This window comes from Rhinolophus ferrumequinum, chromosome X, assembly GCF_004115265.2.
Source record: "Rhinolophus ferrumequinum isolate MPI-CBG mRhiFer1 chromosome X, mRhiFer1_v1.p, whole genome shotgun sequence".
NCBI classification, from domain to species: Eukaryota; Metazoa; Chordata; class Mammalia; order Chiroptera; family Rhinolophidae; genus Rhinolophus; species Rhinolophus ferrumequinum.
The window spans coordinates 86,481,495-86,755,844 of NC_046284.1; the positions used below are offsets into that span (position 1 = coordinate 86,481,495).

Sequence of the window (274,350 nt, forward strand, 5' to 3'; positions counted from 1 at the left end):
CCCTTGTAACAACTACTGAATTCAAAAAAGAACTTTACCACTCACCCTAGAAACACCATCCAATTTCAACTCACCAACCATTACCTTAGCTTTATAGCAATTACTTTGTATTTCTTGATTATTATATCACCCAAGTGTATATCCCAGACATGATAGTTTAGTCTTGCCCATTTAAAAAATTGTTAGATTTTTAAGTTTCTTTATTCTCAAGTTTCTCACTCAAGTCTGGATTTTCCACAGCCTAGATTTGGGTGATTGCATACATGATGCAGTGTATAGAAACCCTACACTACTTCCTCTTGTGTTTCTCCTTTATTCTCACACTACTACCACACTCATAACACCTCTGACACAAGACGTCTGTGGGATTTCCCCACACCAAGCAATTCTCTGTAACACCAGCTGGGTGTCCTACAATTCAATTCAATTCTGATACTATCTACCTAGAGATAGCGCCAGATTCCACAGGTTAAGGGCTCAGTCCCACAAGACGGCCCTCCCCTACTTCAGACACCAATCGCAAATCCAGGTTGTCACCTGTGCTTCTGGTTGATGGGTTATAAATCAGAGGTTCCCCTGACCCCCGTTCTTGAGTTCAATTACTTTACTAGAGCATCTCACAGGAAACCAGTTTATTTACTGTTTATCAGTTTATTATAACAGAATATGATAAAAGACACAGGTGAACAGCTAGATGGAAGAGATGTGTAGGGCAAAGTATGTGGGACGGCGCCTTCCCTGCCCTGTCCGAGCACGCCTCTCTTCCAGTACCTCCACATGTTCGCCAACCTGGAAGCTCTCTGAACCCCAAGCTATTGGGATTTCATCTAGGCTTCATCACGTAGGCATGGTCGATAATTAACTCCATTTCCAATCCTTCTCCCTTCTTAGGAGAATAGGGGGTGAAGCTGACAATTCCAAGCTTCTAATCATGGCTTGGTCTTTCTGGTGACCAGCTCCCATCCAGGAGCCCACCCAGCGTCACCTTATTAGAACAAAAGACACTGCTGTCACCCAGGAAATTCCAAAGGATTTAGGAACTCTGTGTCAGGAACTGGGGTCAAGGACCCAATAATTAGAACAAAAGATGCTCCTAGTGCCTTTATAGGAAATTACAAGAATTTTAAGAGTTCTGTGCCAGGAACCAGAGGCAGAAATAGATAATATAGATACAGATATGGATATTATCTTTTTCTATTATTTCACAAGCAGTTCAACATATTTCTCTGTACTCCATTTCCTGCAAATTGGCAGCTGGATCCAGAGCCCAGATCTGGTTCAGGTTTGATCTCTAACAAAACGACAGGTAATGGCATGTCTTCTCATTGGGGGTTACATAACGTGCTGTGTCATTTTGTGTGTGTGATGTTAGCAGCTGAGATGCTCAAGGCCTACATCCATTCGTTGGCGGTTGCAAAATGGTGATATTCAAATCCTAACAATTCTTTTTCATTTATTAATTGCAATACTTTTTTAGAGAACCTTTCACTCATTTATCATTTGGTTACTTACTGATGCTACAGTTCATATAGGAAAGGCAGAATAAATTTCTGCCTTTATTTGCCAGTTTTCAGGAAAATGACTTGGTTTCCTATCATCCTCCAAAAGTTACTAGCTCATTGTGAACTCCTTAATTTAAACATATTAGATGGATTCAATCAAATTGCAATTATTTTCTTGAAGCTCAAATTGTCTGATCTGAAGCTGGCTTTCAGGTCATTTAGCCACGAAGCTAGCAGGGCTTGACAGCTTCCTTACAATCTGTTATGATGATAAGTTTTCAGGGTTATCTTTACATTTCCCGTTCCATACCTGGAATCAGTCATTTCTCCAAAAAATGCTGGTTTTTTTTTATTTTTTTTATGTTTCACAAGAAATGGTATTTCAAGGCCACAATCTGGGAGCCAGAGTTGGTCATTTTGTCTAGGCCTCTTCAGCAGATAGGGTTAGAAAGTGCACGTGCACACACATACACATGCACACACACATTCTTTAAAAAAAATAAATATCTGATGACATCATACTATTTCAAATTCAGGAATATAGGTTGTTTCTTTTTTGCTTAACCTAGTCTATATTGTATCTGCATTTTCTTCCACCTCAAAAACACAGATTCTCAAAGATAACAGAGGATGATAAAATTAGACTATCTCATAATTATTCATTTACTTTATCCGACTGTGTTAGGGTTCTCAAGACCATCTCATATTTGGTGACTCAGTAAAAGGAGCAATTGAACATATATCTGTATTCATAGCTAAGGTGTATTACAACAAATGGATGTGTGATGGAATCAGCCAGGAAAAAAAAACACAGGCAGAGTCTGAAGGATGCCAGGCACAGGCTTCCTTATGTTGTCTCCCTCCCAAGATGAGTCAGGCAGAGCTCACTGTTTCCTAGCAACGAAAATGCAGCAACAAGTGATGTTTCCGACAACAGAAGCCATTAGAGACTCAGTGCCCAAGATTTTTATTGGCGGCTGGTTACTAGGCACTTTCTGCCTAATGTATGCCAAAATTCCAGACGATTAGAAGGAAAACAGATGATCAGCATAAACCACACTGTTTGCACAAACTCTGGGCACAGTGAACCACCTTTACCACCTGCTCTTCCTGCTGCCTTCCCATGTGCTAGAAGTGAGTGACTCTCTCTGCTTGGGTGGCTCCATCCTGGGCAGAGGGTGGGGACAGTTACCAGGCCCTCCAAATGGTTCTGGTACTCAGCCCAGGGAGTCGAATCCGGCAACCTTGTGGTTAAGAGCCTGCGCTCTAACCAACTGAGCCATCCGGGAGCTCAGCGGCAGCTCAGCTCAAGGTGCTGTGTTCAATCTTAGTTTTAGGGGGCGGAGCCCACCATCCCTTGTGGGAGTCGAGGAGTCGAACAGGCAACCTTGTGGTTGAGAGCCCACTGGCTCACGTGGGAATCGAACCGGCAGCCTTCGGCGTTAGTAGCACGGAGCTCCAACCGCCTGAGCCACCAGGCCGGCCCCTGAACTTTCAATTTTTTTCAGAATGGGTTTATATAACTTCCCACTTCTTTGGTCCTGATCATTTTCCCTGTGAGCAATCTAGAAAAAAAGCAATCCTTTGCTGCGGATAGTTGCATTTAATAATCAAACACCTTACAAAGGTGTGTGTAGCACCATAGAGGCGAGGGGATTAGAATCAGGCTCTCAGTTCATTGGTACAAACTGCAAGTAAAGTCGAACACAGCAAGTCAACAGCAGTGAGACACCTCCTACAGGGAGTGGTGAGTCCAATCTGTGGGCAGTGGGTGAAGGGGTCACATTCCCTGTGATGTCTTCCCCCAGCTTGCAGCATTCAACAATAACCACAGGTTAGCCACACAATCAGTTTCTGTATCAGGATTATGGAGCCGATCAGCAACTCAATTATAGAGAACAAGCCCTTTCTCGTCGGCATTTGTATGAAATTCAAATATCATATTCGCTCAGCATCCATGATATTTTCACAGTTCATGGCCCCGTGGAGGCTAAGTAGGCAACTGTTTCATAATTTGAGTTCTGTTCCTTGAGAAGCATTTTCAGTAGAGAACAGCTCACAGTGAGGCTGAAACAGCTGCAGAAGACAGTTTCAGGTTTCAGCTCAGTGTCAGGCCTGGGCAATTAAGATCTGTGAATCAGAATTTTTTAAAAGCAAGAGGCTTTTCCTCAATAGATGATTGGATAAAGATGTGGTACATATATACAATGGAATATTGCTTGGCCATAAAAAAGAATGAAATCTCCCCACTTGCAGCAATATGGATGGACCTAGAGGGTATTACGTTAAGTGAAATAAGTCAAACAGAGAAAGACAAATGTCATATGATTTCACTCTATGTGGAATCTAAAGAACAAAATAAACGAACAAACAAAAGAGAAACACTCATAGATACAGAGAGCAAACTGATGGTTGCCAGATGAGTGAGGGTTGGGGAGCTGGGTGAGAAAGGTGAAGGGATTAAGACGTACAAATTGGTAGTTACAAAAGAGTCATGGGAATGTAAAGTACAGAATAGGGAATATTGCAATAACTATGTGTAGTGCTGGGTGGGTGCTAGACTAATCAGGGATCACTTCATAAATTATGAGGTCAGACACTTAAGTTCCCGAATTCATCCTTGAAAAAGTGCTCCATACCTCATTGCTGAATTATCACTATGGTCACCCACAAAGTGCTCCCCTTGGGAAGCTATGTACCGATGCCCACACCTAGTCCACCCTTCAAAGCAATTTTGGAACTCTTTTTCTGGAATGGCCGTCAGAGCTGTCGTCATATTACCCTTGGTGTCCTGAATGTCATCCAAATGCCTTCCTTTCAATGTTTCCTTTATCTTTGGATAAAGAAAGAAGTCATTGGGGGTCAGATCAGGTGAGCAGGGAGGGTGTTCCAATACAGTTGTTTGTTTACTGGCTTAAAACTCCTTCACAGACAGTGCCAGGTGAGCTGGTGCATTGTTGTGATGCAAGAGCCGTGAATTGTTGGTGAAAAGCTCAGGTTGTGTAACTTTTTCACGCAGCCTTTTCAGCACTTCCAAATAGTAAACTTGGTGAACTGTTTGTCCAGTTGGTACAAATTCATAATAAATAATCCCTCTTATATCAAAAAAGGTTAGCAACAATCACTGTAACAAGTTTGCAAACTTAATTGTCAGACTTCATGTATAAATGTCTAACCACTGTGCTACTCACCTGAAACTAATATAAAACAATATTGAATATCGACTGTAATTGAAAAATAAAAATATTTTCTTAAAAAGCCAGTGGTTTTTCTTCAGTAGCAGCAAAGCCAAGACTAGGAAGGGCCCGACATCTGTGTTCCCAGCCCAAGTGACACGTAAAGCTTTCCTAAAAGCTCTTTTTATCTTATCAGTTTTAGGGTCCAAACAGACTCACTCAAAAATATGTATATGTGGATGGAAAACCTGCAGCCTCTACAGGCCAGGCATTTCACTTCAATAAGAGCGCATTAGCAAACTAAAAGCTGGGTTTCAGAGCCACCAGTTGGTTAGACCACAGTGCTCTTAACAACAAGGTTGCTGGTTCGATCCCTACATGGGCCACTGTGAGCTGCGCCCTCCACAACTAGATTGAAAGAACTACTTGACTTGGAGCTGATGGGTCCTAGAAAAACACACTTAAATAAATAAAAGTGTTTTTTTTTAAAGCTGGGTTTCATATCTCCAAAAGTTCCATTTCTATCTGGAGATTGCCTCTCTTTCATGTTGTCCCCCTTCTTCCAGATGCTCCAAGAGGCAAAACTCATATGTTATGGAGTCTTGTTCTGTTTCCAATACTCAAAGAGTTTAAATTGCAATCTGTCCAAGGCAAAAAGCAAGGGAGATATGATCCACCAACACTTTTGTTTTCCTTTGCAGCTTTCTCTATCAGGATGATCTGTCTAGCACTGATGAAATGAAAAATATAACATTTTACATCAATTTTTATCATACTCCCAGATGCAGCAGGCATAAAATGCAAAGCCTTTCTTATAAGATTTCCCTCTTTTTCCCTCAAACCCCTAGCCCTAAAAGCAGCATTTACAGGGTTAACGTTACAGATGCCAGGAGATCCAAGCAGCAAAGTAAGGAGGGGCTGCAGTGGAGCTGAGGCAACTATGTATTTCCCCGAAAATAAGCCCTTAGCCGGACAATCAGCTCTAATGCGTCTTTTGGAGCAAAAATTAATATAAGACCCGGTCTTATTTTATTTGCTCCAAAAGACGCATTAGAGCTGATTGTCCGGCTAGGGCTTATTTTCGGGGAAACGGGGTACTAAGCTGAACAGAAGGCTACACTGGTTTTTTTGTGGTTTTCTTCTTTTTTTTAAATCTGATTTATTACTTTATAGCTGTGTGTGCACACATGATTTTCCTTTTTTTTTTTTTAATTGGGGAATATTGGGAAATAGTGTGTTCCTCCAGGGCCCATCTGCTCCAAGTCGTTGTCCTTCAATCTACTTGTGGAGGGCACAGCTCAGCTCCAAGTCCAGTCTCCGTTTTCAATCTTAGTTGCACAGGGTGCAGCTCACCATCCTATGCAGGAATTGAACCAGCAACCTTGTTGTTAAGAGCTCGTGCTCTAACCAACTGAGCCATCCGGCCGCCCCTCCGGCAGGTCAGCGGCAGCTCATTGTCTTCAATCTAGTTGTGGACGGTGCAGCTCACTGGCCCGTGTGGGAATCGAACCAGCAACCCTGTTGTTCAGAGCTCGCGCTCTAACCAACTGAGCCATCTAGCCACCCACATGGTTTTCTTTTTGTAATCCCCTTTCTCCCCACTCTGGTTTGTCTAAAGCTTTGCTTCAGCCCTGGAAACCGATTTAGCTATTTTCCTTTGACTTGGAGGAGAGAACAACACAAACTGCTAATAGTTTTAGTCCACTCAAAGCCCACCTTCAGGAATTTTAGGACCCTTTCCCCTCCTACCTGGAGGAAAAAGCAACTACAAATTAATTTTTATTGTCTTTAGCTCATACAAAGCTCATTTGGCGGTGGAATATTTGGGCCTTTTCTCCTCCCACTGGGAGAAGAGAACAAAAACCAAAGCCATCAGCTGAGCTGCTCTTTTTCCTCCCTTTAGCCAGCACAGCCAAGAGCAGCCAGGGGATCCAGCGAGCCAACTTGCCTATGGTTGGATTTATCATTTTCAAATTCCATAGGTAACTGTTACCTCTCACAAGAGATGGCAGCTCAGTTGCTGTTTAACACTGTAGGTAACTCCATCGCCACCCAATACCAGGATTTTGTCACCCTCCATCCCTTTTCTTTCTTTTTCCTCAGTAATGCTGTAGCCATATTTTAGTGAGTCAGGGTTGTTCTTTGCATCCCACCACTGCCACCACATCCAGTGACTCACCGGACTCAGCGTATAGTTATATTTATAACTAAGGTTAGAACAGCAAATAGATATGTGATAGAATCAGCAAGGGAAAAAGGCACAGGAGGATGCCCTGCGCAGGCTTCCTTATGCTGTCTCTCCCTCCCACAAGGGGTCACACAGAGCTTGCTGCTCCCCCAGTAATGAAAGCAATAACACATGTGTAATGTTTCTGCCCAGAGAAACCTATTAGAGACTCAGTGTCCAAGGTTTTTATTGGGATTTAGTCACTAGGCACCCTCTGCTGAGCACATAGCAATAGTCCAGAGCCCCAGAAGGAAGCAGATGTTCAGCATAAACCACACTGATTGCATAATGAGCCACCCTTGTCAGGTAGGGAATGGTGGGAACCCTCGTGAAATCCAAGTTCCCAGACTCTAGTTGAGGGCAAACCTTGTGAGCACGTTTGCCCTTTCGAAGGATAGCAGTCTCAGACCTGCTATGTTAACCCCTTTCTGGGCACCCACGTTATTCAGTCTCAGAACAGCAATACTAATACCACCACCAGTGATATAATTACTAAGAATAGTTTAAAAACGTGAATATATTCTCCCCATCTTTCCCAATTTTCTTTTCATGATTGTACTATATCTGTATTACCCGATCCCTTACATACTAAACCCTTCCTTTGAACTGTTATTTAGTCTTATTTTCAGTTCACTGTTTACCACCAGTTCTTAGGATGAAGACTCTCTAGTCATTTTAGTTTCTGAACCTTGTTTTTTAAATAGATTCCTTAGGGGGCAGCCAGATGGCTCAGTAGGTTAGAGCGCAAGCTCTTAAGAACAAAGTTGCTGGTTCAATTCCCACATGGGATGGTGGGCTGCGCCGCCTGCAACTAGATTGGAAACGGCAACTGGGCTTGGAGCGGACCTGCGCCCTCCACAACTAGATTGAAGGACAATGACTTGACTTGGAGCTGATGAGCCCTGGAAAAAATAGTTACCCAATTAAAAAATTTTTTTTAAATAAAAATAAAATAGATTCCTTAGGAAGGACTTATGAAAACAATATTCTTTGAGTTCTTACATGATGATAATATTTTGCCCATGTCCTTTATAATTGAAAGACAGTTTTTCTTAGTATCAATTTCTGGGCTCACATTTTCTTTCCCTGTGTATCTAAATGTTACTTTACTTTATTCTGGCATAAAGAGTTGCTGTCAAAGTCTGACGATGATCTAATTTTCTTACCCTTAGATCACTTGCTCTTTTTTTTAGATTCTCAAAACATTTTTTTCTTTATTTTTTAAAGTCCAGTAATTTATGAAACTATGACTTGATGGTGGTCATTCTGGGTAGATATTCTCAGGTACACAGGGTGCTCTTTCAAATATCTTTTCTATCCCTCCCACCTCTCAGAGATACTAACTGCTCGTACATATATATTCGGCAGCTTGAATTTATCCCACAGCTTATACTATGTTCATTTTAGCAGTCTTTTTTCCTTCTACATTTCAGTTTGGATCGTTTCTATTGCTATATCTTCACATTCACTAATCTTTTCTTCTGCAACGTCTAATCTGCTGTTAGACATTTATGCATTTTTCATTTCAGATATTATAGTTTGCATCTCTCAATGTTCTATTTGGGCTTTTAAAAAAGTCTTCTATGTTTCTACTTAATATCCTTAATCTAGGCTTTTGACCATTTGGGATAGAGTTATAATGACTGTTTTAATGTTCTTCACTATTGATTCATAATCTGTGTCATTTCTGGGCCAAGTTGAATTGATTTATTTTTCTCCAAATTATGCGTCATATTTTCCTGGTTTGTTGAATGCCTGGTTATTTTTTACTGGATGACAGATGTTGTGAATATTACCTTGCTTGGGCTGGGTATTTTTGTATTCCTATAAATATTGTTAAGCTTTATTCTGGGACATATTTAATTTATCTGGGGGACAGTTTGATTCTTTCAGGTCTTTATTAAGCAGGGCCATAGCAGCATTTAGTCTAAGGCTAATTTTACCCACACTACTGGTCTTCTAAGTATTCTACTAAATTCCCTATGAATTATGAGGTTTTCCACTATATCTAGTGAGATCAGGAACTATTCCTGGCCCTCTGTGAACTTCCAGAATTAGTATCTCTAATCCTATCTGGTGGCTCTTTGCTTTGCCCAGCCTTGAATAGTTTCCTCACATGCATGAGCTGAGGAGTACTCAGCTTTAGATTCAAGCGGGGCCCTCTGCAGATCTCTGGAGCTCTTTCCATCTCTATGCAGCTCTCTGTTCTCCAGTGCCCTGCCCTGTGAACTGTAGCTGCCTTGGTCTTCTTGGACTCCCAGGTCCATCTCCTTAACCCAGGAAGAGCGCTGGGCTCTGCCTGGATTCCCTCTCTCAGCACTGTGACTAGAAACTCTATCCAAGCTGAGGCATTTGCAAGGCTCACTTCATTTTTTCCCCTTTTCTCAAGGATCACTGTTCATTATTGCCTGATGTCCAATGTTTTAAAGACCATTGTTCTACATTTTTTTAAAAAGATTCTTATTGGGGAAGGAGAACAGGACTTTATTGGGGAACAGTGTGTACTTCCAGGACTTTTTTCAAGTCAAGTTGTTGTCTTTTCAATCTTAGTTATGGAGGGCACAGCTCAGATCCAGGTCCAGCTGCCATTGTTAGTTGCAGGGGGCAGAGCCCACCATCCGTTGCGGGAACCGGCAACCTTGTGGCTGAGAGCCCACTGGCCCATGTGGGAATTGAACTGGCAGCCTTTGGGGTTAGGAGCACGGAGCTCCAACCGCCTGAGCCACCGGGCCATCCCCTGTTCCACATATTTTACCATTATTTTAGTTGTTTCAGGTGGGAGTGTGGATCTGGTCCCTGTTACTCCATCTTGGTCAGAAGCAGAAGGAAGTCTGGTGTGCTCTCTCAGTATGTGGTTTCAATTATTATTATTTTTATTATTATTATTCCAGGAAGTTTTCTTGAACTATAATTTTTAGCATTTGTTTGTTTCCTTGGTCTGCTTTTCTTTTTCAGGGACTCCTATCTTATATGAATTAGATTTTCATTTTCTAACTTTGATATTTGTCATTTGCTCTCAAATATTTTTCTTTATGTCTTTAAAAACATTTTTTCCTCCTCTTTGCCTTCTATTTCTCTTAAGCCATCATGTGTTGTGCTTATTTACTTTGTGTTCCTTGTAGTTTTATCTTCTATTCTGAAATGGTTTTTTTTTTGTTTCCAAATATTTCCAAAGATCTATCAAGTCATTTCTGAAATTGTCTAGTTCTTATTTATGTTATTCTTTTATTGTCTTGCATCATTTTCTTAATGTCTTTTAGTTTGTTTGAAATAGCTGGCTATAGCTTTGAGCTGTTCTGTGAACATGTGTTTCTGGCATGCTTTCATCATCTCTAAGGATGGTATTCTACTCCTTATGCTTTTATTCTTATAGCAACTTTGTATGGGATTTGCCATCTGTACATTTTTGTTATTCTTTTTTATATGAAATTAGTTTTACTTAACTTTTGGAAGTAGATCGTATTTGGGGTAGCTTCTCAAATGTCAGAGCTCCCTCTTCTGTTGTTTTTGCATAGTGCTAAACATTGTGGCAACTTGTTTCTGAGATTTCTTGGCTCTATTTTCCCACTTTTATCTGGACATTCTCTTTCCTTACTGAAGTAGGCTGAATAATGGCTGCCTAAGAGAAATCCATGTCCTAATCCCTGAAACCTGTGAACGTTACCATGTGACAAAAAAAGGACTTTTCAGGTGTGATTAAGGATTTTTGAGATAAGAAAATTATTCTGAATTATCCAGGTGGGCCCTTACTACACAATAATGAGTATCTTTATAAGGGGGAGGCAAGGGGAGATCACACAAATAGAAGGGAAGGAAATGTGACTACAGAGGAAGAGATCAGAGTGATGTGGCCATAAGCCAAGGAATGCTAGCAGCCACCAGAAGCTAGAAAAGGCAAGGAATGAATTCTCCCTTAAAGCTTCCAGAGGAAGCATGGCCCTGCCAACACTTTGATCTTGGTTGTAGTGATTCTGATTTTGAACTTCTGGCCTCTAGAACTGTGAGAAAATACATTTCTGTTGTGTTAAGCCACCAAGTTTATGGTAATTTATTATCGCAGCAATAGAAAACTACTATAGAGTTTGTACCGGAAGTGGGGTGCTACTGTAACAAATACCTAAAAATATGGTAGTAGCTTTGGACTAAGGTAATTGGATAATGGGTAGAGGCTGGAAGAATGTTGAGTAGCATTACAGAAAAAGCCTAGATTGCCTAAAATAGATTGTTCATAGAAATATAGATTTTGAAGGTGCTTCTGATGAGGGCTCAGAAGAAGTGAGGAACATGGTAGAAAAGCCTATATTGTCATATAGAATACATATATCATCATAAACAGAATGTTGGTACAAATATGATCATTAAAGGTGTGGTTTATTAGAGCTCAGAAGGAAATGTGGAACATGTTATTGGAAACTGGAGGAAAGGTGATCTTTGTCCTGTAGTGACAGAAAATGTAGCTTAATTGTGTCCTACAGTTATGTGGAAAGCAGAATTTATAATCAATAAACTTGGACATTTAGCTGAGGAAAGTTCCAAGCAAACTTGTTGAAGATGGAACCCGGCTTCTACTTGCTGCTTACAGGAAAATGTGAGAGGAAAGAGATAAACTGAGGGCAGAATTGTTAAGCAAAAGGAACTGGGACTTGATGATTTGGGAAATTCTCAGATTATCCAGATTGCAAAAAATGCTAAAATTAGGAGATTAACTGTTAAGAAAGTGTGCTCTGGAGAGAGGGCCAAGGGGTATGGCCAGACGACCTTTTGCTAGTACTGAAGAGATTAGGCATGTCATTTTCATGGATCCTCTCAACCTTCATAGCAGAAGCCAGGAATAGAGATGGGATTAATGAGAAAAGATCTGTGGAGGATCCTCTCCTCTAATGGTGTGAATTCCTGTGATACATACAGGAATTTGAAAGGTTTTTGATAATGTTATACCAGCAGAAAACACTGCCATCTTGGACTGAAAAGGGCAAAGACAGGATAAAATGAAGGAAGGCTGTCAGACTCCTAAAATTCTACAGGCAGAAAACAGGGTTATAGAACTACTCAGCTTCAAACACGTGTTATCCTTCAAGAAAAAACAATAACGACTCCAAGACTGGAGTTTCGGGCCCATAGGGTAGATCCTCAGGCTACAGAGGATTATTCCCAGGCCTTGAAGACTAATAGAATTTGTCCCACTAGCTTTCCAAATGGCTCAGTAACAATAACTTTTTTTTTTTTAAATAAACTTTATTGAGGAATATTGGGGAACAGTGTTTTTCTCCAGGGCCCATCAGCTCCAAATCGTTGTCCTTCAGTCTAGTTGTGGAGGGCTCAGCCCACTGGCCCACGTGGGAATCGAACCGGCAACCCTGTTGTTCAGAGCTCGCACTCTAATCAACTGAGCTAACCGGCTGCCCCACACTGACTTCTTTTTCTTTCCATTTTCTCTCTGTTAGAATAGGAATGTCTATAACTCTTATCCTATGCCTGTCCCACCATTGTATTTTGGGAACAGATGACTTCTATTCTGGTTTTACAAGTCCATAGGTGGAGAGGAATTTTGCCCCTGGATGGCATATTTAATGTCTCACCCATACCTAATTTACATGTTGAAATTTGGGACCTCTGAGCTAATGATATTTAGATGATTTTGGATGTGATTGGATGCTGTAATGTGTTGACACTTTTGAGGGTGTTGTGATAGGATGAATGTATTTTGTATGTGGGATGGATGTCAATGTTTGGGGACCAGAGGGTGGACTGCAGTAGGTTGTACAATGGCTCCCCAAAAGACATCCATGTGTTACCTCCTGGAATCGTGAATGCTACCTTAATTTAGCAAAAAATGATTTTGTAAATGTGATTAAGTTAAGGATTTTGGGATAGGGAGATTATTTTGGATTTTCCAGATGGGCCCTAAATGCAATCACAAATGTACTTATAAGGGAGAGGCTCAGAGATGACACAGACAGAAGAGAAGACAATGTGACCACAGAGGCAGAGACTGAAGTGATGTAGCTACCACAAGTCTAGGAATGCCGGCATCCTCTACATGGAACACGGGCCTGCTGACACTGATTTTGGCACAGTGATGATTTCAGACTTCTGGCCTCCAGAACTGTGAGAGAATAAATGTCTGTTGTTATAAGTCACCAGTTGTGAGGTATTTTGTTACAGAGGCCAGCAAACAAATATACTTAGTCTTTATTGTCCTGACCTGCTCAATTTTTATTTCACCCCCAGCAGTTTCTCCTCAGTATATACAGATCTCTGTCCTAGAAGAGAGCCCTGGTGAATCAGTGTATATATAGTGAAGGATTAACTCAGCAGGTCTGGATTGTCCAGACCTTGCACATTTCAAAGAAAGGTTTGGCCCTTGCCCATCTCCTGGGAGACAACCTCTAAGCCCTTGGAATATCCTGCCTGTTAAGATATCTTTGTTTATCTGAGTTCATGAGCCATGCCAGGTAGTTTATTCTAAAACTGGGATTTAGGGTGGGGGCCTTGAGCCATGCAGTATCAGCTTGAACTTTGGAGGGACTGAATAACTAAAGTCAGCCACGCTGATGTAACTGACCTCAAATAAGAATTCTGGATACCAAGCCCAGGTGAGCTTCCCTGGTTGTTACCCTACATCTTATTGAGAAAATTAAGCACTAGCCAGATGACTCCACTGGGAGAAGAGAACTGAACACTTGCTTCTGGTCTCTCCTGGACTCTGCCCTATTTGCTCTTTTCCATTGCTGATTTAAATCTCTGTCCTTTTGTTACAATAAATTGTAACTGAGTATAACAGCTTTGCTAAGTTCTGTGCGTTCCTCTAGTGAATCACTGAACCTGAGGGTGGTCTAGAGGACCCCAAACACAGTCATTCTTAAGAGTTTATATGAATTAGGCTGCTCCAGCCCCCTCAGACCTTACTGCAGACCCCTTATACTCGTTATAGATGGAGGGAAATGCCTCTCAGTTTCAGCTGCTGAATTCAAGTTGGCTTGTCATCCCTGTTGAATGTTTTGTCCTTCTCCTGTTCTCAGGTCTGTCAAATATCCCTTACTTCTCTCTGATTTTTCCTACACAGGTAAGTGTACCATGCAGTTATTGTGGCTGTTGGTGACTTGTCTTTACCCACACGTATTTTGTGAATCATGGATATTTCAGCTATCTATTGCTGTATAAATAAACCACACCAAAACTTAGTGGCTTACAATAGTAATCATTTCTTTCTCATGGTTCTATGGGTCAGGAACTTAGGCAGGGCTCAGTGGGGTTGGCTCAGTTCTTCTCTATATGATGTCTGAGGCAGCTGGGATGGGATTGGAGCATCCAAGACGATTTCATCACAAGATTGGGACCTCGGTGCTAGTCGTCAGCTGGGGCCTTAGTTCTCATACACATGGCCTCTTTTTGAAATGGTGCCTCATCTTTCAGGGCTTCTGTCTTCAGAAGGATAACCATGAACTTTATTACAGGGTGTCTAAAACAGAAGTTCAAGTCCTTTTAAAGCCTGGGCACAGCAGTCCCAGAATGCCATTTCTACTGCATTTTATGGTGAAACAGAACATAAAACCAGCCCAGACACAAAGAATGAAAAAATATATATTCTACATCTTGACGAGAGGAGTGGAAAGCACACATGGGAATGGAAACATTGTTGGCAGCCATACCTATAGAAAATCTATCATACTGGTGGATAGCATGTCTCCTAGTTTCATTATCAAGTTTGTCCATAGGTTTGATTTTGTTATCCAGTTTTTCTGTCTGTTTGTATGTTGGCATGAAGAGATACTTAAAAACTGCTCTGTTGCCACCATGTTCCCAGCATCCCTTCTAGTTTTTAAAAAATTATCTCAGAGGGCCAGCCCGGTGGCTCAGGCGGTTAGAGCTCCGTGCTCCTAACTCCGAAGGCTGCCGGTTCGATTCCCACATGGGCCAGTGGGCTCTCCACCACAAGGTTGTGGGTTCAATTCCTCGAGTCCCGCAAGGGACGCTGGGCTGTGCCCCCTGCAACTAAGATTGAACACGGCACCTTGAGCTGAGCTGCCACTGAGCTCCCGGATGACTCAGTTGGTTGGAGCGCGTCCTCTCAACCACAAGGTTGCTGGTTCGACTCCCGCAAGGGATGGTGAGCTGCGCCCCCTGCAACTAGCAATGGCAACTGGACCTGGAGCTGCGCTGCGCCCTCCACAACTAAGACCGAAAGGACAACAACTTGACTTGGAAAAAAGGCCTGGAAGTACACACTGTTCCCCAATAAAGTCCTGTTCCCCTTCCCCAATTAAAAAAAAATTATCTCAGAAAAGAACACAAATTTGGGGTGAGGGTAGAATGAAGAAGTAAAAACATTCTAAATCGTTCATTCTTCTGAGAAATTAGGAGTAAATGCAAAGAACCCATTTGTGTGTGTGCGTGTGTGTTTAATCTACCAATAGAGAAAATTTGAATATGTTAATCATGCTTATAAGTAATGGAAGAATAATCACCAACAGAATTGATAAGCAGAGTTGAAATTCCAAATTACTAAAAGATGGAGGAGAATGAACAGAAACTTGACAGACATCAAATGTAAGAAAATTGAAAAGGAATAAACAAAACAAAGTAGAAAAGGGAAATAGTTTGATGGAAGACACAAAATCAGGCATATCATTAACAAATGAAATCTCTTATTGGGTTTTCCTATAAGAGACTGTGGCATTGGGCTAAAAACAAAAGTTTACTAAAAGCACATTTAAAATAAAGAGGCAAAACTAAACAGTATGTAAGAATACGTCAGGTAAACAATAGATAACAAAGAGACATTATGTAATTAATAATAAAGTATACAGTAGATAGATACATATATGTGTATATATACATATATATAGTGCCGAAAAATGTATACACATTTTAAAAAAAGAAAAAACTATTAAAATTGTAATAATATATACCAATAACAAGATGAATACAAGTCATGTGTATACATTTTTTGGCACCCCCAGCATATATATATAAATATATTTATTATATATATATTATATATTTTTTATATTTTATATATATATTATATATATATATATATTTCCTTTACACAAACACAAATAACACCACCAAAAATTCATAGAAATGTAACAAAACCTTAAAATCATAATTTATAGTGGGAGAATATACCTCTTTCAGAATATGATGTTGGGGCGGCCGGTTGGCTCAGTTGGTTAGAGCGCAGTGCTCATAATACCAACGTCACCAGTTTGATTCCCATATGGGCCAGTGAGCTGTGCCCTCCACAACTAGAGTGAAAAACAATGGCTTGACTTGGGGCTGAGCTGCTAGTGGGCGTCCGGTTGGCTCAGTTGGTTACAGCGCAGTGCTCATAACACCCAGGTCGCTGGTTCAATTCCCACGTGGGTTAGTGAGCTGCACCCTCCACTACTAGATTGAAAACAATGACTTGACTTGAATCTGAGCTGCGCCATCCATTACTAGATTGAAAAAAAAAACAACGACTTGACTTGGAGCTGATGGGTCCTGGAAAAACACACTGTTCTCCAATATTCCCCAATAAAAATTAAAAAAAAAAAGAATATGATGGATCAAGTTAACAAAAACAAAAGTAAAAAAAGATATAAAAATTATAATCAATAGCTATATTTTAATAGGCATAAAAAGAACTTTTTGTCTTATAAGCAGATTATATAATCTCTACTTCAACGTCTTTGCAACATTAAAAAACATTCAGTTGTCTAACTTTGCCTCAGAGAAATGATTGATACATTTTTAAAAGTAGGGCTTTGATAGATCACATTCTCTGATAAGAGCCAATAAAAACAGAAATTAAAAATTACCAAATTATCTTAACCAGTTGGAAATCAAGAAACACTTTCCTAAGTAAATCAGGACTAAATGGTCTATGTTATATAAACTCTACCAGTTCATAGAGAAAGATGGAAATTTCTCAGTTTATTTTGTAAAAGGAAAATGACCTTAATACCAAAACTAAAATATGTTATGCAAAAAAGAAGATAACTAGGGACAATCGTCTATGAATGTGGATGAAATTTTCTGAATAACATATGAGCATATCAAATTCCACTGTGTCTCAAGAAAAAAATACACCACACCATTAAGATAATGCTAGGAGGACAGATGGGTGGCTCAGTTGGTTTGAGCACGAGCTCTGGGCAACGGGGCTGCCAGTTTGATTCCCATGTTGGGCCAGCGAGCTGCGCCCTCTGCAACTAGAATGAAGTCAATGAGCTGCCGCTCAGCTCCCGAGTGGCCAGATGGCTCAGTTGGTTGCAGCGCCGGCTTTCAACCACAAGGCTGCCAGTTGGACTCCTCAACTACCGCAAGGGATGGTGGGCTGTGCCCCCATCTACTAACAACGGCAACTGGAGCTGAGCTGCGGCGCCCTTCATAACTAAGATTGAAAGGACAACAACTTGACTTGGAAAATCTCCGGAAGTACACACTGTTCTCCAATAAAGTCCTGTTCCCCTTCCCCAGTAAAATCTTTAAAAAAAAAAGGGGGGGTAAAAAAAAAAAAGATAATGCTAGGAATATTAGTGTGGTTTAATATTTGTAAATCAATCAACATAATTCATTATACCAATACTTTAGAAAAGCCACATAATGCTATTAATTAATATAAAAAAGTATATGATATGATTCAGTAGTCATTATATTAATCATAAAAACTCAAAATAGCAATAGAAGGAAACTACCTAAAATTGACAAAACCATTTTCCAAAAATTGCCAGGAACCTTTATACTAAACTATACTAAAAATGTTTAAATCATTTCCATTCAAATTGGCAACAAGATAGGGAAGCTCTCTGTCACATCAATTACTCAACATTATTTTGGAGGCTCTAGCTCACCATCACCCAACTTTGCACAATGATGGGAATGTTTTATATTTAGTGCTGTCCAATACAGTAGCCACTAACCATATGTGGCTATTGAGCTCTTGAAGTGTGGCTAGGTGACTAAGAAACTGAATTAAAAATTCTTTTAGATTAAATAAATTTAAAATTAAATAGCCACATAAGCTTAATGGCTAATCTAGGACAGCTAATACAGTGAAAATAGAAGAAGAAATAATCACATCAAATATTGGATAAAAGAAAGAATACTATTTATATCTGATACGATTGTACAATTAGAAAACTTGACAGACTATACTAAGAAGTCACCAGAATTGGTAGGTAGTTTTGATAAAGAGCTGGATACAAGATATAATTATAAAATAGAGACTTTCTTCCTATACTAGCAATAAGCAGATAGGATTAGCAAAAAATAAGTATTAATATTGACAACAAAAATATTATAGATATCTAAGAATAAATTTTACAAGAAAAGATAATGGACTTACAAGAAGACTATAAAATATCATGTCAGTATATAATACAAGCTATGATTAAATAGAGGCACAGGCTTATTAGAACAAAGGTTTATTATAATAAAAAGCCTTAACTCTCCCAAAACTATTGTAATATAATACAATTCAAATCAGAATCACAATAGTTTTGTTTTGTTGGGGTTTTGAGGGGCCAGAGAATAGCATTCACTTTGAAACTTGATAAAATGATTTTAAACTTCAGAGTTCCTAGAAAAATAAATTTGCAAGAACAAAAATCCTTTGAAATGAGATTACAGAGACAAAATAGAGTTCAGATGAAGGAAAATACACTTGTGACCTTATATAACAGAAGTGATATTTAATTCAGTGGATACAGGGCAGTATGTTCCATTAATGGTCCCAGTTGATAATGAATTTTACCTGAGCCCTGTGACCCTGGTAATAGATGAAGGTTAAGAAATCCCCTTACTCTTTTGTGTTCCGGAAAATGGTTTACTGCAAAGAACCCTCCCTTCCATATATGCTTAGATAGGACTCATGGATGCCCCCTTGTTTACGTATAAGGTCAGACACAGACCCTCCAAATTCTTATTCTTTGCCTCGTAAACACTGATTAATTGGAATAAAGTGCTTGTTAGCCAAACTTTAGTCAGGCTTCTCTCTTTCCTACGGGCTCCGAAACTCTGATTGCCTCCAAGTCCCAGCAAGCACACACACACAAAAATTTGGAAGGTGTTCCCCCTTCTCAGCTTTTCCTGAGAATCAGCTGGCCAGTCAGACGCCACTGGTCATTCGCCTGCTTGTGCAGCTCCTCTTACACAGATTCTGCTTATCTCAGTTTGCCTCCTCCTTACCCAATCTATAAAATATAGGCCTTGTTTCTGTTTGGTTATGAGGTGCTCTCAGATTTCTGAGATGGGAGCTTTCTCCCTATTGCAATCGTCTTTCTAATTAGTCTCTTCCTATCTACTTCAGGATTTGTTTTTATTTGACACAGCAAAAACAAAACTTGACCTCGACCTCATGCCATACACCAGAGTAAATTCCAACCAGATTAAAGGTTTAAGTAAAAAAATTTAAAACAATAAAAACGAAACAAATGTTAAGACCATCTTTTTAGGACTACCTGGAATGAGGAAGGAGGACCATGCAAGACAGGAGATAACAACAGCCAGAAAAGAAAGCTTAGACTTTTCTGAGAGAATACATTTTTCTAATTGCAGATCAAAGGATACCTATAAAATGCAAAGGACAAAAAAAAATTGCGGGTAAATACTACTGCAATGCAACTAACAAAGGGTTAATATCACTAATATACCAAGAGCTTCTACAAATTGATAAGAAAAAGACAAATCACTCCAAGGAAAATTGGAAATTAGAAAATTTGACAGACTATACTAAGAAGCTTCCAGAACTGGTAGGTAGGAGGATTTGAAGACTGGCAGAAGAGAAAATCGAAATGGTCAGCACACAGAAAAATATCCTCAGTTGCACAAGTAGTCAGGAAAATGCAAATTCAATACTACTAGTGATGTAGGTGATGTTGGATCTGCCGGCTATTTCTGGGTGTGGGCCGTGTCTCATGAAGCCGAAGAATGGAAACACAGACCAGGGAGAGGCAAAAAGTTTTGAAAAGAGGATAGTTTATTCGAGGCAGGAGAAGAGTTTGCAGCTCTCGAGCGGGAGGGGGTCCCGAATGGGGGTGCCCGTGACTGAGGCAAAAGCTCTTACTTTTATACCTTCCCTTGCCTGCTTGGGGAAGGGGAGCTGTTTGAAGAAAGGAACTTGTTTGAAGAAGGGAACTGGCGCCTTTTAATGAAATTCGACTACCAGGTTTGTTCTGCTTGCCCACCCTGAAGGAATTAGCAAAGTAACCCACTCTTATCTATCAGATTTGCTCCATTTGTCAGGCCAAAATGAATTTTATGATTAACCTCAAGGCCTTGTTACATTATGTCCTGGAGCAAAGGAGTCATTTCAAAACCTGAAGTTTTAGGATATGACTGTCTTTTGTTTATTCCACCCTGTCTACCTAGGGACATGCTAACTCTCCTGTATCAACTAGCCCTCAAATTGGCAAAAATCAAAGAGAGCATCAACATCCAGTGCTAGAGATTTGCCTTAATGAACTCATGTTGCTGGTGGGAGTAGGAAATGTTACAGTGTTTTGGGGGAAGTGATTTGGCTGTATCTATTCAACAACAAAATACCCTTACCTGCATTCCATAATAAAACTTGTAAATATAGGAAGGAAAAATTGACTGGTGTCATGAAAACCTGACTTATCAACAATACAGTGGGAGAATTTCTCTCTCTCAGTAACTCCTAGGACAAGGAAAGAAAATCATCAGGAAGGATACACACATTTTAAACGGCCCAACTGACAAGCTTGAACCAATAAAGACATACACTAAACCCAACAACATGGAAAATATACCATCTTTAAATCAAGACATGAAACAGTTTTGAAAACTGGGCCTTTACTTGAGCCTTAAGGCAAGTTTCAACAAATTTCAAAGACTCATCATAATTCAAACAACATTCTCAGACCACAGCGCAATTAGGTTAGAAAGCACTAACATCGTATTAACTTTGTGTTTGGGGAAATGAAAAATGGTGTGAGGAACTGTAAAATTTTCTGCACTCCCTCTTAATTCTTTCTTTGAGTCATTAATTCTGAGAACAGGATGCGACTGAGGCGGGCCAAATCGCAAACCACTCCTTTCCCGGAGCGTTGCAACACCTGCGGATCAAAGCCCACCAAACATGCAGCTGGCTCTCAGCCGCTTTTGTTTCCTGCCCTGTAAAACTCCTTACTCATAAAACCCTCCATGCTCCAGGGGACAGTGCACTAGGATGCAGCCTGAATAAAGTACCGCTTCCCTTGCCCTTTGGGTTTCCGAGAATTTTTGCAAGTTAGACAATGTTCTTCTAATTCATGGGTCAAAAGAAAGTTACAAATAAGCACTTGAAATCGAACACTAATGAAAATAAACCAAAACTTGGATCTTTAGAACTTCAGCCTTAATGCTTCTATAAGGAAACAGGAAGGTTAATGACTCGATTTTTTTAAATTGGATGACACGTTCTACTATCGATGTCACAGACCCCCAGTTACTCCCTCCACAGATACTTGGTGTCTGGCGCTCCATCACCTCAGCTCCCCGCGCCCAGAGTGGTTAAACTCTCGCTGCGGGCGACTTCCGCTTCCTGGCCTAAATCTGACACGTACTATTCCCCGGTGGCTACGACCCAGGGTCGGTGACAGCAGAGAAGCCGGGCGATGCCCTCAGCGGACTGATGGACAGAGGCGCCGTCAGGTGGGCACGAAGCGGCGCCCTGGGCTCCGCGGCCGCCAGCCGCCCGCGCAAAATGGGGACCGTCGCGGGAGCACAGGGACCGGGCGGGGGCCGGGGCGGGGGCGGGGGCGGGCCTATTTCTGGACCAGCTGCTGCGAAGAGTCTTTCCAGCCGGGATGGGGTGGGGGTTAGGGACGTGGGAAGCAGCCGTGGCTCTCCAGGGATACGGCTGAGGGCCGGGTCCCCGCGTGCTGAGAAGGGACAGCGCTCGGCCTGCGCATCCGTGGCTGCTGGGGACAGTGCGGCGGGAGAAGTCCGGCTGGCATAACTCGCGGGCTGGCCCCATCCGCTACTGGGAAGTCCCACAGGGGGAGATCGGGCAGGGTACCTCCAGCTCGGTGGCAGTAATGACCCCCTTTCCAAGATGGCGACTCCCGGAGAGACACTCCCATGGGGACAGCCATGTTAGTTGCTTGACAAAGTCACTAAGGAAAATTTGAAAGCCCGCCTCTCCTCCGACACACACGCACACGCACTCGCACAAGCACACGCACTAACATGTCGTGAGTGCACCGGGTGTAATTGCAGGCTGACGACCACTTCCGAAGCGACACTGAGCATGTGCAGGATGAGGTCCTGAAACCCACGAGTACCTCACAGGCACTTTCAGCACTTAGGGCTCCCTGCCTGAGTTTAACTGGGGCGGCAATTTAGGGCCAGTAAAACATTGACATAATTATGGGGGTGGGGTAACATGGATTTCGTCCTCAATGATGGTACTCTTTAGGGTCAGCAATGAGGCTTCTCTGGGGTCACTTAGGTGCATAGAGTGAGTGACAGGGGCTTGTGGGTGAGTGATGGGTCAATAGGAGAAGTAATGGGTAATCCATGGGATGAGTGATGGGGAGTTCAGTGAGGTAATTGGTGCAGAGTTTGTGGTGTGAATGATGGGGGAACTATGGAGTGAATATTGGAGGGTCTGTGGGATCAGTGATACGGGGTCTGTAGGGTGAGCTATGGGATATCTGTGGTCAGCGATGAGGATCCTTATAGGTTACTGATTGGGATCCTTAGAGGTCATTGATGGGTTCTGTGGGTTAGGTGATTGGATCTGTGGGATAAGTGATGGGATCTGTATGCGAAGTGATGGGATAAGTGATCCGTGTGGTGAGTGATAAGGGGTTAGTGGAGTAGGGAATGGTGTGAGTGATAAGGTCTCTGAGGTATGATGGGTGGTCTGTGGGATTAGTGATGGTCTGTGGGGCGGGGCGAATAATGGAAGATTCTGTGGGGTGAGTGATAGGGTGTAAGTGATGGAGGTCTGTGAGATGAATGATGGGGATTCAGTGGGGTAAGTGATGGGAGTCTTTGGGGAGAGTAATGGGTGGTCTGTGGAGTGAATGGTGGAGAATCTGTGCGGTGAGTATTGACGAGTCCATGAATTAGTGATGAGGACTGTGGGGTGAGTGATGCAGGATCTGGGAGGTGTGTGATGGGGTTTATTGGGTGGATGGTCAAGGTTTCTGTGGTGTGAGTGATTGGGTTCCATGGGGTGAGTGATGCGTTTATTTGGGATTAGAGTTGGAGGGGCCTACTTAGTCATATACTCCTATGCTGCTTCATGGGGTCAGTGATAGGTGCTCTTTAGGTCTGAGATGGGGTTGTTTCCAAAACCTACTTTTGACTTTGTTGGTCTTCCTGTATCTTTGTTTTCTGTGTCATTAATTTCTGCCCTTGATTTCATTATTTCTTTTCTGTAGTTTTTTTCCTTTCATTCTTATTTTTTAATTCCTAATTGAATGCTTATATCGTTAATATTCAATCACTGTCTTTGATAATATAAGCACTAAGTACATGAATTTTTCTCTGAGAACGTTTTAGCTCCATGTCCCAAGTTTTGATATGTAACATTTTCACTGTGATTCACTTCTGTTTTCTAATTTCTTTTGTGGTTTTCTCTGACCCCTAGGTTATTTAGAGAAAAGATTTTGATTTCTCCAAAAGTTGAAATTTTTGTTATTGATTTCTAAATTATAGTCAGAGACTGTCATCTGAGTGATTATTAGGTGCAGGAATGGATGTTTTTAAGTTCGATGCATACCACCAAATTATTTTCTAAAACTTATAAAATTGGAACTCCCACCAGCAACATATAGAACAGGATTCCAAAATCCGCTCCCACACTGAATGTTAGTACATTTTAAATTTTCCCATTCTGAGAATCAAATACAAGAGTATCTAGTCTACTTTGAGGTGCATTTTCCTGACAACTAGACCCCATCTTTTCCTATTTATTGGCCATTGATTGTATTTTAAAAATTTTTCATATCCTTTACTCTTGTTTCGTTTGGGTAGTTTGTCTTTCTTACTAATTTGTGAATATTAACCTTGTGTTATTTCTTGGAATTACATTCCCTTTGTCTCTTTATATCTTGATTTTTAAAAGATGTTTTCAGATATAATTAGAAAGAATAATCACCTGATTAGACATAACTGCCTTTATCCTTTACAAGTTCTGAGTGTCTTGCCTCGCCTAGTGAGTTCTCCCCCACTTCATGCTTAAACAAATATATGCCTTAAATTTAACATTTTATGGTTTTAATTTTTAAAGTTAAATTTTAATCCAACGGGAAGTTATTCTGGTGTGTGGTGTTAGATAGAATCAAAGTTTGTATTTTCCATTTGGATGGAAAATTTGCCAGCAGCAATCATTAAATAAATACCCTTTCTAACTCAATTAAATGCCACTTTTGTTACCTAAATTCCCAAGTGATATTGTTCTATTTCTGAACTCTATTTTTCTTCGATATATGTATCTACTCCCTTTCAAAAAATTGTATTGACTTTAGAAATACTTTTAATATTGAACAGTCTAGTCCCCTCACTGTTCTTTTTTTCTTTAATAATCTTTAGCATTTTTTCTAACATATGACTGTTAAAACCACTTTATTTCATTTCAAAAATAACCATTTAAACTATAATATAGTTTTTTTCTAGATCCAGCACCTTTTTAAAAAAAATGTTCATTCTTAGATATTTTACATTTGTTTTTGTCATCATGGTGAATAGCATATTTTTTTTATTTCCATAGGAAAAAAAAAAACCCGTCAATTTTACTCTCTCTTCCTTTCAAATATTTGTTCTGTTACCTCATCTTCTATTGCATAAGCTAGAGCTTTCAGAACAATGTTGGATGGTATATATATATATATTCCCCTCCTGTATTACCTCCCCCCCACCATCACTCCTGTTCAAGCACTTGTTTCTCAGTCTAGTTGTGTAGGACAGAGCAACCTGGCCCATGCTGGTATTACGAGCCTTGCTCTCCCCCACCGGGGAGGCACTGGGTCTGTCAACCTGGGGCTGCTCACAGCAGCCCAGCTCCAGGGAGAGCTGTTGTTCACAATCTTAGCTGTAGGGGGCGCAGCTCACTGGTCCATGGGGGAATCGAACCAGCAACCTCAGCATTAGGAGCACGGTGCTCCAACCACCTGAGCCACTGGGCCAGCCCACCAGCTGGGATTTTGATATGGATCATATTGATCCTGTACATCATGTGGGGGAAATGTTGCCATCTTAATGATATTAAATCTTCTGATCTGGACTTGTTTTTAAACGTATTGTGCTGAGTGAAGTAAGTCAGACAGCGAAAGACGAATGTCATATGATTTCACTTATAAGAATAAAATAAATTAGAATAAAAAAGAATAAATATAAGAATAAAATAAAATAAAATTTCACTAAAGAATAAAATAAACAAATGAAACAGAAACAAACTCATAGATACAGAGAACATGTTGATAGTTGGCAGATGGGAGGGGGGTTGGAGGTAGGAGTAAAGGGGAAAAGGGACTTTTAGGGTATAGCATAAGGAATATAGTCAGTAATAGTGTAAGAACTACGTATGGTGTTAGATGGGTACTAGATCTTTCAGGGTGAGCTAGTGTGGGAGGGGGGTTGGAGGCCGGGTGAAAAAGGTGGAGGGATTAAGAAATACAAATTAGTAGTTACAGAATAGTCATGGGGATGTAAAGTATAGGGAATATAATCAATGATATGGTAATAACTATGTATAGTGCCAGGTGGGTACTAGATTATTCAGGGGGTCACTTCTTACATTATGTAAATGTCTAACCACTATGCTGTACACCTGAAACTAATATAAAATAATATTGAATGTCACCTCTAATTGAAAAATTTAAAAAGGGAGGAAAAGATAAAGAAGAATAATAGGCTCAAAGTTCCAGATATAAAACAAATAAGTCTTGGGGATATAACATACAGCACAGGAAATATAGTCAATAATATTGTGATAGCGTGGTACAGTGTCAGATGGTTGCTGGACTTACCATGGTGATCGCTTCTTCAGCATAGGGAATATAATCAATAATGTGGTAATAACTCTGTATAGTGCCAGATGGTTACTGTTGAATAACTATGATGTACACCTGAAAATGATATAACATTTTATGTTAGCTATATTTTAATAAAAATCTTTGCAAAACTAAGTCTGAGTCCAGGCAAAAATGAAATTTTCTATAAATATTACAATGACTATCAAAATACCACAGAAACCGTTAGTTTTTTATGTTCCTGTTTTAATTTGCATTTTTATTAAGAATGGCTCCTGAATTGTGTCAGATGTTTTTTGATAGCCTGAATGGTGTTATTCTCTTTACTTGATTTTTGTAATGAGTTATATTGATACGTTTGTGGACCCATCTTTGCCTTCCTGGAATGATTCTATTTCATCAAGGGGGATTTTTCTTATAGGACATAGTTGGGTTTCAGTTAGTAATATTTTATTTAAAATTTTTGCCACTGTAAGAAAACTACTTATAGTTTCCTTAGTTTTGTACTATACTTAACATGTGTTGGTATTAAGGTTATACCAGTTTTTTAAAGGAATACAAGAGATTTTTTTTTATATGCTAAAATGGCATACAAATTGTCTTCTTTAAAGTTTAGCTATAAACACATTTAGAACTGGTGTCTTTAAAATGGTAAATTTTAATTATTTTCTTTTCTCTGATTATTGGTCTCTACAGATTTTTACTTTGGGAGAGATTAATTTTGGTAGTTTATGTTTGCGAGGGATTTTATATTTTCACAGAGTGGCATTAATAATGCTTTAACTAATAATGCTTAGTTAAATTATTTTTATCACTTCTATATCTGTGGTAATAGCTCCTTTTTCATTGCTAAAATTGTGTGAATATATGTGTGAGTGTACACACACACACATACACACACACACACACACACACACACAAGGTGGGACAATTAAGTTCTCAAACTTTTCCACCATGTAAGCAAGCGCATGGTGGAAAGTTCACAAACTTAATTGTCCGATCTCATATGCATGTGTGCGTGCGTGCGTGTGTGTGTGTGTGTGTATGTATTCCTTCTCTTTTACCTTTATTAGGTTTCCTATGAATATATTCTTTTTCTAATTTCTTAGATTTAACACTTAGTTCATTTATCTTTGGCTTTTCTTTTTAAATAATAAAAAAAATTTTAGAGCAAAGCATCCTTTAAATATATAGCTTTAGCTTTGTCTCAAAATTTGGCATGAGGTCTATATTTTATTATTGAATTCATCTTCAATACTGGCATGTTTAGAGAATATTTCTTTTTTCCCCAGCTTTACTGAGATATAATTGACATATTGTATAAGTTTAAGGTATACAATGTGTTGATTTGATCCATTTATATATTGCAAAGTGATTACCACCATAGTGTTAGTTAATACTTCCATCATGTCACATAATTACCTTTTTTATGTGTGTGTGATGGGAACATTTAAGATCTACTCAGTAACTTTGAAGTGTATAATTTAATATTAATAGCTGTAATCACCATGCTGTACAGTAGATCTCCAGAACTTACTCATCTTATAACTGGACGTTTGTACCCTTTGATCTCCCCATTTTCCCCCATGCCCCAGCCCCTGGTAAATTGCAAACTAGTTTTTGGTTGTCTTTTTATTCTTTTTTTTTTTATGTCTGATCTTATTTATTTGTTACTCTTAGAAAATTTCATTTTTGCCTGGACTCAGACTTAGAGATAGAAGCTCTCAGAGAGGACTACCCATGTCTCTTGGCAATCTGTTCCTGGCATTTTTCTTTGGCCTCCTTCATTCTCTTGGCCAAAAGTTTAGCATGTTCTGTAGCCTCCTCCTTATTTTTCTCAGTATGCTGTTTCTTTAGAGCAATACACCAACGTTTGTGTTGCAGGATGTGTGGAGTAACAAGACGCTAAATCTTGGGTGCTTTGGTCCTAGGTTTCTTACCTTCTTTTTTTAGGGGCTTTCTCACAACATATTGGCGGACATCATCTTCTTTAGAGAGATTGAAAAGTTTGCGGATTCTGCTAGCTCTTTTGGGCCCCAAGCAACGAGGCTTGGAGCTGATGGGTCCTGGGAAAAACACACTGTTCCCCAATAAAAAGTCCTGGAAAAACACACTGTTCCCCAATAAAAAGTCCTGGAAATACACACTGTTCCCCAATAAAGTCCTGTTCCCCTTCCCCAATAACATCTTAAAAATCATAATGCAACATAAAAATTTGATATTGGTGCTATGTGTGTGTATAATTCTTTGTCATTTTGCATGTGTGTAGATTTGTGCAATGACCGCCACAATCAAGATACAGAAATGTTACCCCTTTCATAGTCTACCCCCACCATTATCCTTAATCTCTGGCAAACAGTAATCTGGTTTTCATCTCCAAAATTTTGTCATTTTGAGAATGTTATTTAAATGGAACCATACAGTATATGACCTTTTGAGATTGTTTGTTTGTTTTTTTCATTTGGCATAATGTCCTTGGAAACCACCCAAATTGTTGCGAGTAACAATAGGTCATTTCTTTTTATTACTTAGTAGTATTCCATATTATAGATGTACTACAGTTTGTTTAACTATTCACCTATTGGGGGACATTTTGGTTGTCTCCAGTTTGGGGTTATTACAAATAAAGTTGCTGTGAACAATCTAGTACAGGTTTTTGTATACATAAAAGATTTTGTTTCTCTGGAGTGAATGCCCAGAAGTACAATTGCTGAATCATGTGGTATTTGTTGGGTTTGTTTTTTTTTTTTTTTTTTTTTTTTAAAGAAACTGCCAAACTATTTTCCAGAGTGGCTGTACCACTCTACATTCCCACTGGAAATGTATGAAACATCCAGTTCCTCTGCATCTTACCCAGAATTTGGTATTAACACTCCTTTGTGTTTTTTTAAATTTCAGCTATTCTATTAAGTGTGTAGGATTATCTCATCATTATCTTAATTTGCTTTTCCCTAATGGCTAGACATTGAACATCTTTTTTGATTTTTTAAATTGAAATATATATAATGAGATAATTATAGGTCACATGCAATTGCAAAAACAAATCCAAAGTGACCCTTATACACTTTGGCCAGTTTCCTCCAATGGTAACATTTTTAAAAATTAAAGTATAATATGCCAACCAGAATTTTGACCTTGCTACAATTCCTCCATCTCGTTCAGATTTCCTCAGTTTTACTCATATGTGTATCTGTGTGTGTGTTAAGTTTTACACAATTTTATCACCTGTGTAGATTTGTGTATCTACCACTATAATCAAAATATTGAACAGTTCCAACATCACAAGGATCCCTGGTGTTGTCCTTTTGTAACCACACCCATTTCTTTCCTGCCCTGCTAACCCTTGGAAACCACTAATTTGTCCTCCATTTCTAAATTTTGTAATTTCAGAAATGTTATTTAAATGGAATCATACAGTATATAATCTTTTGGGATTGACTTTTTTCATTCAACATTATGTTCTTGAAAACTGTCTAAGTTGTTGCAAGTATCGATAATTCATTCGTTGTTATTGCTGAGTAATATTCCATGGGTGGGTGTACCACAGTTTATTTAAACAGTCACTTGGTGAAGGACATCCAAACTAATTCCAGTTTGGGGCTATTACCAGTAAAGATGCTATGAACATTTGAGTACAGGTTTTTGCGTGAACATAAGCTTTCATATCTCTGGGATAAATGCTCAAGAGTGTAATTGCTGGGTTGTACGGTAATTGCATGCTTAGTTTTATAAGAAACTATCAAACTGTTTCTGAGAGTTGCTATAAGAAACTATCAAACTGTTTCTGAGAGTTGCTATACCATTTCCCACCAGCAATGTAGGAGAGATCCAGTTTTTCTGCATCCTCATCAGCATTTGGTGTCACTTTTTTATTTTAGCCATTCTGATAGATGTTTAGTAATATCTCACTGTGGTGTTCCTTTGCATTTTCCTGATGGCTAATAATATTGAACACCTTTTCATATGTTATTTGCCATCTGTATATCCTCTTTAATGAAATACCTGTACATGTGTATGTTTTGCCTATTTTCTAACTGACTTGTTTGGGTTTTTTTACTGTTGAGTTTTGAGAGTTCTTTACATATTCTAGATACCAGTCTTTTGTCAGATATGTTGTTTGCAAATATTTTTCCCAGTCAGTAGCTTGTCTTTTCATCCTCTTCATTCTTTTCATCCTCTGGTCTTTTTCAAGACCAAAAGTTTTTTGAAAATTTGGCAAGGTCTGATTTATCAATATTTCCTTTTATGGATTATGCTTTTGGTGTCCAGTCTAAAAACTTTGTGATTCTCTGATCTTCTGACACCAACTGAATGTTTAACAGTTCAGTTCAATTCTGACATTATCTCCCTGGAGATAGCATCGGATCCCACAAATTAAAGGGCTCTGTCTCACAAGACTGGCCCCACTTCAGCTGCCAGTCAAGTTCCGGGTCACCCATACTTCAGATTTACTAGCTATAAATTGGGGGTTACCGTGACCTCCTCTTCATGTTTAATAATTTGCTAGAATAGCTCACAGAGCTCAGGAAAACACTTATGTTTACCACTTTATTACAAAGGATTCAACTCAGGAACAGCCAAATGGAAGAGATACATAGAGCAAGACATGAAGGGAGGGGTACAGAGCTTCCATGCCTCCCTCCCAGCACATCTGTATGTTCATCCTGGAAGCTTTCAGAACCTCATCATTTAGGGATTTTTATGGAGGGGTTTGTTTATAGGGAGGTTCCGTTATGTAAGCAGGATTGATTAAATCATTGGCCATTGGTGATTAAACTCAATCTCCAGCCCTTCTTCCCTCCCTGGGAGGAAGGTGGGGATGCGGGGGCGGGAGGCAGGGGGAGGTGAAAATTGCAACCCCCTAATCCAGCCCTCTAATTACATGATTGCTTCTTTGTCAACCAGTCTCCAACCTGAAGTTATCAGGAGCCCACCAAGAGTCATTTTCTCAGGGTATACTCAGGCATGGATGAAAAGGGCTTACTAGGAAAAACAAAACTAACAAAGGACAGTTCTATCACTCAGGAAATTCCAGGGATTATAGGAGATCTGTGCCAGGAACTAGGGACAAAGACCAAATATATATTTCTTATTATTCCACACTCTGTCTAGCCCTAGATCCTGAAGATTTTCTCTTATGTTTTTTTCTTAAAAATTTTATAGTTTTACATTTTACATTTAAGCCGATGACTCATTTTGAGTTAATCTTTTTTTGAAAAGGAGTGAGGTTTAGGTTGAGGTTATTTTTTAAAATTTATTTTTAATTAAAGTATGTTGACATACAATATTATGTTTCAGGTGTACAACATAGTGATTTGTCATTTATCTACTTTACAACATAATTATCACAATAAACCTAGTAACCATCTGTTGCCACACAAGGTTATTACAATATTACTGACTATTTTCCTTATGTTGTAGATTAGATCCCCATGGCTAATTTATTTTATAACTGGAAGTTTGTATCTCATATTCCACTTCAACTTTTTCATCCATACCCCCTAGGTTGAGGGGTTTTGGGTTTTTGTTGTTGTTGCTTTGCCCATAGATTACAATTATTTCAGCACCATTGAATTGCTTTGCACCTTTGTCAAAAACTAGTTGGCTGTATTTATATGGGGCTATTTCTGGATCCTCTATTCTGTTCCAATGATCCATGTGTCTACCCCTCTGCCAAAACCACAGTCTTGATTACTGTACCTGTGCAATGAGCTGTATTATTGATTAGAGTGATTCTTCCACTTTATTCTTTTTTGTCAAGTCTGGTTTAGCTATTCTAGAGGCTGTGCCCTTCTCTATAAATTTTAAAATATGCTTGTCTATGGATGTTGAACATATTCTTATGTGCTTATTTGCCCTCCACATATCCTCTTTGATGAAATGTCTCTTTGCCTTTTGCCCATTTTCTAATTGGATTGTTTGTTTCTTCAGTGTTGAGCTTTGAGATTTCTTTATATGTTATAGATTAGAATCTTGTCAGATTTGCAAGGGGTTTGTGAATATTTTCTCCCAGTCTGTAGCTTGTCATTTCATTCTCTTAACAGTGTCTTTCAGAGAGCTACAGTTTTCAGTTTTGATGAAGGCAAATTTATGTATTTTTCTTTTACAGATCATGTTTTTGGTGTCGTGTCTAAGAACTCTTCACTAAGTCCTGAAGATTCTCTCCTATGTTGTCTTGTAACCGTTTTATAATTTTACATTTTACATTTAAATTTGTGATCCAGTTTGGGTTATTTTTTATAAAATGTGATATTTAGATCAACATTCATTTTGGGTTTTGCTTATGCATATCCAATTAATTCAGCACCATTTGTTGAAAAAACATCCTTCATTCATTGAATTGTTTCTGTGTCTTTGTAAAAAAAAAAAAATTAGTTGGCTATATTTGTGTGAGGTTTTTCTGGGTCCTCTATTCTGTTCCATTGATCTATGTGTCTGTTCCTTCATCAATACTACATTGTCTTGGTTCCTGTAGCTAAATAAGAAGTCTTGAAATCAGGTGGATTGTTTCCTCATATTTTATTCTTGGTCAGAATTGTAGCTATTCTAGTTCCTTTGTCTTTCCACATACGTTTTAGAATATATATATATATATATTTAAGATTTTATTGGGGAAGGGGAACAGGACTTTATTGGGGAAGAGGGAAGAGTGTGTACTTCCAGGACTTTCTTCCAAGTCAAGTTGTTGTCCTTTCAGTCTTAGTTGTGGAGGGCGCAGCTCATCTCCAGGTCCAGTTGCCGTTGCTAGTTGCAGGGGGCACAGCCCACCATCCCTTGATGTAGTCGAACCGGCAACCTTGTGGTTGTGAGGATGCGCTCCAACCAACTGAGCCATCTGGGAGCTCAGCGGCAGCTCAGCTCAAGATGTCATGTTCAATCTTATTTGCAGGGGGCGCTGCCCACCATCCCTTGCGGAACTCGAGGAATCGAACTGGCAACCTTGTGGTTGAGAGCCCACTGGCCCATGTGGGAATCCAACTGGCAGCCTTCGGAGTTAGGAGCATGGAGCTCCAACCGCCTGAGCCACCGGGCCGGCCCTAGAATAATTTTGCTTATATCTACAAAAAATTCTTGCTTAGATTTTGATAGGGATTGCATTAAGTCTATATATCAACTTGTGTAAAATTGATATTTTTGCTATGTTGAGGCTACCAAGCTATAAGCACAATATCTCTTTCCATTTATTTAGATCTTTGTTGATTTTTTCATCAGCATTTTGTAGTTCTCAGCATACAAGCCCTGTACATGTTTTGTTGCATTTGTACTTAAATATTTCATTTTCTGAGTGATGTGAAGTATTGTATTTTCAATTTGTTTTCTCATGTTCACTGCTAGCATATAAAAATACAACTGATTTTTGTGTGTTGTTCTTGTATCCTGTAACCTTGCTGAAGTCACTTATTACTTCTAGAAGTTTTTTATGGCTTCCTTGAGCTTTTCTTTGTAGACTATCATATTATATGCAAATAGGGACAGTTTCATTTTTCCTCAATTTGTATGCCTTTAATTTTGTTTTCTTGCTTCATTGTACTGGCTAGAATTTCCACTACTGTGTTGAATAAGAGAACTGTTAGTCAACATCCTTGCCTTATTCCAGATCTTAAGGGAAAACATGGGTCTCTCACTATTAAGTATGATGTTAGTTGTAGGATTTTTGTAGATTTTTAAAACTAAAATTGACAAAGTTTCCCTTTATTCCAAGTTTCCTTGAGTTTTTATCATGAATGGGTGTTGGATTTTGTCAAAAACTTTTTCTGCATCAATCGATATGATCATGTGGTTTTCCTTCTTTAGCCTGTTGATATGGTGGGTTACGTTGATTGATTTTCAAATATTGAACCAGTTTTGCATTCCTGGAATAAACCCCCTTGGTCATGGTATATAATTCTTTTTATATATTGCTGAATTATGTTTGCTAATAGTTTTTAAATAATTTTTGCATCTATGTTCATGAGGGATCTTGGTCTCTAGTTTTTTTTTTGTTTTTTTTTGGTACTATCTTTGTCTAGTTTTGTTATCAGGCTTCATGGAATGAATTAGGAAAAATACCCTCTTCTATTTCCTGGAAGAGATAGTCTAGGTTTGGTGTTAATTCTTCTTGAAAGATTTGTGGAAATCTCCCAGTGAAGCCATCTGAGGATAGAGACTTCTATTTCAGAGTTGTTTTTAAATTGTGAGTTCAATTTCCTTAATAGTTATGAGGCTATTCAAATGAACTATTCCATATTGGAAGAGTTGTGGTAGTTTGTACATTTTGCGGAATTGGTCCATTTCACCTAAGCTGTCAAATTCATGTGTGTAGAGTTGTTCAAAGAACTCCCTTATTATCCTTTTGATATCTGTAGGGTCTGTAATGATATACTCTGTTTCATTTCTGATATTGGTGTGTCTTCTCTGATTTTTTTCTTTGTCAGTCTTACTAGAGGTTTTTTTTTTATTCTATTGTCCTTTTTGGAGAACTAGCTTTTTTTTTTTTAAAGGGCTTTTAAAGATGATTTAATGGAATTTTACAATGTGCAAAATTAAGACATTTTATGTACAATAATAGTCTGTGTTCTACTTATGAATTATTTCATGTAAATGCTCTTAAACTCAATATAAGAGGACTTTAATTTACACTCTAAGTAATATTAGTCATAAGAAAATTCTAATTATCTAAAATGAAGGAATATTTTCTTTTTCATTAGTTATGCATACACATAATTTAAAGAGCTAAATTTTTCTACAAAGATCATAGAAACTTTATTATGAAAAACAGTACTTTAAGAGAATATATTTGTTATTTACTTTTATATCTCTGAAAATACATGGTGGTGATGCTACTTTTTTCCCCCCCAGTATTAGCCATCATCTACTGGGGCTGAGGATGTTGTTCTCTTTCCTGTCCCCATCCCATCATACATACACTTGTTTCCAATCTCTTATCCTTCCACTGTAGTTAAAGCACAATTTTAGTTAGATCATTGTTCAGTGTTCACATTAGTATAAATTAGTAAATGCTATTCAAAGCTGTGCCATTGAAAAAACTGTGATTACTTTGCCTTACTACTATTCTTTACATTTTCCCTGGAGTTAACAATTGCCTCGTTTTTTTCTTCATTTTAATTTTAATATATTTATCATAAATTCAAATTCAAACCTTGAACTTTGTGCCAATTGTCTGAATCTCCACTTAAGGGTTCATTCTGTTTTTCCTCTACCTGCCAATTCTTTGTCTTTTTGCTATATTCTCTGGGAGATTTTCTCAACTATATCTTCTATTAATTATTTCTTTTACCTGCTTTTATATTTTTAATTTCCAAGAGCTCTTGCTTGTCCCGTGTTTGCACTATCTTCTCACCCCCTGAGGATATTAATAATCATCAAGTTTTCTTCTTGTTGCATAGCCTGTTTCCTCCAAAGTGTTGTTCCTTCTTCTTCTCCTTCTTCTTTTTTTTCCTTTAAGAACCAACTCTTTGTTTCACTGGTTTTCTCTGTGGTTTTTCTATTTTCAATTTCATTAATTTCTGCTCCTACTTTTATTATTTCCTTCCTTCTGATGGCTTTAGGTTTATTTCACTTTTCTTTTCTAGTTTCTTGAGATGAGAGTTTAGATTATTGATTTGAGGCTTTTTCTCTTTTCAAATTTTCCTCACAGCACTGCTTTAGCTTGTCCGTCAGAGTACCGTGCACTGGTGATCAATCCCAGGGAACGATTCCGAATACTTTTGCCCACTGCATCTTGGTGTCAGGCTCCCCACTAGACCTCTGCTGATACCACCCTGACTGGGAGGGGGATAGGTACCCTGTCATTGCTTCCCCTGTGATGTCCACTGACACTGTTGGCAGAGGCGCCCTTGTTACTGCTGAGCCTTGGTGAGCGCTCCATAGGTCTCCTCTGATGTCACCTCCACGGGGAGGGAGACGGGCACTTTGTTATTTATGGGTGAGGATGGATGCCCAGAATCACCACATGGTCTCCACTGAGGGGTTAGGGGAGGAAGAGGCAGCTGTTACAGCCCAGGAGAGAGGAAAGGTCCAGCACCCTACTGCACTTTCTCTGGCACCACCCACGTAGGGCCAGGAGGCGGGGCACCTCCTTACAGTCTGACAAGGGTGGAAATATATGCGCTCGACTTTGCTGTTAGTCAAGGTGGGTAGGGCTGCAGTGTTTTCTGTGGTGTTTGACTTGAGCAGAGTGTTCATTGCCTAAAAGTTTTCTATCTTGCCAGACTGCCCCTTTCCCAGTCCTTTGGCTAGAGAGAATGGGATTTTCTTGGAACAGTTTTTGTCTTCACCTGTTGGCATTTCTGGGTTGCCAGCTTCTCCAGCACCAAGTGTAGGATATATAAGGCTAAAGGAAAACCCAGGGACATCATTTTTTGGTTTCAGGGTCGCTAACCAGTCAGCCTTCTTCATCTTTCCGAGTCTTCCTATGTTTCATATATAATGTCCAGGGTTTTTCAGTTGTATTTAGCAAGAATAGGTAAAATTATATCTACTCCATCTCCAGAAGAGAAAGTCCCTATAATTATGATTTTTGAGACTTCATATGGTTCCATGCATTTGTGCTGATTTTATTTGTATATGTTGAATGATCCTAAAGATTTATGCAAGTTAGTACTTCTTTATTTATTGTATATTTTATTATTAAAAGGTCCGCCCTTTTTGTTAATCTGTTAAGCACTTTGGACCTTAAATTCCACCTCAATCATTATATTTCCAGATCTGCTTTCATTTTCTTACATTTGCCTGGTGTATTATATATTTTAAAAAATCTTCATTGAATTACAACATGACAGAAAAATGCACACATTATGCATGTTCAGCTTGATGATTTTTGAACAGACCTGAGCAAACCTGCACAACCCCCACCAAGATCAAGAACATTACTAGCACTCAAGGAGCTCCCACCCTGTGTTCCTTTCTAATCACTAATCTCCTCTCAGGGGTTACCACTATCCTGATTTCTAGCAGCATACATTAGTTTTACCTGTTTTTGAAATCTGTATAAATGTAATCATACAGTATTGATGTATTGCTCTTTTGGTCTGGCTTCTTTGGCCAGCACAATGTTCATGAGATGAGAATCGTGCATGATGTGTGTAGCAATGTGTTCATTTTCGTTGCTATGTAGTATTTCCTTGCGTGAATGAATGTAGCACAGCTTGTTGATCCATTCTAATGTTAATGGGCATTTGCATATTTTTCAGTTTCGAATAAAGCAACTGTGAACGTCCTAGTACCTGTCCTTTGGTAAACATATGTTCACATTTCTCATTTCTCTTGGGTATAAACCTAGGAATGGAATAGCTGGATCATAGAGTATTGCATATTTTCAGGTTTAATAGATACTACCAATCAGTCTTTCAATGTGTTTGTACTATCTTATGCTCCTAAAAAACAATTTATGAGTTTGAGTTGCTCCATGTCCTCACCAGCTCTTGGTTCTCTTCCATCTTTTTCATTTTGGCCATTTCTAGTAGTATGGTGGAGCATCTTATTGTAGTCTAATCCATATTTCCTTGCTAACTAATAAAGTTGAGCATCTTTTCTTATGCTTGTTTGCCACTTGGATGTCTTCTTTGTGAAGTGCCTGTTCCTTTTGTTCTTTTTCGGTTTCTCTTATTGATTTCTAGAAATTCTTGATCTATTGGAGGTATGAATTGTTTGTCAGATACAGTATTGCGGTTATCTTCTCCCACTGTGGTATTTGCCTTTACACTCTTAATTTTGTCTTCTGATGAACAGAAGGCCTTACGTTTGATGTAGTCCAATTTAATAATCTTTTACTCTACCATATATTAAAACTTAATATGAAGTACGTTAATTAAGACAAGTCAGGGGGATAACTTCTTAAATTATATAAATGTCTAACCACTATGTTATACACCTGAAATTAATATAAAATAATATTGAATGTCAACTGTAATTGAAAATTTTAAAAAGGGGGGAAAGGTAAAGGGATATAAGAAGTTCTAATTTCCAGATATTAAACAAATAAGTCATGAGGATGTAATTAATGTACAGCATGGGAAATGTAGTCAATAATATTGTGAAAGCTTTGTATGGTGTCAGATGGTTGCTGGACTTACGTTATCACTTCTTTAGGTATATAAATGTTGAATAACTGTGGTGTACACCTGAAGCTATATAATATTGTATGTTAGCTATATTTTAATAAAATCTTTTTTAAAAAAGACAGTGTTGTACTGGTCCAAGAATAGACAAACAGACCAATGGAAATATAGAGTTTGGGAATAAACCCCACATATATGGTCACAAGGCAACACTGTAGAGCAGTGGAGAAAGGGAAATCTGTTCAATAAGTGGAGCTAGGTCATCTTGATATCCATATGGAAGAAATTAATCTTGACCCGAAGGCATACCACACACCAAAATCCTTCCTAGGAAGACCATGGATCTAAATGTGAAAAATAAAACAATAAAACTTTTGGAAGAAGACATTAAACATCTTTATGACACTGATGTAGGCAAAGATTTCCTAAGACATAATGAGTGCTCACCATAATGGAAAGAAAGATAAATAACATGGCATATTTCTGTCCAACGCTTTATTTCACATCTTGCTTTTTTGTTTTAGATGTATGGAGACTACAGTTTCTTTTTTTAACCCAATTCCATAGTCTGTATCTTTTATAGCAGAATTCAGGTTATTCAATTTAGTTGAATTATAATATATTTGATTTTATGCCTCCTATTATTTTATGTTTACTATTTATTTTACTTGGTTGATATTTCCTAACTTTTTCTTTTCCAATTTTTGCTGGTTCAGTCACATTTCTCTTAATTCCCCTCCAGTTTTTATTATTTTAGAATTCTAATATTTGAAATTTTGATTATTTTTATCAATTTCTCCTAGTACTTACCTTCACCTTCCCTACAAATATGATTGTCTTTATTTTCTTTATTACTAGATCCAAATAATGTCCAATGTCATTTGGATCAAGTAATAGAGATGCATAATTTCCTTCTCCTCCTCATTTCACTCAGTAGATTTTTCCAGGGTATGTAAAATTTTTACCACTTAGTGATAGTAATAATCTTATTTATTCCAAATGCCCAATTACATTATTCTTCTCTATTCAGATATAACTGTATATCAATTGCAAGGACCATTTCTCAAAACTGCTTTCCTCTGATTTTGAGGTTTCTGTAACTATTCAATTTATAATTGTTTAGACTATTCCCTTGAGTATTTTCCTGAGATAGGAATATTAGCATATTATGCCATAAATGCTTTTATGTCTAAAATTGTCTTTTGCTCTGACAGAAGAATGGTATAGGTCAAGGGTGGATTTAAAATTCTTGGCTCTAGATCAATTTCTCTCAATATTTCATAGATGTTTTCTTCTAATATGGCTCCTATTGTTGCAAATAAGCAGTCTACTGCCATTGTGATACCTTCCCATTGTAAAGAACATTATTTTTCCACCTGGACGTATTTTAGGTTTTCTTTTTATCCTTTAAATTCAACGGCAAATCAGATTTAGGGTTGATTGGGTTCCTCTGGGAGTCAAGGATTGGGGTTATTTCTGTGAGGAAAGATCAATGAGTTAGGGTCCAATAAGATTAGATAATCCAGGACCTATAAATGTCATTCATATTAGAGCAGTGACAGTCTTGGGGAATCCTTGAAGGAAAATAATTGGAGACATCTGTGGATAAGTGATTGGGACCTCTAGAAATTCTTGAAGTTTAATAAGAGTTGTAGATGTAAGTATCAGAAGTCATTGATTGGTCCACGAGTGTTATTGATTGGAACACTGAGGTGGTGAATGATCAATTGCAAGCCTGGGGTTGCCAGTCTTTGGGAATGAGTTTTGGGGACCTATAGGAGTCCTTGATTGGGACCTGTGAACAGCAGTAATTGCAGAACTGTGTAAGTGGGTATGTGATGGACCAGAAGGTCTGTTATTGAGGGTTTTATGGGAGTCACTGATTTTATATATAGGCTGTGAGTTATGGGGTCCTATAGTGGTCAGGTTTGGCCCCCAAGGTATGTTAAGCAGATCCATGGCTGATTTTCTCTTGAGGGTGTGTTGCCTATATTGTTGATTATTTGAGGAGCCTGTGGAAACTAGTTGATGGCACCACTGTTTTTGTCAGACAGTGGCAGTTAATGATTTAGGAGTCTGTACATACATGCTAGTGTTCAGGGCTCAGATGGGAATTTGGGGGAGGGGGTCAGGCGATGAGTTTACTTTTCCATCTTTGGCAGAAGAGGTTGGGCTCTATAACTTGCCCAGAATGTATACTGATATATATAGAAGGTGGTTTATGCACATGTGACATGGTCACCCCTTAGCTGGTGCACTTTGAAGGCAGCAGGAAACAGGAATAATGTTTATTGTGTCTCTGCCGTATATAGAATACTATATGGCATAGTAGGTAAGCAAATGCCCTTTGGAGCCAGACATACCTGGGTTTGAATCTCTGTCCTTCCCCTTAATCTGAGTGACCTTTGGGCAAATATGTTAGTATTTCTAAGTGTCTCTATCTGATGGTAAATGGGAATAAGAACAATAATAGTAATACCAAGTTCACAGGATGAATGTGAAAATTAAATGAGGTACTTAGTAAAATATGCCTTGTACCTTTTAATAATAGCAATATTTAATATTAATGGAATGTGTTCTAGGTGCCAAGTAGGAGTGCGTGCTTTAGAAGCATCACTTCATTTAACTGTAACAACCCTATGAGATGGGCATTTTCATACTCAGTTTTAAGATAAAGAAACTCAGGCTAAAGTGACTTCCCCAGATTCTAGCTAGAACTGAGAAGAGCTGGAATTCAAATCCTCATTCATTTTACACCAAACCTTAGGGGTTTTTCCCACATTCTATGCTAATACTTGGTGTTGGTTTCCCTGAACTTTTCTCTTCCACAGTATCCATCACAGTGAGCCACCCCTTGGTCCCCGGGAAGCATTTCTGGGGTGAGTGTGGAGTGACTGACCATGTGGACATTGTCTTTCCAGGGTTTCTTGGAACCTCAGCAGAGTCCCTGGACCAGGCCCCATAGTGAAGGCTGCAGGATCTTCCCTCCGGCCCCAGCGGCTCTGGCCGAGTCCCCTGGTGCCTGCTGGCTTCAAGCTCCCAGGAAGAGCAGAGTTGTCAGCAAGAGAGCCCGACAGCTCAGGCCCAGTGGGAACATGCCAACCAACCAGAGCTCTCCCCAGTGGTCCCCGGCCCTGGCTGCAGAGGAACATGGCAGGTTGTGTGAGGTGAGAAGGGAGAGGACTCCAGGGGCAGAAATTCACTCAGTGGGGAGATCGTCCCTACTTGTCACCAGGGCCTCAGCGATGAGGCAGGTGGATCACAGGGGCAGCAGGCTCCAGACTCACTGCCCCTGAGACAGATCACTATCTTCCTGTTATGTGAACACCACATGGCTGATGTCCCACATCCAGAGCCTGTGTGTTTCAGTGGAAAATATGATACAGCTGATAGAGGAAAGGTGGGATGGGAGGATCAGCCCCACACCTGGGGTGGGGGGGGTCAGCTCCCTGCAGGTGGACTGCGGTCGGTCTGGATGGGGTCTACCATCGGCCCTAGCCGGAGAGACGCTAAGCCCTGACCCCCGGCACAGGCCCTTCACGACCACTGGCTCTGTATTTTAAGATTTTTATATAAAAATATAACTAGCATACAATATTATCTTAGTGTCAGGTGTACACCACAGTTGTTCAACATTTATATACCTAAAGAAGTGACCACCATGATAAGTCCAGCAACCATCTGACACTGTACCATGCTATCACAATATTATTGACTGTATTCCCTATGCTGTAATTACATCCCCATGACTTATTTGTTTCATACCTGGAAATTTGGACCTCTTATTCCCATTCACCTTCCCCCCTTTTTAAATTTTTCAATTACAGTTGACATTGAGTATTGTTTTATATTAGTTTCAGGTGTACAGCATAGTGGTTAGACATTTATATAATTTATGCAGTGATCCCCCTGACTAGTCTTGTACCCACCTGGCACTATACATAGTTAACACCATATTATTGACTATATTCCCTATGCTTTACTTTATATTCCCATGACTATTTTGTAAGTTACAATTTGTATTTCTTAATCCCTTCACCTTTTTAACCCTGCCCCCAAGCCCCCCTTTCGTCTTTCACCCTAATAAATCTAGTACCCATCTGACACCATATATAGTTATTACAATATTATTAACTATACGCTATATCCTACATCTCCATGACTACTTTCTAATAACCAGTTTGTCCTTCTTAATCTCTTCTCATTTTTCACTCATCTCCCCAACCCCTCTTCCATCGGGCAACCATCAAAATGTTCTCTGTATCTATGAATTTGTTTCTGTATTGTTTGCTGTTTATTTTGTTCTTTACATTCCACATATAAGGGGAATCACATTGCATCTGTCTTTCTCTGTCTGACGTACTCCACTCAGCACAGTACCCCCCAGGTCCATCCATGCCGCTGCAGATGGCAAGCACCCATTCCCTTCCCTGGCCGAACAGTAATCTGTTGTATAATCATATGTGTACCATCTCCTCTTTATTTCCATTCTTCCACCGAGGGACACCCAGGCTGCTTCCACATCCCGGCCATTGGAAACAATGCTGCAATGAACATATGGATGCACTCCTCCCCTCGAAGTAGTGTTTTTGGTTTCTTTGGAGAAATACCCAGAAGTGGGATATTGCTACCCCAGCTTTTATTTTTCATTTCCATTTTCATGAAATAACTTTTTCCATACTTTACTTTCAATCTGTGTGTGTCTTTCGATCTGAAGTGAGTCTCTTGTAGGAAGCATATGAAAGGGTTTTGTTTTCTATCCTTTCAGCCATAGTGTATTTTTAGTTAGAACATTTAATCCATTTACATTGAAAGTCATTGTTGATTGATATGTAGTGGTTGCCATTTTATTCTTACCCCAGGGCCAAAGGCACACAAAAACACACAACGACATTAATGAATGTCTCTCAGCAAGACACCACCATGTCGACAGGAACACAGCTGTGAGACACTGATATACCAAGGTTATGAAACCTTACTGAGCTGTTTGTACAGCGCTGCCCATGTAAGCGCACGGTGGCCAGTTCGCGAACTTAATTGTCAGACCTCATATGCTGGGACTGAGATGACCCTGAAGGAAGACATTGCTGTGTGATTCACTAGAAGCCATGGAGAGCTGGAGTGGGGATCCTCACCCAGCATGAGGAGCTCCTTGTAGGGGTCCTGATGGTGCTTAGAGACGCTTGTCATTCTCCATGGTAGAAACAGCCCAGACAATCAAATCTTTTCATATGTGGCAGGTGAGGCTGGAATCTGGGTGACTCCGTGTTAGCAACTTTGTACCCAGATCTCTAGCTCCAAAGTCCTTCTCTGTCACCCCACATACTTGTTTGCCTTCCCAGCCAGGGTGGGGTCCAAAAATTCTGTTTTGGTGGAGAAAGGAATCAAAAAGGGGCTTCTGCGGGCAGTGTATCTTGTCTGTATTCATCTTGCATCTGTTAACGCTCATAATGCCTTGTGTAGTCTTTGTATACTTTCCCTGCGAATGTGGTCTTAGTGACTCCCAGGGAGGGAGAGACAGGCGAGGGTGGTCTTTTGCTACCAGCTTGGGCTGTCAGCAAACAGGTAAGCAGCAGTACTTGTTAAAATGTTTAACAATGTCAGGTGTTACATATTTTCGTTCTTCCATACTGGCTGGTAAATAGCCACTCCGCCCCTGCTCCCTGAGGCTCTTCCTTGTGTCTCCCACACACCTGCTGGTCTGTCCTGGGGTAACTAGAAGAGGGCAAGGGTCAGGAGGATGGGCAGGCGGAATGAGAGCTTGCCTCAAGCCTGACCCCCAGGCTTCTCCTTGGATGAGCGCCCTTAGGTTATGAAGTGGGAGGACAGGTCAGGTGTATTTTTAGGGGCACAGGTGGAGGTCCTGCTCTCAGCAGCCCTCGGGGCTGTGCTCAGGGGAGCTGGTGAGTGGAGAAGTGCCGGACATAGCCCAGTGCTTTCAGATCTGCCTGTTCCGGGAGCTGCTAGTAGTGGAGCAGATACTGTTAGTTCCCTGCCTGTTCTACATTCTTGAACACTCACTGTCCAGAGGTGAGCAACCAAGGATCCACAACGCCAAAGGGTCTTTCAATGATTAAAGGGTCCTCATTTACTCATGATCAAGCCATTAGATCTTTTCTTTGATACTTAGTGCATTTTTTTTTCTTTTTTAGGAAATCTTCACCTACCTCAGGCCTAAATGAATATTCACCTGTATTTTCTACTAAGAGTTTTAAAGTTTTGATTCTTTTTTTTTCAATTACAGTTGCGATACAATATTATATTAGATTCAGGTGTACAGCATAGTGATTATACATTTATATAACCTATAAAGTGATCACCCTGATAAATCTAGTACCCGTCCGACACCATACATAGTTATTACAATATTATTAACTATATTCCTTATACTATACTTTACATCCCTGTGACTATTTTGTAACTACCAATTTGTACTTCTTAATCCCCTCCCCTTCTTCACCCACCCAACTCCCTTTTCAGCTGGCAACCAAATGTTCTTTGTATCTATGAGTTTGTTTCTGCATTGTTTGTTCATTTAATTTGTACTTTAGATTCCACATATAAGTGAAATCATATGACATTTGTCTTTCTCTGACATACTCCACTCAGCGCAATACCCTCCACATTCATCCATGTTGTTGTAGATGGCAACATTTCATTATTTTTATGTCTGAGTAATGTTCCATTGTATATACCAGCAGGTATATACAGGGGGAGGTGCCAAAAAATGTATACAAGTGGACACTTTGGTCAACGTTGCTCAAGCAGTAGTTCGCCATAATCAGAAGTGTCTGTATGTTGATGGTAACCACTTTGAGCAGCTCTTGTAATTGCAGAAGTCAAACGTGACTTGTATTCATCTTTTGTTATCAAAATCTATTGAGTATTATTACAATTTTTTTAAATTTATTGGGGTGACAATTGTTAGTAAACTTACATAGATTTCAGGTGTACAATTCTGTATTACATCATCTATAAATTACATTGTATGTTCACCACCCAGAGTCAGTTCTCCTTCCATCACCATATATTTGATCCCCCTTACCCTCATCTCCCACCCCCACCCCCTTACACTCTGGTAACCACTAAACTATTGTCTGTATCTATGAGTTTTTGTTTCTCATTTGTCTGGTTCTTTTGTTGTTTTTGGTTTATATACCACATATCAGTGAAATCATATGGTTCTCTGCTTTTTCTGTCTGACTTATTTCGCTTAGCATTATACTCTCAAGATCCATCCATGTTGTCACAAATGGTCCTATATCATCTTTTCTTACCGCTGAATAGTATTCCATTGTGTATATATACCACAACTTCTTTATCCATTCATCTATTGAAGGACATTTTGGTAGTTTCCATGTCTTGGCCACCGTAAACAAAGCTGCAATGAACATTGGAGCACACGTGTCTTTATGTGTAGATGTTTTCAGATTTTTTGGGTAGATACCCAGGAGAGGGATTGCTGGGTCATATGGTAATTCTATTCGTAATTTTTTGAGGAACCTCCACACTGCCTTCCATAGCGGCTGCACCAGTCTGCATTCCCACCAACAGTGTATGAGGGTTCCTTTTTCTCCACAGCCTCTCCAACACTTGTTACTATTTGTCTTGTTGATGATAGCCATTCTGACTGGGGTGAGGTGATATCTCATTGTGGTTTTTATTTGCATTTCTCTGATGATTAGTGATGTTGAGTATTTTTTCATATGTCTATTTGCCATTTGTATGTCCTCTTTGGAGAAATGTCTCTTCAGGTCCTCTGCCCATTTTTTAATTGGGTTGATTTTTTGTTTTTGAGTTGCATGAGTTCCTTGTATATTTTGGATATTAGCCCCTTATCGGAGGCACTGTTTGCAAAAATCTTCTCCCATTCAGTTGGTTGCCTGTTTATTTTGTCGATGGTTTCTTTTGCTGTGCAGAAGCTTTTAAGTTTGATATAGTCCCATTCATTTATTTTAGCTTTTACTTCCCTTGCCTTTGGAGTCAAATTAATGAAATGCTCTTTGAACCCAAGTCCATAAGTTTAGTACCTATGTTTTCTTCTATGCAGTTTATTGTATCAGGTCTTATGCTTAAGTCTTTGATGCATTTTGAATTAATTTTGGTACATGGTGACAGCAGTCCAGTTTCATTCTTTTGCACGTGGCTTTCCAATTCTGCCAGCACCATTTATTGAAGAGGCTGCCTTTTCTCCATTGTATGTCTTTTGCTTCTTTGTCAAAAGTTATCTGTCCATATTTATGTGGCTTTATTTCTGAGTTCTCAGTTCTATTCCATTGGTCTACGTGTCCGTTTTTCTGCCAATACCATGCTGTTTTGATTATTAATAATGTCCTTTATAGCATTCCCCCCCCATCCAGGATCCAATTCAGGTTCATGTATTGTGTTTAGTTGTCATGTCCCTTTAGTCTTTAATCTGGAATAGTTCCTTAGCCTTTCCTTGATTTTCATGACACTGACAGTTTTGAAGAATATCCCTCAATTTGAGTTTATTTCTTGCTTCCTCATAATTAGATTCAGGTTATTCATTTTTGTCAGGAATATCACAGAAATGATGCTGTGTTGTTCTCAGTAGCTCTTAACAAATTGAATATCAATTTGTCCTTTATCGATCATATTAACTTTGATCACCTGGCTAAGATGCTGTCTGTCAGATACTGTGAAGTTACTATCTTTCCATTTGTCTGTCAGATACTGTGAAGTTACTATCTTTCCATTTGTAATTAATAACTCTTTTGTGGGGAGATTCTTTGAGACTATAGAAATACCCTATTTCTCATTCTTTATTTTTTAATTAAAGTTTATTGGGGTGACAATTGTTAGTAAAGTTACATAGATTTTAGGTGTACAATTCTGTATTACATCGTCTATAAATCCCATTGTGTGTTCACCACCCAGAGTCAGTTCTCCTTTCATCACCACGTATTTGACTATTTCTCATTCTTTTGTCCACTGAGTTTAGCATCCAGCGATGATTCTTCCCTGTAACAATTAATTACTTGCTGTTTCCCTAACAGTATTTTTCTAATTCCACCATTTCTTCTACATTGATTAGTTGGTATTTTATTGTATGGGAAAACATTCCTCACTTTGACGATGAAAGCAAAATGATGTGCCAAGTACAATAAGCACATTTGATTTGCCATCACTGATAAGAACTAGGGCTTTTTGTTCCTATTAGTGGAGAAATGACTGACTCCAGGGTTAGAACAGAGAAACTACAAAATGGTCAGGAAGAACTCATTGTGCTGGAAAGTAATGAGGTGCTCAAAAAGATGGGGACAGTTTGCCCAAAGTGTACAATTCAATGCGGGTGTTTTTTTTGTTTTTTGGTTTTTTTTTTTTGTATATTTATAGCTATGTGTAACCGTCGCCACAATCAATTGCAGAACATTTTCATCACCTTGAAAGAAACCCCATATCCTTAGTCATCACTCCCCTACCCTGCTTTCCCCCCTTCCTGCCTCCCCCATCCCTACATAACTTCTAATCTACTTTCTGTCTGTATAGACTTCACTATTCTGGACATTTCATATAAATGGAATCATATAATGTATGGTCTGTGTGTCTGGCTTCTTTCACTCAGCATGTTTTCAAGGTTCATTCATGTTGTAGCATGTATTAGTACTTCATTTCTCTTTATGGTGGAATAATATTCCATTGTACAAATATACCACATTTGATTTATCCATTTGTCAGCTGATATACATTTGGGCTGTTTCCACCTTTTGAATATTATGAGTAATGCTGCTATAAACATTTGTATACACGTTTTTATGTAGACATATATTTTCATTAATCTTCAGTATATATATACCTAGGAGTAGAATTGATGGGTCAAATGATAACTCATGTTTAATCGTTTGAAGAACTTCTAGACTGTTTTCCAAAGCAGCTGCACCATTTTACATTCCCACCAGCAGTGTGTGCAGGTTCCAATTTCTCCAGATCTTCTACACTTGTTATTATCTGACTTTTTTTATTCTAGCCATCTTAGTGGATGTGAGGTGGTATCTCGTAGTTTTGATTTGTATTTCCCTGATAATTAATGATGTCAAGCATCTTTTCATGTGTTTATTAGCCATTACCTCTTCATTTCTGAAGGATAATTTCATCAGATATAGCATTCAAGGTTGACAGTTCTTTTCTTTCAGCACTTGAAAAACGTTGTGCCACTTCCTGGTCACCTCCATGATTTCTGATGAGCAATCCTCTGTCACTTTAGTTGTTTTTTCCCTGTAGGTAAGGTGTCATTTCTCTCTTGCTGATTTCAAGATTTTTCCTGTCCTTAGTTTCCTGAGGTTTGACTATAGTGTGTCTTGTAGATTTCTTTTATTTATCCCTGTGGGGTTTGCTCAGCTTCTTGAATACCTTTTGCTAAATTTGAGAAATTTTCAGTCATAATTTCTTCAAATTCTTTTTCAGCCCCATATTCTTTCTCATCTCCTGGGACTTTGATGACACAAATGCCAGATCATTTGTTATAGTTTCACAGGTCCCTGAGACTCTGCTCATTTTCCCCCCAATTTTGTTTCTGTTGTTCAGCTTGGATTACTTCTATTGGATTAGTTCTATTATCAAGTTCTCTGAATCTTTCCTCTGTCCTCTCTATTCTGCTATTGAGCTTATCCAGAGTTTTAAAATTCTCACTACTGTATTTTTAAATTCTAAAATTTTCATTCAGTTCTTTTTATATCTTCTATTTCTTTGCTGAGACATTCTATTTTTGCATTTCTTTTAAGTATATTGAAGCATTTTTATGATGGCTACTTTTAAAATCTTGTCAGATAATTCTAAAATCTGTGTCATCTCAGTGTTGGTGTCTGTTGATTGTCTTTTCTCATTCAAGTTAAGGTTTTCCTGCTTTTCCTATGATACCCGATTTTCAATTATGTCCTGGACATTTTGGGAAGTAGGGGACTCAGGATATTACTTGAATCTTGTGTTTAGCTGGCCTCCTCTGTCTCTGTTTTGCTAGAAAAGGAGAATCTCCTCCTTATTGCCAGGTAGAGGTGGAAGTTCAGGTTCTCCACTTGGCCTTCTTTGATCCCCCAGAGGGGGATGAGCACCTTGTTGCTGCTGACTGATGGTAGAAGGTCAGGCTCTCCCCCATACTGCTTCTTTCACTACCCTGGTCAGGAGACGGAAGGATATCTTGTCACTGGATGAGGGTGGAAGTTCGAGATCCCCATGTAGTCCAAACTGACACTATGGGGAGGGCCCTCATTACCCTCAGGCAGGGATGAAAATCTAGACTCCCCACTCAGCCTTTGCTGATAGAAATGAGGCTGGGAAACCACAGTTTTTCCTGTGATCTTGGCTGGAGTAGGGCAGTTATCTCAATTTTTATGTCTTGCTACATTGACGCTTTCCTGGTACTTTGGCAAGAGAGGGCAGGCTTTCTTGGGGGAAGTTTTTGTCTGTGCCAATGGCATTCTGGTTTTCCAGCCTCCCCAGTACCTAGTCCAGGATATATGGGGCAAAAGAAAACTCAGGGAAATCACTGCTGTATCATTCCTCAGGTTCTGAGGTCCCTAACTACTTTGCCTTCTTCTCTCCAACTGAGAGAGTCTTCTTATCTTTGTTTTACATATAACGTCCAGAGTTTGTAGCTGTTCTTAGCAAGTTGGAGCAAGGGAGAATCATGCGTATTCCATTTCAGTCCCATTGGTAATTTTTTTTTAAATTTATTTTTCAATTACCACTGGTAATTTTTAACTTAATTTTTTGAACAGGGTAGTACATTCAGTTGGTTCTCTCTCCGAACTCTCCAAGTCTCCCTAGCACAGAAAACCAGTCCTAATTAGTTTGTGGGTATGTGGGTAGGTGGGGTATATGCTTAGAGATTATGCAAATAGAAACAACTAAAAAATATCCTTAATATTTTTCCACAAAAAAATAGTAGATACTATTACTGTTATACTGGTCACTGATTTTTTTATTTATTAATTTTTTATTATTTTTTTTTTAAGGAGGGCGCAGCTCACAGTGGCCCATGCAGGGATTGAACTGTCAAACTTGGTGCTACCAGCACCACGCTGTAACTAACTGAGCTAACCGGCCACCCCCTGATCAGTGATTTTTTAATTACTATTAATTTTTACTTTTTATCATGAACTATTACACACATTTTGAATAATGCTGCTGTAAATATTTTTGAACATGACTCCTGTAGCACATGTGCATATATGTCAATTGGGTGTATTTCCATGAGTGGAATCATTGTATCCTAGTGTATGCATGTCTTCAGCATTACCAGATAAAGCCAAAATGCTTTCCAATGTGGCTGTACCAATTTACACTGCCATCAGCCATGTGAGAGTTCTCATTGCACCATATTCTCTTCATCACTTCATATTATCAGCCTTTTTCCTTGAAGACATTCTACGGGTTGTGTAGTCGTATCTAATTGTGGTTTGAATTTGCACTCCCTGGTTACTAAGAAGTTTAAGCCCTTTTCATTTGTCTTTTGAAAACTTTGGATCTCTGCTTTTGTAAAATGCCTGTTCAAATCCTTTGCCCAATTTTCTACTAGGTGGTCTCTTTTCTTCCTATTGGTATATAAGAGTTATCAGCTCTCTAAATACGAGCCTTTGTCCATAATAGGTGTTGTAGTGTCTTCTATTCTGTGGCTTTCCTTTTTTGTCTTATAATGCTGTCTTTTAAATTAACAGAAGTTTTGAACTTTATTGTAGACAGACTTACCAATCTTTTTCTTTATGTTAATGTTTTTTGCTTCCCGTTTGAGAATTATTTTCCTAATTCAAGATCATGAAGGTATTGTCTGTATTATTTTTAAAGTCTTTATTGTTTTGCCTCCCCCCCCATTCATTTTTTCCAAATGCCTTTTAGCATCCTTTGTGTCTTCCTATGGTGGTTGTTCTATATTTTATTCAATTCTATCACCATTTCCAAGCACAAAATCAATCAGTAAATTTATTGTATCTTGTTCCTACATTAAATAGAGGATTTAAACAGAGCCAATCTTAATCTTCATTTTTGGAAAAAGAATGACTGTACTCAAAGTAGTCTATACATGCAGTGCAATCCCTATCAAAATACCAGTGTCATTTTTCACAGAAGTAGAACAAATAATCTTAAAATTTACATGGAACCACAAAAGACCCCGAGTGGCCACAGCAATATTGCGAAAAAAAGAACAAAATTGGTGGTATCATGCTACCCGATATCAATGTATACTACAAGGCTATAGTAATCAAAACAGCATGGTACTGGCATTAAAACAGACACATAGATCAATGGAACAGAATAGAGAACCCAGAAATAAACACACACCTATATGGTCATTTAATCTATGACAAAGGAGGCAAGAATATATAATGGAGTAAAGACACTGTATTCAATAAATGGTGCTGGGAAAACTGGACAGATACATGCAAACAAATGAAACTGGCAAACCTTCTTACTCCATATACATGAATAAACTCAAAATGGATTAAAGACTTAAATGGAAGACCTGAAGCCATAAAACTCTTAGAAAAAATATAGGCAGTAAACTCTCCGACATTGCCCTTAGTAATAGTTTTTTTACTGATATATCTCCTTGGGCAATGGAAACAAAATAAAAAATGAACAAATGGAAGTATATCAAGCTAAAAAGTTTTTGCACAACAAAGGAAACCATCAACAAAATGAAAAGACAGCCAGTACTAAATGAGAAGCTGTATTGCCAATGATACATCTCATAAGGGGTTAATATCCAAAATTTATAAAGAACTCATACAACTCAACACCAAAACAATAAATAAATAAAAACCAACCAATCCAATTAAAAAATGGGCAGAAAAACTAAATAGACATTTCTCTAAAGAAGACATACAGATGGCCAATAGACATATGAAAAGATGCTCAATGTCACTAATCATCAGAGAAATGCAAATAAAAACCACAATGAGATAACACCTCACACCTGTCTGGATGGCCATCATCAAAACAAACACGTGTTGGTGAGGATGTGGAGAAAAGGGAACCCTCGTGCACTAGGGGTGGGATTGCAGATTGGTGCAGCCACTATGGAAAATGGTTTTTGGAGATTCCTCACAAAATTAAAAACAGAGCTACCTTATGACCCAGCAATTCCACTTCTGGGTATTTACTCAAAGAAATTCGAAACACTAAATCCAAAAAATATATGCTGTCCCCACCTATCTGGGCAGATCCCTGCAGGAGTAAACAGATTGCTGAAACACACAGGCTCTGAATCTGGTGCAGGAAGAGTTTTGGAACTTCAAAAGCTCTCCGCATCCCCACAGGGACGTGGTGCTCTATGACCCAGGTGAACTGTTAACAGAGGAGAAGCCCACTTTCCGGGGAATCCCCACATTGTGTGAGAAGCTAGAATAGTGCAGAGAAAACATAATACTACAGTGTGAGAGAGAAAAAAAGACTGCAGTTGGAGAGAAAATAAAACATTCTACCAACAAGTACTGGAAAACAAAAGAAAGACCTCTTCCTATCAACCTGTTACACAACCCACTCCTGTAGATGTCTAGGAAGAGAAATAATAAATCATTAATTGCCATGAATAACCAAAGCAACAAGACAACTCAGAAAGAAAGTGAAAACTCTCCAGAAAATGAACTTAAAGATATGGAAATGTGTGATTTAAATGACAGAGAATTCAAGATTGCAGTTCTGAAAAATCTCAGTGAGATGCACGAAAACACAGAAGGGCAGTTTAATGAACTCAGAAACACAATCAAAGAACGACATGAACATTTTATGAAAGAGATTGAAATTTTGAAAAAGAACCAAATAGAATTTTTGGAGATTAAGAACTCAATAGAAGAAATGAAGAATGAAATAGCCAGCTTAGGTAGTAGAGTTGACCAGATGGAGGAAAGAATCAGTGACATCGAAGATAGAAACCTGGAAATTACACGGATGGATGGAGAAAGAGACTTTAGACTTAAAAGAAATGAAAGAACTCTACAAAACTTTCTGACTCCATCAGAAAGCAATATAAGAATAATGGGCATACCAGAAGGAGAAGAGAGATGGGAACAGAGAGTATATTCAAACAAATAATCGATAAGAACTTCCCAAACTTGTGGAAAGAACTGGATCCTTGAATCCAAGAAGCAAATAGAACACCTAATTACCTCAACTGCAACAGGACTTCTCCAAGGCACATTGTATTGAAGGTGTGAAAAATCAACGACAAAGAAAGAATCCTCAAGGCAGCCAGGGAAAAGACAGAAACCTTACAAAGGAAAGCCCATTAGATTATCATCAGATTTTTCAGCAGAAACTCTACAAGCCAGGAGGGAGTGGAACCAAATATTCAAACTATTGAAAGAGAGAAACTGTGAGCCAAAATAATATATCCAGCAAAGATATCCTTTAGATATGAAGGAGGAATAAAGACTTTTCCAGACATACAGAAGCTGAGGGAATTTTCTAATACACGACCTGCACTACAAGAAATACTAAACGAGGCTATTCGACCAACATCAACAGGGACAATTTGTGGCAACTGAAACATAAAAAGGGGGAGAGTAAAGGCCTGAACCGGAATATGGAAATGGAGAAAGTAAGCATGCTGAAGAAAATGGAATACTCTAAATATCAAACTTTCTTTTACATAAACTTAATGGTAACCACTCAAAAAAAAATCTAGAACTGAAATATATACTGTAATAAAAGAAGAAACAGAGACAAATCATAGAATACCACCACACAGAAATAATAGACAACAACAAAAAGGCAAAGAAACAATGGAGACACAGTCTTACAAGAAAACTAAAGATAGAATGATAGGAAATCCTCACATATCAATAATCACCCTAAATATAAATGGACTGAACTCACCAATAAAAAGGCACAGAGTAGGAGATTGGATCAAAAAACTAAACCCAACCATATGCTGTCTCCAAGAGACACATCTCAGCTACAAGGACAAGCATAGACTCAAAGTGAAAGGGTGGAAATTGACACTCCAAGCAAATGGTATCCAGAGAAAATCAGGTATAGCTATACTCATATCAGATGAAACAAACTTCAGGGCGAAAAAGGTAACAAGAGACAAAGATGGACACTTGATAAAGGTAAAGGGGACTATACAACAAGAAGACATAACAGTCATCAATATTTATGCCCCCAATCAGGGAGCACCGAAATATACCAAGCAACTACTAACAGAACTAAAGGGAGAAATTGTCCAAAACACAATTATACTAGGGGACTTAAATACATCATTGACAACTATGGATAGATCATCCAAACAGAAAGTAAATCATGAAATAGCAGCCCTAAATGACACATTAGATGAAATGGACATAATTGACATTTACAGAGCACTTCATCCTAAAACATCAGACTATACATTGTTTTCTAGTGTACATGGAACATTCTCAAGGATAGACCATAAATTGGGACATAAAACCAGCCTCAGCAAATTTAAGAAGATTGAAATCATACAAAGCATACTCTCTGATCACAAGGCTCTGAAATTGGAGATAAACTGCAAAAAGAAAGCTGGAAAAAACACAAATACATGGAGATTAAACAACATACTTTTAAAGAATGACTGGGTCAAAGAAGAAATTAGAGGAGAGATCAAAAGATACATAGAAACAAATGACAATGAAAATACATCCTACCAAAATTTTGGGATGCAGCAAAAGCAGTTTTAAGAGGGAAATTTATATCATTACAGGCCTATCTCAAGAAACAAGAAAAATCCCAAATAACCTCAGGTTACACCTTAAAGAACTAGAAAAAGAAGAACAAATGAAACCGAGGGTCAGCAGAAGAAAGGAAATAATAAAAATCAGAGCAGAACTAAATGAAATAGAGAACAAAAAGACAATAGAGAAATTTAATGTGACAAAGAGCTGGTTCTTTGAAAAGATTAACAAAATTGACAAACCATTGGCTAGACTGACTAAGATAAAAAGTGAAAAGACACTAATAAAATCAGAAATGAAAAAGGGGAAGTTATCACAGATGTCACAGAAATACAAAGGATCATCCAAGAATACTATGAAGGACTATATGCCACCAAATTCAATAACCTAGAAGAAATGGACAAGTTCTTAGAAACATATAGCCTTCCTAGGCTGAACCATGAATAACTGGAAAATCTAAATAGACCGATCACCAGTAACGAAATTGAATCAGTTATCCAAAACCTTCCCAAAAGCAAAAGTCCAGGACCAGATGGCTTCACTAGTGAATTCTACCAAACCTTCAAAGAGGATCTAATACCAGTCCTGCTCATACTCTTCCAAAAAATTGAAGAAGAGACAGTACTCCCTAACTCATTTTATGAGGCCAACATTACCCTGATATCAAAACCTGGTAAGGATGACACCAAAATTAGAACTACAGACCAATATCTCTGATGAATACAGATGCAAATATCCTAAACAAAATTCTAGCAAATCTAATGCAACAATGCATTAAAAAGATTATTCATCACAACCAAGTTGGGTCCATCCCAGGGGCACAAGGATGGTTCAACCTCTGCAAATCCATCAATGTGATACATCACATAAACAAAATAAAGGACAAAAATCATATGATTATATCAATTGATGCAGAAAAAGCATTTGACAAGATACAACATCCATTTATGATTAAAACACTTAATAAAATAGGTATAGAAGGAAAATACCTTAAAATAATACAGTCCATATATGACAAACACTCAGCTAATCTCATAATTAACGATGAAAAACTGAAGCCCTTTGTTCTACATTCAGGAACACGACAGGACTGTCCCCTGTCACCTCTGCTTTTCAAAATAATGTTGGAAGTCCTCGTCAGAGCAATCCGGCAAGACAAAGAAATAAAAGGCATCCACATTGGGAATGAAGAAGTTAAATTGTCACTCTTTGCAGATGACATGATGCTATATATAGAAAACCCGACAGACTCCACCAAAAAGCTATTAGAAACAATCAATGAATACAGTAAAGTTGCTGGCTACAAAATCAACGTACAAAAGTCCATTGCATTCCTATATACTAACAATGAAATCTCAGAAAAAGAAATTTTAAAAAATCCCTTTTGCAATTGCAGCAAAAAGAATAAAATACTTAGGAATAAACTTAACCAAGGATGTAAAACACCTATATGCTGAAAAACATCAGACATTTTTAAAAGAAATTGAAGAAGACACAAAGAAATGGAACGGCATTCCGTGCTCATGGATTGGAAGAATCAACATAGTTAAAATGGCCATATTACCCAAAGCAATACACAGATTTAATGCGATCCCCATCAAAATCCCAATGGCATTTTTTAGAGAAATAGAACAAAAAATCATCAGATTTGTTTGGAATCACAAAAGACCCCGAATAGCCAAAGCAATCTTAAGAAAAAAGAACAATGCTGAAGGTATCACACTCCCTGACTTTAGCTTGTAGTACAAGGCAACAATAATCAAAAAAGCATGGTATTGGCAGAAAAACAGACACATAGACCAATGGAATAGAATTGAGAACACAGAAATAAAACCACATAAATATGGACAGATAACTTTTGACAAAGAAGCAAAAGACATACAATGGAGAAAAGACAGCCTCTTCAATAAATGGTGCTGGCAGAATTGGAAAGCCACGTGCAAAAGAATGAAACTGGACTGCTATCTGTCACCATGTACCAAAATTAATTCAAAATGCATCAAAGACTTAAGCATAAGACCTGACACAATAAACTGCATAGAAGAAAACATAGGTACTAAACTTATGGACCTTGGGTTCAAAGAGCATTTTATGAATTCGACTCCAAAGGCAAGGGAAGTAAAAGCTAAAATAAATGAATGGGACTATATGAAACTTAAAAGCTTCTGCACAGCAAAAGAAACCATCGACAAAATAAACAGGCAACCAACTGAATGGGAGAAGATTTTTGCAAACAGTGCCTCCGATAAGGGGCTAATATCCAAAGTATACAAGGAACTCATGCAACTCAACAACAAAAAACCAAACAACCCAATTGAAAAATGGGCAGACGACCTGAAGAGACATTTCTCCAAAGAGGACATACAAATGGCAAATAGACATATGAAAAAATACTCAACATCACTAATCATCAGAGAAATGCAAGTAAAAACCACAATGAGATTATCACCTCACCCCAGTTACAATGACTATCACGAAGACAAATAGTAACAAGTGTTGGAGAGGCTGTGGAGAAAAAGGAACCCTCATACACTGTTGGTGGGAATGCAGACTGGTGCAGCCGCTATGGAAGGCAGTGTGGAGGTTCCTCAAAAAATTACAAATGGAATTACTATATGACCCAGCAATCCTTCTCCTGGGTATCTACCCAAAATATTTGAAAACATTTATCCATAAAGACATATGTGCTCCAATGTTCATTGAAGCTTTATTTACGGTGGCCAAGACATGGAAACAACCAAAATGTCCTTCGATAGATGAATGGATAAAGAAGTTGTGGTATATATACACAATGGAATAGTATTCGGCGGTAAGAAAAGATGATATAGGACCATTTGTGACAATATGGATGGATCTTGAGATTATAATGCTAAGCGAAATAAGTCAGACAAAAAGCAGAGAACCATATGATTTCACTGATATGTGGTATATAAACCAAAAACAACAAAAAAACAACAAAAACAAATGAGAAACAGAAACTCATAGAGACAGATAATAGTTTAGTGGTTACCAGAGGTTAAGGGGGGAGGGGTGTGGGAGATGAGGGTAAGGGGGATCAAATATATGGTGATGGAAGGAGAACTGACTCTGGGTGGTGAACACACAATGTGATACATAGATGATGTATTACAGAATTGTACACCTGAAATCTATGTAACATTAGTAAGAATTGTCACCCCAATAAACTTAAAAAAAAAAAAAGAAGTTGTGGCATATATACACAATGGAATACTATTCGGCGGTAAGAAAAGATGAAATAGGACCATTTGTGACAACATGGATGGGTCTTGAAGTTATAATGCTAAGTGAAATAAGTCAGACCAAGAAAGACAAATACCATATGATGTCATCTGTGAATCTAAAGAACAAAATAAATGAACAAACAGAACAGAAAAAGACCCATAGATACAGAGAACAAACTGATGCGAGATGGGAGTGGGGTTGGGGAACTGGGGGTGAAAAAGGCGAAGGGATTAAGAAACAAAATTGGTAGTTACAAAGTAGTCATGGGGATGTAAAGTACAGCATAGAGAATATTGTTAATAATATTGTAACAACTATGTATAATGCCAGGTGGTAGTAGGCTAATTGGGAGACCACTGCATAAATTGTACAAATGTCTAACCACTATGTTGTACACCTGAAACTAATATAAAATAATATTGAATGTCAACTATAACTGAAATAAAAAGAAATAATTTTTACAAGAATGAATGAATAAATGAATGAATATATTACACAATGAATGTCAACATTCTTCAATAATTTTTTTTCTCTCACAAAATAAAATGCAAAATGTAGGTACTGAGGGAAATCCCTGCAGGACACATAATGGTAAAAGTCATTACAAACAACTTCCTGTCTATCTTCTCCCCATCGCCCAGTGCTGACCATGTCACGTTGAACAGGATTGTGTTGTTACAGGTCTCGGTGTCATTCGAGGATGTGACTGTAAACTTCAGCAGGGAGGAGTGGCAGCACTTGAAACCTGCTCAGAGACGCCTGTACCGGGATGTGACACTGGAGAACTACAGCCACCTGCTCTCCGTCGGTAAGCACAGCTGCCCTACGCATCTGCCAGGGGCCTCAGTGAGGCTATTTCCATTCTCAGCCGCTGAGTGCTCCGGGACATCTCAAGTGTGTGATGGTGTCGTCCTTGATTTGTCTGCATTCTTCAGTCCCTTTTCAGCATTATTATTATTACTGTATTCCCAGTGAAATATGATTACTTTTTTGAAGAGCAAATGGAAGTGCCATTGAAAGGTCCCTGAAACCCACTGAGCTAGACCCAATCCTGTATCATGTCCTGTTAACAGGGTACCAAGTTCCCAAACCAGAGGTCATCTTCAAGTTGGAGCAAGGAGAGGGACCATGGATGTTGGAGGGGGAAACCCCACATCAGAGCTGTTCAGGTGAGTAAGTGTACGTGTAACCCAGGCAGGTGGGGGGCGTGGAAGTAAATCTCACTTTTGTAGGAGAGAGCAATACTTTTCAAAGGCTATGCAGGTAATGTGTCTTGGAAGTTCTAAACTTTTAGACTTGCTTGGAGATGGTTTCCATAAACCCCTCTGATACCTAAATGCCATCTCCAACTATGACCCTTGCCACATCTATTGTCTTCTTCTCTTGGCTTTTTGACAAGTGAGCTGTCTCTAATCTTGTACCCTGGGTCACATACATACCACCCTGTCTTATCTAGGAGTTTTTTGTTCTTCCTACTCCATCTTCACCCCCCGCCCCCAACTTAGATTCTTTCCTTGTACATTCAGGTATTTTAAATTTTCTTCCCTTTTATTTCAATTCCCCATATCCATTACACATCCCTCCTCCCATGGGCAACTGGTCTAATGTATTTGATCTTTGAATTTGTGTGGTATTCTCTTAAAGCCTGAAGTACTGGTATATGAGTATGTATTTTTAGTATATATAAATGATATTGTACTTTGTGTTTTAATTCTGTTCCCTTTTTAACTCATCCCTGAGGTCTGTCCATATTGTAGTGTGTTCACCTGGCTTTGTTTCTTCAAATTGCTGCATGGTATTCAACATTGTGCCAGCACCACATCTTCCTTAGCCATTCATCCAGTGGTGGAGACTAGGGTTGTCATTAATTCCCAGCTAATACAAACAACTCTACAATAAATTTCTACATAAATCTTCCCTGATGGAGTATGAGAATGTCTCAGGAATGCATACAGAGGAGAGCGATTGCCCGATCATTGCATAGTCTCATCCTGAATTTGAGTGAGCATTACCATATTATTCTCAATGGGCTGTACTAATCTATATATATTCCCAGCAAAGTGCACAAGGGTTCTTGATTTCCTAGAGTTTCTGCCAACAATTAGTAGTACCAAAGTTTCTCATTTTTTGGCCAACAATGGAAATAAGGTGGTATCTCATTTTTTATTTTGCATTTCTCCAATACCTAGTTTGAGCATTTCATTTTTTTTTCCTCTTCTTCCACCTCCCCCCACACTCTGGTTCAAGCCGTTGTTTCTCAGTCTAGTTGTGTAGGACACAGCTCCCTGGCCCATGCTGGTATTATGAGCCTTGCGCCCCCGCCACCCCAGGTTGAGGTAGTCAGTCGCTGGTAGTCAGTCAGCTGCTCACAGCAGCCCACGGCAGCCCGTGACAGCCCAGCTCCAGGGAGAGCCGTTGTTCACAATCTTAGCTGTAGAGGGTGCAGCTCACTGGCCCATGTGGGAATCGAACTGGCGACCTTGCGCTAGGAGCACAGCGCTCCAACCACTTGAGCCACTGGGCTGGCCCAAGCATTTCATTATTGACCTGTTGTTGTCTCTGAGTGTCCCTCTTACCGTGTTTCCCCGAAAATAAGACCTAGCTGGACAATCAGCTCTAATGCGCCTTTCGGAGCAATAATTAATATAAGACCCAGTCTTATATAAATAATATGATATATGATATGATATGATATGATATGATATGATATGATATGATATGATATGATATGATATGATACCGGGTCTTGTATTAATTTTTGCTCCAAAAGACACATTAGAGCTGATTGTTTGGCTAGGTCTTATTTTCGAGGAAACACGGTATGAGTGACCTTGTTCATGTTCCCTTTCTTTCAATTGAATTTCCTGTCTGTTTCTTACTGATTTGCATCCAATTTATTATTGGCTCGTTTTCCACCCTTCTCTTCCTCATTATCCCAATAAGTGAGGCATCCCTAGGCACCCTATCTACTGTTCATCAGTCTTTTCTTCATATACATGCAAGGATTCATCATTTTAGCATAACTAAAATTCTCATGATTCTGATTTTGACATCTCCGGTCTCTGTTTTTCATTGGTACTTTAGTACTAGATTTAGCTACACAGAAAGGTTCCATGGGAGTTTCTCTTGATCCTCAGTATACCAGAAATGGAATCATCACCTCACATATCAGAAAACCTTCTCACCTTCTAAATTTTGTCACATTTTGTTTCATAAACCTTTTGGTCATTTTAATTAATCTCTCTATAATTCCTATTGTTATTCCATTTTTGCAAATATCATTTTCAGTTCATCTTCTCAGTTCCCAATAATATCACCTAAAACCAGTTCCATATTTTCTTATGCCTGGGTTATGATTATTCTATTCCTGATTAGATTTGCTGATTCCATTCTTTTTACTAGCTCATTTTAAATGCTAATGACAGATTTCATTGCCTAAAACATTCTATTTATCTTGCCATGAGCTTTATAAAACAAACCTACAATTAGCCCCCATTACCTAGTATGCAGTAATCAAACTATTCTTTCAGAGAGATAAACAACATGGCCACGTGTTTCTAATTCAAACTTGTATCTTTATATTTTCCATAACCTCTGCTTAACTCCATTTTTCACATTTTTTATGATTCTGTGAGGTTTATTTATATTAATAATTCTATGAGTTTTGAAAAATGCATACAGTCCTGTAAACCATTTGTGAGGTAACCAGATTCTGTGAGGTTTATTTATATTAATAATTCTATGAGTTTTGACAAATGCAGACAGTCATGTAACCACCACAAACAAGATATAGAACAAAAAATTACCTCAGACCTCTTGGTTATCACTGCTTCCCATAACTTCCAGCCCTGGAAACTACTGATCTCTCTTATGTGTCTATAGTTTTGCCTTTTCCGGAATGTCATATAAATGAAATGACATTCTGGAAAAGGCAAAATTGTGGTTTTTTGAAGCTTTTTGAGCCTGGCTTCTTTTGCATAATGGATTCAAAACTCATTCATACTGTTGTATGTTTCCAAAGTTTATTTTTTATTTCTGAGTAGTATTCCTTAGTATGAATATACCACAGTTTGTTTATCCATTCATAAGTTGAAGAATATTTAGATGGTTTCCAGTATTAGTGACTATGAAGAAAGGTGATATAAACATCTGCTTACAGATTTTGTGTGATGATAAGATTTAATTTCTCTAGAGTAAACATTGCTGGGTTGTATGATAAGTATATATTATAAATAGATCTATATTTTTAAATATATATATATAAATATATATATATATATTTTTTTTTTTTAATTGGGGAATATTGGGGAATACTGTGTTTTTCCAGGATGTCAAGTTGTTGTTTTTCAATCTAGTTGTGGGGGGCACAGCTCACTGGCCCATGTGGGACTCAAACCGGTGACCTTGGTGTTATGAGCACCACGCTCCAACCACTGAGCCAACCGGCCGCCCACTGGCAGCTCAGCTCCAAGCTGAAGCCATTGTTTCCCACTGTCTCATGTGGGAATCGAACCGGCAACCTTGTTGTTAAGAGCTCATGCTCTAACCAACTGAGCCATCCGGCCACCCCGATAAGTATATATTTAATTTTATTAGAAACTACCAAACTGTTTTCCAATGTGGCTGTACCATTTTATAGTCTAACTAGCTATGTATGAGAGTTCCAGTTAATCTACATCCTCACCAGCACTTGGAATTGTCCATTAAAAAAAACTTCAGCCATTTTTTTTTTATTTATTTAAGCAGGAAGTTGTATCAGTTTATTTCTCTTTAAACTAAATTAATAAAATATTTTACTTAAGCTTTTAATACTTAAAACCTAGAACTATCAGAGGTATTTATGTGTTGCTAGAATCTAAGCTACATTAAAGCTCTATTTAGCTCTGGAAGTTTTGACCATTTATTATCTAGAACCACCCAATCTGCTCTGAAGTCTGCTGAGAATGGGAGAGAATTGCATTCCTAGGGTTCAATGTTTGGCCCAAATACCTCTAAAACTTTGGGGTGAGGCAACACATCCTTCCAAAGTAGCACAGGCCTCTCTTTACTTTCCTAAAGAGACATTAAATGCCCATGAGGCAAGACGTGGGACAGTTTTACTGTGATGATTCTGTTTCACTGGTGACAATGCTGAAGCTGTTCATTGTTTTTCAGTGGGCATTTTGAATCTCCTTCAAATACCATTATTGCTCTCCCAGAAGGCACCTTGTCTTAGTTCCAGCTGCTATAACAAAATACCATACACTGGGGATTTAGAGAATAGACGTCTATTTCTCACAGTTCTGGAGGCTGGAAAGTCCTAGATCAAGGTGCAAGAAGATTCCATTCTTGGTGAGCTGTCTTTCTGGCTTGCAGAATGCTGCTATCTTGCTGTGTGCTCGCATGACCTCTTCTTGCACACTGGAGGACAGAGAGTTTAGCCATTCTTATAGTTGAGTAGTGGTATCTTACTGTGGTTTTTTATTTTTATTTTTTATTTTTTTGTGGGAGGGGCAGATACTGGGGAAGAGTGTGTTTTTCGAGGACCCATCAGCTCCAAATCAAGTCGTTTTTTGTTTTGTTTTGTTTTGCTTTTTTCAATCTAGTTGTGGAGGGCGCAGCTCAGCTCCAAGTCAAGCTGTTGTCCTCCTCTAGTTGTGGAGGGCGCAGCTCACTGGCTCACGTGGGAATCGAACCGGGGACGTTGGTGTTATGAGCACTGCGCTCTAACCAACTGAGTCAACTGGCCACCCCTCTTACTATGGTTTTAATTAGCATTTCCTTAACATCTAATATCTGACATTCATATATCTTCTTTGGTGGAGTGTTTGTACAAATCTCTTTTTATACCAATCTTTTGCTCAGTTTTATATAGAGAATTTTGTTTTCTTTTTTTATGGATTGTGCTCTTGGTGTTCTAGCTAAGAAATTTTTACCTAATCTAAATAGCTTTTATATTTAGTTCTGTGATCCATTTTGTGTTAATTTTTGTGTGTGATTTAAAGTGTGGATTGAAGTTCATTTTTTGCATGTGACCATATAGTCATTCCAGCATCATTTATTTTAAAAACTGTCCTTTCTTAACAGAATTCCCTTTGTACCTTTATTGAAAATCAGTTATCATTTTGTGTGTGGGTCTCTTTCTGAACTCTTCATTCTGTTCCATTGATCTATTCGTCTATCTTTATACCATTCCTATACTGTGTTGATTAGTGTAGCTATATAATAAATTTGAAATGTAGCATTAGTCCTCCAACTTTGTTTTCTTTTCTTTCAAATTGTTTTGGATATTCTAAGTCCTTTGTATACTCATATGAATTTTAGAATCAGTTTTTTAATTTCTACAAAAGTGAATTTTGATTGGGGTTACATTGACTGAGATCAGTTTGGAGATAATCGAAGTCTTCTTAATATTATTGGGTCTTTCAATTCATGAACAATTATATTCCTCTCAGCAATGTTTTCTACCATTCAGTGTACAGGTCTTGTGCATCTTTTATCAGATTTATCCCTAGGTATGCCATATTTTATGCTATTTTTCCCAGCTTTACTAAGATATAAATGACATATAACATTATATAAGTTTAAAGTGTGCAATGTGTTGATTTGATACATTTATAAATTACAACATGATTACCACTGTAGTGTTAGCTCACACCTCCATCCTGACACATAGTGACCATCTTTTCTGCGATGAGAACATTTAAGATCTACTCTCTTAGCAACATTCAAGTATATGATACAGTATCATTAGCTATAATCACCATACCATACCTCAGCTCCCCAGAACTTTTTAATCTTATAACTGGAAGTTCGTACCCTTTGATCAGGAGAGAGAAACCATATACGTATTTGAACAGGGAAAGTATAACATAAAGAACCACTAGCTATCGTGGGATCAGAGTAACAAGGGATTGGCTAGTACAAGTAAAGAGAACTCTAAAGAAAACAGGAATAGCAGGAATAAGGAACAGCCAGTACCTCTAGGACTGTACTGGAGCATCCAAGAAAATGCCTCCCCTGCTTCTGAGGGATGAGATCCAGACTTTGTTGGGAGGGCACAGCTATGGTTCACGGCATGGCAGAAGAGTTGCTGTGCTGCCACACTGGCTGACCTTGCTGGAAATCTGCCCTCTCGGGTTCCAGAAAGAGCTAATCATGGGGAACTGTCTTGCTGGAGGTATTCCACTACCAATCATCTGAGAGGGTTGCCAGGGTTAACCGCTGGGTGCTGCTGGCTGCCATACACTGCTGGAGCCTGGAGCTGGAGAAGCTACTCGTGCTGCAGGAGCTGGGTGCTGGAGAAGTCACTCATTGCAGGAGCTGAGCTCTAGAGAAGCCACCCTCACTGCAAGAGCTGGCTGCTGGGGAAGCTGCGTGTACATCAGGAGCCAGATGTTGGCAAAGCTACCCACACTGCAGGAGCCTGGTGCTAGACAAGCTGCCCTTGTTGGAAGAGCATGCTGAGTAAGCCCACTCGAACCAGGAAGCATTCATAGAAAACTGAATACTTCAGTTTTATGAAGCAAAGTGTGGAAAACATTTAGTGAATTAAATGTATTGAATTTGGAGAGATAGACAGAGGAGAATATTTTGCTTTCTCTCAGAAGGGTTTCTCAAGTGTCTCTTCAGAGGAATTCAAAGGACCATAGATTATATTTGGGAAGGGACGACAACTGCGTGAAATGGTAACAATTTTAGCCTTCGAGTATTAATTCTTTCTGTTATAACACAAAACTTCCAAATTGAGTGTCAAAATGAGTGGTACCATATCTGCTTTATAAAGTCATAGCAGATACAACCTCCCTAGAGGTATACTGAAATTAGAGCTAATATTGAGGACAATCTGTTTTGAATATACACAGAGGAGCAAAACAGCAAACTTAATACAAATGTGTATCCTCTCATGTAAGAATTCTGAGGTGAATGGTTCCATTCAACAAGTCAACTCTTACCCCGACACATCGTTCAGGGACCATGTCCCAAAGCATTGGTCTGCCATCTCCTAGGGCATTGTTGTCAGCTGTGTGGTTAATATTGGGTCATTGTTGAGTTCAGTGGGAAGGGAAGGAGGAATGGAGAATATTTGCCCACGTTTTAATGCCTTGCCTGGAAGTGGCACATATCACTTCTGCTCATACTCCACTGCTGAGAACAAAGTGAAGCTGGTCAATGTTTTGCCCAGCTACACTCTGTTACTATAAAAGGAGAGGTCAAAAGGTTTGGGTGGATGGCTTGAAGTTTCTGCTGTAGATGGTTTTCCCTCTCCTATTTTACACTTGTTAAAAGCATATATTCCTGGGCCCAAGGAAGACTTGCAGCTGGCTATAGAGTTGGAGCACAGATACCTACTTACTGTTTGTCTTTGTCAAGCTGGCTGATATTGCAACAGTTTTTCCTATTAATATAGAGGAACTGGTGTGTGAGACACATATATTAAATATTTATGCTCATAACGGTTCAGAGGGAAAAGCAAGAGGAAGCAGAGAGATTAGTAAGGTTTTAGAGCGGATATGTAATAAGGACATGCAATCTGAAATATTTCTTGCATGCCAGGCTTCCCTTTAACAGATTGCAATTCCTTCTTCTGGTTACTCTACTCACTATCCAGACCTCCTAGTAGTGGATATAGGTTCAAATCCCATCTCTCTCACTGATTTAGTTATTTGATCTTCACCAAGTTACGTAACTTCTCTGCTTCTGTTTCCTCATCTGTGAAACATGATTGATAATGATAGTTACCTTTTAGAGTTTAGTGAGGATTAAATGAGCTATTATGTGTAAAGCACTTGGAACAGTACCTGGTGCATCACAAATGGTATATGATTGTTTTGCATATAGTAAGTATTTTAGAAGAATTTTGTATTACTGCATTATTACTATTTTCATTATTGTCATATGAAGTCTTCTATTTCTCTGTGTTCATCCTGTCTCAACTACATGTACCCTCTATCCTCTGCTAATTGTTCTTTGAGACATTTTCATTTTTTCTTTTTCTTTTTAGATGAGGACATTGAGCAAACCCAACAACAGAGAATTTCTGAAGAAGTTTCATTCCACTGTGAGAAATTTGGTCAATCCATAGAAGAGTCATTGTGTTCCATTTTAGAAGAATTATGGCAAGATAATGACCAGCTAGAGAGATATCAAGAAAACCAAAATAACCCTTTAAGTCATGTGAAAGTATTCATTAAGGAGAGGGGCTATGGGTGTAAAAATATTGAAAGAATAATTCATGTGAGTACCAAGCTTGGTCCTTCAATAAAAAGACTCCATAGCTGTGAAACATTTGGAAAGAGTTTGAAGCACACTTTGAACTTACATAATCATAATAAAAGCAATGCAACAACAAACCTTGATAAGATTTTTGAAAATGGCAACAACTTTGCCCATAACTCTTCCTCTACTAAGAATAAGAATGCTAATACAGGAGCAAGTACTTGGGAACATAATCAATGTGAAAAACATGTTGGCCACAAACAAGTTCTCATCCACCATCAGAAAATTCATACTGGGGAAAAACTTTACGTATGTACTGAATATGTAAAGAGCTTCACCCAGAAGTCACATCTCTTTGAACATCAGAGAATTCGTGCTGGAGAAAAATCCCATGAATGCAACAAGCGTGAGAAAGTCTTCACTCAGAACCCACAAATTGATGTAGCTCAGAGTGTTTATACAAGAGAGAAACCCTATATATGTACTCAATGTGGAAAGGCCTTTACTCTCAAGTCAAACCTCATTACACATCAGAAGATTCATACTGGGCAGAAACCCTATAAATGCAGTGAATGTGGAAAAGCTTTTTTCCACAGGTCATATCTCTTTAGACATATGAGAATTCATACAGGAGAAAAACCTTATGAATGCAGTGAATGTGGAAGAGGCTTCTCCCAGAATTCAGACCTCAATATACATCAGAAAACTCATACTGGAGAGAAACTCTATGCATGTAATGAATGTGGGAAAGCCTTCACAAGAAAATCAGCACTCAGGATGCATCAGAGAATTCACACAGGAGAGAAACCCTATGTATGCACTGAATGTGGGAAAGCCTTCATCCAGAAATCACATTTCAATACACATCAGCGAATTCATACTGGAGAGAAACCTTATGAATGCAGTGACTGTGGGAAATCATTCACTAAGAAGTCACAACTCCATGTGCATCGAAGAATTCACACAGGAGAAAAACCCTATATATGTACAGAATGTGGAAAGGTCTTTACTCATAGAACAAATCTCACCACACATCAAAAAACTCACACTGGAGAGAAACCCTATATGTGTGCTGAATGTGGGAAGGCTTTCAGTGATCAGTCAAATCTCATTAAACACCAGAAAACTCATACTGGAGAGAAGCCCTATAAATGCAATGGTTGTGGAAAAGCCTTCATCTGGAAGTCACGCCTCAAAATACATCAGAAATCTCATATTGGAGAGAGACACTATGAATGCAATGAATGTGGGAAAGCCTTCATCCAAAAATCAACATTAAGTGTGCATCAGAGAATCCATACAGGAGAGAAACCCTATGTCTGTCCTGAATGTGGGAAGGCCTTCATCCAGAAATCACACTTCATTGCACATCATAGAATTCATACTGGAGAGAAACCTTATGAATGCAGTGACTGTGGGAAATGCTTCACTAAGAAGTCACAACTGCGTGTGCATCAGAAAATTCACACAGGAGAGAAACCCAATATATGCGCTGAATGTGGAAAGGCTTTTACTGACAGGTCAAATCTCATAACACACCAGAAAATCCATACTAGAGAGAAACCGTACAAATGCAGTGACTGTGGAAAAACATTCACCTGGAAGTCACGCCTCACTATCCATCAGAAATCGCATACTGGAGAGAGGCACTATGAATGTAGTAAATGTGGAAAAGCTTTCATCCAGAAAGCAACACTAAGTATGCATCAGATAATTCATACAGGAAAGAAACCCTATGCTTGTACAGAATGTCAGAAGGCCTTCACTGACAGATCAAATCTCATTAAACATCAGAAAACTCATAGTGTAGAAAAACTTTATAAAGGCAGTGACTGAAAAAGCCTTCATCAGAAAATTACAATTCGGCATGCATCAGATGTCTCATAGTGGGGAAGAGGAGCGCCTGATACTGCAGTCATTGTGCAGAGGAAGGAGATACGACAAACTTCGGTGAACAGAAGACAAAGCCAAGTATCCTTCAAATACCAGTAACTGCATCACCACAGTTGGTATGCAATTATATGCACAGGGAGACTTTGATAAAGCATTTGAGCAATAGTCCTATTTGGGTTCATGATTCCGATAGTGACTCTCAAGCTCCTGCAAATGGTAGAAATAGAGACCCCAGGAGATAACGTGTGGTCTCTTATGTTTCACTTTTTGGATAAAGGACTTTATAAATTTAGCACTAATTAGTTTTTCATACCCTGGGATGTAAAAGTACTCAATACTGACCCAAAATTTTTTCAAAGTTCTAGGGTGGGGAGAAGAGTTTTCATTGTCCAGATACTTGCAGGGCACTGAAGTCAAGGCAAAAACCTATTTGGGGATGCAGATCTGCGAGTCAAAGCCAGAAGTTTTTGCAATCATTGACATTTAAGACACAGAAAAGGCTGCCATGAAGAGTTGTTCTTTCTCTTCCATTTGAGAAGTCACCATGGTATATATATATTTTTTAATGAAATAGAATTTTTAAAGTCTGACTTTATTCACTGACAAATTAGGCAAAAGTCTAGCCTACGTTACAAGAATATAGTTATTAAATGTTGCACACATTTAAAGGTGGCGATTGTTCCCTCATTAATTCCATGCTGTGGCAGCAGGGGATGATTCACACTCAAAACAAACTATGTATACCTTCTAACCTGTACCCCAAAAGCTGTCATTTATGTAAGTTGCAGACCACAGACTTCTTGTCCCCTTAGTAACTGACCCTGAGCCACAGGACATTAGACTCCCAGTCTCATCCATTGAAGCTTCTACTTTCTTTGGGATTCTTGTTTGAAAAAGAATGATTGAGAAATTGGATTTCAATATGTAAAATTTTAATTGTGTTTTCCTTTCAATTTTGTTAAGATATATTCATTTTCTATGTGCATAGTAAGAGTAGTTTTGTGTAGATTGCTATGGGATAAAGTCATTTTGCATTACTGTTGGTTAGTTTAAGATATGACTATAGTTTATTACAGTTGAATAACTGGAAGACTTCTCTAGAAAGAGCACTGCTTTTTTTGAGCACTGATATATAGACACTTCCTCATTTTCCCTTGTGTTTTTATGGTACTTATAAGAAAAGGGGTTTTCTTTCTAGCATGCAATTTTATTTTATTTTAGACCTTTTTATTAAAGTATAATGCATATAGGAAATGCATATATCAAAGCATAGAGTTCAATTCTCAGAAACTGAACATACTCAGATCAAGAAACAGAACATGACCACACCCCAGAGGCACTCCCTTTGCTCCCTCCTAGTCCTTACCACTGCTCCCCCAAGAGTAAACACTGTCCTGACTTCTAACAGCATAGATTAGTTTTGTCTGTCTGATATTTCATATAAATTGAGTCAATTATATTTCATATTTCAGTGTTCATCTTCTTTCATTCACATTACGAATGTGAGATTCATCTATATTGTTAATATAGTTATAGATAATTCATTCTCATTGTCATATTATCTTCCATTGTGTGAATATGCTACAATATATTTATCTATTCTACTGTTGACGGACATTTGGGTTGTTTGCAGCTTGGGGCTATTAGGAATATTGCTGCTATAAATATTTTGGTACCTATCTATTGGTGAACATATTTATGAATTTCTGTTAGATATATATGTAGAAGTTGAACTGTGAAGTCATAGAGTATCCAAATAGTCAGTTTTAGCTTATAAAACTAGTTTTTGAAAGTGGCTATACCAACATACACTCCCACCAGCACAGTATACAAATTCTAGTCGCTCCACAACCTTGTCAACACTTGGTATTTTCCATCTTTCTTAGTTTAGCCATTATGATGGATGTATAGTGATATCTGTGTGGTTTTAGTTTTTATTTCCTTGTCCTCCACTCCCACCATAGTATCTCAAGATAGCTGACTGATATCAGAGATCTGAGACCCAGCCCTGGGCCTCACATAAACATATAAATATAAGCAGTTAGTAAGTTTAAATCTTACACACACACACGCACGCACACACGTGCAAAAGCCCAAAGCCAGATATTATAATTAGTTAATTGCATTAAACATTTATAGGAAAAATAATGTCAATACTGCACAAAATCTTTCAGAAAATAGAGGAGAAAGAAACACTCTCTAACTCCATGAGGCCAGTATTACCCTGATACTTAAGCCATACAAACACATCACAAGAAAACTACAGACCATTATTTCTCATGAATGTAGATGTAAAAATCTTCAACAAAATATCAACAAATTGAATTCAGCAACATATAAAAGGATTATACATCATGATCAAGTGGGGTTTATTCCAGTGATGCAAGCCTGCTTCAAAATTCAAAATCATTCAATATAATCTATCATATTAACAAGCTAAAGAAAAATCACATGATCTACAGATTTAATACTTTATCTAATTTCCAGGAGGCTTTCTGCCTCAGAAATTGATAAGCTAATCCTAAAATTTATATAGAAATAAAAAAGCCCAAGAATAGCAAAAATGAATTTGCCAAAGAACAAAGTGGGAGGACATTCACCTCCCAATTTCAAAATTATTATAAAACTACAGTAATCATGACAGTATGGTACTGGCATGGGGATAGAGACATAGATCAATGGAGCAGAATAGAGTCCAAGAATAAACCCTCATACTTATGGTAAACATATTTTTTTTACAAATGTGTGAAGGAAATTCAATGGGGAATGTTTTTCAACATTTGGTGCACGGATAATTGGGTATCCACACACAAAAAAAAACGAATTTAAATCTTACTTCACACCATACTAAAAATTGACTCAAAAATGGATCAGAGATGAAAATATAAAAGTTAAAATTATAAAAGTTTTAGCAGAAAACATAGGAGAAAATCTCTCTGACCTTGTGTTAGGCAAGGAATTCTTAGGACACCAAGAGCATGATCCATAAAGAAAAAAAATGATAAATTGGACTTCATCAAAACCAAACAGGTCTGTGCTTCAAAGGACATCATTAAAAAAAAAAAGAAAAGACATTCTAAATCATGTATCTGATAAAGACCTTGTATCCAGAATATATAAAGAACTCCTACAACTCAATAAAAATAAGACAAATAACCCAGTTTAAAAATGGGGAAAAGATTTGAAGAGACATCTCACCAAAAAAGATATACAAATAAGCACTGGAAGAGATGCCCAAAATCATTAGTCATCAGAGAAATTCTAATTAAAACTACAATGAAATACTACAGTACATGTACTAAAATGGCTATAATAAAAAAGACAATTACAAGTGTTGACAAGGATATGGGGAATCAGAAACTGTCATACATTTCTGGTGTGAATACATTAAAATGGTGTAGCCACTTTATAAAAGTTTGGCAGTTTCTTTAAAAGTTGATTATAAATTTACTGTAGAACCCAGCCACGCCACTCCTATTACCTACCCTAAAGATATATAACGTGTTCACACAAACACTTGTCCTTGAATATTCATAACAGCATTAATCATATGAGGCAAAAAGTAGAGAAGATCCAAATGTCCAAATATCCATCAACTGGTGAATAAATAAACAAAATGTGGTATATTCTGCAATAAAAAGGAACAAATACTAACATAGGCATACCTCCTTTTATTGTATTCCACAGGTGTTGCTTTTTTTACAAACTGAAGGCAATACCCTCCACCAGCAAAAAGATTACAACTCGCTTTATTGCGATACTCTCTTTATTGCAATGGTCTGGAACCAAACCTGCAATATCTCCACAAGGTATGCCTGTAAATACTGCAACATGGATAAACCTCAAAAGTATTATGCTAAGTGAGAGAAGTGAGACACAAAAGATCTAATATTGTATTTGTATATTATATGAAATGTCTGTTAAGGCAAACCTATAGAGAGCTGTACATTAGGGTTTGTCTGGGGGGATGAGAATGGGGATGGTCATTAACTGTAAATTAGTACAAGGGATCTTATTGGGGTGATGTAAATGTTCTAGAATTTGTGGTGACAATTGCACAACTAGGTAAATTTAATAAAGGTCATTGAGGTGATCCTTAATTCCATTCCTGTTTAAACATCTGGATTCCCTGCCATAACACCTGTTGCCACCTATAGCTAGAATAAGGTGTTGTCTTGGAGCCTGTTGTACATTTAAGAATAAAGTTTCATTTACAAAATTAAGGTTGTTGAATGGTACAATTTATTTTTTTATTTTTCAATTACAGTTGACATTCAGTATCATTTCATATTAATTTCAGGTGTACAGCATAGTGGTTAGACATTTATATAATTTATAAAGTGATCCCGATTAATGTACTGCCCATCTGACACCCTACATAGTTATTACAATATTATTGACTATATTCCCCCATACTATGCTTTACATCCCCATGACTATTTTGTAACTATCAATTTAAATGTGGAATGTAAATTATACCTCAACAAAGTTTCCCCCCCGCCCCCAGAGTTGTTTTAGCTATCTAGGTCCTTTATTTATTTATTTATTTATTTATTTTTGAATGTTTATGGGTTTGAGCCAAACTGACGTCATATGCCAGGGAGCAACATCTCAAGTGCTCCCCAGGTCCTTTACATTCCATATGAATTGTAGAATAAGTTTGTCCCTTTCGACAACGACGACGACAAAAAGCAGCTGTGATTTTTATTGAGATTGGTTTGAATCTATAGATCAACTTGGAGAAAATTGAAATCTTAACCATACTGAGCTCCCTGGCCCATAAATAAGGTATATCTCTCCATTTCTTTAAGTACGCTTCAATTTCTCTCAGCAATATTTTGTAGTGTTCAGGGTTCAGCTCTTTCACATCTGCTGACAAATTTTTCCCTAAGTATTCATAGTTTTTATGCTATTTTACTTGGTGTTGTCTTACTTCCACTTTATTGTGTGGTACTGGTTTTCCATTTCACTTTCTTGTTAATTACTAGTATATAGCAAATCAACTGATGTTTGTATGTTTATCTTGTACAGAAAAAGAGGAAACAGTCCCCACACAAAACTGCCCTCACTTCTGACACCAACTGCAGGGTCTCCAAGACCACCCTCAGGTTCAATAATTCAATAGATGGCTTCATAGAACTCACTGAAAATTATTATACTCGTAGTTACATTTTATTACAGATAAAGGATAGAGATTAAAATCAGCCAAGGAGAAAAACACATATGGCAGAGTCCAGGAAGGTAACAAATGCAGAGCTGCCAGTTGTCGTCTCCCCCACAGAATCAAGATAGCATTACTCTCCTGGCATTGATTGCAATAGCTTGGAGTACTGCCAACCAGGGAAACGCACCCAAGCCTTTTGTCCAGAACCTTCAATGGGGCTCCATCATGTAGGCACAGTTGACTGCTCACATGGCTGGTCTCAGTTTCCAACCCTCAGGAGGCCAAGTTTCAAGACCCAAAGCCGCCTTCAACAACATGATGAAGGATGTTGTTGATGTGGCTCTGAGCCTCCATACTAAGCCAGATAGTTTCTATCTGAATGGCACAGGCCCCCAGGTAAACAAAGACACGCCTATCAGGCATGGCTTTCCCAGGGCCTAGAGATTATCTTCCAGAAGCTGAGGGCAAAGGCCAGACATCCCTTTGGGTAAGGTTAAATACTTCACTACGCAGGCTATCCCTAGCCTTTGGCCCAGGCTCTTTCACAGCAAAATATATTTGGGCATCTAGTTTTAGTATAGCATTTATATGACATACAATAATAGTAAAAAATGAATTCATCCTATAAAACCATTACATGCATTTTTATATTTTTATACTAATTTGATTATTCTTTCCCTTTGATCTACTTCTATTTGTACCTTATGATAAACTTGTGCAGCATAGAAATTAGCTGATGGTTAGCTAACTCCACTTCTTCCTCAAGCCAGCCATTTTCCATCACCAGTATTATATCCTGAAAAGTCTTTAACTCAATTTTCTGATATATTTGACCATCACTATAAATATAATCTTAGCAACAATGCCAGTGTTCCACCATATCGTAGTGTGTAGATGTAAACTACACACTACACTGTATCTACAGTCAACAATAATATACTGTACATTTAAATTTTTGTTAAGAGGGTAGATCTCCTAAGTGTTCTTTCCAAAATAAAATAAAATAAAACAAAACAAATAATAAAATAAAATACTCAAAAGACACTGGCACATTACTAGAGTCCCACTCAGTCATCAACAATTGGTCCAGTTCATCTCCCAAAGCAACTCAGGTTTGCAGGCTTCCATTCAAATTTGTCAGTAGGAGGAGTCTTAGCAACATATGGCTTCATTCTTTCAGGCATCTGGTATAACTAAGAGACAATATCATATCTTGCTCTGAGCCTCCCAGGGCACCAATATAATGGATTTTCCTTGTTGCATAACATATTTCTTCATTCTTTTACTCTCAGCTCATTGCTTCTCTCCATTTATTAATGAATTTGACACAAACGTTTCCACCTTTGGAAGGGACAACTGGTTTGGCCACTGTGTGAGAAAGGAAGTCACGCTTCCTGCATGGTCTCTATTGATGCCACATATGGGAGAGCTTGTTCCTTGGGGACAAAAGTCCTGACTACATAATAATTTTTTTCTGACACCACCTTGGCAGGGGTTTGGCATGACTTTTAGAGCCTGTTGAGGGTAAAAATACAAGCTCCCCACTTGGCATGTATTAGTGTGGGTGGGCGTTGGGCTACATTTTTTGTCTATACTGTTTGGATGCAATAAAGCAACTATTTTCTAAAGGTTTACTGGTTCAACTATTTTCTAAAAGTTTCCTGGTTCTTTGACTAGAGAAAGCAGGGTCTTCTTCCTTGTCTGGGCTCTTTGGCATTCCCAGGTTGCCAGGTTCTCTAGCACAGTCTCAGATACGTGAGGCAGAAAGAAAACCCATGGAACTCACCAGTGTGCTCTTTTTGGGGTCCTGAGGTCCCTAGCCAGTCTGCCTTCTACACTCCACCTTTCAGAGTCATCTTGTTTGTTTGTTTAAGGAGGGCACAACTCACAGTGGCCCATGCGGTAACCTTGGTGCTGTCAGCACTGCGCTCTAAGCAACTGAGCTTGTTTTATAAATATCATTTCCAGGTTGTTGTTGTTGTGCTGTTGTTGTTGTACTTAATGACAGGAGTAGGGAAAAGTGCATCTACTCCATTTTCCCGGAAGTGGAAGTCCTGTATTTGGGCCTTTTTTTATGTTTTCCATGTCTCGACTAGCTCCCTGAGCATGTGGAATACATTTATAATAAGTTTTTAAATATCTTTGTCTGCTAATTCTAATATTTGTATCGGTTCTGGGTTGGTTGATCGCTTGATTATTCTCGTTATGTGTTCTGTTTTCCTACCTATTTGCATGCCTGGTAATATTTGATTGAATACCAGACATTGTAAATTTAACTTTGTTGGGTACTGGATATTTATGCATTTCTATAGATTACCTTGAATTTTGTTCTGGGACACAACTGAGTTACTTGGAAACAGTTTGATTCTTACAGGTCTTGCTTCCAAAATCCTTCTAGGTGTATCTAATTATTCCCCACTACTGAGGCAATAGCTTCCTGAATTCTCTACCCAATGCCCTATTTTTCCAGTCTGGCTGGTGAGAACAGGCATGATTCCCAACCCCGTGTGAGTATCAGACATCATTTCCTCTTATCCTTTCAGATGGTTCTCTCCCTGGCTTCAGTTAGTTTCCTCACACACCTGCTGATCGGTACTCTATTAAATACTCAAGGAGGACCCTAGGCAAATTACCAAGGTGTTCTCTCTGTGCAGTTTTCTCCACTCTGGTGGTGTGTCCTATGAATTCTAGCTGTCTTGTTCTCCCTAGACTCACAGTATCCTCTCAAGTCAGGGAATTCTCCAGTCTTTTCCTCAGTTCCCCCTCTTTGTATAGTGCCCTGGAAACTCTCTCAAGGAAGTATGCTGGACCAATCACAGGGTTAACCTCATTTGTTTCCCTTTTCTCAGGGATTACTGTTCTTCACTGCCTCATATCCAATGTCTTAAAGCCCATTTTAAAATGTATTTTGTCTGTTTTTTGTTTTGTCTATTTCACGCATAAGGGTAAATCCAGTCCCTGTGACTCCATTTTGGCTGGAAAAAGTCACAGGTACAAATTTATAAATGTGGAGATTTGTCAGTGGAGTTTGTCAGTAAGAGACATATTCGAGTAGCTGTGATTTTTATGACTGGAAAATATTATAACCTGGGTTTGAGACAAGAACGCCAATGAACTTGTATCTATGAACAGGGAACTTGTATTTATAAAATGCTCATCAGTGTGGGCTATATTGAGAAGTATTTAAGAAAGGGGAGATATGTCAATGTAAGCTGTCAATGAGAGATATTCTCCAGTAGATAAAAATTGTATGAATATGTGTCGTGCGGGGTGGCATGCAGGGTCTCTGGTCCCGCTCCCCACACAAGAACGCAGGACATGGTGAGGCCAAAAAGGAACCCCCACGGAGCCATAGGTAGGGGAGTCATACCACTATAGTCTCGCTGGCAGCTGGGTTCACACGACGTGCGACCTGCTGTCCGCTTTGCTGCCAACCGACCGACTCTTCTCCACTCTCCTCCTCTCTCCTCCTCTTTCCTCCAATCTCCTCCTCTCTCCTCCACTCCCCCCTCCGTAGCTGCGGCAGTTATATTAGTGGCCAATGGCTCAATGGTTACAGCTGACGGCCAACCAGCCACAGCTGACGGCCATCTACTACCTGAGCCAGCACCTTTCCACATGAGGCCGAGAGCCTGGAAACTGCTCTCTGAGGCTCTGTCCCCACAATATGTTCGACTATTTTCAATGTAAAATTTTCCAATAGGCAGGTATTTGCAAATCAGATTTGTAAATTGGGTTGTCAATGAGAAGCATGCCCTTGGTGAGTATTTAAGACTATAGAGATTTGTCACCTGTGATCATCAGTGGAGTTCTCCCTGGGGGAAGGTGGTGAGGAATATTGATCCTGGTAAATGTGGAGCTGTGAAACAGAGATATATTGATAGGTGTACATGAGTGGGGAGGTATACAGTAGGTAACGCCAGTGGGGTATATACCAACTAGGGTATTTATGATGGGTGTATTTGTAAAATGAGCTGGGCAACAGAACATATACCAATAAGCAGATATTTAAAATGTAAGGCAATTTGTCACCAAAAGGCATAAATGAGTTGTACCATCAGGTGGATATTTAAGAATATAAAGGTTTATAATGGTGGTCACTTTAGAATAGGGACTACAATCATTAACATGGTAATAACTCTGTATAGTGTCAGGTGGGTACTGTTGAATAACTATGAAGTACACTTGAAACTAATATACTATTGTATGTTAGCTATGTTTTAATAAAAATGTTTTCTAAGAAAAGCATATAGAGATATTTCAGTGGCCAAGCAACAATGAAATATATATTATAGGGGTTACTTATAAAAAGAGAGATTTTTCAACAGGGGTTATAAATAAGAAACATGCCAATGGGTATTTATGAATAAGATTTTTCGATGGCAGACATCAACAGGTGATATGTCAATGGTTTTTGTTTCTCAGTGAGAAGATTTGTCAAAGGGACTCACGAATGGAGATATTTTAATGGGCACTTTTGATTGGGGTGATTTTTTTCCCAACAGGTTAATGAATGAAAGATTTGCCAATGGGTAGGTATTTATGAAAGAGGAGATTTGCCAGTGGGGATCATTAATGGAGATATACTAGTGGGATATTTTTTAATAAGAAGATCATACAAAATTGATTACAGTAGGCAGAATTCTAAGAATGACCTCCAGTATCCCTCTCATCTTTATATAAACTTCTCCCCTTAAATGTGGGTGGAATCTGTGAATATGATGAAATATAACTGCATGATTATAACAAAAGGGATGTTGCAAATGTAATTAAGGTTGCTAATCTGTTAACCTTAAAATAGGGACATTATCCAAGTGAGCCTAATCTAATTGAGGTCATGAGCCCTTCAAAAATGTCAAGTTTTCTCCTCCTGGTGGCAGAGGAGGACGTCAAAGAAACTGGAAGCATGAGAAGCTTTGGCTCAACCTAATTGGCTTCGAAGACTGGCCCACATGGTTAGGCACGCAGTTGACCTCTAGAAGCAGAGAAACCACTGGCTGTCAGCCAGCAAAGAAATGGAAAGCCCAGTGCTACAACTGCAAGGAACTGAATTGCCAATAACCTGAATAAGCTTGGAAATGGATTCTTCCTGAGAGCCTCCAGGTAAGAGTCCAGTGTGGCAACACTCTGACTTTGGTTTTGTGAGATTATTAAGCAGAGAACCCAGCCAAGCTCACCTGGACTTCTGATGTACAGAACTGTGACAATAAGTGGGTGTTGCTTTAGATTGCTAAGTTGTAGTGATTTGTTACACAGCAATCGAAAACTGATACAGTACTTGCCAGCTGGGAATTTGTGAAAGAGGGGATATGCCACACAGAAGAGAGGGGACTTTTCAAGAAAATAATTTACAAAGAGCTTGGGGATTTTTCATCTGTAATCCTGGCAACAGTAGAGATTTATAAACATGGGATTTGTCCACAGTGAGGACTACATAATGGGGAACTGTTATGGGTTGAATTGTGTCCTCCAAGAAGATACGTTGAAGTCCTAACCCTCATCACCTCAAAATGTGACCTTACTTGGAAATAGGAAGAAGAACATTATCACTTTGGGGATGGTTGTCCTCATAAGTCTTTGAAAACGTTGGTATTTATCAGTGGAATTTTCACACTAGAAATTAGTGTATAAGCATCATCATCATCAGAAGAAAAACATTGCAATGAGCATATTAAATATTTGTATTGTCTTTGGGAGACATTGTCAAAATCATGAGTTAAAGTGCCAAGGTGCAAGAAATTATTACTATTATTATACATTATTTCCAATATTGTAAATTATCATTCCTAATAAAACATTATTTGCAATATTGTAAGCAATCATTAGTAAGAGTTATCACTACTAAGTTATAAATTAAATTATATTTACCCTTACTACTAGTAGTAATAATGCAGACAGCTGTGTGCCAATCACTGTTTTAAGCACTTTACATATATAGCTTAATTTAATATTCACTCTGTCCCTATGAGTTAATAAGCATTATTTTTATCTCCATTTTACAGATGGAGAAACTGAGGCATAAAGAGATAATATGAATTCCCCAAAGACACACAGCTAGGACAAGGAAAAGGCAAGATTTTTTTTTCTCGAAATGCAAGTTGGCACTAATCAAAATTTTTTTCTTCATGACCTAGTGAAATTTTTTAAAATATTTTTTCTTTTTTTAAACTTTATTGAGATGCAATTCACATACAGTAAAATTTATCCATTTAATGTGACGATGAAATTAATTTTAGTATATTCACAGAGTTGTGCAACTTCAGAGTATTTTCATCATCCCCAAAAAGAAACCCCACACCCATAAGCAGTCATTCTCCATTTCTCCCACCTCCTCCTACCCCAGCCCTAGACAACCACTAATCTACTTTCTGTCTCCATAGTTTTATCTATTCTGGACATTTCATATAAATGGAGTCATACAATATGTGGTCTTTTGTCACTGGTTTCTCTCAAGTAACATATTTTCAAAATTAATCCATGTTGTAGTGTGTGTCAGAATTTCCTTCCTTCTTAAGCCTGAATAATATTCCATCGTATGGATTTACCACATTTTCATTATCCATTCAGCAGTTGATGAACATTTGGGTTGTTTCCACTTTTGGGCTACTATGAATAAAGTTGCTGTGAACATTTGTGCGTAAGTTTTTGTGTGGACATATTATTTTCATTTCCTTGGGTGGATACCCAGGAGTGAAATTTCTGGATCATGTGGTAACTATGTTTAACATTGTGAGAAACTTCTAAACTGCTTTCCAAAACAGGTACACCACTTTAAATTCCACCAGTAATGTTAGATGAGTCCAGTTATTACACATCCTCATCAACACTTCTTACTATCTTTTTTATTCTAGCCATACTAGTAGGTGTGAAGTGGTATTTCATGGTTTTGATTTGCAGTTCCCTGATGCCTAATGATACTGAGCAACTTTGCACATGCTTGGGCCATTTGTACATCTCATTTGGAGAAATGTTTATTCAGATCCTTTGCACATTTTTAAGGTGAGTTAATCCTTTTTTATTATTGAGTTATAAGAGTTCTTTATATATTCTGGATACAAATCCCTTAGCAGACATATGATTTGCAAATATTTTCCAGTCTGTGGAGTGACTTTTTACTTTCTTCATAATATCATTTGCAGCATAAAAGCTTTTAACTTTGATGAAGTCCAATTTACCTCCTTTTTTGTATTATAGTGTGTGCTTTTGATGTTGCCTATCTAGAAATTAAATCACTGTTAGTAATATTACACATGAAGTTATTATGAATTTTGTGTTTTGACCTAAAAAAATATCCAAGGGGCAAATACAGCTATGGATCATCCTCCAACCCTAGCACAGACATCAGAAGGATTTGGGGTAGGGACTGTGAGGCCCATTTTTTAGGGAGAAGTACTGAGGCTCGGGTGAAGGAAGGGCCGGCCCCCAGGTTTCCCTCACAGGACTGTCACCTCCACCTGCTTCCTCAGCCATCGGAGTCTCTCCCAAGCAGAGAGTCACACACAGACACATCAAATGCTGGATCGGGGGAAAGTTACTTTAGTCACTTTAATGAATTTTTCTAGAAGGATAATGGGAGGAAATGTAGTGACTCTAGATATCCTGCCAGGAGCCACACCAGGACTCTGAAGTAGGCAGCCTCTCTGTAGGGTCTACTCCTCTATGACAGACACAACTAAAGGGAACTACCTGGAAGGAAGGTGCTCCCGCTGCAGCCTGAGACTCCCACTTGCTATTTAATGCTCCCTGCCACATCCAGTGTATATAACAGTCCTTGGTGTTGAGAAACAATTGGAGAAACCAGAAAATAGGCAGAAGGAAGAAAATGTGAACATATGCACGATTGAGGTAACAACTGGGAGGGTGAGGTAATCTATTTCAGGTATTGGGGAACAGCTAGAAGCAGCAGGAACAGTTTGTGCTTCCAGACAATAGGCCAGGACTGAGGAAACATCCCAGGACACTAGAAAGTAGCCATACGGGGCGGCCAGTTAGCTCAGTTGGTAGCTCAGTTGGTTAGAGCGTGGTGCTAATAACACCAGGGTTGCCTGTTTGATCCCCTCATGGGCCACTGTGAGCTGCACCTTCCTTAAAAAAAAAAAAATGAAAGAAAGAAAGTAGCCATACATACCAAGGAACATTCGCTGAAGTGATGTGAACAATCAGAGAGATTATCAAAAAGCCAGAAGGCCAGAGAATAGTCCTCGTACTTTATGGACAGCCAGAGAGCATCTAGAACAGCCAAATGGAAGAGAAAACCATCACTAAATGTCATGCAATAGCCAGAAATACCTACGTAGGACACAGCCAGAGAGATAAGGGAACAATCTCAAGCTGAGGGAACACCCAGGGAAACAAAGAAACAACTGGAGGGACAAGGGGACAGTTTCTGGGCTTGAGGAATAATGGGATTATCAAACATCTGGAGAGACCACAAAACAGTCCTTGCATTTGGAAGCTGGTCAGAGGGACTACAAAACAGCCAGAGCAACAGAGGATAGACCCTGAGGATCAGGCCACAGCCCAAAAGACAAAGAACCAGTCTCTGAAGTGCAGGGAAAAGAAAATAAGAAAGCAGTCTGAAGGCCTGGGAACCACCAGAGTCCAAAGAACAATTGCAGGGATTGAAACAACAGCCAACAAACAAACGTACAGAGATCAGGGAACAATGACTGTTCCTAATATAGGGTCATCAGAAACTGTGGGGAGTAATCACAAAGATCAAAGACAGTATACTGATGACTAACAGGAATTCAACAGACACAATTGTCGGAGCTAATATAGTGCCAGCAGAAATGGCTCTAAGGCAATCAGGCAAGAGAAAAAAATAAAAGGCATCCAAATTGGGAATGAAGAAGTAAAATTGTCACTCTTTGCAGACGACATGATGCTATATATAGAAAACCCTAAAGACTCCACCAAAAAGCTATTAGAAACAATCAACGAATACAGTAAAGTTGCCGGCTACAAAATCAACGTACAAAAATCCACTGCATTCCTATATACTAACAATGAAATCTCAGAAAAAGAAATACAAAAAAACATTCCTTTTGCAATTGCAGCAAAAAGAATAACATACCTAGGAATAAACTTAACCAAGGATGTGAAGGACCTATATGCTGAAAACTATAAGACATTATTGACAGAAATTGAAGAAGACACAAAGAAATGGAAAGACATTCCGTGCTCATGGATTGGAAGAATCAACAGTTAAAACGGCTGTATTACCCAAAGCAATATACAGATTTACTGCAATCCCCATCAAAATCCCAATAGCATTTTTTAAAGAAATAGAACAAAAAATCATCAGATTTGTTTGGAACCACAAAAGACCCCGAATAGCCAAAGCAACCTTAAGAAAAAAGAACAGGCTGCGTCTGGCTCCCGCTCTCACAGCCATTGCAGTACATTGAGCTCCATGGAGACAGCGCCGGGGCAAGTGCGAGTCGGCCGGGCACTGAGCGACTCTGCGCGGTGAGGAAAAATAATTAAACATGGGCAAAGGAGATCCTAAGAAGCCAAGAGGCAAAATGTTGTCATATGCATTCTTTGTGCAAACCTGCCGGGAGGAGCACAAGAAGAAGCACCCAGATGCTTCAGTCCACGTCTCAGAGTTTTCTAAGAAGTGCTCAGAGAGGTGGAAGACCACGTCTGCAAAAGAAAAAGGAAAAATTGAAGACATGGCAAAGGCGGACAAGGCCCTTATGAAAGAGAAATGAAAACTTACATCCCTCCTAAAGGGGAGACAAAAAAGAAGTTCAAGGATCCCAATGCACCCAAGAGGCCTCCTTCGGCCTTTTTCTTGTTTTGTTCTGAGTATCACCCAAAAATCAAAGGACAGCACCCCGGCCTATCCACTGGGGATGTTGCAAAGGAGCTGGGAGAGACGAGGAATGTCACTGCTGCAGATGACACGCAGCCTTATGAGAAGAAGTCTGCTGAGCTGAAGGAAAAATACGAAAAGGATATTGCTGTACACCGAGCTAAAGGAAAGCCTGATGCGGCCAAAAAGGGAGTTGTCAAGGCTGAAAAGAGCAAGAAAAAGAAGGAAGAGGAGGAGGACGAGGAAGATGAAGAAGATGATGATGAATAAGTTGGTTCTAGCGCAGTTGTTTTTGTCTATAAAGCATTTAACCCCCTGTACACAACTCACTCCTTTTAAAGAAAAAAAATTGAAATGTAAGGCTGTGTATGATTTGTTTTTAAACTGTACAGTGTCTTTTTTTGTATAGTTAATACACTACCGAATGTGTCTTTAGATAGCCCTGTCCTGGTGCTATTTTCAAGAGCCACTAACCTTGCCTGGTACAGTATGGGGGTTGTAAATTGGCACGGAAATTTAAAGCTGGTCCTTGTTGGTGCACAGCACAAATTAGTTATATATGGGGATGGTAGTTTTTTCATCTTCAGTTGTCTCTGATGCAGCTTATAAAAAATAATTGTTGTTCTGTTAACTCAATACCATTCTGTAATTGCAAAAAAATTGCAGCTGTTTTGTTGACATTTTGAATGCTTCTAAGTAAATACAATTTTTTTTTGTTAAAAAAAAAAGAAAAGAAAAAAGAACAATGCTGGAGGTATCACACTCCTTGACTTTAGCTTGTACTACAGGGCTACAATAATCAAAACAGCATGGTATTGGCAGAAAAACAGACACATAGACCAATGGAATAGAATTGAGAACTCAGAAATAAAACCACATAAATATGGACAGATAATTTTTGACAAAGAAGCCAAAAACATACAATGTAGAAAAGACAGCCTCTTCAATAAATGGTGCTGGCAGAATTGGAAAGCCACGTGCAAAAGAATGAAACTGGACTGCTATCTGTCACCGTGTACCAAAATTAATTCAAAATGCATCAAAGACTTAAGCATAAGACCTGAAACAATAAACTGCATAGAAGAAAACATAGGTACTAAACTTATGGACTTGGGTTCAAAGAGCATTTCATTAATTTGACTCCAAAGGCAATGGAAGTAAAAGCTAAAATAAATGAATGGGACTATATGAAACTTAAAAGCTTCTGCACAGCAAAAGAAACCATCGACAAAATAAACAGGCAACCAACTGAATGGGAGAAGGTTTTTGTAAACAGTGCCTCCGATAAGGGGCTAATATCCAAAGTATACAAGGAACTCATGCAACTCAACAACAAAAAAACAAACAACCCAATTGAAAAATGGGCAGACAACCTGAAGAGACATTTCTCCAAAGAGGACATACAAATGGCAAATAGACAAATGAAAAAATTCTCAACATCACTAATCATTAGAGAAATGCAAATAAAAACCACAATGAGATATCACCTCACCCCAGTTAGAATGGCTATCATCAACAAGACAAATAGTAACAAGTGTTGGAGAGGCTGTGGAGAAAAAGGAACCCTCATACACTGTTGGTGGGAATGCAGACTGGTTTAGCCGTTATGGAAGGCAGTGTGGAGATTCCTAAAAAAATTACGAATAGAATTACCATATGACCCAGCAATCCCTCTCCTGGGTATCTACCCAAAAAATCTGAAAACATCTACACATAAAGACATGTGTGCTCCAATGTTCATTGCAGCTTAGTTTACGGTGGCCAAGACATGGAAACAACCAAAATGTCCTTCGATAGATGAATGGATAAAGAAGTTGTGGTATATATACACAATGGAATACTATTCGGCGGTAAGAAAAGATGATATAGGAACATTTGTGACAACATGGATGGATCTTGAGAGTATAATGCTAAGCGAAATAAGTCAGACAGAAAAAGCAGAGAACCATATGATTCCACTGATATGTGGTATATATACCAAAAACAACAAGAGAACAAGACAAACAAATGAGAAACAAAAACTCATAGACACAAACAATAGTTTAGTGGTTACCAGAGGGTAAGGGGGGTGGGGGTGGGAGATGAGGGTAAGGGGGATCAAATATATGGTGATGGAAGGAGAACTGACTCTGGGTGGTGAACACACAATGGGATTTATAGTTGATGTAATGCAGAATTGTACACCTGAAATCTATGTAACTTTACTAACAATTGTCACCCCAATAAATTAAAAAAAACAAGAAAAAGCAGAGAACCATATGATTTCACTGATGTGTGGTATATAAACCAAAAACAACAAAAGAATAAGACAAATGAGAAACAAAAACTCATAGACACAGACAATAGTTTAGTGGTTACCAGAGGGTAAGGGGGTGGGGGTGGGAGATGAGGGTAAGGGGGATCAAATATATGGTGATGGAAGGAGAACTGACTCTCGGTGGTGAACACACAATGGGATTTATAGATGATGTAATACAGAATTGTACATCTGAAATCTATGTAATTTCACTAACAATTGTCACCCCAACAAACTTTAATTAAAAAAAAAGAAATGGCTCTAAGGACTCATTGGGGTGAAAGACACTGTACTGGTGATTAATACAGGATCATCTGAAACCATAAAGGGCTCTAATGTAGGGTAGGCTCTAATGAGCCCCAGGCATTATTCTGGGGCTCATGAGGTCAATATATTGTACTAGTTAGTGGATAATGAAGGACCAACATCTACAAGGATGGGGATAGTGAATAGGCTGATGCTGGGATGGACAAAACCACGTTAGTGGTGGCTAATGGCTAATCAGCAGAGTGATAATGTAGGGTCAGCAGACACTGAACTGGTTTTTCATGAAGATCAAAGACACTACTTGTGACCAAGATTACAAACACCATGATGACACTAATTCACATAGGGTCAGCAACAACTATCATGACTGAGACACATGAGGTAAAGACGACACTAATGGCTGGTAGTCAGCAGTCAGTGTTGAGGTTAATAGAGGCTTACCATACACAGTGATGGGCTCTAAGGTATGGTAGGTATGCACTGATCTGGGCCATCACAGCTTTCAGACACTATATTAGTGGCTAATGGGGAATCAACAGGCACAGTGATGAGGCACAGAGAGCAGGGTCAGCAACACTGTGATTGACTTATGAGAGTCAAGGACACTGTACTCATGACTAACAGGTGGTCAGCAAGGGGAGCTTCAAGTGGAATCAGCAGATACTATGCTGGAAGCTCCCAGAGGTGTCTCTGCTCTTGCGGATAATTGGGGATTAGCAGAGTGATGGCAGCTAAGGTAGGTTCAGCAAATACATGCTGGAGTCACACAGATGTCAAAGAAATTATACTGTTGGCTAATGGAGGATCAACAGATAACACGATGGGGGCTAATGTTGTGTCAGCAGGCTCTACTCAGGCCTCAATGGGTCAAAGACACAGAACTAGTGGCTAAAGGGGGTGAGATTCCACAGATACAATAATTTGACAATGGTAAGGACCAAAAACATAGTGATGGGCCCTCAAGGAGTTCATACCCTGTGCTGGTGACTAATGAATCAGAAGACATTAATGTGTGGTCAGCAGAAACACTGAGAGGCCATAATGTAAGGTCAGAAGACACAGTTATGGGGACTATTTTAAGGAAAGCAGACACTGCTGGATCCTCAGGTAAAAAAAAAACAAAACTTGAAGCTCGGTAAATGGCGAATCAGAAGGTAGCATGACAAGGTCATGTGAGTTCTGCAGACATTATCATGGGGCTCAGGAGGTTCAAAGTTATCATACTGGTGGCAAATTGTGGAACAGCAAATATGGGTGCAATTGTGCTGTGCTATGGGTTTATGGGGGCCAAAGACACTGTACTAGTGACTAATAAAAAATCAGCTGACACAGCGATGGGGATCTAATGGAAGATAAGCAGACACTGGGATTAAAACTTGTTGGGTTAAATATATTGTACGGTGGTAGCCAATGGGGGATCAACAGACAAAATGGTGAGGACCAACCAACATGGGGTCCGACAGACACTACGCTAGGTCTAAAGGAAGGTGATAAGACACATCGCTGTGAGCTAATGGGAGGTCAGTGGTCACCATGCTGAGTGTGAAGGAGGGCAAAGAGGCACGCTACTGAGTTAATGGAGGATCATCAGTCACTAACCTGGAGGCTAAACGAGTGGAAAGACACTATGCTGTCAGCAAAAATTGCAACGGGTATCAGACTTATGGGATGATCATTTCCTAAGTTATACAAATGGCTAATCACTATTGTATAGCTGAAACTAATGTAATATTGTATGCCAACCATAATTGAAAAATAAAAAGTTTAAAAACTAATGAACCAGACACTTCAAAATGGTTCAAACTGTGAATCTTATGTGAATTTTATCTCAATTTTGTCTCAGTACAAAAATGTAAAACCAAAACAATGTAATGGCAGCTAAAAGGGGTAGTGAGACGTGATGCTATGAGCATTATAATGGAGGGGGCTCAGCAGATTCTGCTGGAACAAAAGGTTGCGGTAAGACAAGCTGTTGCAGATCAGCAGTGTGCTCTAGGCTAAAGGAGGTGATATGAATTGCCGTAAGCTCATGGGGTGTTAGTAGACACTGTGCTGACATGTCAGGGGGGTCAAAACTACAGGCAGGACTGTGCTTAGGCTATTGGGAGTCAAATACACACAGTAATGTTGACCGGGGGTGATCACCATGTAAGCAATGGTAGCTACCAGAAGGCCAGCACAACCCACCATTTCTAAAGGTTTGGGAGGACTAAGTCTCCCATTGCCAATGTCTTTCATCTGATCTAGTGGTCAAGATTCCTGACTTTCTTCCAGGCAGCTCCTGGTGTGGGAACAGGGATCTTTTCACTTTTGGTTTTAAAGTTTAAGATATAATTTACACACAATGAGATACACAGATCTTAAGTTTACTCATTTGATGACTATTGTACACACCCATTAACACACACTCCAATCAAGATACAGAATAGGGGCCGGACCGGTGGCTCAGGCTGTTGGAGCTCCGTTCTCCTAACTCCAAAGGCTGCAGGTTCGATTCCCACATGGGCCAGTGGGCTCTCAACCACAAGGTTTCCGGTTTTGACTGCCGCAAGGGATGGTGGGCTGTGCCCCCTGCAACTAGCACCGGCAACTGGACCTGGAGCTGAGCTGCGCCCTCCACAACCAAGACTGAAAGGACAACAACTTGACTTGGAAAAAAGTCCTGGAAGTACACACTGTTCCCCAATAAAGTCCTGTTCCCCTTCCCCAATCAAATCTAAACAAAACAGATACAGAATAGTCCCATCACCCCTCCTACCCCTTATGTGTTAATTCGCACCCCAGAGGCAATCACTGATCTGCTTTCTATCACTATGGATTACTTTTATTTATGCTTGACATTGACACTTTCCATAATAATTTTAAAACATCACATTTAATGTTTTAAATAGATGAGGATTGGAAGAATTGATGAGATGGCATCTTGATAAACAATTAATACTTAGTAAATGGGGTGAGGGCATGCTATATACAAAATGCAGAGAGTGTAGTATGTATATTCAAGTGTATGCTGTATTAGGGGCATCTGATGATTAATTCAAATACCCTGAGTCATTATAATCATTATGGAATATTCAGGGGAAAAAGCAAAACATGTATTTAATTTAGCATCAATTTACTATGGCATAGTGCTACCAAATACTAAAGGTAAAGGATTCACTTTTGCTTATCAAAAAATGTGCAACAGCCGTTATGGAAGGCAGTGTGGAGTTTCCTCCAAAAATTACGAACAGAATTACCATATGACCCAGCAATCCCTCTCCTAGGTATCTACCCAAAAAATCTGAAAACATCTACACATAAAGACTCGTATGCTCCAATGTTCATTGCAGCTTTATTTACGGTGGCCAAGACATGGAAACAACTAAAATGTCCTTCGATAGATGAATGGATTAAGAAGTTGTGGTATATATACACAATGGAATATTATTTGGCGGTCAGAAAAGATGATATAGGAACATTTGTGACAACATGGATGGATCTTGAGAGTATAATGCTAAGCGAAATAAGTCAGACAGAAAAAGCAGAGAACCATATGATTTCACTGCTGTGTGGTATATAAACCAAAAACAACAAAAGAACAAGACAAATGAGAAACAAAAACTCATAGACACAGACAATAGTTTAGTGGTTACCAGAGGGTAAGGGGGGTGGGGGTGGGAGATGAGGGTAAGGGGGATCAAATATATGGTGATGGAAGGAGAACTGACTCTGGGTGGTGAACACACAATGGGATTTATAGGTGATGTAATGCAGAATTGTACACCTGAAATCTATGTAATTTTACTAACAATTGTCACACCAATAAATTAAAAAAAAAATGTGCAACAGAAAAACATTCTCAGACAAAGTTGAGGTTTGCCACTAATAGACCTCCACTAAAGAAAACTCTACAAGGGCGAACAGGTGGCTCAGTTGGTTAGAGCACAAGCTCTGGGCAACGGGGCTGCCGGTTTGATTCCCACATGGGCCAGCGAGCTGCGCCCTCCGCAATTAGAATGAAGTCAATGAGCTGCCGCTCAGCTCCCGGGTGGCCAGATGGCTCAGTTGGTTGGAGCGCGGGCTCTCAACCACAAGGTTGCTGGTTCGACTCCTCAACTCCCGCAAGGGATGGTGGGCTGTGCCCCCTGCAACTAGCAACGGCAACTGGACTTGAAGCTGAGCTGCGCCCTCCACAACTAAGATTGAAAGAACAACAACTTGACTTGGAAAAAGTCCTGGAAGGACACACTGTTCCCCAATAAAGTCCTGTTCCCCTTCCCCAATAAAAAATCTAAAAAAAATCTTAAAAAAAGAAAAGAAAACCCTACAGGCTATTTTTCAGGCAAAGAAGAAAATGGTCCTGGAAGGAATACAGAAAGGAATAAAAACCAACCAACGTAGTGAATATGTGGGTAAAATGAAATGCATGAGGAGGTGGAGGGGTGTGTGTGTGTGTGTGTGTGTGTGTACATACACAGATATTACATATACATATGTATGTAAATCCCATTAATACATCACTATATTTTGAAATATAGATGTATATACATGTATATGAGCAAAGCTTCTTAAAAAGATTAACTTCCAAAGACAATTTCTTGGAGAAAACCATAAAATACTATTGAAGGTCAAAAAAGATACATTAAAAAATAAAAAGACAAACCACATTCATGGATGGAAAGGCTTAAAGTCATTTTACAGCTTTCAGATTAGCAACAATTTCAAAGACTGATAGTTAAGTCCTAGTGCATATGTGGGAAAATGTAAACTTTTTCTCAAACTGTTCATGAGAGTGTAAATTAGTACACCTTGGAGGAGAAAAAAATCAATTACTTAATAGAATTGAAAAACTTCTGTATTAATCAGAACCCAGCAAGGAGACAGAAACCATATCAGTTATTTTGACAGAGAGAACTTATTATAAAGAATTCTTTTGTGTGTGTGTGTGTGTGTGTGTGTGTGTGTGTGTGTGAAACAATGCATTTTATTCAAGAATTCTTAACTAGTTATAGTTATCAATCACATAAATGAAAAGACAAAAAGAGAACATTAAAATTATCATGGAGGTAGCAACTGCAAAAAGCAGCCAGGCAAGGGTAACAAGGGAAGAAATAGAAATTACTAAAAATTAGAAGGTTGGAGGAGGGGTCTCATATGGCTGGGACTCTAAGGAGGTGGCACCAGCCAACTGCTGGTAATGTCTCTAGGGGATTGGGGTACCATTAGGCTGGAAAACTGCAAACTGGATTAAACTGCTGCTACCACGAGGAACTGCTGCTGCCCCAGTGAAGAAGTAACGCTGGACAGATGAACACGGAGGCCCAACGGGGAGACGCTGGCAAGACAGAAATGTGTTTATTGTAGAGTCATGGCCCCAGCCAGCATCACAAAGCACAGTATAGAAAGGGTGGGTGTGGAACCGGGGTGCAATAGCTTAATAACTGGCACACTGCTTACACCTCATGACCCACCAGTTCCACTTCTAGATTCAGACACTAAACACAGAAACAATACAAATGTCTTTCACTAGGGAATGGAGACATAAATGAATAAACCAGACCTATATTTGTCGACATGGACAGACCTTGGAAAGGTAACATTTCATGAGAAAAGCAAGCTGTAGAAGTTTAAACATAGTGTTATACCTTAAAGTTTTTAAAAGCAATATAGTATTATACATTGCAGAATCCATACTATATTCAAAAAAACTCGAGGTAGATTAAAATTCTAAATGTTGAAAGGAAAACCTTAACTTTAGAGGAAAGTAAAGGAGAATACTTTCACCTTGAAACTGACCATATTAAAACATAAAACCTGAGCAGGAGAAAAGAGTTAATAAAATTAAAGAACCAGGGGTCGGCCCGGTGGCTCAGGTGGTTAGAGCTCCATGCTCCTAACTCCAAAGGCTGCCGGTTTGATTCCCACATGGGCCAGTGGGCTCTCAACCACAAGGTTGCCAGTTCAATTCCTCGAGTCCCGCAAGGGATGGTGGGCTCCGCCCCCTGCAACTAAGATTGAACACGGCACCTTGAGCTGAGCTGCCGCTGAGCTCCCGGATAGCTCAGTTGGTTGGAGTGTGTCCTCTAAACCACAAGGTTGCCGGTTCGACTCCCGCAAGGGATGGTGGGCTGTGCCCCCTGCAACTAGCAACGGCAACTGGACCTGGAGCTGAGCTGCGCCCTCCACAACTAAGACTGAAAGGACAACAACTTGACTTGGAAAAAAGCCCTGGAAGTGCACACTGTTCCCCAATAAAGTCCTGTTCCCCTTTCCCAATAAAATCTTTAAAAAAAAAAAAAAATTAAAGAACCAGCCACAGTCTGGAAGAAGGTATTTGTAACACAGATTCCTGAAAGAGGATTCTTTATAGTCTCATATATTAAAAAAACAACACTTAAACCAAAAGGTAAAAGATAAATAGCCCATTAGAAAACAATGAGCAAAAGGATATGAATAGTCAATGCACAGAAGAAAAAACCCAAGTGGGCAATCAACAGAGAGGAAGATGTTTAACCTCCCCACTAATTAGGGAAATACAAATGAAGGGAAAACAACAATGAGCTATCCCCTAAGGGATCAGGACATATTTTCACACCAATGTAGTTAGGAGCCAAATTGTTACAGGTGCACTCTCTGTGCCCTGGTGATCAGATGGTCCAAAGGGCTTGAGCAAATGGTGAGAAGAGTCTTCACCAAGAAGCTTTCTCCATAGTACAAGGCAAGGGCCAGCCTACGTGAGTTCTCTGATGTTCTGTGAGGTGTGCTTTCCGGCAGAAGGCTTTCCCACATTCTTGACATTCAAAAGGTCTCTCTCCTGTGTGAATTCGCTGATGTTCAATGAGGCGTACTTTCAAATAAAAGGCATTTCCGCATTCGCTGCATTCATAAGGTTTCTCTCCTGTGTGAGTTTTCTGGTGTTGACAAAGGGATTTCTTCATACTAAAGATTTTTCCACATTCACTGCATTCATAGGGTTTCTCTCCTGAATGCATTCTCTGATGTTCAATGAGGCGTGCTTTGACATAGAAGGCATTACCACATTTATTACATTCATAAGGTTTCTCTCCTGTGTGAATTCGCTGATGTATCCCAAGAGATGAGTGCACCCTGAAAGACTTCCCACATTCATTACACTGATAGGGTTTTTCACCGGTGTGAGTTCTCTGGTGATTATTGAGAGTCGTCTTCATTCTGAAGAATTTCCCGCACTCCTCACATTTATAGGGTTTCTCACCTGTGTGAGTTCTCTGGTGTTGATTTAGGGATTTCTTTGCACGGAAGTTTTTCCCACAGTCACCACATTCATAGGGTTTCTCCCCAGTGTGAGTTCTCTGGTGTTGAGTAAGGGATATCTTAACGCGAAATTTTCTCCCACATTCACCACATTCATAGGGTTTCTCCCCTGTGTGAGTTCTCTGATGAATTGTGAGGGTTGCCTTCTCAGAAAACGTTTTCCTACATTCAGTACATTCATAGGGTCTCTCTCCAGTGTGTGTTCTCTGATGGAGGATGAGTTGTGACTTCCTGCCAAAAGATTTCCCACATTCATTACATTCAAAAGGCTTCTCCCCTGTGTGAGTTTTATGATGAGCAATGAGGTATGATCTTGCACTAAAGGTTTTTGCACATTCACCACATTTATAGGGTCTCTCCCCTGTGTGTATTCGCAGATGTTCAATAAGGTTTGATTTCCTGCAGTAAATTTTCCCACATTCGGGACATTCAAAGTTTCTGTCTCCAGTGTGTGCTCTTTTATGTTCAACAAAGCCCATCTTCTTGTAGAGGACTTTCCCGTACCCATTATATTCAAGAGTTTGATCTGCAGTTTGAATCTTCTGATGCTGAAGGTCATTATCATGCCTGAGGGCACTACCCCCAACAGAATTGTTGCCACACAGCAGTGAGAGAGATCCTTTAAAAACAAATCAGATCATATCATTCTTTCACTGAAAAACCAACAATGGCTTTCCTTATCATGATATAAAATTAAAGTGCTTAACATAGCCTATAGAACTCTACACAATTTGGAGCCCAGCTAACTTTCTGATATCACCTCTTCACATTCACACCACCCACCCTTAAGCCACACTGGCTTCTTTGCTATTACTAGGATATAGCCCTCAGAATAGGCTTGCCACTTACTGATCTCTCTGCCCAGAATATTCAAAATCTACATGGCTTCATCTCTCTCACGTCACTGATGAGGGTGTCGCAATGTTAATCTCACCAAACAAACTTCCCTGACCACATTCCCTAAAAGCACACATCTCATCACTCTCTAGCCTTCTTATCTTACATTGATTTTTCTTTTCACCACGAAACATTATGTCTCTTTCCATCATTTAGACTTGCAAGCTCCAGGAGAACAGAGATATTAGTTTAGTCACTGCTGGCTCTCCGCACCTAGAACATGACCAACATATAGTTGACACTCATCTAAGATTTGGTGGATCATTAAATGAATGCCTGGCAATAGAAGGCATCCGAGGCAATGGAGAGAAGGCAGGCAATTGAGAATACTAAAGAGAGAGAGACTAGCTAAGAATAAATGTCTAAGATGAGGCAGGTGGGGATAGATAAGAGTGGTAAACAATCACAAAAATCAAGATAAAATAGGAGCCAGCACGTAGGTGTGTGTATGATGATATTGCAATGCGTGATTTAGACATCTGAAGCACACAGACCTTCTGTCCTCCAGTTTTCAAAGAGCAAGGACCTCTAAATAAAGATGCCTGAAAAACACTGCCCAAAGATAACCCTAGATATGAATTCCTGGGCTCTTTCTCCCACTTTCCATGTCCAGTTCTTGCTCACTCACCTGTGTAACCATGGCCTGGGGATTCCTCCTCTAATACCCACAGCTCTTCTCCTCGCTCCAACTTGAAGATCATCTCCGGTTTGGCCACGCAGAGGCCTGTTAATGGGAAATGGCACAGGACGTGGGCCAAGTTGTCTGAGCTTTAGGGCCTCTGATGGAGGAGAAAGGTGCATCCTCATGAGCTGCACAAGGAAGGGGGCCCATTTAAACCTTTCATCGGGGGAAGTGACAACAAACATACCCTTCCTGGTGCCCCAAACAGATCAATCGTCTGTGACCTTGAATCTAAAACGAAAGTATCATTCAACCCGATAAAGGGTACACACGTTACAGCCATCAAGAAAGGAAACACATGCAAGCAGGAGTTACAGAGACAACAATCCTCACCCACAGATGCCAAGTTGCTGTAGTTCTCCAGCATCACATCCTTGTGCATGGTCCTCTGAGCAGGGTCCAGTCTGTGCCACTCCTGTCGGGTGAAATCCACAGCCACGTCCTCGAATGACACAGATTCCTGTAACAACAATGTGCAATGATCAGAATGGGACGCATGGGAAAGACGGGTGGGGACTAAGTCTTTCAACAGAGAACTATGGAGAAGTAATAAGAAAAACTGCATCAGACACCTGGCTTTGTCCTGTTGGATATTATACTTTGCAGTGGGGAAACCCAGAACAGCCCTGCTTCTGTGTTACTTTATCAATTCATGAAGAGAAGACGACGTCCTTCTGAGTTAAAACACTGTGTGCCTGGACCTGTCCCAGTTGCTGGGGAAACAAAAAGGAAAAAGATGGAGTGCCTGCTGTCAAGGAGCTCATATCCCAGTAAGGATACCTGTATATGAACACAGCCTTGTGATGAGGTGCTGCACGAGCTTTGCTGGACGTGGGGACATCGGTACAGGGTGCAATGGGCTTTCACAAGGGAGGGAACCAGATTCCATTTTGTGTTATCAGGTTGAACTTCACTTGAGGAGATAGTGCTTTGAATTCATAAAAAAGAATATCATTTCCCTCATGAATATGGGGCAATAGCACAAGAAAAGGCAGGAAGACACGAAACACACACGGTGAGTTAGAGAACCACATACAGTACAGTGTGATGGGAAAATGGTGCTTCAGGCTACGATAAGATAAAGGGCTGTAAAGACGGTCAGGGGTTAGACAGTGAAGGGATTTCCAACTTTTGTTTCTATAGCTCATCAGTCTCTAAAATACTTGACTCCTTATACCGTCAGGATATTTTATGACCTCCCCACAATATATTTATATTTATAAATTATATGGAAGTAGTGTCAAATGGGTGAAAGGGAGAGAATATTATTCCCAGGATAAGAGCATGAACAGCTGGATTGAGGCTTGTGCCATATATTGATTAGCAAAACAGAAAAGAAAATGGGTTGGCAGAAGGGGAAATTGAAATAAATCTTGGACCTGAGCTGGAGTGTTTATGGCACATACCAATAGAGACGTCCAGCTGGCAGGTGATTCTGAAGCTCAGGAGAGAAGGCTAGGATAAGCCAAGAACTGGAAAGCAATAGCATTTCAGCACCAGATGAAGCCACAAGAATAAACTAGGTCGCTAACAGATAATGGACCTTAGAGAAGCACCAAGTACAGAGGCAGCGGGAACACCAATATGACATAAAGTTTGGGGGGTGGGGGGAGCTCTGTGGGGCAGAGAAAATGGGAGAGAACCTTTTGTTCTGATACAGTCCTGCCCCAAAGTAAGCCCCAGTGCCTAAGCTGCAACCATGCAGCAGCAGGCACCTCAAACTCTAAGGGAGAAAAATCCTTTTCTTTGGCCAGAGGAATAGAGTGTGGGAAGGATCCCCATTGCCTTCTTTCTAACCTCCCACCGCTTAGCCCCAAAGGCAAACCGGCTTACAGAAAGTGAGTGCCAGAGTGGAGAGACTAAAACCCCAACTGTCCAGCCAGAGGACCAAGAAGGGGGATCCCTGGGAGTAGCAGTGTGGGAAAGGTTAACCTAATAATATAGCTTCAAACTATGTGAAGCAAAAATGAAAGGAGAAATGGGCAAATCTACAATTCTGGCCGCCAACTTTCAATACCTCTTAGTAATAAAAGTAACTAGTAAACAGAAAATCAACAAGGATATAGAAAAACTGAACACCACCAATCAACCAATTGACTTTGCAAACTTTCCACTCAAAAATAGAGATTAACAGTTTCTTCACATATACATGGAATATTCACCAAGCTAGACCATATCCTGAATCATAAAACAAACCTCAACACAATTAAAGGGCCCACTAGGTATCAAGGAAAATTGACCTGGAACCTTCAACTCTGAGATATACCCTAAAAACACTATTAGAATTTAAAGACAAAGAAAAAATTCCTCTGGGCCTCCAGGCAAAAGAATGAAATAACTTACAAGGCAAGAGAATTAGAATGGCATCAATTTCTCAAAAACAACATACAAAGCAAAGCAATAGTGGAACAGCATTTTCAAGAAACTTACGGAAAGCAAGTACAAACAAATGAAATTATACCCAGCCAAGATATCCTTCAAACATCAAGGACTTTAGAAAGTTTGGAATGTGCCAGAACATGTGTGCCCTTCCTAAAGAATTTATTAGGGTTGCGCTGTCCAATATGGTAGTTATTAGCTACATGTGGCCATTTAAATTTACATTTTGATGAATTAAAATGGGATAAAATTTAAAATTCAGTTCCTTGGTCAGACTAGGCCCATTTGCAGTGCTCAACAGCCACATGCAGCTAGTTACAGTACCAGACATTATAACTACAGAACATTCCCATCATTGCAGGAAGTTCTATCGGACAGCGTGATGCTCAACAACGACCTTCACCCAACCAGAAATGATGAATGGGAAAACTCTGGCAAAAGGACTGACAACGAGCATTTTACATATTCAACTGTAAAGGCTGGGGTCATGGGTTGAAGGATAATGTTTAAACGTTAAGTGTTCCGATAAAGTAGAAAAACTGCAACTGAAAAACAGGAGAAAAAAAAGAAAAGGGGAAAGCTGAATGAGATCATTGACTGCTGTATAGGTAATAAGTGAGACACAAATTAGATAGTAAAAGACGAATAAGGAAAAAGTCAATTGGTACAATCATTGGTTGTAATGGTAAACAATATCGAGTTTCCTCCACAAATTAAAAATAGAACTACCATATGATCCAGCATTGCTACTTCTGGGTATAGATCCGAAGGAAATGAAATCATTATACTGAATAGATAGCTGCACTCCCATGTTCAATGGAGCATTATTCACAACAGCCAGGACATGGAAACAACCTAAGTGTCTGTTGTCAGATAAATGGATAAAGAAGATGGGGTATATATACACAATGGAATATTATTCTGCCATAAGAAAGAAAGTCTGTCATTTGCAACAACATAGATGGACCTTGAGTGCACTATGCTAAGTGAAATAAGCCAGACAGAGGAAAGACAAATGTATCATCTCACTTATATGTGGAATCTAAAAAAAGTCAAACGCATAGAAGCAGTATAGGTGGTTTTCAGGTGTGGGGAAATGGGGAGATGTTGGTCAAAACGGAGAAAGTTAGTTATGTAGGATGAATAAGTCTAGAGATCTAATGTACAGTAAGATGACTATACTTAATATTGTGTTGAACAATAGAAACATGCTGAGTTTAGATTTTAGGTACACTCATCACACAAAAAAGCGTAACTATGTGAGGAGATATGTTAACTAGCTTGACTATAGTAATCATTTCACTATGTATATACATATCAAATCATGTTGTATACATTAAATATATACAGTTGGGGGTGGGGTTAAGGAAAGGTTTATTGATTAAGAAGGTGCCAGCTGAGAAGATAGGTGCCCTAGTGTTTCCTCAACTCCATCGTACCAAAGTTCAGGCTTCTTTTATGTCGGGGAAGGGCTAATAGGAGGGACTGCTTTTGTAAAACTCAAGCTACACGCAGAATTCCTCTAATGATTAGCATGTCTACATGCAAGACTAAGCAGAAGCTATTAGCCTGAAGGCCGTGAGAACAAAGCAGGCTTCAACAAGATGGAGTCAAAGAGGCCGAGCATTTCACCCTGTTACAATTGCCCCCTTTTTGTTCATTCCTCAATCTTGAGGGAAATAGGGCAACCAGTGAATATATACAATTTTGGAGGCTGACCCGGATGCTCAGGCGGTTGGAGCTCCGTGCTCCTAACTCCGAAGGCTGCCGGTTCAATTCCCACATAGGCCAGTGGGCTCTCAACCACAAGGTTGCCAGTTCAACTCCTCGAGTCCCGCAAGGGATGGTGGGCTCCGCCCCCTGCAACCAAGATTGAACACGGCACCTTGAGCTGAGCTGCCTCCCGGATGGCTCAGTTGGTAAGCGTGCGGGCTCTCAACCACAAGGTTGCCAGTTCAACTCCCGTAAAGGATGGTGGGCTGTGCCCCTGCAACTAGCAAGGGCAACTGGACCTGGAGCTGAGCTGCGCCCTCCACAACTAAGACTGAAAGGACAACAACTTGAAGCTGAACGGCACCCTCCACAACTAAGACTGAAAGGACAACAACTTGACTTGGATAAAAGTCCTGGAAGTACACACTGTTCCCCAATAAAATCCTATTCCCCTTCCCCAATAAAATTAAAATATATATATATACATATATATATACACTTTTTGTAAATAAATAAGTAAATAAAAAGAAAGGAAAAAAAGGTTAACTATGGGTACTATACAAAGTATTAACACAATGGGGCGGCCAGTTAGCTCAGTTGGATAGACCACGGTGCTCTTAACAACAAGGTTGCTGGTTCGATCCCCACATGGGCCACTGTAAGCTGTGTGCCCTCCACAACTAGGTTGAAACAACTACTTGACGTGGAGGTGATGGGTCCTGGAAAAACACACTTAAAATAAAATAAACGTTTTTTTAAAAAAAGTATTAACACAAAGGTAGCTCCCAGCATAAAAATATAAACCTTCCTAATTACCAAAAATTTAGAAGAAACACTCAATAGAGAAATACAATAAACTTAACAAATACACATAGTAATTACAACATAATTTAAAATGAGAATTGAGACAAAACATATTTGCATTATTTATATTACCAAACAGTAATACAAATAAATGTGTATGGGCTTACCTTACCTATTAAAAAGAGAAAAGTTTTCACACTGCCTCATAAAGCAGAACCCAACATAATGCTATATACAAGAGACATGCTTAAAACACAGTCATTCAAAAAGGCTAAAATTAAAGAAATGGACAAAGGTTTACCAAATGAAAATATAAAGGCAGGGATTAAAATCCTGATACCAGACAAAGTAAAATCTAAAAGCAATTATATGAGACAAAGTAGAACACTTTACAAAGCCCTGTCCACAATGACATAACAATAAAGAAATTTGTAAATACCTATGCACAAAGTAACACAGCAAAAGCCTCTATGAAACTACGGGAATGCAAGAAGAAATAGAAGCATTCTCTAACGGGAGGTTTTTAACATACCACTCACAGAATTGGACAGATTTAGTGAACACAAATATAAATAAAAGGGCCGGTCCAGTGGTTCAGGCAGTTGGAGCTCCGTGCTCCAAAGTCCCGAAGGCTGCCAGTTCGATTCCCAAATAGGCTAGTGCCAGATGGCTCAGTTGCTTGGAGCACAGGCTCTCAACCACAAGATTGCCGGTTGGACTCCCGCAAGGGATGATGGGCTGCGCCCCCCGCAAATAACAACAGCAACTGGACCTGGAGCTGAGCTGCGCCCTCCACAACTACGATTGAAAGGACAGCAACTTGACTTGGAAAAGTCCCAGAAGTACACACTGTTCCCCAATAAAGTCCTGTTCCCCTTCACCAATAAAAAAATTTTAAATATACATATATATTTAAATATGTATATATATATATAAATAAATGAGGGGTGGCCAGAAGGCTCAGTTGGTTAGACCGCAAGCTCTCAAGAACAAGGTTGCCGGTTCAGTTCCAGCATGGGATGGTGGGCTGTGCCTCCTGCAACTAAGATTGAAAACGGCAACCGTACTTGGATCTGAGCTCCGCCCTCCACAACTAGATCAAAGGGCAACAACTTAGAGTTGATGGGCCCTGGAAAAACACACTGTTCCCCAATATTCCCCAATAAAAAGAAAAAAATTAATACATATGTGTGTGTGTGTGTGTGTATAAATAATGATATAAAAGACCTAAACAACATAATCAATAATGTGGAACTTTCGGATATATATAGACAACACTGCACCCAGGTCATACAGAATATACTTTTTCTCAAGTGCACATGGAACAGTCACAAAAATTGAGCATATACTAGGGCACAAAGAAAACAATCTCAGTAGATTCCTTAAAATAAAAATATTACAGGCCGGCCCGGTGGCGCAGGCGGTTGGAGTTCCGTGCTCCTAATGCCGAAGGCTGCCGGTTCGATTCCCATGTGGGCCAGTGGGCTCTCAATCACAAGGTTGCTGGTTCGACTCCTCGACTCCCGCAAGGGGTGGTGGGCTACACCCCCTACAACTCACAATGGCAATTGGACCTGGAGCTGAGCTGCGCCCTCCACAACTACGATTGAAAGGACAACAACTTGACTTGGAAAAAAAAATCCTGGAAGTACACACTGTCCCCCAATAAAGTCCTGTTCCCCTTCCTCCCCCCAAAAAGAACTTTAAAAAAATAAAAAATAAAATAAAAATAAAAATATTACAAACAACACTGATCACAATCAATAAAGAAATTTAAAAATTAGAAATTGACAAGCTGATTATTAAATGCATATGGAAATTAAAAGGACCTAGAATAGCCAAAGCACTTTTGAAAAAGGGAAAAAGACTTACATTACCTAATTTCGAGACTCATAAAACTTATAGTTCTCGAGACAGTGTGGTATTTTTGTAAAGATATATATGAGACAAAATAGTTTAGAAAGACCTACACATATATGGCCAATTGAAGTCTGACAAAGGTGTCAAAGATATTCAGTGGGCAAAGGACACTCTTCAATAAATGGATCTGGAACAATTGGATAGTCATAGCCGAAAAAACTTCAGAGTTCTGGAAGAATACTTACTGAACTGTTAAACCTAAGATGATCTCCAGAAGGTGAAATTATGAGGAATTTTCAAATTAAACATTTTATGTTTCTGATCATTTAGTTAAGGTAGTGTCTATCAGTTTTCTCCATTATAAAATTTCCAATTTTACCTATGTAATTAATGAGCAATCTGTGGGGACATACCTTGAGACTACATAAATATTTTGTTCCTCATTAAACTTTCAACCAATAGCTTTGGCATCCACCAATGATTCTTGCTTGGCTCAATTATTATTACAATGGTTGCAAAATGGTTATTTTTCTAACTCTATCATTCTTTACACATTAGTAATTGTCATTAGACCTTAAGGAATAGTTTTCCCTTCTTTCTTGTTCATTTATTTATTATGGACTCATGATTTTTCTTAGTCTCTAACCAGGCTCAACACCCATCTGGGGACCCAAGGCCATATGCACATGCATGAGTAAAATGGCCGGGGATAGAGAAGAAAATTTTCTGGGACTCTTTGACACCAAAGAATAATGCACTGTGATTCCAAAATCTGTTGGTGAAGTCCTAACAGGGGCCACAGTTAGATTGGTAGGATATAGGGATGCAACAGCTGATGGAATTAAAGTGAGAGTTGGATGAAAATGGGAATGTTTGAATGGACTTTATGTGAAATGGTTACATCTCCTTCATCTAAATGTATCCCTGAGATGGATATTATGTCTAACTGGAGAACACTTCTCCTATTTAGTATTGTAAAACAGAAGGAATATAAATTCACCCTTTCACAAGTATTAATTGTGCATGATAAATGAGGATCTTTAGAATTGCTCAAGCCCATACATGTTATTTTGAAGCAGTATAGAATATATGGTGGACAAAAAGAGATTACCACTTTAATTAATGACGTGTTAGATGCTGGAGTTCAGGTCGAACAATTTCTCTTAGAATAGCCCCGTGTGGCCCATGAAAAAGGTGGATGGCTCAGGGAGACTAACAAGGCTTAACTAAATTAGTTTTGCCTGTAGCATCAGTAGTTCCTGATATGGTTTAACAGTGAAAAAAATACAGGAAGCTAAAGGAGACTGGTTCTCAGCAACTGATCTAGCAAATGCTTTGTTCTCTATCTCAATATTGGAAAACAGTCAACTGCAGTTTGCTTTCACGTGGGAAGAATCCCAATTTACATTTCCTGTACTGCCAGGGTGTGATGTGAATTCACCAGCTGTCATAATTCAACTGTCATAATTTGATTAGAAGGGATTTGGACTTGATGCAGGTCCAACGTATAGTAATACACCACATTGACGGTATCATGATATCAGAAACTGAAGCTCAAGCTAGGCTGACTTAAATGCAATAGGGACACACAAGATCAATAGAGGCTAGGAGATAAATTCAACAAAAATCCAGGGGCCCACTCAAATGCTGAATTCGTAAGAATAGCCTGTGCAGGAGCCACCCATGACACTCCAAACACAACAAAAAATGAACTGCTGTTGTTACCTACCCCTGGTACTAAGCAAGAAACAGCACCCGGTCAGGTTACTTGGATTATGCAGGATGCATATTCCACATCTACCAATACTGCTACTGCTAGCTCCTCTTCATAAAACTACACGAAAGAAGGCCATATTTGAATAAGGCCCTGACAAAAAGTAAGCTATGTCTGAACTGCAAAAAACAATAGCTCTCCAGATGCCTTGAGCCCTTATGACCCGCACTTAGACATCATTTTCAAAGTGTGTGCAACTTGTACTAACGAAGATGTGAGCCTGGTAGGCTCATGACCAAAATGACCATGGTAACAGTGGAGGTTATGTACGGACTCAACAACATGGACTTCCTGTAACCAAGGGTGACCTGGCTACAGCCACAGCAGAGGGCCCATTGTGCCAGCAGCAAAGACCAACCCTGATATGCCACCATTCCCCAGAGTGATCAGCCAGCTATCGGGTGGCAGGTTGATTCCACTCGACAGCTTCCATCATGGAAGGGGCAGCAAATTGTTCTTACAGGAAGAGACAGTTACTCTGAGGATGGATTTGCCTTCCTTACATACAGTGCTTCCACCAAACCTATTATCTGTGGCCTTACAGAATGCCTTATCCACCATCACGGTATTCTACACTGCATTGCTTCTGATCAAGGAACTCACTTCACAGCAAATGAAGTGCAGCAATGGATCCATGTTCATGAAATTCACTTGTCTTACCATGTTCCCCCACATCCTGAAGCAGCTGGCTTGACAGAATGGTGGAAAGGCCTTCTGAAGACTGTTAGGCCTGAAGCACGTGCTGCAGCAGGTCAGAGGCCACGGTGGCTTCCGCGACTATATACAAATTTTCTTCAGGGCAAATCCTGTTGGTACATGAGTGGGAGGAAGACCAATATGGAAACAAATACTATGAAGACAACAAACAGTTTTTTGGCTGTCACTGATGGGCTATACACATACCGTGTTTCCCCAAAAATAAGACAGGGTCTTAATATATTAATTTTTGCTCCGAAAGACGCATTAGGGCTTATGTTCAGGGGATGTCCTCCTGAAAAAGCATGCTAGGGCTTATTTTCTGGTTAGGTCTTATTTTCGGGGAAACACGGTCGTAGTTTACCCTCTTCTCCGCAGGGGATATGTTCCAACACCCCCAGTGGATGCCTGGAACCATGAATAATACCAAATCCTATATGTACTGGTTTTTCCTATAATACATACCTATGATAAAGTTTGATTTATAAATTAGCCACAATAAGAGTTAATAACAATAATAAAATAGAACAATTATAACAATATACTGTATGTAATCAAAGCTATGTGAATGTGGTCTCCCTCAACATATTGTACTGTACTCTCACCTTTTCATTCAGAGGAAGCACTTTATGACTTCTCTTTGGCATATCTGAATTGCCAGCACTTTGGGGCCATTATTAAGTAAAATAAGGGTGAACTGAACCCAAGAAGTGTGATAACGATACTGGGATAGTCAATCTGATGGCTACTGGGTGACTAATGCGTGGAAGCATATACAGCGTGGAGACGTCTCAGGCGGGACGGAGCAAAACGGCAAGAGATTTCATCACGCTGCTCAAAACGGGGCACAATGTATAACTCATGAATTGTTTACTGCTGGAATTTTCTCTTTAATATTTTCAGACTGCTGTTGACGATACGTAAGTGAAACTGCAGAGAGGGACATCGCGGATAAGGGGACACAACTGTAAAACCGAAATGAGTGGCGCCGACACATTCTGGGATGTGGATGGAGGCACGTTGCCCCCTGAACGGCACTGTTGGCTTCACTTTCTGTCCGATGAATCCTCCAACGACCAAACCACCTACTGCTCATAAATTCAATATGAGTGCCACTCCAGAACAATATGTACCTTATTCCACCAACAGGAAGAAGATTCAGGAGTCGGTCCCACCTCAAACTTCTTGTAAGCAAAGACAATGGAAAACAACTGAAACGTAAAATACGGGGTTTTTCATGTAATTGCACTTTTACTGCTTACTACCAACTTGATTAAAATTGTTTGATTAAGCAAAAAAAAAAAAAGACTTGGTTACAGTGGCAGCTAGATGTTACCGTGTTTCCCCAAAAATAAGACCTAGCTGGACAATCAGTTCTAATGCCTCTTTTTTTTTTTTTTTAAAGGGGAAGGGGAACAGGACTTTATTGGGGAACAGTGTGTACTTCCAGGACTTTTTTCCAAGTCAAGCCGTTGTCCTTTCAATCTTACTTGTGGAGGGCGCAGCTCAGCTCCAGGTCCAGTTGCCGTTTTCTAGTTGCAGGGGGCTCAGCTCACCATCCCTTGCAGGAGTCGAACCGGCAACCCTGTGGTTGCTCCAACCAACTCAGCCATCCGGGAGGCAGCTCAGCTCAAGGTGCCGTGTTCAACCTTAGTTGCAGGGGGCACTGCCCACCTCGAGGAGTTGACTGGCAACCTTGTGGTTGAAAGCCCACTGGCCCATGTGGGAATCGAACCGGCAGCCTTCGGAGTTAGGAGCACGGAGCTCTAACTGCCTGAGCCACCGGGCCGGCCTCCTAATGCCTCTTTTGAAGCAAAAATTACTATAAGACCCGGTCTTATTTTACTATAATATAAGACCGGGCCATAACATAACATAACATAACATAACATAACATAACATAACATAACATAAAACTGGGTCTTATATTAATTTTTGCAGAGCTGATTGTCCAGCCAGGTCTTATTTTCGGGGAAACATGGTAGTATCTTGCAGGACTGGAGCAATGTCCTCCAGGATGCTATACAGCCTCTGAATCAGCATCTAATACATGGTGCTGCTTCTCCCATAGACAGGGGTCACGGGTCCAGAATTCAAGGGATGGAAATGGGAATGGCACCACTTACTATTACCCCTAATGATCAACTAGCAAAGTTTTTGCTTCCCATCCCTGTGACCTCATGCTCTGCTGGTGTAGAGGTCTTAGTTCCAAAGAGAGGAAGGCTTCCACCAGGAGACGTAATAGCAATTCCATTGAACTGGAAGCTAAGGCTGCCACCCAGCCACTTTGGGCTCCTCATGCTTTTAAAAAAAATTTTTTGTAAGAGTTTATTTGAACCAAACTGCCTGGAAGCAATATCTCTAATGCTCTGTGGCCCCTCATACCTTTAAATCAATAGGCAAAAAGGGGAGTTACTATACTGGCTGGGGTGGTTATCCTGACTACTAACGGGAGATTGGGCTGCTGCCACACAATGGAGGTAAGGGAGTATATTCCTGGAATATTTACACGGTCCGTTAAGGCATACTCCCATGCCCTGTGATTAAAGTAAATGGGAAACTACAACAACTCAACTCAGGCAGGACTATTAATAGCCCAGACCCTACAAGAATGAAGGTTTGGGTCATCCCACTATGTAAAGGACCACAACCAGCTGAGGTGCTTGCAAAGGGAATATGGAAAGGGTAGTAGAAGAAAGTACTTATAAATATCAGCTATGACCACATAACCAGCTGCAGACATGAGAACTGTAATTTTGCATATTTCTTCCTGATTTTATTATGAATGTGTACATAACAAATATTTTTGTTTTGTTCCCTCTCTCATCCTCTTATCATCTAACATAAAATCTATTAATAATAGTTAACTTTAAGTCACAGTATTTAAGTGCATCAAGGAGAAGAGTGAACATCACTCAATGACTTTACATCCTCTTCTGTGGAAACAGCCCGTTTTCGGTTGTACACATTGTAGTTGTGTCATGTTAGACAGAGGGGTAACCTTGTTATTGTCTCTACTAGGAGATTAAGTATGACTTAAGAAGATGCGTGTGGGTGCCAAGTTGACAAGGTGTAGACCGTGATGTGTCAAGTGAGCTACTTACAGTCCCTCGTTAATCAAACACTAATCTAATTTGTTGCTGTGAAGGTGCTTTGTAGATGTGATTAACGTATACCATTAGTTGACTTTAGTAAAGGAGATTATCCTTGATCATCTCGGTGGGTCTCATGTAAGCAGTTAAAAGGCCTTAAGAGCAATGGGATTCCACCTCTGGATGGCAATGTCAAATCCTGCCTGAAAGTTTCCGGCTGCCCTTCCTGATAGCCTACCCTATAGATTCTGGATTTACTTGCCAGCTCGCACAATCACGTACTCTAATTATTTGCAATAGGTCTCTTAATGTGTGTGTATATACATATATTCCCTACTGGCTCTACTTCTCTGGTAGAACCCTGACTGATATAGAGTACCCAGGGGGGCTTTAATCCAATGATAAGTGTCCTTATAAGACCTAGATAAGGAAGACAGACACAGAGAAGAGGATCATGTGAAGACAGAGGCAGAGATTGTAGTAATGTAGCCACAAGCCAAGGAACACCTTGAACCACTAGAAGCTAGAAGAGGCGAGAAGGGATTCTCCCCTAGAGCCTTCAGAGGGACCATGGCTCTGCCAACACCTCAATCTCCAACTTCTGTCCTCTAGAACTATGAGAAAACAAACTTTTGTTGCTTAAAGCCACCACGTTTTTGGTCATTAGTTATGGCAGACCTGGAAACTAACACAAATTTTACTGGGAAGTGAGGTGATACTATAATAAATACCTAAAAATGTGGAAGTGGCTTTGGCTTGGGATAATGTGTAGAATCTGGGAGAATTTTGAGGTGTGTGACAGAAAAGGCCTAAATTGCCTTGAAGAGACTATTGGAAGAAATATGGACATGAGAGGCACTGTTGCAGAGGGCTCAAAAGGAAGTGAGGAAGAGAATAGAGGAAGCTTCTGTCATCTTCGAGGGTACGTGTATCATCATGAGCAGAATGTTAATAGAAATATGAACATTACAGGTGCTTCTGGTGAGATTCCAGATGAAAATAAGGAACATGTTATTGGAAACTGGAGGAAAAACTATCCTTGCTATATAGTAGCAAAAAACTTGATAGGATTGTGTTCTACAGTTGTGAGGAAAGTAGAACTTGTAAGGAATGAACTTGGCTACTTAGCTGAAAGATTCTCAAGCAAAGTATTGAAGGTGTGGCCTGGTTTTGTCTTGCTGCTTATAGTAAACGGTGAGACAAAAGAAACATATTGAGTAAGGAGCTATTAAGCAAAAAGGAACCAATACTTGATGATTTCAGAGATTCTCAGCCTACCCACATTGTAAAGAATGCTAAAATTAGAAAATTCACTGTTCGGAACTAGTGCTATGGAGAGAAAGCCAAGAGTTTGGCTAGACAATCTTTCCTGAAGGGATTAGGTGTGTGACTCATGGATCCACTGAACCATTTCAGCAGAATCTAGGAACAGAGATGAGATTATCCAGTAAATAATCCAGTAAAAAATATAGGGCTCCTCTTGTCTAATGGGGGCCTACACAGGAGAACCACAAGGCTTTTGAGAATGTTATATGTGTAGAAACACTGCAAATTGAACTGAGAAGGATGGATACAAGACAAAATAAGAAAAGGCTATCAGGCTTCTAAAATTTTACAAGTAGAAAATTGTCTGGTAGAACTACCTAGCTACAAACATATGCTTCCTTGCAAGAAAAAGGAAGAATGACTTCAAGGGCACAGTCTTGGGTGCAAAGTCAGAGGGGGGAGGTGCAGACCCAGAGGCAGAAGCCAATGGAGCAGTAGGCAGTGCAGGGGTGCAAAGTGTTGCCACAGGTCACAAAGACAGAGCTATCACAGGCCAAAACGGCAGAGCCACAGAGAATTATTTTCAGGCCTTGCGTAAGGATGTAACTGTGAACAAAACTAACTCCATCTTTGTGTCTCTGATTTCTTTTCTATTCAAGTGTTTTGCACTGTGAACTCGGACCAACCTCACTGTTCTCAGCCAGCATACCAAAGCCTCATAGTTAATGATTACCAGTGTTCTTTAAATCTACACAATGCAGCTGTACAGGTTTTTGTCAGTAACGGCCAGAAAGGCATAACAACGGAGATAAATATCAAACTGGTGCTAGCGTCAATTCTAAAAAGTCATCTATCACAAGAACACCAGGAGGTAAGGTTCCTGGCACACACTACATTCTTTGTCCCTTTGTCTTGTCCATTTGTCTTGTTAATACCTAAGCTAGACTATAAAACATGTATTATAACAGCAGTCTGATAGCAGAGAATATTTGTGCAGACAGCTGAGTCGTCTGTTTGTTCCAACCCTATTCCTGTAAGTAACTTACCTTGTAATAAACTCCTTTTTTTTAAAATTAAGCACCTTATTCTTTTTTTTTTTAAAAGATTTTATTGGGGAAGGGGAACAGGACTTTATTGGGGAACAGTGTGTACTTCCAGGACTTTTTTTCCAAGTCAAGTTGTTGTCCTTTCAGTCTTAGTTGTGGAGGGCGCAGCTCAGCTCCAGGTCCAGTTGCCGTTGCTAGTTGCAGGGGGCGCAGCCCACCATCACTTGCGGGAGTCAAACGGGCAACCTTGTGGTTGAGAGGACGCACTCCAACCAACTGAGCCATCCAGGAGGCAGCTCAGCTCAAGGTGCTGTGTTCAATCTTAGTTGCAGGGGGCGGAGCCCACCATCCCTTGTGGGAGTCGGGGAATCGAACTGGCAACCTTGTGGTCAAGAGCCCACTGGCCCATGTGGGAATCGAACCAGCAGCCCTCAGATTTAGGAGCACGGAGCTCCAACCACCTGAGCCACTGGGCCGGCCCCATAAACTCTTGTTATGATCTATGGAGTTGCCTGCATTATTTTTCAGTCTCCAGAAACCCTCTCATTAACAGCAGCCACTACACCAGTGCTCCATCCTGACACCTTCAAACCTAATGGAATTGCCATGCTGAATTTTAAACTTGCTTGGAACCAGTGACCCCTTTATTCTTTCCAATTTCTCCCTTTTGGAATGGGAATGTCTATCTTATGCCTCCTCCACCATTGTATTTTAGAACCAGATAACTTGTTTTCTACTTTCACAGATTCACAGATGGAAAGAGAGTTTGCCCCAGGATGGATCATTCCCAGAGTCTCACTCCATTCATACCTGACTTAGATTATTTAAATAATAAGATTTAGGGCTTTTTGAGCTGATAATACTTAGATGAGATTCGGGACTTAGAATTGATACTATAATGGGTTAAGATTTGGGAGGATGTTGGAATGTGGTGAATTTATTTTGCACATGGGACAAACATGAATTTGGGGACCAGAGGATGGGCTGTAATGCGTTGAATGGTGGTCCCTAAAAAATATGTCCAGGGCAGCCAGATGGCTCAGTTGGTTAGAATGTGAGTTCTGAACAACAGGGTTGCCAGTTCGATTCCCACATGGGCCAGTGAGCTGCGCCCTCCGCAACCAGATTGAAGACAACAAGCTGCCGCTGAGCTTCCAGAGGGGCGGCCGGATGGCTCAGCTGGTTAGAGCGCGAGCTCTCAACAAGGTTGCTGGTTCAATTCCCTCATGGGATGATAGGCTGCGACCCCTGCAACTAAAGATTGAAAATGGAGACTGGACTTGGAGCTGAGCTGCGCCCTCCACAACTAGACTGAAGGACAATGACTTGGAGCTGATGGGCCCTGGAGAAACGCACTGTTCCCCAATATTCCCCGATAAAAATTTTTTTAAAAAAACTTTTTTCTTAAAAAAAAATATATATATATGCCCACATGCTAACACCCAGACTCTGTGAATGTTACCTTATTTGGGAAAAGGATCTTTGCATATGTAGTTAAGGGTCTTGAATTGAGATCATCCTGAATTACCTGGGTGAACCCTAAATCCAATGACAATTGTCCTTATAACAGACAGAAGAGGAGAGGGGAGTGAGTTGGGGTTCCCAGGCACCATTCAGGTCGCCATCACATTGGTCAAGAGGAGCAGCATGGTCTTCATGGTGTTCATGGCAGGTAGTGATGAGCAGTCTACACAGATGGCTGCAAGTTGGGAAGATAACAAAGTGACAGAAGCATCCTCAAGCAGTTCTGTTGCTGTTAAAATCAATACCAAAAGATGCACTCACTAAAAGTTGAAACATCAGTTGCAAATGGGAACCAGTCAGAAAGTTGAGTCTGTTTCATCCCTCATTTGAACCCAATAACATTTCTAAAAACTCTCAGTCCAGAGTTTGTGATACACCACTCACCTCTCCTAATACAAAGTCTTACGCTTAAACAGAAAGAGAAAGTTCAGGACATGTCACTCTCTCAGAAGCCTAGTCGATGTTCAAATCAGAGAGATCTACCCAGAACCTCACTGACACAGTGGGGGGAAAAAAATTTGAAGAAAAGTGAAAGGACAAAGAAAGGTTAAGAAGGAAATTGAGGAGGAAAATTGAAAAAGAAATGTTGGATATTAAAAGAAAGCAAGAAATGTTGACAAACAGAATGTAAGAAGAGCAAAGAAACAGAAAAGGCAGAAGACAGGGCAGCTCAAGGCCATATAAAACAGCAGACTGCATTGGACCATGCAGAGGGTGCGGCTTGTTTTACAAAGACAGAGGAAAAAGTAGAAGGTACCAAAGCTGTTGCTCTGCTGAAAACAGGCAAAAATAGAATTTAAGAGGGAACCTAATGCAAGAGAAACCTTCCTGATGGGTCTTCCTTCACAAATCAGTTCCCTATATATGCTTAAGAAAAAGCACGGCGGTTTGCTACACGGCAAGGAAGACCAACCACGCGTACATCCATGGTGCACTCTTCCAGTGGAAACATATGGACACTGTTGGGGACAGAACTTTATCCAGGCCTTGTCATTTGGATATTGGTTAGCAGTTTCTTAATTAGTAATGCTCTTCCTGCACAGACTTCTTTGATAACATCAACAGAACTCACAAATTGTGCACCAGCTAAGCAACTCAGAAAAAAAGAGAACCAGCCAGAAGAGTACTGGAAACGCATGGGGAAGACTTCAAAAGGGAAAAGAAGGTAGATTAAGGACTCAAGATGATTGTGAAGATAAAAACACTCAGACTGTAAATTCTATTCCACAGATGTAGTGAGACTAATACAATATATGCAATAATCATTATTTCTTTTATGATTTAATTCAACTAAAATTCTACGGGGGAAGTAGGACTGCTTTATGTTTTCTAACTAATTTGTATTTTAAAGTGTCTCTTTAATCCTGCTTAGGGGGTGCAGATTAAAACTGTAACTCAGAAAGGTCAAAAGATAAAGTAAATAGCTGCAAAGTACTTGCATGTGGCAACCAACTGCTAGAAGCTTCAAGAGTCTAAAGGTCTGACACAACTTCCCTCCATTAGCTTTTTTATGCAGTATTTCATGTACTCATTATCCCTATGCTCTCAGGTGGCATGTTTTGTTAAAACTCTTAAACCCACACAAAGTAACTAGCATATCACAGTAATTTGACTCTGCACAGTAATTTGGGTCAGATGCATTAATTAATTAACCAATCAGATGATAATTTATATTTAGTCTTTCTCTTATCACTTGACTGCAAGCAAAATCTTATAGTAGTTAATCTCACTTAAATACTGAGTGAAAAATATTTTCATAAAGAAAAATGGCCACCGACGTGTACAGTAGCACTTACGATAGGCTGTAATTGAAGATATTGTTTCCAACATCCATATTAAGATCTATCAAAAGATTTGTTTTTCAAAGTTTATTTTTCAGTTTTCTTTTAAACTTTTATTTATTTAAGTGTGTTTTTCCAGGACGCATCAGCTCCAAGTCAAGTAGTTGTTTCAATCTAGTTGCAGGGGGCACAGCTCACAGTGGCCCATGTGGGGATGGAACAGGCAACCTTGTTGTTAAGAGCACCACGCTCTAACCAACTGAGCTAACCGGCCATCCCCTATCAAAAGATTTCTTGACCCTCAAGTAACAGGAAATCTTTGCTACAGAGGAATTATTGATTTCTCTGTGCGTGCATTGTAACTCACATGTCTGATTGCACTTCTTATTCTGTTATGTCTTCTCAGACATCAGAGATAAATCTAGACTTCAATGTTTCTAGCTACTAGGAGTGTCGACCAGCATGCTTCTAAAACTTGTGTTGATATTTTATTTTTTGTACTTCCTTTATCCTAATATTTATCTACTTATACTTAAAAACTTCCTAAAAACCACGGGAAAACAAAGGCAACATGCAAATGAATGAAAAACAAAAACTGACTGGGGATGTGGGCATTTCTAACTCATCTTTGGAGGCTCTGGGAAGCAAGAGTTCGGGAGGGGTAGAGTACTGATAATAAGGAAAAAGGTGCCACGCATAGCTCAGAATCATCAGCCTCCAAACACTATTACCTAGGAAGAACACTATTAAAGGAAGAATTTTCACTGTCATCCACTGAATTCCTTATACTTTAGTGATCCCTCTCCTGTGACACAAAAATTTAATTTCTAGAAAAATATCTTTAACAGATAATCATGGATGTGCAAGGGGTGGCCAATGGCTCAGTTGGTTAGAGCGCAAGCTCTGAACAAAAGGGTTGCCGGTTCGATTCCCACATGGGCCAGTGAGCTGCGCCCTCCACAACTAGATTGAAGAATAACTACTTGGAGCTGATGGGCCCTGGAGAAACACACTGTCCCCCAATATTCCCCAATAAAATTTATAAAATAAAGGAAAACAATAATAATAACCACCTTACTTTAGCCAAGCATCATGGAAAAAACAGTGGGTCCCAACTCCACCCCATCAGCAAAAGCCAAGTGAGGAGCATACACTTTCACTCTGGTCTGGCTGTAACATGATGCTAAACCTTACACGACACTGGGGTGATAACTCAAAAGACTGAGGAGCTAAGGCTTATCCCTTCTGGGCAGTAATGAGGCTCCTCACTTAGCGCTGGCAGTGGAGAAACCATGGGGAGCCTGGACTTCCACCCCAAATCAGCAGTAATGAGGCATCTGTCCTCCATCATGCTGGAGTCGTGTCAGAGGAGGCATGCTGGAGTCAGGACTTTCACCACCGCCAAGGAGTAGCAAGGCTAAGCCCCCAACCCCGCATGGTGTCAGTGGAGGTAATAGGGAGCAGTAATTAGGCACTACTACTATTCCCACCCAGGGAAGAATCAAGGGAGACATAGTGGAAAGCTGGAATTCCACCTGTGCCCAGAAGTAATGAGCTCTCCACAATGGATGTCAAGGGAAGCCAAATGGGAAACCTGGACTTCTTTCCCCACCTACCGTGTTTCCCCAAAAAATAAGACCTAGCCGGATAATCAACTCTAATGTGTCTTTTGGAGCAAAAATTAATTAAGACCCCCCCAGTCTTATATTCATTTTTGCTCCAAAAGATGCATTAGAGTTGATTGTCCAGCTAGGTCTTATTTTGGGGGGAACACAGTATTAGTAATGAAGTGGTTCCCCACTTCCCACATCCCAGCTGCAATGAAGTCAGAGGAAACCAACTAAAATCGCTTTAAATAAGAACCAGATTTTCATAACTTAATACTAAAAATGTCTAGGTTTCAACTGAGAATCACTCATATCAAGAACCAGAAAAATCTCAAACTCAATGAATAAAAAAGGTACCAAGACTGAGATAATAGAAATAATTATCCAACAAAGATTTGAATCAGCCATCACCAAAATGCTTCAACAAGCATGTCTCAGCAAAAAGACACAGACAATACAAAGACAACCCAATGGAAATTTTAGATATGAAAAACACAATAACCAAAATAAAAAACTCAATGGATGGCCTCAACAACAGAACACAGGATACAGAGGAAAGAATCAGTAAAATGGAACACAGAAGAATAGAAGTTACCCAATCAAAATAACATAGACAAAATTGTCTGGAAAAAAGGTGCCTCAGGGACCTGTGGGACTCTAACAAAAGAACCAATATTCCTGTCATCAGAAAACAGGAAGCAGAGAAGAAGATGGAATAATGGAATGTTATTCAGCCATAAAAAAAGAAGGCAATCCTGCCATTTGCGACAATATGGATGGATCTTGAGGGCATTATGCTAAGTGAAAAAAGTCAAAGACAACCACCATATGATCTCACTTATATGTGGAATCTAAAACAAAAACACCAAACACATAGATATAGAGAACAGCAGATTGGTGGTGAGAGGGCAAAATGAGTGAGCAGGATCAAAAGGTACAAACTCTCAGTCATAAAATAACTAAGTCATGGGGATGTAATGTAAAGCATGGTCATTATAGTTAATAATACTGTATTGTATATTTGAAAGTTGCCAAGAGAGTAAATCTTAAAAGTTCTCATCACAAGAAAAAAAAGTTCTTCAAATATATGGTGATGGAAGGAGAACTGACTCTGGGTGGTGAACACACAATGGGATTTATAGATGATGTGATACAGAATTGTACACCTGAAATCTATGTAACTTTATGAACAATTGTCACCCCAATAAACTTGAATTAAAAAAAAAGAAAAGAAAAAAAGCTCTGTAACTATGTATGGTAACAGATGTTAACAAGACAGTAATGGGGTGATCATTACACAATATATACAAATATTGAATCATTATGTTCTACACCAGAAACTAATATAACGTTGTAAGTCAATTATACCTCAGTTTTTAAAAAGAATGGTACTGGTGAAAGAATAGACAAATATATCAATGGAACAAAAAGAGCCAAGAAATTGACCACTCAAATATAGTCAACTGATCTTTGACAAAGCAGCAAAAGCAACTCAATGGAGAAAGGATAGCCTTTTTAACACAGGGTGATGAACAATTGGACAACTGTATGCAAAAAAAAATCTAAATACAGTCCTTATACCTTTTACAAAAGTTACCTCTAAATAGATCTTAGGCCTACATGTAAAATGCAGAAGTACAAAACTTCTGCAATATAACAGGAAAAAATCTAAGTGACCTTGTGTTTGGTGATGTTTTAAAATACAACACTGAGAGTACGATTCCTGAAAGAAAAATTGACAAGTTGGCCTTTATTAAAATTAAAAAATTCTGTTCTGTGAAAGACACTATTAAGAGAATAGACAAGCCACAGAATGGGAGAAAATGTTTGCAAAACACATACCTAATAAAAGATTTGTATTTAAAATATACAAAGAACTCTTAAAATTCAACAATAAGAAAACAATCCAATTGAAAAATGGGCAAAAGATCTGAATAGATACTTCACTAAAGAAGATATACAGATGGCAAATAAGCATGGAAAACTATGTTCAACATCGTTTTTCATTACGGAATTGCAAATTAAAACAACAGTGGGGTACCACTACACGCCTATTAAAATGGTTAAAATCCAAAGCAAATACTGACAAGAATGTAGAGCAATAGCAATGGAGTACTGGAAGACAGTTTGGCAGTTTCTTACAAAGCTAAATAGTTTTGCCATGTGACCTAGCAATTGCCCTCTTAGTTACTCAAAAAATTGAAAACTTACGTCCACACAAAAACCTGTACATAAATGTTTATAGCAGTTTTATTCATAATCGCGAAAAACTGGAAACAACCAAGATGTCCTCCAATAGGTGAATGATAAGCAAGCTGAGGTACATCTATTCAATGGAATATTATTCGGTGATAAAAATAAATGGGCCATCGAGCCGTGAAAACAGATGGTGGAACCTTAAATGCAAACTGCTAAGTGCAAGAAGCCAATCTGAAAAGACTACAGACTGTATGATTCCAACTATACGACATTTCAGAAAAGGTAAAACTATAGAGACAGTGAAAAAAAGCAGTGGTTGCCAGAGGCTCAGGCAAAGGGAAAGGAAGGATGAATAGCTGAAGCACAGATGAAACTGTTCTGTATGAAACTGTATTAGTGGATATACACCATTATGCATTTGTCAAAACCCAAAAAATGTACAACACAATGAACCTTACTGTACAGACTCTAAGAATAATGTATTAATATTGGTTAATTGTGACAAATGTACCTCACTAATGCAAGATATAAATAATAGGGGAAACTGTCAAAAGAGAAGAGGGCAAGAATGGTATATAGAACTACACATACCATCTTCTCAATTATTCTTTAAATCTAAAACTATACTAAAAAACTAACTCAATTAATTGTTTTAAATGTACTTAGCATTACAATCCTGTAATTGCACTCATGTGCATTCATCCCACACAAAAACCTTACACAATCACAGCATCTTTCTTCATAACCAAAAACTCGAAACAACCAAGATGTCCTTCAACTAGTGACTAGTTAAGCAAGGTGTGGTACATCCATGCCATGGAATACTATTCAGCAATAAAAAGGAATGAACTATTCATATATGCAACAATCTGAATGACTCTCTGGAGAATTATGCTCAGTTCAATAAAACCAGTTCCAAAAGGTTACATACTGTACGATTCCATTTATATAACATTCTTGAAACGAAAAATTATAGAACTGGAGCACAGATTGGTGGTTGCCAGGAGTTAAAGAGGGAGTCGGGGAGGAGGGAAGTGGTTGTGGCTATTAAAGGGCAACATGAGGGATCCTTGTGGTGATGGAAGTTTTTCTGTATGTAAATAACCCGGTTGTGATAGCGTGTCAGGGGTCTGCACAGTATTACCATTGGGGGAAACTGGGTAAACAGTGCATAATATTTGAATCCACAATTATCTCAAAATTAAAATTTATCTACCAAAAAAATAAAAGAAAAAGTAGGAAAAAATAGGCTCCTCCTCCTTACCTTAAATGATCTGTCAGGTTGTCCTGGAACCAAGGCAGGGAAACTCTGGGGTGATTTCCCATTAGTTGGCATGTTCACCCTGGGTCTCAACCCACCTTCCAAAGCTGGAGGGGTGTCTGTATGTGGGCTGCAGTCAGAATGAATGGAAGATCCTGCCACCTCCAGTAAGGAGAAAGCTCAACAGTTCCGCAGAGACACCAAGAAATCCTAAAAGGACAGCATCCATATCATCAGTGTCATTCCACATTCACCCTACAAAGTTCAGCAATTCCCACTCTAAGTGTCGGGTGGATTATAGAAACAATCATGATGTTTGGAATGAAATTAATGAGCTCAGAGTCCCTTATTCTTGGGTGGCTCCACAGGAGGCTTCCCACCTTACCCACCCAGCCCATCCCTCAATTCCAGGTTCCAGGCAGATCTGGATTTGGGAGAAAGGAGAAACTGGAGCAGTGAATAGAGTGGGGAGGGGAAGGATCTGTCCATGGGAACCTGGTGGGTAACTATGGAGAAACGTGGAAACCTGGTCATCTGAAATGAAAGGGATCTCTTCTACCATCTTGAATTATTTTGCCATTTTAGATTGAAAAATCCCCCTTAAATCCTATGGAAAGCTTTTAGTCTCTTCTTTCCAGATGAAAATGGCTCAACATTAACATTATTTATTAAAGGAACAAATTGGGGGTGGGCAGCTATTAACTTACACCAAAAAAGCATTTGACAGAATTCAGCAGTCATTACCAATAAAAACTCAAACTAAAATTAGAGAAGCAAATCACTTAAATATCACAAAAATCTTTTACAAAATATAGTCATGGAATATTATACTAAAAAGTAAAATGATGAGGCTATTGCCATTAAAATTAGCAAGAAGACAGGGATGTCTGATACAACTCAAAATTGTTTTTCCAGCTCATACAATAGATGGAACAATCAGAATAAATATTGAAAAAAAATGTAGCTTATTTTTGCCAAGATACGATTTTATACGTAGAAAACCTACCAGACTATAGAATTCATAGGGTAATTTCATAAAGGACTGGATACAAGATAAAATAATAAGAGCAGATAGTTTTTCCTCTATAACAGCAATGATCAAATGAAAATGGGGGAGAAAACATTAGTAATGATAGCAAGAAATATATAAAATAAACTTTTTAAGGAGCTGGCACTATACGATTAAAAATATTTTTTTTAATTGACAAATATAAAATAGGCACACAGACATACCATATTCCTGGATACGGTCTAATAAAAATGTCAATCTTCCCAAAAGCATTAATATTAATGTAAAGAATAAATTTTAAAAGAAAAATTAAACACAAAGCTCAATAATAAGATGGTGTATGTAAAATTTTGTGGAATGCAGCTAAAGAGATTCTTAAAGGAAAATTCACACTCTTAAATTTTTTTTAACAAAGAAAGCCTGAACATTAATGAATTAACATCGAATTTAATAAGTTAGATTTTTGTTTAAAAGTTAGATAAAGAGAAAATAGCACAGGGAAGAGCAGAAATTAAAGAAATAGAAAACAAAGGTATATCAGAGAGGATCAACAAGCCCAAAAGTTGGTTCTTCGGAAAGACTAATAAAATTAGCAAACCTCTGGGAAGACTGATGAAGGACACACACTATTAAGACTTGACAACAAGACGCAGCAAGGAATCTAAAAACTGACTATCCCAGAAGCCCCCATCCCTGACCCGCATAGACTCCCATTCATTAGATTCTTTAATGCCTCCACCAATTGATCCCACAAACTGACAGTGTATCATTCCCAAAAGCCAACAAAGCCGTCACTTCAAAATCACCTCAGCAACTATCACGCCATAAACCCTCGTCCACTCGCTTTTGCGCAACGCGACAACAAGACTTAAAAGGCCTCTGAGGCCCACTACCACTTCCTGTCATCACCCCTGCCATTGCCCCTTCTGGGGCTGTTGGTTTCGCACACGATCCTAAGGGATGTGAGGATGTGGTCTACTCACTCTGAACCAGGTGCAGTTATGGATCGGCCCAGACTTTGGCCAGAAGTGACGTTGTTGGGCAAGTAACATGGCTGCGCCCAGGCGGCCAGTGAGGGCCGCCATCTTACCGTCCAATCCGTACAGTGGGCTGTTCCACAGAAGGAGGGGGAGGAGGGCGTTGTTCGAGGGTAGAAACCTTCTGAGGGCAAGATTCCGGGAGCAGCTGGTCTTTGGAACTGTGTTGTAAAGGTCTGTGCAAAGTTTAAAGAAGCAGAGGTGGCAGCCCCCATTCATGGGGATAGGGGAGATATGTCCAGATCTTCAAGGGAGATACCACTGGGGGAGGGGGAAAAGTCAGGTTACAGCTTCCTCCTGGGAGATATCACTAGGAAGAAAGGAGAAGTTGGGATGGTACAGTCCCCCTCCCCGCAGATACCACTGGGCAAGAGAGGGAAGGAGTCAGGGTGGTACAATCCTCTCCTTGAAGATACCATCGGGAAGAGGGGTGGGAAAGTCAGGTTAATGCGGGTCCCTCCTGGGAGATACCACTAGAGAAGAAGGGGGAGGAGTCAGGGTGGTACAGTCTTCTTTTGATGTGCTGGAATTGGTATCAAGGAGACTTGAATCCCCCTAAATCTCCATTACCTCCATTACCCCCACTAAAATAGTAGCTAGGAATAATAATTATAATACTAGCCTTCTATGTGGACAACTAATGTTTTTCAGAAAATTGTCAATAGAAAAATATATAGAAAACGTTATGAGCGTACTTGCGATGAAAATGCGTCTCCAAGACATGCCCCTGACTTTTGCTATCAACCAGGTGGCAGCTGCTTAGCCTCTCTTATATAGAAATTCAGGAGCTGCTACTGACTCGAGAGAGAAGAGAGAGTTATGGGTGTTCTTCACCTCTGAACTACACTTTCTTCAAAACCTAGTCCACATATACCCTCCTGCAGGAAGCCTTCTCTGACAAGAGGTAGAGAAGGTTCTTCTGCTGAAAACTCAACAACGTAGGTAGGTCCTGGGTAAGCTTGGGTATGGATTGCTGGGTACCCCAAAGACATTCAGATGTCTCTGAGCCTCAGCTCAACATTCAGGATAGTTAGATACTCCCAGAGTCTCATTTTCTCTGTCTTCCCTGCAGTATTTGTGAATTGAGTGGGAGACAGAATGGCAAATGTGAGAATGTTGCTGTAATGCTCACACTTCTACAGAAATTTCCAAACCTTCTTATTGTTGTGACTTCTGGTCAATCTCAAATGCTGGACTCTGCTGACTTCCACCATCAATGGCTCCTGGCCTGATCTCAGACTTGGGCCTTTCTTAACTCTACCTACACCTACTATGTTGCACCCTTCTGATCTGGATTCATGTCCTCTATTAATGATTCCATTATCAATGTCCCTGTATTTTGACCCTGAATCGAAACTGCTGCTAACCCTTCTTCTACCCTTTATAGATTGAGAGGCTAGGCATATGTTAATTTTCCACTCTCAGTGTCTCTCTGGTTTAGATCTCAACTATTAGACCATGGTTAACTTTTCAACCATCAATGTCCTTTTGATTATACCTCCAAAAACAGACCTCTGTTATAGATGCCTGGTTTTAAGTTCAAACCAGAGGGGAAATGATGTTTCTAAAGTAACAGAGGCCCAAGTTCAAGAACTGGACCTGAGGATCATTGAAGGTAGAAGTTCACTCATGGTAGAAGATTGCTTATAGGCTTGGGCTTATGGCCTATAAAACAAGATGGTGATTTCTGGCAAAATTATTAACTGACATTTTTAGATCAAACCAGGGAGACAGATGGTGGAAAAGTTAATATTTTCCTAGGATATAGACATGGAATAGTTAATCGAGGCCCAGGGATCAAGGTCAGAAGTGATGGTTTGTCACTTCAGAGATTAGATCATAAAAGACTTTGGTTACCATTCTGTGTGTTCATTCTTTCTCCCTCCCTCCTTCATATCACTCACTCTGGGAGAAGCCAGCTGCTGTGTCACAATGGTACTCAAGCAGCCTTTGGAGATGCCCATGTGCCAAGCACTCCTGCTAATAGCCAGTGAACAACTGAGGCCTCTAGCCTGTAGCCACATAAATGAGCCATCTTGGAAGTAAAACTTCCAGCCTCGGCTGACTGAAACCCCAGTTGACAACTGCAACATTAGGAGAGACCCTGAGACAGAACCCCTCAGCCAAGCCACTCCCCAGTTCTTGGTCCCACAGACACTGAGATAATAAATGTTTGTTGTTTTAAGCTTTTATGTTTAAGGGAAATTTGTTATGCAGCAATAGATAACTAATACAGGAGTTTAAAGTTTTGGTATTTTGTTCATCATGGGTTTTTGCATTAATTTTGACTTTTGAAAATTTTTACTGCACTAAAACATTATTTATATTGTTTACTGAGTTTTTTGGTGCCTCTTTAAATCTTGCACTTTGAGGTGAGCACCTCACTTGCCTCACCCTAGTCTCTGCCCTGCTGAGAAACCTTGTTTTCTAAAGTCAGAGACTATCAGAAACTTTGCTATTTGAAATTATATCAGTAATAATAAAGCATCCCACTCTTGCCGGGAATATCTAAGCCACACAAAGAAGCAGCCCCGATTTCCAACCCAGGTTCAGAGCTTCAAAAAAGGGGCATCTGGAACAAACATGTCACATCTATTTTTGCTTTAGTGTTTCCGAATTAAAAGGTTCCTGGGTCCACTTCGAAGTCTGGAGGTGACATTGACTCTTTCACATACCAACCTGTTTGTTTTGTGCTAATCACAGCATTGCTTCATTTAAAATTTAACTAAGCTTTGGGCTTCCCCAAAACCCTGTAGTAATCCCTTTGTTTTTTCTTTATTTGGTGAGACTAGGGTGACCAACTATCCCTGTTTGCTTAGGACTGAGAGGTTTACTGGGATTAGGGTCATTCACCGCTAAAATCAGGAAAGTCCCAGGCAATCTGGAACAAGTTGGCCACCCTAGATGAGATCCCTCACAGTTCCTAGGGTGTGTGGTCTCCATTGCTGCAGCAAGTTAACAAACCCACTTCTGTAAGAGTATGGGATTTATTAAGGTCCTTAATGTTGAAGGGTTCACGGAGGTTGAGTTTGAGATTAGTCCTTGTACACATACATTGATGGTGGTGAAATAAACAGGCCTGAGTTCAAGCTCCAGATCAGAGGGGCATTGACGGAAGAATAGCTAATTGAAGGCTGAATGCTAAACCAAACCAGATAAACATTGGCGGTGGAAGAGTTATCAGCGCTCTAGATTAGAGGTCAGACTAGAGCAATACTGATAGAGTTAGAAATCGGTCCAGAGTTGGTGGAAATTTTAACAGGGGTGTGGATTTTAGATTTTGACAGGAGCCCTTGGTAGTGGATTAGATAACAAATGACTAATTTCAAGAGCCAACCAGATGAGCAGTGGTGATGGAAGAGTTAATAGAATACTGCAATTTGAGCTCTCTAGTCTAGACCTAGTCTGAGGGATTGTAGATAGATGGTGCAGCTGGCTAATGGCTGTGTATGAGAAGTGGGATCTGGTTTCTGGTGGCCAATGGGATGAAGCAGCAGCCTGTTACTAGGGAGAAGGCTCTGTTGCTATGTGCACAGTGGGAGAGGCAGGGTCTAGCCTGAGTTGCTATAGCCAATGACTGCAGGAAAAGTTGGCTTTAGCCTCTTCAGCCTATGGTAAAGTGTTACCAGGCAGTAACCCCCACTGTCATGTGAAATGAAGCAGCCAAAGTGTCTCCAGAGAGGATGTAAGCACAAGGCACAGTTAGCAAGTGGCTGAGTGTAAGAACTGGGCTCTGGCCTCCCCAGTCTTATGAGGCAGAGACATGTCTGTAAATCAGCAGAGGTCCCCATTGTCCAGTGCGGGGCGGGGGCCAGGCATATGCTGAAGGTATCCAGATAGATAACGGGCCCTGTGAGGGAAGTGTAAGCGGGTGGGGTGAGGCCTGAGGTTGCTTTGGGTAGGTGATGCAGCTGGCCAATGGCTGTGTGTGGGAGACAGGTTTTAGTTTCCATGGCCACCAAATGCAAACATCCCTGTTGCTATGCAACAATACCTTGGCTGTTCCAAATTAAATCAGTAAGAATGAAACCTCTCTTGCCTGGAGAATCTAAGTCACTTTGAGCAGAGCAGCATCCTCAATTTCCAACTCGGGTGGATGAGGAGGAGGAAACGTAGCATGAGGGGCTCCACACAGATGACACATTAAAAAGGAAAAGAAACAAATGAAATTTAATAGTGTATTCTATTTAAACTGCATATCCAATACATTATCATTTCAACATGTAATCAATTTTTAAAATTATTAATGAGATTTGGCATTCTTTTTGTTGTAATAAGCTGTAAAATCAGGTGTGTATTATACACTTACATCTCAATTTGAATGCTAAATTTTCATTGAAAATACTTGATCTGCATTCAGATTTCTTAAAATTTACAGTTGAAAACAGATTAATATCACGAATTGTTCCAAACATACTTCAAAAGTTTTCCAATAACTGAATTGAATGTTTTAAATGTTGAATTAGTTAAATAAAATTTAAACTTCAATTCTCAGTCTCATAGCCTCATTTCCAGTGCTCCCCAGCCACGTGTGGCTAGTGTCTCTGTCTTATCAGATAGTACAGCACTGCACAACATGCCATTGATCCATGGAGTTGAAAGAGGCATGGATTTGAGTTGTCAGCCAGAGGGGCATGGATGGTAGAAGAGTTCATAGAAGCCAAGTTTGAAGAAACGTAAAACACGGACACTGGTGGTTTGGTGAATTGTTGACAGAAGCCCACATGCAAGGCCAGACCAGAGTAGCACTGACTGGAAGAGTTAATAGAGGCTTGGGTTTGAGGCAGACCTGACAGGCATCGATAGTGTAGGGTTGGAAAAGTTTTCCTTCTACCCTTCTAGGCTCTCTGGCTGGTCTAATAAATCAGTTGACATCAGGCCGATAAAAAGGAGAAAAACAAACAAAAGTTTAATGTCATGTATTAAACAACAATTTTTAAATTTTTAAAAGAAAGAGTTTATTAGGACATTGCTAGCAGAAAATAAAAATAAAAATCTGGTCTTGGATCTTGAACTCTAAACCACAGCATGACTAGGTAAAAAAGACATGTCTATTGTCCCAAATTTTTGCATGCATTCTTTACACATCAAGTAGTGGAAAGAAAGACGTAAGCCATTCTGAAAGGCTTTACATTAGCTATAGACAAAGGGAACAGGAGAAGGTGAAGCGGGGCTGATTCTGGGATGGCAGCAGAGGCCTCAGCAGAATCCTTAAAGCTCATGTGTAAACAAAAAGCGGAGGCTCCTGGGGTTCACTATTCTCTTTTTAGATAATCTCGGAAATAGCCACGGAGTGTGATCAGTCTTTAGTTTTGCATTGCAGTTAACTGATTAACCCCTTCTTGTCTCTTCCTTCCACCCTCTGGCCTGCTATAATTTAATTTGGGACATCTCAGAATTTTCTTGTCAATTCAAATACTCTTTTGGCCTCCCTGTTTTTCTCTTATCCTCCTGGACTTCTATGATATGAATGCTGGGTCTTTTGTTATTGTCTCTCTGGTCTACGAAGCTCTGTTCAATATTTTCAGTCAATTTTCTCTCTGTTCAAATTAGGTGAATTCTACTGATCTGTCTTTAAATTTAGTCATTCTATCTGCTGTCATCGCCACTCTACTGTTTAGCCCATACAGTAATGTTTTTATTTCTTTTATTGTATTTTTCAGTTCTATTAATTTCCTTTTTTTAACTCCTATTTTGTTGCTGAGATTTTTCTCATTTTTCATTTGTTCCAAGATAATCTGTAGAATTTGTAATTAACTGTTGGAACATTGTTGTGATGGCTGCTTTACAATTCTCATCAGACAATTTGAACATCTGACTCATCTCACTGTTGGTGTCAGTTGATTATTTTTTCTCATTCAGGTCGTGATTTTCTTGGTTCTTGGAATGATGGATAATTTTCTATTGTATCCTAGGCATTTGTCTATGATCTTAGGAGACTCTGTGTTGTATTAAAAATCTTTCATTTCAGCAGTCAGTCATCCTGTGTAGGTTTAGCATAAATGTTTCGGCCTAGTTTTTGTGTTACGGTTCCAATAGCAGTTTAATTTTCAGAGGCTTTGTGGTATTATTTTCATCTGCTTGGTCTATGTGGTGCCTCTGGGGCTCCACTTGAATTTGCTCGCCTGAGGGCTTGGTAAGGATTAAGGCAGGCCTCCGGTGTTTCTTGGTGGTAGTGGGATGTGGTGGGCTCCCGTTTAGTGCCTTTTAGCTACCCAGGTGTCTCTCTGCAGGGAGGGGGAACCTTAGACCTGCAAAGTCAAAGCAGCATCCTATGGTAGGATGCTTGTTGTGGCTGGGTCCCTCTTGCTGGTTCTGCCTGCCTGCCCCAGTGCCTTTGAGTAGAGAAGGGGTTTTCCAACTCTGGCTGCCTGGTTGGGTCCTTCCTGCCAGTTTCACCCACCAGCCTCATGCCACCTGTGGGAAACGGGAATCTCAGGTATTTGAGGTCTTCAAGGTAAAAGAAGTTTTCAGACTTGGCGTCTTGGCTCCATCCCTCCTGCACGTTCCCCCTGCCTGCCCCAGGGTGCTGGTACGGAAAGGGAATCTTGGGCCCAGTGGAGAAAGAGAACACTTCTCGTGGTCCCTCATGTTTTTGTTTGTCTGTTTGTGTTTAATTGGGGAAGGGGAACAGGACTTTATTGGGGAACAGTGTGTACTTCCGGGACTTTTTCAAGTCAAGTTGTTGTCCTTTCAATCTTAGTTGTGGAGGGCGCAGCTCAGCTCAAGGTCCAGTTGCTGTTGTTAGTTGCAGGGGCCACAGCTCACCATCCCTTGCGGGAGTCGAACCCACAACCTTGTGATTGAGAGCCCGCGCTCCAACCAACTGAGCCATTTGGCCACCCGGGAGCTGAGTGGCAGCTCACTGACTTCATTCTAGTTGTGGAGGGCGCAGCTCGCTGGCCCATGTGGAAATCGAACCGGCAGCCCCGTTGCCCAGAGCTCGCACTCTAACCAACTGAGCCACCCGTCCACCCCTCATGGTCACTTATGTTATGTGAGGCTCCCAATACATTCTTTTGTTGGAGTGAGGCTTGTCTCACATTGTCAGAGGGACTTTCATTTGGCCCAGGGAAGGAAGGAACCTACTTCATCTGTCTTTTGTTGCTAGTTGGGCATCGAGAAATGCTGAGCCTAAGTTGCCTCCTTCTGTTGGGTAAGGGGACATAAAGAAGCCCTGCAGTTGTGCTGTTCCTGCAGTCCTGGGATCCTAAACGAGTTAATCTTTTTACCACCTTTCATGGTTTTCCTTTGTCTTGTTTTATTTCCAGGGTTGGTACTTGTGCAGAAAATAATAGAGAGAAATGGGCCTATGCTATCTTGTCTGGACTGGAAACCTCTTTTAAAACTCTTGTAGGGGAGCAGAATTGTCCACCCCAAAATATGGCTCTTTTGGCATGCGGATTATTTTAGCAGGTTATTTTTTAAGAAACATCAGACTTGGGGAAAACTCTGAAAATCAAGTAGAAGTTACCCTTTGTGAAAGACATTTACATTTGTTAGGGAAATCTCCATTTGTAAGGCTGTCTCCCCAGCTGTACTTGGAAGGGGTTGGGGTGACTCAATCTTTAGAAACTCTTATCAATGGAGAAGGCCTGGACTTAAATCTGCATAACAACTTTACCCTTGTTTACTGTGACTTTCCTGGTCACCTCCCATAACTGACTCCCCACCTCCACCATCTACTTTTGTTTTCAGCTGAAGAGCACATTTAAGGTGATGATGGCTTCAACCCTTTCAGAGAATTTACTGTTTTCCTGATCTCTTCCATATATGCAGGAAGTATGCACATAACAAGGAGAAAATTCTTAAATGTTCTAAATTAAATTACAGCCGGCCAGAGGGTAAAAGAGACAAAAAGGGGTTTATCAGTTAACATCTGCAGTGCAAAACTAACAAAAGACTGCTTACACACCTTAGTTAAATTAACTTCCAGGTGGCTATTTCCGAGATTATCTAAAAAGAGAATAGCCTGGCGCCATCGGACCCCAGGAGCCTCCGCTTCTTGTTTACACATGAGCTTTAAGGATTCTGCTGAGGCCTCTGCTGCCATCCCAGAACCAGCCCCGCTTCACCTTCTCCTGTTCCCTTTGTCTATAGCTAATGTAAAGCCTTTCAGAATGGCTTACGTCTTTCTTTCCACTACTTGATGTGTAAAGAATGCTTGCAAAAATCTGGGACGACGGACAAGTCTCTTTTCTACCTAGCCATGTGGCTCGTTGTTTAGACACCATGCCCCAAGATTAGTCTGTTTTTGTAATGAGTCTAGTAAACTCTTTCTTTGAAAAAGACTTTCAGCCGTGAAAGTTAAAATTTCTGTTTAACAGAATAAATAATTAATGAAATGTCCCAAATTTGGCAAAAGACTCAAACCTATAGATCTAAGAAGCTGAGGGAATCTCAACAGGACAAACCCAAAGAAATTCATGTCAAGATGTATCGTAATTAAGCTTTTAAACACTAAAGACAATGAAAATAACTTGAAAGCAGCCAGAGGGAAACAAAGCATTACCTCTAGCAGCATGCCAGTTTAAATGACAGCAGACTGGATGGGGGAATTGGGGAGGTGTTATTAAAAGGTACAAACTTGCGACTAGTAGATAAGTAAGTTCTGCAGATCTAATGCACAGCATGGCGACTATAGCTAATGATACTGCATGTAATTGAATGCTGCTGTGGGGGAGGAAGAAACTTTCCTCTACCCTCAAGTTTCTTCTGGCTGGTCTTGCCATATACGTGGTTCAAAGAAAGATTAAAACTAAAAAAATAAAGCTAATCATTTATTATGGGCAAGGCACCTAGTTCAAGTTCTTCTAGGTAGTTAACGAGCAGAAGTTTCTCTTGAGCCTGAAGCTACAATTGCCTTTAGCTCAAAGTAATTTGCGTACCACTGAGGCACATCTTGGGATGGCTTGTTCTGAACCCCCACATTTCCTAGAGAGTAGATTTTAAATTTTCTCACTGCAGAAAAGGAATGGTAGTTATGTGACAAGATGGAGGTGGTAGCTAACACTATGTTGGTAATTATCTTGCAATAAATAAATGTATGAAGTCAACACATTGTACACCCTAAACTTACACAACGTTATATGCAATTAGATTCCAATTTTAAAACTGCAAAAAATTTTTTTAAAAAACAGACTTTAAAAAAATGATAGCAGATTTCTCATGGAGGCCAGAAGGAAGTGGCATAACAGTTTTCAAAGTGCTGAGAGAAAAGACTTTTCAACTGCAGATTCTCTATCTGGTAAACTATCCTTCAGGTAAGAAGGGAAAAGAAAGAGCTTCTGGGTTGGTGGACATATGGAGATTTGGGGAGAATAACATACACCTGGAGAGGGCATGAAAGTGCCACACCCCTTCCTGCATAGCTTGTCCTGTGCGTCTCCGCCATCTGGCTGTTGCTCAGTTATATCCTTTTATAATAAACTGGTGAGCTAGTACCGTGTTTCCCCGAAAATAAGACCTAACCGGAAAATAAGCCCTAGCCTGATTTTTCAGGATGACGTCCCCTGAACATAAAAGCCCTAATGTGTCTTCTGGAACAAAAATTCATATAAGACCCGGTCTTAGTTTTGGGGAAACACTGTAAGTAAAATGTTTCTCTGAGTTCTGTGAACCTCTAGCAAAGTAATCTAACCCAAGGAGGCGGTCGTGCAAACCTCTGGTTTATAGTCAGTCAGAAATACAGGTTTGCAACTGGTATCTGAAGTGGTGGGGGAGGGACAGTCTTGTAGGACTGAACCCTTAATCTGTGGAACGGCCATTTGAATGGCATTTACCACCTTGCTATTGCACATTATAATTGAAGCTACCTCTATGAATGAAGGACACAAAGTGATCTGAAAACTACTGAAATACCCACAATGTCTAGAATGATGTCGGAGAAGTGCCCTAATGGCGTTGGCAGTGTCCAGAAGAGTGCCCTAACAATGTGGAAATGGTTTATACAGGATCATGCTGCTAGGGGAACGCAATGAGGAGATACTCAACACGCAGAGAGCCTTTTTTCCCTAGGACGGACTCTGAACTGAGGAGCAGCTGGTTTCTATTGTCACTTGGACAGTGCCTTCTAAATAGTTCTCAACTGATGGGCAAAGTGCTGCTTGGTTTGTGGTGGCTGATCCACAGTGAATGGATAACATCGTCTTTGAAAGGCCACCACTCTGACGAAAGAAGGTAAAACCAAGTCAGCTCAGTGGTCTGAAGTGCAGGCTGTTTTCCCATCAGTTATGGAAGACCTGAACAGTGGTAAAAGTCCCTATGTTTGGGTTTTCACTGACTCCTGGACAGTAGCCAGTGGCCCGGCCCTATGGTCAGGCAGGAGAACAATGGAAACCTGGCCTATTAAAGGGACAACCTCGTGGAAATTTGAGGGGTGCATTAAAATAGGACCTGTTGAAGCCCATCGGAAGAATTCCTGCCACGTTTGGAAGGTGATTAGAATCAATAAGCAGATATTGCCCTGTACTCGCTTAAGGTGGCCACCTAGGTCCATGAGATGTGTGGACATGGGAGTCTGCAGCAATGCAGAGATGGGCTGAATGTAGACACTGTCCTCTTGCACCCTCTGAGGCACAAAATGCCAATAACAGCTGTCTGCCAACAAGAAAGACGGAGACTGCAGATGGCTGTGTGGCAGACTCCCTGGGGGGAAGACCCAGAACATAGCTGGCAAGTTAGACTGATGCTGGGAGCCGTGGGGAGGGGCTACAAATGGATCCTGCCAGGAATAGATGCGGACCCTAGACTGGGCTTTGCTTAGCCAGTGGTAGATGCAAATGCTCTGAGAGCTATAAAAGACCTGAACAGAAGGTACTGCACCAATTTGGACGGCTACCATCATTTCTTCACACTAAGGAATACACTTTGCAGCCCATAATGTCCAACAATGGGCAGCGATAGCCTCCTCAGAATGATAGTTTGATAGAGAATTGGAATGGGGAAATAGAACAGTGGTTGTCTAAAACAGGGAGATAAAGCATGAAGGGCTGGCTTACACGCCTTCTTAACTGTGTGCTCACACTCAACATGAACATGAGTGGGGCTGAAACAGCATTTCTACTAGATAGGAGACATGCTGGTATTCTTTCTTCCCCTCATCAATCAAATGTTCCCCCTACTTGATGAAGTGGTAGCAGGTCAAGGGCTGCAACTACAAGGACTGGAAACAGGGGTGATTCCTAAGCAAGAAACTGTAACTCTGTTTTTCACCTTTATGTCAGCATTCCTAAGGGCCTGATGGGGCAAGATGTGCCCTCGCACCTTCTGACAAAATTGGGATTAACAGTGAATGCAGTTTTATTGCCTGATGGTAAAGATAGCTCACTGGTTCTGCGCTTGTGTGACTTTCCTCTACGTGAACAGCAGTGCACCGAGAAGGAGGCACTTGCTAGACTAGTACTGCTTGCTGCCTGCAATCTAGAACAGCATAGTGGCCAAACCTAATGTCCCTTCCAGAGGTGGAAAAGTTTGGGTATAAATGGAGAAGAGGAAAAATAGTAACTGAGGCTAAGGGAATGAATAAAGGGGTTATGTTATGTAATGAGGGAAATCCAATATTATATTAACCCCTTGAAAGAGGCTAAGAGCAAGAGATGATACTATCTCTTAACTCCATTATACGAGATGCCTGAAGAGGTGAAGCCATATGTTTGCTGACACCACTCCTGCTTTGGGAACCTCACGAGATAGAATAGAAGCCTGCAAACCTGAGTGGTCTCACCCTGGGAGACATTTTCATTATGATATCATGATGGACTGGGTAGTTATTAATTACTGAATGAGATTCTAGTTACGTGCCAGTATCTTTTACTTTTATGATTGTTTTTCCATAAAAGATCCGTGTTCAAAGGCGAGGGGGTGGCCTGTAGTACAGTAATTTATAATAAATATATATTTGGTCTTCATCTCTGTTTCTGGCACAAAGCTCCTAAAAACCTTAAAGTTTCCTAAGTGATGAGAGCAAGAAAGTTGTATTTTGTTATGTTAATGAGGTGACTTTTGGAACTCACCTGAGGATGGGGCAATTCTCCCTTTGACTATTACCTTTGCCCCAAGCCACCCCAAACTTTTATGATCACATTTTACTATATAAACCAGGTGCTCCCTGAAATCTCTGCGACCTTTTTGAGGCATTTGAAGCAGAATATAAAGAGTGGGTTCATCTTCTTTCTTAATCTTCCCGGTGGTTGGGATGTTCCACTTATATCATATGTTGTTGTTTTTTCTATTACTGATGTGTTCCATTGTTTTAAAATGTGAACTTGTGTGTAAATGTGCAGATTCAATGTCCTTGTGATTAGAGGGTTGGAACTGTCAGCCTCACCCCCTTGATTACTGGGGAGGCCCAGGAGACTGAGTTCAATCATTAATGGCCAATAATTTAATCAGTCACGCCTATGTAACGAAACCTCCATGAAACCCCAAAAGGACAGAGTTTGGAGAGCTTCTGGGTTGGTGAACCCGAGGAGATCTGGGAAGGGTGACATGCCTGGAGAAGCCATGGAAGCTCCACTCTTTTTCCCCCCAAACCTTGCCCTATGCATCTCTTCCATGTGGCTGTTCCTGAGTTACATCTTTTTATTTTTATTTTATTTTATTTTATTTTATTTTATTTTATTTTATTTTATTTTATTTTATTTGGTGAATACTGGGGAACAGTGTGTTTCTCCAGGGCCCATCAGCTCTAAGTCGTTGTCCTTCCATCTAGTTGTGGAGGGCACAGCTCAGCTCCAAGTCCAGTCGCTGTTTTCAATCTTTAGTTGCAGGGGGCGCAGCCCACCATCCCATGTGGGAATTGAACCTGCAACCTTGTTGTTGTGGGCTCGCGCTCTAACCAACTGAGCCATACGGCCACCCCCGAGTTATATCCTTTTAGAGTACACTGGTGATCTAATAAGTAAAATATAAATTAATTAATTTTTTTAAATAAGGGAAAATAAATATATACTCAGACAAAGGAAAATTCAACGAACTTGTTGGTAGCAGACCTACACTTAACAAGTGGCTAAGGTAGTTCTTCAAAAAACAGAAACTGAGAAACGAAAGAATCATGGAGCATCAGGAAGGAAAAAGACTCAAGGAGAGGAGCAGGAATATGTGTGTATACACAGACTATCCTTTTCCTGAGTTTTCAGTATCACATTTGATGATTCAAACAAAAATCGGGAAGATAAGGGGGCTAAATAGAAGTGAGTTTTCCACATTTCACTAAAAGTGGTAAAATGTTAGTACTAGTATTTTTTAAAATAGAAGGATTTTGTTGTTGTTGTTGTTTTTTAATTCAGGTATAGTGAGGCCAACAGATCCGGAGACAACTGCCATTGGAAAGAGTTTGTTAGACTCATAGGTTCCCAGTGGAGGGGTCACACCAGGAAGCACCAGGGTCAATAAAGAGACAGAGGAAGCAAGGGGAAAGCATGGGTGTTATGGACTGAATGTTTGCGTCCCCCACCACCAGAATTCACATGTTGAAGCTTTAACTCACCGGTGTGGATGTACTTGAATATGGGGCCTCAGAGGAAGTAATTAAAGTTAATGAGGTCATAAGAGTGGAGTCCTGATCTGATGGGATTGGAGTCCTTATAAGAACAGATATCATAGGCAACAATATTGTATTATAATCATCAAACTTGCTAAGAGACTAGATCTTAATTATTTACACCACAAAAAAAAAAAGAAATGACAATGATGTGACATGATAGAGGTGCTAGCTATTGCTCCAATGGCAGTCATAACAATATTGTAATGTATTATATCAACACGTTGTTCACCTCAAATTTACACAATGTTATATGTTCAAATATATTTCAATAAAAAATAAAATTAAAAAACACTTCCTTGGACTTTTAAATTATAAATTCAATTTAATTGTTGTATAACTACTCAGATCATCAAACTTCATCTTATTTGAGTTTTGGGTATTTGTGGTTTTCGAGGAATTGGTCCATTTCTTCCCAGTTGTCAAATTTATGAGCATAAGATGTTTTGTAGGGTTCCCCCCCCCTTTTTTTTTAAGGAGGGCACAGCTCTCACTGACCCATGTGGGGGATCGAACCTGCAACCTTGGTGCTAGCAGCACCACACTAACCAACTGAGCTAAACCGTCACCCTAGATCATTTATATTTAAGGTAATTATTGATATGTTAACACTTCAGTCTTCCAATTTATTGTTTTCTGTTTTCTGTTTGTATAGTTCTTGGTCCTCTGTTTCTTTTTGATTCTTGGTCTGTTAAGTGGTGCATGACTGTGCTTACATTTCCTGGTTTACTGCAAAGGATACAACTCAGGAACAGCCAGATGGAAGAGATGCATTGAGCAAGGTAAAGTGGGGGGAAGGAGCTTCCACATGCCCTCAAGGTCCACCACACTCCCAGCACTTCAATGTGTTCATCATCCTAGAAACTCTTCAAATCTCCCTGTTCAAGGGTTTCTAATTTGGAGTTTACTCTCCACCCTCCCTCCCCTCCCTGAAGGTTAGTAGGTGGTGGTGCTGAAAAGTTCAACCCTTTAATCACTTGGTCTTTCAGGTGACCAGCCCTGTAACGGTGACCTTTATCTTCTATTTTGAGATTTAAACCTCTGATAAAATTCGATTTGACAGTGGCTGGGGTTGGCAATTTTTGAAAGCTCTTTTTCCTTTCTTTGCTTCACTCCTCTACCCCCAAACCTTGATGACTGTGTTTACTGTGTATTTATTATGCATTCCAGTTCCAATGATTTCTGTTTACGTGGGGCTCTGCCTAGCCTGGTGACTTGAGAGAGGTTTTTGCATTTGTATGGAATCTACTTCTTACTCAAAGGCAGACCAGCCCCTGGGAAGCGTGTTTTTTTTCTGGAGCTGCCTGGCCAACTTCTTTTTTCTTTGTTCTGGCTCTCATTGCATGCCTATGAAACCTTTTAGTGGTATTAAGAGCAGGAAGGCAATCTTTGTGTTAAGGAGTCCACTGTCTTCCCTTAATGCTTTTCTTCCCACCAACCACGCCTCTGGGCGAGCAGCTGGAACTTTTGCATGCATGCTAACAGCCCCATCCTGATGCTATCTATGGGGCTCCCCCTCAGTCATTCATTAACATAGACTCAGGTGTGATGAAAGGGGCTCCTTATGAATAATGAAAGACATTCCTGTTACTCACAAAATTCCAAGGGTTTTAGGAACTCTGTGCCAGGAACTGGAGACAAAAACAAAATACATATAGGTATTTCTTATGATACCATACAACCTAAAGAAGAAAAATCATACAATCATATTAATTCCTGGGGGAAAAGTATTTGACAAAAGTCCAACACACATTCTTGATTAAAAAAACAAACAAAACCAAACTTCTCAGCATGTTAGAAATAGAGGACTATTACCTCAACTTGATAAACGGCATCTACAAAAAATCTACAGCTAACATTATATTATTGGTGAAAGACTGAATTATTTCCCCCTAAAATAAGGGACAGGGCAAGAATATCTACTTTCACCATTGGTATTCAACATAGTACTAGAAGTTTTAATAACCACAATAACACAAGAAAAAGAATACTAGCATACAGGTTGTAAAGGGGTAAAAAAAACTGTTCCTATTTGCAAGTGACATGATTGCCTATGTAAAATTTCCGAAGAAATCTACCCCCCAAACCTCCTTGAATTAACCAGGGAGTTCCGCGAGGTTGCTGGATACAAGATCAACATGCAAAAACAATCCATTTCTATATAGTCACAGTGAACACACAGAAACTGAAATTTTAAATAGAATATGATTTACAATCAATCCTAAGAAAATGAAATACTTGGGTATATGCACTTAACAAAATATGTAAAGGAGACTCACATGATTTACAGATTACAAAATTCTGATAACATAAATAACTTCAATAAATGGAGAGGCCTAGTGTATTCATGGATTGGAAGGTGCCACAGATGCCAATTTTTTCTTAATCGATGTATAGGTTTAATGCAATTTCTATGAAAATCTTAATGTTTTTTGTAGATACACATAATAATTTTCTGAGATTTATATGGAAAGCCAAAAAAATTAGAATAGCTAAAACTCTTTTGAGAAAAAAAAATAAGAAAATGGGAGGAATCACTCTACTCAATATTAATGCTTATTATATAGCAACATTTATCAAGACAGCGTGGTATTGGTAGAAGCACAGACACATAGATCAATGGAACAGAATAGAGAGCCCAGAAAAACCCACAAACAAGTATGGCCAATTTATTTTTGACAAAGTTGCAAAAGTGATTCAATGGAGGATAGCCTTTTCAACAAATGGTGTTGGAGCAAGTGGGCATCCGTAGGCTAAATAAATAAATAAATAAATAAGCAAGCCTCAAATATTATACAAAAATTAATGCAAAAATGTGAAATGTAAAACTGTAAAGCTTGTAGAAAAAAGTATAGGAGAAAATTTTTAGAATCCAGGGATAGGCAAAGAGTTCTTCAATTGGACACCAAAAGCATGATCCATAAAAGGAAAAATTGATCAAAATTTAAAACTTTATTCTGTGAAATCCCTTGTGAAGATGAAAGATGAAAAGGCAAGTTACAAACTGGGAGGAAATATTGGCAAACTACATATCTGACAAAGAACTAGTTTTCTAGAATATACAAAGAACTCTTAAACTCAAGAGTATACCAGAGCTTTGTCGTACCATACTTTGGGCCCTCCGCTGGAAAAATACAATCAAATCTGAAATAATGCCTTTTTAATTGTATCCTTCAGTATTATAGATGTAGGACAGTACTGTATCATACTCTGTGAATGTAAAATATCTTGTACCTGCTTTAGGATACGTAGTTGTGACCATGCTTTATCAGAGCTGTTTTTAATGATGTTATTCTAGAATGTTTTCTTTCCAGATGATGATTGAGAAGTTACTTTTAAAAAAATGTTGCTAGGTACCACAACAGAACTTTGCTGTTTTCTGAGCTTTTGTTTTTTACCTTTTTCTGTTTTTTAATGGAGTATGCTGGATGTCTCTATAATTTTGTCCAGATGACTGCAGAGCCTGGAAAAGCTGTTGCTGCTATTGATGCATAATATACTGCTATTGGTCTTTATATATACACATTCAAATTATATATATATATATATATATATACATGTATATGTGTATGTATACACACACACACACACACACATATATATATATAAAATTTGAATTTTTGGAAACTTTAGCTGTGCTGCCAACTTTGGAAAAAATATCCCAGTTGTACCATGTTGGGTTGGCATTGTACAGAAATTAACAGCTATATTGGTCTAGAAATGTTAAACATAATTTTTTTTCATTTGTACAGGGGTAATGCATTGTATTAAATATGTAAGGTCTTATCTACACGGTTTTGATTACAGAACAAATAAAATATTCTCTAAATTAAAAAAAAAGGTATAAAAACAATCTAGTTATAAAAGACATTTCACCAAGGAGGACATACCGATGGCAAATAAGTACATGAAAAGATGTTTGACAACATTAAACATCAGTGAAATACATATTCAGACCACTATGAGATATTAGTATACACGCCAGAATGGCTGAAATAAAATAGAACACCAATGCTGGCAAGGATATGGAGACACTTGGTCATTCATAAAATGGTACAGCTACTCTGGAAAATAATTTGGCAGTTTCTCATAAACTAAACATATACTCCAGCGATTGCATTCTGGGACATTTATCCCAGAGAATATACCGGGGGTGCCAAAAAAACATATCCACATGACTTGTATATATTGAGTATTACAATTTTAATACAGTTTTTTTCTTTCTTAAAATGTGTATACATTTTTTTGGCACCCTCTGTATATGTAATATGAATTTTTAAAAATAAAATGTGGGCTTTTTTAAAAGATAGTTTTTTCATAAGCCTTAAAAAGTAATTTCTGCAGATTACAAAATGTTAGTTAGATAGAAATGACAGTGTGAGGTGAACCTCTTGAAATCTCCCCTGGAATTTACAACAAATTGAACAACAATAACTCCACAAAGGACTTCCTGGGCAGCAGACAGGCAAGACTAAGAGGCGCACTTCTAAAATCATCTAAAGGTGGGCAAATTAGGTTAGTGGGGGAGAAGCAAAGAGGACGGAGATGCAGGCTGGGTATGTGCAGGACGCAGACCTAGCTCGGAGCTCCCGAGCTCCCAGCATTCCGGAGCAACCACAGCCAGGGAGAGGGAAGAATTCGGACTGCTAGCCCTTATGGCCCACAGTCCCACCTGAGGGACCAGCGTATAATATGGCTGAACCCAACGCTCACGGCAGAGACCTCGGAAAAAAGACTAAGGGAAGAAGGGCGAAAACGGTGGTTTAAGCCCTCACTGCCAAGCAGAGGACGGAAGGCATAGGCACTGAGACTAGCCGACCCCTCCCACCATTTCAGAACTCAAACCCCCCCACCTCCCAGTGCTAGAAGAGGACCTATAGCAATGTCAGGTCAAAAGAACAGAATATTTGCAGTTCTGAGAACTGTGACCTGCAGCCACGGACTCCCCTACCAACTAGTTCCAGCAAAATGGAGGGAGCCCTGGGGGCTGTGGTGCTGGTCGCCGCCATTGCTCTGGGCCACCTCTCACAACCCAACCCCGCCCCCAACCCCACCTATCTTGGCGGATCCCTGCAGGGGTAAACGGAGCCGCTGAAACACACAGGCCCTGAATCTGGTACAGGAAGAGCTTCAGAACTTCAGAAGCTCTCCACATCCCCCAATAGAGGCTGTGCCCTGAGACCCAGGCAACCTACTCACAGAGGAGAAGCCCGCCTTCCAAGGAATCTCCCCATTGTGTGAGAAGCCAGGACAGTGCAGAGAAAATATAACACTACAGCATGAGAGAGAATTAAAGGCTGCAGCTGGAAAGAAAAGAAAGCACTCCACCAACACGTACTGGAAAGCAAAGGAAATACCTCTTCCTATCAACCTGTTGCAGGACCCACTCCTGTAGATGCCCAGGAAGAGAAATAATAAATCATTAATTGCCATGAATAACCAAAGTAACAAGGCAGCTCAGAAAGAAAATGAAAAGTCTCCAGAAAATGAACTAAAACACATGGAAATATGTGATTTAAATGACAGCGAATTCAAGATTGCAGTTCTGAAAAAACTCAATGAGATGCAAGAAAACACAGTCAGGCAGTTTAATGAACTCAGAAACTCAATCAGAAAACAAAATGAACATTTTACCAAAGAGATTGAAATTTTAAAAAAGAACCGAATAGAATTTCTGGAGATTAAGAACTCAATAAAAGAAATGAAGAATGAAATAGTCAGCTTAGGTAATAGAGTTAACCAGATGGAGGATAGAATTAGTGACATCAAAGATAGAAATCTGGAAATGACACAGATGGAAGAAGAGAGAGACTTGAGAGTTAAAAGAAATGAGAAAACTCTATAAGAACTTTCTGACTCCATTAGAAAGAGCAATATAAGAATAATGGGCATACCAGAAGAAGAAGAACGGGAGAAGGAAACAGAGAGTATAGTCAAACAAATACTCGACAAAAACTTCCCAAACTAGTGGAAAGAACTGGATCCTCGAATCCAAGAAGCAAATAGAACACCTAATTACCTCAATCCGAACAAGCCTTCTCCAAGGCACATTGTATTGAAGCTGTCTAAAATCAACGACAAAGAAAGAATCCTCAAGACAGCCAGGGAAAAGAAGATGGTAACCTACAAAGGAAAGCCCATTAGATTATCATCAGATTTTTCAGCAGAAACTCTACAAGCCAGGAGGGAGTGGAACCAAATATTCAAACTATTGAAAGAGAGAAATTATAAGCCAAGAATAATTTATCCAGCAAAGATACCCTTTAGATATGAAGGAGGAGTAAAGACCTTTCCAGACATACAGAAACAGAGGGAATTTTCTAACACACGACCTGCACTACAAGAAATACTGAAGGAGGCTATTCGAACAGCATAAATAGGGACAATTTGTGGCAACAAAGACATAAAAGAGGGGAGAGAAGATCTGAACTGGCATAAGGGAATGGAGAAAGTAAGCAGGCTGAAGAAAATGGAACACTTTAAATATGAAACTTTCTTTTACATAAACTTAATGGTAACCACTCAAAAAAAAATCCAGAACTGAAACATATAACATAATAAAAGAAGAAACAGAGGGGAAAATCATAGAATGCCAAGACACTGAATTAATAGACAGCAACAAAAAAGGCAAAGAAACAATGGAGACACCATCCTACCAGAAAACCAGAGATAGAATGACAGGAAATCCTTATATATCAATAATCATCCTAAATATAAATGGAATGAACTCACCAATAAAAAGGCATAGAGTAGGAGATTGGATCAAAAAACTAAACCCAACCTTATGCTGTCTCCAAGAGACACATCTCAGCTACAAGAACAAATATAGACTCAAAGTGAAAGGATGGAAATTGACACTCCAAGCAAATGGTATCCAGAGAAAAGCAGGCATACCCATACTGATATACGATGAAACCGATTTCAGGATGAAAAAGGTAACAAGAGACAAAGGTGGACATTTCATAATGATAAAGGGGACTATACAACAAGAAGACATAACAGTCATCAATGTTTATTACCCCAATCAGGGAGCACCGAAATATACCAAGCAACTACTAACAGAACTAAAGGTAGAAATTGACCAAAACACAATTATACTCGGGGACCTAAATACAACATTGACAGCTATGGATAGATCATCCAAACAGAAAATAAGTAAAGAAATATCAGCCCTATTTGACACATTAGATGAAATGGACATAATTGACATTTATAGAACGCTTCATCCTAGAACATCAGACTATACATTCTTTTCCAGTGTACATGGAATATTCTGAAGAATAGACCATATATTGGGACATAAAACTAGCCTCAGCAAATTTAAGAAGATTGAAATTATGCCAAACATATTCTCTGATCACAAGGCTTTAAAATTGCAAAAAGAACTGCAACAAGAAAGCAGGAAAAACCACAAATATGTGGAGATTGAAGAACATACTTTCAAAGAATGACTGGATCAAAGAAGAAATAAGAGGACTGGGGCTGGCCGGTGGCTCAGGCGGTTGGAGTTCCGTGCTCCTAACTCCGAAGGCTGCCGGTTCGATTCCCACATTGGCCAGTGGGCTCTCAACCACAAGGTTGCCAGTTCAACTCCCGCAAGGGATGGTGGGCTCCGCCCCCTGCAACTAAAATTGAACACAGCACCTTGAGCTGAGCTGCCGCTGAGCTCCCGGATTGGCTCAGTTTGTTGGAGCGCAGCCTCTCAACCACAAGGTTGCCAGTTCGACTCCCACAAGGGATTGTGGGCTGTGCCCCCTGCAACTAGCAACGGCAACTGGACCTGGAGCTGAGCTGCGCCCTCCACAACTAAGACTGAAAGGACAACTTGAAGCCGAACGGCACCCTCCACAACTAAGATTGAAAGGACAACAACTTGACTTGGAAAAAAGTCCTGGAAGTACACACTCTTCCCCAAAAAAGTCCTGTTTCCCTTCCCCAATAAAATTGGGGAAAAAAAATAGGAGAGATCAAAAGATACATAGAAAAATGCAAATGAAAATACATCCTACCATAATTTTTGGGATGCAGCAAAAGCAGTTTTAAGAGGGAAATTTATATCACTACAGGCCTATCTCAAGAAATAAGAAAAATCCCAGATAAATAACCTCATATTACACCTTAAAAAACTAGAAAAAGAAGAACAAATGAAACCCAAGATCAACAGAAGAAAGGAAATAATAAAAATCACAGCAGAACTAAATGAAATAGAGAACAAAAAGACAATAGAAAAATTTAATGTGACAAAGAGCTTGTTCTTTGAGAAAGATTAATAAAATTGGCAAACCTTGGCTAGACTCACTAAGATAAAAAGAGAAAAAACACAAGTAAACAAAATCAGAAATGAAAGAAGGGAAGTTATCACGGATGCCACAGAAATACAAAGGGTCATCCAAGAATACTGTGAAGAAGTATATGCCACCAAATTCAATAAGTTAGAAGAAATGGACAAGTTCTTAGAAACATATAGCCTTCCTAGGCTGAACCATGAAGAACTGGAAAATCTAAACAGGCCGATCACCAGTAAGGAAATTGAATCAGTCATCCAAAACCTTCCCAAAAGCAAAAGTCCGGGACCAGATGGCTTCACTAGTGAATTCTACCAAACCTTCAAAGAGGATCTAATACCAATCCTGCTCAAACTCTTCCAAAAAATTGAAGAAGAGACAGTACTCCCTAACTCATTTTATGAGGCCAACATTACCCTGATACCAAAACCTGGTAAGGACAACACAAAAAAAGAAAATTACAGACCAATATCTCTGATGAATACAAATGCAAAAATCCTAAACAAAATTCTAGGAAATCGAATGCAACAATGCATTAAAGAGATTATTCATTACGACCAAGTGGGGTCCATCCCAGGGGCACAAGGATGTTGCAACATCCACGAATCCATCAATGTGATACATTACATAAACAAAATAAAGGACAAAAATCATATGATTATATCAATTGATTCAGAAAAAGCATTTGACAAGATACAACATCCATTTATGATTAAACACTTAATAAAATAGGTATAGAAGGAAAATACCTTAACCTCATAAAGGTCATATATGACAAGCCCTCAGCTAATCTCATAATTAATGGTGAAAAACTGAAGCCCTTTGCTCTACGTTCAGGAACACGACAGGGCTGTCCCGTATCACCTCTGCTTTTCAACATAGTTGAAAAGTTGGAAGTCCTTGCCAGAGCAATCAGGCAAGAGAAAGAAATAAAAGGCATCCAAATTGGGAATGAAGAAGTTAAATTATCACTCTTTGCAGATGACATGATGCTATATATAGAAAACCCTAAAAACTCCACCAAAAAGCTATTAGAAACAACCAACGAATACAGTAAAGTTGCTGGCTACAAAATCAACGTACAGAAGTCCATTGCATTCCTATATACTAACAATGAAACCTCAGAAAAAGAAATTACAAAAAAACAATTCCTTTTGCAATTACAACAAAAAGAATAAAATACCTAGGCATAAACTTAACCAAGGATGTGAAAGACCTATATACTGAAAAACATAAGACATTTTTAAAAGAAATTGAAGAAGACACAAAGAAATGGAAAGACATTCCATTTTCCTGGATTGGAAGAATCAACGTAGTTAAAATGGCCACATTACCCAAAGCAATATACAGATTTAATGCAATTCCCATCAATATCCCAATGGCATTTTTTGAAGAAATAGAACAAAAAATCACCAGATTTGTATGGAATCACAAAAGACCCCGGATGGCCAAATGCTTTTGCTCTCATCAAATGCTTTTTCTGCATCAATTGATATAATCATATGATTTTTGTCCTTTATTTTGTTTATGTGATGTATCACATTGATCGACTTGCATATGTTGAACCAAACTTGTGCCCCTGGAGTGAACATTACCCTGATACCAAAACCTGGTATGGACAACAAAAAAAAAACATTACAGACCAGTATCTTTGACGAATACAGATGCAAAAATCCTAAACAAAATTCTAGCAAATCGAATACAACAATGCATTAAAAAGATTATTCCTCACAACCAAGTGGGGTTCAAAGTAATCCTAAGAAAAAAGAACAATGCTAGAGGTATCACACTCCCTGACTTTAGCTTGTAGTACAGGGCTATGGTAATCAAAACAGCATGGTATTGGCCAAAAAACAGACACACATACCAGTGGAATAGAATTGAGAACCCAGAAATAAACCCACATAAATATGGACAGATAATTTGTGACAAGGTAGCCAAAACATACAATGGAGAAAAGAAAGCCTCTTCAATAAATGGTGCTGGCAGAATTGGAAAGCCACGTGCAAAAGAATGAAACTATACTGCTGTCTGTCACCATGTACCAAAATTAACTCAAAATGGATCAAAGACCTAAACATAAGATCTGAAACGATAAACTTCATATAAGAAAATATAGGTACTAAACTTATGGACCTTGGGTTCAAAGAGGATTTTATGAATTTGACTGCAAAAGCAAGGGAAGTAAAGGCTAAAATAAATGAATGGGACTATATCAAACTTAAAAGCTTCTGTACAGCAAAAGAAACCATCAAAAAAATAACAGGCAACCAACTGAATGGGAAAACATTTTTGCAAACGACACCTCCAATTAGGGGTTAATATCCAAAATATATAAGGAACTCATACAACTCAACAACAACAACAGCAACAAAAAACAACCAAAGGATCAAATTAAAAAATGGGCAGACAACCTGAAGAGTCATTTCTCCAAAGAGGACATACAGATGGCCAATAGACATTTGAAAAAATGCTCAACATTGCTAATCATCAGAAAAATGCAAATAAAAATCACAATGAGATATCACCTCACCCCAGTCAGAATGGCTATCATCAACAAGACAAATAGTAACAAGTGTTGGAGAGGCTGTGGAGAAAAAGGAACCTTCATACACTGTTGGTGGGAATGCAGACTGGTGCAGCCCTTATGGAAGGCAGTGTGGAGGTTCCTCAAAAAATTACGAATAGAATTACCATATGACCCAGCAATCCCTCTTCTGGGTATCTACCCCCCAAAAATTGAAAACATTTATCCATAAAGATATATGTGCTCCAGTGTTCATTGTAGCTTTATTTACGGTGGCCAAGACATGGAAACAACCAAAGTGTCCTTCAGTAGATGAATGGATAAAGAAGATGTGGTATATATTCACAATGGAATACTATTCAGTGGTAAGAAAAGATGAAATAGGACCATTTGTGACAACATAGATGGATCTTGAGATTATAACGCTAAGCGAAATAAGTGAGACAGAAAAAACAGAGAACCATATGATTTCACTGATAGGTGGTATATAAACCAAAAACAACAAAAGTACAAGAGATACAAATGAGAAGCAAAAACTCATAGACACAGACAATAGTTTAATGGTTACCAGAGGGTAAGGGGGATCAAATATATGGTGATGGAAGGAGAACTGACTCTGGGTGGTGAACACACAATGGGATTATAGATGATGTCATATAGAATTGTATACATGAAATCTATGTAACTTTACTAACAATTGTCACCCTAATAAACTTTAATTTTTTAAAAAAAGATTAGTTAAAACTATTTAATAGGAACAATCTTGAAGAAGCAGGCGTAAATTTGATTTGGAGGATCATAGCAAAATGCAACTGGGCAGGACTTCTCCGGGAAGTTCAGACTGGATAATCTGTACCTCCTCTAGAGATTTTGAATCAAAAAGAGAACTGATGGAACATTCTGCCCTCTTTCAAGGCACGAGCCACTTCTGAAAACTGGCAGCTTGCCACGCAGGCTATGAGATATTTATTTATATTTAAAAATAGCTTTTCTTCTTCAGTGTAGTGGAAATGCCCAGAGACCAGTCACTGAAATCCCTCCCTCACACAGGTGCAGAATAGCTTTATTGACCTCTGGATTTATCCATCATTCCAAATGTCATTCAGGTGGTTATTGAAATCCACAAGCATTTCATAGGACCGACTATCCAGGACTGACGCCGAGATCCTCTTGGCCATTGGCCAGTCTTCACAGTAATCACTATGGGTCTCTGCACTGCCATTTGTTTTCATGGTGTTCCTACATGTGGATCCTAGGTACCACACAGTCTATTGTAAAGTTAGTGTTGTCTACCCAGATGATAGTTATAATTATATATGTGTGTGTAACATAAATATTTGTTATAAATAAAATACATATGAATATGCATATATCAAAATATACAGAACAAGATAGACATATCTTTTATATATATATCTTATATAGAATACATAAATATATAGAATAAGATTATACCCCAATAAATTAAAGAAAAAACAAACAAACAAAAAACAATTATCACCCCAATAAATTAAAAAAAAGAATAAGATTATATAGATATATATCGATATATATAGATATATAGATATAGATAGATATAGATATATAGATATGTATAGATATAGATATATGAAGATAGATATATGGGCATCTTTCTAAATCTTAAGATGAAGACAGTGATCATAAAATGACTTACTTGCATAATGGTGAAGTGTCGTGGCTGATTTGCTTTATGTACAAATATGAACTGATAGAGATACGTACACTTCTATATATCTCCAAACATAGTGGACACAATGCTTTAAGGAGTGTTCATGGAGATGGAGTAAAAGTAAAGAGGTAAAGGGAAAAAAATACACATAAAAAAGTAAATTTTAAAAAGCGATCAAATATATGTTGATGGAAGAACTGACTCTGGGTGGTGAACACACAATGTGATATATAGATGATGTATTACAGAATTGTACACCTGAAATCTATGTAACTTTACTAACAATTGTCACCCCAATAAACTTTAATTTAAAAAAAAGCGAGAAGAGGCATGTTTATCATTACTACAGTTCGCAAAATGACCTTTTAAAAGTTTTTAGTATCGAAATTTAAACACATGGACAGAGGGTAATAAGAAGTATAATGATCTGGCATGTAACCATCACAAGTTTCAACAATTTTCGTGAAAACTATTTAAACCCCACATAAATCACATAGATATAACATCTTTATACCTATATGATTAACTTAATCTATGCAGTTTTATGGTTTTTGCTTTTGGATTTACAGCATCTATTACTTTGGAAAAATTACTTGAATTGAGAGATAGTTTCCATAGGATAGCATGCATCCATTTTGGTGATTAGTAGGTGTATTTTGACAGAAGTTTACCCGTGTAATCACCACCATGATCAAGAGACAGAGGATTTCATCACCTTGGAGAGCTCCTTCCTGCCTCATTGTGTCCCCACTTTCTTCTTCTTCTTCTTCTTCTTATTACTAGCTTCAGGTGCACAAAACAACATAGTGATTAGACATTTACACCCCTGACAAAGTGATAACCCCAGCAAGTCTACTGCCCCTCTGACACCGTACATAGCTATTATAATACCAGTGACTATATTCCCTATGCTGTACTTTAAATTCTGTGACCATATAGTTTTTAAAATTATAGTTGACATTCAGTATTATTTTATATTGGTTTCAGGTGTACAGTGCAGTGGTTAGGCATTTATATAATTTATGGAGTGATCCCCCTGATACATCTAGTACCCATTTGACAATCTACGTAGTTTTTACAATATTATTGACTATATTCCCCATACTGTATTTCACATCCCCGTGACTATTTTGTAAATACCAATTTGTACTTTCTAATCCCTTCACCTTTCTCACCTACTCCCCAACCCCCTGCCATCTAGCAACCATCAGTTTGTTCTCTGTATCTGTGAGCCAGTTTCTGTTTTGTGTGTTTGTTTATTCTGCTCTTCAGTTTCCACTAGTTGTATGTTTTTATATCTATATTTAACTACATAAGCAAGAAGAGAGATTTCTCCAAATTTACACTCTGAGCTGCAGTTCCAAAACCCCTAAAAACTGACCCCGTCTTGCCTCCCCATCCTAGGGCACAAAGACCAGCCATCAGAGAGGGGCCAGCTCCTCTGCCATGGGCACAGGACGTACCCTTTCAACCTGCTGTCTGGTGGCCATGGGCAAGCTGTGACTTCACAGCTGCTAATGAGGATGCCTGTCCACGTCAAATAGGCAAGAAAAAGAGGACAGATAAAAAGCAGAAGGGATCTAAGTTACAGCAACTCACCAAGACACTGGCTTTTATCAAGAATGGCGACTTCCATTAGTGATGGTGGCTAGAGTTCAGGAAGCCAAGTTATGAAGCTCTGTGGGTGCAGGAATGGAGAGTCTGTGGGTGAGTGATGACAGATGAGTAGGTGAGTGATGGGCTATCTGTGGAATGAATGATTGGATGTTTAGGTCACTGATAAAGTTTCATTATTTCTTTGGCTTCTTTTGCCATATTATTTTATAAAGTATTCCTAGTTGAAATCTGGCTGTCTTTTCCTTTATAGAGAATAGTGTGGCAAGAGCCCTGTCCCCAAATTTATATAGCTATCATTGTAAATTTCCTTTTAAGGTTTGACATTTAGTTTTTTTCATGTTTTCCATCATTTTTTAAAACTTTTTTTAAAAATTTTGTTTTTAAGGGTGTTTTCCCAGGACCCATCAGCTCCAAGTCAAGTAGTTGTTTCAATCTAGTTGTGGAGGGCGCAGCTCACAGTGGCCCATGCGGGGATTGAACCAGCAACCCTGATGTTAAGAGCACTGCGCTCTAACCAACTGAGCTCTAACCAACGAGCTTGTTGTTAAGAGCACCACCGCGCTCTAACCACCCCTCATGTTTTCCATCTTTAACAGCTGGAATTTATTCTGCATTTTGGTGTGTGCTGGCTAGAACTTCCAATGATATGCTGAATTAGAATGATGAAAGCAGACATCCTTACTGTGTTCTCAATTTTAGGAGGAAATCATTTAGTCTTTCACCATTAAATATATCAGCTGTAGGGTTTTTATTTTGATTGAGATGAGAAAGTTCCCTTCTATTCCTAGTTTGCTGAGAGCTTTTGTCATAAAGGCTATTAGATTTTGCCAAATGGCTTTTTGACATTAATTGCTACTTTTCTTCTTTAGCCTTTTGATATGGTGGATTATGTTGATAGATTTTTGAATACTGAGCCACCCTTGTATATCTGGAATGAATCTCACTGGCTCGTGGCATATAATTCCTTTTCTACATTGCTTGATTCAATTTGCTAATAGCCTGTTAAGGATTTCTGTGTCTTAGTTCATGAGAGATACTGATCTTTTCTTTTCTTTTCTTGTAATGTCTCTGTCTGGTTTTGCTATCAGGGTAATACTGGCTTCATAAAAAGCATTGGGAAGTATTCTTTCCCCTTCCATGAGTTCACTGTGATACCTCCGATTGTATACCAGCACCACAGGGTTTATTTTCGTTTCCTCCCTGTACATATTTGTAACTGCCTTCTCTGATAGTCAGGGACCTGGGTCCCAATATCTTTAATATAGTTGCTATGGAAGGTAACCAATCTCCTGGCACACTGCTCTCCCCACCTGACCTTGCTTAAGCACCACCTCCCAGCTCTGATCCCTCAAACTGGCAACAAGCACTTTCTGAGGTGGATACTTCCCCATCCCCCACCTCCTCTCCTCAGCCTCTGACATCCTGTGCCTCCACGCATCCTCCACCCCCATCCCACCAGTCCACCCCACGCCCACCCTGCACAGACACACCTAGCCTGCTAAGCCCCATCTAATGTCCCTTGGACTGAATTATTCAAGGGAAGAGGAAAAGGAAGAAGAAACTCATTTTGTTTTTCTCTCCGAGATATATTGTATTTTTATTTTTTAGGTATTCTACAGTTTTGGTTAGAATGATCTCTTTGAGCTTAAGGTTCTTGAGAGTTGTTTTATTTCTCAGAGCACTTTAGTTATTCGTTCCTTATTTTATTACATTATAATTAGATAATATTTTCTGTACATTTTTTATGCTTAAAAAATATTTAGGTGTTCCTTGGCCAATTCTTGTGAATGTTTTATAGTAACTGGTAATAAGATGTATTTTCAGTTTTTAGCTTACAGAGTAATATATACTGAGGGTGCCAAAAAATGTATACAAGTGGACACTTTGGTCAACGTTGCCCAAGCAGTAGTTTGCCATAATCAGAAGTGTCTGGACGCTGATGGTAACCACTTTGAGCACCTCTTGTAGTTGCAGAAGTCAAACGTGACTTGTATTCATCTTTTGTTATCAGTATATATTGAGCATTACAAATTTTTTTTTTATTGAGGCACAATGTGTAATTCCAGGACTTTTTTCCAAGTCAAGTTCTTGTCCTTTCAATCTTAGTTGAGGGTGTCGTTCAGCTTCAAGTTGTTGTCCTTTCAGTCTTAGTTGTGGAGGGCGCAGCTCAGCTCCAGGTCCAGTTGCCGTTGCTAGTTGCAGGGAGCGCAGCCCACCATCCTTTGCGGGACTCAAGGAATTGAACTGGCAACCTTGTGGTTGAGAGGACGTGCTCCAACCAACTGAGCCATCCGGGAGCTCAGTGGCAGCTCAGCTCAAGGTGCTGTGTTCAATCTTAGTTGCAGGGGGCGGAGCCCACCATCCCTTGCGGGACTCAAGGAATTGAACTGGCAACCTTGTGGTTGAGAGCCCACTGGCCCATGTGGGAATCGAACCGGTAGCCTTCGGAGTTAGGAGCATGGAGCTCTAACTGCCTGAGCCATCGGGCCGGCCGAGCATTACAATTTTAATACAGTTTTTCTTTCTTAAAATATGTATACATTTTTTTGGGGGGGCACCCTCTGTGCATTCATGGGATGTAAAGTACAGCATAGGGAATAGAGTCAATGGTATTGTAACAGCTGTATGCCCCCATCAGAGAGGTAGTCGATTTCGGGGTTATCACTTTGTGAGGGGTGTAAATGTCTAACTAGTACATTTCTTTGTACACCTGAAACTAATAATGAAGAAAGAGAGAAAGAGAGAAAGAGAGAAAGAGAGAAAGAGGGAAAGAGAAAAAGAAAGAACCACCTGAAACACAGCTGTTGTTGGTGCTACCTCCAAGCCTCCACAGCCCTGAAAGATGGGTGTCAGTTATTCTTTTTTCAGAGCTGGGAAAACAAAGGTATGGGGAGTAACTCACCCGAAGCTCCTCAGCTGGGGAAGAGCAAGGGAGAGAGAGCACTGACACTTGACCCCTGGTTGGCCTCCCAGTGAAGCCACCATGAAGCCTTCCTCCCACAGTGCAGTCGCCACATTTAAAGAGTCTGCAAGGAATGCGTGGTTTTGAATAAATATTCTAGTTCATCTGGAATTGCTATGTTAAGAGGACAAGGGTTATTCATGTTCCAAAAGTAAAAGATGATTAAGGTTAAGATCACATCAAAACAGTTTGATGTCTTTTTTGCTTCACAGGGTATCTCAGTTTTTCAGGGCCTGATGAAAATCAGTTAGCATTACAATAATATAATCAGTAATACCAGCCAAGAGATGGCTCAGCGTTTTAAAATATTTTTATTGTAGGAGCCTATTTTAGTCTCTAAATTCTTTGCTTTGTGCTTTTAAACTTAAGCCAAATAGAAAGATAGCAGCAGAATAGCTTCAATGTAGTCATTACCAAGATAGAGGCACTGGAATTAAATAATCCTGTATAAAAAAAAGATTCTTTTTTTTATAATTAAAGTTTATTGGGGTGACAATTGTTAGTAAAGTTACATAGATTTCAGGTGTACAATTCTGTAATACATCATCTATAAATCCCATTGTGTGTTCACCACCCAGAGTCAGTTCTCCTTCCATCACCATATATTTGATCCCCTTTAGCTTCATCTACCACCCCCCCCGAAAAAAAAAGGTTCTTAAAGATTAGTTATCCTAACACTTTTCAGAAATAGCAAAGTCTAAAAAATTGGCATATTCTTCCCTGAAACACAAAGAAATGAAACCTCTTTCGTCTTCCCTTTTTTTCCTTTTACCTGTCTTTTTTTTTTCTCATTCTTCCTACTTACTCCCATAGCTTTTACCTTCCCTCTGCTTTCTAATGTGTCATCATAAGAAAATTTCACTTTATAAAAATGTTACCAGCAACGCAGTTTTTTTAAAACCAAATTTAATTTAAACCTGAGAAGAGTCTGAATTTACTCTGCCATAGAAAAATATAGAAGTAAGCAGGTAACCATGTGTTAAAAGAAATTTAAATGTTTGGATAGTAATATTGATTTAAGTATATGTCTCTGGGAGCGGACGGGTGGTACAGTTGGTTAGAGCGCGAGCTCTGGGCAACAGGGCTGCCGGTTTGATTCCCACATGGGCCTGTGAGCTGCGCCCTCAGCAACTAGAATGAAGTCAATGAGTTGTTGCTGAGCTCCCAGGTGGCCAGATGGCTCAGTTGGTTGGAGTGCGCATGCTCTCAACCACAATGTTGCAGGTTCGAGTCCTGCAAGGGATGGTGGGCTGCGCCCCCTGCAACTAACAAGGGCGACTGGACCTGGAGCTGAGCTGCGCCCTCCACAACTAAGACTGAAAGGACAACAATTTGACTTGAATGGAGCTGATGAGTCCTGGGAAAAACACACTACTGTTCCCCAATAAAAAGTCCTGGAAATACACACTATTCCCCAATAAAGTCCTGTTCCCCTTCCCCAATAAAATCTTTATATATATATATGTACATATATATATATATACATATATATGTCTCCAGCAACAGAAAGCTGTTTTACTTACACCACTTGAGGTGTCACAAAAAGTGACTATGAATATGCAGCAACTATATAAAGGATAAATGTCAGAATGCAAAGGACCTTTAAATTTAAATGTATAAGATTGTTCTATCCAAAAGCATACTTAACCTTACATTTATCCTTTTATAATACTGGAGCTCAATGTGGAGCCCTTATTTTGCTTATACATATTCCGATTTTATCTATTTGCTTCTACATTGTTATTAGGGGAATTCCAAAGTTGTAATAATGGCATATGACTAATGGAAAAACATTTGTTTTTGTGATCTAATTTTTTAAGCAAAATATTTTCTATATGAACCACATTAACCAAGATTTAATAAGAAACTTACAGCAAATGGTACCACTTAAAATTCTGTATTCACTAGTCATTCACGTTTGGACTGTCATTTTCTCTAAAATGCTAATAAGTTTCTAAGATACAAGGCCTGCATGTTCATATGTAAACTGAAGGCAAATGGCTCCCACAGGTGCCCTGGCCACATTGCTTTTCTCCACATAGGTCGCACAGTCAAGGCTTGACCCCAATCACCTGAGTCCTGGCAGAACACCCTGCAATCCTCCTCTGGAACATGGGAGTCTTGTAAGAAGCTGTCACAAGGCCTCCATATCTCCCAGAAGCCTTGCTGTCTTGTTGGAGTCTCCCACAAAGCCATTTCTCACTTGTCTCCCTTGGTTCAAATGAGGCATGGGCCTTTCTGCTTTGATGCCTCCCTTAGGGTACAGCTGCAGGCTTCTGTGTAACTTTATAAAACTGCTTGTCTGTAGTTTAGAGGAGGGTTCTCAATGACAGTGACCCACCACACATGTTTTCTGTCGTCCACCCCTATGATTCAGTGTCATCCTGTAGGGACTAGGCACATGGGGAGTGACACACTACGGACCTTGCTTTTACTGTCTGTGTAAATAATAAATCCTTATGGTTCATTGTTTCCTTACCAGCTGAATCTATAGAAACATGACAAGCCAACTGAACTGCACTACTGCTTAGGGACTGCTTAACCACTTGACAAATTGGCACCCCACGTGGGGCCAGTATAGTCACAATGCCTTTTTGGAGAAAACATACGGACCGTGCAGGCCAAGTTAGGGGATATGAGGAGAATCCCTGTGACCTGGCAGTGCACGCTCTTATTCTTTTCAGGGCACTGCCATCTGTAAAGAACACTCATGGGGAACAGTCCCCCCACACAATTTGTCACCAGTGGACAAGTCAAGATTTAGCGCAAGTACCTCTACCTTCTGACGTCCAGAGCTTTCACTATAGAGACGATGCCCTGTTGGTTGGCAAGTCCAAAGCCTTAGTCTCAGCAGCGCTGACTATGGTGGCATGAGGAAGGAAAATAATTTTTCCTTCTATTCTTTTTAAGTTCTGGCTGGACCCGTAATCAAAGGAACATGAGACAGATTACAGTGGAAATGACCCAATTTAATATGTATGTACACACAGCAGTGCCACGAGAATATGGGATCTGAGGATAGATCAGGCAGTTAAGGCTTAGTGCCATCTTTCACTAAGGGGTGAGGGGTGGTGGTCTGGGACTTCAAAGGCCAGGAAGACAATTCACCTGGAGATGGAAAAGCAAATGTTTGGTAAATAAATGTTTGCTGGGCCACCTTTAACAATGGGACACAGAGGGACTTTGATCAAATGGGGCTTGCTAGGTTCCTCCCTGTCCATTACCTTTGGTTCATATTAAACTATAGTTATCTACAGTGACAGCTCCCTTCCTTGAGCAGGTCCTCTATCTAAATTCCTTTTAGGCAGTTAGGGGCAAGGGGAAAAGATTTTTCTGAGTCTTTCGTTTCTTAAAAATAACCAGAATCAATATCCCAAAAGGCATATTTTGGGGTGGCAAAAGGGTACCCCTTAATGTCTGACCATCCCCGGCAAAATCCAAAGTCCTGATTGCTAAGTGGTTTTTTTGGACCTAATGGGTGGATTTACAACACCCAGTCCCTCTGGAAGCCAAGGAACAAAACCCACTGTCTCCTACAAAGTACAGAACTCTATGTTTCTCATACAGAAACCATCACTGCATACCAGACTATCACTTCTGGCAAAGTCTTGTGATTAAAGAGTCCCCATTACACTGGGCATTGGCTGCACCTGCTCCTAATAGAGTGACATCAGACCTGTGACACCCTTTCAGGTTATCAGCTGTGCCTCCCCACAGTTGATATATGTTGAAATTGTGTCATGTTTTGCTTGATGGACACACATCCAAATGATTGTAACGGATGTTGTTACAAGCACTGGGATAACAGTTTTAAGCATACATAATACTTCTTCTGATTGTGTGGGATGTTTCCAGTGGAGAAATTCTATAATTAAAACAGTAGCAGTGGGATAAGACAACCAGGAGTCCACCTGGCTTTCCCAACCCACTATTTGGTGTCACTAAAATCACACAAGAAGGGGAGGGGCGGCTGATCATTGTATTAAACACCTAATGGAGGTGGCAGTACTTTTTGAAAACATCCAAAAGATTGCCCTCCCACTTAGGCTGGTCAGGCCTAGTGAGCCTTTTGAAATACAAGTGTCAGTGACTGACAATTATGCAGACTGGAGCCTGTGGCAATAAGAAGTTGCCCCTAGGCCACAGTCTCCCTGTGGTTTTACACATGCCACTTGCCTTGATACATTAAGATTCTTGAGGATAACTGGACCTAATTCAAGGACAGATAAGCTAAGTTAAAGTCTGATGGGGTACCATGGGCCACTTCCAGCAGTGCAACCACCAAGAAAAACCTATTTAAAATTTGCGCGAAGCATGCAGACCCAGGGAAAGAAGCTCCTCCCCTGAGGGCAGCACGAGCACAGATGGAGCAGGAGGCACTGGAAAAGTGAAAAAAAAGTGCACCCATTTCCCAATCCACGTCTCCCATCCCACACCCACAGGCACGGGATGGGACCAGGGAAGCAACACACATCTCTGGCACCGGCAAAGACTGAGATGGTGCTTCATTTGGCACCAGGCAAACAAAGCAGACAAGAATGACATTGCAAGGTCTCTGAAAACTAAATTGTCATTGGAACCACAGCCCGAAAAGATCAGGACCTGCATACTAAATCTAAACAGGATGACTGACTGCTAAGATAGATTTAAATAAAATCCTGAGCTTCCTAACATAATAGACAAACTGTCCAGGATACAATAAAAATCTGGTGTCATACCAAAACCCCCAAAATTACAATGTGAATGAAAAAACAATCAACAAAAGCCAATACCAAGATTAATCAGATGTTGGAATTACCTGACAAGGATTTTAAAGTAGTTATCATAAAAATGATTCAGTAAGAAATTACAAATCAACTTGAAACAAATGAAGTAGAAATTCTCACCAAATATAAGATCTAAAAAAGAACCAAATGGAAATGATAGGACTGAAAAATACAAGTGAAATTTTAAACTCATTCAAAAGGATCAATGGCAGAATGAATTTGACAGAGAAATGATTTTTTTCTTTTCTTTTTGTAAATAAATGGAGAGCTGCATCATGTGATTAGAACAGTCAACATCGTAAAAAAAAAAAGACAATTCTCCTGCAATTACTATGAAAATACTAGCAAAAGTTTTTCATAGATATAGACAAGCTTTTTCTAAAATGAACATAGAAAAGCAAAGACTAAAATAGCTAAAACCATTTTGGAAAACAAAGAAACAAGCAGGAGGAACTACTCAACCTGATATTACGTCTTATTACATAGCTACAGGAATCAAGTGAGTGGGGCATTTGCAGAGTGATAGACGCACAGATCAATGGAACAGAACACAGAACACAGACATATATGCTCAACTGAGTTTTGTCAAAGGAGCAAAAACAATTCAATGGAAGAAGGTCAGCCTACTGTATCGATAATCAATAATATCGATTGCCGTGCACTGGACTACTTGAGAGGGGCTCAATATGCAAGACACACCACCACAAGCCGAATGTAGAAATTGAGAGGTTTATTACAAACCGAAAGTGACAGTAGAAAAGAGAGGACAGAGAACGAGAGGATAGTGCATCATACCACCAGGGCCCAGTCAATTGGAATCGCAGAAGCAGCACCGGCCCTTCATCAGCACCGGCGAAATATCTTGCAGCAGCAGAGGCGGCCCGGGGAACAACCGTGCCTGCCCCTGTTCTTCTGGGGTTTTAAGGACTTCACTAACAACAGTGGCAAGGAGCCAACAAGCATACGTGTCAGCAACACAAGGACCTGGTCCCGGATCTGGCTAGGAGCCGGGGCCGGTCCTTGGTATGAGATTAGATGTGTTGGAGCTCGGCCCAGCTGCGCTAAGGCGAAGGCCAGGCTCCACATCCTGTTTTCTTTGTCCTTGGGAGGGTAGCCAACCCTCCCAAGGCCAAGCACGTATCCAAGTCACTGTGTGACAGTTTACATCCCCAAATGTTCCCAGGCAGACCTTCATATATTCTATTCTTTACACCTACTCAAGAAATGGTGCTGGAACAAGAGGACATCAATGGGAAAAAAGAGTGAACCTGGACTAAATGTTACACCTTGTACGAAATTAACTCAAAGTGGATCACAGACTTAAATGTAAAAACTTTAAAACTTTTAAAACAGGAGAAAATCTTCAAGACATCAGGTTAAACAAAGAGTTCTTTTCATGACACCAAATGCACAATCCATGATAGGGAAATGTGACTAACTAATTGGACTTCGTCAAAACTAAAAATGTTTGTTCTAGGAGAGACTCTTAAGAAAATGAAAAGACAAGCTACAGACTGGGAGAAAACATTTGCAAAACGTGTATCCGACCAAGGACTTATATCTAAAACATATAAAGAATTGTGCTCTAATCGGTAACCACAAGATTACCACGGGGATACGAAAGTCAATTTGGGGAATGTAATCAATAACGTAAAGATTTTGTAGAGTATCCGATAGACACGTGTCTCATTAGGGAGACCACCTCAGGGATGATGTAGATGCCTGATCACTGCACTGTACACCTGAAGCTGAAGCTGAGCAATAATGAATGTCAACTACAATTTTTTATATATATATACACATATATATATACGTATATATATGTGTGTATATATATATATATATATATACACACACATATATATATATATATTTACAAGAAGTGGAGTACAGCATTAGGAATAGAGGCAGTAGAAATGTAACGGCTGTATGCGATGCCAGAGGAGTCGCATACAGCCATTACATTTCCACTGTCAAAAACTGGAATCAGCCCAGACATGTTTCAGTGAATGAATGGTTAAACAGATGGTGGTACATCCATATGATGAAGTATACTTGATGATAAAAAGGAACAAGCTATTGATAAATACTAACTTAGTTGGGTCTCAAAGAAATCATGGTGTGTGGAAAAAGCCAGTCTCAAAATGTTTTATATTGTATGATTCTATTTATGTAACATTCTTTTTTTGCATTATTACAAAATAAATTTATTTGAAGACAAACTGTTTTATGAAAGGTCAGAAGCAATTTGAGATCCCATTATGTAACATTCTTGAAATAACAAATTACAGAGATGGAGAACCGATTCATGGTTGCCAAGGGGACAGGGATGGGGGAGGGGGGCTATGAAGGCATAGCGGGGCTCTTTGTGCTCATGGAACAGTTCAGTGTCTTGACTGCAGTGGTTGTTACATGAATCTACACATGTGGTAGAACTGCTTAGCACTACACACACGTGCGTGTAAAGGCAATGAACAAAGTTGGTAGATTGTACCAATGTCAATTTCCTCATTTTGATGTTTTACTATAGTTATGCAAGAGCTGAGTAAAGGATATATGGGATCCCTTTGTATTACTTTTTGGCACCTTCATGTGAGTTTATTATTATTTCAAAATTAAAAGTTAAAAAAAAACACACAAAAAAACACTGCATGGAGAGGGGAACTGTGCTCAAGGGGCAGAGTTGCCGGCTGTGGAGCTTGTCCTGGACTCATGGTCAACAGTCTGGCAGCAAGGCTGATCAAGTATCAGCCTCTATGGGAACAAGCATGATGGCGGCAGATCGCACAAGACCCACACCCCCCAGTTTGTGGCTCATATGGACGGATGCTTATGGGATAGGACCTTTTCAGGATGCCCATCAACAATCAACAAGCTGGTTACCCTGTACTGCCTGGGGAAGGACCATGGACACCTGGACACAGTACCGCACAGGGTACGGTAACCCAGCTGCGATTCAGGGCTAGGCCCCGGAACAAGGTCTAGTGATTTCAGCACACAGAGCCAAGGAAACCTGGTAAATGTACTGAGACTGCCAGTTACATACTTAGGTGACAAAGAAAGCTTCAGGGCACATACCCAGGGCATTGGACCTGGCCAGTCCTGACAACAGACCTTCTAGGCTCTTTCCCTCCCTTCCTCTTGAGGTCAGCGGGCACTGACCACAGTAGGTGCCTTCAGGGCATGGCACTGCTACCCTGTCTGCACAGCTGGTGGGGATATGGTGTCCAAGGATTCCTAAGTGGAGTGGGCTACATTTTGAATTCCCTGAGCACATCTAATCATCACCAAGTGGTGCTGCCTTTTACCAAAAATTACTAGGCAGGGAACCATTCGCTGGCCATTTCTTGCACTATATCACCTGCAAGAGCAAATGCCATTACAAAATAAAATGGGCTTGTGAAAGAAAAAAACTAAAAAAAAAAAAAAAGGTAAGTGGTCCATCAGGGCTCAGCTCCTAGTGGGGCACACATTTAAAACAGGCGGTATAGGCTGTAGATGTGGAAATTCTCCACATTTGAGGACAATGTTCTTTTTGAAGTTGGGGGGAAGGGGAAGAGGCCCAGACTGGCCATAAGAGACCCTGACCACACAGGGAGGCCTTTTCACTCTGCCTTTCCTCCTTCCATGCCTACCTGCAGGCAGCTGAGAGACTGGACATGGTAAGTGGCTGAGAAGAGATGGGAGTTAGGAGACGCTGATCTGGTGTTTCTCTTCCCGCCTGGTTAGGCAGCTGGTCTGGGCGGTTATGGAGACTGATGACAATGATCGTAGGTATAAGGTGACAATTTCTAAATTGGTCGTGGAGTGGGGCACACTTCTGGGGGTGGGAGATGGTTTAGGAAGGCACAAGATATACAAAGAAGAAACCGCTGTATTAGTCTAGACACACAGTGTGGTATAGATGTGGGGGAGATTAGAAGACATGGGTGCTTCGGAGACTGGACATAAAATCACATGGCCACCGAAGAAGACTGACACCTGGGCAGGTGGGGAAGAAACACCATAGACCCAGGGGTTTAGCATAGTGGGGTGGGTGGGGGGCCATTAGGCTCTCTTGCCTCTTGCCTGCAGGACACCTAACCTGTCATGTCACCTCAGAATGCTGTGGTAACCTTGTTCTAGACCTCAAGTCAACAAAATGCTGCTGCTGAAGTTGCTACAAACCTATTAGCAAAATCCAGTCCCCCCCTGATTAGGTGGCGGCAGGGGCCGGGCTAGCTAGGGTAGCCTGATTACTCTCTTCAGAACCACTTCATCTTGCTTTGTGGGAACGGCTTAACTCCACTCAAAGAGTTTGTCTCTCATGACGGACGCAAATTGGTTTATTCCTGGAGTAATAAATGATTCCTGTCCTGCTGCAGTTCATGCCCTAAGGGGGCCCACTTCTAACACGGACACAGGGCTGTACTTGCCTGCCACACACAAACCAGTCTAAACTCTCTAGTGTGCCTGATGATGGGCAATTCCATTGCCCTCGTCCCTCGCCAGCCATCCGAGGCAGGCTGCGTGCAGTTGCCAATACCTCTTGCTGCACCTGGATTAATGACATATTTAGCTGGCTTGGCGTCAGACCAAGAGCCCAGCTGTGGTCTGTCCTCCAGGTGGGTCTGATCATTCTACCGGGAGTCATAACCATGGTCATTCCCATGTGGTGTCACTCAAGACAAATACAGACATACCTCGTCTTATGCTACTTCACTTTATTGTGCTTCACAGATGTTGCATTTTTTGTTTGTTTTACAAATTGAAGGCAAGACCCTCCATCATCCAAAAATTACAACTTGCTTTTTTGTGATACTCACTTTATTGTGGTGGTCGAGAACCAAATCAGCTCTGTCTCTGAAGTTTGCCTAAGAAAGGACTTCATCTAAGTCCCTATCAGTACAATTCTGAGTACTGACAGGGTACAGTACTGACAGGGTACAGTACCAACAGGGTACAGTACCGACAGGGTAGAGTACCGACAGGGTACAAGTACTGACAGGGTACAGTACCGACAGGGTATAGTACCGACAGGGTACAAGTACTGACAGGGTACAGTACCGACAGGGTACAAGTACTGACAGGGTACAGTACTGACAGGGTACAAGTACTGACAGGGTACAGTACCGACAGGGTACAGTACCGACAGGGTAGAGTACCGACAGGGTACAAGTACTGACAGGGTACAGTACCGACAGGGTACAGTACCGACAGGGTACAGTACTGATAGGGTACAGTACTGACAGGGTACAGTACCGACAGGGTAGAGTACTGACAGGGTACCGATGGGGTAGCTGTGCTTCTGAAAAGTATTCTTAGCTAGTAGATACATGACAGGCATCTACTAGTTATAGCAGAACAGCTCTGCTTGGCACCTTGGTGACCTTGAACATCTCCATGCAGACCATACGGACTTGACTGAAGTCTGACACGAGTCTTGGCAGAAGGTCCTGTGATTTCCCTGGGACATGGTAAGACAAGCAGGTTGATGAGGAGCCACCATGAGGCAGTTTCTCATCCATCTCCCCAGCTCGGGTGTGGCTGGGACTTCCCACTTGACCACACTCAGGGCACAGCTGCAGGCTCCCGTGTAAGTCTACACGGCTGCTTGGCTGTAGTTGAGAGTTGGCTCTTCAGTGACAGAGTGACCTACCACCTGTGCTGCCTGTCATCAGGCCCCTCTTGTTCAGTGTCATCCTGTGGGACTAGGGACGTGAGAGCTGATAGCACGCTGGTCTTACTTGTGCTGTCTCTGTAAGTAATATGCAGTGTGAATGCATTTGGGCTCACGGTCTCTTTTCTGGCTGAATCCATGGACATGTGACAAGCTAGCCTAGCAGCTGCCACCACACTGCTGCTTAAAAACTGCTAGAGTGAGTGACATATATGTGCAGAAATGCGAGGGAGGGTATGATTCTCACACTTTTGGCATTTGATGAAGCATCTTCCCAATGTCACCTCATCTTACAGTTGCCCACGTCCGCTCACACTGCCCTGATGCATGGCCACCTGTGAGGAGTGTGGAACTCTGCAGGGCATTAGCCATTGTGAGCTCACAGGAGTCAGGACATGGAGAGTTACCGAGGAGATTCTAAAAGGGAAGACAGGAAACCATAACTGTAATTTTCTAGAAAAAATAACAGTGAAAAGGAATGAGTTCATCTGTGCAATCTTAAAACACAGATCACAGACCTTTTACAGTAGAAAAAGCGTATTTGGAGATTAGTTACATCAACAACAGCCAACATCAAATGGGTACCTATCAGTGTACCTGTCTTACAGGTCAGCAAATGGCAACAGTAAACTGGAAGGTGGCCTGTCCAAAATCTCTGGCATGGAGTTGGGACTGACAGTGTCCCTTTCTTCCACCTCAAGTTGGGCTGCTTACACAAGCTATAGGAGCTGGAGCAAACACCAAAAACTACGACACAGAACATGTTCTTACTCTTCAGTTTGCAATTCTTTTCCCCTTTCAAAAGTTAAAGCATATTGTTACATTAAACAAAATCTTAAAGCAGGAAAATAGATGAAAATGTTCACCCTTATGGAAAATGCATACCTTACAAATGAGACTAAATGGAGGGCTCTGGCAATATCACCAACACGAATCGGTAGCACCGGTAGTGTTTGTAGTGCAAGGATTGGTGTGCAAGCCACAGTCTTTTCACAGGGCACACACATAAAGGACACCCTTTGCCTGCACACTGGTGCTCCTGCATTTGGAGTGACTTCTGTACCTGGCTGCCCTTGCACTCCCATTGTCTGTTCTGAGGCTGTCACCCCACCCCCACCTGTTGCATATTCAGATGTATGTTTGGATTCAAAAGCTTATTTTGTTTGCAGTTTTTGATTATACGTATTAATCAAACTTATAATTGCACTATACGTAGTTACATAGCAAATTATAGGTAGTTATGTAACAGTCGCAATATTGAAGTAAGAAGCAAAATACTAGAAAGATCTGGCTTTTTTACCTGGCATTCCTATTTCCTTTCTGAGTTCTACTGTGGCTATTTGAAAAATCCCAGCGGTGGCTGGTTAGCTCAGTTGGTTAGAGCGTGGTGCTAATAACACCAAGGTTGCTGCTTTGATTCCTGCGTGGGCCACTGTGAGCTGCGCCCTCCCTAAAAAACTAAAATTAAAATAAAAAATCCCTACAATCTCATTGTGAAATGTTTTGATTACATTAAAGTAGTAGTTACATGCTAACTTCTAACATGTTCACTTATTTCTTTGTAAATCAAATTAACTTATTTAACTATTTATTTATTTGTTTATTTATTTATTTATTTATAAAATTTTTATTGGGGAAGAGTGTATTTCTCCAGGGCCCATCAGCTCCAAGTCAAGTCGTTGTCCTTCAATCAAGTTGTGGAGGGCACAGCTCAGCTTCAAGTCCAGTCGCCCTTTTCAATCATAGTTGCAGGGGGCGAAGCCCACCATCCCACGCGGGAATTGAGCTGGCAACCTTGTTGAGCGATCGTGCTCTAACCAACTGTGCCATCCGGCCGCCCCAATAATTTATGTTCTTAAAGGAGAAGGTTTATGTGATCACAAAACGTTTTGTCTGTTATTGCTTTTCCCCCTATATATACTGGGGTCAGTACAACAAAAACAAAATAACGTTACTGAATTTTAGCTAAATCCTACTAAGCTAAAGTAGAATTTGGTGGAGGCTCTGGGCCTGAGACCTGCTCTTCTATTGTCAAAAGTTGCAACTTGAAAAAGTAGAGGGGAAAAAAAAGAAAGAAAGAGAGAGAGAGAGACGAACAAAGTTCCAACCGGAGACCTACCTGTGATACTCACAGAGGCTGAAAGAGCCTGGGGGAAGGTGCCCTCTCCCTGCCCTTGATTCACTCTTATTTACTGCTGTGTCCATCGTTGCCACCAGTGGTAAGTGAACCCTGCACTTAAGACTGAGCACCATTTTATTTAAAGTTTGAAATATGCGTTAATTTAAACATATTAAGAACATTCATTTGGTATATGGATATGGCAAAAGTAGTGACAGTTGTAAATGAATTACTGAAGTTTGCATACGTTTTATGTGTGTGTGTCATATGTATGCCATATGCGTCATATGTAACATATATAATATGAAACCCAAATTATACACACACACACACACACACACACATATATATACCCCCTGCATATTAAAACTATGGAAATTATGAAGAAAGTATCAGTCTCTGGATTTATTTTTTTCTTCCAAAGATTCCACTTACAGCTAAAATCTTTAGGGCACAGTGAATTGAGGAGAAGTCAACAGGAGAATTAGGCTATAAATTAACACATCACACACCAACTTCAGAGAATTGGCTTCCATGGCCCTTTGCTCCCTGCTGTGTTTTAAGCACCACCTAGATAGTAAGCTGGAACTCAAACCAGTTCTCTTGACTCCAGTGCTCAAGTGGATTACACTATGCTAAGTGCATAGTAACTGGAAAAACCATCAATGAAAAGAAAAATAGATGGTGATAGCAACAGAAATTGATTTAGTCCATAGTGTTCACACAATATAAACATAAAAGGAAAGACTTATTCTGAATACGTTTCCACCGTTACATAACTATACACTGTTATGGGTGGGTAAAATTGCCATTATGGGAACTTTCAATTAAAAATATCACCCTGTAGTGTCAAAAAATGGGGCGGTGGTGATGGTGGTGGTGGATATTTACTCCATAGAGTTTAACGTAGATCAATCCTATAAGTCAAACCATGTTACTATGTTCTATGAAATCCAAATGTTCCAAAAGCTAACCTTAAAATTTATAAAAAGGTTACAACTGTACTTTAACACCCATTACATAGAAACATTCACTGACTGTTTGCTCAAAACCCAGCAAAAGAGGGCTGTAACCCAATAGGTTACACCACTTCTCAGAGCAGCCAAGTCACCCAATCTCTCTATCTGGCAAAGTAGTCATTAAAAAACAAAAAGTATGTTCACAAATTCCTCCAACTCATATTTCATCTTTTTACTTGAAGAAAACAAAAATGTTGCAATTCACATGTTTAGACAACTTTATCATTAGTGCTCAGAGGAAAAACCTATTTTGGTTTAGCAGAATTCTATAGAAAGCTCTTGTATTTGGTAAAGTGGAGAATATTGGGACCTGGCAGCCCACTAAACTGATTAATAATAAAATGCTACTCTTCATACCACACTTGGATTATTTTTTCAAAGAATTTGAATGGAAAAATATAACACTAAATCTGAATATAATTTAAGGTTTATCTCACAACTAAGAAAGTATGGTACAATCTCGTTGAGCTGCAGGTGTCCATGCTCTATCACTTTGTGGCCATTTCACAACCTTTGTTGGATGCATGAAGGCTTTTTGGGTGACAAAAAGAAAGTTTTGGTCTTTTTAAATCACTATGGCCTTTAAAAGAGTAGCAAGTTCCAAAAAGGTAGCTGGGAATAACAACATAGCAGAACAACAGCTGAAAATCATTTTCAAGGACTAAGGAATGTATGGTACATGTTACACGTTATCTTTTAAAGTAACCAACAGTGGTGAAATATCTTTGAGGGGGAAAGAGAAATTTTTACAAATGAAGAAGAAAATGTTACCTCTCTGAGCCTGAGTACAGTCATAAGAACAGGGAAAAATATGTCAGAACAAACAAAAAAAATTGGGTTGTATGTCTTGAGAATCAAAACCTCCTATTGATTCTCACTAAGAGAATTACTGTGAATAAGAAGCTGAGTTTAACAGAAGTGTGAAAAATAGAAAGTGAATAAGAAAAAGCAGGAAAACACATTTGAATAGCCACAGGTATGGCTTTACCATGGGCATGGTGTCAAGATTTCAGGAGTAACAGAAAAAGCAGGCAGATGGATGGCAGAGATACTTGCTGGCAACCTCAGCCATAAGGAAGAATCTTGACTATGTTATCCTTGCTTTTGAACACTTCAGTAACCATAGTTCTCTGTGAGGAAAAGCTCTGCTAGCCTTTGATACTGATGAAGACTGGTTGCCCTGCTCAGGGAAGTATGGGAGATTTAAAATGGAAACAGCTAGGGTTTCTTGATGAGAAGAAATCTGTGCTGGGGCATTCAAACCCAAAGCATCATTTAAAACAAAATATTTTTGGAGAGTAGCTAATTAGCATTTTCTTCATGATTGTTCAGATGATATAAGAAAAGAGACTCAGGCCGGCCCGGTAGCTCAGGCTGTTGGAGCTCCGTGCTCCTAACTCCGAGGGCTGCCAGTTCAATTCCCACATGGGCCAGTGGGCTCAACCACAAGGTTGCCAGTTCGACTCCTACAACGGATGGTGGGCTGCGACCCCTGTAACTAACAATGGCAACTGGACCTGAAGCTGAACGGCACCCTCCACAACTAAGATTGAAAGGACAACAACTTGACTTGGAAAAAGTCATGGAAGTACACACTGTTCCCCAATAACATCCTGTTCCCCTTCCCCAATAAAATCTTAAAAAAGAAAGAAAGAAAGCCTCTAAGAAACACCACCTTCTGTGACAACAGTTCAGGCCACTTAACTGTTAACGTAAGCCCTGGTCCATAGCAATACAAAAACAAAATAAAATCATGCTTCCTGGGACTAACATGGATCACGGACTCCTGTCTTATTCTGGACCCTTCTTTTTTCTAAATTTATTTTTCAATCACAGTTGACACACAATATTATTATATTAGTTTCAGGTGTACAATATAGTGATTAGACATTTATGTACCTTTACAAAATGATCACCTTCATGAGTCTCGTACCCATCTGACACCATATGTAATTATTACAATATTATTGACTATGTTCCCTGTGCTGTACTTTATATTCTTGTGACTATTTTTATAACTGGCAGTTTGTACTTCTTAATCCCTTCCCCTTTTTCACCTCGTCCCCCCAACCCCCTTCCATCTGGTGAGCACCAATTTGTTCTCTGTGTCTATGAGTTTCTGTTTCGTTTGTTCTTTTTTTTTTAAGATTCTACATATAAGTGAAATCATGGTACTTGTCTTGTGGATCCTTCTTTTAATATGCATTTTCATAGCTCACAAAAGAGATGACAGTGAAACTGGCAAATTCATCAGGAAATATTGGTACATTTCTAATTCCATAATGAAAACTGTCAGAAGGCCACAGAGAGAAGTGATTTATCAACTGCATCTGCCTTGAAGATGTCATGGTCTGAATATATAACTGGCTGTCTTAGTAATGACCCTGAGAAGCCGCAAGTTCGCCGTGTTACAGTTAGTTTGTTCAGCCATTTCGTCTAATAAAGCCAATGAAGATGGTCTGTAGTAGTTCTTAAATTCTCATGATGAGACTTTAGCAAGTGAGGACCTCAAAGAGCTGTCCTCACATGCATAAGACAACCAAGCATCTCTGCTGAAGTGATTCCCCCAGACTCACTTAAATGCAAAGTGCTCTAAAGTCTACATAGCACTTGAAAAGAAGCCCCAGCCTGACAGCAATGGTTGAAGGACAAAGTCAATGCAGAAAGGCATTTTGTACACCAGTGGGAAAGGTGTTTGGGAATGTGTGTGTGTGTGTGTGTGGCCGGTGGGGGAGTAGATACTAGCTAGCATCATCTTTTTCTGAAGTAATCACTTGTTTGTTCCAGCAAAGATTAAAATGAGTCATCTCTCTCTGTGTGTCTCCTCCACCACCTCCTCCACAGCTTTTAAGATTCTAGAGTAGAAACAATAGTCAATAATCACTACCATCAAAAGTAACTGATGGTCACAAATGCATGATGGTGAACATAAAATCATTTATATTTTAAACTATGAATTACCAAAATGAGTAAAATATGCATACATATAGTTAATGGAGGTTACCATAGAGACGGTCAGCCATATTGTTCCCAGTTTTACTGTTTATTATTATTCGGGAATGCATCCACCATAATTATATTCTTCCTAGAATACTGATAGAGAGAGAGACAGAGACAGAGAGAGAGGGAGAGAGAGAGAGAGAGAGAGAGAGAGAGAGAGAGAGAGAGAGAGAGAGAGAGGCAACACATACCGACACAATTTAGTTTATGCTGTTATTTCATCTGTGCTCTTGGAACCATGGAAACTCAGAGCAGCAAAAGCTGTGTTTAGAGCATCATCCAACATACTGTGTTTGCAGATGTAGAGAACAAGGTCAAAGCCTGAGATGGGACTTAGGAGCAGGCTTCTGACTAGACCCCCCGTGTGCTCCATGTCCTTAAAGTAAGATGGCATAGGAGAGCTCCCTGGAAAATCCTAGCTGCTGGTGAAGGAGGCATTCTTGACATTGGAGAATAACGTCTATCATACCCAAAGCACTATTTTGAGGACATTACCAAGCTGTGGAATGTGAATTATTCCTTTATCTCAAATGTTATCATCTAATTACGCTTTAAAAATGTAACTATCACTTTTTGATGCTACATTTTCGGTGAAATTAATGAATGACTGCTGCAGTTTTAAAAATGGTACCTCCAAAAAAGACACGTAACTCCTGATTTCTTGGGAATACTATCATACAAAGGGGCTGGCTCATAAAATTCCAACTTAAAAAAAAAACCAAAGCAGGTTTTCCACAAATTCTACTTTAGGAAACTGTTGGAGAAAACATGGGAAGGGGATAAGGAGGGGTGTTAGAAGGATACCATGGGAAAAATAATAAACATCCCAGCATCCCAATAAGAAATTAAAGATGTCCATTCTTCCTCCAAAAAGATCTTGGTATGTGAGGTGATGGATGTTAACTAAAATTATTGTGCTAATTATTTCACAATATATACATATATCAGATCATCATGCTGTACACCTAAAACCAATACAACGTTATATGTCAATTATATCACAATAAAACTGGGGAAAAAAGGAATAAAAAAAATAAAGCTCTCAGGAGAACACACACCAGCTGTGGGTTCACCACTCACTTGCCCTCCAGACTCAGACGTCTTTGCTAAGAGATTTGGGGCTTCAGGGCGGCCGGTTAGCTCAGTTGGTTAGAGCGCGGTGCTCTTAACTACAAAGTTGCTGGTTCGATCCCCACATGGGCCACTGCGAGCTGCGCCCTCCACGGCTAGATTGAAACAACTACTTGACTTGGAGCTGATGGGCCCTGGAAAAACACATTTAAAATAAATAAAAGTTTTTTTAAAAAGAGAGGGCTTTGGGGCTTCAAATGTAGTCAACAACAAGTAATACATGCACTTAATACATTTCCTTATCATCTATTTAATTCTATAAACCCAATAAAATTAGCTTACTTAATGTGCCTAACTCTGCTGGGTGGTTCCCTGGCCTATCTCCAATAAATACTTTCTGTTGGAGTTTTCTTTTTTAATTTAAATTTTTTCAATTATAGTTGACATTCAGTATTATATTATTTTCAGGTGTACAGCATAGTGGTCAAACACCTATAGAACTTGCAAAGTGATTCCCCCCAAAAGTCAGTTACCCTCTGCTGAGTTTTAACATCAGTAAAGATGTAAGCGTTGGACTATGGTTATTATAAACTATTTTCATTCTCCAAAAACACAAAATTATCTCTTTTAACTTGTTTTCTTGTAAATGAAATTACTTCACCTTCATTTAAAAATTACACAACAGCAAATCTGAAGCTTCTATTGTCTCTGTTCCTATAAAAGTGAAGAGTCAGCCCTATGCCATTCCATTGTGGAGTCCTCAGAGCATGCCAAAGATAGGGACGGAGCCATGCAAATAGTCAAAGCAGGTGATATTCTGTCTCTATTGGGCAACAAAACAGCCACCTCCTTTTTTTGATTCTGGGTTAAAACAAAAACCTACCACAAATAGATGAAATTTGGGGGGGAAAATTTCTAGAGAAAGCCAGCTATGTTAAACTGCTTGCTTTTAAACCTCATGCCAGAACCACTAAGAAAGTAGCAATCCTGATGAAGCTGTCACCCCTCCGTTGCCCACCCTGTGACGGAGAGTCCTTCACAAACCAGGACAGCATTAACCCCACCGTGGCTGGGCGCACAAAGGTAAAGCTAAGGAATGAGATAATCTAAAATGATTAACTGATCTCTAGAGTTGGTCCTACCAACATGGCTCACTCCTTCAAATTATAGGGATAGATTTCCTTTCTTTTCTTTTTTTTGGTAAAGAAAAGCTTACACATGATCAAATTCATTAGGAGAACTGAAAAGTACTTTTTTAAAAAAAAAACAAAATGGATTTTTCAGCACGTTAGAAGAAGTAGAGCAGTAGAAAGAGAAGTCCCACTTATTTGCTACATGACCTTGGGCAAGGGCAAAACGCTTAACTTCCTGAGCAGCAGCTGTCATCTGCAACATGGCAGTGATACCACCACAGTCCACAGTGTTATCACAGAGGGCAAATGCAAATGTATCTGGAAGCCTTTTGTAATTTCTGAAGTCCCATCCGCATTATTGTTTTTATGATATTAAAGCACTACACAGTTTTTAACAATTGTTGAAGAGCTTTTGTTTCTAGGATAGATTCGAAAACAGATTTTATTTTAAAACACATATTTCACCTTCACGGACACTCATAGAGAGAGGGCTCCTCAGGCAGTGTAACTGCTAGAGCAAACCAAAACCAAGCTTTTGTCAGGTTGTAGAATAGAAAGAAGCCAGATTCCAGAGCTGCTCAGAGATTAGGACATGGATCTTTCTTGGCAATGACAAACAAAGATGCTCCTATGGAACCCTGCTTTCAGACATTGTTAATTCTTAACAACACCAACAAGCTTTATTCACAATTTTCTTCTATAGTATTTTTTCCGCTTCATGGAGCAGCTAACACGGGCAGTGACCAGCTCAGTGGGGGTGGCTGGCAAAGGCATGTGGGCCGCGACCAAACGCGCACTGCATTCTATGGAAACTGTAACTATACACCTCATCCGTGTGCTCCTCATTTTTCTTCCTTTCTGTTCCCCCTTCTCCTTGCTTCCTTCTGCCTTCCATATCTCTTTGTAACTTCCAGATTGCTCTCTTCTAGCTCCTTATTACACTGAAAGAATGTACAATGTTGTAAAGGTACTATAAGAAAAAGTTTTAAAAATATACAGACACCCATATTCATATCCATTTTTGACCAGTTGTTAGGGAAAGTTTTTTTCAAGATGAGGACGATAATGGCATAAAAAACTATAATTATATCACAAATGTATTACTGGTTTTGGATTAAAAGAATTTAAGGAATCCAATAGTATTAAAGATAATAAATAAATCTATGCATATGTGGTTTTTACAAAGCATATTTCTGTCTTTTAGTACCTAAGATTACAAATGTAGCAATGCAAAAAGTTGGAATAATTAGTGAGCTAAGCCTCCATCTCAAGAAATTAGAAAAAGAACAGCTAAGTAAATTCTACAAAGTTAAGGGAAAGCACTTCTCTTTCCAGCCAAGACAAGACTTAACCTTTCCTGCCTGAAACAATAGAACCAGACAAAATACACTAAACAACAGTTTTCAAAATAATGCACATCAAAAAATGAGGGACAGTGATCCCCAACAGACTGGAAACAAATGAAGTGAGCCCTATGAATTCCCCAGCTGACTGCCTGAAGGGATTATGCAGGCCACAGCTCAGTGAGGGGAACCCCAGGCATAACCTGGAAGACCCCTTGACTTGGAGCATCAGAGCTGAAAGCCCATGGAGACCAGGATGGCTAGTGTCCACAGGACAGAGTACCAGTGAGAACAGAGCTGCACAGGACCCTGGAGCTCTGCAGAGGGTCCTGCTTAAACAGTCAGCACAGTATCAATTGGTGTTATGTGTGCGAGGAAACTGCCCAAGACTGGGGAGAAAGCTGTCCAAAAGGGTTGTAGGGAACAATGCCTGGCGCTCACACAGGGTGAGAAACAGTGGTTAATCCAACCAGCAAGGCTGGAAACACTCATAATTCACAGGTCATTGGCTAGGGAACTCAGTGGTAGGGAATAATTAGCCCTAGAATAAATACTTCTTTGGAACTGCGTAACAAATCATAAAAGCGAGACCTGAAAGGATCAAACTGTTTCTAAGAAAATTAGATGCATTCCAGAATAAAACTCCAGGAGATTTATAAGACAAAAATATTCAGCAATCAGTAAGGTAAAATTCACAATGTCTGGGATCCAACCAAAGATTGCCAGAAATATCTTTGCAGGGAAACACAACCCATAATAAGAAGAACAACCAATCAATCAAAACTGACTTAGAACTGACACTGATGTTAGAATTAGCAGAGGGACATTAACAGTCATTTGTATGACTGTATGCCATATGTTCAAAAAGGTAAGTAGAGACATTGAGAATATAAAAAAGACCCAAACCGAACAGCTACAATGTATTGGTTGAAAAATATACAAGATGGGATGAACAGCACATTGTAGAAGTATATATTAGTTAACTTAAAGGCACAGCAATAGAAACTATTGAAAATGAAACACAGAGTAAGGAGGTAAAAGCGTCAGTGAGCTGTGGAACAACTCCAAGCAGCCTACCATGTTTCCCTGAAAATAAGACCTACCCCAAAAATAAGCCCCAGTTAAGATCGTCAGCCAGACGGACGCATTTAGTACATTATGACGAGGTTCCAGAAGAAGATATGACTGTATTTGAAGAAATGTAGATTGTTGGACATGAAAAAATAAGACGTCCCCTGAAAATACACCATAATGCGTCTTTTGGAGCAAAAATTAATATAAGACCTGGTTTTATTTTCAGGGAAATACGGTATAAGACCCGATCTTATTATCAGGGAAACACAGTAATACACGAGTAATTGGAGTACATGAAGGAGGAGAGAGAAGGGAGCTTTGGAAAAAATGTTTTTGAAGAAATACTGGCCAAACTTTCCCCAAATTTGATGAACACCAGAAATCCACAGATCCAAGAAGCTCAAAGAAACCCAAGCATAAGAAATATGAAGAAAACTACACGAAGGTGTATCATAATCTAATTGTTCAAAATGGTGCTTAAGAGAAAATCTTCAAAGCAGCCAAGGGGAAAAAAAAAAGACATGTTACGCACACAGGCACAAAGATAAGATGGCAGATTTCTCACTGGAAACAATGCAAACAAGACAGTGGAGTTAATGTCTTTAAAATACTGAACAAAACGAAACTGTTGACTCAGAATTCTGTACCCATAAAAATGTCTTTCAAAAAATAAAGTGAAATATGTTAAGCAAAATAAGTCAGACAGGAAAAGCAGAGAACCATATGATTTCACTGATATGTGGTATATAAACCAAAAACAACAAAAGAACAAGACAAACAAATGAGAAACAAAAACTCATAGACACAGACAATAGTTTAGTGGTTACCAGAGGGCAAGGGGGGTGGGGGGTGGGAGATGAGGGTAAGGGGGATCAAATATATGGTGATGAAAGGAGAACTGACTCTGGGTGGTGAACACACAATGGGATTTATAGATGATGTATTACAGAATTGTACACCTGAAATCTATGTAACTTTACTAATAATTGTCACCCCAATAAACTTTAATTAAAAAAAAAGGTGAAATAAAGACTTTTTCAGACACACAGAAGCTGAGAGAATTCATCACACCTCAACTACAAGAAATGTTAAAGGATGTCCTTCAGGCAGAAGGCAAATGATACCAGGTGGAAATCTGGACTTACACAAAAGAATGAAGAGCACTGGAAATGGCAACTACATGGGTAAACATACACAATTCCTTTTCTTATCTAAATATCATTAAAGTAATTGACTGTAAAAAAATAATTTTTGGGGGGTTATAACATGTAAAAGTAAAATGCACAATTACAATAGCATAAAGGCTGAGCAGGGAGAAACGGAAGCACACTGTTGTAAAGTTCTTATATGCAAAGTGGTATACATCACTTGAAAGTAGACTTTGATAGGTTAAAGACGTATACTGTAAACTTTAAAGCAATCAGTAAATAAAACGAAGAGTTATAGCTAATAAGCCAACAAAGGAGATAAAGTGGAATCGTTAAAAAAATTTAATCCAAAATATAGCAGAAAAAGAGGAAAAGAGGGCATAAGAAAACAAATAGTTAGATGACTCATACTTAAATATATCAATACTCATACTACCTAAATGATCTAACACCTCAAACAGATATCGTCAGATTAGATTATATAAAAAAACCCAACTACATGCTACCTAAGTGTGTTAAGAAACACACTTAAAACAATACACAAGAGGAGTGACATCAGCACAATGCCGGGTAGGAAGCTCCAAGCTCTCATTCCCCAACAGAAATGAAAAAAGAATAATCAGAACCAACTGTCAGAGCTCTGAAAAATCGTAGGGAAAGGTTTACAGCGACTGAACAAACATCCAATCAAGAAAAAGCCATGTTCAAAATCACAGAAACATTTTGTGACACTCATACCCGCCCCCGCCCCACCCTCTGGCACCCTGGCGGTTGTTTCAGTCGCGGTCAAGGTCTCAGCCAGGTTCCCGCTCCCCTGCCTTGAACTGCAGGGGACAGAGCAGACCTTACTTGAAACTGATTGTGTGCACCTTGCTCCATGTTCCTTTCTTCTTGCCTTCTTCTGGATTACTATTTTCTTCCCTCATTTGTTTGAAGTTTATACTTTTTCTATTCTTTAGTTTGACACTCATATTTTATCAAAATACATTAGTCTACTTGAAAATCTCTTAAAAGGTGCATTGTATTCCTCAATACGCTTTCAAACATATCCAATTCACCAATTCCCTCCTCAGTGACATTAATTAACCTCACCGGCTTAAATTTTCTCAGGTCTAGCACTCCTTTTTCAACTCATTTTTAAGTTTTACATTTCTTGTTCACTTGTAATCATCTTTATTTCCGTGACCAGAGAAAACATTGCTCTTTTACCCTGATGTCTGAGAATTCCAATCTGAGGCGTTTGTGTAACTGTATCTGTTGTCTCGTATTTCTGATTGCTATGCAAGCTCTTTTCAAGACGGCTTTGGTTAAAACTGGCAAGTAACTTGAAATGACTGCACTTTGGGAGGGCTTTGTCCAGGACTGAGCGTTCATAAGTAGTAAGGTCTTCCTGTCCTGACAGCTCATTCTGAACAAGCTCTTTATGCCTGCTTCATCTGCAAAATGGGGTCGTAGTACTTAAATCAGTGTACCTGAAGTATTAAATGACAGTTTTTCAATTCCTGGATCCAGTTAGACCTGAAATCAGTATTTGTTCATTTTGCTTAAGTCAGTTTGAGTTGGTTTCCTCACAGCTACCTCGATTTTTGCCTGTGTCACGGCGCGACTGGGAGGTTTGTGGGTGGTAATGCTGGGCCAAGTGACCCCCCGAGTGGGTCTTGTCAGGTCTGGTGCAAAGGCAGTGGGCTGGGGGCAATGTTGAGACCCAGTGGGAATGGTCCCTTCAAAATGGCCACTGAACAGGATTCCCTTCCTCAGTGTGAAGAATTAGAGGCTTATGTCCATACTACACATCTGTCTGCTCCACTCCACCTCACACTCCTTTCTCAGAGGTGAGTTGGCACCTACAGGAGGGGTCAGGTGGGGGGCGTTCAGTGCTTAAATGGCCTCCGATGCGGTAGCCATTCTATGGTGGGTGCTACAGCTCACTCTTCTCTGGGATGAGGCTGGAGGGATCCTGCTGGTGAGACAGCTGGGGTCACGATGGGAGGTGGCTAAGTCCAAGGGCAACACGGACACAGCAATTTTATCCTGCCAGGTTGGCCGGTTTGGGCCATGTACCACTTCTGCAGTTCTCCTCAGAGGACACTACAGGGGGCCTGTGAGCTGGTCCAGATAGTATCTTTATGCCCAGAAACCATGCATTTACCCACATGGATGCCTCTGTTCCAGGTGAACCCCACCCCCGCCCCCGGAACACCAGCTGCAGTGCAGCTCACGTCCACAAAAAGGTTTCCATCCTGGGCGGGGAGGTCAAACCACCGCCCCCGCCCGCCGTCCCCAAGAGACCGACACCGGTGTATGTGACGATGATGTGTGCTGACCTCCTGACAGAACTTGAGTAACTGCTTGACTTCTGTACCTCAGTTTCCCCATCTGAATCGAGATGACAACTCTTGTGTGAGACTGTTGTGAAGATTCAATGTGTAAAATGCTCTGGAAAATACTTGGTCCTGGGAATTGTGTGTGGCGCGCAGAGAGTGCGTCAAAAGCACTCAGAATAGCACCTGGCACACAGCTGACGCTCAACAAGCACTCAGAGCAGCATCTGTCACACCTCTGGCATTCAATAAGCACATAACCACACAGGCGTACGACTGGTGCTTAGTAAGTACGTGAAATAAAAACCCCACACTGCCGAGAAACACACTGGCACTTTATGTATACACAGAGAAAGATACAGGGTCTCAATAAGAAAATACACTCTTGTGTTCGGGTGTACCCCACCACCACCCATGCAGAACACCCCAGGTTGATAACAGAGGGAAGGCAACACCATAAATAGAGAATAGAAGGGAAGGTTAATGCTCTAAGGGGCAAACACAGGCAGGGTCACACTGCCGGGAGGAGACACCTCTTGTTCCCCAAGAAACAGCAACATGGCGGCACAGGAGAACAGTAGCCACAACTAAGCCTGCAACACCTGGCACTGGGGCACCTAACACCTTTAAGAGAATAGTTAAAGGGACGGTTAAGAGGATAAGGGTCGGAGGGGGGGCGGCTGGAGAGGGGAAAGAAGAGAACAGAGATAACTTCTGTTAACGTGGCAGGGCCAGGGCCTGCTCAGTTCACATCCATGAACTCGGTGTTGGGGGGCTGACCGCAGGCAGGAGGTGCTGGAGGGTCAGATAAGTCCGGCTGGGGATGCAGGCGACGCGCCACATCCTGGCGTTGGTAGAAGAGGACGTAGGCTGCCTTGGACTGTGGGGAAGGACAGGAGTTAGGGTGGATCGGGGCGGGGAGCGTCAGGAGAAGGGGAGAGGGTAGGACGCAAGTCAGACCTCAATCTGATTCTCAGTCACTGGCGAGACGCTGTTGTCATCAAAGTAGTGCCACTGGCCACTGTCCTTGTTGCAGGCAAATGTTGTGTCTGGAAGAGAGGGGGAGCTGTCCTTAACTACCTTCTGGCCCCTAAGAGGTGTCCAGGTTCAGTCTCTCACCCCTCCCACCCTGAGGCCCTCACCACAGGCTCACACAGCCACTCAGTCCCTGGCTACGTACCCCCCACCCCAGGGCATGCCCCTGCCACAGCCTGCCACCTACAGTGTCCATCACGCAGGCCCCCATAATGGTTGGACACCGCGATGAGATCGTATTTGTACAGCTCTGGGGCCGACTCGTTGTGCGGCTTGACAAACTCCGAGAAGTCCAGGTCCCTGTGGGTGGGGGGAGGTTAATACCAGCCTGTGCCCCTCCCCACTCCCTGCCTTACCCCCCCCAGCCAGCCTCCCATCCACAGACCGGAGAGGAAACTCCACAAGGGTGTCCAGCTTTTCGCGGGAGAACCTGGTGTAGGAAAAGCGCTTCAGGTGGATAATGAGCGTCTCCGGCAGCTTCCACAGGTCCAGCTTCTTGGTGGCCAGCTGGTGCTGCTTGCAGGAGGGGCAGAACCTGCAGACAGAGCCCGAGTCACTCCGGACACTTGCTGGGCATGCTCTGTACCAGGTGGCCTTTGTGGGTCCTGACCCGTCCAGATGCTGCTCTTATTTCCAGCCCGCTGGGCCCTCTAAGTTTGCTTTTTACATGTTAAAATCCCGCCTTTCATTCAAGTGCTCACCGATTGCCTTCTAGATACGCTTTTGTACTAGTGCTTCCGGCCATGAGATACTTGGCCCTCTCATTTTCTCTGCCTACTTCCGTCACCACCCACCTACCCACCAGGTAGTTACTAGCTGTACTGCTGACTCCTTTGGCGCTACTTTGTATTTCTGCTTCCTTTCTGCTCCACAGAGATGTTGCTCTGAGTTTTTTTTCTATTGCTCTTATTTCTGAGACCAGCTTTATCTTTTTGGTTATCTTTATGTTACGTTTACTCCGCAAGGATCTACTGAGTGCCTACTGCATACCCCCACACTGTTAAAATCAGTGAGAAGAGACACACAGTGAACTTACTCACGTCTTCACTCTCAAGGGGCTTACTCTAACAGAGCAGATAAATAATGATGCAAAAGGGGACCTAGCATGTGACATCCAGCGGTATTACTGAGCTAGAAAGAAAGTACTGCTCGGCCAGGAAGAAAAAGAGCCCTGGGAAGTGACAGCTGGGGGGGGGAGGGGGAAGCGACTTTTAACCCTGTTAGGAGCACATCTCTCTCTGATAAGGTGACAGTGGATCAGAGACCTGAGCAAAACAAAGGAGTCCTGCCAGAGAACTGGAAAAGAGCATTCCTGGGAGAAGGAACAGCCCAGGCCAAGGCTCTGACATGGTTAGGAGGTTGGTGGCCAGAGTGACAGGAGGGTTTGAGTGACGGGGAAGGGAGGTGTATTTAGATGTAATGGGGACCTGGGCAGGTGGTCCCACGTAACTGGAGCCACACAGGCCCCGGTCTGGTCCCTCACCAGGGATTTTCCTTCTCCAGGGTCTCCATAGTGGTGAAGAGCTCAATGCACTCTCGCAGCCGCACAGGAGCCTTCTTCAGCACATACCCGACGCAGTCATGCTTCACGTAGCCCTAGGGCCGGGAGGTGTGGATAAAAGGAGGCAGCGGTGAGTGGTTATCAGCATGGAGGACTTGGGGTGTGTGTGTGTAAAGAGTTGAAGGGGCGCCACTGCGAGTGCCCCCCCCCGGACCCTGTTTACCTCAGCCTCCACCTCGTTATAGTACCGCTTCTTCATCTCTGGCTCCCAGTCGATGGCAATGTATGGCTGGGCTGGGGGCGAAGGACGTGGTTATGTGCCCTGCCGCCAGGGAACCCCTCCCCCCGCCTCCCTCCCCCGCCGCCCAGCTGAAGGAGACACCTTGAGTATCCTCGTTAAAGTTCGAGCGGTCGCTGGTCCCGTTGGAGTTCACCGTCTGCAGGGTGAACAGGTGCTTGCGCCGTGCTCTCTGGGGCCAGTGAGATGGTCCAGGGGAGTTGTTCACGGGGGCGCGGCTCCCGCCTGCGACTCCAGAGCTGGGCCCAGCCTGCTCTGGCCCCGGGTTCTGGGAGCTGCCCCCAGCCACGTGTCCAGGCTTGGGGATGCTGTCCTTAGCTGCCACGTCTGCTAGGATAGGGTAGGACGTCACAGGTGCGCCTGTGTCAGCCCCAGGGGGTGAGTGGCAATGACCATCCAGGTGGACCCTGTGGGGGGGAGACCTACACAGATCCCCCCCCCACCCTCAGAAGCACTTGTACAGACCCTCATCCCTGTCCATCCTCTTCCTCACCTTTCTCATCGCCATCATCCTCATCATCCGAGCTGGGTCTGGTCACATAGCGTCTGTGGAGACACAAGAGACTCTTGGGGGGGCGGGTGCACAAGGCAGGGAGGGCAGAGCCCGGGATTCTACTCTGCTCACAATGGAAGCCACCCTAATGGTTGTTAGTGAGGAGCCCAGAAGGTCTCAGGAGACGACCCAGAAATGCATGAAGACGCAGCCTGACAGTTGGAGGGCCCGGGGTGCCACAGTTAAGGCGCGTGGACCTGAGGGGGGATAAGTCACTGGCTCACAGACACACATGTGCTGTCAGTTTCGGGCAGGGGAGGCCCCTGAGGAGTGGATTTGTAAGTGTGACGTGAGGGAGCCTAAGCCGGACAGCACAGAGCTGTTGGCCTCAGGGAGGACTCCGGATTTTAAGCCCACCATCAATCCGCTGGGAAGACTACAAGAGAGCAAGCCTCTCCGGGGAGGAGAGTTAAGCACAAGGAGAAGCTGTCTGTATTTCATTTGTTTGCTTCACCTCTGTATCCCCAGCACCTACGTCGGAGAAGCAGTGGCGAAGCCAGAGGTTGAGAGAAAGAAAAAGCCTACATGTTCCTCTCTGGCCATATTGTTCGAGCTGTCTGGTGGCCATGTGACGGAGGTGGCAGCCAAGCAGCCACACTCCCAGGTGTGAGCTCAGACTTACGAGAGGCGGTACAGCAGGATGTGGTACAGGGAGTCCCAGGAGAGCCGGTCCCGGGGCACTGACACCAGCAGGGGGTGTCCGAACAGCATCAGGCCATAGTAGGAGTTGTTGTAGTCCCGGGCTGGGGTGCGCTCACGCAAGTAGATAGGGAGCACCACGTCCTCTCTGGAGTTCTCGCAGATTGCAGACCTGCCTGACACTTCATATCTGGGGGGGTGGACATCAGGTCACGCCTGATCAGGACACCTCAAAGCTCTGAGACTCCACCCCAGTTGCTCCATCCACTCACCCCTCGCAGCCTGAAAATATTTTTTAAAAGGATCTGAGAGTCACCCCGTGTTCTGTGCTTTTGCAAGCTGTTAGATGATTTACACGGCACGTTCTTTATGTGAGGTGTTATAAAGTACTTTGCAGCTATAAAGCACTTATGGGGTGAACAAAACCCTTTAGGAACAAAGGGATTTAAAACCATTTTGCTTTTGGAAAACACTGCTTGGTTGACAAAGAACTTTTCTACTCGTGAAGCACTTTCTATTTTAGTTACTCAAAGACTTCCAAAGCCCCTGCCCTGCTAAGGTACACGGCTGAAGCCCTGTACAGGGCAGATACCCTGTCAACTGGGAGAGGGGAGAGGGAGAGTGGTTAAGCAAAGAGGTTCCTGAGGAACCCCGACCTCCCCAGTCCCTTCACTCACATGAAGATATCGTCTCGGTCCAAGATGCCGCTCAGAGACTCCTCCAGCTGGTAGATCTTATAGAAGCGGTGACTGAAAACATCGGCCACCATCATCTGGGAACAGGATGCCGAGAAGGGACGGGCTGGTCAGTCTCCAAGGTCTCCTCAGGCCCTTCCGCCCCCCTGCCCCTGAATCCCACCCTCCTTCCATCCAGAGCCTTACCCTTTCTGGTGAGACACCAGTGTGTTTGGCCAGGGCCACACAAAGATCCGAGATTTTGCCTTTCTTGGGAACCACGAGCCGGTGCTGAGGGAGACAAGTGTCCACAAAAGAGAATGAGGGCATGCAGCTGAGTTAGTGCAGGAACCCTGAGGCATGGAGGGATAATCAAACTAGCTCTATGTGTCCCTCGTGTCCCCAATGTCACTATGCCCCGTACCTGCTCTGGTTTGCGGCGGGGGTCCATGGAGACAAAGAAGACCTCCATGACCCTCTTGTGGCTGACAGGCAGCGGGACACTGAGGTAGCAGAAGGGGTCGAAGGTCACAGACACATTGCCACAATCAGGGCACACCAGCGTGGACTTAAAGAGGCCGTGGAAAGTGTCCACAATCACAGAATCGTTCCGCCGCTTGTGGTTCTGCCAAGCCTCCTGAGCCACCTCCTGTTGACAGTGTCATGGTAGGTGGTGGGGCCTGCCCAGGGCAGGGAGGACCATGTTTTGGGGTGGATGTGCATGGGGTTCGCGTTAAGGTGAGGGCCACTGGTCCAGTCCGGAGGTGGAGTTACAGCGAGCGCGGTCTGGGTACTGTGCTCACTGGCAGGCTTGGGGTTTATTTTGGGCAGCAGGCTGCGTGGGGCAGGGTGACTGAGGTGGGTGTGGAGGCAGATGTCGTGTTGGAGTCAAGGCTGGGACCGAGGCTGGAGGTGAGGGCGGGGGCAGGGTGGGGTACGGGATAGCCCAGGGGGGCCAGAGAATCCCCGAGGCAGAGGCCCTAGAGGCTTTAATGGGGCTTTCAGGAGCACCTACGTGATCTGGCCTCCCGGCGGCATCGCACAACTCCACATATTCCTTCTTTTTGACACGATTGAGGTCCTCATGCAGCCCATCCAGGAGGAATGACAGCAGCTCCTGTGAGTCATGCTGCTGGTAGCCCAGAAACTGGGATGCAAAGTGGCCGACCTTGGTCTGAGAAGATGGGCAGGGCCATTAGCACAAGAGGGAGTGAGGAGAGTCAAGAGCAGTGGGGGAGCGGGCTAGGGGCAGCCCAGGGCTGAGTCACACCTTGAACATTTGGGGCACGATGGAGCGGTGGTGGCCAGACCAAGCCTGCTTCACCAGGTCCGCATAGGCCTCTGCGATCTCCCCCTTCATGCCCAGCGGGTTGCAGAAGTTGAGCTCCTCCAGGTAGCGGTTTTTGAGGAAGTACTCGGTGAGCTGTGGCACATTGCTGAGGCACTGCAGGGCCAGGGCAATGAGGTGGAGAAGAGGAGAGAAAGGTGACCAAGGTGGGGATAGAAAAGGAAGTGAGGAGGAAGGGGGAAGAAAGAGAGAAGGGGCAGAGGGATGGGGGAAAGAAAGGTGCAGGAATGGGAGAGAGAATACAGCAGTATTTCAGGAGAAGAAAGAACAACATGGTGACAAGAGGGAGAAGAAAAGGGAAAGCGGGGGCCAGTAGAGAAGGTAGTGAAGTTTCAGGAAGGAACACGGGCATGTGAAGTCAGCCTTGTGGGGACCTAGCTTCCAACCTGACCCCTTGCCCTGCAGGCCCTCTGGCTCTGCCCCAACCCCCACTGCTCGATGGCCACCCCCGCGGCTGTGCCAGTCACAGCCCTAACGGCCCTACCTGCAGGGCTGAGTTCATGAAGCAAGTGTTGCCCAGGTTGGTGAGACCACAGATGCCTGGCTGGCCCTGGAAGTCCTCATCCTCCTTCGATGCTTTGTTCCTGGGGTGGATGAGAAACTATCAGCCGAGCACGTATTCCATGCGGGGGAATTGTGTTCACGGGCGCCATCGTGCTGCCTGCTGTGGGGCCCGGCTCTGGACCAGACACCTCAGGGGCTTACCCAGCTTGCGGCTGTGTGCTGGGCCAAGTGCCATCCTTGCTTCGGGTCTCCATGACCACCAACTGGTGGGAGGAAGAGACAGGAAAGTGGGACAGGCATTCGTGGAGGGCCTAGCTCACTTCCCCCAGCCTGAGCACTGCTGGAGAGCAGAAAAGCCCTCCCCACCCTTACCTGCCCAGACTTGAGAGCAGCGTCAAGCACTGTGACACGTGTGTTGCACAACCTCTCAAAAGATCCCTGTGAGTTCTTGACCCAGAGTCGTGTCTCTTTCTCAGGGCGGACCAGAAACTTCTCTCGAGCGGTACGCAAAACGAGGTCTGCGGAGGGTGAAAGAACACATTCAAGGTCGTCCTGGGGCCCTGAATAATCGACCCCTCTCAGCACCAGGCCCCCCGCCCCCCCCCAGACCTTGCACACTTGGTCAACACCTCGTGTCCCTGATGAACCCACAACAGCTGAGCCACACCCAGGACTGGAACCCGTCCAGCAAAGCCGCTGCAACCCGGCTCACGTACCCCTGGGGCTCCAGAGAACACCTCGGGGCCTCCACCTAACTTGACCAAGGCCTTCTCAGTCTACCGCAGCCGAACCCCATGCATTCTTAGGTCATCGAGCTGTGACCCGTGGCTGGGAAACGCCAACTCGTTTGTGACGCTTAGACTCACCAATAGAATCTATTTGGCTGAATTGAGCACTGTGGGGTGTGCCCATATCACTGTGCTGGACAAGCAGCAGTTCTACTGGGTACACTTCAACCTTCTGGGTGCCACGCAGCTCTACAACCTAGAAGGGAAGAAGGGCGCACACACAGGTGTCCCCACACAGCATACACTGACGCAGCACAACGGCCTGAGATCAGAGGAGCATATACACAGGCAAACACACACGGGGGACACACCGAGATACCTGAGTAATGACCTATGAGGGGAGAGGAGTGCAGACACAGATATGTCTACACAGCGTCTATGGCGACACACGAACACACAGGTCTGGACCCACCTGGGGCCGATAAGGCCTTCCTCCTACGCCACGCTCCACACAATCTACCCCCCAGCACCCTTCCCACCCACCATACCTTGCGTTCAATGGGCGGCTGGCCCTGCTCTAGACCATACAAGCCGACCAGGAAATGCCAAGCAGCCGAGGGCAGCAGCACATAGTCCTCACCTTCCACCAATCCCTTCTTGAGGCACCAGTTTATCTGGTCTGCGGGGGACGGGGGAGGTGGGATAGAAGAATCAGGGAAGGCAAGTGATGCGCCAGCTGGCCATCCCACCAATGACCCAGCACAAAGAAGGGGCTTACGATCCTTTGTAGGAACAGAAGGGACAAGAGCTCCGGGGCTAGGCTGAAGTGGGGAGGCAGAGGCCCGGTACCTTCAAAGAGCTTAGCATTGTTGATGCAGCCAGGGAAGGTGCTCGAGTCCTGCGCTCCTCCCTGCACGTACACTTCCCACTGTCTGTACCAGTGCTGCTCCACAAGGAACCTGGACCAGACAGGTCACGGGTGTCACATGGTTACCTGGGGCTTAGTTTTACCCCTTCCCAAGGTTATGAGACTGAAAGTATCAACACATTATAAGTCAAGTTTCATGTACACCTAAAACTGACAATGTTATGTGCCAATTATCAATTAGAAAAAGCAACTCTTTCCAGAATTCAACACGAAAAAGTTTCAGCATCATCTAAAAATAAGTCAGGTGCAAAACTTAATTCACTGAAACTCAGATTTGGATAGATTACCTAACTTCTTAGAATACTAAAAAAGATTTGATTAAGAGCAGAAAATGTGCTCAATAAAGGGGAAAAAACCCACACCCACAGCGCCACGGAGCGTGAGGTTTTATTATAGAATACCTCACTCACTTGCATTAGTCTGTGGTATAACAGTTCAATTAAGACTCAAAATATCGGTTATTTGCAGCTAATGTTATAAAGCTTTAGCCACTCGTTAAGTGTGCAGGGCTTGTATGAAGGACTACAAATGGAGGCAAAAATCTTCAGCTAAGAAATGGATTATTAAATTCTGAAATCTGCTCAGAAACAGGAAAGAATTTAAAATACTAAAATCGTAAGGTTTACCTTCAAAGACTGCGTACTGCCATGTTTCATCATTTTTATATTTAGCATTTATTTTGGCTTTATATAAATTTCTGAGCTCATGTTGACTAGCTCACTCTTAAAAAATTGTGGCAAAAAAACACAACACAAAATGTACCATCTGAACCATTTTTAAGTGTACAGCTTGCCTGGCTCTCTTTTAAAGGAGAAACTTTTACATGTACTACTAGGATAAACATTTAGGACTGCTGAAATCTGTCTTTGTAAAATGTCATGAGAAATTCTCAAGTCTGGAAAAATAACTGACATATATTAAGTGCTAAATGAATGTTAGCTGTTACTGTTCGATCCCAGGGATTCAACATAAAAGCTCACATACACACAGATGTACAATCCCTGTCCCACGCACAAACTGCTCTGCTATGCATTTTTTGGCACATAGAAGGCTGTACTAAATACAGAGGGTGCAAAAAAAAATGTATACACATTTTAAGGGAAAAACTCTATTAAAATTGTAATACTCAATATTTACCGGTAACAAAAGATGCATACAAGTCATGTGTATACATTTTCTGTCACCCCGCCCCCCCCCGTACAACTCCAAAATTGATGAAAAATATGGAATATAGTATTGGTTACTTTTCCAGCAATTTAACCCAATAAAAGGGATTCTTTTAAAACGGATTTTCTTTTGTTTATAGTTTATAAAAGGATTATTAGCAAGATGGTGGGGGGGGTGGAGGAATAGAAAAACCTTGCAATTGTCACAAGCAGCCTGAATAGGCAGATTTCTGTGGGTTTTTTTGGGGGGGCTGCACTGATCCCCACAGATCCTGCACTTCACTCATGGCATGGACATACACTCTCCCCACTCTGGTGGTTCATGCCACACACCTTCCATCACTCATCCAGAAGACCCCAACACTGACCCTTCACCCCCCTTCATGGTTCTTACTGCTTCCATCGACAGTCTAGGAGGTTAATTTATTCAGGTAAGCTAATGTATCCTCAATGGGGCATTCAATGCGAAAGAAGCATTGTTCAATTTTTTTTAAAGCAGATTTTTAAGGAATTAACATTAAAATCACTCCTTATAGCTGGTAAGCAAAACAAACAGACCTGGCTACAACCTGAATTTCTGAAGGCTCCATAGAAGACTGAAGGTTCATAAACAAATTACAACCATAATTCGGAAGACACTTGAAAAGCACCTGCATTGTTATATTCACTCCTATATTCACTTCTATATACTGGCTACAATAAATTCATTTACGAGGGAATGCTATCCTAAATGAATTTATTATTGTTGCCAGTACATAGAAGTACAACTGATCTTGCTGAAGTCACTTATGTTTACTTACGCTTCCTCAAACTTGTTAAAATGCTATAAAGTGTATGTTTATGGAAATAAGTTACTGAACAATATTTTCTGTCCCGTAGTAGTTTTCGCTTGTGTCTGGAGAAAAGAAAATTGGTTATTTTGGTTAAGATAATTTACGTAATTGGTTAATTATATTAGATACAATTACAGAGAGATAAAAACAGATATAAATTAAGAGATGGTTTCCTGCTTGTTTATTAAAAGGTGGTTAGCTTGTTCAGACGGCAAATAGGACATTGTTTCAAATTTATTATTTATATATCTGCATAAACCTAAATACATATATAAAGGCATATAAATAAATCCTTTCCTGTAAATTGTTACACGAATAACAAATCAAAAGAAGGAAAATTAGAATTTGGGCTTTTTTCTGTAAAATGACCACATTAATTTATGCCCAAATTAGAAGTTCTTTTTTCGTCACCAAATTATTGTTAACTCTTGGTGTTTTCTGAGATCCTCTTCACTCATTTAAAAAATACCTTAACCCATGTAAAAGAGATTCCTTGCTTTAAAAATAAAAGTTAAGCTCTTAATAATCTTTGCCGTTTATCACTGTGGTTTTACAAAGTTGACTACATTTCTTGTCTTTACTTCAACTTATATCTTGTCTTTTCTAACAACTATGCTTTTCTTGTTGTCGTTTTATTTAAAACAGACAAAACAAAAGAGAACCCCAACAACTATTCTTGATTTATCTTTCCAAAATTCAGGCTCCAAATTCAGAATAACACTATTAAAATGGTCTTTTATCCCTAAACTATCTCTGGGATAGTTTTGGTAGCTACTTCCCCCTCTAAAAGGAATGATAATAGGCATATAATTAGGTTTACCTAAAATGATCCAAATTTTAATTAGGTTTTTTTTAATAAAAGCCCTTTCATCTTTCAAACTTAGTATTTAAAACATGACAAAATGAAATAGTTCATCTTCCTAGGTTGATTATGGTTACATATATAATTAGATATGCTAATATCTTTCAATAACTGCATACTTTTCAAACTAAAACGCATACTACCCATGTTCAAGCAACAAGACTGGTACAGTAACTCTCTACCAAAAGATTCCCCCCTCCAGGATTCTAGATTCAGAAACGCTTTTCCCTTTTTGGTTCGTAAAAAGTCTGAACAAGCACTAGGAATACTGACTCAGTTACAAAAGATTTGTCAGAGACCTATTGTTTTAGTCTTTCATTAGATCCAGTCGCTAAGGCATATCCTATGTTGTTAAGAGCTTACAGCAGTGATCCCCAAAGAAACATGTGAAAATTTCAGTTCAGTTCTAGGGTCTTCATTAAATTAATGGTTCCCCGTGCTGTGCGGCTTTCTACATCGACAGAAAACCTGCAATATTTCTAGGCTAGTCCTTAACCTTCAATGAAACCTAACTGTTGCTTTCCCTTTACACATCATTATCCATTCTGCAACACTGAACCCAACCATCCTCCTTCTCACCTGAACAAAGAAGCCCATACTTGCTTACCTCTGGTTAGGAAACTACCCCACACCCTGCACAGACCTAGAGACTCCCTCCACTTTCCCTAATTACGTTTGTAGATGGTTCATCCTCAAAAAGAAACACTACAATTTTTCGAAGAAGCTATACTAGCCTAGATTGGAATTTACTCTTAAAATATTAGCTTCTCCTAGAAATTAAATCAATTGCCCTTACCCAGATCTACCAGCTGACAAAAGACAGAAGGTGCAAATATTAATATTGATACGAGGTATATGATTTTGGGGTTAGTTCATGACTTCAAAATGCTTTAAACACAAATTTCCTGACCACTGTAGCAAACCCCTAGAAAATAGGCGGCAAATTAAAGAACCTTGAGATGCTTTGCTCTTACCTAAATAGATAAGCATATAAAAAAATGGAGTTAAGGAAAAACGCTTCTTGATATTATCCACAGTAGCAGAGATAAACTGGCTTCAATACTGAACCAACATTGGTGGGTTAACTTTTTTACTGATATAACACACAAAAAATTAAATTAACAGAAAACGAACCATTTTAAAAACGAACAATTCAGTGGCATTTAGTACATTCACAATGTTGTGCCACCACAACCTCTATTTAGTTCCAAAACATTTTCAATCCCCCCGAAAAGGAAACCCTGAACACCTCTAAACGGGCCATAAAGACGTTCCAGTTATTGTTGTTTATTCTCAGGATGGACTGAGGCTTTTCCTTGGAGAGCCATAGCTTAACGGTGTAAAAAAGTGTTTGGTTCCGTATTGCGGATTTAGGGAATCTCAACCGTGTCTCTCCAGTAACAGGAATATATATATTTTACCAGTTCCGTGATTAAAGATCTCTGTAAGATGGGCAGACCTCCCTGTAAAGGCCATGAGGTGGGAGCCCGCTCGTGGCCTTAGAGGAACAGCAAGAGTCCAATATGGCCGGTTGGAGAAGGTGAGGGGGAGGGTAATCAGATCTGAGGAGAAATCAGAGCTGGGGACCAGCCTCACAATCATAAAGCCTTGCAAGCCACTAACAATTTTACCATTTACACTGCAAGAGGTGGGAAGCTGCTAAAATGTTTTGAGGTACAGATGGACATAGATTATGTTTTTGAAAGAATTACTGTGCATGGAAAGAGAAAAATAGTACCTTTACCGTGGAGAAACCGAGCAGATATCACCTTCACTACGTGATCAAGGCTAACGTCACAAACGACGTCATGTGGATACCATGTACCACCTGATACAATGTACACGGTATACATCCAATATGGTTTCATATATATTCTCCAGGAAAATTAAAGCTTAGACCACAAACACTATTTTTGGATGCATACAGTGGTGGAAAAACATTTACCAAAATTAAAAATTCAGGATAACAGTTTCCTGAATTTTCATCTGGGAGGGGCACAGAAGGCTTTCTTAAGGTAACCGTCTGAATCTTAACCCGAGTGGTGAATTCACAAATTTTTGTTTTATTGTTCTTTGTTTTTTTTTTTTTACTTTGAAACAGACTCCGAATAACTGCAAAAGTAATACAAAGACTTCACGGATGCCCGCCATCCAGAAGACCAAATTTAACATTTTACCCATTTGCTCGACCATTGTTTCTTTAAATACAGTTTTATATACCCTATTTTTTCAACCATTTGAGAGTAAGCTGATGATTCTTTACCCCTAAATATTCCGGCATGTTCTTCCTTCAAACAAAGATATTCTCTTTCACAACCACAACACAATTACCAAAAGCCAGAAATTAGCGGTCCTAATATCGAATCTACAGACCTAGTCAAATTTCACCAGTTTTCCCATTAACATCTTTTACAGTAAAGAAGAGAAAATTAATTTTATGAGGAAAAAAAGCCTCATTTTTCAATTATTTATTTTTTCTGCTCCGGGATCCAATCCAGGATCGCACGTTTCATTTAGTTACCATTAACTTGTTAAATCCCATTAATTCCTTCAATCTGGAACAGTTCATCTTTTGTCTTTCACGACCTTGAAATTTTTGAATAGCCGTTTATTCAAAACGGCCGTTTACTTTTATAGAATGTCCATCGATTTGGGCTACGTTAAACGTTTTATACAATTTGCTTAAGGCTTACGTATTTCATAATTTAAAAAAGGAGATACAATTCGGCAAAAAAGAAACTGAACTCAGAAACAGTAGATTTCACGCACTGGTTAGCCATGAAATCAGTAAAAAACAACCCTATTTATCGAGATACTCATTAACATTTTAAAAATAGCGCTTTTTTTTCCCTGAAGACAAAAAAATAACAGTACTAAAACAGAAACCAAATATAACATCGAAGGTCCCTCCCGCGCCAATCACCTGCACTTTCTTCCGACCTGGGAAGGCCTCGTCCGAAAGCAAAAACCTCGCCGCGTCACAAACTTCGCTCACTCGCCGGCGCCATTTTCTGCTTCACTAGCAACACCTCCCCTCTGCCGCAGTCTTTCCTTAGCCTCAGGACACGCCCCTCGGCGCACGTCACGTACTTCGTTACCAGGCGCGAGCCCCGCTCTCCCGCCCACAGCTCGGATTTCGCTCTTCTCCCTGACGTCACCGCCTTGCCTCGTTCTCAGGCTCCGTGGAGCAACCGCCCCCGCCCCCAGATTTACGTGACTCCACGCAAACCACGCCCCCAACCGCCGCCGGACCGCCTCCTTCCCAGGTTCCAAGTTCCTCTACGGAGGACCAGGCCCACCCCCAAGGCCGTTTCTTATCAGGCCCCGCCCCCTACCTCTCCATAACAAACCCCATCTGGTTCTCAGGCTTTAGGCTCCACCCCCGGGCCACGCCTCTTTCCCAGACCAAGCGATCACTCACAGGCACTTCCCCGCCCCTCTGCCCCGCTCGTTCTCCGTCCCACAGGCCACAGGCCACACCCCCGCCCCCACCGAACTGCGGACCTGGGCGCCAAGTTCTCCACCATCACCAACACCCCCACTATCCCTTTAGCCAAGGCTCCGCTTGCAGCCCAGTCTTACCAGCTTTCGCCGGCCCGTAGTGGACGCTCTCGCCCACTCTCGACGTTCTCAATCTGGCGCCGCTGGCTCTCTAGGCCCGGCACCGCTTCGCGCTGTGGCTCTGGGTCCTCGGCCGTAGCCGAAGGATTCGCTGCGACCGCCGCCATCGCCGTTCGTCCTCCTCTTACAGCCCTCGCAGGGGCATAGAGGAGTCCCCCTCAATTGGCACTTCCGGATTCTGGCCCGGAAACGGAAGCGGAGCCCCCCAACTAGCCGGGGGCTCCTACAATCTTGGAAATGGGCACCACGGTGGGACACGTCCAAGCGCTAGGCCGGCATTGGACCGTGGGTGGTGATGTTTCAGACTAATAGGCGGGGTAAAACCTCCAGTTGGGAGCTAAGAGAGACAAAGGTGCCTTGTGGGATCCTAACGCCATGTTGAGTCCCTGCAAATGGTTGTGTGGAGGGTGGAGGCAGAGGTCCCCGAGGTAGACGAGGACATACTGGGGAGTGCTCGAGGACACACAAAGGTACCAGGTCTTTTCGGTTCTCTGCTGGGGACCGCGGGTCCCTACCCTGGGAGCGGCGTTTTTGTTAGCCGGACCAGGATGCCCTTCTTTCAATGCACTACACTTCTCGTCTATCAAAATCCAATGCGAAAGAGGTCACCACCTCCACAGCGCCACCCAGGCCTGCGGACTGCTTCCCTGTCTGAACTAGGTTTGTTCTCTCCATAACCGTGTTGAATGGAAGTCAGCCCCAGGCCCTGTGTATTTATCGGAGTTACAGCAATGATAACTAGTAACAGCCTTAAGTGCTTTATTGCAGTAAATGGTAGCCTTAGGCAGCAGATATCAGTCGCCCATGGGCAACAGTGGAGCAAGCTGAGGACCAGAAATGTTACTTCACTTTGCTCCAGCCAGTAAGTGGCTGAGCTGTGGTTTGAATAAAGGAATTCCAGTTCGAGCTGTGACCTTAAACACCAGGCTGGAGATACTTAAACTGTGTTCCTAGGCTTCAATCCGTTCAGGAGGCCCTTTAGGGGGTTCACAAAGTCAAAAATAGTTTCATAATACTTTTTTTATTGTCATTCTCTCTTGCACGTGTGGTGGAAGTTTTCAGAGGCTTTGTGACAAAAGCAAAAGCTTTCTGGCTGTCCTCAACTTTAAAGAATATAAAAGGCTTGAGACCAAAAGTTTCAGAACCGTTACACTAGGCCAGGGTTTCTCAATCTCCGCACTGTTGGCATTTCTGTTTTGGGAAGTAGTGCAGGATGTTGCACTGCATCCCTGGCCTCTTCCCACTATACATACCGTTAGCGCCTCCCAGTTGGGACAACCAAAAGTGTCTCCAGACATTGCCAAAAGTCCCCTGGGGGCAGGGCAGGATTATCTCCGATTCAGAATCATTGCACTAGGTTATGCCATTCTTTTCTCTGCTAGGGCTCCCCACCCTCCCTATTGGTGATAACAGTAGTATCTCCCTCTGGTTCCCTGCATCTACATACTTGTATTTTGGTTATCCCCATCTGACCATCCCACAAACTCCCCAGGACAGGCTCACGATCCTGGGTCTGTTTCAGTGACTTCTTTCACTTCACCACCCCGTCCCACAGGCAAGAACACACCTCGCCTCTCCACACCTCTAGGCCCATGCATGCACACAGGTCCCTGGGCCTGGAGTGTCCAGAATACCTTCTCTGTGCACAATTTCAACCCGCCCCACATACACGATCTCATAATTTACCTCTGTGGGGCAGGGGTTGTCTTTATTACTGATTCCAGACCCCAGCCCAGACCTGGCACGGATGAGGGTAACAACTCAGCTGCATAATCTCTGAGGAAGAAAAGGGAGCAGCCCTTTCACCTGGGGGTCCCCATAGCGGCATTCAGGTTGGGTTTGGCACATAGCACATTGCTCATTGCTTTTCAAGCCCAGCTGCTCTCCCATTGCCCCTCTGCAGACTCCTCCTCCCCATTTACCTGGGTGGCCAGTCCTTCCTACAGTCCAAAAGGTTTCCCTCCCCAGGGCTGGACTCATTCTCTGCACCTTCCAGAAGCCCACCTCTGCCCACACCGGTGACCCTACCACTTCCCAGAGCAGTTGTGTGAATTCTAGCCTTTCTAAGGCTGGCCTGGCAATCTTGTCCCCCTTTGCAAGGTCTTCATTTTTCCAGCCTCCCTTGCTCCAGGAAGGGGGACAACTTCCTTATCTTGTTCTAGCCAAGAGATGGCACAGGAAGTTGCAGCCCTATTTGTTACAAGGAAACAGACAGGGAGGGAGGGTGCCCTGTTTTGCCTGCTTGCTTTCCCACCTCTGGGGCCATGACAGCCATCACGGAACCGTGAGGCTGCAAGCTGAGATATAACCAAAGTGCATACAGGAACACAGTGTAATGATTAGAGGCCCTTGGGCCCCTGCCGCTGGATTTCCGTAACCAGCATAGTTAGACTTGCTATTACCTGCACTGTTTACCTGGCCTTGCCCACCCCATCTCTTCTGCTTGGAAGTCGATTCTTGGCTTTGCCCAAAACGGTGGGACAGGGGCTAGAACTCTCAGGACAAAGAGAATGAAAGCCTCGGCTACCCTCACACTTTAGGCAAAGTCCCAGGTTGTGCCATTCGACCTGTGGCCTCTCACAAATGACTGCATCCTTCCCAGGGTTATCTCACCCACGTCTCACCGTGGTTTTCATTACTTCCTAGACACTAATGATCCAAACTTCAAGTTCCATTGATGGACTCACTCCTGATTTTAATCCATGTATTATAGGATTCCCCTACCCCCTCAGTGGTCCAAAATCCATCCTCTTCTCATATTCCTTCTCCAACTGGCCTGCCTTATGGTGTCCCAGTGAGACACGTGGTGGTCATACTGGGCCTTGCTGCCTCATCTCCCCACCTCCTGGTTTTGTGGGCCTTTCATGTATTTTCCAAACAGCCTCCCTACACCTTCCCGTCTCTACCCTCTAGCTGGCTTCCTCATATTCTTGGGTAAATCCAACTCCTCTGTCTGCTTGATTCTTAGCCCATCCTCTATCCAGCCTGCCTTACCTGCTTCAGTGTTCCACCGGTGTGTGTGCAAACCCTGATGCTTTTTTCATAGCTGTGACGTGTCCCTGGCCCACTCCCCGTGTTCTCCTACACTACGGGGACCAGGTATGAATTCACCGTGGTCCCAGCACTCACCCTGGGTCAAGCCCACCCTCACCCCTGTAGGGATTTTCAATCACGTTTTTCACTTTAGACTTTTTAATATTTCATACAGCGATTATGGTGCATTCAGGAACCCAACCCCCCAAACCCCACTAGGAGGGCACCCACCCCTGCCCTCCCACCCCATTTGAGGGACCCAGGGTTTAGAGTGGAGGAAGGGGAGGTAACCACCCATCTGGGACTGACCCCAGAGACTGTCCCTGCCCTGCCTCACCCTCCCCAGGGGTTAGGGGCTAACGCCTGGGCACAACCCCCCCTTTTGCCCCCCTGTCCCTGCCTGTGCACATATACACTATGGCTCCTCACTGAGTTGGTCAGTTCCCGGCAGGGCCCCTACTCAACAGCACCGAGTGGGATGGGAGCAGGAGGGCTGGGCTAGGGAGACCCTGAGAAGGAAAGAGACCCCAGCTGTGGGACTGCAAGAGGGAAAGAGTGGGGGCCCCCACCTTGTCCATCTCCCAGAGTCTCCAGTAGGGCCCAGGTACCCCTGTGGCTGGGGATGGCCGGCGGGGGTCGGAAGGCGAGTAGTTGAGGCATGCTTTCCCTTAGCCGACCCCAGGGTCTGGTGATGGTCAGGGTTTTGAATAGGGGCTGTGTCCCTGCCTTGGAAAGGCTGGGAGTGGGGCTTCATTGCACAAAATACTGTGGAAGGGCCACACGCAGGGGGTGGGGCCCAGCCAGTCTGTATACAGAGATATTGCATTTAAAAAATGAAAACCTCATTTAAAATAATTAAAAAACAATGAATGAAACAAACAAACAAACAAACAAACGGCCCACAAAACATGAGGCAGGTGGGGCAGGCAGGAAAGCAGGCAGGGACAGTCTCAGACCCAAGGCATCGCCACACCTTGTCTGAGTCGAGAACCCCTGCCTGGGCTAGCTCTGGCCCCCTGGCTAGCCAAGGGGTAGTGAGTGGTCCTGGGGGAGGGCATGATGAGGAGGGGTACAGGCCTGGCCTCAATGTGGGAGGCTGGCACGGCCATGCTGTCCGCCGGCAACTACTGAGACAGAGAGAAAGAGACAAACAGACCAGGCGAAGGAGCATTGAGAGCTTTGTTAGCACCCAGCAGACAGGCCAATGGGTGGGTTGACAGGCCAATGATCGGGTGTTTGGACAGGCAGCAGGGGACATGTGGGCAGGTGAGCATGAGTCAGGCAGGTGGCAAGCAGGGAGGATGCAGTTGGGGGCTGCCCTGTGAGGGGTATGGCATCCCTCCAGCTGCTGCCTGCTGGGGCCTGGGTCTGTGGCTTAGAACTCGGCTTAGAACTCGGTGTCCACCACACGGAAAGCTGGCCTGCCTGTGGGCAAAAGCAGAGCGGATGGCTGTTGGTGGACAAGCAGGTAGGTGGATGGGGCAGGGAAGAGGGTAAGAGCCACACCTACCTGAGTCAGGCATCGACGAAGAGCGAAGGCTGGCCTCCTTTTGTAGCTGGATCTCCTTTAGTGCAAATATGGAAGTAGCTGTGGGTGGAGGAGAGACAGAAGTAGGGAATGAGCTACAAGGCCATCCAGGACCACCTCCCATATGGCTCTACTGGGGGGAAAAAACTGCCTTTTCTTTGAGAGACTTGACTTTCACCTGTCAAATAATCCTACAAACCAGGTACAACTAAGAAAAATGGAATATGGACTAATACATGACACCAAGAAACCATTATTAATTTTATCAAGTGTAATAATGGTATTGCAATTACCACCTGTTAAGTCTAGGTGATGGATGGTATTTGGGATTTGATTTATATTAGTCCAGTGGAGAGGTAAGTGGGCCAATTTTTTTTTTAGGTGCCATAATGATGTTGTTATGTTTAAAAAAATATTTTATGTATACATGCTGAAATTTATAAATGAATGATGTGTCTGGGATTTGACTCAAAATAATCAGAGGGAATATATTAGGTTGGTGCAAAAGTAATTGTGGTTTAAAAGGTTAAAAATAATTGCAAAAACCACAATTACTTTTGCATCAACCTAATAGATAAGACCAGATTGGCCATGAGTTGATAACCTGTTGTAGTTCTTGGGGACTCCTATTATTATTTGGTCTAATATATAAATGTACTTAATTTTTAAATATCCATGTTAACGTTTTAAAGTTAGATGCAAAAAGAAAACACCCCCTCTGATTGATTCCATTTCTGCAAAGTACAAGGGAAAAATTCACACCACTAGAAGTCAAACTAGTGTTAACCCTTGGGGCGGCGGTGGGGGGGAATAGCTAAAGAATCGAGAGGGCACTTCAGGGGAACCTCTTACATCCAGTTTCTTGACCTGTAAACACATGTCATGTCTGTGTTTAGTCTGTGAACACTCATTGTGCAGTATACTTATGATCTGTGCATTTCTCAGTATATAATTTACAAGGAAATGTTTACTTTTAAAAAAGATAAAGTAATATTCTATCTATTTGTATGTACACTTGACAATTTCCATGAGAGGTAAAAGGAACTGAAAACTTAAGTAACTTTTTTGTAATAAACACATCACATATGGGAACAAGGGTGCACCCCCTCAGAGGTGGCTGAGCCAGAGCTCTAGCCAACCTGCCCAGCTGTTCGCAGCAGTCCTGCTCCCCACTGCCCACCAGCTAGTGCATTCCCCAGCACCACTCACTGTCAGGAAGTTTGTGGATCCGCTCCCCCAGACTGAGGAAGAATGGGTGTTTCATGGCGTCCTCCGCGGAGATCCGATTTCGACCTTCAAACTGAGTGGAGGAGGGCAGGTAGGACTGGCACTTTTACAGAGCAGGCCTCTCTCTTCCTCCCTACCCCTGGAGCTCCCCATTTCCCCACACCTGAAATTCCCCCTGCCCCCAAGGCTGGCCCAGGAAGGTGGTCTCACCTGCAGCAGCTTGGTAAGTAGGTCGGCCCCATCGCTGTCAAGTCTACCGCAAAGACAAGAGGACCTGCTTTAAGTTGAGCTTTGGCACTCTGGCCTCTGACACCCATCCAGCCACCCACCAGCCTCACCGGGGGGCGTGGCTCAAAAGGGCCTCAGGGCGGTACTTAGGGTAGTTGTATGTCTTGAACTCTTCGTTGGACAGGATGCCCGGCCATGTCTCCTCAGTTGGGGTTCCTGTCGGGAAGAGGCACTACCCTAAGCATCTCACAGGGCCTCCCTGCATGTGCCCACAGCTCCTGGGGCTCGTGCCTCCTCACCTAAGATGCGGAAGATGAAATGCAGCTGTTCCTCCACCGTGGAGCCGGGGAAGAGGGGCCGGCCCGTGGCCATCTCATAGAAGATGCAGCCCACACCCCTGGGCAGGGAGGGCACAGTGAATGAATAGGGAGGCAGCTGGCTGATTGGCCACTGTGACCAAGCTACTTTCTTCACCACAGCCCCTGCCACACTTCCACCTGTACTCACCACATGTCAATCTGGGTGGAGTAGTCCGTGGACCCGAGCAGGATGTCGGGGGGCCGGTACCACAGTGTCACCACCTCATTGGAGTAGGTTTTTGTTGGAATTGACTTGGCCCGGGCCAGGCCTGGTAGGTGGAGAGAAGGGACAGCTGGAATTAAAGTCCTGGGCAGTTAAAATTGAGGGTGTCCTAAGTAAAGCCTGGCAAGGCTGAAGGGACCTGAGACTAGGTGGTCTATCTATGGGGAAGGGAGAAGTTAGGAGACTAAGGCTGGGGATCATTGGGAAGAAGGAAGAGGTCAGGGGTACCGAAGTCGGCCAGCTTGAGCTCTCCTCTCTCGTTGATGAGCAAGTTCTGGGGCTTGAGGTCTCGGTGTAGCACCTTCTGCCGGTGGCAGTAGGCCAGGCCACGGAGCAGCTGGAACAGGAACAGCTGGGGACCCAGGAACAACAGGCAGAGGTCAACGAGTATCCAGCAGCCTGACTCCCAGCAGGCACTGCTTCCCCTCCCAAACACAGGCACTGAGCCCACGGCCTTGTCTCACAAAAGAAGACGGGGTCCCAATGCCCTCCAAGGGTTCCCAGCAGAAAAGCCAAATGGGAAAAGTCATTTCTGGGAGATTTGTGGGTGGAGTGGGTGAGTAGGGCCCCTCTGTGCCCCTGCTTCCTGCCCCACACCTACTTTCACGTTGTGCATATTGATAATGTTCCCACAGTCATCCAGGTACTGTTTCAGGTCTTTGTCCTGAGGAAAGAAAAGCAGGTAGTGGAAAGAGGGTCACATTCTTTGGCTCCCGGCCATCTCCCCACCTCCCCCTGGGACCCACTGCCACCCAACCTTACCAGGTACTCAAAGACAAGGGTGAGGGACTTCTCCGTGTGGATAATGTCATGCAGCGTGACGATGTTGGCATGTTTGAGGTCCTTGAGCAGGGATACTGCAGGAAGCATGGGGGTGGGAGGAGGAAGAGTCAGGGACCCACCCTCAGGACAGAGACTAGGACTAGACAGTGACAGGCCCAGGGTTTCCTCCTTTCCCTGTGCAGTTTGGGGTGGTGGCTCTAACCCACCCAATGCCAGGCAGGTGTGTTCTCACGTTCCAGATGTGGAAATTAAAAGCACGAAAGACCCTGGGATTGCAGCCCCAGGTTTATGTGACACTACATTTTCACAACCAGTTTTTGGTTTCTGGCATGGGGCCTTGCTCCAATCCTCAGTACAAAGGCCTGCAGCTTCACGTGAAACTGAGTTTGCATACTCAGTTTCTATGTAATTAGAATTCAATGCATGTGATGTTCTGACTCGAACTGTTGCACCAAGTAAACTGTCGAGCACTTTCAGGGAAGCTCTCAGCACCACAGCAAGCATCTTGCTTTCCAATTCATCTGCCTCTTTCGCCCAAACAGGAACAGATTCCTGGTTACGTTGATTATTACCTAGATGTACGGGTAATGGGTACTTTCTCAGGAAGCCCCGAGTGTCAGGAGGAAGTCCCAGAACCCCCAGGGTCTGATCTCACTATGGGTGTGTGGGTGTGTGTGTGCGCGTGCACCAGGAGGAGAGCCCGGGAAGCCTGGAGCGCATCTTCCCGGATGTCTGTACCTTCCCGGATGGCGGTGCAGGGTGCGCCCTCTTCGTGTTCCAGTCTGATCTCCTTGAGTGCCACAAGGTTGTCTGTGAGCTTGCTTTTGCCTTTGTAGACGGTGGCATAGGTACCCTGGGGAGTGAGGAGGAGAGACAGAAAAGCAGCTCGAGGCTGCAGCGAGTTCCCACTGAAGCCATCTCCATCATGGGCCTCCTGGCTGTCCCTCACCTCGCCCAGCTTGTCCAGCTTGATGTAGGTCTCCAGTTTCCCAAAGCCAATCTCGGACTGTGGGATAAAAGAGGCAGGTTGAAGCAGGCTCAGGGGAGGGGACTTAGGAGGAGAGGAGGGTGAAGAGGAGGAGGAAGGGGAACAGAGGAGAGGAAAGAAGATGCTCACCAGGCTGACACGGCGGAGGCGACGACTGAGGGGCTTGTCGAAGATGGGGCTATTGAGGGTCAGCTTCTCAAGGTAGCCCTCGGGCAGCCGGATATCAGCTGGTAGTGACAGGCGCTTGTTGATGTCCTAGCAGGTTAAGACAGAGGAGAAAGAGGACCATGAGCTCCACCTCCCCAGGTCCAACCCTATTTGTCAGTCCCATCAGCACCCGGACAGGGGGTTCAGCACCTCAGTGGAGATCTTGCGCGGGGGATGGTTGCGCATGCGCACCCTCACTGGCGACTGCACCTCATCCGAGGACGTGGCTGAAGCTTGGTCACTTTCCCCGTCAGACCCCATCTTCAAGTCCTCGTGTACAATCTCTGGTGGTGCGGACAGGGGGAGGGCAGGCCAGGTGGAGTCAGGAGCCCCAAGACACCCCTTCCCCCATGGAATATATTCCCTCATCATAGAGGTGTGCATACGGCGCTCAGGGAGAGGGTGGCAAGGCCCAGGGAGGTTCAGACAGGTCAGGATAGGTTGAATGGGGTAGGGGGGGACAGTCACCTAGCGAAGCACCTGGTACCAGGGGTGAGCTGAGACACCGGCTGGCCTGAGGCCAGGGGGCAGGCAGAGGAAGAGGTAGCCAAAGGCCCTTGGAAGGCAGGCCCAGGGCAGGCAGGCACCAGGAGGCCTGAGGAGGCCACTACAGAGTGCAGGAGAAGGGCAAAGGGAGGCTTGGGGCAGCTTTGGCAGGCAGGGTACCCTTCCTTACCCTGAGGCCTGGGCACAAAGCCAACGAAAGGGGCACAGATGGATAGAGAGGGTACTGAGAGGATGGCAGGGAAGACAGAGAAAATGGATAAAAGAAAATGAAAAGAACACAAGTCTAAGAGGAACTCCACAGGGAGGCAGCACCTGGGGACCAGTCTAGGGATGAGAGTGGTCAGTAGACCTACCTGGTGCAGAGGTGAGTGGTCCCCGTCCAGAGCGAGGTTCCCCAGGGGCGGCACGGGTGGGGGCCTCTCCAAGGTCACTGCCGCCGCCGCCACCACTCTCATCCAGGCCTATCTGTTCAGGGGCACCATTGGTCTTGTCTACACCTCGGCCCCCTCGGAGTGTCATTGACAGCTGCCGTTTGATCTTCTTCATCCGATCCATGGCGACCTGAGCAGGGGGTACGGATGGGAACAGGTCCCATGTTAGCCTCTGCCTGACTACCATGGGCCCCCTAAAACCCATGACAATCTAGTGAAACACACTGAACCGAACTTGTGTCGGTGTCCACCCAACCATTGTGGAGCCCTGGAACCACTCAGGATTCCTGGATACCTGGCACGAATGGGGACCCTTGTCAGTGCCTGCCCACCTATGGCCAGCTCCTGGGGATCCTGATCCTAAGGAGCCTACCTGGGTACTGAGGCTTGGGTGGCTGGCTGAAGGTAAGGGACCAACCGATGGCATGCTGGTCTCTATGGGGGCAGTCTCACTGTGGGAACAGAGGGCTCCACAGCAGGTATTCTCAGGTGCAGCGGCAGTGATAGACCTGGCCATGGGTGGAGCGGGGGGCTCGCCCAGGACCTCGGGACCACTGACATGGCCCTGGGCATGCCCATAGGGTGGCATGTTCCGCTGGCACCAGCCCCACATTGTCCCCAACTGCCAAGGCAGACTGCTCTCTGTGGCCACTAGGACCTCCCACCTCCCCTAGCAACCACTGTCACAGTGACCAGTGGACTGTTCCACTGGTCTATCCAGGTGAGGGGTGCGGGGGGGTGGTCCTGCCCAGACTGGGTGGGGTGGGTCTCAGTGCACACCAGCTGTCCTCAGGACTCCTGGAAAGGTACAGTCAGGCTGAGACCTATAGGGCCTACCCATATTTTTTACAAGGCAAGTCACATTTCTCTTCTACTTGAGAATGCACATCTCCCTTACCACCCCAAATAAACTTCCCAGTCCTCAATGTGGCCCACACGTTCTTACTCCATTCACCCCTATTACCTCTCTGGCCTCACCTCCCCCTTAATCAATGTGGTATTAGTTGCCGGTCTGCAATCACACCCAGCAGTCCCACCTCAGGGCCTTTGCACTGGCTGTTCCCAGTACCTGGAACACCCTTCCCTCAGGTTTCAAAAACAGCTCACTCCCTCACCCGCTTCAGGCCATTGCTCAAATATTACCTTTTTTCCATAGATAACCCTCCACAAATAACCTTATTTAAAATGTCAACCATCCTGAGCTCCCTTACCTTGCCAATTATCCCCCAGAACTCATCACTTCCTCAGAAATGACACCATCTACTTATTGGATTCTTTATTCTTTACTGTCTCCTCACCGCCATAACTAGAAGATCAGCTCCGCCAGGGTAGATTTCTGTCTGTCTAGGTCACGGTTATATCCTGAGGACCTGGAACAGTGACTGACACAGGGTAGATGCTCAAAAAGTGCTCATGGCAGAAATTAATGAATCAGGGGGCTGAGGGCCTAGGGCCAACCTCCACCAGGGTGAGTGAGTCCCTGCTACTCATGAACAACCTGACAAGGTGGCCCAGGGACGCTGGCATCGGCAGGAAGATGACCTACCTAGATGGGGCTGCTGGAGGGAATGGGGCCACCAAAGGCTTAGGCCGGCCGTCTTCTGCTTCCTCCTGGGCTCTGGGCCAGCAAGGAGGGGGTAAGACCTGGCCCAGGAACCATCTGGACTCACAGCAGGGCCTAAGATGGCCCTGGGCCCAAGGGAAGTGAAGCTAGATAGGAGGTCGAGGATGTGGCTGGGGCTGGATTCGAGGAGAGAAGTGGGTCATCTGTTACCTTGAAATCAGCTGCTTACCCAGCAGTCCCCACACCCTGCTTCTGCCTGCCTGACTTCACCATCCTCAGGAGGGGTAGAGGGGCCAGTCTAGTAGAAAAACCTCAGTAAAGACGATGAGGTCCATTCAGAGAACTCAGGAAAACAACAACAAAATCCTGACCCAGGAGGCTGAACACTGGACCTGACGCTGAGGAGGGTGAAGCATAACCAGCCCCCAAAGACTCTCTTATGTCCGTACGGTATGATACCCAGTCTGTCTGTTGAGGGAGGGAATGCGGGACTTCGGGGTGTGTGGGGGAAGACTGTAAGTAGGGCTTGATGGATGATGATGAGGGAGCCAGAAGGAGCCATGGGTCCATGACCTCTAACTGGAAACTCCAAGGGCTGGACAGTTTTTGGGGGGATGTTAGAAAGATGGGGTACAAAATCTTTGTATCGTGCAGCACTCCCAGCAGGAGGGCCCTGGGTGGGCCCCTGTGAACAGACACACTTGAACATTAATACGTAGTAAAACTTGAATACTTGCATACCGAAGGACACCCACCACCTCACACCACACTGACCAGTGAGGACAGTCACGGCACTCTACTCACTGCCACAGGAACACGGTATCCACAGCCTGTCTGGGCCCCACACGCACACACCGGTCCCTCAGTGTCCTCTTCCTTCAGTACACACTGGACCCTCAAGAAGGCCTCTCTGTATTTTAACTGCTATCAGCACTTGCAATTTCCCTTTATCTCTAACTCCCATCAGCACACAAAGTCCCAACACAGCACCAGAACCTTCTAAGTTAACTCTTACCACCACCACATTCTTGGGCCCCCCTCAGGCCCAGCTGCCTGTTAGCTTCTCCACAGCACTCACTCCCCATTAACACTCACTTGGGACCCTCTACAGCTGACCCACATTAGCATTCAGTGAACTTTCCCCGTGCCCTAAATCCCATTAACACAAAGTGAACCGTGTAGATCCCTGACCGGACTGTTTTTGCCCACGCGCAGACCCCTCCACCGCGATGACCACCATTAACCCACATGCTGGCCCTCCCGCTGCTCTGCCCCTGCCACCTCCATCAGCACAAGCTGAACCTTCACTTCACCCTGACCCTATTGGCACCCACTGGGCCTCACAGTGCCTCCCCAGTAGCACACCCTGAGCCCTTACTCAGCCCTATCCCCAGGGACACTCAAACACACTGTTCTACGACGGCCTGGCCCTCATTAGTGCACACAGGTCTCCATTGAGCCTGAATCCCAGTAGCACACACTTCAGCCATCCAGGGCGCTAATCCACTTTAGCACACCTAGACCTTCACATATTCCTATTCCTTATTTCTCTTTGCTTCAACTTGTCCACAGCTATGACCCCTATTGGTTCACACTTGGATCCCTTCACAGCCCTGAGCCTTCTTATTGCACACAGAAACCCTCCACAGTTCTATCGCCCATCAGCACGCCCTGTAACCTCGACACATCCCAACCCCCCCCCCCGCCCCCGTGGACACAAGCACACAGTGTCTTCACAATGTTCTGAGTCTCATTAGCATATATTCCAGACCTCATACTGATCTGACTCTCCCCCCACTGACACACATTTGAGCACCTCCATGGCTCTAAACCCACATTAGCAGTTACTCGAACTTCATATATTATCCTGCCTCTCCTTACCGCGTCCTAGAATCTCGCATCCCGTCCTCATGGACACACACTGATCTCACACCATCTTGATCCTGAATACACTGAACTTCTTACAGTGCTAAGATACCTTCGTCACCACTGCCCCCTCCCCCCCCATATATCCACAACTCTAACCATTAGCACAGGCTCAGGTCTCCCACCACTCTGCCCCTATTAGCACAGATTGGGGCTCATACTCCCCAGACTTTTATTACCACATGCACACACTCTCCACAGCTAGGACTCCCATTAGCACACTCTCAACACTCGAGTTCTTCTGCTACCCGGCCCTCCCTGAGCACACTCTAGACCCTCACACAGTGCGGTCCCTCATGGACAAATACACAGGATTAGCACCATCCCGACCCTCATCACCACACACAGGGCCTCAGAGCCCTGATCCTATATGCACATCTGGTACCTCTACCACCTTCTCCCCCGTTAACAGAGGGCCCTTCTACAAATAGAACCCCATTTGTATATCCCAACACTTCTCTTACATCCTGTCCCCTATTATACACGCTTGGGTCCCTCCACCGCCTTCGCCCCCCATTAGCACATACTGGGCCCCAAACCTTACACAGCGGTTAAGACTTATACCACATGCTCCGACCCCTCCACAGCTCAGGCCCCCATTAGCAAATCTCGACTCTTTCACCACCCTGCCACCCATTTCCACACCCTCTGGTCCTTGGATCACCCCGCTCCCCATTAGCACCCACAGTACTTCCCACCCCCAGCTCCCAGACCCGGCCCAGGGCGGGGCCAAGGTCAGGGAGGCCCTGAATGACCCCCCGGCCCCGGTGCATTCTGGGCAATTCGCTGGAGGGAGGGGGCCCATGCCAGCGGTGTAGTCCAGACCCCTGGGCACCGCCCGGGGCCTGGGTTGGTTCTGTAGGAGGAAGGGCAGCTTCCACCCCACGTCTCGGGGACGCACTCACCGGCGGGGGCGCGCGAACAACCTCAACGCCGCGGGGACGGCGCGGAGGCGCCTGGGGCGGCGGCCCGGGTTGAGGCCGCGCGACCTCCTTCTCCTCCTCCAGTTCGCCGCAGGCGCCCGTCCCAGTAGTCTTCGGCCATGGCTGCTGGGCCCGGGCCGCCGCCGGCTGAGGAGGAGGAGGCGGCGGCGGCGGCGGTGGCTGAGGCGGAGGCGGCGTCCCGCTCAGTCGGCCATGAGCTTGGCCGCTGCGGGCGACGCCCCCGGGCCCGTCGGCGCCGGCTCGAATCCGAGAGCTCACAGCAGCGCGCGACTCAGAGCCGACTGCCCGTGGAGACGCGGCGGATCCCAGGGCCGAACTGCCAACGACCCAACCGCCGCGCGCGCCGCGCTCCGCGCATGCGCACGCACGCGCTGGACAGGGTGAAGTGGAGGGAGGGGACTCACCTCGGACTGCACGTACCAAAAGACCCGTCCGCAGCGGGAGGGGGCGCGGCCATTGCGCGCCCACCAGGGAATGTGGCGCCCGCCCTGGAACGGCGCCAGAGGGAAGTGTAGATATTGTTTAGTACTCAGTTCCGATCTTGCTGGAAGTTTGCTAGCGCCGAAGTGGGCAGCAGCCAATAACCAGCGTACCGGTCACCACTCGCTCCCCCTACTCGATCTCACTTGGTACATCCCCCATGGTGGCAAACGGGACTTTTGCAAGGAAGAAAAAGATGAGGCAGTCAGTCCTAGTTCCTTGAGGTGCTTCGGTAGGCAGGAATTTTAAAGATTCGCGAGATGACTTTTCTAGGAGAGGCGGCCGGGAGAATCATTGGCCTTTATCACCTTAGGTAGGGCAGAGTCTAGCCCCGCCCTGCTGCTCTCCCCCCACCCCCCCACTCCCACACCGCTAGCTCATTCCCACTGTGAACCGGCCCCGCCCTTTGAGGTTGTCACCCAGCCAATCGGATTTGCTCCCTGGGGTGAGGCAGTGCAAGAATGAAGGGCGTGGCTGGACCGAAGAGGCGTGATTTCACCGCCATACCACGCCTCTGCCTGATTTTCATTGGTTTTCACCGTCAGGGGGCGGGCCCTCCTTTTCGTTCTGAGCTCCTGTCACCGGAGGCCGAATATCCCGCTAGGTAATTGGTCAAAAGAGCGTTCAATCTACTTTGGTCCCGCCTTTAACCCCGCCCACTCCCTAGGATGCTCACGGGGTGGAGCCTAGACTGAGAAGAAAGGCGGACCTTTAGAGGCATTACTGCGCATGCTTGGAACTTTGGGGCAGGAGACGCGGCCTCTTTTCCGCTTCACTTGAGCTTTGGGTAAGCACCCTGAATTGGGTTTTCCTGCCACTTCTCAACTACCTTTTTCTGCCTGCCACAGCCCTCCGTGGCTCCCCTGGCTCTGCAGTTTTGTTTTGTTTTATTGGGGGCCTGTTGTGTGTCAACACTGCCACGCAGACCTAATCCCTCGCCCCTCTGCCAAGAAAACTACACTACGGTATCATCAAGCACAGCTCAAATGGCCGCAGCCTTCAGCAGCCCTTCCGGGACATCTTTACACTGCACCCCAGTCCAAAGCCAGCTCCCCCGTCTCTTCCGTGCTTCCCTTTATGGCAGCCTTCGTCACACCAGTTAGTTTTTCAGTAAGGTTTATACTAGTGGCGATTTACCCACGATGGGAGTGAAAATACTGTATTTGACAAAGAAGTCCACCGCGGTCTGGACAATCATGTCTATCACTCGTCTGATCGCTCATCTCCTACCCTTCCTCTCAATCCGCTCCAGCCATACTAGTCTCCTAGCTGTTCCCTAACAAAGCAAGTACAATCCAACCTCAGGGAATTTGCACTTCCTGTTCCCTTTGCCTGGAATGATCTTTCCCCAGATACCCGCAGGCCTCACCCACTTCTTCCACGTTCTTGCTTCAATGTTACCTTCTTCACTTCAATGTTTTCTTGCTTCAATGTTACCTTCTTCACTTCAGTTTTCTTGCTTCATTGTTACCTTCTAAACTTCAATGTTTTCTTGCTTCAATGTTACCTTCTTCACTTCAGTTTTCTTGCTTCAATGTTACCTTCTAAACTTCAATGTTTTCTTGCTTCAACGTTACCTTCTACACTTCAGTTTTCTTGCTTCAATGTTACCTTCTAAACTTCAATGTTTTCTTGCTTCAATGTTACCTTCTAAACTTCAATGTTTTCTTGCTTCAATGCTACCTTCTTCACGATTTCTCTTACTGTCATTTGAAAAATGCCTACCTGCCCCATCATTCCAGATCTCGACTTAGCTCTACAGACCTTTGAATAGCACCTATCAACTTCCAACATACACTTTGCTGTTTGTTGTCTATTCTGGGTCTTACACTAGAACATAACCCTCCACCCCCACCCAGGACAGGGACCTTTTTGATCCATTGTGGTTTCCAATGCCTAGGATGTGCCTGGCACACAGCACGTACTCAACGAATGTTTGTTGAATGCCTGAATGGCAAATAGCCCTAGGCAGAGACATGAGGAAACCACCTTGTCCCATCCTGTCCTTGGTGCCTGCTAGGTGCAGGGGGCTCAATGCAGCCACCCAACCCATGCCCAGAGCCCTGGTCTCCTATCTTGCTGGTGTTATGGTGTTATAAGGGTAGACAAACATGACAGAGAAGTACAATGGCATATATTGGGGAAATAAAATGCAAGCAGGAATTATGGGTTCTTGATGAAGGGTGTCAGGTGTGAATCAAGTAGCAAGGGGATCCAGGAGCTGTGGTGGTGAAGAAAGGAACTAAGTATCTGGGGAATCAGGAGCTGTCAATGGGTAAGATCCAGTGAACAAAGTGTCTACAGAGTACGCAAGGAGCTGGAATAGTGGAGAAAGGGGGCAGAGGAAGTAAGTGTGTGCGCAAGCCTCAGATGCTGCAACGGTGGAAACAGTGGAGACAGGTGTGGAATGTTTGGAGTACTCTAGAGCAGCAATAATGGAAAATCTGCACTTAACCTAGACAGCTAGCATCACCACTAACTAGATGCCAGAAATAAAGCACCTCAGTCCAGTGTCCTGGTGGGAAATAAAAAAGAAGTGTGAAAGGATGAGGTCATGAGGGAGGTAGACCAGGGCATACATGGTGTCTGCGGTCTGAAGCTGGCCCAGCAGGCAGTGGATGTGGGGACAGGCTGTGATGGGTGTCAGGTCAGGTTCAGGGATAGGTTGTGCTATTCCCAGGACCCAGGTTTGAGTGAAGGGATGAGTCTAAGTGGCTGGGTGACAGAGGTATAAGTGGCATCCTCAGGCACCAGGTGGCCAGACTGGTGCTTTCAACTGTTTGGAGTGCTCAGCCAAGACTAAAGATGGAACATAGTCTTGTTGGGGTCTGAGGTGAGGCTCCCACTACCTGCTCTAACCAATCACAACCCACAGCCCCCAGAGCTGCCTCTCTGGCGTCCCTCAGGACAGGCAGACCAGGCCATGGGGTAAGTTGGGCCGGGAAAGGGGCTTTTCCTCTACAGGTGTTCTCAGCTAAATATTTTCATAAAAACTGTGAAGTATGCACAGGCACTGGCATTCCTCAGTCCAGCAGAGCTCTTTAGGCCTCCCTGCAGCAGGGAAGTTGAACTAAGGGCATCACAGGCATTTTTGGCATTGGGAATCATGATGGTAATGGCATGTCCAGGGTCTGAGTGCCTTGAGCCAGGCTGAAAGGTATCTGCCCCAAGGATATAAGCCATGTTGACCCAACATCAATATGGCAGGGAATAAGGAGGTGAAAAAAGAGGAACTGTAACTCAGCTCAAATAAATTGGACCCAGGTAGCTGCTCTCTATGGCCTCACTGGTGCCTCTACTTCTTCCTAAGCAGGGAGGGCAGGAGGAAGAAGGTGGCAATTCCCACATTTTCTCTGCCCAGGAAACTGGCAGCTGGGGTGGGGCCAAGCCCTCTGGGTTACCATCTGAACCAGGAAGCCCCTTCCTTCCCTGGAACCAGCAGGGCATGTCACGTCTGGGTTAATAATTCTTTATTAGGATTTAGGTTCCGAACAAGATAGGAAGCAATGGCAAGAGGGGTTCAAGTAGGGGGAAGAGGAGGGAACACCAGGCTTGGCTTGCTGGGCTACGGCCAGAGGTCAAATGGGAGCCCTGGGCTGGAGGGGGGTCTCAAGACGGGGGCTGGGACCAGTCTACGGGAAGGGATGGCGATCAGCGGATGGTGTATCGTACGTAGGGGACCTCAACATCCTCGCCGCTCTCGTCGTTGCAGCACAGCTCAAGCACCAGCGCCCGCACATGGCGGCCCAGCTTTCGCTTCGACACACGGCTTACGATCTCAGTCATCCTGGGGGCAGGGGAGCAGAGGGTCAGGAAGGCAGAAAGCCCAGTGGAAGGGCAGGTGGGTGGGGGCCGAGGAGGCGAAGGGCAGGGAAGAGGACTGGGCCAGCTGCAAGCCGAGGCTCCCCGCCACCCAACTCACGGCTGATCCAATCGTTCCTTGAGCTTGGCGGCTGGCATGAAGAAGGAGTAGAGCATGGACACGCCCTGGGACAGCATGGTGATCTCTAATTTATGCTCTGTCTGGAGGAGGGAGAGGGGATGGCAATGTCACGGGGGTGGACAGGCCAGTCACCTGCACACCCCCCCCCAGGTGGGGTGAGAGCGAGGAAGGGGCCTCACCTTAAAGTAATCAAGGAACTGCTTGAGGGTCATCTCCTCACCGTTAGGTTGCAGCCCCTGTACCTCAAAGCGATCCCACAACGTCCACTCTTGGTTATAGTACTGCGGGACAAGGAGCTGGTCAGTGGGGTGGGAGCCACCAGAGCGTCCAGCCCCATCACTCTCCCACCCCCACTCATGCAGAGACATGTTAAGTGAGATCACAAGCCGCTCTGACCATCCCATATTTAAAATCCCAAACCCACCCTTTGCCACCTGGTACTCTCAAGCCCCCCGTATCCTATTCTTTTTTCAGGGTTCCAAAATCACTTATTGTATTATTTAATCTATCTCATTAATATAACTGTAGCACCTATAAGAGTACCTGGCATAGCAGGTGCTCAATAAATATTTGAATAAATTAATAAACGAAGCAAGTAGAAGAACTTAGCATAGTAAGCACCTAATAAATGTCGGTTGCTATTATTGTATAGTTAATAATTTCCTAGGGCAAAATTCAACTTCCCATCTTTTCTGAGGGCTTCCACAGGCAGAATTATGCCAGTGCTTAGCACATAGAAGGTACTCGAAAAATATGATGAGTGAATACATGAACAAGGGGTGCACAAAAGGAGTAGGTACACATTGACAGAAACCCTCACCTGGTGCAAGTCTATGAAGCAAACTAGAGCCAGCTTCTACAAACACCTCACCCCTCAGGCAGGCCCTCACCTGGTGACGGGGTGCAGCAAGGGGTTCAGAGAAGCCGAAGAAGGGTAGGGCCAAATTGAGGAAACCATTCTTGTAGGAGTCAAGTTGTCGGTGCCCCTGCACCACTTTGTAGAGCTCCAGACACACAAGACCAACCACAGCTGCTGTGGTTGTGGCGATGGCTGGGATGATCTTCCCTGCAATCAGCTTGCTCTGGGAGACAGGAGACATCAAGGAAGGCTGTGTTGAAGGGGGAAGTGGCTCCGAGTCTACAGGAGGGACGGAATGTGGGGAACTCAGTCAAGCCCAGGAGGGGATGAACGTTAGGTCTAGATTCCCCTCACCTTGTGCCGGTCTGCAGGGGGAATGTCATAGTTCTCTGCCCGGAGGTTGGATGCAGCCACAATGAAATCCATATGGAAGTTGCTGTCATCGTCCTTTAATGCGTTGGGGGAGAGAGGGAGGGTGGGGAGATAATAAGAGTCTTGAGAGGAGGAAGAGGATGCCTGGTCTCTAGGGACACTGCCATTACCTGCCAGGCTCTCTCAGATCACAAAGGCATGGCTGGGAACACCTATCCGTTCAAGGCCACATGGTAGGTCCATCATCCAATCCCCACAAAGGCCTGGGGCTGCCTCCAGATCCCCAGAGATCTGTTCTGTCCAGCCCATCCATGCTTAACCCATGCCCCTGCCTGCCCAGGGCTCCCACCCAGCACCTTCTCAAAGTCGATAGGGTACATCTTGAACCCAGTGAGCTTTTCTGGACTAGGCAGCGTGGCCTTGAGCTCCTCTAGACGGCTGTCATCTGCAGGAAGAGAGGATACCATGAGCCCTTTAAATCCCAGGCCAGGGTCTGAGATGGAAACGGGAGCCTGGGGTGGGCCAAGAGGTATTCAGGTAGATAAAGGATTTGAAAAGGAAAGCCATCCTGGGAGGAGGAGGGGCAAGGGGGAGAGGCAGACAGGGCAGTAGAGCACAAACCTGAAGACAAGAAGAGGGGGTTATCAAGCATTATCGCTAGAGACACTATGGAACCAAAATGATGACATTAGGAGAAAGTAGAGATGGAGAGATCCAGGGAGAGCGGGAGATCTTGGGGAAAATGATGTAGAGAGGTGGGGAAACATGGAGGATACAGGGGAAGGGCTGATGAAAAAGATTTGTAAAGGAGAAGTTGGGGGGCAATATGCAAATGTGAATATAGAGGAAAGATATGGAGGGGGAGAGAAGACGACATGAAAATGGGAGCATGGGGGCATTTAAGAGGGTGAGACAGGTAGGAGATTTTATATATATTATACATACTAACACCTTATGTACATCATATAATTTCTACATATATCTTACATATACTATATATACATATTTGAGATAGAAGAAATATATGAATAAAAGAAATAAAGGACTGGACCTGGAGCTGAGCTGCGCCCTCCACAACTAAGACTGAAAGGACAACAACTTGAAGCTGAACGGCACCCTCCACAACTAAGATTGAAGGGACAACAACTTGACTTGGAAAAAAGGCCTGGAAGTACACACTGTTCCCCAGTAAAGTCCTGTTCCCCTTCCCCAATAAAATCTTAAAAAAAAAAAAAAAAAAAAAGAGAAATAAAGGGAGAAGTGAAGGAAAGATGGAAAGAAATGTATTAGGTTGGTGCAAAAATAATTGCGGTTTTTGCAATTTTTTTTTTTTCAACTCTTTAAACCGCAATTACTTTTGCGCCAACCTAATACAAAGAGGAACATGAGGGGATGGATATTTAGGAAGGAAGATGGGGTGATGACAAGGGAGATGGGAGAAGACATATGGAGAGGAAGGGGAAGATGGAAGGGAAATGCAGGGGGAGTTACATAACTACAGATGCATTCATCATCTGTGGAGGGGAAGGAGTGGATGAACCCAGACCACGGGGCCCCATGAGCCTAATTAAGCCTGCCACCTTTATGAACAAAATTTTATGGGAACAGTTCCACTTGTTCATTTACTGTTATGTATTGCTACTTTTGTGCTTCAACTGCAAAGGTGACAGGTGCAGATAATGTATGGTCTATAAAGCCTACCCTGTTTCCCCGAAAATAAGGCCTAGCCAGAAAATTCAGCTGTAATGCGTCTTTTGGAGCAAAAAATTAATACAAGACCCAGTCTTATATTTATTATATTATGTTATGTTATATTATATTATATTATATATTATATTATGTTATATTACATTACATTATGTAAGACCCGGTCTTATTTTACTATAAGACTATATATTTTACTATTTATTTACTATAAGACTTATTTTACTTATAGTAAATTTTACTTATTTTATATTATTAGTAAATATATAAGTAAAAATATTTTACTTATTTTATATTATTATTATTTTTTTTTTTTAAGATTTTATTGGGGAAGGGGAACAGGACTTTACTGGAGAACAGTGTGTACTTCCAGGCCTTTTTACCAAGTCAAGTTGTCCTATCAATCTTTAGTTGTGGCGGGTGCCGTTCAGCTTCAAGTTGTTGTCCTTTCAGTCTTAGTTGTGGAGGGCGCAGCTCAGCTCCAGGTCAAGATGCCGTTTTCTAGTTGCAGGGGGCGCTGCCCACCATCCTTTGCGGGAGTCGAACCGGCAACCTTGTGGTTGCGAGGATGCTCTCCAACCAACTGAGCCATCCGGGAGGCAGCTCAGCTCAAGGTGCCAGTTCAATCTTAGTTGCAGGGGGCGGAGCCCACCATCCCTTGCCGGACTTGAGGAATCGAACTGGCAACCTTGTGGTTGAGAGCCCACTGGCCCATGTGGGAATCGAACCAGCAGCCTTTGGAGTTAGGAGCATGGAGCTCTAACTGCCTGAGCCACCCACCAGGCCAGCCCCTTATATTAATTTTTGCTCCAAAAGACACATTAGAGCTGATTGCCCGGCTAGGGCTTATTTTCGGGGAAACACGGTAAGAGTTACTATAATACTTGGCCCTTTACCCATGATATACAGAATAAACTGGAAGAAAAAGATGGAGAAAGGGGGGAACAGGGGGGAAGATATGGAGAGGGAGACAAGGAGGGAGTGTTGAGAGGGAAAGGAAGAAAACTACATGGAGGGCATACTAGGGTGAAGAAGCACGTGAAGGAACATGGGGTCCTGGGAAGATGGAGGTGGATATCAAGGGAATTGGTGGAGATCATACCCCCCCAGATAGATAGATCAAGAAGAAACACAAGTTTTTCTTTCAAGGCAGTTACACAGAGCAAGAGCAACAAACAGCTAGTTCTCCCGAGGGCTAGAGAGTGGGAGTGAGGGAGAGAATTTGCCCCCACCGACCACCTGCATTTCAGAGGAAGAGAGACTCAAAGGACGGTGTGGGGAAGCTTCAGGCCTGGGACTGCAGAGCAGAGCCCGAGCACTGCTGCGGAGGCTGAGCTGGGCAGGGGACAAGTGAGGAGGTGACTCGTGGTTGACCGGCCTAACACTCTCACCAACAGAGGCATTGGCGCTCTGCAGCTCCTGGTCAGAGACGTGGATCTTGACACCAGATTTGGGGGTGAACTCGGGGACCTGAACAGCCTGGAGGAGTGCAGCCACCGCAGCTCGATCCTGAGAGCCCATCAGCCCATAGGTCTGGGCAAACAGGTTAGCGGCAGCCATCACGTAGTCCAGATGCAGGGGCTGGGAGAAGGCAGAACCCAGAAGGGGGACCACATCAGTCCTTGTCTGGGGATTCTTGGCCTCCCACCCACCGACCCTAGGAGACCCCAGGGAGGAGACTTACATTGTTGACATCAAAGGTGAGTGGGTGTGGACAGCGTTTGGGCCCAGACCAGAATGGAGCTCCAGAGCTTGTGAGCTAAAGGAGTGGAGAGATTTTTGAGGAACAGGACCAGAGAGCAGAGGCCTCTCTAACAATCCTGACTCCTCACCTTGGCCCCGGATGGGCCTTGACTCACTATGGTTGGGCACACACAGCAGGCTGGAGTCAACCATGAAAGATTCAGACTGTAGAGTCCTGTAGATGGAAGTTGATGCCAGGCCGAAGCAGGGACATCACTGAGAAAAAACTACCACCAGTTCCCGGGCAATCGCTTTGTGCAAGATAGCCATTCAACAAACTCTTATGGATTGCCAGGCACTGTATGAACTTGATGTTAGTAAGTATGAATAAAGCCTCACAAAAATCCCCACGAAGTAGATATACTATTATCTCTACTTCACTGATGAGGAAACTGAGGTGCAAAGAGAAGTCATGTGACTTGCCCAAGTGCAGATGGAGCTGGAATTTGAACCCACACTGATTCCTGTGCTCTTAACTCCGTAATTTCTCCCGCACAATCCCTATCGCCTGGGAGTTGTTATGACTCCGCCCATAGCACAAGCAGGGGAAATGACGTCTCTCGCTCAAAGGAAAGGGGACTCTCACGCTCAAAGGAAAGGGGACGGGAAGAATAAGTCAGGTTTAACCATTCTTTTGTGCCTCAGGGCACCTGCCACAGGGGGACTAGTGACCGGGAGGAGCCCACAGCAGGTTCCTGCTTCGGATTCTGCCAAATGGACCTGGCAAGGGGATATTACCTGGTCAGGAGGGAAGTTGTGCAGCAGCTGCCGGATGTTGTTAGAATACTGGGTGTGCCAGTGGTGGCAGGCCCAGGTCACACAGTCAGCCCAGTTCTGTGGCCGCTGCAGCACCAGGCTGCGCTGCACCGCCTCCAGCACCTCCAGGGGTTGGGTGCCAGCCAGCCGCAGGGTCCGCTCCACAAACTTGGGGTCTCTATCAGGAATTAGAGGGATCAAAGGGGCAGGATTACACAGCAGCCTCAGAAACGGGCTCCAGGGCACCCCCACCTTCTCCACAGAAAGCCAGTCCTCAACCCCAGTGGTATGAGGCCCAAGCATTCATTGATTGATTTGAAGTGTGCCTGGCACTAGATGTTACAATGGTGAGGAAGGCACACAGGATGCCCTGGCTAGGAGGCAGGGGGATGGGGTGAGGGGGCATTTGGTTACTTACGTGAGATACTGGTTGACATTTTCTGCCGGCTGCTTGAAGAGACCTTCAAACTCGTCCCGAGCCCACTAAGGACAGAATAAATGAATTACATGGGGGTGATGGCTGACAAAGTGGGTTTCCAGAGACATTAGAAAGACATCGGTGAACAAATCAAGTAGGAAGAACACAAATGGTCTGGGAGAAGGGCAGCCCCCCAACCACTGCTCCTAACATTCCGCACTCTCCCACCCACCCCAGCACCTCAATTTAAAAGCCAATGAACTTGATCTGGGCAGTGGTAAAACTAGTGAGTTTGCACAGGTCATCTCCTACTCCCCTGACAAAGAAATATCTGGCCAAAGCTAAGAGATCCTGTTATCTGGGAACACACCCTCCCTTTGCAGAAGTATACTGAAGTATTAGGGAGTGAAGTGTTATGATGTCCGTGACACACTTCAGCACGAAGAAAAATACACACTAAGAACATGTGGCAAAACAGGAACCACTGTTAAATCTAGGTGATGAGTGGTATTTTGAGTGTTCACAATCCTACTCTTTATACTCCTTTACACGTTGAAAAATTTCCAAAATCAAAGTTAAAAAACAAAAGAATGAACCATTTTAGGAACCTAGGCTGCTGGATGGGAAGTGAGGGAGGAAGGTTTGGATAAACGGCACATCTGGCGCTTAGGCTTGCAACACCCGCAGACCAGGAGCTCGGCGGCCGAGAGGCAGGGCTCCTGCTCCCTTTCCTCACCGCCCAAAGCTGATCACCTGCAGGGTGTGCTCGATGGCGTTAGGGAAGTTCTTCAGTGTGCAGATGGGGATGGACTTCTCAGGCGGGTCCTGGCTTGAGCTGTACGACTCCGTCAGGAAGGGGATCACCACCTGCACATTGCCCTTGGTGCCCAGTGTGCCCGACTCCAGCAGCGGCTTACGGTAATATATGCAGCGGCGGTCCATGTACATGCCTGGGGGTGGGGGGCAGGCTATCAGGTGAAGACAGGGAGACAGACAGCAGCGAGGCAGAGGGAGAATGCGTGCGCGCGCCCGACCTCCTCACCCGCCTCGAAACTCACGGGCATCCACGTTGTCCAGGGCATTGGCCACACCGTCCAGGGTTTGGAAGAAATCGTCATCATAGACGCGCTCCGTGTCAGGGCCCACACGGTTCTGGTGGCTTGTCACCCGGATGTGTGGATTCATCTGGCGCACAGCTGCAGCAGCGGTGTCAGACTTTAATTTCTAGAGGGGGTGAGGGTGAGGATGGGGAACCAGCTCGGTTATTCGTGCATTCAGTCAACCAACCTCAGGAGGCTCGCTGGTTTAGCAGGAGACAGCCTGTGACAGTGCAGCATGGCTAGGGCTGTGACAGACGTGGCAGGGGCTCCGCGGAAAGGGAAGCAGTGGCCACACACCGACTGGCGACAACAGGCCAGCCATCTGGTCCTCTGCCTACCCAACATCTATTGTTCTTTCAGATAACAGCACCCAGGGTTGGGGACATTCCCTCAAACAAAACAGGACCTTAGCACACAGACGAGCAGGATCCTCTCAAAGCCTCAAGTCAGGTCCTGTCCCTCCTCTGCTCAGAACTGTCGCCTGGCTCTCACCTCCACCGAGGGTAAAAGGAGCTGGGCCCGTTTCCTCTGGCTCATCTCCTGCTGTCCCCCCAACCTCTGGATCGTGGCCTGGAACACTCTTCCCCAGAAGAGGGGGCTCTACTCACCCACACCCTCCAAGTCTGCAGACCCTTCCTCAACCACTGCGATCCAAAGAGCAAACCCACGTCCCGGACCCACCCAACTTCCCTTATTTTTGCCGTTTCTTTTGCAGAGCACTTATCATGGACATTAACTATAACTAACATTGTTCCCCACAGAAGACTTCCCAGCTAGATTCCTGTACAACCCAGCTTGCATCTGTGCAGAGAAGAGTGAACCTAGCAGGCATAAAGCATTCCCCAAGCAAAGGCCTGCTTGCAAGGCTGGTCCTTGGCTAATGTCTGGGAACTTGGATTTGGGGAGTGTTCTCAGCATTCCTTACCTGGTAAGGGGGGCTCTCTCTGCCTAGTCTGCTTATACAAACAATGTGGTTTCTGCTGAACACCTGCTTTCCTTTTGGGAATCTGGAATTTGGGTACGTGCCCAGCAGAGGGTGCCTATATGACCAGCCCACAGTAAAAACCCTGGGTGCTGAGTCTCTAACAAGCTTCCCTGGTTGGCAACATTTCACATATGTCGTTGCAACTGGCTATTGGGGGAATTAAACACGTCCTCTGTGACTCCACTGCAAGTCTTGGAAACTTGTGCCTGGTCTCCCCCAGACTTCACCCTGCATGCCTTTTCCCTTCGCTGATATTGCTCTGCATCCTTTGCTGGAAGAAATCACAGCTGTGAATATAACTGACTATATACTGAGTCCTGTGAGTCTTCCTAACGAATCACTGAACTTGGGGATGGTTTGGGAGACCCCCAATACACTGTCCTAACAGCACTGATAAGAGGTCAAGGGGAAAAAAAAGGGGATGAAAAATGGTGGGGTCAATGGAAGGGTACTCACTAAATGTTTGTTGAATGAGTGACAGAGAAAAACTGAGGATTAAGAGACAAAGGAGAGGAAAAGGTGGAAAGGCCTCCTTTCCAGAAAGAATGGGAAAAGACAGGAGGAAAGTAAGAAGACAAAGCACCCTCCATCCCACCCCCTCACTCACCGTAACATCCCAGGGCCGGAACAGAAACTGTCGGTTCAGATTTGACTTCTCAATGGTGTCCATGTCTGTGACGACAATTTCTCCGCCCTCCCCACAGCCCAGCCCAATCATGGCGAAGTTCTTGAGCAGCTCACAGCCAATGGCACCTGCACCCACCTAGGAAACATGCAAGAAAAGACAAGATAGTCAGGGTAAGGCAGGTTAGCATCAGTCCTTACTCCCTCTGAAGACAGCAAATGCCAGGAAGAGGATCTAGTCCCCCATCCTCAAGTCCCAGGGCCACAAGAAATAAGCAACCAGTCATCTGAGGGAAGTGGCACAGAGGGGACAAGCAGAAGGATGCACCAGTCTTTCCCTCAAGATAAAGAAAATGGCAAAGCCATGCAACAGAGGTAGAAGAACCAAAAAACCCTTCCCCTCAAGAGGCAGGAGACCCAGAAGAGGTGGCCAGACGCCAGGAGGTGTCCAAGGGGATCACTCACCAGGAAGTACTTCTGCTTGCTCAGCTTCTCTTGCAGGTCTGTGCCAAATACAGCTACCTGCCCATCATAACGATTCTGGCGCTGGGGAACGTGAAGGGAGGAGGGTCAGAAGGGTCTTGCCAAAAATGCCCCCAACGACACCTTCCCCATGGGACCCGCTCACATACCGGGAGGCACTTGTCCTCCGTGAGGGCCTGTTTATCCTCAGGGAGACACTCCAGAGCATCAAAGTATAGCCACTGCATGATGGGCATAAACTTCCCGGAGCAGGCCTAGAGGTTGGGGAGGAAAGGGGAACCGGTCAGTGGTTAATGGGGGCCTGACATAGATGGACAAGTGATGCGGCCAGGGAGGTACCTGGCCCACCTCCTACCCTGCCCTTCTCCACTCATGCTGACCTTCATGACCTCTTGGGCAGCCAGGCCCCCAATAAAGGCATTTATGGGTGCCAGATCCCCAGCAGCTACATATGCCAGATTCCGGATGAGGTCCTCATCCAGGCTGTCCTGCTGCACAGCTTGCCGGGCTCGAGCATTCACAGCCTGGGCTAAGGTCACCAGCTCTGTTGCATCTTCCTGGTGGGGCAGAAGGAACCAAGGGCACACCTATCAGGCCACTGAGGCGGTGGGGGGAAGGTGGACAGGTAGAGAGGCATGGTGGGCCTTCAGTACCAAGGTCATCTGCCCTGGCTGGCTTGCCCACCCACCCACCTCATTGCGGGGCCGAGGGGGCCGGCCGTGCTGAGCACAGAACTGGTGCAGGGCCTGGAAGCCGATATGCAGCTGAGCAGGCCGGGAGAACTTGGCGAAGTCTGTCATCACAAAGTTGGGCTCTGCCAGTGAGGCCAACAAGGATTTCTGTGGGGGACAGGGCATCAGAACCATAAGAAAGAAATGGAGAACCTAGAAATGCCCAGAAGCACCTCCACAGCCTCCTACTCCCCACACTCACAAAGCTGATCTTCTTAGGTACTTTGACCTGACTGACGATGCCCCCACGGATATAGTCAGAGAAGTGGGACGTGTCACAGACACTAAAGGTGTAAGGACCTAGGGAAGACAAGAAGCTGTCAGGCTACCCACCCCCCCCCCCAACAAAACCCACAACACCCACAGGATAAGGACAAATCCGTGCCCGGCCCAGCTCAGACATCAGGAGCCATCTCCTCTCCATCCCAGGTTCCACCTGGTGTCAGAAGCCATCCCCTTTCTGCCCCAGACCCAGCCCCTAACCCATGAGACCCTGTGTCCCTGGCCCCAAGTCTATACTGAAATACATTCCCGGCTCCTTGTCCAAATCAGCTCAGACACGAGCGGATATACTATCTGTTCCGTTCAAACATCAGAGACCTTTCTCCCTCAGCACCGATACCAGCGATCTATTCTCCCAGGAACAGCTCAGACACAAGACAGCACCTCTCCCCACTGCCCACCAGTTCTGATTAGACCCCCGGGGACTCTGCCCCTGGTTCATCTCCGACACCCAGGGTGTGTCTCCCCTCGCTCAGAGCCCAGGGACACACCTTCCATCTCCCAATTCCCCCACAGCCCTAGCTCACCCAGGACTTTGATTTCCATGGGCTGACTTCCATTAAGTTCAACCATGCCCTGTACTTCTGAAAACGAGACAAAGTCGCCACTCTCAAACCCGTGTCGGGCCTCATCCAGGCAGGTAACCACACCAGGGTTGTCCTGGTTAAAGGAAGAGTGAGTCTCAGAGGCGAAGCGCAGGGTACCACGAGCAGAAAGGAAGGCCTGCTGCTGCCCAGCTGCCTGCCAGGACCCCTGAGGCTGGTCTCCTCACCTTCGTGACCATAGAAACCATAGCACTGAGCGGCTGCTCCCCATTGGAATCAGTAAGGATCATTTCCTCTCCAAAGTCACAGAAGAGTTGCCTGTAGAGGGGGCAACAGGGCTGATGCCCAAATCCCATGCATGCAGGGACCCCGTGTGTCCCTCAAGATGCAGCAAATACTCGCTGAGCAAATTCAGCCCATCCCTGCTGGGAATCAGATGGCGCTTATGCCACATGGAGAGGTGAACCCACAGAATCCAAAACCCGGGTGGCTGAGGGCAGTGAGACCTCGGGGGTCTTGGCTTGGGCCTGGCAGGGGTCGGGGGGGGGAAAGGGAGGCGATACTCACCCAAACAGACCCCGTGTGTCTGCCACCACCAGCTTGATGCCACGGCTGTGACAGAACTCACCCACCCGTAGCTGGTCCTCCAGGGGGGTGTTGGTGAGGACCACCACCTGTGGAGAGTGGAGGAGGCTCAGGGTGAGAATGGAGGAAGGTTGCTGTGAGGCTTCAGGGAGTCCTGAGGGCTTTGCTGGTTTGGCCCTGTCACAGACACAAAGTATCAACGTATCTACTTTGTATTAGATTCAGAGGCCGTGACCTCAGTGAAGAGAAACTGTATCCCTATGAGTCTCTAGATCCTAGACCACTGGCAGACAAGGTAAAGAGGCAGCTGAGAGGACAGAGTCTGGAGAACATCTGACTCATTCATTTGCCAACACCCACTGCCGCCTGCCCGCAACCCTGCCATGCCCTATGAGACACAGAAGAGGTAAAACAGTCCCCAGCCAAAGTCTGAGCTCATTCCTACCACACCCACTTGCTCCCAGTTCTCAAGACAACGCCTGCTCAGCCACGACCCTTGGGACTTTGCTCTCTGCCTGAATGCGCACCCCTCCCCACCAGGGATCTCCTACCCCTACCTCAGGGTTTGGCGGCAATGCCCTGGCTGTTGGGGCACACCAGGGCAGAATCTCAGCTCCCAGTTACTCTTTCCAGCCCAGAATTTTTATGTAACAAACAACCAGATGGCCCTTTATCATGTGCCAGCTGCTATTCTAAGTGCTTATCCCTCACAAAAACTCTTTGAGGTCGGTATTACCCCCCCACCCCCCAGTCTACAAAACAGGAAAGAGTAAGGCATAGGAGATAAGACCTGCCCGAGGTCACAGTGGTAGAAGCAGAAACTCATGCCAAGGCAATATGGCTCCAGTCTGTGCTCCTACCCCTGTGCTGTATCATCTTGTCTGTTCACATCTCCCCGCCCTGGAATGCAGGCAGGTCCAGGGTCTAAATCCTGCCTGCATTCCCTAGCTGCACCCCCAGCATGAAATCTGGCACACGGGCCAGCCCATTAAATACCGAACAAATAAACACACCAGAGATGGGCTCTGAGAGAATTGGGCAGGAAGCTGGGCCATGCCCAAGGTACCTGGAAGCCACTAAGGAAGTCCTCAACGAGGGGCCCAGTGTAGGCGCTGACAGGCACATAGCTGTTGAGCTCAGCGAGGCGAGGCTGAGAGACCTCAGCCCGATTTTTACCGATGTCCTCCTCCCGCAGGTAGAACTGCAAAGGGGGGTAGGGGACAAAGTGAAGTGGCTACAGAGCCTGGGAAGGCTAGTCCCTCGGCAGGGGAGAAGGGAGCCAGGAAGAGGTACCTGGGAAGAGAGGTCAGCCCACTGGGCAGTGCCCTGGTCATGTAGGGTGACAGCCTTGACCCCACCAAGGATGATGTTTTTGGCAATCTCCACGCCCAGGCCCCGCAGGCCTGATACCAGTACGCTGGAAGTCTGGAGTCGCTTCATTGCTTCATGGCCCAACACGTACCTGTCAGGTTAGGGGGCATGCTGGGTCAGGGCCTGGCCTTCCTGCCCACATCCTCTCAGAGCCCCTCTCCCACCTCTTGGCCGACTCCGGCCCCACTTACAGCTGCCGGGAGTAAAGGCCCTCATCTATGTCTGCTTCACTGCCGTTCTTCGCCATTCCCTAGGATGGAGGGGAGACATGCATGAGTAGGGTATGGACAAATGGACAGTGACACAGAAGATATTCCCGCCCACCACCCCGTCTGCCAGTATCCAGGAAGACACTCACGTTGGTTGGCACCGAGGGCACTTCAGACAACACAGAGTGGGCAGGGGAGCAGTTAGAACCCGACTTTGGATCAGGCCCGGACACGCGACGTTTCTTGGACAGCGGCGAGCTGGACATCTGGAGGGAAAAAGGAAGGTCAGAGGTGAGCCTGAGGCACGTGGGTGGTTCTGTTGGTTAGTGGCGACTATGGGGGGAGGGAAGACTTAAGGGCTAGTATCCCCATTTTACAGAAGAGGAGACAGGTACAGAGAGGTGAGGTGACTTGCCCAAGGTCACAGAGCTGTCAGAGCTAAGATCTGAACCCAGGTGGTCTGGCTTGCAATCCATGCTGCTGACCACTAGGCCATTCGCTTTTCTCCCCAGCCCAGCATAATGAGGGAGAGACGCCAATCCTGTAGGGTGAAAGGAGTGACAAGAAGAATGTACTTGTGGGGAAGTCAGAGGAGGGATAGAGATTCAGGTCAGCCTGCCACTCCTTAACAGATCTCATTAACCCCTATGGCTCAGTTCCCTCAGCTGTAAAACCGGGGCGATAACACCACTTACCTACCCCGTGGAGTTGCTGAAGTGATGAGATAGAACACAGACCATAGAGCCTGGCACAGAGCAGGTGAGCAATAACCAGCAGCCCTTCTCCTCTCCCTTAACCCCTGCGACACGGGTGCCGGAGGGAAACGCGACTTGGACATCCATCAGAGTGGCGTGATGGCAGACAACCCAGTCCCCAGAGGGGATCAGGGAGGGGTTTTACAAAGCCCCACCCCCGTCCCCTCCCTCCCGCCCCAGCTCTGGGAGGGGAAAACACCCAGGCCAATAAGACTTGCCAGGGAAGAGAGAACACACACATCTTCCAAGCCTCATCTGCATGTGGAGTCCCTTAAGCAGGTTAACAATGATAAGTGAGTGTTTATTGGGAGTCCGCCCTGGGCCAGACATCATACTGAGCACTTTATGAGCCTTGCCTCACTTTGTCCGCAGAGCAACCCCATGGGGTTGGGACTACTATCAACAACACCCCCCAACTCACAGTGGAGGGAAAAAACTTCACTCAGGGACGTGTTGACTTGACAGAGGTTCCCACAGAGTGACGAGCTGGGTTCAGACCAGGATCGGCTGAGCCTGAAGCCCAGGCTGCCTCCCGGTGTGTGTGATCAGGTGTCATCCCCTCAATGTAAGGCAGGGCTGAGCGTCCTTGCCAGACAAGTGGGAAAACCTGAGCTCATGAGGGCAAGTTAACTCGCCAAGGGTCACACACTAGGTCCCAGAGACAGAACAATGCAGCCTGCCGTGGAAGTGAAATCTGGGGGTGGGGGTAGGGGTGACTGGATGCAGACGCTGGAGACAACAGGACCCTGAATCATCTCCTCGCTGCCGATGCTCCTTTAGGCCTCTGTTCTACACTGAACCCAATCACACCAAGTACCTCAGATTCCATTTTGGCACCTGTCACACTCTAGCACTAAGCAAGACGACAGGAGCTCCCTGCTATCTAGCAAGGGCTTACTGCCTGTCAGTCAGAATAATGGATTTTGTTTAATCCCAGCAATGTCCACGACCAAATAACCTTATGCCCACACCATAAATAAGAAAACAAAGGCCCAGGGAACTCCAGCCATTTGCCGGGAGTGAAGCAGCTGGTGAGGAACTGTTTGCCAAATGCCTCCTGGGGGAAATACTAGAGTCAGGACCCAGCTCAGGGCCCAGCACACAGGCCTAAGGGATCAGGGGTGAAAGAGGAGGACCTAGGAGGCCTCATGGCTGGCTAGGGCCGGAGTCAGCCAGCTGAATTACTAGGAAAGTTAAGAACCAACCTAGGTAGGAAGAGACTTGGTGAATTAGGGACACAAAGGCAAATCATATTTTTCCATTTACTGGCTCTCTGACCTGGGTAGGGATCTCATTTCCTCTTAGCCCCATTTTCTCCAAAAGCAGAGGCAAATGGAACTATCCTCAAGGGGTAACTGGGAAAGTTTAAAAAAAAAATCAAGGTCTGAGGTTACAACTCAGCAATCTGAGGACGCGAGTAAGTGCCTGCCTGGGCACCTGCAGTGGCCTCCATTCCTTACCTCCTTGCCTTGTCACTGCTTTGCCTGTTTGGGACACACCATCTCTCCACTCCCTAAGTCAGAGATGATCCAGGGCCAGAGAGATCTTTAGTATCTGTACCTTTCACCTTTGGACCCCTAGTGCAGGCAGCAAGGGTCTAAGCAGGTGTTGGTTGGTGTTTTGAGAGTACATTTCAATTGCAGAGGTTTGGAACAGGCCAGTCTCAAGGCAATGCAGAACAGGTCTGGGGCAGAAGTCCCAGAGGAGCTCAAGATCCTCCACCCCCAGCACAAAATCGATACCCTTTCTCCCTCAACATATACTCAGGCCCCAACTAGGATGCATACACTACCAACTGTTCAGCAAAGCTGAACTGGGGCTCCGAGTTTCAGAACTTGCCTTGGGTCTCCAAACTGGTGATTTTGAAGCCTGAGCATTCTCTACCACCCAAACCAGAGGTTTGAGGTAGGAGTCCTGGAGAAGGTTTGAGGGGGTCAGGTTATCTGGATGGAGAAGCTAGGGCACAGGATGCTGGGGCCTGTCAAGCCTCCTGGGAGGGATTAACTGAGAAGTCCCTGGGAACATAAAAGAGAGGAGTCAGGAGGCTGTTGTCTGAGTCCAGGGAGGCTCAGAGGGAGGCAGGAAAGGAGATGTTAGCAGCCCTGGGGGCCGGTGGGTCAGGACAGGCAGGGTGGAGCCTGGCAAGGCTGATTAAGACTCAAACGTTTGGAAAGGAACTTTTAAATCTTCCCAAAGGCTCTCGGGAAAAGGCTCCTTTAGGGAAGGGCAGGGAAATTACACTGCAGGCCCGCAGAGGCTGCAAGGAGGTGGGAGGGCAGTTGCTGGGCTCCATGGAAGCTGCACAGGGAATGGGTGGGGGATTCTGTACCCAAGGAGGCAGCAGGGAGATACTGGGATCTGGGGGGAGGGCTGTTGTCCATCAGGAGGACTCTAGGGCCCTGGGGACAGATGCTGGTGGCAAAGATAAATCTTTGCTAAAAAAAAAACCCCAGGGACTTGCAGGGGGAGAGGTGTCTCTGACATTGATGCCAGAGTCCCAGGAGGCTATGAGGGTGATGCTGAGGCGCAGGGTAGAGCTGAGGAGGGATTTCTACCGGAGCACAAAGACCTTGTGTTGAGCTCACTGAAACAGACCAGGGACTGCAGCTTCTCTGAGGGAGTGGAAAGGGGAAGCTGAGCCCAGCTAGTTCTGGCCCTATGAAGTTCAGCAAGCAGGTACTGGCTAGGTCCCCTAGCGGGATTGGGTTTCTCTGACCAATTATGTGGGATCCTATGGAGGTGCCGAGAGTAGAAGCTGAGAAGGGGGTTTTCTGCTCTGATTGGAGGACAACTGGGCCTGTTGGGGGAAGGGACATCTGACAATGATGGTAGGGTCCTATGAAGCTAAAAACAGAAGCTGAGGACCTGTGACTGAAGATGCTGTGGACCTTGAAAGGCCAAGGGCAGATTCGGAAACCTGATGTGAGGTTAAGGGATCTGTGAGAGAAGCTGGAACCCTGGTTGGCTTTTAAAGGCAGGGATTGAGTGAAGGGTGGGGTTTGAGAGGTGAGTGTCTGAGGTGGGGGAGGCCAGGAGCCGACAGGGTCTGCAGGGCAGATGGGGGGGGGGTGGTCTCTATCCCTGATGGACGACTGTGTCCAAACAGGTCTGGTGCCTGTTACCCTGGGAGGCTCTGAAGGAAGACACTGGGGGTTAGGGGCGCCTGATGAGGGAGATATGCCTGCAGGGGGTGGTCTCTGAAGGGAATACTGGGAGCATGAAAAAGGGGGGCATTCACTTAGAGACAGTCTCTAAGGGCAGATTCTAGAAATTGAAGTGAGTCTCTCAAAGTAAATGCTGAGCGGGGCCTCTGAATAGAAGTGCTGGTCCAGAGGATTTCTGATGGAAGACGCTAAGGGCGGGGTGGGGTTGGGAGACCTGACATGTGGAGGGGTCTCTGCTGTGGCGGCCAGGCCCAGATGGCCTTTCCCAGGGTCTAGTCTACTTGGAACGTCTGAGGGCAGATTGTGTGTGTGTGTTAGGAGGATCTGAAGATGCTAGAAAAGACTCTCAGAAACGAAAGTCATATGAACCCTCCCCGGGGTCTGGCCCCTCTTGGAAGCCACCCTCTTGGAGAGCTGAGGGACTAGGGGCAGTCTTTAACGATATGCATTGCTGGGAGGTTTTGGCCAGGAGTCTCAACCCGGTAAGGCTCTATTGGTGATAAGGGGCAGTTCTGACCTGTAGTGCAAGGTTCGGGACCGGGTCAGCCCCTGACTAGGGATACTGGGCCGGAGTCTTTACAAACAGATCCCGAGGGTCTGACCCCAAGGTCACATTTACGAGGCCGAGGGACTGGGCTGGTCCTGGATGGGAAATGTCGGCCCCGCCCCAAGATCTGCACCCCCCCCCGACCACCGAACCCCAGCTTCCGAGTTATCACTGCCCGCCCCGACATCAGCCTGGCCCAGCGCCGGCCCTGTCCCTTCCAATGCATCCCGAAACCCCGGCCAAGGCGCTGAGAGAGGCCGTTTGTTACCAATGCCGGTTCCCCGGGTCGCGCCGCCGCCAACTCCTGTAGGAGACGAAGCCAAGCCACCCTCCTCCTTCTCCTCCTCCCCGCCGCCTGGGCCGCCTAGAGTCGTCGCCGCCGCCTCCGCCGCCTTCTCCTCCCCCGGCCGTAGTGGTTGCGCTCGTCCCCGTAGCCTCCTTCACCTCCGCCGCCGACACAAGATGGCGGCTGCTGAGCCCAAGGCCGGAACAAAACCTTGGGCCCTACCCCCAGGAACCCGGATGCAGGCAGACCGCGCCCATTCATGAATCATGAATGTTGATCCCCGCATGTCAGGGACTCATTTGAAGAGGAATAGCTCCACCTGGTGGCTACTATGGCACTAACTAGGAAAACCAGGAAAGCAGAGGAACGTGAATAATGAATATATTGCTGCAGCCAGGCTGCCATGGAAACCAAGAAGGGACCTCAAGCCCACACTTCCTGATCATGAATTATGTATATGCCCAGGTGGTTGGTTGACCAACACTCTGCGACCAGAAAGCCAACATGGAAGCCACGCCCCACTGTCATGAATAATGAATGATCTTGCAGCAGCCCGGAAGCCAAGGAGACCAAGGCTACATCTCTTATGAATAATGCATGAGGCCCCGTGGGCTGGAACAAAAGGGGCAGGCCCACCTATTACAGCATCTAATACTCTGTAACCTGGGAAATAGGGCTACTACAGAAAAAATACCCTACCCGGTTCATGAATAATGAGTAACAATGTTGCAGCAGCTCAACCTGGAAACTCAGAGAGGTCAAGAAAGGTCCCACCCACTCATTATGAATTATGCATGAGACTGGATGGACAGCCCTCCCAGCAAGTAGGGATTAGGGTAATCCAGCCCTGGCAACATGGGCAAGCCTTCCTGTACATGAATAATAAAAGCCGATGCTGCAGAGCCATGGCGGAAACCCAGGGGAAGTGTAGCAGCCGCCTCCCCACCCCTGACTAACTGCACGTGAAATAGGGCTGCCTTGTTCCAACCAAATCCAGACGCACTACATGCCTCTGGCAAGTGCCTCAATTTCCATGACTGTAAAATGGGGATAGCAAGAGAACCCATCTACCTCATAAGGCAATATATTATCAAAATCAGAGAATATGAATTATGGATGAGCTCAGTGTAGTGCTGGCACAGGGCACTGTTAAATTTTAAAATATATATATGTGTATATTACTATAAAGGTAATATGTAAATATATTAATATAAAATTAGTTGTGTGTGAGCGTATTCGCAACCACTAGAGAAGCCCCCCAACTTGGGGCATTATTTAAAAAATAATGCCTTCAAACACCCTCCCAGAAGGACACTGGAAAACAGAAAGCTCAGGCCACCAATATCCATTAAATAGGTAGGACTGACTGCCAGATGAACCCCAAGCACCGAATACATTTCTGTCGAATAATAATAGATCCCATTAACAGATGTGGTGTCTCCTTTCCCGGCATTGTGCCACTGATCTCAGGAATGCAGAGCAGGAAATCGATTTCTTCTTGTCCTTCTTCTTGTCCTTCGGGTCTCAGCTCAAAGGTGACCTCCTTAGAGAGTTCTTAAACCCTCACAAAAATCACTTCCACCTACCGATGACTAGCGCTGTGACCTGGGGCCAGACATTTCACTTCTCTGGGCCACTGCTTCCCCACCCATAAAATGAGAATAGTAACCTACCTGATGATGGATTTTAAATGAATAAATATGTAGAAAGGGCTTAGAACCGTGCCTGGCACATAGTTCTATTTAACTAACAGTGGTAGTACCATTAAATTAGGGGGTACAGACTCTGGAACTAGACTGGCTAGGTTTGAATGCAGGCTCGGCCACTCACTGACTGGGAGTAGGCAAATTACTTACCCTCCCGGTGTCCCAGTTTCCTCATCTATAAAATAGGATAATAACAACTTACCTCCTAGGATTGTTGTGGGGATTAAATGTGCTAATAAAGTGCTAAATTAGTGTAAATTAATCTGATCGTCATCATGCCCATGCCCACTTTTCAGGCTCACGGAAAGATTTGACAAAGATCACACGGCTTGGAAAGAAGACGATTTGAATCTAGATCCTTTGTTGATAATCTGAGATTACTGAGCTTTAAGAAATGAACCATGCACGAGGTTTAAACCCTGGAGCCTACAAGGCAAAGCTAACAGTGTATCATGCAGATGAATCCATAAAAGCTACGCCCCTCATGAATTATGCACAACGCCCCTAGAGAAGCCACTGACAACTTGGGTGCTACTCACCTTTACGATTAATCAATGAGGTCTAGTTTGCCCGGCAAACTGTAGAACGCCCCTTCAGCACGCTGATCCGCCCCATCGTGAATAATTCACAAGCCGATACTTCCAGCGGACCAGGTGCGAAAGAGGCAAAAAAATGGGCTTCCTCATAGCCCCACCTCCTCATGAATAATGAAGAAAGCCGCGGCCAACGAAGGCCGGGTGGCACCCAGTACCCTCGGGAAGCGCGTAGCAAGCTGTGCTCCGGCGTCCCTTCCACAGCCTGGGCTGGGGGCTCCTCTCCTAACAACTTGTGGGCTCTGACCGGTCCAGTCTCCCCGCCCCGAGTAATCAAGCACGGGGGGGGGGGGAACCGCATCATATAAGCAGAGGTCACAAAGGCCACAGATACCTTCACAATGCCACGTCGGTCCTGAACGTTCCTACCGTGGTCAGGACCTCTCCTGAAAACAAGCCCTCTCAAAATTCCGCCTTGACTTCAGGGACCTCAAACTTCGCCTCTCCCCTTGGGAAGCACCCCAAATCCTGCCTCATGGACAGAGTACTCATTCATGGACCATAAGGGTCTCCCCAAACATCCCCCTAAACCCTGTCTCCGAGGGGTATATAAACCTTGTCTCCAAGGGATATTTCCTACAACAGATTCCCACATCCCTCCCCGGAGTCCCCAAAAGCCACTTCCTAAGGGTCCCTCAAAAACAGCCACCCCTAAAAGCCATCCCGGGCCCAGAGCCTCCAAATATGCCCATTGGGGGATCCCCGAAACTGAGCCCCCTCCCTCAAATTCTGTCCAGGGGCTTGGGGGGCACCGTGCTCCAGCTCACCCCCTGCGCCGGGCGGAAGCCTCGCCTTCCTGCTGGAGATGAGCCGAAGCCACGGGGCAACGGAAGAGCAAACCACCTCCGTCGCACAAGAAGAGCCAGAGTTTGCGCGGAGCTCGGAAGCGCGGGGACTTGGAGGGCCCCGGTTTGGGACGTACCACAAACGCTTAGCTAGAGGGGCGCCCGCCCCTGCTCCCGCGCCTTCGGCAGAACGTGTCAGACCCAGACACCCCTACGGGTTGTGGTCCTTCCTGAAAGCGCGAGGCATGCTGGGGGTGGTAGTCCGATCTGGCCCCCGGCTGGTGCACGTGGTGGGCATCAGCGGCCAGGGTATGGGAAAATGTAAACCTGGGCTGTGGAATTCCGGGAGCGGTGCTCTGGGAGTGAGAAAAGGGAGCGGAACACTGGGGTACCTCCAAATGGAAAGACACACCCATCCTCCAGATGGGAAGGCTGAGGCTCAGATGGCCAAAGGAGTTCATTCATTTGACATTTATGGAGCTCAAGCGGTAGGTCAGGCGCTGGGGATGCTTTCTTGCCTTCACGGAGCTGACATTCTAGCAAGAGAGACAGACCATAAACATAACACATAAGTAAAAATTATAGCTTCGCATATAAATATGTATTAAAATAGATACATGTGACTATATAATATATATTATGTAATACAATGTACATATAAATACTACATAGTTTACATAACATGATAGCTAGTGTCAATATGTAAATAATTTACATCTGTATATAATAAATGTCTTACATTTAATACATCGTGTATATTCTATATTTGCATGTGAATATATAACTAAATATATATGCAAATGTGTGTTGTATATATAATTCCTAAATGCTATGGAGAAAAATAGAACAAGGTAAGCAGAAATTTGGGGGACAGTGGGGTCAAGGAAGATGTCACGCGGGGTGTCATGCGGAGTCTCTGGTCCCGCTCCCCACATATGAACACAGGACCCGGTGAGGCCAGAAAGGAAAACCCACGGAGCCATAGATAGGGGAGTCATACCACTATAGTCTCACTGGAGGCTGGATTCACACGACGTGCGCTTTTCTGCCAACCGACCGACTCCCCATTTGCTAGCTGCAATCCGCCTCTGCAATCCGCAATCCACACTCCGCCGCTTGGTAGCTCAGCCACCATCTTCTTGCTAGGCCCTATTTTTCTGCTAGCGTAGCCACGGCAGTTATATTAGTGGCCAATGGCTCACTGGTTACAGCTGACGGCCAACTAGCCACAGCTGATGGCCATCCAATCACAGTTGATGGCCATTTACTACCTGAGCCAGCACCTTTCCACGTGAGGCCGAGAGCCTGGAAACTGCACTCCTGGCTCTGTCCCCACAGAAGGCCTCGCTGAGAAGATGTTTGAGCGAAGGTGTTTAACACAAAATGCCTTTAACATCTTATCCCAAATTCTGTACCTCATATCTTGTCAACAACCTCCAAATTTGTTCATTTGAAAAAGATTTATTGAATGCCTACTGTGGGGACAGAGTCCCAGAGAGCAGAAGGCTCTCGACCTCATATGGAAAGATGCTGGCTCAGGTAATAGATGGCCATCAGCTGTGACTAGTTGGTCATCAGCTGTAACCAGTTAGCCATTAGCTACTAATATAACTGCCTTGGCTACGCTAGCAAGAGGGGTTGGTTGGTTGGCAGAGAAGCGGACGGCGGATTGAGGCTGGCAAGTGGGGTTAGCAAGCGTGGTGGATAAGAGGATTGCAGATCGTGTGGGTCCTACTTCCTGCATCTCACTTGGCTGCCATTGAGACTGGGGTGCAGGAAGACCCCCTTGGGGTACTGGCAGATGTTTGCTTTTGTGTCTCGACCAGCTGCCATCGAGAATATAGTGATGTGACTCCCTTATCTGTGGCTCTGTTGTTCCTTTTTGGCCTCACCGTATCCTGCATTCTTGTGTGGGGAGTGGGAGCTGAGACCCTCCATGACACTTACTAAGTGCAGAGCACTGGGGACACTGCAGAGAACATAACAAGGAGACTGCCCTTGCAATAGTCAAGACCTCTCTTCCATCAGATCTTTTCCTTATTTATCGTTTGCCTCATCTCAGAGAGACCTGCCCTAATACCTGTGGGGACAGAGTCCCAGAGAGCAGTTTCCAGGCTCTCGGTGTCACGTAGAAAGGTGCTGGCTTGGGTAGTAGATGGCCGTCAGCTGTGGCTAATTGGCCGTCAGCTGTAACCAGTTAGCCAATTAGCCACTGATATAACTGCCACGGCTGCATTGGTGAGTTGAGTCAGTCGGTTGGCAGGCAGAAAAGCGGACAGCAGGTTGCAGGTCGTGTGGATCCAGCCTCCAGTGAGACTATAGCGGTATGACTCCCCTATCTATGGCTCCATGGGTGTTCCTTTTTGGCCTCACCATGTCCTGCGTTCTTATGTGGGGAGCGGGTCTAGAGACCCCGCAGGCCACCTCACACGACAAATGGTGCAGCGAGCAGGGTCTCCCGCACGACATACCCCATGTAAAGTAGTCAGGGAATGCCTCTCAGAGGTGGCATGTGAAAAGTGAGGAAGTGAACCACAAGGAACATGGGGAAAAGCATTCCGGATAGAGGAGACATCCAGTGCAAAGCCTTGAGCTTGGAAGTTCTTAGCATGTTTGAGGAAGTGCGTGGAAGTCTTTGTAGCTGGAAAGCAGTGAGGGAGGGAGAGTGCTGTGAGATGAGATCCTAGGCCATGTCAAATAGGGCATTGCAAGCCAGGCTGAAATGTTTTTTATTCTAAGATCCATAGGAGCCATAAAAAGATTTTAAGCAGGAGAGTCACATTATATAAATTAGATTATATTTTATTTATTTTTTTAACAGGATTTTATTGGTGAACAGTGTGTACTTCCAGGACTTTTTCCAAGTCAAGTTGCCATCCCTTCAGTCTTCGTTGTGGAGGGTACAGCTCAGTTCCAGGTCCAGTTGCTGTTGTTAGTTGCAGGGGGTGCAGCCCACCATCCTTGCAGGAGTCGAGGAGTCGAACTGGCAACCTTGTGGTTGAGGGCACCCTGGCCTATATGGGAATCGAACCAGCAGCCTTCAGAGTTAGGAGCACGGAGCTCCAACTGCCCGAGCCACCGGGGCCGGCCCCCTATAAATTATATTTTAGAATAAACAATCTGGCTGCTCTGTGTGGTGAGAGAACAAACTGTAAGGGGAAAGGGAGAAGCAGAAAACTCAGTGTAAAGGCTACTGCAAGAGTCAAGGAAGTGATGAGAGAGGATCAGACCAAGGTGGTAAAAGTGGAAGTGGTGAAGTGGTGAGGAAGGATTAGATCTTGGATTGATTTTGAAGGTAAAGATGCCAGGATTTGCGAAGGGGTCAGATACAGGGAGATACAGAGAGTCTTGGCTGACCCCCGGGTTTTTAGTCTGAGCAGCTGGAAGGATGGAGTTGTCATCAGCTGACAAGGGAACTACTCCATTAGGAGCAGGTGTGGAGCAAGATCAGGAGTTTGTTTTTAGATGTTACATTTGAGATGTCTGTTAGACATCCAAGGTCTGGTATGTGTCCGTTGGGTGAACAGTTGGGGACCAGGTCTGAAATTCAGGGGCTGGAGGGAAATCTGGGCTGGAGATATGAAGACCATTAGGGGTGACAACTGAAGCCATGTGTGTGGCCAAGTCCTTCTTTGAAGAATTGATTGGCTTCAAATGGATCAGTGGGAGTAATTGAGGCAGGATTTGGACTTTCCCAAGTGAGAGGGAAAGGCATTCCAGTGGGAGGGAATAGCTTGAGCAAAAGCATGTGGAGAAAGTAGGGGGGGACAGTGGGGGCCGCAATAGTTGTACCATTTCACATTGCCTCCAGCAGGAAAGTGCCTTTGGATGTTTGCCAATCCTGTGTAATTATAATTTGCATTTTCTTCCTGGGAGTGAACTTAAACATCCCTTCATAAATTTAAAGGTATTTGCAGTTCTTTTCTGGGAATTCATGTCCTTTATGCATTTTCTATTGGATGGTTGTACTTAATAGATTTTTAAGGAACTGTTTATTAGCCTTGTTTTAAAAAAATGGAGGCTTAGGGTGGCTGGTTAGCTCGGTTGGAACGTGGTGCTAGTAACACCAGGGTTGTCGGTTCGATCCCTGTATGAGCCACTGTGAGTTGGGCCCTCCTTAAAAAAAAAGAAAAGTAATTGCAGTTTAAAAGGTTAAAAATAATTGCAAAAACCGCAATTACTTAAAAATAAATAAATAAATAAATAAAATAAGTAAAAAAATAAAAATAAAAATGGAGGCTTGGGGACGAGAGTGATGAGGATGAGAGTGATTCAAACAGTTGTGGTGTGTGACTTATTCATGCTGCCAAGGTCTGTTATGTGCCAAACCCTGTTGTAGGCATTAGGGACACAGTAGTGAACAAGATAGACAAGTGATAGACAAAAGTACCTTCCCTTGTGGAGCTTTTATTTTAGTGAAGGAGACAAGCAATATAGAAAAGTAAGGAAATACACAGTAGTATGTTAGAAATTGAGAAGGTGAGAAGTGTTATGGAGAAAAGTAAGACAAGGAAGGGGGCATAGGGAGTGTGGCAGGGGAGGCCTTGGAATTTGAAATGGGGTAGTCAGGGCAGGCCTCATGAGGGAGGTGACACCTGAACATTCAGAAGGCGTGTCTCCCTCAGTCTGGAACAGTTCTTCGTACTTCTCTTGACCTTCATGACCTTGACGCTTTTGAAGATTACAAGCCAGGAATTTTGTGGAATGTCCCTCAGTTTGGCTTTGTCTGATGTTTCCTCATGATTAGATTTAGGTTCTGCAGCTTGGATATGCTGTCTCTTTCTCATTTCATCCTATCTGATGGCTCATAATTTTAATACTGATAATGTTCACTTTGTTCCCTTCATTAAGATGGTGTCAGCCAGGTTTCCCTACTGTGAAGATACTTATTTTTTTTCCCTTTGGAATTAACATTTATCTCACGGGAAATACTTTGTATTTATGTAAATATACACTGTTCCTCAATAAAGTGTAACCACTAGTTTTAGCAGCACTAGATTTTCTAACTCCATCATCATTCTGTAATGATTGACATTCTACTGTAAAGAAGCTCTTTCTCTTCTCCATTTATTTACTCTTTTATTCATTGATTTATGTAAGTATAGATTCATGGATTCTTGAACTTTATCAAATGTTTTTTCTGTGGTTGAGATTATTATGTTTGTTTACTTTTGGTCTGTTATTGTAGAGAACTACATATATCAGTGTAGTTTTCTTGATGTTGAGCTATTTTGTGTTCCCGGGATAAACTCTATTTGATCAAAACATATACTATTGGATTCATTTAGCTACGATTTTTTTTTTAAAGATTTTATTGGGGAAGGGGAACGGGACTTTATTGGGGAACAGTGTGTACTTCCAGGCCTTTTTTCCAAGTCAAGTTGTTGTCCTTTCAATCCTAGTTGTGGAGGGTGCCGTTCAGCTTCAAGTTGTTGTCCTTTCAGTCTTAGTTGTGGAGGGCGCAGCTCAGCTCCAGGTCCAGTTGCTGTTGTTAGTTGCAGGGGGCACAGCCCACCATTCCTTGGGGGCGTCAAACCGACAACCTAGTGGTTGAGAGGATGTGCTCCAACCAGCTGAGCCATCTGGCCACGCAGGAGCTGAGCGGCAGCTCAGACTTCATTCTAGTTGCGGAGGGTGCAGCTCGCTGGCCCATGTGGGAATCGAACCGGCAGCCCCATTGCCCAGAGCTCGCGCTCTAACCAACTGAGCCACCCGTCCGCCCCTAAAAATTTTTTTAAATGTATTTTTGTTTTTCCAGGACCCATCAGCTCCAAGTCAAGTAGTTGTTTCAATCTAGTTGTGGAGGGCGCAGCTCACAGTGGCCCACATGGGGATCAAACTGGCAACCTTGTTGTTAAGAACACCTGATCCTAACCAACTGAGCTAACCGGCCGCCTCCCTACTTGCATTGCCTTTAAAAGCCGTGTTGCATCTATAGTAAATTCTGTTTTAATTATGGATTTGGTTTTTGTGTCTTCTATCCTCTTTAATTGATGTCTTGCCAGAGGTTGCTTTCCTGTTTTTATTATTCTGCCTTTTCCCCTCCCTATTTCATCTGTTTCTGCTCTTCTTCTTTCTTATTGAAGTTTGTTCTGGTGGTCTTTTTGCAACTTCTTGTATAATTTATATGAGAAAATGCTCAGATTTTTAACTATACAGCTTGTTGAATTTTTACCTAAGTGCACACCTATGTGACCACCCGAGTCAAGATATAGAACCTTTTCCTTATTCCAGAAAGCTACCTTGCAACTCTTTCCAGTGAATAGCAACCTCCCCACCTCCACCCTGCTGACTGCTATCACCATAAATATGTTCCATCTGATTGAGAACTCCACACACGTGGACTCATATAGTCTGCACTCTTTTGTGTCTTTTTCCACTCAGCATGTTTGTGAGATTCATTCATGTCATTTGTATCAGTATTTTGTTCCTTTTTATTGCTGAGTTGTATTCCATGAAATGAATAGACCATAATTTATCCATTGTCCTCTTGTTGGACATTTGGATTATTACCAGTTTGGGGCTATTATGAATACAGCTGCTATGAATATACATATGACAAGTCCTTTCGTTGACACATTTGCATTTACTTGGGGTAAATGTCTAAGAATAGAATTGCTGAGTCATAGGATAAGCATATGTTTACCTTTATACAAGACAGCTAAAGTTTTCCCGAGTGGTTGTACCATTTACTACTGGTGACCACGTATGAGGGCTCCTTGTTGGAGCCCTGTGGTAACAGCCCTGGAGAGGATGGGGACAGAGGTGGACCCAAATGGTCCAGGTATCCCCGCGGCCTGGGATTGGCAGGCCGAGCTTCTCTCTCTCCACCCCTCCCTCGGGGTCATCAGCCCGTTAAGGGCACAAGGCAGCGCCCACTGGTGCTAGAGTGCCCACTGTTGTCCACTTGGAGATGTCCCAGGGCACGGTCCCCAGGCCCAGGGAGGGCCAAGTACAATTGAGCCTTGCTATTTATTATACAGCAAGTGCCGCTGCGAGGTGGCGAGGCAAGGGGATGGCGTGTTCGCAATCCTGGCTCTGCCCCAGGGGGACTTGAAGCCCAGTGGTGCTCTGGTGGTGCTGGATTTCCTGGTACAGCATGACCTGCTGGCCCCCACAATGGTGATGAGCTGCAACCCGAATCTTGTGGGTTGGGGCACAGGCCAGAACCCCATGTTCTGCACCCCCACCCCCACTGAGTGGCTAGCCACCATGTACCAGACATTGGGAATGCCAACACAGCCACCTACGTTGGCCTGACAAGTCCCCTTGTTTGTGATTATGTCCCTGTGTCTGTGTGGACCACAAACCATGCTGGGACGTGAGAAAGAGACATGAAAGCTGCGGACTTTTCAGCTTTTATTACAAAAAGAAGAACATATTCCAGCCCAGTTTTCCAACAGAAGTCACCAACTCAAAGTCTGACTTGGTCAGGGCGTCTCTGGTTGGGGAGTTGGCTGGTAGACAGGTGCAGGGCCCCATTCAGACCACCTGACATTTCATCCTCTCCTGCCTGGGGCAGGACTACTTCTATACCCGACAGACATAGAAGCAGCTCTTGCAGCTCCTCACTGGGCCTCGTTGAAGCGGGTCACCATTGTCTTGTGCAGTGTCTCCTTGTAGGACTCAGTTGAGGTGACCCCATAGGAGCTGCCTCGGGCTCCTAAGCCAGAGCCCCGCACCCGTGTCTGAGCCTGCATGAGGGAGGCAGGCTCTGTCAGGGGGGCCAGGGGTGAGGCAGGGCTGCAGTGGGGAGAACTAGAGGATGGAGATGGGATCACGGAGACTCACCTCAATGGGCGTCACAATGCCTTGCTTCTTTCGGCCCAGGCCACTGCCCTCTTTCCAGCCCATGGCCTGGAGCATGCGACTGCCAATGTTGTCACTGCCCAGCCCGTCCCGTGTGGGCTGCTCAAAGTCCCTGCAGGGGACAGTGGGACAGCGTGAGTGACTGGCCTGCCGGTCTCAGACCCCCCACCTGGCCCTGGGCACTCACACGGAAGCTGCAGACATGCCACCATACTTCCTCCTCTTGGGCTCTGGTGGCTCAGGGATGCCATACTTTTCTCTGCGTTCAGCTGCGCGGTCCCGGTACTTCATTTGCTGAAAGTTTGTGTGTGTGAGAGAATGGGGGAGCTGGTCACTACTGGCAGGAAATAGGGGCACAGATGGGTAGCGGGGGGTCCCATGGGGAACTGGATCTGACTAACAGGTCTGAGGTCCTGAGGGCAGGACATCATAGGCACCAGCAGCCAGTGCGGGGCATTGGGAAGAAGCCTCGCAGGGACTGGACGTGAGATGGCTAATGGCAGCCGGGCGGTACTCAGCTGAGGAACTTGAGCACTAGCTGCCTGAAGGGATGGAGGCCAGGAGTGGGTCACACCTCACCTCCATGTCATTCTTCTCAAGTGCTTCTAGTTCATTTTCCGATAGGTGGGCTCGCCGGTGAATCTCAAGGTTTTGCTGCAAGAGGACAGGAAGAGTGAAATGGCTGGGCTGGGCTGGGCCGGGCCAGGCCAGGCCAGGGTTCCCTGCCACGCCTCCCTCAGTCACCTTGTGGAGCCCGGAGAGCTGCTGGTGCCGGATGAGCGCCTCCTTGCTGGGGAACTGGCGCCGGCAGAGCAGACAGGCCAGCTTCTGCCAGTCGGTGAGCTTTTCCTCCCGCTCTGGGCCCCCTCGCTCCTGCTCCTCCTCACTGTCACTCTCCCCACTGTAGGCTGCCACCAGCCCCCGAGGTGGGCTCTGCAGAAGGGGGGAGATCAGGCCCGGCAAGATCAGAGCCCTCCTCCCGTCCCCCGCTGCCGCTCTTTCTGCCCTCGGCACTCACTGGGCGGTCCTCGCTGGCCAGTTTTGGGAGGTCCATGCTGGTGTGCTGTCTCTCAGCTAGTGCTCCCTGGGGTGGAGGGACACAGAAATTCAGGGACTCCACAGAGGGACAGGATGGATGACAAGACTGGGGTGGGGGATGAGAGCGGGTGGCCACAACACACCTTCTTCTCCAGGATGGCGTAGCCGGCATCTGCAGTGGCCGACTCCCGCCTTTCATCGTCTCGCAGGGAACTGATGGGCTGGAAGCTGTTTTTGAAGTTTTCTTTTTGCTTGTTGAGACTGCGAGCCCAGCGTTCCATGTCCTTGGCAATCTAGGGGCGAGGGGTGGGGGTGAGGCTCTCAGGAACCCACCAACTCTACTGCCCCACTGCCCTTACCGCAGCCTACCCCGCCCTGCACCTCAAGCAGAGGTGAGAGAGGCAGCGGTGAAAGCTCCCAGTTCTCTGTCATACTGTCATTGGTGCTCATCAAGCCCCTCTCTGGCTGTGACCTCACTCTCCTGACAGGCACCCACACTATTCTGTTCTCTCTGTTTTCATTTATCATTCTGAAATGCATAAGATGACTTTCTCTGTCAATGACTTTAATTTACATGCATAGATACTATGTCACACTCCATATTATATTCAGTTTCCCCCCCAGGCACAACACCATTTTTAGAATTTACCTGGTCGCCAAGTTCTCGCTTGTAAGGCTGCACCCAGACTGTTGCTCTGTTCCTCTACCGACACACACTGAGGTTCCCCCCAACTGCCCACTACCACAGAATACTGCAGGGGCTGTTGTCCTGCCCGCCCCCTGCCGAGCCTGCGAGCAGCTCTCTGTAGACATGGACACACCCCCATGAGTGGGCTTCCGAGCCACGCACGCCCACTTGTTTCCATAGGCAGGGCTAGCCTGGCTTCAGGCATGCCTGTCGCAGCCCACACTCCCAGCAGCAGCATGACGATTCTCAGTAGAGGACAGAAAAGCCGACGGGGCTCATGTGGATGGCACTGGCCACCTCAGGGAGATGTGACCCCATACCAAAGAGGTCATGCAGCAAAGAGCAAAGCCTCGTCTCCCTTGAGCACAGTTACTGCCTACATGCACATCCAGTCCCCACACTGCTCCCTCAGCAGTGGCGGTGACAGGTGACAGAAAGGCAGCCATCAGAAGACACAGAATAGCGAGCTGGTGACTGCTGGACCCCAGTGTTCACCTGTTGGGCTGTCTTGGTCTTGTGCTTCTCTTTCTTCTCTTTGCCCTCCTTGGAGGGTGCCCCTGTCTCTTTATGGCCGTCGGCTGACTGCTCCAGGGCAGGAACGTAGGTCCGCCTTTCCCCATCCCAGTACAGGTACTGCTGGCTCTGAGCGTTGTAGTAATACTGGGGTGGGGGGAGGGGGCATGAGGGACGGCCTCAAGAAGGGGAACTGCACACCCCACCTGCTCCCTGGGCTGCCTCATCACCTGGGAGTTGGGGTCATAGTAGAGGCCAGTCTGGGGATCATAGTAGTAGCCGGATGTCTCGTCGTACTGGTAGGTGGAGACGTCAGGAACAGCTGCGGAGTAAGAAGGCGGGGGGGTCACACCACTCCCTGCTTTGTTAAAGGAACTCCCCACCACCTACACGTCTGTAGGCCGGGGCTACTCACGGTACTGGCTGTAGGACTCCTGGGCAGTGGGGCTGGTGGCTGGTGGCAGGGCAGAGCTGGGATGGTTGGGGCTCTGGAGCTCCGATTTGAGCACAGCAGGTGATATGATGGTGTATGACTGGTCAGGGGCCAGACAAGGGAACAGGGCTCAGCGTCTGCCAACACCCACTGTGCCCACCCCTCCAGGATCTCCCTTGAACTCCCTCACCTGACTGTTGGCAGCAGCGCCCTGGCTGCCGCTTGCCTCGGCTGCTGACTGCTGGTAGATGCCAGGGGTGGCACCAGGTTGGGCACGGGAGAAACCCTGCAGTGACACAGAGTCCGCTCCAGGCTCCAGGGAGGTTTCAGCACCTGTAAAGAGGGAGAGAGAGGGAGGAGAATGCCTGTGAATGACAGGGCCCAGGACCCTCTGCAGGGAGGCCCCCACATGGGATTGAGGAGAGATGCTGGGCTTACCTGCTCCGGCTGCGTCCCCTTTGGTTCCAGTGATGCTGGGGCCCTTGGTGCCCTTGAGGTAGCCATGGGCATAGAGGGAGGACTCTGTGCCCTGGCTGCCGCCATAGCCCTCATCCTGTTGGTAGTAGCTGTAGTCGACCGGTGGCTCCTCGGGGGTGGCCCAGGCACCCTCCCCACCCTGGGAGGCCTGAGGGGCAGGTGGGAGGGGCTCATTAGCAGAGGAGGGCGTGCTGGGGGAGGGGAACCTAAGACGCAACTGCCCACAGGTGAGGCTAGTCTGTCTCCTGACAGAAAGCATGCAGCCCTCAGACGTGAGACGCGAGGGCTGCCTGGCCAGAGCATAGCAGGGCAGCACCAAAAACAAGACAGGAACAAAGACACATGCCAAAACGCTCCCAGGGCGGACACTAGTCCGTGTGCCGTGTGGCCCATGTGTTGGGCATCAGACCAAGGGAGATATCACTCTCCCTTCTTTAGTCTTGTCTCCCAATTTTCTTTCAGCCAATTACAAATGCCTTTTCATTAAAGAAGATCTAACAACTCAGGACGATAAAATAACCACCAAACAGGAGAGAAAACTAGCCACGATGGCATTGAAAATGAAAGCCTGGGATGAGGTGATTGGGAAGGGAGCGGGAGCGAGGCCCCCAGAGCTCATGGCAGCCACTGTGAGGGTTTTGGGTTCACAGAAAGCCAAAACAGCAAGCCAGCCCTCCTGTTCGCAGAGAGAGTGCGGGAAGGTTGAGGCGGCCCAGGTATTAGGATGCTGGGGCAGAGGGGAGTCTTTGAGTACCTGTGAGATGGCCCACTGGGCCGCAGCAATGGCAGTGCTGGCCACAGAGGCAGCATTGATGCGACTGCCCTCATTGGAGGCCATGTCCCTGGGGAGGATGTCAGAGACTGGGAGTGAGATGGGGGGCCCCCAGCTGGGGGACAAACTGGGAAGGGACATAGGTGGCGCTCTGACCTCTTAGAACCCTTGGCAAATTCAACATTGATGGTCTTGCCATCGATGGTGAGCGGCGGGTGCAGGGCCTGCAGGATCTGCAGCAGCTGGGCTGCCTCCTGGGGGAGGAGGGGAGGCAGGGGCAGAAGGGTCAGGCCCGGGGAGGTCCCCGGCTCCATTGCCCCATTGCCAGGCATGGGGCCGCGGTGGGGGGGCTGGAGTCAGGGTCTCTCCTCCCCACCCCGGGGGCCGGGACCCTGGCTGCCCGGCCCCCCCTGTGCCGCCCTCACCACGATGGTGGAGAGCTGGATGAAGGCGAAGCCGCGGTTCAGTTGAGTCTGCTTGTCCTTGATGACGCGTACATTGGAGGAGGACAGCACTGCATAGGGTGCCAGGGCCCCCAGGATGGAGTCCATGGTGCTGTGTGGGTTCAGGTTGCGCAAAATGATGGCTGTGGGAAGGGGCCCAGCATTAGGGTCACCCCTGAACTCTGCTCCAACCCTACCCTCTGGTGGCTCCCCACTGCTCCCTCTCCTCTGGCTTCCGCATTTTTGCACCTGCTGCTTCCTCTCACCTTTTCTTCCTGGACAAACTGCTTGTCCGTTCCAAGTCCCAGCTCAGTTGCTCACCTGCTCAGACTTTTCCCAACACACACCCCAAAGTCGAGTTGGGTTATGCTCCTTCCCTGCTCTCCCTGTCTGTCACCCCACCAGCTGGAGAGCCCTGGGAGGGCTGTCTTGGTCACCACCATCTTTCTGGCCTTGGAGAGCCCAGCCCAGACACCCTAGGGCAGGCAGGAAGAAGGAAGGAACTGACTCACTGTCATTGGCGTTCTCCGAGCTTGGCTCTGAGCCCTGTGACAGGGCTTGGGAGGCTAGCACTCCCTGGGCCTGGTAGGGCTGTGGCAGGGGGAGCAGGCCCTGGCTCAGCTCCCGTCCACCCAGTGGAAGTGTCTGCTGATCCAGCCTTGTGCCCAGGGGCAGCTTCTGCTCTGCCTCTGTCAGGGGTGGCAAAGGACAGGCTGGTGACCAAGGGGAGGCTCCAAGCTGCTCACCCTCCTCCCAGAGCACTGGCTCCTCACCCTTCTCCCCTCTCCCACAATGCCCCAGGGAGAGGGGCAGTATGAGGGCCTCACCTGACTTGGGCACACCACATTTGAAGCACTTCTCGCGGCGTTTGAAGTTCTGGACGCCACACTGTGAGGCACAGGCCAGGCCGTCAAGAGAGGGTGGGGCTTTCCATGGTGCCCCCCCAAACTTGGATCCGGGGACCCCCCAAGGGAACCCAGCCACGCCCCAGGGAAGGGAGGTTCCAGAATCAGGGGCAGCAGGGGGCTTTGGTGTTCTGGCTCTCATTCTCAGGCCTGTGCCTCTCCCCTTTACAAGGTCTCAAATTTGTCCTCAGTGCCACCTTCTCATCTCAAGAATCAACGACAACTTCCCCACTTATCACAACTGCTGCCTCCTCTGTGGTACCAACTCTCAGGACTGGCCCCCAACAATGTCCCTTTAGTAGGTTCCTCTTCTCAAAACATGCTTCCCTGTTCAGACACCTCCAACATTCCTATCCCTCAAAGCCAGGAGTCCCTCTCTCGCCAGGCTCCCACCCCTCCTTTGTCTTGGGGACTGGGTTGGATCCTGCTGCTCTCGAGAAATCTGCCGTGGATATTCCAGCCTCCGAAGACCCCAGTTTCCACATTTCTGGCTGTTCTAAGGTCAGGTACTGAGCACTACTCCTGTGCCAGGCTCTGCTCCGCATGCCCAGAAAGTGGCCTCGGGCCTCATGGCCAACCAGCGGGAAGCAGTTATAGCACAGAGGGACAGGTTAGTCTGTGGGGACAGTCACCGACAGGGACTCGGGAAAAGGAGTGGGCCAAGAGGGGCGCCGCTCACTTGGCTGGGGACAGTCAGCAGGGATGTTGGATCTGGGAGACCCAGAAGTCTGGGTTGGTGGGGTTTTGCTGGGAAGCAATTACTAACAGAGGGAACAAGAGGTTTTCCATAGCTGATGTAGGAGGGTGAGGAGAGAGGCCAAAGCCAGGGCTAGGGAGAGAGGGTGAAGCTAGATTATGAAGGACCATCCTGCTTAAGCTCAGCGTTGTGGGGGTTTTTAAGCAGAGGAAGAAGGACATGGTCAGAGGTGGTTCGAGCAATGTTACAGTGAGAGGGCAGGAGAAAGAGGCATGAGGCCAGCACACCACAGAGGGGTCTGAGGCGACTGCCTGGGGGAGGGAGTGAGGACTGGCCTGCACGGTGGGAATGGCCAGGGCGGCTTTTCTGTGACGGGAGTGACAGGACCTGGCAACCAGCAAGATGTGGGAGGTAAAGGAGGGCAAAGCAGAGAATTCCCTGGTTTCGAGGAGTATCTGAAAATATAGGAAATACAGGAGGGATGGAGTTCCACTGTCATTTTGTCCCTACCTCTCCAGAGACAGTGGACTCCCGCCTTCTGATACTACTTTTTCTTTTTTTAAACACACAGGTGCCACTCCCTTTGCTAGGCAGAGTTCTTCTTGGGGCCTCAGCAAGCTCTCAGTCTGACGCTGAGGTCTCAGGACTGACAGCGGGCTGCAGATGGGGCTGTGCCCCAGGGGAGCCCTGAACCCCCGGTGGTGGCGTCCATGGCCCCTGTGATCAGGCGCAAGTCACGCTCAAGGCTCACCACGGTTCCACCTCCCTTGAGACTCAGCTTCCTCTTTGGGAATATGACTGTAAGAGCCTATAGGCTCCTACCCTGTCTCAGGTGGACAGAGCTTTGTCAGAATGGCCTTCAAGGTTGGCCCAGCTGACACAGGCTCGCAGAACATCCTGCGCTTTCCCTCAGAATAGCAGCTGCCATTAAATGGTGCTAAGTGTGGGCCAGCTGTTGTTCGCAGCGTTACCCTCTCAACCCCACAGTTTAATCCTCCCAACCACCTTTGGGGAGAGCTGTCGTTACTATTTGCATTTTAGAAATGGGAAAGTGAGGCAGGGAGAGGTTCAGAGCCCTGATCAAAGTCAACGCAGATCGAGGGGCGTCTAATTTCAACCCGTCTGCCTCTGAGCTCCGCATTTTACACACCACGTTATGCCTCCACTCTCACGAGCGAGTCATTTACGTAAATATTTGTTGACCGTCTACTGGGGCTTCAGGCAAGACAGTGCTTCATGGGGACAGAGACTGCAAACGAGCGGAAGCTCAGTACACACTGGTAGGCGGGCGGGTGGCAAGGAACCATGGCTCCGGGAGCCGAGCCAGTCCTCCACGCCACGTCAGAGGCCCCAGGGAGACAGAGATGTTGCCATCACTGCTGCTGTCGCACTTCATGGTAAGTGCTGCCCACCGCCCCTGTACCTTATTACATAGCCAGTCCTCATTGATCTTGGGCTTGGGGTCGCTGTAGTGCATGGACACCTTCTGGCCCAGGATGTTGAGGGAGTGCTGCGGGAAAAAGCAGACCTGAGTGAGGCCCAGGCAGCAGTGCCCCACGCACCGTTTCAGCACAGGAGAAGAGAGTGAGCGAGCCCTTCAGCTGGATGGATGAGGGACAGGGAACGGAGGGAGGTCGGAGAACTGACAAGGGAAAAAGGAAGGGAAGGAGGGAGGGAAAGCGCCACAGCCCTCGGGCGCAGCTGTTTTGCTGCCTTTCAGGGCACGCGCACGCACACGTGAACACACGCCACCAGGCACACAGTGCTCGGCTGACCGATGCTTGCCAGACAGTGGGGAAAAGCCCTCACTCGTCCCTGACACTGCCAGGCCACAGCCAAGGCCAGCACTATACAGGCTACATTTGGGATGAGAGGGGATGGGAAGGGAGGGAGAGGAGGGGACAGAGAGAAAGAAAGAGAGCGCACGCACACTAGTGCTGGAGAAGGGGAAAAAGAAAGAGCCATATTGAAAAGATGGAAGTTCCTGCTGGGAGGCTGTCTTCCTGTGGCTGGCTGGGTCCTTGGCCCATGGCGCTAGCCGACGGACCGGCAGCGACAGCTCCAGGGCCGGCCCTACTGCGCCCCCTTCCAGCACATCTGCCCCTCCTCCCGAGGCTTTCCTTCAGTGCCACACACCAGTGCGCGGGGCTCTGGGTGGGCAAGCAGAGCAGGTCCTTGGGTCTCTGAAGGGCCCAAAGCTGCTCGGTTGGAAGACCATGCCAGACTGGGGGAGCAGGGGCCCTTCCGGGTGGCATGGCTCCTTGCTGAGAGGGCAGGCATGCCCCCAGAGGAGCGGGGCGAGTGGTGATACCAGCGGGGGGGTAGGTGCAGTGGGCGGGATGGGGCAATCACGTGAGTCCTGGTGAATGAAACTATGACACTTGACTGGTACCTGAGATCAACAGAGCAGTGCTGGCCTCTTACGTGGGAATCAGAGGGCCGAACTCACATGCAGGGCGAGCTGGCAAAATGGGACTTGCTAGTTAGTATGCCAACAGCTAAGTTCCCCTGTGCTTGGATTTCCAGCGGTGCCTGAGAGTGGAATGAAGTACTCGCTCTGCCTAACCCCAGAGCAGGGCAGTCCCCTGGGGTGTGGGAACCTAGGTGGAAGACCCCCCGTAGCCCTTTCTCTGAAAGCTCAGCTGGGAGAGGTGGAGGGGCAGAGCTAGTGGTGAGTGTGGGTTCTTGATGGGCGGCCCAGTGGGTAATGAGAGATGGGAAGAGGAGATAGTGAGGGTCAGGAAGGGGGAGAGACAGGGGCGGGGGGATGGGACACAGGGCCACAGGGCAGGGAACTGTGTCCATAAGAATCAGGCGATGGGGAGCGCTCGATTACAAAGTAGTATTTGTTTGGGGGGGGGGTTCAAGTGCGGCAAAGCAACCTGATTGGCTTCCATCCATCGTGTAGCGTCCTGCAAGTGACTAAACTCGACGAAGGCGAAGCCCCGGCTCTGACCTGGAGACAGCATTCAGATACAGACGCAGTGGGTTAGTCAACAGCTTTGGACACACGGCGTTCCCGGGGGCGGGACCCGAGGGGAGAGGATGGGGGCAGAGAGGGAAGGCGGGAGAGGAGAAAGGAAGAAAGGAAGAGAGAGAAGCAATCAGAGAGAGAAAGACCAGGGAGTGGGAAGCAAGGAAGATGGCCGGGAGAGGGAGGAAAGGGAAGGAGAAGGGAGGAAAACAGACCTGGAGGGAGGTCGGTGGGTGGGGGGAGATACATACACGCCAGCTGGGAAGAAAGACAGAGAGATGGGGCTTGGGCAGATGTGCCTGGCCAGCCTGGGGTGACAGAGACAGAGAGAAGGAGCTGGGAGGGAAAGGGCACAAGTAGAGGTCTATCTCCAGAGAAGGAAGGAGGGCAGATGGGCAGTCTACTGGCTCCACATGGGCCAAAATAAATAGCCAAAGGGCGGGGCCCAGCACAAAGCCCAGGAGCGCCCAGGAGGGGCGCTGTAACAGGAGTTTTATCAATGGAGCAAAAGAAGCTGGGCTGGGCAGCTCAGTGAGGCTAGGAAGTCCTCAGGCCCATGAGGAACAGGGGGAGTTGGGGACACAATGTCACCTCAGCCTCACCACAGTGCCTGAGAGACGGGCGTCATAAGGGAGCCACCTCAGGGCCAAGCTGGGAAGAGTATAGCCACCCACAGTCCAGATACTCTTACACAGCGGGAGAACGGGGGCCAGGAGGACCTTAGAGTAAAGAATCAGTGGGTGTCTGGGAGAAGCCCCCAGGGCCACAGAGGGGGCTGCACTTGGGATACCGCTTTGGGGAGAGAGACCACAATCCTGGCAACATTTGGTTTGGCTGGGGTGAAGCAGAGCAAGACCTGCATGCTACCAAGAGAGACTCCAGGCCTGGCCAGGGCGGAGAAAGGGACCTAGGGCTTGAGGCCGCAGGAAGCAGATCTTCCTTGGGAGGTGTACACAGGGAGGGCTTAGATGTGGCGGGGCTTGGGGCTGCATGCTTGATCTCTAAAAGAACTGTTAGGATGCAGAGGAGGATGGAATGTTATGATGAGAGAGAGAGAGAGAGAGAGAGAGAGAGAGAGAGAGAGAGAGAGAGAGAGAGAGAGAGAGAGGCGGAGGCGTGGGGAGGAGAGAGACTGAGAAATGGAGAGAGAAGCCCAGGCAGTGAGGCCCCACTGTGCCTGCCTTGGGGAGCCTGGGCCAGAGATCCTGCAGAGACAGCTCTCCCCCCACCCCCCTGCTACCCTCAGGCCAGGTCCAAGCAGCCTGCAAAAGGGAGGGAGGAAGGGGACAAGTGAGGCCAGATGTCCTGGCTGCTCCTTGGGATGAGCCCTGGGACAAGAGCCATCCCCTGCCTCCCCTCTTGGGATACATGGGGGGCCGTGTCAGACCTACTTTCTGATCAGAGGCTGTTACCAGAAAAATATAGGGGAGAGTGAGGGCAGGGGAAGGAGAAGAAAGGAGAGGGAAGGGAGCACATGGGGGGTTACCATCTCAGATACTCAGAGTCCCAGAGAGGAGGTTCCCTGGAGCCTGGCCCTGGCCCTGCCCCCGGGAAGCGCTCAGCTCAGCTCAGAGCCACACCCCCTCCCCAACAGCCCCGCACAAGAGGCTGCCGGCTGGAGCTATGAGGAGAGTGGGATGAAGGGGGAGAGAAAAAGAGGGGTATCCCCAAGCTGCCCATTCCCAGCTGTGGCAGGAAGGCAGGGTAGGGAGGGTGTGGAGGAGACTGAGGCAGGAGGGAGACTTGGAAGCAGAGGCTGGCCAGCGGAAGGGGAGGGCACTGGGAACGAAAGCTCACCTGAGGATTTGTTCCGCATCAGCCGGACCTCCCGGGCTTGGACGCCATGGGACTGCAGCTGGGCACGGATCTGTACGGGGAGATACAGAGTGGGGCAGGCTCAGCATAAGGGGGCTGCTGAGTAGCTGAAGCCGGCCAGAGGCCTCCAGGGCCCCAAGGGGCCATTGGTGACGTGCGCACACTGTCTCCTCTCTCTCTCAGGGCTTTTCGCCGAGTGACCACGGCCCGAGTCCCACACCAGTACCTAGTCTCAGCTTTTGGCCCCAGACTTGCAGAGCGAGTCAAATAAAGAAAGGGGCACAGTGCAAGGTGAAGCATGGCGGCGTGATGACCCTCGGGGGTGGAGAACAGTAAGAGAGCAAGCGAGCCCACGGGTCAAGACGGTGGGCAGCGGCGGTCTGACAACAGGTTTGGTGCAGCCACAAAGTGAGGAAAGCTGGGATGCAATGCTGGCCCTTCACAAAGGGGCTGCCCTCTGCTTGCATCAAGAGACCCATGACACAAATACGAAACTGGGAAGGACTGGGGTCTGAGCAAACCCAACCCATGTGCCCCAGACCCTGAGTGGAGCAGTAACTTGGGGGTGGAGACAGAAAGGTGTGGTTGTGGGGTTTGGAAAGCTTCCTGGATGAAGTTAGCCAGAGGGAAGCTGCAGAGGCAGTTCGCGTATCTAGGCCAGCGGTGCTTCTCGTGGAAGACTAGGAGCCTGCGCCGGGCATTGTTAATGCCTCTGGGCCTCAGTTTCCTTATTAGGTTAAACAACAAAAAGGAGATTAAACACACACACTTTTTCTTTCTGTCTCTCTCTCACGCACACATACATGCAGGAGGATGAAAAAGGACAAAGAGGAGTTTTATTAGGACCACACACACACAGGGAGGGCTCAGGAAACAATAAGAATGCAGGCTGTGGGGCCCAGCTGTCCAGTGTCACACACAAACTCTGCTCTGCCACTCACTGGCCGTGGGACCTGCGGCAAGTTGCTTCACTGCTGGGGGCCTGGCTTCCTCATGCATAGGATGGAAATACAAAGAGTACCTTCCCTGTGGGGGGGCTGTGAAGATTAAGTCCGACGTGGCGTGTGGCCCACCCTATGAAAAATCCTCAAGAAGTGCCAGCACTCAGCTACTGTCTGACCCTGAACATGGCAGGTGGGTCAGACTTGAGAAGGTTGCAAATACACAGGTGGGTTTTTCTCTGTGACAAAATGGGCAGCTGGCAGATTTCAGAGGAGAGCTGAGCAGAGAATTCATGGGGGTGTGGGGAGGAGAAGGAGGATAATCAGGGAGGCTACTCTAGTGGCCCTTTTGGGCTTTTACTGGGGCTCCTTAAGGTAAGTCTGTAGGAGAAGGAAAGAGGAGAAAAGGAAGGAAGATGGAAGGGAATGCCAGGAAGGAAAACAGGGTGGGGAGGCTGTCAGCAGCAGCGAAGGAAGTCAAAGAAAAAGCCAAGGCTCTGTGGCCAGGCCAGTGAGGAGAGCTGATGTTGGTGACAAAAGAGGGTGAGAGGAGGTGAGAATAAAACCTCAGAAACTCCCACGAGGACTCTCCCCACCCGCACCATCTCTGCCATCAGCACGCCCAGCGTTGGGCCTGACACTGGGCCTGGCCAGCACATGGCCCCCGACCAACATCTGCACAACGGCTGGATGAGCAGTGGAACGTGCAGGAGGAATGCTCTGGTCCCTCCCACAGCCACCACCGGCAGCCCCTTGGGCAAGCCAGCCTGTTGGATACCCCTTCCTTCTAGACCAGAAGGCGACAAGGCGTGCCCAGAGGACAGATCAGTGCTGGAGGACAGGAGCCGGTGGGGAGAAGGGATGAAAGGCACTGAGGTCAGGGCTGAGGGAGAAGTTGAGGGCCCTGGAGGAGACCCAGCCTGGCCTCCTGCTCTGCCACCTGCCCGGGGCCATGGGGGGCACGTACGTCATCCTCAGTGGCTGCCTGTGGCAGCATCCTCAGCATGACGATGTTACTGGCCTTCTCCTCCTCCTCCTCCTCCTCCTCCTCCTCCTCCTCCTCCCCTTGCTCGGTCCGATAGTCCTGGTCCCGATAGTCGCCGTCTCGGGGGAAGCCTGGCGGGCCAGTGGGGCTGTGCCTGTGCCGCCGCCGCCGCCTACGCTGAGTTTCGGAGCCCGGGGAGGCCTCGTAGGAATCCTGGCCGACAGAATGAGACGAGAGACACCAGACGGGCAGTCAGTCTGGGGCGGGCCTAGGGGCTGGCCGCTGGCTCTCTGAGGCGGGCGGGCTCTGAAAGCCAGGGCTGGGCGGGCTCCGGCTAAAGGCTCGGGGCAGGCAGGGTGGGTATGCCCTGGACTGCAACACTTCTGGGGTTGGAAATTCTCCCCGGGACACTTTTGGGGGCTGCCTTGGTAGAGTGGGGATAAACCAGTGGCAGTGTTGGTGTTGGGGAGGAACTCCCACAGACAGGTGAGCAGACATTGCTTAAACCTTGGGAAGAGACAGTCTGGGGTTGGCACACTAAACCTTGCCCTCTGTTTCTCTCCCCTCTTCCCTTGCCAGCTCAGCTAGTACGTGTACAATTGTTCCTTGTGCCACAGAAGGCTACACACATTGCTTATGTTTCCCAGCCTGGGCCTGGGCCCTGCAACCAAATTGTAGGTATAGGAATAGCTTAAGATCTTGGCTACAGCCAGCCAGCAGGGACTGGTGAATGTGCAAGGGTAACAGCACTGCCCCCTGGCTCCTCATCCTTTGCCTGGCTAGTCTTCCATTAGCACCAGGCTCCCTCCTAACAGGGTGCGGTCGCTGGCTTCTTGGGTGTTGCCCAACCAACTCTTCCAGGACTAAGCAGGCCAGGCCTGGGTCCACACCCCCCTCACTCTTACAGGGACCAGATAACTTAGTGCCCCACTCCTATTCTTCCCAACCCAGCTGCCACTGGGGAAGCTTAACTGTCTACCACAGGGGTCTTTGCACTGGACCCCGCAAAGGGAGGCCAGAGGCCCATACTCTGCCCCTCCAGGGCTGAGGTTGCAAGAATACCCTTCCCATCCCACTGGATAGGAGACTTGCCTGCTTGCTTGGACCATGGCCCTGACCACCCCTTCAAAGCAGGGTTCCCCTAAGACAAAGCTGCTTCTTCCCCTCAGCGGGGGGCTCCCTGCTGGTAAGCATCATGCCTCCCTCCTCAGGCTAGGGCTAACTACCCAACATGGAACTCAGAGGAGAGGCCTGAGAGGGTCTTCACCTTCTGTCTAAGAGCTCTGCCACCACTGGGAATGCCCACAGTTGGACTCGCAGAGCTGCTCTGCTTGGTGACATATAGTCTCCCAGTTGCCTTCCCAACCCCAGACTCTGGGGGTCATATCAGAGGCTCTTGAAGGGCCCCATATTGGCTGGGAGCAGGCAGTACAGGGCTTGCAGTGAACCATGGACCCAAAGTGAACACTGGGGAAGGAGGGAGAGAGGTGGTGGCCAGGGGCCCTCACAAATACAGAGCCAAGCAGGGAGACCCAACTTGGGAGAGGAGCCCTCAGAGGGGGAGTGGGGACAGACCCTCCAGGTGAGGCAAAGCCACTGAGCACAGTCCGAAGGCACAGGAGCTGAGAGCTACCTGCAGCCAGAGGCCCTGCAAGAGCCACCCCCCAACCCAGGCCTGACTGTCCCTCCTGCCCTCACCTCTGCACTCTGCTCCTCGGATGAGTCGTCATAATCGTGCTTGCCTTCCTGGCTGCCATACTCGCGGGGGTATGAGCGGTAGTCCATGTCCCGGTAGTCGTGGTCCCGGCTGCGGTTTTCCCCACCGTCCTCCTGCGAACGGTCAGCGGCTCCATAGCGGCCAGTCCTGTCTCCACGACCACCTCTGGGGGAAGAAGGATGGGAGGCATGAAGAGCGCAGTCCTTTCTGAAAGCTGCAAGAAGTGAGGCTGACCCCCCCTCACTCACTCCTTCCAGACCCTCAGCCCCACCCCCGACAGGGGTCCCTAAATCCTGACCCTGTGTGGTGAGCAGGCTCCCGCCTCTCTCGCAAACCCAATCCACTTCTCTCCTCTCCTCCCCGCCACCTCCAGCCCATGCTGTCTTCCTGCACTGGGCCCCTGGGTGTGGCCTCCTGATTTCTTCCCAGGTCCCCCACCCCCGTTCCTTCTCTATACCCCAAATGTAAGTGAGTGCTCTATAAGGCAAAGCCAATCAAGCCCAACTGTATAGCTCCCTTCAGTGGCTCCCTTAGTCTCAGGGTGAAACACCAAAAAGCTCACCAAGGTCCTATAAGGTCTGCTGGGTTCTGCGGGCTGAGTTCCCTGCTGCCACCCTGCCCCTGTGGCTCATGGTTACCTTGCTAGCACTAGCAGCTGTTTTGTTAAAATGTTTCCTACTGCAACAACTGTAAAATAATTACCTTAAAGTTGATTTAATGTAATAATTTGTTTAATGATTTAAAAAATTACTAGACTGTGAGTTCTGGGAAATGAAGAAACCACACCTGTTTGGTTCACTGCCCTAGTTCCTAAAGCTTAGCTTAGTGCCTAGTACTCAGTTGGTACCCAATAATTATTTTGTAATAAAATAATGATTAAAAAAGTATTCTAAAAGCAACTAATACACATTGACTTAAAACAAGGAAAAACAGGCACCATAGGAGACTACGACTAGCAGGGGCCCAATCCTGGCAGGAATGACATTAGAATGTCCATTATCCACACCACTATGAACGTTATTTTAAGACACTGGCTGAAATAGTTAAATAAAGGAACGAAGAAAAGAGGTTAAAAGCTGGAAAGGAAAAGGTAAAATTACCATTATTTGTAAATGATATGAGGATATACTTAGAAAACCTTAGAGAATCAACTGAAAAATGATTACAAATAATAAATCAGTAGGGATGCTAGGTACAAAATTAATATTCAGACATAAATACCTTGCCTGTATTTAGAGAGCCACTGTTTAGAAAATAGGAAGATCCCAAGTATAATTACCTGGACATGTGCAAGATCTTATGACTACACTTCACACATATAAAGCAGGATACATTTGAAATGGGTCAATGATTTAAATGGAAGAAATGAAACCATAAAAGAAGAAGAAAACACGGGATTAAATCTTGATAATCTCGAAATGGGGAAACTATGACCCAAATCCAAAAGCCATGGAAAAAAAAGATTATTAAATTTGACTACATAAAAATAAAACATACCTGCTTGGAAGGAGAAAAACCCCACCGTAAGTCAAGACAAATGATTAACTGGGAAAAAATATAGGAAAAAGTAAAAGGAAAGGAACGGAACTCACAGTAAGGAAATATAAAGATGCTCTATCTCAATCCTAATGAAAGATGATTTTTTTTTTGAAAGATGAAATTTAAAACTACACTGGATAGACCATTTTTAGATAAATGTTTAAAATTTATTTTTGTACATTTTTCTAAATCATTTTTATTGTGGTAAAATATATGTAAGAAAACTTTACCATTTTAACCATTTTTAAGTGTTCAATTCAGTGGCACAAAGTACATTCACAACGTTGTGCAACCATCACCACTATTTCCAGAACCTTTTCATCATCCCAAACAGAAACTCCACAGGCACTGAACAATAACTTCCCACCTCACACCCTCTATTCTACTTTGTCTCTATGAATTTGCCTACTCTAAGTACTTCATTTAAGTGGAATTATAAAATGTACGTCCCTTTGTCTGACTTATTTCACTTAGCATAATGTTTTCAAGGTTCATCCATGTTGTAGAATGTATCAGAATTTCATTCCTTTTTACCGCTGAATATGTATGTATGTATGGTATACGCCACATTTTGTTTATCCATTCATCCATTGATGGACACCTGGGTTGTTTCCACCTACTGATTATTTTGGTTATTGTGAAAAATGCTGCTATGAACACTGGTGTACAAGTATCTGTTTGAATCCCTGCTTTTAATTATTTTGGGTATATACCCAAGGAGTGAAATTGCTGAATCATATGGTAATTCCATATTTAATTTTCTGAGGAACTGCCAAACTGTGTTCTACAGTGGCTGCACCATTTTACCGTGTTTCTCCCAAAATAAGACCTAGCTGGACCATCAGCTCTAATGCGTCTTTTGGAGCAAAAATTAATATAAGACACGGTATTATACTATATTATACTATATACTATATTGTAAAGATCTGGTCTTATATTGTAGTAAAATAAGACTGGGTCTTATATTAATTTTTGCTCCAAAAGACGCATTAGAGCTGATGGTCCAGCTAGGTCATATTTTCGGGGAAACAGGGTAGTAAAAAGCCAAGAAGTTAACTAAGTTACACACTTTACGAGGATTTCACCAGTTTTTCCACTACTATCGTCTCTTTCTGTTCCAAGATCGAATCCAGGCTCCCACATTGCATTTAGTCATCATGCCCCCTTGGAGTCTCCTCTGGCCTGTGCAAGTTTCTTGGTCTTGACTTGTTTTACGACTGTGACAGTTCTGAAGAGCACTGGTTAGATATTTTGTAGAATGTATCTCAACTTGGGTTTGTCTGATGTATTCTTGTGATTAGACTTGAGGTGATGGAGTTTCTGGGAGTTTACATTAGAGACGAGCCCTTCTGATTGCACTGTATGGGGAGGGGGGCACGATAGCAACATGACTTAGCACTAGTGACATTGACCTTGATCATCTGGTTACGGTGGGGTCTGCCAAGCTCTGCCACAAAGTTTTTTTTTCTCTTTCTACTCTATTCTTTAGAAGCGAGTCACTAAGACCAGCCCACACTCCAGAGGAGAGGAATTAAGCTCTATCTCCTGGAGTGGGGAGTATCTACATATATTATTTGGAATTCTTCTGTAAGGAAGATTTGGGATAGAACGTTTTTGACTCAACAGATCTGCAAGAGTCCAAATGTTTGACAACAAACTGTTGGCAAGACTATATGGGCACTCTCTCATATTGCGGGTAGGAGCGAAAATGGAACAATCCCCATGAAGGTGAATTTGGAAATAGCTAGCAAAACTAAAAATCTATATGCCTTCTGACCCCCAATTCTCCTTCTGGGAATTTAATGGACTGATATGCTTGCATATGTACAAAAACATTATTCACTGCAGCACTGTGTATAACAGCAAAGGCCAAGAAACAACTTAGAAGGATCAGGAAAATTGTTTTTAAAAAAGACTAATGAGCTCTCCTTCCGCCCAAGATGCCAAAAGGAAAGATGGCAAAGGGGAAGAAGGTGGCACCGGCCCCTGCTGTCATGAGGAAGGAGGCCAAGAAGGTAGTAAATCTCCTGTTTGAGAAAATGCTAAGAACTTTGGCATTGAACAGGACATCCAGCTCAAAGGGACTTCACCTGCTTTGTCAAATGGCCCGGCTACATTCCGCTGCAGCAGCAAAAGGCGATTCTCTATAAGCGCCTGAAAGTACCTCCTGCCATTAACCAGCTCCCCCAGGCCTTGGAACGCCAGACAGCTACTCAACTGCTTAAGCTAACCCACAAGTACAGACCAGAGACAAAGCCAGAGAAGTAGCAGAGATTGTTGGCTTGGCCCAAGAAAAAAACTGCCAGCAAAGGGATGTCCCTACCAAGACGCCACCTGTCCTTAAGAGCAGGGGTTAATACTGTCACCTCTTTGGTGGAGAACAAGCTCAGCTGGTAGTGACTGCACATGATGTGGATCCATCCCATCAGGCCGGCTGTCTTCCTGCCTGCACTGTGCCGTAAGATGGGGGTTCCCTACTGCATTATCAAGGGGGAGGCCAGGCTGGGGCGTCTAGTCCACAGGAAGACCTGCACCACGGTCGCCTTCACAGAGGTTAACTCGGAAGGCAAAGGAGCGCTGGCTAAGCTGGTGGAAACTATCTGGACTAATCGTAACGATAGATACGATGAGATTTGCCATCACTGGGGAGGCAACGTCCCGGGCCCAAAACTGGTGGCTCACACTGCCAAGCAAGAAAAGGCAAAGGCTAAAGAACTGGCCACCAAATTGGGCTGAATGTACACCGTTGAGTTTTCTGTACATAAAAGTAATAAAAAATTTCAAAAAAGACCAACAAGGGGAAGAGGAGCCCCACCAAACATTAAAACATATTATAAAGGTTGGACCATTGAAACACAAATGGACAGATCAGTGAAACCGAAGAGTCCACAGTACAAAAAAACATGGAAATTTAGAATAAGCCAAAGCTTGCATTTCAAACTAACAGGGGGAAAGTGGATCAGTCAATAAATACTAGTTGTGATAACTTTCTGGACCAGGTATGGGCAAACTACAGCCAGTGGGCCAAATCCAGTCACCTAAATAGTTTTCTTGAACACAGCTATACCCATTTATTTACATATCGTCTGTGGCTGCTTTCAGGTGGGTAGTGATGACAGAGACCATATGGTCTGCAATGCCAAAAACATTTACTATCTGATCCTTTACAGAAAAAGTTTGACTTTTAAGAAAATGAAGTTGTTGATCTACTTCACTTCTTAAACCAAGTAAATTCTAGATGACTCAAAAATTTAAATCCCTGAATAGAAACCACAAAAATATTAGAAAGAAAACATAAGAAAAAAAATCGATCAAGAATGGGGCAGGGCTTTCTAAGCAAGACAAAACCCAGAAGTCGTAAAATAAAAAACGTAAATATGGCTTTGTAAAAATTTAAAAATATCGAGAGTGCAAAAAAAAAATACCATAAACAAATAAACGTGTGATAAAGCAAGTAGAGTAAAATGTTAATGGTAGAATCTAGTGGATGGGTATAGAGGTGTTCACTGTAAAATTCTTTCAACTTTGCTGTATGATTGAAATTTCATAATATTGGAAAAATCAGAAAGCTAAAAGATAATTAACAAATAGAGAAAATAAAATGTTTGCAGACATTTTCGTTGGTTTCTAATTTTTCTTTTATTATTATTTTTTAAACTTTTATTTATTTGTGTTTCTCCAGGACCCATCAGCTCCAAGTCAAGTAGTTGTTTCAATCTAGTGGAGGGTGCAGCTCACAGTGGCCCATGTGGGGATCGAACCGGCAACCCTGGTGTTATGAGCATCGTGCTCTAACCAACTGAGCTAACTGGCCACCCCGGATTCTAATTTTTCATAGTTGTTTGTTCATTCATTTATTCATTCAATAAATAGTGAGGGAACATTTGCTATGTGCCAGGCACTGTTCTAGGTGCTGGGGATATCACTGTGAGTGAAATGAAATCTGTCCCTGTGAGCTCAGCTTTGGAACCCAAACTGTTGCCTTATGATAAATGCCTCAACAAGAGGTGGCTTGTACGAGTACTGCTGTTTGATATGAACAATGTTTTTCATGTTTGCTTACTATAGGTACCCCTCAATATTTGAACGCTAGTCATCAGAATTTAAGAACTGAACATTTTTTTAAAAAAACTTTTATTTATTTATTTAAGTGTGTTTTTCTAGGACCCATCAGCTCCAGGTCAAATGGTTGTTTCCATCTAGTCGTGGAGGGCGCAGCTCCCAGTGGCCCATGTGGGGATCCAACCGGCAACCTTGTTGCAAGAGCACCGAGCTCTAACCAACGGAGCTTACCTGCCGCCCCAACCAAACAGATCTGAATAATGGTCAGATGAAATCCTGAGCTCTCTGACACTCAGCATCTAAACCAAATAAATTTGGAACTCTTGCTATCTAAATTCAGGAAGGGAACATATTTAGATAGTAAGGGATACATACTTTTTATTGGCCACAGAGCACTTTGTTTGACTAAACACCATCCAAAGGCAGACCCTGTTCATAATATATTTCTTAGGAAGCTGGACTAAATCATAATATATGAGGACCTCCACAAAATGAATATACTTCAAAAACATAAAATGCCAAAATTGGCAGAAGTAGGCACAATTATAATAAAAAACTCAGGCCCTTTAAAAGATGAGTTTAAGCAAGGTTTCAGAGGGCAGATAATTCTTATACAAGTTTCTCCAAAAAAGAGAAAAAGTTGCCCAATTCATGTCATGAGGCTGCCTTGATTCAGTGCCAGATAAATACAAAAGGAAATTATAGGACCACTTCACTGATGGAAATGAATGCAAATATCCTAAATAATACAGTGATTAAATATAAGTATTTTAAAAATATACATGTTATATACCTGTTCCCTTTCCATCTCTGAATCTCTCGTGCATGTGGGGGTCTCTGACTCTCTCAGGTATGCAGGGTTCCCATACATATGTATTAAATTTGGTTATTTTCTCCTGCTAAAACACACACACACACACACACACACACACACACACACAAAACATGGCTTAATTTTTCTGCCAAAAATTCATGAATAAACATTAAAAAAACACAATTTGGGGAATGTAATCAATAACGTAAAGATTTTGTAGGGTATCCGATGGGCACTTGTCTCATTAGGGAGACCACCTCAGGGATGATGTAGATGCCTGATCACTGCACTGTACACCTGGAGCTGAAGCTGAACTATAATGAATGTCAACTACAATTTAAAAAAAAAACAAATTGAGAAACATCTACAGAGCAACTGACCTGTACTCTTAAAACATATCAAGGTCATACAAGACAAGAAAAGATTGAAGGGACGGCCGGATGGCTCAGTTGGTTAGAGCGCGGGCCCTCAACAACAAGGTCGCCGGTTCAATTCCCACCTGGGACGGTGGGCTGCAACCCCTGCAACTAAAGATTGAAAACAGGGACTGGACTTGGAGCTGAGCTGCGCCCTCCACAACTAGATTGAAGGACAACGACTTGGAGCTGATGGGCCCTGGAGAAACACACTGTTCCCCAATATTCCTCAATTAAAAAAAAAGATTGACTAACTGTTCCATATTAAAGGAGACTAAAAGTACAAAGCAGCTCAATGCAATGTGTGATCTTGGATTGGATCTGGACTAGGGAAAAATAGCTATAACAGACATTAGCAGGACAATTAATGACATCTAACATGACTTTATATGAGACAAAATAGTGTATGAATGTTAAATTTCCTGATATTGATGAGTATATTGTAGTCCTTGTTCTTAGGTCATACATGCTGTAGTACTTAAGGGTCACGTCTGCCACTAACTGAAATGACTGTGGGGGAATGTTATACGTAGGGGGGGAGGGGAGAGAGAAAGGGAAGGGGAGGGGGAGCGGGGAGGGGGAAAAGGAAAGGGAGAGGGAGAGGCAGAGGGAGAGGAGGAGCGGGGTAGGTTAGGTTAAGCAAACATGGCAACATGTTTACACTTAGTGGTTCTGGGTAGTGGATATATGGGAGTTCATTGTACTTGCACCTTTTCTGTAAATTTGAAATTTTTTTCAAAATAAGAACTCATAAACATATTCATACCATGATCAAGGAGGGTATATCTCAAGAATGCTAAGAATATAACTTAATGCGATTTATTAAATTAATGGACAAAAGGAGAAAAAAAGCATGTAATTATGACATTCAATACTCATTTCTGAACAATATTAGTAAACTAAGATTAAAGAATTTTCTTGGTTTATCAAAGTCTACTTTCTACTTGATAGCTAAGCAGAAGGGGCCTGGACTGACTGCCTACCTGCAGGTGTCCTTTATGGGAAAGAAAATAAACTACATTGTTTAAGCCATTATTCTTTGGAGTTTCTAGTACAACCTGCTAAAATGTATCTTAATTTGTGCACCCAGCATCTCTGATACTATTTAACATGGTACCAACAGTCCTAGACAATACTATAAGCGAGGAAAAGGAAATGAGAAGTGACAGGATTGATTTGCATACCGCATAACAAAATACTTAGAAAAACCATCAGAATCAACAATGAATGATTAGGGCCCGCCCAGTGGCTCAGGCTGTTGGAGCTCCGAGCTCCTAACTCCAAAGGTTGCCAGTTCAACTCCCACATGGGCCAGTGGGCTCTCAACCACAAGGTTGCAAATTCAACTCCTCATCCCCGCAAGGGATGGTGGGCTCCACCCCCTGCAACTAAGATTGAACTCGGCACCTTGAGCTGAGCTGCCTCCCGGATGGCTCAGTTGGTTGGAGCGAGTCCTCTCAACCACAAGGTTGCCAATTCGACTCCCACAAGGGATGGTGGGCTGCGCGCCTGCAAATAACAACGGCGACTGGACCTGGAGCTGAGCTGCACCCTCCACAACTAAGACTGAAAGGACAACAACTTGACTTGAAAAAAATCCTGGAAATACACACTGTTCCCCAATAAAGTCCTGTTCCCCTTCCCCAATAAAATCTTTAAAAAAAAAAAGAAACAAAAAACAATGAATGATTAGAAATAACAAGAGAGTGCAGTAGGGATAAGATAACTTATAAAAATTAACATCTTTCCTCTACCCCAGCAAATACCCGCTTGGAAAGTACGATGTCAATGAAAAGTACTGAAGTACCTAGGAATTACCTTACCAAAGAATACGCAAGGCCTAAATATTTTCATTTATTCAGATTTTTATGTCCTTTAAATGAGTTTAAAAATATTCTCCATACAGGTCTTGGGTGAGGTGAGACCACTTACAAAGGTGACAATGCTCCCTAAATTAATATATAAATTCAATGCAATCTCAATAAAAATTCTAGAATGTTTATGAGGGATTGGATAAACTTTTTATATAAAGCTCCACAAATAGCTAAGTAAACTTTGAAAAATAAGAGCAAAGTAGGAGCAATTAAGACATTCTCTGAAGTCATAATAATAAAAACACTAAGGCTCTGGCACAAGAAAGAGCAAATAGACCAATGGAACAAATCAGATCACTCAAGACAGATCCGTGTACATGAGGGAACTTCAAATGAGATGAGGCACCACAAATCAGTAAAGCAAGGACTATTTAGGAGATGGTACTGGGAAAATACTCACTATATGGAGGAAAATAAAACCAGAATCTACCTTGTACCATATTCCAAAGTGGACTCTAGAAGGGTTTAAAAACCTGAATGAGAAAGGTAAAACAACAGAGTGAAAACAATCATTGTGATTCAGAGATAGGAACAGAGATAATTCTGAAAGCCCAGATTGTAAGACAGAGAAGTGATGAATTTTTGCACACCCAAATTCAGAACGAGTATCCATCCTTGGGAGAATTGTTAAGCAGAGGGCAATAGGCACACCCCATGGTATCCTTGGGACCAATTAGAAGCAAAGCACTAATATACATGGCAATACAGACAGATCTTGGAAATGCAGGGCTGAGTAATACAAAGTTCAAGAAACAGAATGAAGACTAGCACTCTGTCATTTGTGTAAAGTGAAAACACAGATGCTCAAAACAACACTATGTATTTTAGAAGCATACATTTCAAATGACAGAAAAGCTGCCTACGGCTATGGGAATTGGGAATAAAAAAGAAAAGAATAAATATGGCAAGAGAAGGCCTCTATACTGACCTATGACAGAAACCCACCACGAACTGGAAAAGTATGATTAACTCAAACCTCTGCACTTGAAGTTCTTTAAAAGCCAAAAGAAAGCCAGTGGCCTTATTTGATAATAAAGTCTGAAGCAAGTATGTCACTTACTCAAACTCAGAAACTGCCACAGGGTACTTCTAGTGAATACCATCCCAAATTGAATGCCTTTCAAAAGACATTTTTAAAGAAGGTCAAGACTGAATAACACTAGATTATGACAACAGCTCAAATTTGGGCTCACTTTTCAGAAAACAAAGTATTATAATTCTACATTTTAAAAAGGGCCTGGAGGTAGAAGAAACCCTTTGTAAGACATTACAAAAATTACTTCTTCCCTGACTTTACAAAATCTACTGACTCTTAATAGAGGCTTTCTGGGAGAGTTAGGTCTGCTTTCCTATGTAATCCTAAAATGTCAGGAACAGATCACCAACATTAGAATCAACTGGGGAGATCCACCAGTTGATGGTGAGGGTATGGTCTGGAATCTCTGTATTTTATCCAGTGTCCCAACTGTTTCTTGTTCGACCAGAATTTAAAAATAAGTGCTCAAGAGTGTCCCATTCCAAGACAAGCATCACGCCCACTTCAGCCCATCCTGCCCCTGAAATCTCCCACTATCTGACCTGGCTTGCCCCACACTTGGCCTGGCAAATTCCTAACTCTGAAGGTACCACTCCCTTCCATCCCTTAAACCCAAAGCTATAGTGCACACCTCTCCTGAGAATCCACAGGCACTTACAACCCACTACCCGTCTCTGCCTCTCCTCTTGCAGTAGCTGTCTGGACCTTGGTGAATGGCACCATATACCTACCAGGGTCCCCCAAATTGGAAACCTGGGCATCAGCCTCTATTCTCCCCTTTCTCTTTAATCCTTTCCCACTCTCACAACCAGCCGTGGCACCCATCCAGCTGTTTTGGAATCACCTGTAAACTGTGTGGCCCGCCTTGTGAGACCCTGAGTAAGGAGAAGGCTGCAATCTTATCTGTCCCCTTCATCACAGCTCTCCGAGAGCCTAGCACACAGGTCCTGGCTCACAACAGGTGCCAAGTAAATGTCTGCTGAAAAGAAACCAATCATCTACTGCACTGTTCGCTCTGCCTGGAAGCCCTTTCCTAGCACCCTCCTGGAGCAGTTCTGAGATGGGGACAAGCCTCGGCTGCTTGAGGGGGGTGGGAGTGGGTAACTCACCGTCTTTCATACTCCATATCCTGATAGGGCCTTCGGGGGCTGCTGGGGCCCCTCCTCAGCCGCTGGCTCCGTTTCACTTCCCAGCCACCCCCACAGCTGCCACCATGATCTGCCAGCCTGGGTGATGCCTCCTGCAGGGACTCTGGGGAGAGAGGAAGGAAAAAAGGGGTCAAAGCAGTTGGGGCAGAGAGGGCCTCCTTGAGAAACGCTCCTTGTTAAGGCTCTCTGCTGTCCCTTAGCCTGAGGACGTTGTTTCCCAATTCCTAGTGCTCCTGAGGACCAGAGTGGGAAGGCAGCTGCTCCTCCCCCCCCCGCCCACCCCCCCAGTACTTGGCCAGCTCCTTTCCTTCCCATACAAATGTGAGATTAGAGTCCACTGCCCTAATAGAAAGAGCAAGGCCTTCAGCAGACAGGGAGCATCTTGCAGAGAGAACTGGTGGTGCCACCCATTCTGTGATCAGGGCGTTGCCATCTGAAACTGGTAGACAAGTTCAAGCCCGGAGCTACCTGCCCAGGGGGAGTTCTCGGTGCTGAATGACTTGTTCCAGATTGGGCACATTAGGCATAGAGGAAAGACTTCATAAAAGGGTCCCAGGCACCCACCAGTCTCCTTCCATGGACCCCCAAGGTGTGATTTCATCCTCCCAACAAGATGCTGGCTGCCCCCTATAAGACAGCAGGAGACCATGAAAGGCTTAGGGGGTGAAGGGGCTAACTTGGCAATGAGACAGCTGCCGCCTCCCTGGGCTCCTGGCCAACACAGCTTTGGGCCTCACACGGCAACTGGCTCAGCCCTGAACCCTGTCTCTTATGAGCAGCCAGGTCCCAAGGCAGCTTTCTCCCCAGAGCAAAAGGAGCCCTTTCAGAGGCTTTTCCAAACCATTGTCCTATTCCGTTGGGATGCAAGGGCAGTCATTTCACCTAACCCTCAGGGCTACCATGAGAACTAAGGAATTCCCAAGCCACATGACTTGGCCAGGGGTCGCCACACAGTATCCCAGAATCCTCAGGTCTCGCCCTCTGAACAGGAATCAGGCAAGGCCAGGCAACAACAGCATCTGCCCCACACTAAGTTACCACCACACCTTTCCTCCGTTTATACACACACACCAATTTTCTCTTCCTCCTCAAGCTACAGGGAACCAGAGTTACCTGCTCCCAGATGGGTAAGAGTTAGAACAACCAGGGGCCCCAGCGGATAACAGCTGATACAAAACCCTCAGTAGACTCTGGCAAAGGGGCCAGTCACACATTGGTATCCACAACAGATAGGGACCAAAGTCACAGACACGCGCCCCAAATAACTCTGGGCCAAAATCACAGACAGGAACCCACAATAAGTATGGGTCATAAACACACCCCGAAGCCCCTTTTCAATAGATGAACGTCAGAATCACAGATAGGAACCCCCTTCCCAAAGAACGGGCAATAAGTCATACACATTCCTTGCATTCCCTCCCTACCCAGTTAAGTCGGTTAGGGCCAGTCGCAAGAAGACTCCCTATGGATAAGGACCTCTCCCCATGGATAGGGACCAGAGTTAGACACACACTCCAAGGATAAAGACCAGGGTCATACAAACGTTCTTACTCCTCCTTCCAAGACTAAGGACCCGAGCCACAGAACACCCCCACGAACAGGAAAGTAACAAAGTCACACAGAACAGACAGCACAGCCCCTCTCCTGTGGATAAAAACCATAGCCGCAGACACTCGCCTCCCCACGGATAAAATTCGGTGTCTCAGGCACAGTAAGCCACAGTATCCCACTCCCATCCGTCCCTCCCTTCCCCCAACCCGCGTGCACCTATCCAGTGTCCCGATCGCGCACGCGCCACGGCTCTCAAAAGGGGGAAAATTTTTTTTAAAAAGACAACCCATCCCGGGCTCAGACAGTGCACGCATCCCTCAGTTGCAGCCCGCAGTCCGCCCTCTCTCCTCTTCTACGCACCACCCCCCGCCCCCAGCCCCTTACCTCCGCCCCCACGACCAGCGTCGACGCTCACCTTTTCGGCCCGGGCTGTCAAGGGAGGGCTCCCTGACATCACCTCGGCCCGCTGCCACCGCCACCAACCCTCCCAACTCAGCTGGAGCCGGTCCGCGCGACAACCAAGTCCGAGGCTGGAAACTGAAAGGCGGGGGAGGGAGGAGGGGAGAAGCGCCAATCGCACTGCCCTCCCCGGAAAACTAACTGCCACCTACTCCCCGTCGGCCGCAATCAGCAGCACAAAATGGCGACCAAGAGCAGGGAACCGGCGCTTCGACCACCATCCACCTACCGAGGGAGCGCGCTCAGGCTGGTCGCGTCTATTGGTCACCGTATGCCATCGGCCAGCCCCGACCCGCTCTGATTGGCCAGCATCTGCTACCTCCCCATTCCCTGTGCGAACGCCCACAAGTCGAGAAAAGGAGTAGCTATTGGCCAATCTGGCGAGGCCCGCTTTTTAGAAGCTTGGCTTCCTTCGAAGATGAAAGACAAACGGAAGCTCCGCCTCTTCTCCAAGAGGGCAAGGGAAGTTCCTGTGCGTTTGGCTGGGAACTGCATCCACCCAAATGTCACTGCTTTCTTCTCAGCAAGGGTAGGAGCTGACCACTCAGGCAGAACTGCCATAGCTCCATCGAGAGGATTGGAAAATGGTTGCTCCCTTAAGGCCATGACAGAGGGAGACAAAGAGGGCTGCTCAGCGCCTCACTCGCTTGAAAAAAATCCAGACTCGGGGCCTATTTAGTGCGGTGGGGGCAGAGCGACAACTATCGCGCTGGGGTCAACTGCAGCTGCGCAGAGTCGCACTTCCGTCCCCGCCCCTGAGAGCCTGCAGAACCACCTGTCATGGCGGCTGGGCTGTTAGGTTTGTGCGCTCGCCGCCTTTTGGCAGCAGCCGCGACGCGAGGGCGCCCGGCTGCTTGGCTTCGCTGGGAATCCAGCTCCTCCAGGGCTGTGATCGCCCCGTCCGCTGTGGTGGGAAAGCGGGCACCAGAACCTACTATGCGCTGGCAGGAGGACCCAGATGTAGAGGACGAAAACCTCTATGAGAAGGTGAGAGGGAGGGGAAACGGGACGCCAAAAGGGTCAGTCGGGGACCAGCGGATGGGGCGCCATAGAGGACGTTGCTAGGCGGCTGAGGATTGTGCAGCTGGTGAAATCCTTGAAGACTTGGGAATTTTGCCTAGTTTCTTTTCCTCCTTTGTCTGGTGATATCTTCTGTTCAGGGCCAGAGATTAGATTGGCCTTATGTTGCAAACAAGTACCAAACCTGAAATGGGCAGTGCTCAAAACACTTAGAAGCAATACAGTATAATAATAATACTAAACACTGGTACGACTTTTTTTGGTGTCAGTGTTCTAAACACTTGACATACATTAATTCATCTAAATCCTCAAAACAACCCTATTTCGAAGTAGGTACTCTTACTAAACCCATTGAACAGACGAGAAAATTGAAGCACAGAGATGGGGAGTGGCTTGCCCAAGTTCGCATAACTGAATGTGTGTCAGAACCGGTATTTGAACTTGGATCTACCACGTCTGTTGTGCTCTCTTGATAGCAGAGCCTCTGAAATCAGAATACCTGGGCTAGAATACAGGCACTGGCAGTTACTCACCTGAGTGACCTTGGGCAAGTAACTTAACCCCTTGGTGCCTCAGTTTCTTTGTAAAATGGGCAAAGTATTAGGACACCTTCTAAAAAAATAAAATATTACACCTGCCTTGTGTAATTAAATGAGTTAAAATGCTCCGAACAGCATCTGGCACTTAGTAAGTACTCAGCATTAGAAGGTGTTTATTATTGCCACTTTCCATCTCACTGGGATATTGTGAAGTTTGTATATGTGAAAAGGCCTGGCACATAAGAGGTAATTCATCGATACTAACCTCTGATTGAGGGGCTTGGATATATAGGATACTCATTCATTCATTCATTCTGTAAATATGTATTGAGGGCCTCCTGCGTGCCAGGCACAGTTCAGGGCCCTAGGGGTTCAGCAGCGTGGAAATCATATAAAGCCCTTGCTCTTATATGATAGTGGAGAACACAGAAAATAAATATGTAAAATATTTGACAATAGTAATGTAGAGTATGTAATGGATCATATAACATAATGTGATACAGGCGATCTAGGAGCATGCTACTTTGATAAACTAATAAATGCTAGAAAGAATGTTAAGCAAGATAAGTGGATTGAGAGTGACTTGGGGTTAGGGAGTAATTTTATTAGGTTGAACCATAGGAAATTGCCAATATTCAACCATTTTTGACCTATGAAAATGGCAATTTCCCATAGTTCAACTTAATAGACAAGGTGACTAGGGAATGCCTCCTAAAGGAAGTGATGATGAAGCCAAAACTTGGAATGAAGAGGCAGATCCAGCCATGAAATCTGGGGGGAAAGGCTTTCCAGGCAGAGGGAACAACTAGTGCAAAGGTCCTGTGGTGGGAAGGGCTTGACAAGTCCCAAGAACAGAATGAGAGGAATTTAGGGATGGAGAGGAGATTGGTCCAATTAGAAGCCAGCTTATACAGGGCCAGCATAAGGCTTTGTGGAGCAGCAGGAAACCTCAATGATTTCTCCTTCCGCAGAACCCAGACTCCCATGGCTACGACAAGGATCCTGTTGTGGACGTCTGGAACATGCGCGTCGTCTTCTTCTTTGGCTTCTCCATCGTCTTGGTCCTTGGCAGCACCTTTGTGGCTTATCTGCCTGACTACAGGTCCATGGGGTGTCTAAGAGAATGGGATGGGTGTGGGCAGAGGCAGGGGTGGAGGTTGAAGGGGATTCTGCCAGGAATCCTGTCCTACCCCATTGAGGAATGGGGAGCTAAGGTGGGGATTGGTGTCCAGTGAGGCTCCCTCATGTCTCCCTCGCACGCTGCTGCCTCCAGGATGCAGGAGTGGGCCCGCCGGGAAGCTGAGAGGCTTGTGAAATACCGAGAGGCCAATGGTCTCCCCATCATGGAATCCAACTGCTTTGACCCCAGCAAGATCCAGCTGCCGGAGGATGAGGACTGACTGGTTGCTGAGTGGGGCTCAAGAAACACCACCTCCTCCACCCCCTGCCTGCCATTCTGCCTTCTCCTCAGAGCACCTAATTAAAGGGACTGAAAGTCTGATTGGCTGGTGTTGATTTTGTTGTACTGGGGATGTGGGAGTGGGGGTGTCAGGCCTTAAAAGGGCCACCACCACCTTTTCTGGGTGTTCCAATTATCTATTGCTGTGTAACAAATACCCGAAAACTTAGTGGCTTAATATGACAATTTAGTGTCATCTTTCATGGTCCTGTGATTGACTGTGCTCAGCTAAGTGGTTCTTGAGGTCAGACAGTGGCTGGTACTGAGTCATCTGAAAGCTCTACTGGGATGGACATCCAAGACGGCGTCTTCACTCATGCCTGGCACTTCAGTCTTCTTCCAGGTGGCCTCTCTGGAAAGCTCCCTTCAGGTCCACCCTCCCTACCGCAAGGGTAACCCCTCTCTCGACTTGTAACAACATAGGTTAGTTTCGTCTGGTTTGAAACTTCATACGAGTGCATCCATACATTTTTGTACCTGACTTTTTTAAATATATTTTTTTATTAGTTTCAGGTGTGCAAAACAATGCAATAGTTAGACATTTACACCCCACAAAGTGATAATCCTCCCCAATCGACTACCCGTCTGACACCGTACGTAGCTGTTACAATACCATCTAGTATCTTCCCTATGTTGTACTTCACATCCCGTGACTATATATACCTATATAGTTAGTTCTAGTTGACATTCAGTATTATTCTAGTTCAGCTTCAGGTGTATAGCGCATTGGTCAGGCATCTACATGTCTATGACGTGACCCCCATGGTAAGTCCAGTGCCCATCTGGCACCTTACATGATCTTTACAACATTCCTGACTACATTCCCCACACTGTATTTCACATCCCCGTGACTATTTTCTGACTACCAGTCTGTACTTCCTAATCCCTTCAGCTTCTCCCCCATCCCTACTCCCTCCCATCTAGCAACCATCAGGTTTTCCTCTGTATCTCTGAGTCTATTTCTGTTTCGTTTGCTCGTTTATTCTGTTCTTTAGATTCCACATATAAGTGAGAGCATATGGTATTAGTCTTTCTCAGTCTGACTCATTTCACTTAGTACCTGGCTTCTTTCATTCAGCTTGGTGGTATGAGACAGGTCCACGTTCTTACGTGATCAGTGGTTTGTCCATCCTCATAGCTGTGCTCTTTTCCATTGTATGAACAGATCACACTTCATTTGTTCCAATGTTGATGGGCATTTCGGTAGTTTTCTGTTTGGGGCTATTAAGAATAATTCTTCTGGGCGGCCGGATGGCTCAGTTGGTTAGAGCGCGAGCTCTTAACAGGGTTGCCAGTTCGATTCCCACATGGGCCGGTGAGCTGCGCCCTCCACAACTAGATTGAAGACAACGAGCTGCCACTGAGCTGCCAGTGGGCAGCCGGATGGCTCGGTTGGAACGTGAGCTCTTAACAACAAGGTCACCAGTTCAATTCCCGCATGGGATGGTGGGCTGCGCCCCCTGCAACTAGGTTGAAAACGACGACTGGACTGGAGCTGAGCTGCGCCCTCCACAACTGGATTGAAGGACAATGACTTGACTCGGAGTTCCTGGAAAATACACAGTTACCCAATAAAATTTAAAAATATATATTAAAAAGAAACGAATAATTCTGTAAACATTCTTATATACATCTTTTGATGGATATATATATATGCACTCATTTCTCGGGCATATACCAAGGAATGGAATTGCTAAGTCATAAGGTAGACAGGTGATCAGCTTTAGCAAATCATGCCCACCTTCCGGTCTCCACTTCCCCCGTGGTGAATGCCACATCCTCACCATTACTCATTCTCCATTTTTCTTTGTAATGGCCTTCTGGTGAGTGACTGACTTTTAAAGGACCACATTGGGATGAAAGGGTGGGAGTTGAGTGGCTCCTGTGTGCCAGGCACTGACATAGCAGGATCTCTGTCCTCAGGAATTTCCCAGGATGGGTGTGGGGGCCAGTGTGAGTGGTCAGAAAATTAATGTTTTCACCCTACTGTTTGATCCCAAGGGTATTTGAACCTTGATATTTTGGACCCAGCTTTGCTCTGGCAACATACCAACCTTCATCCTTCAATCTGCTAGAGCATTTATTACACGCAAGGCCCAGAGAACAAGACAGTCCTGGTAGCAGACACTCAGTTCTCTGCCACATGCCAGTGCCTTACGGCTCCAATGTGCACTGGCCAACTGCCAGGGTCCCCATGTCTTCACCGAAGGGCTTCCTCTCAAGCTGCAGAGGCTGTTCTGCCTGCGGGCCTGACAGGCTGGAAAGGCCAGGAAATGAACACCCCCGGCAGCTGCCCTCAAGGAGCGATGAGAGCTGATAGATAAGTACCCCTACCCCCTTGCCTCCCAGATGGGACATCTCCAAGGTGGGTCCTCTCCACTGGCCCCCAGAATTCTGCAGTGGAAACATGTTCCAAGTGCCCACAGTGCTAAGTCGCTTAATAATGCTCTTCATCAGCTGCCTTCTCTTCTTCGTCTCACTTCCATACGTCCTCCCTGTCCAACAGCTGCTTCCTGGAATCACGTCCTGAATAAAACACTTGGCTTCAATCCTTGTTTCAGGATCTGCTTCTGGGGGGACCTGAACTCAGACATTTTCTGTCCTCAGGGAATTTACCTCAAGGCAGTGAGTAAGACTGAGAGTACACAAGCACAGAAATCAACAGATGAGGTAAGTTCTAGCAGAAGGCCAGTGTGGCTGGAATGTTGTGCTTACTGGAATAACTGGAATCTTCCAGGCTAGAGAGGAAGTTATAGAGTGGTCATAGGCCACATCCCTCAGGCCCCGGGGGCCATGGTTAGTAGTTTATATTTTACACACTACACAAAGGTGACCAGAAGCTTACTGAAAACCCAGCTTAGCAAAGCCCATCCCAGACCATTCTAGGCTGTCTAAAGTGGATTGCTTACAGTTTTTCTCATAGATTATCCAGGAAATAAAAACAATATCTTACCAGCTTCACAATTACTATTACTGATACACATAAGCACCACGAAATAAACTGAGAACAGCTGAAACTGTGAACTTTATAATGTGTTGAAGGAAAACTGATGGAAGGATCTGATGTTCTGAACAAAACATGAATCTGCAAATTTTGATCCTAAAATATTAGACTTGGTGAAAACTGGCCACAAATAAAGCACAGAATTACAGAAAGCTATTCATTCAACAGATATTTAATGAGTGCCTACTGGGAGCCAGGCACTTTTATAGGCAGTGGGGATACAGCAGGGAAGGGAAGATTAAAAACTTCCTGCCCTGGGCCTGCCCGGTGGCTCAGGCAGTTGGAGCTCCGTGCTCTTAACGCCGAAGGCTGCTGGTTCGATTCCCACATGGGCCAGTGGGTTCTCAATCACAAGGTTGCCGGTTCAACTCTCGAGTCCCGCAAGGGATGGTGGGCTCCGCCCCCTGCAACTAACAACGGCAACGGGACCTGGAGCTGAGCTGTGCCCTCCACAACTAAGACTGAAAGGACAACAACTTGGAAAAAAAAAAAGTCCTGGAAGTACACACTGTTCTCCAGTAAAGTCCCGTTTCCCTTCCCCAATAAAATCTAAAAAACAAAACAAAACAAAACTTCCTGCCCTTGTGGAGCTTATATTCTAGCAGAAGGAGATAGACGATAAACAAATCACATTATTTGTACGTTGGGAGGTAATAAGTATGCATTAGATTAAAAATAAAGCCAGTAAGGGGGATGAGGAGCGCTGGGTGGAAGAAGCTTGTATTTATTAAATAAGGTAGTCAGCTTAGGCCTTCTTGAGAGGTGATTTTTTTTTTTTGAGAAAAAATATCTGAAGAGAGAGATCAGCTACACAGATGCAAGAGCATTTCTAGTAGAGAGAATAACCTGTATAGTCCCTGAAGCAAGAATGGGCCTGAGCTGTTCAGGGAGCAGCTGAGGCCAAGGAAATATCCGGGGCAAAGTTATTATGGCTGAAATGTGACAGAGACAGGAAAATTGATGCATAGATTGAATTATCACTGTAAAAATTAACCTGAGGGGTGGCCGGGTGGCGCAGGTGGTTGGAGCGCTGTGCTCCTAACACTGAGGTCGCTGGTTCAATTCCCACATGGGCCGGTGAGCTGCATCCTCCACAACTAGACAGAAAAACAATGGCTTGAATCGGAGTTGCGGGGGAAGGGGGAAATGGGAAGAGGGGAGGGGGGAAGGGGAAAAATTAACCTGAAAATGATTCATCCCACTGAAAACAATTTCAGAAAAATGAAAACGGCCAAATTTTGCTTTGGGTGAACTGTACTGTATGGCATTGAAGACGGAATTAAATTGGCTCAGTATTCACTCCAGGGCAGACTTTCTCAATAGAAATTCATCTGCGTTGGTATAATTCCAATTGTAAGTAAATGTTAATATTTGTAAGCAGAGCCAATACATCAGAGATCAACGGCATGTGAGTCAGAGGGGCGAATCCAGGACCAACCAGGATCCAGGCAAGGCAGCTTGGCATCAACCATCAGTGGAAGGGCTTATTCACTCATTCACTCATTTATTCATTCGTTCATCCAGCAAATATTTACCAACTGCGTGTTGTTGTGTCACAGGGGATACAGCAGTGAATAAAACAGGCCAAACTCCCTGCCCTCTTGGAGCTAACTTCTTGTGTAGGAAACAGATAATAAATGTAAAGAATAACAATTTTGGGTAATGATAATTTCTAGGTAAATAAGTAAAGTGTATAATACGGTGATAAGTGTTAAGGAGAAAAATGAAGAAGGAAAGGGTATAGTGTGTGTGTGTGTGTGTGTGTGTGTGTGTAAATTTTAGCTAGAGTGGCCAGGGAAAAGGCCTTACTGAGATGGCATTTGAGAAAGACCTAGAGAAAGTGTGTGGTTGAATAGAGAACTTTGAAACAAGAGCCATGATTGCTGGACAGTCATAGTGGTTTAATGGCACAGATTCTAGAGCCAGACTGCCTGGGTTCATATCATAGCCTCCTGCATACCAAATATGTGACTTTGTGTTCCCATTTTCCTCCTCTATCAATTGGGGCTAACTACATTCACGACCTCCTAAAGATATTGAAATCAATTTGAAAGTGTTTATAATGTTGCCTGACACAGATTAGGTGTTTGTAAATATTGGTGCAGTGAATGAATCCTCATTAACATTAATGTAGTGACCATAGCAGTTTTTTAATAAGTGCCCTAAAAAATGAAATTGTGGTAATCCTGGTTTGGGGAACGTTCAGATTGTGGACTCAGAGTGGAAGGTGGCTTTGGAATCCTGGCAGTCACTACTGAGAGGTTTGGGGTCTGGTATTGAAAGTGATGGTTCCTGAAGACAAAGTTTGAAAAACTACGTAGGCCAGTTAGGGCCTTTAATAGTAGTTGTGAGAAAATGCAGGATTCTGGGAGTCGGTCATCTCAAAGGTAGAGAGGGTCTGGGGAACTCTGCCAGGCTCAGAGTGAGGATCCAGGGTCTCAGCTGAAGTTCAGGGAAGGAGCAGCCATGGATGATGCCACGAGGTGTCCATCAGAGGTACACCTCTGGGGGCCTTGAAGTGCTGTAACCTTGTCATTTTACACTCTTCCCAACTCCCTTACCTCCTTCAAGTCTTTGCTAAGTATCAGCTTCTCAAAGAGGACTCCCTTATTTAAAATTCTCACCGCCCCCACCATTCATTCTGTTTATTGTTGAGTTTTCCCCCTCCACGGCACACACAGACTGCATTGGGTGTGTTGTCCTTTTAATTGTGGTCATGCTACCAGGAATTAAACAAAAATAAACTAGGTTGTTATTTTAATGAGAGGGAGGAGGAGGAGGAGGAGGAGAAAGAGGAGAGAGAAGGAGAGAAGGAGGGAGGGGGAAGGAAGGAAATCCTCAGAAACTCTGAACCCATCAAGATGAGGCAGGACGTGTGTGTGTGTGTGTGTGTGTGTGTGTGTGTGTGTGTGTAGATTCGAACAGATTCCATATAAATGAAAAATACTCTCTGCACACACTTTCTAGCCTCTGCTTCCGCCAAGATTCTAAGTTATATTGACCTCTGGGCCACCATTTCTCTCACCTGGAATCTGCTTTCTCCCTTCTCCAGAAAATTCCACTCACCCTACAAAGTGGCCTCTTTGGGGGAAGCTTTCATTTTGAAAAATCAAGCTCAGATGGATCAGTTTGTGATCTGATCCTGAAAAAGACTTTTGATTAATACAATCCATCATTTTTAGTTTAAAGTCTACTTTGCCTGATATAAGTATAGCTACACCTGCCTTTTTTTTGTTTCTTACCATTTGCTTGAATGGTAAAAAGTATTTTTTCCATCCCTCCACCCTCAGTCTATATGTGTCTTTTAAGGCTAAAGTGAGTGTCTTGTGCTGTTTGCTAATGTAGTTTGTTAATGTAATGTAATGTTTGTTAATGTTGTTAATGTAATTTGTTTTTGGCAAATACAGTAAGCACCCATGTTATTAGACAATACTGTACTCAAATATCATGATAGCTTGCATAGTTACTGTAGTTGTATATTTGGCTCCTGCACGCACTGAATTCAAAAGAAAAATCTTGGTTTCTTTTTGTCCAGGGCTTGTTCTACTCAATTTAGAATCTCAAAGCTGTATAAAACAATAGGAGTTCCAGGGCTGGCCCGGTGGCTCTGGCGGCTAGAGCTCCATGCTCCTAACTGTGAAGGCTGCCGGTTCGATTCCCACATGGGCCAGTGGGCCCTCAACCACAAGGCAGCCAGTTCCTCATTTTATGTAGTTTCCCCAAAAATAAAACTTAGCTGGGCAATCAGCTCTAATGAGCTTTTGGAGCAAAAATTAATATAAGACCCAGTCTTATAGTAAAATAAGACTGGGTCTATAATATAATACAATACAATACAATACAATGTAATATATAAAACCGGGTCTTATATAATATACGACCAGGTCTTATATTAATTTTTGTTCCAAAAG

At 43.7% G+C, this 274,350-nt stretch overlaps 7 protein-coding genes and 5 pseudogenes across 54 annotated transcripts; 7 read left to right on the top strand and 5 right to left on the bottom strand.

The window, feature by feature from the left end:
• Nucleotides 1–21,374: 21,374 nt before the first annotated feature.
• ZNF41 (zinc finger protein 41) lies at nucleotides 21,375–72,007 on the top strand. 2 transcript variants are annotated; one of them, XM_033119169.1, is made up of 5 exons: nucleotides 21,375–21,548; nucleotides 40,860–41,105; nucleotides 58,512–58,638; nucleotides 58,904–58,999; nucleotides 66,814–71,986. In XM_033119169.1, the coding sequence occupies exons 2-5, from the start codon at nucleotides 41,034–41,036 to the stop codon at nucleotides 68,862–68,864; spliced, it is 2,346 nt and encodes a 781-aa protein (XP_032975060.1). In that variant the 5' UTR covers nucleotides 21,375–21,548; nucleotides 40,860–41,033; the 3' UTR covers nucleotides 68,865–71,986. The 2 variants fall into 2 exon arrangements, with proteins under 2 accessions (XP_032975060.1, XP_032975069.1); XM_033119178.1 differs by lacking the exon at nucleotides 40,860–41,105 and having other exon boundaries at nucleotides 66,814–72,007.
• LOC117016840 (protein archease-like) lies at nucleotides 68,896–72,007 on the top strand (annotated as a pseudogene).
• Nucleotides 72,008–83,408: 11,401 nt separating this feature from the next.
• Nucleotides 83,409–84,601, top strand: LOC117026088 (high mobility group protein B1-like; annotated as a pseudogene).
• An 8,083-nt stretch (nucleotides 84,602–92,684) lies between these two features.
• Nucleotides 92,685–156,653, bottom strand: ZNF157 (zinc finger protein 157). Of its 15 annotated transcripts, XM_033105767.1 has the most exons (7): nucleotides 120,317–120,630; nucleotides 118,328–118,534; nucleotides 105,682–105,759; nucleotides 104,513–104,658; nucleotides 95,656–95,782; nucleotides 95,269–95,364; nucleotides 92,685–94,362 (listed from the first exon to the last, which is right to left on the bottom strand). In XM_033105767.1, exons 4-7 carry the CDS (start codon nucleotides 104,525–104,527, stop codon nucleotides 93,140–93,142), a joined length of 1,461 nt encoding a protein of 486 aa, XP_032961658.1. In that variant the 5' UTR covers nucleotides 104,528–104,658; nucleotides 105,682–105,759; nucleotides 118,328–118,534; nucleotides 120,317–120,630; the 3' UTR covers nucleotides 92,685–93,139. The 15 variants fall into 15 exon arrangements, with proteins under 15 accessions (XP_032961658.1, XP_032961660.1, XP_032961650.1 ...); XM_033105769.1 differs by lacking the exon at nucleotides 105,682–105,759; XM_033105759.1 differs by lacking the exons at nucleotides 118,328–118,534; nucleotides 120,317–120,630 and adding an exon at nucleotides 111,481–111,533.
• On the top strand, nucleotides 104,577–105,770 carry LOC117024742 (NADH dehydrogenase [ubiquinone] 1 alpha subcomplex subunit 12-like; annotated as a pseudogene).
• Nucleotides 111,600–112,712, top strand: LOC117024748 (UBX domain-containing protein 4-like; annotated as a pseudogene).
• A 19,308-nt stretch (nucleotides 156,654–175,961) lies between the features above and the next one.
• On the bottom strand, nucleotides 175,962–190,492 carry USP11 (ubiquitin specific peptidase 11). 10 transcript variants are annotated; one of them, XM_033105409.1, is made up of 21 exons: nucleotides 190,299–190,492; nucleotides 183,777–183,886; nucleotides 183,476–183,606; nucleotides 183,066–183,183; nucleotides 182,572–182,717; nucleotides 182,401–182,462; nucleotides 182,180–182,279; nucleotides 181,618–181,791; nucleotides 181,363–181,521; nucleotides 180,772–180,996; nucleotides 180,555–180,638; nucleotides 180,351–180,445; nucleotides 179,657–179,863; nucleotides 178,975–179,027; nucleotides 178,566–178,841; nucleotides 178,407–178,477; nucleotides 178,166–178,278; nucleotides 177,068–177,217; nucleotides 176,870–176,982; nucleotides 176,608–176,696; nucleotides 175,962–176,527 (listed from the first exon to the last, which is right to left on the bottom strand). In XM_033105409.1, the coding sequence occupies exons 1-21, from the start codon at nucleotides 190,442–190,444 to the stop codon at nucleotides 176,390–176,392; spliced, it is 2,760 nt and encodes a 919-aa protein (XP_032961300.1). In that variant the 5' UTR covers nucleotides 190,445–190,492; the 3' UTR covers nucleotides 175,962–176,389. The 10 variants fall into 10 exon arrangements, with proteins under 10 accessions (XP_032961300.1, XP_032961308.1, XP_032961343.1 ...); XM_033105417.1 differs by having other exon boundaries at nucleotides 178,566–178,808; nucleotides 190,299–190,490; XM_033105452.1 differs by lacking the exon at nucleotides 190,299–190,492 and adding an exon at nucleotides 189,640–189,751.
• Nucleotides 190,493–193,511: 3,019 nt separating this feature from the next.
• On the bottom strand, nucleotides 193,512–205,120 carry CDK16 (cyclin dependent kinase 16). 12 transcript variants are annotated; one of them, XM_033105674.1, is made up of 17 exons: nucleotides 204,690–205,056; nucleotides 201,150–201,233; nucleotides 199,774–199,981; nucleotides 199,064–199,197; nucleotides 198,836–198,961; nucleotides 198,668–198,724; nucleotides 198,457–198,571; nucleotides 197,698–197,792; nucleotides 197,537–197,599; nucleotides 197,164–197,287; nucleotides 196,861–196,981; nucleotides 196,653–196,750; nucleotides 196,464–196,569; nucleotides 196,336–196,399; nucleotides 196,108–196,198; nucleotides 194,881–194,958; nucleotides 193,546–194,497 (listed from the first exon to the last, which is right to left on the bottom strand). In XM_033105674.1, the coding sequence occupies exons 2-17, from the start codon at nucleotides 201,153–201,155 to the stop codon at nucleotides 194,454–194,456; spliced, it is 1,530 nt and encodes a 509-aa protein (XP_032961565.1). In that variant the 5' UTR covers nucleotides 201,156–201,233; nucleotides 204,690–205,056; the 3' UTR covers nucleotides 193,546–194,453. The 12 variants fall into 12 exon arrangements, with proteins under 12 accessions (XP_032961627.1, XP_032961617.1, XP_032961556.1 ...); XM_033105685.1 differs by lacking the exon at nucleotides 204,690–205,056 and adding an exon at nucleotides 204,247–204,596; XM_033105736.1 differs by lacking the exon at nucleotides 201,150–201,233 and having other exon boundaries at nucleotides 193,512–194,795; nucleotides 196,336–196,378; nucleotides 204,690–205,120.
• Nucleotides 205,121–208,213: 3,093 nt separating this feature from the next.
• On the bottom strand, nucleotides 208,214–229,433 carry UBA1 (ubiquitin like modifier activating enzyme 1). Of its 5 annotated transcripts, none has more exons than XM_033105288.1 (27): nucleotides 226,210–226,416; nucleotides 221,891–222,016; nucleotides 221,625–221,741; nucleotides 221,458–221,516; nucleotides 221,189–221,357; nucleotides 220,962–221,096; nucleotides 219,878–219,984; nucleotides 219,538–219,628; nucleotides 219,293–219,425; nucleotides 218,686–218,783; nucleotides 218,445–218,591; nucleotides 218,133–218,309; nucleotides 217,902–218,006; nucleotides 217,735–217,815; nucleotides 217,253–217,408; nucleotides 215,619–215,784; nucleotides 215,314–215,510; nucleotides 214,561–214,625; nucleotides 214,125–214,320; nucleotides 213,328–213,402; nucleotides 213,035–213,224; nucleotides 210,296–210,384; nucleotides 209,922–210,014; nucleotides 209,599–209,790; nucleotides 208,888–208,989; nucleotides 208,688–208,788; nucleotides 208,214–208,552 (listed from the first exon to the last, which is right to left on the bottom strand). In XM_033105288.1, the coding sequence occupies exons 3-27, from the start codon at nucleotides 221,739–221,741 to the stop codon at nucleotides 208,417–208,419; spliced, it is 3,177 nt and encodes a 1,058-aa protein (XP_032961179.1). In that variant the 5' UTR covers nucleotides 221,891–222,016; nucleotides 226,210–226,416; the 3' UTR covers nucleotides 208,214–208,416. The 5 variants fall into 5 exon arrangements, with proteins under 5 accessions (XP_032961179.1, XP_032961201.1, XP_032961194.1 ...); XM_033105310.1 differs by lacking the exon at nucleotides 221,891–222,016 and adding an exon at nucleotides 224,070–224,245; XM_033105303.1 differs by lacking the exon at nucleotides 226,210–226,416 and adding an exon at nucleotides 222,171–222,316.
• A 7,220-nt stretch (nucleotides 229,434–236,653) lies between these two features.
• Nucleotides 236,654–264,725, bottom strand: RBM10 (RNA binding motif protein 10). Of its 9 annotated transcripts, none has more exons than XM_033105372.1 (24): nucleotides 264,374–264,725; nucleotides 262,369–262,510; nucleotides 251,500–251,683; nucleotides 249,784–250,014; nucleotides 247,858–247,927; nucleotides 245,969–246,042; nucleotides 244,510–244,596; nucleotides 242,312–242,372; nucleotides 241,997–242,173; nucleotides 241,470–241,627; nucleotides 241,198–241,295; nucleotides 241,024–241,111; nucleotides 240,231–240,417; nucleotides 239,983–240,125; nucleotides 239,775–239,892; nucleotides 239,590–239,681; nucleotides 239,342–239,506; nucleotides 238,302–238,451; nucleotides 238,139–238,204; nucleotides 237,865–238,053; nucleotides 237,700–237,774; nucleotides 237,308–237,414; nucleotides 237,103–237,232; nucleotides 236,654–237,005 (listed from the first exon to the last, which is right to left on the bottom strand). In XM_033105372.1, exons 2-24 carry the CDS (start codon nucleotides 262,383–262,385, stop codon nucleotides 236,880–236,882), a joined length of 2,793 nt encoding a protein of 930 aa, XP_032961263.1. In that variant the 5' UTR covers nucleotides 262,386–262,510; nucleotides 264,374–264,725; the 3' UTR covers nucleotides 236,654–236,879. The 9 variants fall into 9 exon arrangements, with proteins under 9 accessions (XP_032961263.1, XP_032961254.1, XP_032961227.1 ...); XM_033105363.1 differs by having other exon boundaries at nucleotides 241,467–241,627; XM_033105336.1 differs by having other exon boundaries at nucleotides 264,343–264,725.
• On the top strand, nucleotides 254,998–255,793 carry LOC117022170 (60S ribosomal protein L7a-like; annotated as a pseudogene).
• A 179-nt stretch (nucleotides 264,726–264,904) lies between the features above and the next one.
• On the top strand, nucleotides 264,905–267,477 carry NDUFB11 (NADH:ubiquinone oxidoreductase subunit B11). The gene is made up of 3 exons (XM_033105957.1): nucleotides 264,905–265,404; nucleotides 266,948–267,078; nucleotides 267,250–267,477. The coding sequence occupies exons 1-3, from the start codon at nucleotides 265,198–265,200 to the stop codon at nucleotides 267,374–267,376; spliced, it is 465 nt and encodes a 154-aa protein (XP_032961848.1). The 5' UTR covers nucleotides 264,905–265,197; the 3' UTR covers nucleotides 267,377–267,477.
• The last annotated feature ends 6,873 nt before the right edge of the window (nucleotides 267,478–274,350 follow it).

What these genes read in the sequence shown, in the direction of transcription:
- ZNF41 (XM_033119169.1), top strand. Translation starts at nt 41,034, where the DNA reads ATGCCAACCAACCAGAGCTCTCCCCAGTGGTCCCCGGCCCTGGCTGCA. An exon ending in AACATGGCAGGTTGTGTGAG is followed by an intron (nt 41,106 to 58,511) that starts GTGAGAAGGGAG and finishes GTGTTGTTACAG; the next exon opens with GTCTCGGTGTCATTCGAGGA. An exon ending in CAGCCACCTGCTCTCCGTCG is followed by an intron (nt 58,639 to 58,903) that starts GTAAGCACAGCT and finishes TCCTGTTAACAG; the next exon opens with GGTACCAAGTTCCCAAACCA.
- ZNF157 (XM_033105741.1), bottom strand. Translation starts at nt 111,565, where the DNA reads ATGGTGCCTGGGAACCCCAACTCACTCCCCTCTCCTCTTCTGTCTGTT. An exon ending in ACTACAGCAACTTGGCATCT is followed by an intron (nt 95,365 to 95,659) that starts GTGGGTGAGGAT and finishes TCCCATTAACAG; the next exon opens with GCCTCTGCGTGGCCAAACCG. An exon ending in CCCAGGCCATGGTTACACAG is followed by an intron (nt 94,363 to 95,268) that starts GTGAGTGAGCAA and finishes TTGTTTTTAAAG; the next exon opens with GATCTCTCTCACTGCTGTGT.
- USP11 (XM_033105409.1), bottom strand. Translation starts at nt 190,444, where the DNA reads ATGGCGGCGGTCGCAGCGAATCCTTCGGCTACGGCCGAGGACCCAGAG. An exon ending in CCGCCGGGAGGCCAGATCAC is followed by an intron (nt 180,997 to 181,362) that starts GTAGGTGCTCCT and finishes CACTGTCAACAG; the next exon opens with GAGGTGGCTCAGGAGGCTTG. An exon ending in CTTTAACGAGGATACTCAAG is followed by an intron (nt 178,478 to 178,565) that starts GTGTCTCCTTCA and finishes CTTCGCCCCCAG; the next exon opens with CCCAGCCATACATTGCCATC.
- CDK16 (XM_033105634.1), bottom strand. Translation starts at nt 200,440, where the DNA reads ATGCCACCCTATGGGCATGCCCAGGGCCATGTCAGTGGTCCCGAGGTC. An exon ending in ACCCAAGCCTCAGTACCCAG is followed by an intron (nt 199,982 to 200,224) that starts GTAGGCTCCTTA and finishes CCCCCTGCTCAG; the next exon opens with GTCGCCATGGATCGGATGAA. An exon ending in GCTCAAGCTGGCCGACTTCG is followed by an intron (nt 196,982 to 197,163) that starts GTACCCCTGACC and finishes TCCACCTACCAG; the next exon opens with GCCTGGCCCGGGCCAAGTCA.
- UBA1 (XM_033105316.1), bottom strand. Translation starts at nt 221,741, where the DNA reads ATGTCCAGCTCGCCGCTGTCCAAGAAACGTCGCGTGTCCGGGCCTGAT. An exon ending in TGCCCTCGGTGCCAACCAAC is followed by an intron (nt 221,517 to 221,624) that starts GTGAGTGTCTTC and finishes CCTCCATCCTAG; the next exon opens with GGAATGGCGAAGAACGGCAG. An exon ending in AATGTCAACCAGTATCTCAC is followed by an intron (nt 214,321 to 214,560) that starts GTAAGTAACCAA and finishes AATTCCTGATAG; the next exon opens with AGACCCCAAGTTTGTGGAGC.
- RBM10 (XM_033105327.1), bottom strand. Translation starts at nt 264,412, where the DNA reads ATGTCAGGGAGCCCTCCCTTGACAGCCCGGGCCGAAAAGGTGAGCGTC. An exon ending in CTCGGAGAACGCCAATGACA is followed by an intron (nt 241,628 to 241,996) that starts GTGAGTCAGTTC and finishes CCCTTCCCACAG; the next exon opens with CCATCATTTTGCGCAACCTG. An exon ending in ACGCCATCCTGGAGAAGAAG is followed by an intron (nt 238,205 to 238,301) that starts GTGTGTTGTGGC and finishes CCTCCACCCCAG; the next exon opens with GGAGCACTAGCTGAGAGACA.
- NDUFB11 (XM_033105957.1), top strand. Translation starts at nt 265,198, where the DNA reads ATGGCGGCTGGGCTGTTAGGTTTGTGCGCTCGCCGCCTTTTGGCAGCA. An exon ending in ACGAAAACCTCTATGAGAAG is followed by an intron (nt 265,405 to 266,947) that starts GTGAGAGGGAGG and finishes CTCCTTCCGCAG; the next exon opens with AACCCAGACTCCCATGGCTA. An exon ending in GCTTATCTGCCTGACTACAG is followed by an intron (nt 267,079 to 267,249) that starts GTCCATGGGGTG and finishes TGCTGCCTCCAG; the next exon opens with GATGCAGGAGTGGGCCCGCC.